Source organism: Amblyomma americanum, chromosome 11 (genome assembly GCF_052857255.1).
Source record: "Amblyomma americanum isolate KBUSLIRL-KWMA chromosome 11, ASM5285725v1, whole genome shotgun sequence".
NCBI classification, from domain to species: Eukaryota; Metazoa; Arthropoda; class Arachnida; order Ixodida; family Ixodidae; genus Amblyomma; species Amblyomma americanum.
Genome location: NC_135507.1, coordinates 31,072,931 through 31,310,951, shown reverse-complemented (window position 1 = coordinate 31,310,951; position 238,021 = coordinate 31,072,931). Strand labels below are relative to the sequence as shown.

Here is a 238,021-nt window from a genome sequence, read left to right as displayed (position 1 = left end):
CGCATGTTTGGGCAGCTGGCTGTGTCAACAGTGCCTTCTGCTGCAGCAGTGAGAACAAGAAAAATTCTGCAGTATTTTGTTCTTGGTCTTGAATCCTGTATTTATCTTCATAGCGTGTTTTCGTGTGGCAGGCCATGCCAGTAATATCTCATACAGCAGTGAGGATGGGCAAATATACCAAAAAGTTTGAGTTCTTGACTCTGAATGCAAAATGTAGTATCATAATGTGTTCGTAACGGTAGCTGTGCCAACAATGAATTTTGATTCAGAACTCCAAGAGCCACTCATAGAGGTGACAGAAACGGAGAGGGCTGAGAGTGCCTATAGTAGCATGGTAGGGGAGGATTTATGGGAGCGGAGGTGTCGCCTCCCTCCCAAAGGCCGAAATTTTACATAGGAAAACCATGCTCAACTCCCTTTCCTGAACGAAAAAAAGTCCAAGAAATACATGTTTTAAATGGGACTGCCCCCTTTAAAAAGGATCCATAAATCCACCCTTTGTAGCACTGCAATTAACATAGCATGTTTCACCTTCACGGATCTAGTTTGGTGCATAATATATTTGGCCGTAGCTAGAAGTTTAGGAGTACCCAGTGGCTTCAGTGTAAGTTTCAAAGTATTGTGCAATATTTCAATGCTGTGTTTCATGTTTAATGTGCAGAGCTGCAGCGGTGCACACCAATTTTCTCTACTTGGTGAACTGCATAGTAGCACACTTTACTTCTGATCAACAATACAGGCAATGAAAGTCAATTTATTGTATGTAATGAATGCGTATAATTATTCTCCTTCAACATAACCACAGCCATCATTGTTACCTCTAGTCAATATGTTCAACACTTTCTATACATTTGCGCTGCATTACTATTTCTCTTTTTTGTAAAGCAATCATGTCTTTTGATCTTAGCGTTATATCCATTTTTTTCATTGCATTATACTCGCGATGATCTGTCACACTGTGAACGTGCTTCATATAGTGTGTGTATGTCTTCCGCTGCTGTTGCTTGTACAGGAGTCGAGGGTTTCTCAAGCTGCTTGCATGCAGCTTTTACCTCGGCTTCCTCCATCCTTGAGAATGGGAATGAATGAATGAATGAATGAATGAATGAATGAATGAATGAATGAATGAATGAATGAATGAATGAAATTCAATGCACATGTCGATCCTCATTTCACTAAGCACATTTTACCACAAATAACAACTATCACAGGACATAGGCACAATAAACATGTGTCAAAAATTTACCACAAATAACAACTATCATAGGACATGGGCACAATAAACATGTGTCAAAAAAGGCCTCCAAATTCACTTAGCACTTCTCCTTTTTTCACACTTCTAGACCATGACCTCAGCCCGAAAAGAAATTGGGAAACCTGCTACAGAAAATTGGTCTAAAAATAGCGCGCGACCAAAATTACAAATTTGACCTGGATATGAAGGGGGGGGGGGGGATATACAATCATATTAATGAACGCGATACATTTTAGCGAGAAGTGCAACAACTGAATTGGCTATTGGGGAAAGGAAATGGCGTAGTATCTGTCTCGCACCTCGGCCGACACCCGGACCGCGCCGGAAGGGAAGGGATAAAGGAGGCAGTGAAAGAAAGAAAGAAAGAAAGAAAGAGGTGCTGTAGTGGAGGGCTCCGGAATAATTTAGACCACCTTGGGTTCTTTTTAACGTGTACTAACATCGCACAGCACACCGGCGCCTTTGCGCCTCTACTCCATCGAAACACAGCCGCCGCGGTCGGATTCGAACCCGGGTGCTCCGGATCAGTAGCCGAGCGCCCTAACCACTCAGCCACCGCGGCGGGGAAATAAAAACTTGAGCCCGGCCCGCCACAGATGCACATAGCTCCCTAGACGCTTCAGACGTTATACGCTTCAAACGGGCATGCAGCAAAGTTCCTGAATACTAAGCACAAAGCTAGCGCAATAGTCCTTTACAATAGCACTCTCCGCCCATGTTACGGACCCCGCCGCTAACACAAGAGCAAATTCCGAAAAACAAAATTGGCAGTTGTACTACAATCAACACCAGTTGCAATCGCTGGAGCGTTGCAGGAACACGTACAAGTAGCAACGAGGTGTCACTGCCGATGGAAACGGGTAGCGCGAATGGCACACGCACGCTGCACGCACAAGGCACGAAACGTTCGCACTACACGCCGAAGAACACTCTGTAGCGCACGCCGCATTGAATCACTGGTGAACAATCAGCGCGAATACCCCTCGGCGAGCAGCGGCGGTCTCCCGACGGCTCCGAGCAGCGTCGCAGTAGACGGAATGCCCGTGCGATCATATGTTCGTCGAGCGGGTTGTAATCCGCGCACGAAACAACGAGAGTTTTGCACTCAATTCCACCTTGAGACGTGAGTGAGCGGCGTCAACGTCAGCCTGTGAGCACGACCAGAAACAGAAACTCGAGCAACTGAGGCAAGTACGCCTACGCCGCAGCGCAAGTGGTATGCCACGACCCTCTTGCTAGCGCCCGGTTTGTAAATAGCAACTATGACGCCGTTGCTAAGTTCCGCTCGGACAAGATGGCCTCCCGAGCGAGAAGAGCCACGTGATGTCTTCCACGCTTTTCTCTGTGTTTCATATAGTTGTATGGGAACGGCCTCTGCAGAGAGGCACCCAAGGAGGATAGGGGGCACCAAGCTGCGCACGCTCCAAGCTGGGTCCTTCAGTGAACACTACAAGTGAAACATCGCCCTTAATGCCCTTAAACATATCTCCCTTGATGCCAAATTCTACCCCTAACAGATGTAAGCGTCATCTATGAAGTCATATGCCAACTATATATAGCTTTTTTGACGTTTGTTTTTGAATAAGCAGCTATAGTGCAGCTCATAGGCGGCGCGACCTTAAGTGAAGTTTGACATTTTTGTTTAGTTAATGTGTTTTTCTTTGACTCATCTGGTTGATGGTGATTTCTTGACTGAAATGATCGAACGGCTCTGCTCCTTGCGCGCGCTATTACGAGGTCTCCGATTTCGGCGGCCGTGTCGCTGGCACTGCGTGCCTATTTGATTGGTTCGGCTTTCGCTTTTAAAGCCGAAGAGCCTATTTAGGTACTTTATTTACGCCATTCGCAGGGCGACGCCTTTGCTAAGGCGAACGTATGAGGTACATTTGGTCAGTGTAGTGGTACACGGGTGAAATGCACACGGCTACTTAGCTGAAAAAAGAACAAAAAAAAAAACTAATGGTCATTTCATTTATGCATTCTGTGGATATGCGTGTATGTTTAAATGGCACAATATGGTGCACGGGGTTAAACGTCCCCAAACTGCGCATGGGTTAGTGGGACGCCGTAATGTACGGCTCGGGATTAATTTCGGTCCCCTGGCCTTCGACGTGCTGCGCCATAGCAGATCAGGTTGGCGTTTTACAGTGGTAGCTGTTTGTATTACCCTCGAAAGATGTTCGTTGTAGGTGATCCATTTGTTATTGTGTGGGCTGCAGAGTCTGCCGAGGGTTCAAACCTGGCCGCGGAGGCCTTGTCAAGGGGAAGGGAGCGCGAGCAACATCCCTCCCGGATAATTGGGGAAACTGACAAAGGACAGGGTTGATTAGAGAGACATGGGAGTGGCCTTTGCCCTGCAGTGGGCGTAGTCAGGCTGATGATGATGATGGCTAATGTCTGGAAAGCCTTTTCGGCAAAGGTCTTTAGGTCAAAGGCCATAGGGTAAAGACCTTTCGGAAAGAGCACACAACATGCGCGTGCATATAAAGCGCCGTTTTAACCAAGCTGGCCTTTTTTAACTTCCGGCTTTCACTTCTGGTTTAGAGCAGCCGCAATGGTTCAGTGGTTATGGCACTCGGCTGCTGACCCGAAAGAAGCGGGTTCGATCCCGGCCGCGGCGGTCCCATTTTCGATGGAGGCGAACTGCTAGAGGCCCGCGTACTGTGCGATGTCAGCGCACGTTAAAGAACCCCAGGTGGTAGGTATTATCCGGAGCCCTCCACTGCGGCGTCCCCCATAACCGGAATCGCTTTGGAACGTTCAAATAATAATAATAATAATTGGTTTTTGGTGGAAAGGAAATGGCGCAGTATCTGTCTCATATATCGTTGGACACCTGAACCGCGCCGTAAGGGAAGGGATAAAGGAGGGAGTGAAAGAAGAGTGGAACAAATAGGTGCCGTAGTGGAGGGCTCCGGAATACTTTCGACCACCTGGGGATCTTTAACGTGCACTGACATCGCACAGCACACGGGCGCCTTAGCGTTTTTCCTCCATAAAAACGCAGCCGCCGCGGTCGGGTTCGAACCCGGGAACTCCGGATCAGTAGTCGAGCGCCCTAACCACTGAGCCACCGCGGCGGGGCAACGTTCAAACCCACAAAACCATAAACTTCCGATTTAGCTGACGTCACTCTCCGCCCAGTGACGTGACTTCAGGTTTCACTTCTTGTTTGGTTGACGTCACTTCCGGTCTCCGGGACTTGTGACGTCACACTGCATTTTCGCCCCCGCTTTTGCTGTCTGCGACGGCAACGCCGGCTTTTGTTGCTGATGAGCCATATAAGGGTTTCGGCTTGATACTACGCTATGGCATCGAGCCTTACCTCAGCGCTTAAAGTGCTCGCCGCGCAGAGAAGCAAGCAGTCCGAGAATGCAAGTGCGAGCTCAAGCTCTTTCCTCCGTATTTCTAGCTTCGCCTGGTTTGCTGCCAAAGCGTGTGTCTCCGTGGAAGCAGCATAAGTGGCGGTAATACCGCTTTTTAATTTTATTAATGAGTCCGTGTCCCCACATTCGACGTGTGTCGCTAAGTGCTCGTGATAATAATAATAATAATAATAATAATAATAATAATAATAATAATAATAATAATAATAATAATAATAATAATAGTGCTGGTGCGTCCAGGCGGCTTTTCAGGGTAACGTAGTCATGGTGTTTGGAGGATCCAAATGGAGCGGGGCGGTTGTTTGATCGCCCCCTTCAAGACATCTCAAATGGCTTGGTTTATGTGGGTATAACGTCCCAAAGCGACTAGGGAAGCCGCAGTGGAGGGCTCCGAATGATTTCGATCACTTGAGGTTTTTTTTAACGTGCACCGACATCGCACAGCACACAGGCCCCCAAAATTTCGCCTCCATCGAAATTCGACCGCCGCGGCCGAGACCGAACCCGCGTCTTTCGTGCCAGCGGCCGAGCGCCATAACCACTGGGCCACCGGGGCGGCCATCTCAAATTGATAACTCATTGTACTATTGGGGACAAAACTCTCCAGGACGCATACCCCAGAATAAAATCCAGTAGCTCGGTTATTAGGCAGTTGATTAAAGTCAAACTCGCTGAAGGGATGGTGAGAATCACGTGCTCGATAAGGTGCAGAGAAAGTTGACGTTCGTTGGCAAGTATGACACCTATGAACCTAGATCGCTTTTTCGGTGTCCTGGAGACTTTTGTCCCCGATTGTACATGCGTACCGCACTCCACATTCATAGCGCACGATAAGAATGAAATTAGATACTGCGCACAGAGAAAATAAATACGGCGTGAAGACATATACCAAGAAGTAACGACGGCGAATTGTGTGTCCTTTTGGATATGAATGTAATTCGTAAGAAGACAGAACATCTTTTATTCGAATTTTTGCACATGCCGCACCTTGCGCCCAATCTTGTTTAGGTACGCCACCCTGCAACCTTGATCTCGAAGCAGCGAACCGTTGTGCTTGCGTCACAAGGACATGAACAAATCCCAAATGACACAACGGACACTTCAAGCTTCCACTCTGATTGTTTAGAATTTTATTACGCTGAGAACACTTCGCGAATCCTCACTCCTGTGAGTCCTTATATGACGCATACAGCGCACTTCTTTGCTCACTGCCTGTCGCATCTAGATAGCAGTGTCTGAGCTCCATTCTGCACCATTGGAGTTAGGGATACTGTTGTTTTCCTCCTGTACCTGAAAAAAAAACAATAACAAGGAGAATAGCTTAGAAACGCATAACACGTAATGCTTCCTCAAGAAGTCACGTTCAGGGACGTACTTTTTCATTATATGAAATGTTCCTGCGCAGTGAATATTGGTTAAAAATAAACAAATAATTGAATGAATGAATGAAAGAATGAATGAAGCTTCCCACACCATGTATGAGGTCCCAAGACAAAATATGATTTGGGCATTTCGACGCGCCCCTCGCTTTATTATAGGACGGAGGGATAGCGCTTGAAGCATAATAGAACAGTTATCCTTCCTCGCGAGACTTTTTTAACTATAACTTCAGCAAACTGCTTCCTTCTCAAGCAACGCCATGGCTTACCGATTCCCACTGCAGTATTAGGGCAAAAGTTACAAGTATTCGTAGAGAATCGAGATCAATAGACTTTTGCAACCACTTCAACATGTATTAAATGTATCTAGCTACGAAAAAGTGTTTGGTCGTTACCACTGAAGGAGTTTTAGAGGTCACAGAAAACTGATAAGCCCTGTGGTCGTGTGTACTCTAAGCTCATCTAACATTCCACTCCCGGGATAATTCCTTGTGGGACAGCAGTACGTAAAAATATACAAATGAAAAATGATATCCCACAGTTTCCTTTCTGGCATGAATCAAGTTGGCAAGGAACACGAAGAAAATCGCGGCTCCTCCCCACCTTGCGACGTTCACGTCGTTCATCAGGGAGATTTCGACTCGCTGAACAACGAATTCCCCCGTCTCGCCATTTCCTGCGGCAAGGAAGTTGAGCGTGCCCTCCAGAATGCCGCCCACTCTGGCCTCGGTCGTGGAAAGGTACGTTCTCCGCGAACCCGAGTTGAAGTACTCCTTCCTGCGTGCCACGGACTCAATGGTACATCGTGCTTGTTTCCAGTGGTAAGAAGCTCGCTTAGAATTCAGCACTGCCTCGAAGAAGGGAAAGCGGAAGAGGGGGGGGGGGGAACTCCTACTGTGGGCATTCATTCATTCATTGATCATTTATTGCATATCTTGCGAAATACAAACAATTGATCATTGAAATAAAAACAAACGTTAATTCACGGACTACTTTCTGTGCCACTATGGCAGTGGCTAGGCAGGAAAGGGAAGGACCTTTGGGCCCGTTACGTGGAGAGTGGGTTGTTCGTTTTACAGCGACAGCTGTTATAGGCGCCCCTTCCTGGCTTTCTCGTCGCCGTCGGCGTAACCGGTGTGTGCGCCGGTCAACCTCGGTCGCATAAACCTACTGACGGCCCTATTTGGAACAGCGCCTGCCAGTGCAGGGGTGCACCACGTGACCCCTACACCAGAGGTCACGTGACTAAACGCCCAAACAGTTATCGCTGAATCTCACGTTACGCAGGCGTAAACGTCCTGTGAGTTTTTTCGATCTAGGGATGCGGAGGGGTGAAGGGGAGAGAAGGAGCTTTTTCGCTAGTGCTGAGGGGGACAAAGGACGCGGGGACAAACGACCGACTGGTTCGCTCTTTTGCCTAGTCTCTACTGCATTGCCTTAAAAAGTTGTCGGCGGGCATAGAAGATGTTCGCCCTTTTATAGGCCCGTACAATGTGTGCCTACACATTCCATTCTTAAAAATGCTGGTTTTCCAATGCGGTCATTGCTTCCCGACATCTGCACCCTGCACGACTGACTGGGTGGAGCAGTGAGAAGGAGCTTGTGCCGTAACAGATGTGATTGCTGTCATCAACTGAGACTAAAATGATTGCTATAGATGATTGCGTTTTACGGCGACTACGTGGGAATTTAGACAATGCGGAGAATGAAACAAATGATCTAAAGGAGTATAGAAATGTTACTTTTGGCTGTGTGTTTTCTTCATTCTAATGAGGCGTAAGGCATTATTATACACGGATTACCACGTGGTATTCTCTTCCAACAGATAAGTAATTTATAATCTTACAATCTTTTTTTTATTCGAAAAGTGTGCCATGAGGCATAAGTTGAAAAAAAGGAAGGGGGGAAGGAATGCACGGGATTGAAAGTTAAAAGAAGGAGCGAAGAACCGTTGCGCTGAGGTAGTCGCAGAGGTTGCTAATGAAACGGTTGCTCATAGTCCACCTCACGTAGTCACTTTCGCGGTTCCACCGCAGGCCCACCTCCCTGAGGAGCCGTTTTCTTATAACAGCTGTCGCTGGGCACGTCCACAACAAGTGCTGCACATCACAAGCGTCCGGTGCAGCGCTACAGTGAGGGCACCTGTCAGGTGCTGGCAGATCTTTGGCACGCCACCGATGACGGACAGATGGTGTCAGAGCCGCCCCTTCCCGAATAATTTATAATCGAATTTCTTTCTCGTAATGCTTCGGTTTGGTTTCAACAGCCGAACGACGATTGTGATGTCAAAGAGAGGTTATAGGTCACGCGAGGCATGAAAAACTGCAATATAATCGGTGCTTCTACATCCTTTGTCATTTCGCTCTTGAGGGAGGCTGGCTTCAGCACTGTATTGAATTAAAACGATGAAGCAGCGATTATATCGCAGTGTTTCCTATCCTCACGTGACATATAACCACACTTTGGCGTCACAGCCATCGTTCGGCTTTTGAAACAGAAACCGAAACGGCATGACATAAAAATTTGATTATAAATTATTTAGTGGTTAACAATTACCACATGGTGATTCATACTAATGAGTGTCTTCCGCATCACTGTAGAGAAAACATTCCACCAAAATTTGGTGTCTATACTCCTTTAAGCAGTTGTCCTTGTTCCCAGGTACGGGGGACGACACAGTGTTGTCAAACAACAATGTGCTTATTTTAGCCATAATGATGTCCTCAAAGAAAATGATGGATCCTCCCTTTCATCGCGAACACTGACGACAGCCCCATAAAATGATTATTTTCAGTGAAAGTCAATTCTCTGAATTTTTCTGGACATGTGAACGTATGCGCGGCACCAAAAGCCGCATTATTTGCTGAGAAAATGGAACGTTAAAGTTTTCCCGCCTCTTGGTTCAAACTCGCGACGACCACACACACCGCGGTTCTGAGTAAATGGCGATCACAACCTCAGGGATCCCAGAAACAGTTTGGTGTCGACTCACGCACTTTAGTTGCGAAATCTGCCGATGATGACGACACTCGTCTGGTCTTTTAGACCTTGAAATATCAGCTCCGAACGTAAATGGCGATTTAACACAGCCTCAGGGATCCTAGAAACAGTTTGGTGTCGACTCACGCACTTTAGTTGCGAAATCTGCCGATGATGATGACACTCGTCTGGTCTTTTAGACCTTTAAATATCAGCTCCGAATGTAAATGGCGATTTAACACAGCCTCAGGGATCCCAGAAACAGTTTGTTGTCGACTCACGCACTTTAGTTGCGAAATCTGCCGATGATGACGACACTCGTCTGGTCTTTTAGACCTTGAAATATCAGCTCCGAACGTAAATGGCGATTTAACACAGCCTCAGGGATCCCAGAAACAGTTTGTTGTCGACTCACGCACTTTAGTTGCGAAATCTGCCGATGATGACGACACTCGTCTGGTCTTTTAGACCTTGAAATATCAGCTCCGAACGTAAATGGCGATTTAACACAGCCTCAGGGATCCCAGAAACAGTTTGTTGTCGACTCACGCACTTTAGTTGCGAAATCTGCCGATGATGACGACACTCGTCTGGTCTTTTAGACCTTGAAATATCAGCTCCGAACGTAAATGGCGATTTAACACAGCCTCAGGGATCCTAGAAACAGTTTGGTGTCGACTCACGCACTTTAGTTGCGAAATCTGCCGATGATGACGACACTCGTCTGGTCTTTTAGACCTTGAAATATCAGCTCCGAACGTAAATGGCGATTTAACACAGCCTCAGGGATCCCAGAAACAGTTTGTTGTCGACTCACGCACTTTAGTTGCGAAATCTGCCGATGATGACGACACTCGTCTGGTCTTTTAGACCTTGAAATATCAGCTCCCTGTTCGGTGCGAGTTGCCTCTTGGTCGTTAGAATGCCGCAGTTCATCGGTACAGGCAAACTTGAACAAATTGTCCCCAGTGTCCTTGTGGCTGTTCAGCCATTGGATGAACTCTGTGGCACACAGTGCCCCTATCTTACTTAGTACTCAGAGCCAAGTCTGCTTCGCCCAGTTGCCCCTTGAGCTGCAGGGTCAGCTTTCCAGCAACCGGTGACTCCAGTGACCCCACATGCACAACGACGTGGTAGTGGTACACTGTAATAAAAATTCGCGCAGCATTACGACCTTATCCCGCGTAAGTCGTAATATGTGACTTGGCCGGTGTCACATATCACAGCGTTGCGCGACAATACTGTACCTGAACTAACAAACGCGAGTGCACCGAACATGGTAGAGTGTACCGTACACAGAGCGCATGCTTGAAGTTCACAGGGGCGACTAAACGGTCTGCACGCAACAGCTAGACTTCGCTTCCTTTACCTGGTCACATGACGAAGGCCATCTACCTTCCACACACTTGAATGGTCTTCGTAACGTGACCATGCAAAGGAAGCGAGGTCTGTTGCGTGCCGACCACTTAGTCACCCCTGAAATAAAAATAGAGTCGGTTCCGAATTGTTGGAATTTTCTTTGTAACGCATGGTTCGTGCCAGAAGCTTATTTCTTGTATGGTCGCTGCTGCTCTATACTTCCGAGGTTAATCAAGGTCCTGTCAGCTTCGGCCAACCCGACCAGGTCACTGTCTCGCGCAGACTAGCTGCTACTCCTTTCTGGGCCAATGTCTTAACCATTGAGCACCGGACACATTTCTTCCCCCCCCCCCCCCCCCCCCGATTTCTAAGGTTTGTGCTCAAAACCTGACGGCAGAAAGCGTCGGGGATCAGGACTTGAATGCTTTCTGCGTTAACTTAGCCCTGTCTTGTAGCGAGGAGCATATCATTATTTATTTCGTTCGTAATGTTATCTCCGACTACACTGGGGCGGGGGGGGGGGGGTTGACACAATTATATTACTAAACAATACATTTTACGAAGAAGTTCCAAATAATTAATAATAGCCTTGATTGATTAAAACATAAGAGACAAGAGAAAAGGGAAGCATATCAATGCATATATCCATCACAGCGTATGAGATGTCGGAGTTCTCTGATGCCAATTTCAGCAGCGATGACCGATCACAAACTGCTCCACTCAGTGACAGCACGAGAATTGAATTAGTTGAGATCCGGACTTCGCGATTATAGCTATAGCGATTGCAGCGAAGGTTTTGCTTATTCACCTGAGCGTTCATCGTTATTTCCGCTGTTTTTTTTATTTCCAGAGACTGGAGCTTTTCTCCTTTCCTCTAAGGTGCACCTGTGCGCTGTGCCGACCGCGCTGTTCCGAGCGCGCAGTTCGTTTTGAGAGTTCGCCGTCACTGATTGGCTAATATAAGACAGCAGCTGGACAGTCTCAGCAACGATTCATTGAGGAATACTCAGAAATCGACGAGGGATGCATGCTTTTCTCAGCTTTATTATATTTCGACCGATGATAAACGGTCTATAAAAATGCCTTAAATACTCTGTAGAGCATGGGAAAACTTTGATAAAAGCTAAGTGACTTCTGCGCACAAGTTTTCCACGTGTACAGGTTCGGCCAAAGTATTTCGGGGCACGCTTCGGCGTTTTGAAAATGTCTCACGCGTTCCATGGAGAACATATGATGGTTTCTTGGAATCATACGGGAGCGCACCAACGTCATTTTCTTACATGTATGTATGGCACTTCCTAATTTTTGATAGGTAAGGCTTTACAAGAGTTTGGTCGCCGAAGCATGCTCCATAATATTATGGCGGGGACTGTACAACAATGGTACACTCAGGAAAGCTTGATCCAATTTTTTTCTCGGTAGAACTCGATTCTAAGCCTCTTTCTGGGAATTTTGATGTTTGTCCGGTAGCAAATTAGACGCATTTATTAGTGATAAAATTGCAATTTAAAAATTTTCCCGCCTCTGATTCAAATCGTGACGTCTACACCCGGAAAGAACTCCATGATCACCGTTTTAAAGTGGATGACGGTGAAGCATAGCCTCTGAGATCTGCATACTCGCATCAGAGTTTACGTGCGAAATCGACCATTTGATGGCGACACCAGCATTCCATGTCTTCGTCCTTTTCTAGCTTGTAAAAACTCAGTTTTCAGTGAATTTTTATACAGTCTATAGACTGTCCATAGACTTTTGTCTATAAAGTCTGTAGACTATGCACAAATCATAAAGAATAGTAAATAGGCGATACAAATGCTATAGGCAGTCTATACACAATCTATAGATTTATGGCCATACAATTTTAGTAGACTTTTGTCTATAGACGGTCCATAGACTATGAATAGACAAAAAGGAATATGATAGGAAGGCAATAGTCTATTAGAAGCCTATAGACATTCTATAGCAAATTTTTTTGGGGGGAATAAAATCGTTAGAACACGGTAATTATCCATACAGCCGACTTGAATATGTCGCCAGTGTTTGTTTAAGCTGCCGCTGGCAGATATTTTTGCTCAACTAAATATTTTAATCAAGAAATAAAATAAAAAGGAATTATTTGTTCAACTGTATTACCTTTTGGTTGCGTTCTTCGAGTCTTTGGAGCCGAAATGGCCGTATTAACCTCTCGCTTCAAATCCATTGCATTTCCTATTTTGCTTTAAACGATAATTACAAGCCCGCAAATCATTTACCAATTCCTCTCGGTGTGTTTTAAATTTCGGTTTGCACTATGAAACGTTTTACATCGAATATAGCTTGTCATGTGATCGCACTTCTGCAGGCGTCGTCTGTTCGAGTGCGCCGGTATATAGTTTGACAATACGCTTCCTAGGGAGTAAACAAATAAGCGAAGGTAAACAGAGCGACGGAGTATTTAAGCTATTTATTTATTTATTTATTTATTTCTGATACCCAACTGCGGCTGCGGGAACCAGGCTGGGTCCCCCATCGCCGTTTTTTCTTGCATTGTAGAAATCCGAAGTAGTGATAGACATCTCTATATGTCTGCATATTCACCTTTTATTTTACTTTTGGCGCTTTCGTTGTTTTTTTTTGTTGCGTGTAAGCTGTTCGTTCACGTTTGTTGCGCGTCTTTTCTTTTCATATTCTCATTTTCCTCGTTTTGCACGTAATTTTAACGTACTTTGTTGACAGACTGTTAGTTTTACTCTCAGATTACCGTAGTGTGATTGGCATGTTAAGTGTTTCATCGATATTTTTCCGTTCTGGTCAACACTCCTTACATGTAGGAACATTTTGTAACCAACCTTCACCGTCTGCTGCTTCTTTCTTTTTATTTATTTTTTGTGTTCTTGTTTGATTGTTTCCGGCACTTTGTTTTTTATCCGTCCCTCCACTTTACTGTTGTGTTTTTTTTCTTCAATCTTACGTACTTATAACATTGTAACTCTCAACTCTTTCATGTGAAGTATATGTGACTGTTTTTGTTGACGGTTCATATGTTTCATTGCTTTCTTCTATTCTCTTTTCACCTCTTTATCTCTCTCTCTCACTTCCGTCTTCTCATATCTTCTGCTGGGCTGCTTTCTAGCTATCTTGATGTTGATCTTCGGTGGCAATCTTTTCCAGGTGATTTTTTTCTTGCTTGATCTGCTTCTTTTATGCTACCGTTGTTCTTTGCTTCCCGTGTTTCCCTTTTGTTTATTAGGGTGCACAGCTCCATTTCGTTTATTCTTTTCGTTTATTCCTTTAAGGTCGGCAAAGTTTTGCTGGTCCGGGTGCCCTCTCTTTTTCATTTCCTTCTTAATAATTTTCTTAGAGGACAAGTAAAAAGGTAAAAGGGGACGGATTAGGGGCTTCCGCCGGCCCGTGACGTCATCCGACTCCCCACACTTCCGAGCTCCCGCCTGGGAGTCAAGCGGGAGTTCGCCCTTCTCTGTGGCTGCTGCCGACCGCCTGCCCGTGAAGACAGGGAACCTTTGTGACAGCCGAGCGAGAGTTCCCACAGACAGACAGACGGACGGACAGACGGGCGGGCGGGCGGACGGACGGACGGACAGACAGACAGACAGACAGACAGACAGACAGACAGACAGACAGACTGACAGACAGACGGACGGACGGACGGACGGAGGGACGGACGGACGGACGGACACAGACAGACAGACAGACATACAGACAGACAGCAGACAGACAGACAGACAGGTGGACAGACGGACGGACGGACGGACGGATGGACAGACGGACAGGCACAGACAGGCAGACAGGCAAACAGACGGACGGACGGATGGACAGACGGACAGACACAGACGGACGGGCGGACAGGCAGACACAGGCGGATGAACGGACGGACAGACAGACACAGACGGACGGACGGACGGACGGACGGACGGACGGACGGACGGACGGACCGACAGACAGACAGACAGACAGACAGACAGACAGACAGACAGACAGACAGACAGACAGACAGACAGACAGACAGACAGACAGACAGACAGACAGACAGACAGACAGACAGACAGACAGACAGACAGACAGACAGACAGACAGACAGACAGACAGACAGACAGACAGACAGACAGACAGACAGACAGACAGACAGACAGACAGACAGACAGACAGACAGACAGACAGACAGACAGACAGACAGACAGACAGACAGACAGACAGACAGACAGACAGACAGACAGACAGACAGACAGACAGACAGACAGACAGACAGACAGACAGACAGACAGACAGACAGACAGACAGACAGACAGACAGACAGACAGACAGACAGACAGACAGACAGACAGACAGACAGACAGACAGACAGACAGACAGACAGACAGACAGACAGACAGACAGACAGACAGACAGACAGACAGACAGACAGACAGACAGACAGACAGACAGACAGACAGACAGACAGACAGACAGACAGACAGACAGACAGACAGACAGACAGACAGACAGACAGACAGACAGACAGACAGACAGACAGACAGACAGACAGACAGACAGACAGACAGACAGACAGACAGACAGACAGACAGACAGACAGACAGACAGACAGACAGACAGACAGACAGACAGACAGACAGACAGACAGACAGACAGACAGACAGACAGACAGACAGACAGACAGACAGACAGACAGACAGACAGACAGACAGACAGACAGACAGACAGACAGACAGACAGACAGACAGACAGACAGACAGACAGACAGACAGACAGACAGACAGACAGACAGACAGACAGACAGACAGACAGACAGACAGACAGACAGACAGACAGACAGACAGACAGACAGACAGACAGACAGACAGACAGACAGACAGACAGACAGACAGACAGACAGACAGACAGACAGACAGACAGACAGACAGACAGACAGACAGACAGACAGACAGACAGACAGACAGACAGACAGACAGACAGACAGACAGACAGACAGACAGGCGGACGGACGGACGGACGGACGGGCGGACAGGCAGGCAGAAACAGGAAGAGGCAGGCAGGCATAAAGAAGGATGGACGGAAACATTATGACGGCGACGATAGCATCGAACGTTAACACAGAGAAAGTCCCGTCGGACTAATGAGACAAGAAAAGAGAAAAAAAAAACTACCCAGTGCACTCACGGCAGAAGGGCGACTGCTGATTCGTCTTGAAGTACATCTTGACCGGTTCCTCGCGAGGCCTGCACGCGATGGACGAGAGACCCACGACGGCGCAGCCTGTCCCGCTGGGACCGCAGTCGGTGCACTGGCCCGCCAGGAACAGCTCGTAGCTGGAGCACGCGTAGGCAACGAACGCGCATTCTCCCAGGTCGCGATTGCCCTCCCTGTCCAACGCCTCGGCCATGAAATGCTTGGCCCTCTCGTGAGGGCAGGTCACCGAGTCTCGAAAGCCTGTATGGGAGACAGCGTGTGGTCTAAGTCTTCGCAAACTACGGTGGGTGTTGCTGGTGTTTCGGTTCTACAGTCCTTCCTCTGTTTTGTCGCCCGTTCCTCTATTATAGCACTCTTCTGTCATCATGCTGTTCCGTAATAGCGCCGTTTTTTTCGTGCGCCCTCCGGTCTTTCGCGGTGCGGCTCTTTTACTCTATGGGAGGCCTTCTTTGATGAAAAAGTATCGAGAAAACCTTGCATGATTGTCTGTATTGGAGTTCATGTCATGGTGTCTTCCTGACACCATAATAAGCAAGATTGTGCACCTAAGGCTGTCTTGACCGCAACACTTTTTCCTGGCGACGTCTTCACTCATCATTCGCCGAGATTCAGCCAAACATTTTTTATAAAAAGAAGCCTCCGCTGCGTCGCTACGCTGGCACCCCACTCAACCCACGAAGGGATGAAGATGATGGATGCACTAGAGATGATGAAGAGAGCGACGAAGATGAGGCATATACAGAAATAAGATAACGTGATTGTTAGGAGCTAGAACCAGAGTTTCTTAGATATTTGTGAAGACGGCCCTGCCCTTACAAAAATAGCTTTAGAAAGTCTATAGACTGTCCATAGACGTTTCTCTGTTAAACATATAGACTTCCTTTAGACAAATCCTACAGACTAGTCTATAGGGCAATACAAACCCTATAGACAGTCTATAGTCAATCTATAGACCTATGGCCATACACTTTTTGTACACTTTTGTCCATAGACAGTTTATAGACTATGGATAGACGAAATAAAACATCTATAGGAAGGCACTAGAGTCTATAAAACGTCTATGGACTCTATAGACCACTTTTACAAGGGTGTGTCCACGTGCGGGCTACCTTGCACAGGTCCGTTCTTCAAGGAAAAGTTCTTGATGATCCGTTCGCAACCCGGTTGAGTCACGCCGCCGTTCGGGTAGAAGTCGATGTGCCCCACGGGATCAATCATGCCAAAGCCGACTGGAAAGAGGAACGAGCGTCGGCTAGGCTTAGAAAAAGCTGTATGCCCGCATCACACAACTTTCTTTGTAATGGCCGACGATTCACTCTGTTTATATTTTTTGGTGCGCCAAGAACTTATGTGCATGGGAAAGATCAAATCGTATGTTCAGAAATGTAATTGATGAACAGAACACTGCATCAGAACAGCCGTTTTCAAATGAGGATCTACTGTTTGGGTCCCATGATGCACTGGAGTCAAGGCTGTTCAACTCTCAATAAGTCCTCGAGGACCCCCTCCACAAGACAAGGGTCCACGGCACAGCATAAACACACTGTGACTTCCGGCGGTGGCTGCTGTTGGTGTTGCCAGGAAGAATGAAAGAGAAAGTGCACGGGCCTGCCCACTGGCTCAAGCCTAGCCAAAACCGCTGCCACGTGATTAAAGTAGGAGAGTCAAAAGATAAGAGAGGAAAGATTAGGAAAGACGCGCGCGCGAATATGTGCCGGGCTAATCCGGGGCGGAGGCAGGGCAATACCGGGCCAAGCCGTGTCGGAGTGCTTCAAGCACTCCGCCTTATTTCCAAAAACAAATTTATTATTTTGGGTTGGGTCCACAGGGGACCCGTAGCAGATAATAAATCAGAACCAACCAACCACCACCCCCTGCGAAAGGTAGTCAGAAAGCCTACAAAGTGGCGCCACATGTGTGACCAGGTTTCCCTTAAAAATGAGTGAATACTCGAGCCATAAATGGCGCAGTTCCGGAGGCCCCTTGACTACGTTTTGCCGCCGATTGCAATGCGTGAGCACTCTTTTATGTCCCCCCCCCCCCCCCGTTCACTTGAAGGTATGTTTGAGCAGAGGTTGAGTGTAAACATGCCCTACTTCAACCTTTTCTTGAAGTGAAAAGCTTCACTACGCCAGGTAAAGCAGTCGTTGCTTAGGCCGGAGAATGACCTTGAATGACCTTCAGCCCAACCACGTTAGCCGTGTACGACCATATGTGGTGCAGTTATGGTGTCGAATCCTTGACCTCTGACCTTGACTCATGACCTTTAGTTGACCCCTGACCTTTGATCTTTGCATCTGCCTTTGATTTGTCCTTTGACTTTTGGCACTGGGTGACCTTTGAGTTCACGTTTGACCTTTGACCTTAAGAACATCCGACGGGGGTGTCGTAAGACCATGTGATACCACGTCATAGCCACTTGGTCGTGTGGGTATATATAGAACGGCTGTCGCGAGCGTGTAGCGGAGCTGCCATGGACGAGCCTCAGGTGCTTAGCAAGCGTGCTTGCTTTTCGCTGAATTCTAGGGTTAGCCGAGTTAAGCAACCGCCAATTTTTTCCCTTGGTATGTACAGTCGGGGGCAGAAGTCTCTGAACCGCACGCGTCAAAAGAAGCCGATAGTTGTTATTTACCACTGGCCGGAGACCACACTTGTGGAGGTGAAAGAGCAGGATTCTAACTTTCACTTTGGGGGCGCCTTAGAGCTGCTGGCCTCTTTACGGCCAGAAACTTTTGTCCTCGACTGTACAACACAGAACACTATAATCAGTTTGGCACCTGGTATTGTGTTCTTATCGCACCTTGATTTTCAGCTTCGCCTTCGTATTTTTCCTAAGCTTCGAGGGAATCTTTATCAAGCGAGGGTGGGAAGTTGAAAGCTGATTGAAGCATTTTTCGGCAAATGGGACGGCTTGATTGGCGCCGGGCAGTGCTGAGATAGCTAATGTGCGCTAGATCCGCCGCCAGACATTCCGCTAAACCCAAATTTGGAAAACTCGCCTGACCACATGTAGTAGTGAAAAAATAACGGAAATAGAGAACTAAAGCCAGACACACAGGAATTTGCTAAACATGTACAGACCGCATTCCCTACCCATCATATCTCAAAACCGGCAGCGGAACTTGAAGAGAACCCGCCGCGGTGGCTCAGTGGTTAGCGCGTTCGGCTACTGATCCGGAGTTCCCGGGTTCGAACCCGACAGCGGCGGCTGCGTTTTTATGGAGCAAAAACGCTAAGGTGCTCGTGTGCTGTGCGATGTCAGTGCACGTTAAAGATCCCCAGGTGGTAGAAATTATTCCGTAGCCCTCCACTACGGCACCACTTTCCTCCTTTCTTCTTTCACTCCCTCCTTTATCCCTTCCCTTACATCGCAGTTCAGGTTTCCAACGATATATGAGGCAGATACTGCGCCTCTTCCTTTCCCCCAAAACCAATTATTATTATTGTTAACTTGAAGAGATGGCAGTTAGTTTTTAAGTTCACTTCAAGCTGTTTTAAATCTCAGCAGAAATATTGCGGAAAAACAGTCTAGTTCTACGTAAAGTATACAGTACACTCTGTAGATAGAACAATCTGAATAAATTACGGCCCTATAAATGTGTGAACTTCAAACTCTGGCTCAACATACTTTGCTGTACCACTGAGGGAACTGTCAAATAAAGCCTGTTGATAGTAAGCGCTCGTCCCTGTCTACTTCTATGTCCGTGTGTTTTTGTTGCGCCCCTCTGTCCTCCTGAAAAGATATGAACCAACACGCCCAAATACAAGTACTTCTGAACTGTGGGAACTTGTCACGAGACCGTGAGCTCGTCACAGCCTATAACTAGGCTGTACTGAGACGCCCGAAGAGAGAACAAATTGCAGGCTCCTATTTACCTATCATCGGGAGCATAAAACGCTTTCCATCGGTGTGAATGACGTCCACAAAATCAGCGTCACTTGGGTCCAGCCGCACTGTGGGAGGCATCCCTTGAAAGAACGGTTCGGCCGGGTCCAAACCTGTAAATGATTGGGGCACAGCGCTTGGCTTATGATGTGTTTTAGGCCAACGATCCATGCGCGTCGTGTTCAACTTGCCATACTTTGCGTGCAACATTATGATGTGTTTTAGGCCAACGATTCACGCGCATCGTGTTCAACTTGCCATACTTTGCGTGCAACATTGCCTAAGCTACAGCGCTTGTTCGCGGCGACTGTATTTCGTACTGGCCAGGCTCGTAAAGCGTGTAAAGTGCATAAGGGAGCTTCTATTCAGCTTCTGCTTGTATTTATCATCATGGCACTCATAACGCCGCTCCACCCCCACCCCCCACCCCCGAAAAAAAAGAAAAAGAAAGAATCGCGCAGACAAGAATAATGAAGTCGAGAGTGTGACGGAATCCCGTCTGGCCGGGGGGATACATTTCAAAACAAAGAGACGCCGACCAGTAAAACGAAAAAATTGTATTGACGTTTCGGCGCCCAGAACGGGGGCCTTGTTCACAATGGAAACACACCAAGAGGGTTCGTCTTTTTAAAAGCTATAGTAATCGCCGTAAAGATCGCGCGTAAATCGGGTTAAGATTGCCCTCGTTACGATTAAGCGTGTGAGCCGTTGTCTGTATCACCAGGGACTCGAGATGAAGCCGTGATGTTGTCAGTTTCTCTTTTTCGATGATTCTTGCTTTTTCACAATCTATTCTGTGATTTGCCGTCACCGCGTGCTCTGCCAAGGCGTTATTGCGGGTATCTTCTTTCTGCACATCACGAGCATGTTGCTGTAGGCGCTTCTTGTAACTTCCGGTTTCGCCGATGTAAACACCGTTGCAATCTGCACAAGGGATGGCGTAGACGACTCCTGGGAACTTCTCTTTTGGCAACTGATCTTTGACGTTCATCAGTTGTTGTCGCATTTTCTTGACAGGGACATGGGCAACTTGCACGTCATACTCTCGTAATACACGGGCGAGGCACTCACTTGTTTTCGGCACATAAGGAATAGCCGCACGTTTTTTGGGCGGAAGAGGGGCGTCCGGATGACGAGGCCGTGACAGCCGTCGTTCTGTGGACCTGATGAAATGGCTTGGGTAACCACAGCTAGTGAGATCTTTTCGTACCCTTGACGCGTCCGCAGCGGCGTCAGTGGTGTTCGTGCATATCTTCTTGGCCCGCTGCATTAAACTGCTCACAACGGCTCTTTTTTGGGCGGCAGGATGGACGGAACTGAAATGTAGGTAGCGGCCTGTATGTGTAGCCTTTCTATACACGCTAAACGACAACTTCTGGCCTTTCCTTGAGACGAGGACGTCCAGAAAAGGCAGACTGCCGTCCACCTCTTCTTCCAACGTAAACTGAATGGCGTCTTCCTGGCTGTTCAGGTGTGTCAGAAACTGGCTCACCGCGTCCTTGTGCAGAATGCAAAAGCAGTCGTCGATGTAACGGAAGAAGACCTTGGGGGCAGGGTGAAAGGAGGTTAACGCGCGTCGCTCCGTGACAACAAAGATATTGTAATTTTGCCAGCAGACAAAGGCAACGCGACAGTCCTTTTGGACAAGTCTGACTATGACCGCAAGATACTGTCTCTCCTGGAAGACGGTGACACGTACGTCCGCCTCAAGAAGGACCCTACACTCAAGTTGGAGAGGGAACTACAGAAGCTTCTCGCCGACGTATTTCAGTTCGTCCCGCCGAGCCAAAAACCGCTCTACTACAAGTTACTATGCCACAATGGTTCCGCGCCAGCGTTTTATGGCTTGCCAAAGATACATAAACCAGGAGTTTCAATGCGACCTATCGTGGATTTTACCCGCTCCCCTCTGCACAGCCTCTCCAAATTCTTGCACCGTGTTCTTTCCCCGCTTGTTGGCCATGGGACTTGCCACGTTCGCAACTCATACGACTTTGTTGAGAAGACCCGCAACACCCTGATCGAAGACAGTGAATTGATGGTGTCTTTCGACGTGAAGTCCCTGTTCACGAGTGTACCGACTGACCTTGCTGTCGACGTATGCACCGCTGCGCTCGATAGCGATGCCTCTCTACCGGAAAGATCGCCAATAGAAGCACGGGACCTGCGCCGGCTGCTTGCTTTCTGCCTGAGCAATACCTACTTTGTTTTTAGGGGAAACTACTACAAGCAAGTCCATGGGACCCCCATGGGTGCTTCTGTTTCGGTGACGGCCGCTAACCTCACCATGGAGTCATTGGAGCGACGCGCGTTAACCTCCTTTCACCCTGCCCCCAAGGTCTTCTTCCGTTACATCGACGACTGCTTTTGCATTCTGCACAAGGACGCGGTGAGCCAGTTTCTGACACACCTGAACAGCCAGGAAGACGCCATTCAGTTTACGTTGGAAGAAGAGGTGGACGGCAGTCTGCCTTTTCTGGACGTCCTCGTCTCAAGGAAAGGCCAGAAGTTGTCGTTTAGCGTGTATAGAAAGGCTACACATACAGGCCGCTACCTACATTTCAGTTCCGTCCATCCTGCCGCCCAAAAAAGAGCCGTTGTGAGCAGTTTAATGCAGCGGGCCAAGAAGATATGCACGAACACCACTGACGCCGCTGCGGACGCGTCAAGGGTACGAAAAGATCTCACTAGCTGTGGTTACCCAAGCCATTTCATCAGGTCCACAGAACGACGGCTGTCACGGCCTCGTCATCCGGACGCCCCTCTTCCGCCCAAAAAACGTGCGGCTATTCCTTATGTGCCGAAAACAAGTGAGTGCCTCGCCCGTGTATTACGAGAGTATGACGTGCAAGTTGCCCATGTCCCTGTCAAGAAAATGCGACAACAACTGATGAACGTCAAAGATCAGTTGCCAAAAGAGAAGTTCCCAGGAGTCGTCTACGCCATCCCTTGTGCAGATTGCAACGGTGTTTACATCGGCGAAACCGGAAGTTACAAGAAGCGCCTACAGCAACATGCTCGTGATGTGCAGAAAGAAGATACCCGCAATAACGCCTTGGCAGAGCACGCGGTGACGGCAAATCACAGAATAGATTGTGAAAAAGCAAGAATCATCGAAAAAGAGAAACTGACAACATCACGGCTTCATCTCGAGTCCCTGGTGATACAGACAACGGCTCACACGCTTAATCGTAACGAGGGCAATCTTAACCCGATTTACGCGCGATCTTTACGGCGATTACTATAGCTTTTAAAAAGACGAACCCTCTTGGTGTGTTTCCATTGTGAACAAGGCCCCCGTTCTGGGCGCCGAAACGTCAATACAATTTTTTCGTTTTACTGGTCGGCGTCTCTTTGTTTTGAAAAGACAAGAATAATGACTCAATTGCATTTGCGAGCGTTGAAGTCGATAATTATTTATACTTCTGCGATCCGAGGTACGGAAAATATGACCGGACGTTTTCCATCGTGATAATAGTAAATTTAGCTACAGCTTTGTTGATGCGAATTGTCGATACTATTTGGTGTGTTTAGCAATTCTGGGTGGGTGGGGGGGGGGGGGTGAGATAACTGTCGCGTTTGTACACTTGCACTAGCGCCACGGGTAAGATCTATTATAGTGAATGCCTCGTGACGTCACGAGTGACATCATTGTGCTCGGACCAATCAGTGGCTGGCATTCTGGATAATCAGCGTGGCGCATTCCATGACGCCATTCTATTCTGACCAAGGAACGGGACGCGCTGCACCTGGTATGTTACGCCAACGACACCAACAAAACACAAATCGGAAACGTGACCTTGACCTTATAATGCCCAAACTATGAAAGAATTAGAGAAAAAAGATCATTATCTCTACAATATGCTAGGCATATAATGTACTCGCATTCAAAGGCCAATATGAAAAATTTGTTACGACCGCTTAAATATGTGCAATCCGTATGTCGCCATTTAGGAATAATTAACGTTTGGTCCACTTGTGTACCTGGTCTTGCGTGAAAGACGAAATTTAAGGTCCAGAGACAATAATTTAGTATTTTTTTTAAATCTAAGAAATAACTGCCGCTGATGCCCCCAGACAGGGATTAAGGCCCGTCAAGTTGCTCTGAGCGACGTTTTCCTTAAATCCCCCATAAATTTTATATCTATGGAAATAAAGCAAATTCAAATTCAAACTCGTATTTTTCCCGTGACATTCTTCAGAAGGTGAAAGGCGAGTTGGACGGTGACCCCACCCAAACAGGGAGTCACCCCTGCCGGCTGGAAGTAACATCATTAGCCGAAGTGACGTCAGTCAACCGGAAGTATTCCGACAACGTTTCGGCATGCTGATAGTGCTATCGCAACCCAGGCTGGCATTGTCTCATCATCATCATCATCAGCAGCAGCAGCAGCCTGACTACGCTCACTCCAGGGCAAAGGTCTCCCCCATGTCTCTACAGTTAACCCTGTCCTTTGATAGCTGCGCCCACCGTACGCCCGCAAACTTCTTAAACTCATCCTGCCTACCTTACTTTCTACCGCCCCCTGCTACGCTTGCCTTCTGGTCATTGTCTAGACGTCCCTTAATATTGTACGTGCCCTGTCGTCGTATTTGAAGTATAATATTCACAGTAGTTTGGGCCGAATTTAAAAAATCGCCAACGTCTTCGAGACAGTCAAAACCAAGAAGAATTTTTACTTGAAAGGGGCCGCCGCGGTGGCTCAATGGCGCTCGGCTGCTGGCCCGAAAAGACGCGGTTGCGATCCCGGCCGCGGCGGTAGAATTTCGATGGAGGCGAAATTCTAGAGGCCCGTGTACTGTGCGGAAATAAAACAAGTATTGCTGCGATTGGGTTCCGAACCCATGATGGCGCGAACAGATCCGCTTCGCTGGCCACATGCACGAGAGCAATAATAATGCTGTCGCCACAGCCGACAGCGCCTCGTGTCAAACAGCGACACATACTCACGCTGTGCATTGCACATCGTCGTCTTCCTCAACGTCCATATCCGACGTGAACAGATCAGATGAGCTTAACCTCGATCAGAGCTTAACCTGAGTCTCGTCACCAGACGTGTCAACGACCACACAAAGCAAAACCATGAGCCAATTAACCAGGGTAAACACGTGCTTTCGCCCACCTACTCAGTTCAACTGCGTTAAAACCATAGCTGCCGTAGCACTTCTTTCTCGTTGACTCACCAGTGATTCTTCCGAGGCTGCGCAGCCTCTGTCCAGCGTAGCCGGCTATGTGGGAGCCCAGGCTGTGACCGATCACGTGAAACCTGTCAGGGGTGACTCCGAAAGCTTTCTTCGTAGGAAGGTGGGAAAATGATTAGAAGGCACTGGCGCACAATGCAACAATAAAGGCAAGCACATCGCGTGCATCCCCTCAGTACCTGGAGTTGCTCGACGAGCCGGGCGATCTCGAGGCCCACAATGCGGGTGTTTGCTGTCGCCTGGACGTACTCGAACAGGCTGCCGTCCGCCCAGTCCACGAGGATGACGTTGAAGTCGCCCGCCGTCAGTAGAGCGTCTTTGATGGCCTGGAGACCAGGAAAAGAATTCTGTTGTCGTCGATAGCGCCCAAGTATATTAGGAACTATTAGACGATCCTCGAGGAATCGTTCGCATGCGTTAACATTTTCTGTTGTTGCTGACTCTGCTCTAGCTCCGCCCTAGGGGTGTGACGCTATAGCTTTGTCGGATTAGTGTCCATATATGCGAAATTGGTGATCCTCTCCTTTATATTCATTGATCGCTTTAAGTCCTCATACCAATCCTGGCCAGTCCTCATACGCACCCATCCATCCATCCATCCATCCATCCATCCATCCATCCATCCATCCATCCATCCATCCATCCATCCATCCATCCATCCATCCATCCATCCATCCATCCATCCATCCATCCATCCATCCATCCATCCATCCATCCATCCATCCACACACCCATCCAGCCATGCACCCGTCCACCCACTTACCTACCCACCCATGCACCCATCCATCCATACCTCCATCCATCCATTCACCCATGCACCCATCCACCTATCCGTCCATCCATACATTCCTCCATCCATCCACCCACCCATGTACCCATCCATCCATCCATCCATCCATCCATCCATCCATCCATCCATCCATCCATCCATCCATCCATCCATCCATCCATCCATCCATCCATCCATCCATCCATCCATCGATCCATTCACACACACACATCAATTCACCCACACATCCACCCACCCACTCACGCACCCATCCATACATCCATCCGCCCATGCACCCATCAGTCCATCCATCCATCCACCCACCCACCCACATACCCATCCATCCAGCAACCCATTTGATCATTTACCCAACCACCCACACATGCACCCATCCTTCCTTCTATCTGTCCATTCATCAATCCCCCACCTACCCACAAACGCATCCATCCATCCATCCATCCATCCATCCATCCATCCATCCATCCATCCATCCATCCATCCATCCATCCATCCATCCATCCATCCACCCACCCACCCACCCACCTATCCAGCCATCCATCCATCCAAGTCAGGAACTGCACACAGCCCCGAACTCGCTCTTGTTTTCTTCCGGTTTTCTTCCAGGAAGTCCTCATTGTCTTCTGTGAGGCGTAACAGTTAGAGGACATCTAGAAGGCACTATTACATGCTCTGCGCTTTCCTCTTGCTTTCTGGGATGTGAAACGGCGCCAGGACGACTGCATCAACAACAAAAAGGCTCTGGGACTGAACGCCTCCTTTCCCGGCGAAACAGTGACCACACTGGCCGTGTCGGTTGAGGTGTGCTCTCCGCACAAGATGGACATTGCGTGCATTACATTGGGGGTGGGGGGGGGGGGGACAAGTTCGGAGACTTGAGAAACTTGGAGAGTTGCACGCAGCGTAAAAAAATGATGTACCCGCATGGGAGAGTCGGGAACCTTCTCGACCTGCAAGAACCCGTGGGCGAACACCTTGGTCTCGAGACTGGGGTCGAAAGAGGACCGCCGCAGCTGCTCCGCGGTGACGTTCCACGAGAAGATGTCCGGCGAGTACGGCGTGGTTGGCGTGTAGATCAGGAAGCGGGTGTCTATCTTGGCCCGCGGCCAGGGCTTGGCGTTGACGAAGCGCAATTTGGGGTCGTAGAAGTTCGTCAGGTTGAGGCATCCGAGCCCCTCGTAGCAGGCCGACATGGGTCCTGCGACAAACAGAGGGTATCTGGGACCATAGCCCGAGCAAGCACCATGGCGGCAGCAGCTGCGTTTTAGTGACCGACTGGGATGGCCTGACATCGGTATCATGGTCTACCCGCTATCTACTGGCCGATCCTAGTCTGGTACTGGTCTACGCGTCTACCTTGGTGTGGTCCTGATCCACGAAGTAGCCTGCGTCTCGCCTTGCGCTAAACGTCAGTATTTTGTTAAACAGACGCTTACGTGGCATGCGTACAATTTTTTTCTTAATAAAATCTGTGCTGCGGCTCTCTGTGGGTCTGAGGCTGCGAAAAGTCTTACTAGCAATTTTCCTTCTACTTGTTTATACTCGTGACGTCTACGCCGAAAATGACTCCGTGATCACCATTATGAAGTTATTGATAGTTCTGCCTAACCTCCGAGATCCACGAGCTTTATTTGCGAAATCGGCCGGTGGCGGCAACGACTGCATTTTTTTTTTGCCTTTTCTGCATTATGAAACTTCAGTTTTAAGTGAAAGTATAGCCTATTTGCCTTTAGAATGCGTTAATCTGTAGATGCAGGTCAACTTCCAATTGTCCTCAGTTTTTCGTTTTAAGACCAGAATAGGATCGGCCTTTAGGTCAAGTGCCGGCTTGCAGACCAATTTCGGTCGGCGGGTGTCCTGGCATTTCGCAGTCACGCAATAAATAAAGAGCAACTCAAACCAAGGTCCGCAAACAAAAAGGGAAGCACTGTTATACAGGGGACCGCGTAACAAAGATATACGAGGGAAGGTTAAAGAATTGATCTTCTCAAAAAATGGAACAGATGCAAAGCGAGTCAGAGGTATTGATTAGAAATGTTTTCAGTAAACATGCCATGGAGCAGTCTAAAATGGCATTTTAGCTCGAAATACGTTAGCAGAACTAATTAGGAAAACTATTAGCGCTTATCTGTAGATTGTACATACTTTTGCGCCCATGCTGCTGCTGCTTGGCTGTTTTTAAGTCCTGCTTCAGGACATATCTGTGATGTATATGGCCGTTTTTTTGTGATGTATATGGCCGTTTTGTGCTCTTTCACTGAACGGTAGCTGTACCTTTTCTAGTCACTTTTTTTAGTGGTGCTTCTTCTTTTTTTCAAACCTTGTGCGAACTTGACTTGCAGCTTGACTTCTTGCTTTGATGAAATGAATACTCACATATGCACTCTGTATGAGCCAACTGATACGAAAGAGACAAGTTGCCCTGGTCGCAGATTTTACCGTCTGGGACAGTTTGTAATGCAACGTATGAGAGAAAAAATAACTGCTGCATTCATTCATTACACTTAGCTTAGAAGGCACACTATCATATCTGTGCGGGGTCCCAGGCCTGAAAAATTTTTCAACAGCTCATGTGGAGTTTTCCGCCAAACGGCCGTATTAATCAAAGCTATATAATCGTGTTTGTTTCATTGCCGCAATATCAGAAGCATTAACTCTCCAGCGACACAGGCCTCACACTAAACTGCTGAAATTATTCGATAATGTAAGGCAGGAAAGCAGCAGAGTGTAACGCTATTGAGGTCCTGACGAAGTGAGCCTGACAGGGGCTTTAGTGCTTTGCTAGCTTAAGGATTTCCACCCCGTGTCAGGAAGCCTCCCCTGGTTTTGTATAGGTATCAAATTGCGGTACTTTTTATGGCGCCACAGCGAGGCAGAGCTATGATCGACCTTATGTTCTCTATAACCGTGTCAAGATTTCATGTCGCCATTCCAATGGTAGGAACTGATCAGTGTAGCTCAAGGCTAGAACAAAAGGGAAAAAAGTCTAGCAGAAACTAACCCAGCATCTGGGAAGACGTGGGGCTTAATACATGATTCACACGATCCAAAAGCAACCAAGCATGAGCTAATAAAAGGGATACTTACGATCGCCGAAGATGAGGCAATCACCTTCGATCGAGAAAGAGAGCAATGTGACGGTGATCCTCACGAATCTCGCTCGGCAGATGCAGTCTCCAGACATGTTCGCGCTGATTTTCTTTGTCAGTGTCCAGCGCTGCGTTTAGGTATTGCTGGGGATCATTCTTTGAATCTTAGTGCCTCCTAACCGCAGACACTAGCTCTGCTCTCCGGCGAGGCAAAGCTTTCAGTGCCAAGAACACCCTCTCCTGGGGCAGGCAAATCGTATATAGTTGTGGCCGCTGTGAAAGAGACCACAATAAGTCTTGCTGCGCATATGACAGGCCCCACTGAAATCCGATATCCCCCCTCACTCCTCGTTGAAGCGAAGCGAGATCTGTAGTTTGCTCAGCTTGTTTGCCATAAAGTATCGGTGAGTCTTCACAGTAAAAAGAAATAAAATTTAAAGAAAAGGAAGAGAAAAGCGCGCGTTTTCTGAGCAGCAGCTTGTTTGCCGCGAAGCGAACCATTTAAAGAGCTGAAACAGTACAGCTGTAATGAAATCTCCTGACCGATGCAGGTGTATGCGCGCTGTCGATGAAGTTGCTTTAGGAATGCGCGACGACGGACAAGGGAATGTGTGGCTAGCCCTTACAAAAATTTCTTTAGGCAGAATATAGACTGTCCATAGACTTCTGTCTATAAAGTCTATAGACTCTCTATAGACAAACCCTAGAGAAAAATCTATAGACAATACAAATCATGCAGACAGTCTATAGACAATCTATAGATTTATGGTCATTCACATTTAGTAGACTTCTGTCTATAGACAGTCTATGGACTATTAATAGACAAGTGTTTGTACGAAGGCAATAGAGTCTATAAGAAGTCTATAAACTGTCTATAGACTCTCTATAGACAAACCCTAGAGAACAGTCTATAGACAATACAAATCCCGCAGGCAGTCTATAGACAATCTATAGATTTACGGTCAAACACTTTTAGCAGACTTGTCTATAGACAGTCTATAGACTATTAACAAATATCTATAAGAAGGCAATAGAGTTTATAAAAAGTCTATAAAGTGTCTATAGACCATTTTCGTAAGGGATTATCGCTTGTGGTTGCTCGTGCAGTGACCGGGCGAAAGTGATGTTCTTGCCGCCGCGGGTTCGAATCCCGGTCGCGGATATTTATAGTGCGCTAGCACTTATGGCGGGCATTCGTTGCATTTAGCCGTCGTCTGTCTGTCTGGCCGTCCGTCCGTCCGTCCGTCCGTCTGTCTGTCTGTCTGTCTGTCTGTCTGTCTGTCTGTCTGTCTGTCTGTCTGTCTGTCTGTCTGTCTGTCCGTCCGTCCGTCCGTCCGTCCGTCCGTCCGTCCGTCCGTGCGTCCGTCCGTCCGTCCGTCCGTCCGTCCGTCCGTCCGTCCGTCCGTCTGTCTGTCTGTCTGTCTGTCTGTCTGTCTGTCTGTCTGTCTGTCTGTCTGTCTGTCCGTCCGTCCGTCCGTCCGTCCGTCCGTCCGTCCGTCCGTCCGTCCGTCCGTCCGTCTGTCTGTCTGTCTGTCTGTCTGTCTGTCCGTCCGTCCGTCCGTCCGTCCGTCCGTCCGTCCGTCCGTCCGTCCGTCTGTCTGTCTGTCTGTCTGTCTGTCTGTCTGTCTGTCTGTCTGTCTGTCTGTCTGTCTGTCTGTCTGTCTGTCTCAGAGAAGGCTGTGTTTAGAAACTGTGTAAAGTGTGTAAGCTGGTTCACTAATTTTTAATAATTAACTTCGTAGCTAGTAGAGTTAGGTGCCTAGTTGCAATTAGAGATTTGTATCCGGCCGTTAGTAATAGCCGTGTTAGTTTTAGAATTTCGAATACGCGATTTTTCTTGGCATTGCAGCTCTACAAAATTTGGCTTTTTCGACTAATTACGCCCACGGGAGGGGTTGCTTTGCCTGCATGTTTTCGAAAGCGCGTGCATTTTCGCATCATGTAGCCATATTTTGTCGAGCCCTAGCGGCGAGCGTAATCGCATATGACATCCATAGCCTCCATAATTCTGGCCTGAAGCTGCAGTAGCGTATGCTTTATATAATCAACATCGTTAATCCTGACAACGTCGGCGCTCATTAAGGCACGTATCTAAAGCTCGGCAACACCGAATATTCATTATTTAATCTGCCCTGGGGGTCTATGGAGGTTCTGAGATTTGCTATTTCTTTCAACGTCATTCGAGCGATGGCTCTAGGTAAGGAAAATAATATATACACAACATTAAAAAAGGAGAACAAGAATAAGAACACCGGACTTGTGCATCGTGAAAATCTTCGCAATCTGATTGCTGTGTAGAGGAATGAGGGGCTTATGGCGTTGGACCGTGCTCAGGTAACTCTGAAGGTTTCGCAGGATTACCAAGGCTATTGATGCAGCCTGTTTCCACGGCGACGGTTGTGAAACTCCTCGAAGTATCGTGTCGAAACCCGTCTCTGTCACTGATCCAAAACTTGAAGGACGCTGCGGGCGGCCCCATTTTCAGATGGGTTGGTGGCGGGGGCCTCTAGACTCAGTATTCCTATTTATATTCTGATAATTCTCGTCAACGTTAACTGTCAAACCCAGCAGTTATGGACAAAAGCATTTTTGAGCGTGAAACCATTTATGAGCGCAACTTTTTCATATAACGTAAGATTTCACTATAGCAAGCAGTATATTTACAGATCAATCAATGGCAGTCTTGAATTTTTTTTTGTTCTATTAACGCTCTTGCTATCGTCAAAACTGTTCCCAATTGGTTTTCTATGCGAGTCTTTACTGTTCGATGCGACCGATGGAATCACTTTAAAATTGCTACATATCAGAAGAATAGACCATTAACTTCAGTATTATCGCAAAATGATGTTACCATATTGCAATTTTCAATTTCTTTTTGTCTGAAATTGCTGGACATGAGTGCCGCGGAATTCGCCATGCTCTGATTGTATGTACACCGCCACACATTGCGAATATGACGCCCACAACCATCTCCAGATAGCTTCTCTGCTTTTTAAGCATCGACTCGCTAGTCGTTTTAAGGCCGCTACGTTGGCTCAGTTGCTATGATACACGGCTGCTGACCCGAAAGACGCGGGTTCGATTCCGGCCGTGGCGGCCGAATTTCGATGGAGGCGAAATTCTAGGGGCCCGTGTACTGTGCGATGTGAGTGCACGTTAAAGAACCCCAGGTGGTCGAAATCATCTGGAGCCTGTTACCGCAGAGAAGCCGCTACCGAAGAGCAGGCGGAAGATGACCGGTTAACAGGTGGGAAGTGGAAAGGGGGACATCCCCTTAACACCACTTCACACAGACGTCGACGACTACGCCGCCTTACAGTTTTGAAGCGAAAAGCTTCACTACGCTACGTAAAGCAGTCGTCGCGTAGGCCGGAATATGACCTTGAACGACATTCAGCCCAAGCACGTCAGCCGTGTATGACCATATGTGGTACAGCTATGGTGTCGAAACAGTGACTCCTAACCTTGACATATGACCTTTAGTTGACCTCTGACCTTGAGTTAACCTTTGACATTCAGTCAACTTCGGGTTGACCTTTGATCTTAAGAACATCCGATGGGGTGATGTGAAGCCACGTGATGACATCCGATGGGGGTGTCGTATGACCATGTGATACCACGTCATAGCGACGTGGTCGTGTGGGTACATACAGAACGACTGTCGCGAGCGTGTAGCGGAGCTGCCGTGGACGAGCCTCAGACGCTTAGCAAGCATGCCTGCTTTTCGCTGAACACCAGGGTTAGCCAAGCTAAGCCACTGCCAATTTTTGGCCTTTATGGCCCTTCCAATGCTAATCTCATTGAAAGGAGTGGCTCGAGACTAAACCTTCAGCGTAGGAAATTTTTAACGCGATAGCGTTAACAGTCCCATTCAGGGGACACCCCGTCGTCTTCGTCGTCGGCGGTGGTGGCGTGAGCGAAAAACGGTCAGAGTGCATGGCCACCTGTCTTCTGGGTCACGTGACCTTGTGACGTCGTTACAACCTGCCTACCGTGGCAGGTGGAAACCTGTCCACTGAAATGTGATCAAACTGCCCGCCGTGGCAGTTGAAATTAATAATTGGTTGCGCCGCGTCTCACAAGCACCATCGGCGGCTATTTTGGGAACAGGCGCCTGCCGGGGCAGTGGCGCGCCACTTAACCGTTGCACCATTGCGCCAGGAGTGGTACGAAGACCCAGTGATCTATGAACATCAAGTAGAGAAGGACCAGTTCCGTGTATATGGGCATCAACCGCTTAACTTTATCGCGTCGTACCCTTAAGGCGGCTTATGTGTCGCCTCTAGTTGTTTTCTGTATAATGTGCTTTATACTTTAATTCTTTGTGTCGTATACATGAGACGAGAGAAAAGAAAATGTTAGGCTTTTAACGCACTTAGACCGACTAGACGCGCGAAAGTGTTTTGCCTGGTTGGCTCATGGTTTTGCTTCGCTGGGTCGTCGACACGTCTTCCGAAAATATTAGACTCAGGTTAAGCTCTGATCGAGGTGTGCGATGCAAAGCGTGAAAGTGTGTTGCAGTTCAACACGAGGCGTGATCATCTGCGTCGAAAGCACAGTGCTCTCGAGCAGTGGTCAGCGAAGCTGATGTGTTCGCTCCGCCGCTGGTTGGAAACTCAGTCGCGTCAGTATTTGTTTTATTAATTTATTCAAGGCAAACCTGAAGGCTTCAGCTAGGGCCCGGATTTTTCAGCTTTGGTCGTGAAGTGGAGTGAAGTGCTCTAACACTTCTTTTACGCAGCTTTATTCGCTTTCATTCTCTTTTACAAGAGCAGAACATCTGCGCATATTCTCTACAGAAGTGCAAATAAGATTAAAGATAAACAATGAACACCTCATGACATTGTGTTCATTGCGACAGCAGTGGTATACGGCAGCGGAGTCGACAAGGAAAGAGGCCGAGAGAACTATGCCAAAGTACTGAGCGGTGCTATCGGGGTCAATCAAATAGCTACTCCGGATGATTGCTTTGAGATGATCACATGACTGTCTAACTCTTATAATCAACCGAAGTAGCGGACCCTATTCCGACTTGTCTTAAGTATATACTACGTTTACAGAGGCTATAGCAGCAGAAACGCGACGATACGGCAGATGCGGACGGAAAAATTGCTAAGTCGGAATCGGACTCTCAGCTGTACTCTCAACTGATGTGTCGTAATTTCCAGTGTACAGTCCGCACCAGGTATATAGACCATAGGGCTGAATTTTGGCTAAGAATGTTTTTTTGCACTACATCGTCCGCAACCGGTACATTGCGCGCACGATATACTAAAATATCGCGCTGGGCATTCGATGCTACACTGGACGATATCGAAAAAATAGTTCTGTTCAGTCCACATCTGTAGATAACCTACGAATTCCAAAACTTTTGGACATTTATATGCCGCTGACTGCATTCGGGAATATAGACGAACTTATGGTGTATGCCTATTCGGCAGATGCAATGTCGCTTGCGATATTTCATGCACTTGTGCACTGTCTGGTTTGGATCGACCTCGAGTTTTTCTGACTTCAATTGATATACGGTGCAACTTAACGAGACTGAAAGGCTTTAGACAGCTTTAAAGCCTTAAGCCCTTCAGCCTTTCAACTGTGGTACAACCGGCCACATTTGCGAACATTCCAATAGCTCAATCGTTGCAGTTCCTAACAGCTGACATCACTGCCAGCAGCTTTTGGTACTATACATCGCAACCACGCTTCGTGGTAAATTAGCGCCGATGCGTTCACTGCCAGACACGGTGGCACAGTATTTTCCTGTAGCGTGGGGCACAGTACCTTTAATGAGCACAGCGCCTCGACGCATCCCAAGTCGGCAAGAACTGGCTACTCCAGTAACCATCGTCGAGGCCGGTTAAAGTGTACACAGGATGTCGGATATCACACTGAATCATGAGTTTCTGTCACAGAGTACAAGCTCGCGCATTACGATGGTGATGCCATCCGCTTAAGGCAGACTTCCTTTAGCCACGGAGCAGCAGCGACAACCATGAGTTCCGCACCGGTGCTACAATGCACGCGCTTAACCACGACGGTTCATTGCGAGTGCTAGATGAGCTACAGAACAAAGCACATCAAAACCAGAACAGCACGTAACAGAGTACACTGTCATATCAGCAACACAACAGGAGGAAAGAAAGAGAGCAGTTCCGTCATCAAACTGTTGCAAGCTGTCCCGTCTCCACCAATCCTCCAGCGTCGCTGCAAGTCATTGCGGCACACGGTATTTCATGGGCCAAATTGAATGGCACGCTAACTGAGCAATCGGAGAAACAGTTCCGTTCTCTCCTTAGAATGAAATCAATCCTTAGAATGAAAATGTAATTTTTGTACACCTGCGCAAATCACAATGCAGGCGACTGAGATAACATTTACAGGAGTCTGCGGTAATTGTCCGCATAAAATAAACTCGTATCCCAGCGAACACAAGCGCTTTAACAGCGCTCAAAGGCATCACGCAGGCAGCGACACCCAACGACAAGGGCACACAGGGTGATCAGCGATGCAACTGGTTGGGTTCACTATCACATCGCAATCCCTTGCGACTTGACTAATACGGAAGGCCACAGATAGAAATCGTGCGATCGAAGCCTTGCAGAGACTTTTTGCCGGATGAGTCCACCTGGAAGGCACCATCACATCTGCTAGACCGAAAGAATTTGCCGCGCCAGGAGCCATTTTTTTTTCTTTCTCGCAAGACTGGAGGTCTGCATAGAGCGGCAGGCTGAAGAGTCACTACAGTCAGAATAGACAGCTCTTGCTTCAGCCGACGCAATTATGGAGACCACAACTGATAGAAGTTCCAGAGTAGTCTTCTTTGGGAGTCCTTGTAAATAGATATGGGCCTTGAAGTAGTCATTCTGATTCGAAAATTCTTGTTGACATGCATCATTGTCTACGTATATATTACGCTATCGTTAGTCTGATCAGTTTATATTGTTTCTTCTTAAAGCGTCATTGAAGGTCTAGCAAGTTGAAGTGAGTTTCAATGCAAATTATTGTGTTAGCTATCATCTGATGTGCTTATAGGTACTGTTGTCGTAAAGTCCTGTTGAGAGTCTGTCAAGTTCCGCTTGGTCGAGGCCCGGTGCAGCGAGTGAGTCGGCGCTAGTTTGCGGACGGCTCAGTCTGCTCCTGGGCGGCGCGCATGTCGTAGGCGCGCTCGTAGAACTTCTCGTAGATGCGCCGGATGATGAGTATCTCGTCGATGAGCGCCTGCGTGACCATCTGGACGAAGGCGAGCAAGATGACGAAGACGAGGCAGAGGCCCGTGATGATGGTGACGTTCTCGCGCACGTAGCGGTGGGCCGAGTCGAGGCAGTTGCCTGTGTACACCTGGAACCAGGCGTCGTAGTCGGTCATGTTGAGCACGTTGCGACCGCACGAAAGACTCACCACCTGCGACAACATGGCGGGGCCGCGAACTTAGTTCAGTGGTTTGCCCCTATTGCTGACCGCGGTGGCCGCGCTTGGACGGAAGGGAAATTCAGTGTAAGCAATTGAAGGGGGCGCGACAAAGCAGCACGCGTTAGAACAGCACACAAGAAACGGAAGAACGACAGAAAAGCACAGGGAAAGGACTACATGGCGACAGAACACCACAGGAGAATAACAGCACGCATCAAAACAGCACACCTGAAACAAAAACATCGGCGGTGGTTTAGCTCTGGTTAAACCTGGAATGACGCGATAGCTACAGCTGGCCGAGTGGAACTTGGTCACGTGACGAACCACGTGATCAGCCACGACACCGCGCCGCCGGCAGTTGCTCCGCACCACGTGACCAACCACGTGACAGCGTGGCGGCGCCGCCACGCTGAAGGCTCGAAATGCTACCATAATGTAGCTATCGCTACAAAAGAACAGTGACAAAACAGCACACTGAAAACATCTGTCAAAAAAGCAAAAAAACGGGAGGAGGACAAAACGCACAGGGAAAAGACTACATGGCGGCAGAACAGCACAAGAGAATAAAACATGCGTCAAAACAGCAGATCTCGAAGTAGCAGAATAACGACAAAACAGCGCATTGAAACACAGCTTGTGTCAAAACAGCACACAAGAAACGGAAGAACGACAAAAAGCACAAAGGAAAAACTAGATGGCGAAATAACAGCCCAGGAAAATAACAGCATGCGTCAAAACAGCACACCGTAAGAAAGAAAATAGCGACAAAACAGCACACAAGAAATGAAAAAACGACAAAAAACACAGATAAAAGACAACATGGCGACAAAACTAGCACGGGAAATAACAGCATACGTCAAACCAGCACACCTGGAAGAAACAGAATAGCAACAAAGCAGCACACTGAAAACAGCACGACGGCAAAACAGTGCACCGCAGTATACAGTTCAGTCGTGACGGAGATGAATTATAGCTATGACCGCAAAGTGTAAAGTACAATTTATATGACAGCGGTGTTGTTAGGTAAGGTTAGGTTATGTTAGATTGTATGGACCAGTACTTAGGAAAAACACCTTTTCTGTCTCTCATGTGCACGGTTTTCTTCAAATGACACTTAGTCTACCAAACGCTTTGTGAACTGGTTATCTGAAGCACAACACCGCATTTTCATATTGAGGTATTGTCTAGTAGCTAGAGTAATAGGGTTAAAGTGTCAGCATCAGACTTCACTACGATTCTGGGAACACAATTGAACAAGCAATTGCACTGACTTCCGAAGAAAATCGCTTCACCAAAATTATATTTGCGTGGTTGGTTAGACAGGGGAGAGACGTGGCGAAAAATAAAAGCAGGCGGATTTCTGGGCCAATTCAATTTCTCATTTACCCACACTCTGCTTGCATAATACAGACAAATCTAGACTTCAAGCAACGTTGAACCATACTCTTCTGCGATGTTTTGCCGTCATGCAGTTTTTCCCTTGTGCTTTTCTGTCGCCTTGCTGCTTTGTCCATGAGCTATCTTGTCATTGCATTCTTTTTCCCAGGGTGCTGTTTTGAGGCGTGCTGGTTTTTCCTTTCATGGCACTGAAATTCAATGGTCTTGAGAAAGCTTGTTGGCTTATTTCTGAAGGAAGCTTGCAGACACTGAAGGAGCCAGTGGAAACACGCAGGGCAAGACAGAGAAGCACATATATAAGCAACTGAAAGTGCTCTTTCTTTGTCTTGTCCTCAGGCCTTTGTTTTGTTTAGTTGTACACCAAACGGTTGTGTTAGCTCCTTCCTTGTCTTGTACTTGTGGTTTCCGCAGGTCTCATCACCGTAAGTCATGAACCATCTGGCCTACCAGATCACGTTACGAAACTTGGAGCCTGATATAGTGCTAGGGATTACGTAGGCGCACAAACGGTGCTTTACTGCTGACTGAATTTTGCTTCACGTTCACCTACCGCAAGTGCGCCATTTACTAACGCATAAAAATGTTCTTAGATCAATACGGCGAAGCCCAAACAAGAGAAGTAGTAGTGAGGGCTGTAGCGGCTTCCATATGCCCCAAATGTTATTGACTGTACGCTTATAGGTACTTGTATCCGCAGTTCCTAACGTTAGTACTGCGGAAGTCACGAAAGCATCCGCTATTCATGGAATGGTCTGTTTCTAAACCGAATTGCTCACAGTTTATTTTCAGCAGTCAAACAGTTAAGCATGCATCATAGATACGAACTGCAGAGTAACACCACATTAAGTGCGGCATCGAGTGGCAGGACTTGGCACAGAAACTGACACTTATGTTGAACGAAATTCAATGAAAACTTAAATAATTGTCGACAGAAAGTCATCTCAATATGAACAGAGCGCTTTCGGAGGCACTGACACCAACCTGATCGGTGCTATTTCGCTTGCAGCACGAGTATGGCACTGAACAGCGCTCGTTGCTGGGGTTAGCCCGGGAGCAGTTGAAGTACATGTTGGCGTTCCAGTCCCGGAAGTTCCTCCTCGAAATGCCGCAGCACTGCATCCTCTCCTGCAGTCGTGTAACATAGCGTAGGTTCTCGTTCATCATCAAATCAAAACCGTGCCGTTTCCGCGTGGCACTCCTCATGGCTGTCATTGAGCAGCATAGTTCTCTAACACCTATTTGTTGTGAAACCTCCGAATCAATATATGAGCATGAACCCCACGGGGCTTGTCAGTAGACCGCAGCGCCACGCTCTAAACACGAATACGCCTGGGTGTGAAAAGGGAGTACTTCTACCTTTGCTCCTTTTCTCCTTTCCCTCTACTCCTTTCTTTACTTCTTTCTGTTTAGAGTAAAAAGGGACTAATAGGTGTTCTAGCTTACTCCCTTGGAGTACGCTGTCCTCTGGCCACTCCCTTTTATAAAAGGAAGTGCGCTAGATGACCTATCACTCCCTTTCACTCCTTTCTGTTCAGAGTGCACGTATGTGTCTCCAATGGAATTATAATTTGAGCACCGCAAGGTCATTCATTCAAGCGCCGCAAGTGGTGTAAGAGTCGGATCGGATAAGCTCCGGCTTTATCATGAAATCGCAGTGCCAGATTACAATAAGTAGACCGCACAGGGAGTTTTGCGATTTGGATAACCAATGAACTTTCGTAAAGGAATGTGATGCTGCTTTATAGTGCATACCAGAGCAATGGTGGCTGTAGTGCCAGAGAAACCTGCCGGGTATTTTTTTGCTGCTCTGTGTATTCGCTGCTCGAGGACCAGAGAGTGGGCGACAGACAAAGCGAGCGCAGTTTAAACAAACGCAACCACTACTGAAAGCCATTACGGGATGGGTCTAACGAAGTAAGGTTGACGACATTTCACTTCTTCAGATGGGCGAGAGAAACGTCCACGACGATCCCCTTCTGAACCTGTGCTTAAGATTGTGATAATTGAAGCTAACAGCAATGGCGCCCGTTTTCACATGCACGCATTGAATTATTTTAGACATTTGAAGATGGAAGGCAATGAAGCCTCTTTCACTCTCCGTCTTTGAGCATAATACGGTTGTTGGTTCCGTTGGCAGGTGCCAGAAATCACCTGCCACTGTTGCCCGCGAGGCTCTTGCGGCATACCTGCATGCTGTCCATGAGCCTCTGGAAGTCCGGCGAGTCCCGGTAGTGGACGATGAGCTCCATGGAGAATGTCTCGGAGAGCATCTTCTTGATCTGGGACGGCAGGAAGAAGACGACCAGGCCCACGACCAGGTTGATGAGCAGCAGAGCCGTGATGAAGGACGAGTACACGTTCAGCAGGCAGGTGTTCTCCCGAAGGGCTCCCACGCAGCCGCAGAAGGACAGAGACATGGTGATCATGCCGAACAGCATGACTGTGATCTCCATCTTGATCACGAACATGCTGCCAACAAAGGGACAACACATGTTGACAACGCCAACGAAGACCCTTTTATACCACTGCATAATCTATATCGTCGCATATATAGATACTGCCGCCGCTTGGCGTGCCTGCTTTTTCCTTTGTACAGTCGAACCCGGATATATCCTAACCGGCTAACGGTGGTGAACAGCGCGAAGGACAGGGGGAAGGGAGACAAAACAGGACAGGCGCTGACTCGCAACTGACAGTTTATTAGGTGGAAAGGGGTTGAAGAAACAATAACGTTTTCTTCCGCGCATACCCAGGCGTCATACACTCACACACACACGAGAACACATACTACCCACAAATCGGAATGACACAACTCAAGCGATATGCCGGGATTCCCTTCTCATGCAGCAAGACAGAAGGCTCACTCACACATTGGTCGTCTAAATTCGCGATGTGAAAGGTTTCCACAATTCCACGAGACAGCTTATCGCGGTGCCTGAAAAAAATACTCGGGGAGCAGTCCTTTGCATCCTCGATAATTCTCTACCAGTTTTGACCCATACCCATTTTTCATGCACCTTTCGTGTTCTCGTAAACGCACAATCAAGCACAGGCCGGTTTGGCCCACATACACCCTGTTGCAAGACAACGGAACGATGTACACATTGCCAACCGGATATCGAATTATTGTTAATACCGAGCGCACAGTACCATAGCCTCCTTTATATAAAGGAGGCTATGACAGTACGTCCCACCATTCAGCCTTGCTTCAGTCCCTTTTAAGATCCCGTTAAAAAATATAGTACTCCTCTGCGCGTTTATCGAACTCGCTGTCATGCAGTGAAGTCAACCTAAGGGAAGAATAGCAGTGGTCTTCACCTGGCGTGTTTCGCTGTCGAAGGCGGTGGGCAAACTAACTGTACCTTAGCTTAAAGCAAATTATTATTTTTCTATAGTGTATTGGCAACAAAATTAGGCACCTAACGATAAGTGTTTCAGTCTAAAGCGCCGTCTCTTGCGGCTTCGATGAGGAGTAGGTTACCTTTTGAATTTACCTGCCTATTTAATTTCGTCTTGCGATTAGCTTCTCTTTTAAGCCCCGACAAAAAGCCTTAAACAAGTACAGACACCAAATTTAGGTGGCATATTCGAATAGCTGCAATGATCCGCATGACATTACATGAATGACGACGTGGTATGCGTCTACAAGCGCAAAATAATTAGTCATTGAATTTCATCTTTCATGCTGTTTCGGTTGCAGTTTCAACAGCCAAACGACGGCTCTAACGTGAAAGGTCAGTATAGGTCACGTGAAAGCGTGAAAATACTGGCATATAATCGCCGCACCTCCATTCGTTGTGATTCCGGCTCTTGAGGCAGGCTGGCTTTAGCGTTGTGGCGAATTAAAACGACGAAGTGGTCAAAGTTTTTTCCTGCCTCAAGTGACGTACACAGTGACGTGAACTCACAGCCAAGACAGAATACAGTCGAACCTCGCTATAACAAACCGTGTATAACGAAATAATGGATATAACGAAGGAATTACGATTCCCCTCGGAAGCTCGGTCAACACGGGCTTTATAATGAAGCTACGGTTATAACTAAGCAATCGCCGGGCCCCATCAGCTTCGTTATAACGAGGTTCAACTGTAGTAGTAAAAGATGGTTATAAAGTTCAGCACCGCACTAACGGAGAGGGCGTTCATTGGTCATTAACCATGCACATGCGAAACCCGTGTATAACGAACTTGCGCACGCGGGGTTTAGCGAGGTGCATATGACGGACTCGCCATCTATAGAGGCGGCATCGCTCTCAGTTTCCCATCGCGGCAGAAGTTGCCACCAGGGGTTGGCCCCTCTGTGCGCACCTGAGGACGTTGTAGGAGGGGTTGTTCATCGGGATCTCCGACTGGGCCCAGGTGTCCACGTAGGCGTACGCTCCGACCAGCAGTAGGGTGAGGCCGATGAGCCAGATGATGAGGTTCATCACCAGCAGCGGGAAGCGCACGTACGGGTTGACGTCCAGCATGACGGTGGCCTCCGTCGAGGCCACGCCGCCAAGCTCGGTGGTCGCAGGCCCCGACTTGCGGCCCAACGACGTCTTTCCTGTGTACAGGACAGCTTCAGTTCACCCTTCAAGGGAGTTTTATTAGTAAAACCTACATAGACACAGCTGGAGGCTCGCGAAAAGGCTTCTAGGTAAATTAAGGACAGCGGATTTGAGCTATCGAAAGCAACATGATAGCGGCGGCGGTGTACCCTTCACCTGAGTGAAGGCCTGCCAGGTGAGCACACCTGGCAGATTGCCCCAGTCCGGTGGGCAAGTGGGCCACCTGCCATCATGCTTTTCGCTGAGAAAGTGGCAGCCTCGAAAATGTTAGGGGCAAATCTGAGAAACTGCTCTCATATTAGCAGTGCGAGCACAGTCGTTCCACCAAAAGGGTCCTGCTTTCTTACACAAAAATAACTGATGCTCTTGATATTTTATCTGAAATTGTTGTGGTATGTTTATGGTCATTTATGGTGGCAATATTATTGAACAATTTTTTTTGTTTTGTGGGCATCTGTCCATACATACTGGAATAGAGATATGCCGCCTAATGGCGGCTATAGGGATTGCACATTCCCGCAATAAACCTTAGGCAGCAGGTCTTGCAGACATAAGGAGTGTTTTCTATGGAATACTTCCGATAGGTGTAACGTTAAGAGACAGGAATAGGGCAAAGTGGGCGAGGGAACAAACGCGGGTTAATGACATCCTGGTTGAAATCAAGAGGAAGAAATGGGCTTGGGAAGGGCATGTAATGCGAAGGCAAGATAACCACTGGCCCTTAAGGATAAAGTAGCGGATTTCAAGAGAAAGTAAGCGTAGCAGGGGACGCCAGATGGTTAGGTGGCCAGATGAGATTAAGAAGTTTGCAGGCAAAGGACAGGGTTAATTGGAGAGACATGGGAGAGGCCTTTGCCCTGCAGTGGGTGTAGTAAGGCTGATGATGACGATGACACTTCCTCAAACTCCTCACGGCACGTGTAGATACAGAGGTCTTTTTAGTGCGTTTCCGCCACTGTCTGTCAGAAAATGCTGTCTGCCTGGCTTATCGTGACCTAAGTGCCGTCCCTAAGCGGCAAGTGGGCCAGCTAAGTTTCCTGGCCTTGTGACTTCATCACAATATGTCCACCGCATTGTGAGTAAACTGCCCACCAAGGCTGCTGGCAGCTCAATTCATGGCTGGTCGTGAGAGATTGATCGGAAAGAACAATCTGGGGTTTACAAGCCCCACCCGTGGTACGAGTATTTCCAGCAATGAATGTAAAGAAGATAATGACCAATGCCGTATATATGAGCATTAACCCATTAACGCTATTGCGTTATACCTTCAAAGGGGAGCTCCAGTTTTAGTGCGCTAGCACTAATTCCCCCTCCCCCCCCCCCCCCCTTCTTCCATCGATTCCGCCTATCTTTATCTCAATTAAGCTTGTTCGACCTTGAAAACCGAGCCTCGAACAGCAACCGAAACCGTAGTGAAAATTGAAGTGCAAGCGCACCTAATTCGCAATTGGCCTAACCACGCTAAATCGTCCGTCAGTTTCTTTTTTTTTTCGTCTTTATCAATTATATGAGATTTCTTTATTTTTCTGAGGGTTCAATTCAAAATGTGCACTCCTTATGGTTTGGTTTGGTTAAAGGGGATTTACGTCCCAAATCGACTCAGGCTCGGGGGGGGGGGGGGGGCGGATTTATATCAAGGCAAACACATATCGAGTACCGCTTCAGCCTAACCTCTTTGATGACACCCACCGCGAACCACAATTATGAGCCTTAAACTTTTGGGTTAGCGATCACAGCGCTTACAGCATCTAAAAAAGTGCTTAAGACTGCTCTGAAAAGTAGATACGATGGGAAAGAGAAAGTTCAGGATGCCACAAATAGTTGGATGCCCGCTGATAGACCGGCCCCTTCTTGTCCTCAATTCCAGAAACTGCTCTGAGGTGTTGTCCTGATTTCGATGGCAGATTTCATAACTGAAATTAAAGAAATCGTAATGCCCTGAATGCGAGATTAAGTGGACTTTACAGGTGGAGGCATCTACGAGGCGAAAGTGAAGACTTGACAAGTTAAATTATTAACTGTGGGTTGTAACCTCCCTAAACCATGCATGGAATATGGATACGTCGTAGTGGAGGGCTCCGGATAAATTAAGCCTCCTGGATTTGCCGGACGTGCGCCGATATCGCAGCGTTTTCGCATTTTGCCTCCATCCATATCCGGCCGGTGCGGTCGGGATCGAACCAGCGACTTTGGGATCAGCAGCCAGTGAGCTAGTGCGGTGGGACGACATCTTGTTGCACGCGGTTCTACATGTATAGAAGGGAGATTTTCCCAGTGTCTAGCCGCCAGTTAAGTTGAGTACTGAATTAAAATATCGCAAAACCGAAACTATGGCATAAATTCTAAAAAAAGACAGCGTCGCAATGCTTGTCTCATAGGCAGCAATGACTTGCGAGTGGCAAGATGCAGGCCAGCTTGTGTATGGCCTCACCCTTCGCTGTGCTCTCAAAGCGCTTCTTCTCCGCCGGCTGCTTGCCACTCGCTGCTGCCGTCTGAGCGGAGACAGGACCTGCTGGTGACGTGTACTCCGCCGATGCGAAAGGAAGCTCTGGCACGGGCCCGGCCGGAGCCAACAGGTCATTGGGCGTGTCCGTGCCAGTGTCGACCATCGCCGCGTGCCGGACCACGGGAGGAGCCGTAGCGGCGGCGGGAGTGTGCTGCGTTGCCATGTCACTTGTCACCGCCCCCTTTAGAGGTGGTCCGTCGGTCTGCACCTGTACAGCTTGGGACGCCAGTGACTCTTGCTGCTCCTGGTTCGCCTGCGTCTGGTCGTGCGTAGCGTCTGGCTTCACGCCACCTTCCGTCTCCAGTGTCGGCTCCAGCTTGGTCTCCGGCTTGGTCTCCAGCTGCGTCTCTTCTCGAACCGCTGTCTTCGCACCTTCCTGCGTCTGTGCCTGGGCGTCGACGAGTTTGGCCTCGCCTGGCTGAGCCTCTGGTTGTGCGTTTGATTCAGTGCTGGCGAGTTGCTCGGAACTCGGCTTTGAGCCTGGGCTCTCCCGGGACTCCGTCTTAAGCTCTGCTTGCTGTTGGCTTGGAGGTTGCTGGACGGCGACCTGGTCCTCAACAGATTTCGCGACAGGACGGCTTCCGCGGCGTTTGGTGTTCGACCTGTCAGAATCCTGAGGTGGTGGTGGTGGCAAGTGGCACGGTTTTGGCGATCCCTCCGCTGAGGGTGCTGCCGCGGTCGACGATGTCGTTTTCTTCAATAAGGGCGCAATCTGACACGATGCCGGACTGCTGGCGGTACTTCCGACGACTCCTGATTCGTGTGTTTGCTCGCTTTGGTTCGTTGACGAAGGGGAACCGGCGTTAAGACTGGGCGCCTTTGTGTGATGACGCTGTGCGCCAGATTGAGAAGAAAATAGAGTATTATGTAAAGATTGAAAAGCCGTGAAGCACTGTGGACATGAATAATGAACGGCGTTACAGAATTCTGTGGAAGTTGTTTCAACCGTCGTCACGAAATACTACACGCGCGCACTGAATTAAGACACCGTGGGCGATGTACGCATCAGGTTAGATCGCTGGGGATGCGTGAAAGTGCTACTCTAGACTTTGGTCGCTTTGTAGGAAACAAGCGATGTGCGAGTAAATGTCAAATCTGGGCTGTGAAATCGTATATAGGAGCAAAACTATGGTGATGTTACTGCGTGCTACCATCCACCCACTTAATTCAGGCAAATGCGAAGAAACCTTTAGAAATCCTCCATGTCTCTGCTACGAATGTCCTCGAGTAGTGGACCCTGGCTTGTAGCGTTGTAAATGAGAGCAAATTCTAACATGTTGGCGTCCGGTACAAAAGGCATATCCACATGCAGTGATAGTGAGATCTTTTTTCTGTCTTCTCTAAATCCCCTGCCAACAAACTGAACGTCTTACGACCGTCCTCACGACCGAAGTTAACGCAGTCAGTCGTGTGTCCAAGATGCATGATGTAACTACAGAAATAAAGCACTAAAACAGGCAGGCCGTGCGGTCTGGTGGAAGAAGGTGGAAACTTGTGACCCACAGAACCGGTTCTACGCAGATCATCCTCACATTTTCACAGCTAATACCAAAGTGCCTCCACGCCAACTGATAAGATGGGAAGAGAAGTGCTGCACTTCCTTTGGATGAGATAAAATGAGCGCTGTGCTGACAACGTCGCCTTTGCGAAGCGCGGGTCCTAAAGTGTTTGGTTTATGATGGTTCAACGTCCCAAAGTGACTGAGGCTACGTGGGACGCCGTAGTAAAGGGCTCCGGAAATTTCGACCACCTGAGGTTCTTTACCGTCCGCTGACATCGCACAGTACACGGGCCTCTAGTGTTTCGCCTCCATCGAAATTCGACCATCGCGGCCAGGGTCGAAACCGCGTCTTTCGGGTCAGCAGCCGAGCGCCATAACCACTGAGCTACCGCCGCGGCCGGGGTCCTGGAGGTCACTTAGGAAAGTCCTTCCGGACAGACCTGTCCAAGCGCCGAGGCTACCACAGTTCTCAACCTCGACTTCCATCAGTGTTGTTTGGTGGCCGTGTATATACCTGATGCGACTTTGTTGGAGTGTGGCGGGACGACGACCTCTCCTCGCTTTTCTCCCCTGTTGCCGTGGAAACCGGTGCGCCAGTGACGGTCGCCTTCTCCGCGCCCGACCGCATCGACTCGTCCATTTTCGAGGCCGTACTCGACATCGACGACTTCTGCAAATTAGGAGTGCACAGACACGCGCTCTAGCTTTTCCAAGAGGGTATTTAAGTGGGTGGATGGTTACAGCGTGTTTCGAAACAGCAACGGGAACGGAGCGTCTGCCCAGGCCGCTGTCACCAGACTTGACACACAGACCCGTTCAGATGCAGAGAGAATAACTCAATTGAAGTGACGTTCTATGAATCGGGTTTTATGCGAAGCATACTAGCCGCACAATCGAGCTCTTCCTTGCTGCGCCGCGCGCGGCCGCGTAGCTACCACTTGACCTACATCGGCGCACCACGTGATATGACGTCACAACAGCTGTGAAAGCTGGGGCTCAACTCGTGCGCTCGCTTGCGGACGCGCAGCCTCCGCCGGCGGCCTAACTCCCGCTCCTACCGCTAGGAGATACTGACGTCACACAATTGTATAAAAGGCGACGCACTCGTTGAGTCAGTTGAGCAGCGAGATGTCGGCCAGGGAGAGGGCGGCTCGCCAGACCGCAAAGCGCAAGTTACAAAGAGCCACGGAAACGGGAGAAGAACGAGAAGTACGGCTTGCCAAGCGACGTATGCTTCGCATCCTAGGCTTAACCATAAGCTAAGCCAGGCCATTTTTAACACTAGAGTGTTAAGAACCTCGTGTCACAGAAAATCCTGCGTCGTCGTTAGCGTAGTTGATCGTGAGCAGAATATCGACGAAAAAAAACCCATGGAAGCAACCTTGGAGGCAGGTGGACCGCCTAGGTCACGTAACCTTGTGGCGTCATCCCAACCTGCCCACCGGATTGTGAGCAAACTGCGAACCGTGGTAGGTGGCAGGTAAAGCAATGAAGGGTCGCGAGATGTTGCTTGGGAAGCAATGTGGGTTGCACAAGCCCCACCAGTGGCAGGACCTGCCAATGCGGGACAGGGGCGGATACCTTAACCGTTGAACCACTGCGCCAGGAATGCTATGAGCACTCCCAGAGACCTTTGAATTTTAATGAGAGAACGAGCAATTCTGCATATATGACCATAAACCCAATCTATCGCGTTATACCCTAAAGACAGAGCTAATGTGTCCCCTCCAATTTTTTTTTTCAACTCTGCTGTGCAGTACAGCTTTAGCGTCCATTTATAGCAAGGTTTAGTCATTGGCCTCGGTTACATGCAAATAGACGGTTGCGAACAACAGGACCACAACGATGCCAGCGAAGGTCAAGCTCTGCACGGCGCAGCCCGAGCTGCTGCTACACGCGCGCTGGAAAGCTTACCGAAGCTAATGCTCGCAGCCAAGCTTTGGAAGCACAAAATTTTGAAAAGGTTCCGGGGCCGACGCGCCTTTGACGTAAGTGCGTTTAAGAGTGTGAATGGCATGGATATGCACTAATTTATTTCCGCAAGATTTTTGGCGACAGCCTCTACGACACTGCGATGCCGACAGGCCCCGAGCTCACTACTTAATAGGTACAGGAAATGCGAAGTTCATCAAAAGCATAGACTTTTTACAGCGGTCTCGATTAAAGCCCCACTCCGATGAGCGACGTTCCGACTAGACGACTCTTTCTTGGTTTGGCCAAATGTGGGCACTAATGGCAAAGACTGCACAGGCCTGTCAGTACGAGGGGCCTAAACAGTCCCTGCCATAGATGACTATACTTGCCTAGACGAAGACAGTGTCTTCTAGTCGCACACACGAGTGAGGCCTTCCTTCTGCCCTTTGTTCAAGTTTGTGCTCCCAGCCTGGGAATGTGAGCAGCTCATGATAGCCTTCTTTTCTCTACTTCAAACTCGGTATGGTGAAATGGAAGCAGAAACGCAGTAAGGAAACCGGCACCGACAGGTACTTCAGCTAAACATGTTTGCATTGCATTACGTCGACTATAGTCCTTGGTCTTGGGCACAGTTGAAGACATTGACAGGAAAAACCGGTTTTGCGTTGAACTGCTTACTGAAGCGCGGTGCATGCTCCTTTTCATGCTGGTTAGGTATGGCGAGCGGGGTTCAGAGTCCTAAACCCGCGCGTGAGCTGTGCGAATCACTGTAGTGGAGGGCTCCGAATTAATTTCTACCATCTAGGGTTATTCAACGTGCATTGGCATCACACCGCGCGAGGTGTCTGTTGCAATTCGTTCCCATCAGAACGCGTTCCTCGCGGCCGGGGTTTGATCGCGCGACCTCGTGCTGAGCAACCGAACCCCGCAGCCACTGAGCAACCTCTGCAGGCTTGCTTGTTAGGCCTTCGCTAGTTAAATCGGTGGTAGTGAGATCACAGCATGCTAGTTTAACGCTCTGCGCGTACCTAAGGGGACCGTGCATAGAAGGAGAGGGTAGCAAACGGGGTGATAACATACCCGGCTCGATTTAGAAGCGCGGCGTTTCTTGGCTTTGGTCTTGGAGTCTTTTGGGAGCTCCATCTCCGGTGGCGACACTATGGCGGGTGCGTGCTTCTTCTACTTCGACACGCGTGACCGCGAGAAGACGTGGCTCGAGGTCCGGGGCGATGAATACGAGGAGGAGGAGGAAAAAAACTATCCGTGGATTTTAACCACTTAAAGTACCCATGGAATTTTTGGTGGTGTAAATCAAGGCTTTGTGAGGTGTCAATGGCGCATCTACGATGCAGAATCCCTCACTTAAATTTGTACATATGCAGATGTGGGCAAGTCGTTACAATAGATCATTTTCTCCTCTCTTGCCGGCGGTTCGCAGTTCAGAGAAGACAGTACTTGGAGGTCCCTCGTTCGAGGTTAGGACTCCCTCTGTCTCTTCCAGTTCTTCTCTCGTTCGGTGCGAGCTCAAAGGGATTCCCGTTAAGCAGTGTTTGCGGCTACCTTCATGATTACATAAATGCAACTGATCGATTACCTTGTTAGCTGTATACAAAATTTTGTCCCGTGTCCAAAAATGCTCGATTCCATTTCTGGTAATTCATATTTCTTTAATTCATTTCACTTTTCCAATTGTTATCTTGATTCAGTCTTCTCACACCTATTTTTCCCCGCGCAAATGCCTCATTGGGATTATCTACTGAACCTTGGCCAATCCCCCTGCGTGGATATGTGCCATGCTTACTAAGAGAAGAAAAAGAAGAAAAACTTTATTTGAGGCCAGCGCTAAAGCCCAGTGAAGAGCGATTTCTCCGCCAAGGCCCGCTGATAATCTGCCGAGCCAGAGTGAAGGCAATCACCCCAGGAAGGAGCAGGCGGGTAAGATAAATAAGGAGAGGTAATGGCAGTGCTACATGAGCAGAGAACGTGTTCTGTGTATGCCTTGGACCTCTGGACAGTTGGGACAGTGAGCAGTGTCACAGGCAGCGCTCCTGCAAGCTTCTCTAGCCTACTTAACCGGGGAATGTACGCAGCACCACATCTTCACCGACGGTTCAACGACTCAAGAAGTCTCTTCCTGTAGCTTTTATGTGCCCTCAACAAGCCATGCCCTTTCCTACCGACTGCAGCGGAAGGCAACCCCTACAACAACTGAGCCTATAACGGCATTAAAGAAGCTGTTTCCTATATCCTGCGCCGAACCCCCGGTCGATGTGTTGTTTACAGACTCCAAAGCATCTCTGCAGATCCTGTGTAACCTGTTCAAGAACACCAATCATAAGCCCATTTTCCTTGACATCGGGTTCTACATCATTTCTCTATTGTCGCAGGCCTCTGTATAACATTTCAGTGGATACCAGCACACTGTGGCATTCTGGCCAATGAAAAAGTAGATGAAGCGGGCCGTAAAGGCCACCAACATCGGAGATACATTGGGACTTTCTTCACGAAACCTGATGCGTCCCAAATGGCTAAAAGATTTACTTCCAAAGAAACGTATCGGCTCTGGAGCTTGCCGACATATTACTACCAATTTCTCTACACACTCGACCCATATCTTCGATCGACACTCACACCCAGAACTCTTCGTCATCTGTAAACACTTTGTCACCGACTAAACTTGAACTCTGCATTTACAAACGGCTTGCGAAACCGTTTCGGTGAAATGAACAGTCCGCTTTGTAGCAACTGCAGCTAGATCGAAACTCTGGAACATATCCTGCTTGAGTGCGTGCGTATGCTGGCGAGCGTGCGTACTATGATAATTGCATGGAGAAGCTTTCCTCTGTGCCTCTAACAATGGACAGTGGTTTAGGTCTCTGAACCTGCCCTAGGCAACAGATGCATGCAATGAACTGTTTATTTGCATATTTAAAGAACACACTGGACACCTTGACAAGCTGTAATTTCACCTTGCACGTTATCTTCATTTATTCTTCACGCGGTGAACTTTATTAGCCCGTTTGTAGGACTATGCTCCTATTAATTTCATATGTAACATAATTACTCGCCGATGCACCTTAGTACGCATTTAATGGCCGCAATTTATCGTTTCGTCTTTTTATTTGTTTTATTTTACCTTTCTCGCACCGCTCTCCTGCGCCTTTCTCTCCAAAATTAACTTCCCCACGCAGAGTAGCATGCCAACGATTTTTAAAGGCGGTTAAATTCTGTTTTTTTTTTCATTAAAGGGCTTCTCTTTCTCTCTCTCACGCCATCCGAAGTTGTAGAGCATGAGTGGGTTGAGGAGAGTGTTGGCTTGAACTTGGCGAAGGACGTGTGCTTGTTCCGTGGTAAGTGAAGGGTGAGGCTGGGGAAAAAATGTGAGATTTTCCCTGGTGTTCTGGTAGTGTTCAGCTATTTGCTCTTTGTACGTTGCAGCGTCTTCCGCTGACGTTAGATTTGGCCAGGCAATCGAAGGCGCCCAGAAGTTGTTTTCGCGGGCCCGTTGATGAGCCAACTGATTTCCCTCGATCCTGGCATGACTGCGGCTATCCAATCTTCAGTCACTGAACACCAGCCCACTAACACCAACACCGATACCGACTCCAGCAAAGCCATACGCAATGCACAACGCAGACTGCTGGAAATCAAGCTACATGACAGTCTAGTAGAATCTTGTAACAGCAGTCCGAACACTAATATCACCCCGCGTGGGATGAAGACGAAGCGTGGACCGTTGCATCAGAATTCATAGCCATCAATTCTTTCCTTTTATCCATGAGCCTCAATATTTGGTTGGGGCTACACGGTGCTTCAAATCAAATGAAATCAGATTAACGTTTATGAAGACAATTTCATTTTCATTGAAAACTTTATTGGACTAAAAAGGTTGCGTTGTCACTGCCGTGGATGCGGTGTTGGGTCCAGGCTTCAGGCGATGACCGCGGCTTCGTGCCTGCAGGCGACCTCCAGTGCCCAATCCACCACCAGCCTCTGAACTTCAGGTTCCGAGCTGGTTACCGCAGTCTCCCACTGTTCTTTGTTGCTAATATGCCATCCTGGCCTGGGCCTAAGCCTGGCGCATCCGTACATCATATGTGCAAGGTTCCCTTTTGGATGCTCACACATGGGGCACTGTGGTTTAATGTTACCGGGGTACATTAGGGCGCTTCTGTGTAGGCTAGGGAATGCGCCTGTTTGAAGTTGCCTCCAAACAACCTGTTTCTGTTTATTTAGGGGCCAGGTATATTAATCTCTGTTCTTTGTAATATTTTGTAATCTCCTGGCATGTAGTCAGGCGCTCCTCACCTATCTCCCAGGGATGAGAGCTCATGGCCCGGTTAATGAGACCTCGAGCTTCTTCATGAGCTTTTTTATGAGGACAAAAATTATTACAAGATGTGAAGCATATAGAGAAGGGTCTCAAATTGTGCAATTCTACATGGATACATCGTAAGAATGCCCGTAACATCATATACGGCAAACTGGTAACAAAATGAATAAAACAGAAATACAGAAGAATAATAATAGAAGTACCGTGAAAGTAAAAATGTGAGAAAAGAAAGAAAAGTAAAAGTAAGAGAAGTAAGAAAAGTACGAGTAAGAGAAAAGTAAGTAGCGTGAAGTAACAGAAACCTAGTTCCACATGATTGCATCGAGGAAAAAGCGCCGAAGGGGATGTTCCACTTAAGGCGTTCCACTTACCGAGGCAAGACGTAGTATTTTGCAAACGCTCATGTTCCCCAAGCAAAAAGATAAAACCTGTCTCGTTCTAGATAGGATGTGCCTAGCAGTGGTTTTTCAACCGGAACTTCTGTGGAACAAGGGAAGTCTATATGGAACCGAGACTAAGAATGTAGGTTTAAGAATGAGATTCATTGCAGGAAACACGTACCTTATCCTTGGATGGCTAAAAGATGCTGGTAGCCACATTCAGGTATTAATTAGGCTTCCTGGCTGCTGGACGTTTCGTCCCTTTCGCCCGCTACTGTCCTCTGTGGCCGCTTTCGCAGCTTGAGGAGCTGCATCCATTAGCCGCTTGTCTCACACCTGGACAGCACGCTCGGCGTCCTTCGCTTTATGGGCCACCGCATTCAGCTGCTTCTCTTGAACGCGACACCGTTACAGCTCGCGTACGGAGAAAAATCTGTTCGCATTTTCACAATAATTCAGGATTTGACAGCAGAAGTCATGACGTCACACCACAGTCAACCAATGGGAAAGATATATGACGTCAAACATGGAAAGTCGAGGAGTTGGCAGGGTGCCAGCTGCGCAGCATCAGAGAGTGGAAAGTTTCCACAGCTCTGTGGTTGGCGCGTCGAGTTTTGTGACTTTGTGACTGGGTGCATGACATACCGGGGGGGGGGGGGGGGGAGGTAGAGGAGCGAAGAAGGGGCGTTTCTTAGAGAAAGAGGCTCCAAGACGGATGCGTGCGTACCGTAATAGTGCGAAGGAGGGATGACTTCTAACGTTATCGCGCTCGGCTATCTAAGGGTTAGGAAGGACCTTTTACAATTCTTCACGGGTGGCGGCGTGCTCACCGTCCACCGCTGCTCTCGCAGCTTTATGCGCTATAGCGCTCGTTCGCTTTTTCTCAGCCTTAGCGATGCGTTCGGTTGCTTTGACCTCTTTCTCACCTTAGTGCACACTGCTGGCTCTCAGCTTACAGTCAAACTTAGCAGAAGCATCCGAGGTGCGCCACAAATACACCGTACATCACCTTTCAGATGTAGACACGTTCGCATTCCTGCTTTTTTTAGAGTTAGGAGATTCCACGTCACTTGACTTTTTTTTTTCACTCGAGAAGATAGAATGAATATACATGCATAGAATAGAGAGAAGAGGATGGAGGGTTGGCTTGTTATGTTGAAAGAAACAGTGGGTAAAAATGATCGCTGTCTGCAGGAAAAAAAAATCGCTGAGAAAGAATAAGGTCAGTAAAGTTTAGGTGGGTGGATGGGCTAACGACTTTTTGTGACGAGCATAAACCGTACCTGGATGCTCCCGACTCTCACCGTAGGCTAACGTTAAGTCACAAAGCAGGACTCAGTGGCGGTCGTGCGACGTTTAGCTCCATGGAGGATGCAAAGAGAAAGGAAGGGGGCGTTTAGTTTGGTTTGGTTTATGGGGGTTTATCGTCCCAAAGCGACTCAGGCTATGAGGGACGCCGTAGTGAAGGGATCCGGAAATTTAGACCACGTGGGGTTTCTTTAACGTGCACTGGCATCGCGGGGGCGTTTAGTTGATCGCCCCTTTAATTGCATTGTAAAGAAATTGAAGATTACATGTGCTACTTATTTTATTATACGCACTTACCAAATGATAGGAATGAACCTAAAAAATGTGCAGAGAGATAATAAATGAAGTGTGATCACATAAAAGAACATGCTACGAACGCGAAATTATGTACTTTTCGAAAAAAAAGTGTAAATAATCTTTACAAAACGTCTGTAATGTGGTATTTGCGTATGCTCAATTTGGCTTCCGCATTTCACTGAAGTGTGGCAACCTGGAGTCTACAGCTTGGAGTAGTGGGTCCTTGTATTTGCGTCGGAACAGCGGGTAACGAAGCCTACATGCAGAACGGAGAGTTAAAGCTTGAACGGACACATTTTTTTCCCTTTTTTATCGTAAACACGATTCAAGCTTTCGCCATCCTGTTGCTTCCTGTGTGTGAAGGATACTGCGTTGCTTTGTTGCTCACTGATTGTCGCATCTGGATAGCATTATCTGAGCTCCGCTTTGTACCATTGGAGTCAGCAATACTGTTGTCTTCTTTCTGTACCTGAAAAAATAAAAGAAAACGAGCTGTTAAGTTAGAGTAAGTTGGAGCCCGTGCCGCCTGGATACGCCCAGATAGGGCCAGCTCCGCACATAGTGCATGTGCGGTTAGCGCTGCCCGGCGTGCTGTTGGAAGTCCGAGTTTTTACGTCTTTATCGAGCCGCTGCGTCGCAGGGTTTAAACGAACTCATTCGTCACTATTTGAGGAGCGAATCTAACGAGAAACGGCCGCTGTGGACCCCGAGCTTGAAGCGCGTGCGAGCCTGCGCTGTGGACCATAAGGCGGTTAATGAGTCATGGAGGAGCTGAGCTTACGGACCTTAGGCGCCACCATCGTGATATGGCCTCTGGATTTTGAGGCGTGACTGATGAAACTAGTGAATGCTTTGTTATGTTCTTCCGTTGCTTTGTATTGTTGCTGCACGTGCACCTGAGCTGCGTGAAAAAGCGGGAAGATGAGATATTGGTTGTAATGGAGAAATTGGAAAGAGGTCCGGTAGCTGGGTTATCGGCGGCCTGACGAGACGGCCGGGGTCACGAATATGGTGCTGACGGAGATCCCCCTTGCTGCCATCTCTCTATCGCCTGTTTGAAAGCAGTAGTCAGGTATATGTACAGCCCCCGGATAGATAGATAGATAGATAGATAGATAGATAGATAGATAGATAGATAGATAGATAGATAGATAGATTGAGATAGATAGATAGATAGATAGATAGATAGATAGATAGATAGATAGATAGATAGATAGATAGATAGATAGATAGATAGATAGATAGATAGATAGATAGATAGATAGATAGATAGATAGATAGATAGATAGATAGATAGATAGATAGATAGATAGATAGATAGATAGATAGATAGATAGATAGATAGATAGATAGATAGATAGATAGATAGATAGATAGATAGATAGATAGATAGATAGATAGATAGATAGATAGATAGATAGATAGATAGATAGATAGATAGATAGATAGATAGATAGATAGATAGATAGATAGATAGATAGATAGATAGATAGATAGATAGATAGATAGATAGATAGATAGATAGATAGATAGATAGATAGATAGATAGATAGATAGATAGATAGATAGATAGATAGATAGATAGATAGATAGATAGATAGATAGATAGATAGATAGATAGATAGATAGATAGATAGATAGATAGATAGATAGATAGATAGATAGATAGATAGATAGATAGATAGATAGATAGATAGATAGATAGATAGATAGATAGATAGATAGATAGATAGATAGATAGATAGATAGATAGATAGATAGATAGATAGATAGATAGATAGATAGATAGATAGATAGATAGATAGATAGATAGATAGATAGATAGATAGATAGATAGATAGATAGATAGATAGATAGATAGATAGATAGATAGATAGATAGATAGATAGATAGATAGATAGATAGATAGATAGATAGATAGATAGATAGATAGATAGATAGATAGATAGATAGATAGATAGATAGATAGATAGATAGATAGATAGATAGATAGATAGATAGATAGATAGATAGATAGATAGATAGATAGATAGATAGATAGATAGATAGATAGATAGATAGATAGATAGATAGATAGATAGATAGATAGATAGATAGATAGATAGATAGATAGATAGATAGATAGATAGATAGATAGATAGATAGATAGATAGATAGATAGATAGATAGATAGATAGATAGATAGATAGATAGATAGATAGATAGATAGATAGATAGATAGATAGATAGATAGATAGATAGATAGATAGATAGATAGATAGATAGATAGATAGATAGATAGATAGATAGATAGATAGATAGATAGATAGATAAAGAGGAGGAGGGAAAGGCAGGGATGTTGACCAGAAAGGGGTTCCGGTTGGCTACCCTGAAAAAGTAAACAGCCCAAGGGGTTCGCTTCTAACCTGTTCGGTGGGGCTCCCTAGCATATCTAACACCCTAAAGCTTGGGAGGATTGAGGACGCGAAGCCATTTCTCCTTCGAGAGGTCACGGTCATTGATGACGTATAAGGAGGCCTGTAGCAAGCCTCACAAGCGAAACCCTGGGCCGTATACTTTTGACGGGGTGTGTACGTGTGCTGGTGCAGGATTTGGCCTCAATTCGAGGTTTTACGGTCCTCAACTTCTATATAGACTGTTAGTGAGTTTGAGTGCGCATCTTTAGCCGGTCGCAACTGACGACCACGGTGTAAATAATTGAAAAATAAACGTGTATCGTTTGAAGAGAGTTTCTCCTCTCCGCTAGCCGCAGCATATCGCCGAGTCACCGGTTTACCGGTAACATAAGCGATGAACGACACCAGTTACTCAACATTAACCGGAATCGGAAGAGATTTTTGAGTCGAGATATGCATATCCCCTGGTGCTTCTTTATAGAAGCGGTGTTCAGAGAACGCTAGTTCTCTTAATTGTGTATGCTCTCACACACCGAATATTTGTTGCAAATGATTAAACAAGCATAAATCACTCCCAAGGAGTTTAAAACTGTGCGTACAGGGCGAGGACGATACAATAAAACGAAAACGATACCACGGGCGCAGACTCGGACTTCCAATTGTTTATTAATGAGAGCTGAAATCAGAGGCTACAAATGCAGGGAAACACAAAGTCACAGCCTATTACAGGCACGTCCTCTGATGGTCACTAGCGCACTGTCATCTTGAGGAAAGTTCACTCTCTGGCTTCGCACGCTGTCTTCTTTGACATTCTATATTCAATCTGGGCGTTTACATCATGAATCCGACAAAATTCGGGTCGTGTAGGCTGTAGGGCTGAAAACCGGCCGTCGGGCTCATGTACAAGCTAGGGGGTCGAGCTAAGCGACCGTCGAGTCGGGCTAGGCCAGCCCGACTGCAGACGACGGTGGTTTGTCTCGTACCCCCCTCCGCAAATTACACTTAATCCTCTTTCACGCTTGGGGAAAGCATTTTCTGCAGGGGAGAACAGAAGCGGGCGCCGGTTTACTGCTCGTGCGGCGGTCGCGCCTCGCAGGGCGCGCCCCGAGAGTCGACTCGCTAGTGTCGAGTTCATGTAAACAGGCAGTCATCGAGTTGGGTTAAACTTGCTCAGCTCGACCCGTCGCTCTCGGGTTCATGTAAACAAGGATAAGGTCGGCTGCCTCATTCAGTGTTATAGTGGGCAAAAGAAAGCACAGAACAGCGCTTGTCCCGTATCTTTGCTTAGCACCCTGGTGTTTCGCGGTCCTTTTTGGCATGACCATTTTCAGTGATGTGCCTCGAAATGTTCAGTCTGCGTAGTAGTACCTTGTGGCACTCATAAGGGGGGAAGGAGGGCTAAGCTGCAACCATTTATCTCTGTAAACTCGTTTTGCTATTCCTTTGTAGAACCCCTGGTGGTCAAAATTACTACGGGGTCCTCCACTATGGCCTCTCATACCCCCATGTGGAGATATGGAACGTGAGACCTCCCTTCGTTTTCTGTGTGTTAGGAATCAAGGTGGTAAAAGAAGCGAGAAAGACTGCAGTTGAACCTTACCTTGCGACGTTCACGTCGTTCATCAGCGAGATTTCGACCCGCTGAACGGCCAGTGTATTCGTCGCGTCTTTTCCTGCGGCCAGGAGGTTGAGCGTTCCCTCCAGAATGCGGCCCAGTCTCGTCTGTGTCGTGGACAGATACGTCCTCTGGGAGCCAGAGTTGAAGTATTCTTCCCTGCGCGCAGGGAGGGGGAGGAGGAGGAGGAAAACTTTGTTAAAGTGAAGGGGAGCTGGGCGAGCTTATGGGTGGGGGCCGTCATTCCAGGGCTCCACTGGCTTGAGCTGCCCTACGGACCTGTTTTATGAGGGCCCGTTGGTACTCCGGGTTATCGCTGGTCAGCAGCGCCTCCCACCGCTCAAAAGGCGTGTTTTTCATCCGTGAAGTGTTTGGTTTGGCCCCACATACCCACGAAATGTGGAAGAGTGGAGGGCGGGCCAGCACCAGGAACAAGTGTTGGTGTATAGTTGGGTGTATGCGATGTAGTTTATGGAGGTTTGGAAATGTGTTCGCCTGTATCGGCCGCCAAGAGACGGCATGTGGGGTGTCTAATTTCCTATGTTGTGGAGGGAAGTGTCTCCTTTGAAGACGCTGAAACTCGAGGCGTTCGTTACACCTAGAAGGTAGAGGGGTTAAAGCGGGCACGGTCTGTGGCCCCGCTCGGTTGATGATGCCTCGAGCTGGTGCATGTGCCTTCTCATTTCCCTCCAGTCCCTCGTGGCCTGGGGTGCAGGTGATTTGGTGGTGCTTGGTGAGGGGTGTAGTGCCCATGAGCCTACTGACGTGCTTGGGTACTCGGCCTCTCATGAAGTATCGACACGCGTGTTGGCAGTCTGTTATCACATGAGCGCTTTGGCCTTGGGACTCGTAATGCCTAATGGCAATGGCCACGGCAGTGGTCTCCGCGGCCGCTGGTGTTTCGGCTCTTACAGAAGCAGCGAATAGAGTGGAGAAGCGGTGGTCCACTGCCGCCACTGCGTACTTGTCATGGTCCGGGTACGCTGCGGCGTCAACATAAACCACGTTCGGGGAATTGGCTAGGCGTCGGCGTAGGTAGGATACTCGCGCTCGTTGTCTGTCTGTGTGCACGTCTTTAAGCATATGTTTCGGTATCGGGGCCATGTTGATATATTTCCTGTGTTGTTTTTCTAGAGAGGATTGAGCATCTAGAGAGCGGATGTCCGCAACTATGCCTACTCGGCGTAGGATAGCTCGTCCAGCTTGGGTCGTCTGAAGTCTTAGCGTTTGAGATGCACGGATGGCTTCTGTTAGTTCCGTAAAGGCGCTGAAGATTCCTAGTGCGGTCAGACGCTGCGTCGAGGTGTTTTTAGGAAGATTAAGGGCCGTCTTGTATGCCCCCTTATGATGGTGTCAACTTGCTGCTCCACTCCCTTTTTTAGCGTGTGAAAGGGTAGACCATATGTGATTCGGCTAAGTACCAGTGCTTGCACCAGCCGAGGAGTGTGTTCCTCTCGCATTTCTTGGCGATGCTTGGTAATGCGGCTGATCATGCGAGCTATCTGGTTTGCGGTGGTTTTTAGAGTCGGGATGGTGTGGGTAACACGGAGGTTGCTCTGCATCCAAAGAGCGAGAATGCGGATCAGGTTAACTTCCCTGATGGCTTGACCCTCGATATTGAGGTTGATGGGACCTGAGGAGACATATCTCGGGCCATGTACTCGTATGACCTCCGATTTCTCCAGGGCGCTGTGGAGGCCGCTTTGCGAGGCGAAGTCCTCGACGATCCGGGCTGCTGATCGTAGGGTGGTTTCTTTTTGGCCCAGGGAACCCTTTGTGGCCCATATAGTTATATCATCCGTGTATATGGCAAAGCCTTCATTTGAAAGTGCTTGTAGTGCATGCGACAGCCTGATCATAGCAATGTTGAAAAGCAGGAGAGAAATAATAGCCCTCTGAGGTGTGCCTTTATGTGGCATATCTTAGACGTCGGAGCTGGTTTGACCGATGCCTATCGTAGCCCTGTGGCACGTGAGGAAGGCACGCACGTAAGCAAAGTCCTTTTCTCTGCCGTTAAGGTCATTTATGGCTTGAAGGATCGCCTCGTGGGATAGTTGTCGAAGGCACCCTTTAAATCTAAGGCCAAGATGAGATGTTCTTGACCACTGGCGATGTTGGTAAGCACTTCTCGCAGTAGCAGGAAGGTGTCGGGCCGAAAGCCCTGGCCTGAACCCAACCATAGTAGGGGAAGAGGTCATTGTCTTCAATGTAATTTTGGAGGCGGGTGTGGATGACTCGTTCACAGTTTTCCTAAACATGATGTTAGAAAGATGGGCCGGAAGGAATCAAGTGACCGCCGCTTGGCGGGCTTGGGAACGGTGATAATTTTGGCATGACATCAATCCTGAGGTACAATGCCCTTCCCCAGAGTTTATCATTGAAGTAGTCAGTGATGGCTTTGATATGCGCACGACTAAGGCTACGAAGAATAGCGTTTGTGATTTTATCCGCTCCAGGAGCAGTGTTACGCCGCGATGCACGGGCTGCGGCTTGCACCTCGGCTATTGTTATTGGAGCATCAAGTGTGGGGATTGGAAGGCCGTTCTAGGTGGTTGTACAAGGTGGTATTGGTGTGTCGCCAATGTACAATGGACAAGGTGGTATTGGTGTGTCGCCCCTGGTGTTTGTTGTTGTGCCGACTGTGCGGGTTGTTGTCGTTATGCTTTTAGGCCCTGAAGGCGCCGATCTAGGTCACTGACTTGTTCTCTAAGGTGTGTGTTGTCCTTTTCTAGTTTAGAGCATTTCGAGCAGGTGTTTGAGGCGTGAGAGACGCCATATATTCGAGTTCTCGAACTCGCCAATCTGTAGAGAGAACAAAATCGAAAACAAAAATTGAATGCTGATTAGCTCAGTCCAGTGTATACAAAGTGAAAGCTGTCGGCGTTCATTGTGTACCCTGGAATTGGCGTTCACAATGTACTAGATGACGATTTTGAGGAAAGGAAGAGCGCATAACTAGCTCGGATCCGTGGATGGACGCCTCAATCGCGCATTCAGTTGCGTGGCGGTGGTGATAGAGAGATGTGGGCTTCATGCATTAGCGCTGACAACGTTGTGGCAGACACGCGGCACTGCAGCAACTGTCCGCAGCATTCATTGGGTGACCAACCTCTCGTGATCAACCATTAACTGTTACCTGTCAGGGCGGCAGAGTGGGCGCCCTGCCTATTCATTGTGCGGCACGCAATCAAAGCAGGTTTTTTCAGTTGGACAGCAACGCTGCCACGTACATCAAAATGAGATTGAGGTGTCCACTGACCCAGGCAGCCAGTTGTGCGCTTTTCCTTTCGTGAAAATGAACGGCCTCTGCAATAATGTCAACGCCAATGAACGGCGGCGGCTCACTAGATTGAGGTGTCCACTGACCCAGGCAGCCAGTTGTGCGCTTTTCCTTTCGTGAAAATGAACGGCCTCTGCAATAATGTCAACGCCAATGAACGGCGGCGGCTCACTTGTTTGGTTTTTGAGGAAAGGAAATAGCTCAGTAACTGTCTCACATATCTCGGCGGACACTCGAAGGGCGTCGTAAGGGAAGGTATAAACGAGGGAGGGAAAGAAGAAAGGATAGAAGAGGAAATGAAAATTGGATTTTGAGGAAATGCGCGGAGCGGCAGAACACCTGTGGCTTGGCGCAAATAGTGGCGCATGCGCAGTAGTGACTAGCGACGCTTACGCGAAAAATGTGCCGCTTACTAGAACCCGACCGCGGCGGCCGCGTTTCTATGGAGGCTGCGGTGGCTTAGTGGTTAGGGCGCTCGGCTACTGATCCGGGGTTCCCAGGTTCGAACCCAACCGCGGCGGCTGCGTTTCGATGGAGGCGATACGCAAAGGCGCCCGTGTGCTGTGCGATGTCAGTGCACGTTAAAGATACCCAGGTGGTCGAAATTATTCCGGAGATTTCCACTACAGCACCTCTTTTTTCTCCTAGTTTTTCTTTACCCCTTCCCTTACGGCGCGGTTCACGTGTCCGCCGATATGTGCGACAGATATTGCGCCATTTCGTTTTTTTCAAAAACCAATTTTCAACCAATGTTCAAATGCTAAAGCGGCCGTGTGCTGTGCGATGTCAATGCACGTTAAAGATCCCCAGGTGGTCGAAATTATTCCGACCTGGTACCTCTTTCTTCTTTTCTTCTTTCACTCCTTCTTTTATCCCTTCCCTTACGGCGAGGTTCAGGTGTCCAACGATATACGAGACAGATAATGCGCCATTTCCTTTCCCCCAAAACCAATTTTCAATTTTAAATTTGCTAGTGACGCTTTCGCTGCAATAATTAGAGCTGCCCAGAAGGGCAAGCAGCACGAGAAGTGTATGCTTTCCCTGCAGACATTGGTAGACGTCAGAACATCTCAGAGGCGATTTTCCTGTTGAATGGGTCATTTCTGTCACAGGTTCCATTCCAAAAATGCTGGATTTACGATGTGATAATTTCTCTCCAACGTCAGCGGCCGTTTTCACTACTCAACTGCGTTGCGTCACGATTGGTTCTTGTATGCGAATCCCAGAGGCTAGGCGACACGCTATTCCTATCGAAACGGTGATCACGGAGTCATTTTCGGTCGTGTTGTCACTAGGCTGAACACGCGGCGGGAAAATTTTCAAACCCGATTTTCCCGCCAATAAATGCGTCGTTTGCTGCTGGACAAAAATCCAAACATCCGCAAACAGTCAGAGGGTCGAGTTTTACTTAGAACCCGGAGATCAGCTTTCACTGGTCGAATGGGCCAAAGCTGCCGCAGCCTCCGCAGGTGTCCTGGACTAGGGACTATAGCCATGAAGAATACCAAGACACTATGAGCAATGTATAACCGTTTTCTCTCTCTCTCTCTTCAGTCCCTCTTTGTTTTTTTTAATTCTAGAATTGTGCCATGAGGCACAAGTTGAGAAAGGGGGAATGGAATGCAGGATATAGAAAGTTAAAAGGAGTGAAGCCCAGGTAGTCGCAGAGGTAGTCGTACAGGTTGCCGGTGAAGTGACTGTCGATGTGAAAGTCCCCAAGACATCATATTTTTTTTTAGGTAGCCATCATTGCAAAACTGGCTTGAGCGGTGAGGGTGTTGTGCCTTAACCAAGATCCAATCATCGACCGGCACTAAACTTATCGCGACATAAGATTGCGTTTAACGACGTTTTTTATCAGAATCTGAACAACGTGACGTGTAGAAGAATGAGAATGAAGTTAAGCAGTTATACATCAGCCGGATTACTCCGCTAGAATGAGAATTCACTGCTTTTTATTTTTCGTTTTTTTTTCTTTTCTAGGTACAAATTCTTATCTAAAGCACGAAATTATTCAAATACTCCACTAGTTGTCCATCATGCAGTGCACCCTGGCCAATCCTCCGCCGTGGTTATGTGCCATTAAGCCACACGATATCATAGTCATCATCATCTCCAGTACCAGGTGCTCGCTACCGCCCAGCGTGTTGTCAAACAACATGCTTCTCGAGCGTGATGATGTCACCGTACAAAATAGGATACCCTCCATTTATGCTTGAGTGGCAGTTTAACCACTGGATGAACTGTATAATGCGGGGACGCCCAACGCCCATGTCTTACTTAGTACTCAGCTCCAAGTCAGCTTCACCCAGTTCTCCTCTGAGGTGCAGGCTCAGCTTCCCAGGAACCGGCGATGGCAGCGATCCCACGCGCACAATGACGTGGTAGTGGTACACTGAAATAAATTAATGAATCAATAAAACCTTTGTTACAAGGAAGGGATGGCTCTCAGCCACTGTTGGGGAATTGGGAAGAACGGGATTGTAGATGCAGCGATTAGTGTAGGAGACGTTGACTGAGTTACGACGTGTAGCTTCGAAGGCTACGAAAACACTGAGATAAAAATTCAAGAATGATCAATGCGATTGACGCATTTGATACGAAGGGAAATGCTCTAGCGTGTGGGCTCAGATTTCGTGAGTGATTTATGTTGACATACTGAATTCATCCACAGCGATGACAATTTAAGTTTCGCTTTGGCAAATTAGGTTTGGTTTGGTTTATGGAGGTTTAACGTCCCAAAGCGACTCAGGCTATGAGAGACGCCGTAGTGAAGGGCTGCAGAAATTTCGACCACCGGGGGTTCTTTAACGTGCACTGACATCGCACAGTACACGGGCCTCTAGCATTTCGCCTCCATCTAAATTCGACCGCCGCGGCCGGGATCGAACCCGCGTCTTTCGGGCCGGCAGCCGAGCGCCATAACCAATCAGCCACCGCGGCGGCCTACTTTGGCAAATTACTTGTTTGTATGTTTTCCATTTCAATGAAGTCAATTCCTGTTCTTACAAGTCTATTCAAATTCCAGTTTTGCAATTAAAATACCAATTGCAACTTCAATTCTTCCCATTCCAATTTGTTCAGTCTTAATGCAAATTTAAATTCCAATTCAAATTTCAAATCCAATTTTTCCAGTTCTTTGGAGGTTCCTTTACTCATCCTGCCCCCTCAGCCAAGGGGTACCATGTGTTCCGCGCTTTATTCGTGACGTCACGGACTCTCCGCCTAAATTCACTTCCCCTCTCCCCTCCACTTGCAGTTCTAATGCTCACGCATTAAAAATTAAGCTCGGAATTATAAACGCATTCTTCCCGAATCTATATACCAGGTGTTACAGGGAAGACTAAGTAATTATCAAAAATAGGCTTTTTGGAGTAAAAATATGGCTTTTTCAGAGTAGTATTACCAGTGCTGGCGGACACCAGAAAACCGCTGAATCGTTTTAAGGAGTAAGCAAGTTAACTATTTTTTAACAATTAAATTTTTAACTGTTAGAGTTAAGCACCTAGTTGCAATTAAAGATTTGTAGCCGGCCGTTAGTAACTGCCATATAGGCTTTTAAATTTAGAAAACGCGATTACCCTTGGCGCTGTGGCTCGAAAAAAATTGGTTTCTTTGACTAGTTACGTGCACTGGAGGGGTTGCTTTGCCTGCATACTTTCGAAAGCGCATGAACTTTGGCACGATGTATCCGAAATCTGTTGGTCCATAGCGTCGAGGATAATCACGTTCCTAAATTTAAAAAAGCTGAAATGGCTATTACTAACGACAGGCTACAATTTCTAATTGCAACTAGGTGCCTCACTCTAATAATTAAAAAGTTAATTATAAGACAGTAGTTAACAAGCTTACCACTTTAAAAAAATCACTATTTTTCCCGTGTCCGCCAACACCGGTAATACTAGCCGCAAAAGCCATATATTTACCCCAAAAAGCCTATTTTTGAAAATTACTTAGTCTTTCCTGTAACACGTGGTATATCGCTACGTCGCTATCAGTTACCAAGGCTTAGCGAAAGTATCGCCCCTTCTTGCACACACGAACTGGTGATAGGTCGCGACAGAACTGCAGCAAGGGCCTAATGGTTCGAGTATCCGCCTCGTATGTAGGAGGTGCGGGGTTCGATACCCAACTTCGGCTATCCATTGGCTAGGAGCTCGGCTACTCCAAGTCTATTGGCGATTTTCACGAAGCCGTCCGCCACGGTGCGGCGGCTCCTTTATGAAGGATCGGTGCGCGTGGACCGCGTCGTAAGCTCTGCTGCATGAGTGTCTTTAACACATTCAGACGCTCTTATCAGTGACGCACGCACGGACGCACTAAGTGTGACATTACAATCCAATTCTACGTAAATCTAGATACCTGACTAAGCAGTTATCTGTTACTAGAAGGCACTGAAGGTATTGTACCGTGCCGGCTCACGTGGCTAAAAATCGCGACTGCTTTCTTTCTTTCTTCCTTTCTTTCTTCTATCAATCAGTCCTTCCTTTACCCCTTTCATACGGCGCGGTTTAGGTGTCCGCCGAGTTGTGAGACATACTGCGCCATTTCCTTTCCCCAATTTTCAAATTTCAATTTTACTCATAACGACGAATGCCCCGAAGATGACCTCACACTTGAACTAATTCGCAGACAAGCTTTCATTTCAAAGGACAAGGCAACAGCTTAATGCCTTCTTCGAAGTACCTAAATAAGCTACTATTAGAAATACGTATTTTGACAAGTGTGTGGCAAGCTCTACGGGCAGCCATTTCTTAAAGGCTAAGCAGTACACCTCGATCTTGGCAAATAGCGAACGTGCACCTGCGCCCAGTATTTTTGAGTCATCGCCCTGTCAGAGAGCTTTTTATTACGAAAGCAATACTGCTCGAGGTGTCCGCTCTTGGCCGTCTTCCCGGAGAATCCACCATTAACCTTTAGCGTGACCTATGTGTGACGTCATACCAGCTGTGGAAAAGCGGCCCCCCAACTCGGCTCGTCGCGATCGTCCCAGCGAATCCTCCAAGCTGCAGCTGCGCGCCGCTGCCGCGAGGGGCGCTCGCTGTACGTGACGTCATGCCAGCTGTGGAAAAGCGGCTCCCCAACTCCGATCGTCGCAGTCGTCCCAGCGAATCCTCCACGGTATGTCGGATGATGTGTATAAGGTGAAGCTGCAACGATGTGCTGCAGCTGAGAAGCGGCGGCGTGCGGAAGAAACGGATGAAGAGCGGGAACAACGTTTAGATAAACGGCGTGCATTTGTAGTCGTTATGGGGAGCGCGAAAGAGACGCAACAGCGACAGAACGAAGCGAAGAAGAGACAACGCGCTCATGAGACGCCAGAAGAACGCGCCGCAAGACTCGAGAAGCGTCGTAACGCAGATGCGGCTAGAAGAAGTGACACCTCCCTTAGTGACTCTTCAACTGCGGAAGAGACCGCTTTGAATTTTCGAGAGCGTCGGAGTGAGACGCTGCGTAGACGACGTGCCGAGGAGAGAGAGAGAGAGAGAAAACTTGTATTTCTTTCCAAGAGGTTCGCGGGGATGAAGACTTCCTGGTCGTCTTGCTTGGGTGCTGGCGACTTGAGTCTTCAAGCAAGAGTGGGCCCTCAGTCCAGGGCTCCACTGAGTTGTGCCGCTTCAGTTGCGTGCTTTACCAAGGCCCTCTGGGCCTCAAGCTCGCTGCTGAAGAGACAGCTCTCCCATTGCTCCGCACTCGGTGTTTGTTGATTGTGGAATGCTATGTTTCTCTTGCATTCCCAGGTGATGTGATAGAGTGTGGGCGTACTGCCGCACCAGGGGCAGTCTGGTCTGAATTGCGTTGGTGATATCTTGTTGTATGTGTGTAGGTTAGGGAAGGTGTTCGTCTGTAGCCTACGCCAAGCAAACGAAGCTTTCGCAATTCGACTTGGGTTAACCAGAGCTAAACCACAGACATTTTTTTTTAGAGTTTACCGTCCTCATAGTGCTAGTAGTGATACATGCGTGCCGCAACAGAGAACTCAGTGACTCCACCACCCTGGCATCACGCGACGAACCAATGATAACTGAAAGAGCCGCGTTCATCTGTTGAATGCCACGGAATGCAGCTCAAAACCTGCCAACAGGGAACCTCGGGGATCAGCGCTTAAATTTTGTGCTAACAACTGCATCTTATCCCGTAGCGGGAAGTAGAAGTAAGCCTGAAGTTTGCTATAGTGATCTCAGCGTGGACTTTGCTTACCCATCAGCGTGTTCACACGGCTTTACAGCCGTTCTTTATTTTACTGAGAGACACTGGACTTCCTTCTTCCTGCAATATCCGGCTGCGTGTTCCGCACTGTTTTTTTTTTCTTTTTAACGCTTGCCGTCATTAGTAGAGGCACATTGCTTAGTCGATAGCTCGCCGGCCTTAGCAACGAGTCGTCGATGGCTCGATTACAAAATCGACTTGAAGGACGTGCTTTTTTTTGCTTTCTTATAAAATGACAGGTGGCAAAACGTCCTTGCAGGAAAGAGTCCTCGAGACTTCATTTGAGCCCGCGAGGGCTTTGACTAGAACCTGGTTGAGCTCTGCCTACAAGCCTTCTGCGTTTACATTGAGTTGCTGTGACCATGTACAGTCTTGGTCAAAAGTCTCAAGGCCACAGCGTTCAGCTACATCGAAATTAATGTTCCTAGAATTCTCCGTGTAGCGTATCACGGAGCAAGCAGGGGACGGTGCGTCAAGCAGGAAGCTTCTCTACCGCAAGAAGAAGCTTTTGCTAGCATTTCAAGCTCATTCGGTCTTTAATAGTGCCGCAATGGCTCTGTTATGCGGCTGAAGCAAAAAGCATTTGGCCTTGAGACTTGTTACCAAGACTGTAGGTACGTTCCACTGGGCGACAGCGCGAAACGAAAGCATGTCCAACATTCTCGAGCAAAAATTTTTAAAATTCGAAAATAGTACGACACTGCTCTGTAAATATTGAAGGTAATGCCTCCATTCTTTTGATATGTAGTAAAATCTTCCTTTTAAATTGTTTCAATCGATCGCATCGAACACGTTAAGACTGCCACAGAAAATGAATGAGGTACGCTTTTGACGTTGGCAAACACGTTAATAGAGGAGAAAATACAGGGCTGCCGTTGGGTTATCTGCGGATGTATTGATTGTTATAGTGAAATTTTAAACTGTATGAAAAAATTGCGTTCATACACGGTTTCTCGCTCAAAAATGCTTTTGTCCAGAATTGTTCGGCATGACATCGAGATTTCTCGCGCCCCTCCGGAGTCAACTGACGCCAGTTAGGCATAGCATACGGACGGACAGATGTACGGATGGACAGGCTGATGGATGAACAGACACAAAGACAGACGGATAGATAAATGGACGGACGAACAGATTATGTACAGACAGACGTACAGACAAAAGGATGAACTGACGGGTGTAGAGACGGATGCATTTATCGCTCTCCACCGTCACACCCTACCCGGATTTCCACCGCAAAGCCCGCCTGTGCCATAACCTGCTGGATCACAAGCTGGCGCATTACCAGAAGATCAGACACCCTGTCACACCTACATGATGCCCTTATCAAACCGCAGGTGTGCTCAGGAGTTTATGGTAACGACACATTATGACGGCGACGGTGACGGTGACGTTAGATGTGAAAGTCCCTCCGTACCATAGTCGGATACAACTCTAGAACCCAGCGGCTTTTCCCCGTCAAAGGACCCCCTTCCAGCCAATGGCATCGGCCGATTTCCATGACCCTGCTAGTGTGACAAAGCAGGGAGGGGTAGAGGAAAAGGGATAATCCCTTCCCTCTGTAGTTCCCTCTCTCCATTGTAGCGAGAGTCACGCATTGTCACGCTAGCAGGGTCTCGAGAATAGGCCGACGCCATTGGCTGGAAGGTGGTCCTTTCACGAAGAAAAGCCTCTGCGTTCTTGAGCTGCATCCGACTATAGTCATGGTCGTGACTAAAAACAAAAAAACTACCCAGTGCACTCACGGCAGAAGGGCGACTGCTGATTCGTCTTGAAGTACATCTTGACCGGTCCCTCGCTAGGCCTGGACGTGATGGACGAGAGACCCACGATGGCACAGCCTGTCCCGCTGGGACCGCAGTCGGTGCACTGGCCCGCCAGGAACAGCTCGTAGCTGGAGCACGCGTAGGCAACGAACGCGCACTCCCCTTGGTCTCTGCTCGTCTCCCTGTTCAACGCCTCAGCCATGAACTGGTTGGCCCTCTCGTGACGGCAGGTCACCGACTCTCGAAAGCCTGTCTAGGAGACAACGCGCGGCCTGCATCTTGACAAACTACGGTGGGCGTTGGAGGTGTTTCGACTGTATGATTTGCTTAAATGGGTTAGCATTAGTATAGATGCAGTGCAAAGCGCAAATGGCGAGCGCCTTCTGTGCCGCCTCCGGGGTAAAGAACTTTAGTGTGTTACCTCGGATATTGCGAAGCTTAGTATACCACCTCGGATACAACGAACTTTTGTCCGTTATCTTCGGAGATAACGAACTTGCGTGTGTTAGCCTCGGATGTTGGTCACTTTTGTGGGTTGCCTCGGATATAACGAACTTCAGTGCGTCAAACTAGGATATATAACGAACGTTTGGCTGCTAGCGCATTCAGACAATCCGCCGAGGATAGCGTAAGAGTTTTATTTATTGACCACAATCGGCCTTCGGCATCGCTAAAATAAAAAAAGTACTACTGGGGACAAAAGTTTCCGGAACGCGATTTCTAGGAAAGACGTCTATTGGAGCTCCACCTCGTTACTCAGTCGCCTGATATTCTAAGAAGGCATTAAAGGCCTAAATGCTCCTTTTTGTCTTCACAATTATGTATTATGCATTATAATGCACGGCTATGTAAGCTTGACAAGAAGGTAGGCAGAGCGACCAAGAATCGACGCATATGAAATTAAAGTACTAGGAGACAGGATCAATGTATTCTAAGGGAAATTAACCCTGACTGTTCCTCAGAAGATTAAGTCCTTAAGTTGAAGCTTCAATACTTTGGTGACGTAATGAGAGCGCAGGATTAATTACGGAAAGACCGAATATTGGGGAAGATAGAAGGAAAGAGGAGACGAGAAAGAGAGATGATGAGATGAATTTGCAATTTCGTAGAAGCAACCAACAGGAGGTTGAGAAATCTTTATGTGAAAGCCGTGGGAGAATCCTGGCGTGCTTTTAATTTACGGCGTTTCGAAGAATTGGACACGACTGTGCGACTAAGCAACCACCCATATTTCCCCTATATTTCATAACACTGGCTTGTCTAGTAAAAATAGTCTTCGTCCGTATTTCGGAACATGAACATCCGTTATTTGTTACCTGACGCGTGTAATGCTTTGTACATTGATAAAAGGAAAGTTGGCGTGTTAGGTGTATTATGGCCCGCGGTGCACCTAACAATATTACATCTATGTCCCGGTGATGATGTTTCGGGCGACTAGCTTAACATGCAAACATGCCCGCCGTCCACGTGCGGAGCATACCTTGCCAAGCTCCGTTCTTGAGAGAGAAGTTCTTGACGATTCGCTCGCAACCCGGCTGGGTGACGCCGCCGTTAGGGTAGAAATCGATACGCCCCACGGGATCAAACATGCCGAGGCCGACTGGGAAAAAGGATACAATGTTGATACAAAAAAGGGATACGAACCGATATGCCCTCCTCAAGAAACTTTGTTTCCGAACCAAAACATTCTCAAAAATTCTGTACAAAAGCATTTTTGAGCGGGAAGCCGTTTATAAACCCAATTTTTTCATATATTCTAATATTCCACAATAGCAATCAATATATCCGCAGTTCACCCGACGGCAGTCTTACAATTGTTTCTGTTAGCGTTTTTGCCATCATCAAAAGCATTCCCCATTGGTTTTCTATGGCAGCCTTAACTGCTCCATGCGAGCTATGGAAAAAGAGATTTTGCTACATATCAGAAGGATAGAGAATTACCTTCAATATTTTCATAACAATAGCTTATAATTTTCATATTCTCACAATTTTTGTCTGAGAATGTTGGACATGTACTTGGAAGAAGCAAAGACCCGGTGGTCCAAGAATTGCTGGATGCGTACTTCATCAGATACCTGGGGCCGCTTTGCGAAGTGGCGCTTCAGCGGTTCTGTTTCGAAGTGAAATAGGTTTTTTTTTAGATTCCATGCTTTAAACCCTTTACCTCCTCTGCTATCATCGGCATCTGTGTATATAGTGGCAACATTTCTGGCCCACATACTCAGTCGGAAGTAACGCTCTCCTATTCCGGTCTCTGTGTCTACGAGTTGCGTTAACTATACTTAGCAAGTAAGTTAGGTATAGTTTATACCAACTAGCCCAAAAATGTGTTCTCCCCGACGACTACTTTCGGAATGCCAATGGGAGAAAAGATGAGCTTGTCATTGAATAAAATTGAGCTCATCACGTGCCAGTTGTCAGAGGAACCTAATGCAAACTCGCACCAGGAACCCAGACTGGCGAAGGCCAGACTAGCGTGACAAAGACAACTACGAAGCAAAACCCGCCGCAGTGGCTCAGTGTTCAGGGCTTTCGACTGCTGGGTCGGAGTACCCGGGTTCGAACCCGACCGCGGCGGCCGGAGCCCACCACTGCGGCCACCTATTTCTTCTTTTACTCCCACCTTCTTTCCCTCCCTCTAAGTGCATTTGATGTGTCCACCGGGATGTGAGATAGTTACAGCGCCTTTCATTTTCTCAGTACCAATTTTCAAGTAAAACGCGGGCTATAACTAGGCTCATTAACTGCCTGGCCGAACCCTTCAATATTCAAAATTTTTTTGTTTTTGTTTTGTAATCCCAGTAGAATATTGGAAGCGTGTGCACATAATTTGTCGTCTCCGGCTGATGCGAAAAACCGTAGCAACCCCCCCCCCCCCCCGCCCGCTTTATAAAAATGGTACGGACTTTCTGTTGAGGACTTCTTGTAGACTCTGTTGCCATTCTGCAAATGTTTCCTTTTGTCTATTGATACATATTCGCCCCAAGAACCCAGACTAGCGCCAACCAGTACCCAGACTCGCGCCAGACTAGCGCGAAAAAAAGGACTCCCCATAGTATTTGTGTTGTCTATAGGATTTGTGTACAGAAAGTATATAGACTTTATTGACACCAGTCTATGGACAGTCTATAGACTGTCTAAAGGAATTTTGGTAAGGCCTGAACAACACAGCGCTGAGAAGGCATTCGCGAAATATCGCTTCATGAATGGAATTTGCGTAGATTTCGCAGATTTCCCGAATAATCACCACGGTATCAGACGCTTCGGCATACCTAAAAATACTCTTGTGCGGATGGCACGTTGCAGAACCTGCCGAGTCGTGAAATGTTGAAACGCGAAAATCCGAGCGCTTGGGTTTCGGCTAAATCATGCACTCGATGAAGAGATAAAACTTGGCTAATTTCTACTACCGGTACTATACTGAGGATCGAGAAAACTGAAAGTAGCCGCTGGTACATACCTAGTATCGGGAACACAAAACGCTTGGCGTCGCTGTGGATGGCATCCACAAACTCAGCATCGCTTGGGTCCAGCCGTACTGTCGGCGGCATACCTTCGAAGAACGGTTGAGCCGGGTCCAAACCTGCGAGATATAAAGACACAACGCATGCCTGATGACGTTTTTGTCGTAGATGGTGACGACTCCCACACACCCAAATTTCAAGAAACGCATGCAACGCAGCTGAGGGGGAAGCCCTAGTTTTCAATGGCCTGTTTAACTGCGTCCATACAATAGTTGGTCAGCCGCTCAAAGCAGGAATCTCGAAAACGCCGCCAGCCGCCGCGGTGGCTCAGTGGTTAGCGCGCTCGGCTACTGATCCGGAGTTCCCGGGTTCGAACCCGACCGCAGCGGCTGCGTCTTTATGGAGGCAAGAACGCTAAGGCGCCCGTGTGCTGTGCGCTGTCAATGCACGTTAAAGGTCCCCAGGTGGTCGAAATTATTCCGGAGCCCTCCACTACGGCACCTCTTTCTTCCTTTCGTCTTTCACTCCCTCCTTTATCTCTTCCCTTACGGCGCGGTTCAGGTGTTCAACGATATATGGGACAGATATTGCGCCATTTCCTTTCTCCAAAAACCAATTATTATTATTATTATTATTATTATTATTAAACCAATCCATTAATCACGAAACTCTACTCATTTAACCTTTTTACGCGTTGTCCTGAGCCAGAGCGGTGCAGAATTCCCCAAGCGACGTTTAATTGAAGAAATAACTTTGGGATCAGTTCCGGTCGCTGTCATAATTGGCGTGTGGGAAACCGCTGGCATAAGCGACGGTGTCGCCGGACCTACACGTTAGTGACGAAGTCGACAACCTGATGCGGCGATGCTATGCGAAAAACTGTGGATCTGACCTGTTCCATAGCAAGGCAGTGCCATGTATATACCTGGACAGGTAGACATATGTCCTATATACAGGTAGACAGGTTTGCAGTAGGTTTCTTGTGGAACGAAATGAACATCTACTGAGAAACTAGGCAGCAACTACAATATAGGTTAACCTTCTCTTTCCCCCTCTCTGGTGCAATGACGACAGCTGTTTCGTACAGACAAATCTGCCGCACACTCACCCGTGATTCTTCCGAGGCTGCGCAGCCTCTGTCCGGCGTAGCCGGCTATGTGGGAGCCCAGGCTGTGGCCGATCACGTGAAACCTGTCAGGGGTTACTCCGAACGCTTGCTTCGAAGGAAGGTAGGAAAATGATGAGAAGGTGCAAGATGCAACAATAAAGCCAAGCACATCGCGTGCATCCCCTCAATACCTGGAGTTGCTCGACGAGCCGGGCGATCTCGAGGCCCACAATGCGGGTGTTTGCTGTCGCCTGGACGTACTCGAACAGGCTGCCGTCCGCCCAGTCCACGAGGATGACGTTGAAGTCGCCCGCCGTCAGTAGAGCGTCTTTGATGGCCTGGAGACCAGGAAAAGAATTCTGTTGTCGTCGATAGCGCGCAAGTATATTAAGAACTATTAGACGATCCTCGAGAGATCGTTCGCATGCGTTAACGTTTTCTGTTGTTGCTGACCATATATGCGAAATTGGTGATTATCTCCTTTACATTCATCGATCGCTGTAAGTCCTCATACCAATCCTGGTGCAGTGATGCAGCGGTTAAGCGATGCACAACTGGTGCAGCAGCTGGTGGCGGTTTCAAACGGAGACACCGGTGGGGCTCTTGAGAGCCAGCTTGCTTTTCCCAAGCAGCCTCTCGCTACCAATCATTAATTTAACTGCCACCTGTCACGATGGGCAGGTTGTGATTACGTCACACGGTAACGAGGCATTGATGGCAGGTGGGCCTGAGCATTTTTCTCTCACGCCGGGGGTTTTAGGCTTAGCAGCTTGCGCTTAAAAAATTGGCGGTGGTTGAGCTCTGGTTAAACCTGTAGTGACGCGACAGCTACAGCTAGCCGAGTGGAACTCGCACAGTCGAATTGCAAAGTCAGTCTTTCGCCACTCCGTTTCGCTGGGCGTTCCTTCTTCATCTTCGTCCCACTTGACACGGCGCATGCGCACAGCCGAGGCAGCTCGGTTTCGCCGGCGCGCCGCACCGCCGGCAGCTTCTCCGCACCACGTGACCAACCACGTGACAGCGTGGCCGCGCCACCACGCTGAAGGCTCGAAAAGCTACCGTAATGTAGCTATCGCTACAAAAATGACAGTCTGCGTAATCAGGCCAAAATGCGCATTAGGCGCGCCAGCACTGTGTGGCCGTTGTTATGCAGTCTTTACCTTGAGTTTTGCATTTTTTATCGCAATTACGCTTCGTTTTTCATGATAAAGCTTTGTGATTAAAGTGGTATATCAAGTGCATTCTGCGCATTGATGGTGTTTGCATGGCACGAATTAAGCAACAGCAGATACATGCCACAAGGCACACATGCGGGCGTTACGCTACGCAAAGAGTTGAGGAGCATAGGAAATTACGCGATGTACGAGAATAACAATATACCCTCATGGGAAAGTCGGGAACCTTCTTGATCTGCATGAACCCGTGGGCGAACACCTTGGTCTCGAGACTGGGGTCAAAAGAGGACCGCCGGAGCTGCTCCGCGGTGACGTTCCACGAGAAGATGTCCGGTGCGTACTGCGTGGTTGGCGTGTAGATCAGGAAGCGGGTGCCTATCTGGGCCCGTGGCCACGGCTTGGCGTTGACCAAGCGCAATTTGGGGTCGTAGAAGTCCGTCAAGTTGAGGCAGCCGAGCCCCTCGTAGCAGGCCGACATTTGTCCTGCGGCAAACGGAGCGGTTGTCCGCGGGTACACGTAGACGACTGGGAAGACAAGTGAGCTTCTTTAACGCGGACTGATCGGGGTTCTCTCTGGCGAACCTTCGTGCAGCATGTGGTGAAATCGAAACTATAGATCACTTTCTCCTCTCCTGTGGACGGTTTGCTTCCCAGCGAAAAGCTTATCTGCAGATTCCCGTTTCTCCTAAATTAGGGCTTCCGCTTTCTATTCCGGTTGTTCTCTCCTCTGGGGCAAGCACCATGAGAATATGTCCTAAAACCAGTGTGCGATTGCCTACATAATTTCATCACTGCATCTGGGAGACTCCTTTGTTAATTATAATTCAAAAATTTTTTGCCCCAAGCACAAAACTCAACCTCGACTACCTTAAATCAGTCATTGTTTCACAATTGTTTGCCTGTACAAGGATCCGCCGCGGTGGCTCAGTGGTTAGGGCGCTCGGCTACTGATCCGGAGTTCCAGGGTTCGCACCCGACCGCGGCGGCTGCGTTTTTATGGAGGCAAAACGCTAAGGCGCCCGTGTGTTTTGCGATGTCAGGGCACGTTAAAGGTCCCCAGGTGGTCGAAATTATTCCGGAACCCTCCACTACGGCACCTTCTTCTTCCTTTCTTCTTTCACTCCCTCCTTTACCCCTTCCCTCACGGCGCGGTTCAGGTGTCCGCCGATATATGAGACATATATACTGCGACATTTCCTTTCCCAAAAATCAATTATTATTATTATTATTGTCTGTACAAGGCAACCTGGCCAATCCGCCACTGAAGGTATGTGCCACTCCAACAGAGGACAACAACAACAACAACAACAACAACTGACATCGCACAGCACACGAGCGTCTTAAGCGTTTCGCTTCTGTCGTAACTCGTCCGGTGGATCTGGGAGGTGGTTCCATGCCCTCGCGGCGGACAGGCCTTTAAAACTACTGCTGTACAAAACACTGCATATAAGAACTCTATAGAAACAACTCCAGCAACTGGCCAAGAAGCACGAAGAAAAAGTACTGAAGGGGGCATTTTACCTTATGTGTTACGTGCATAGTTAAGTAAAACATATCAACAGGCAAGCTACTGAGCCCCGTTGGCGCATAAAACATCGCGTACGGTATCACTAATAGCTCCGGACAAAAATATCCACATTACCGCAGTCTATCTGACCGTAGATCTCACGTGTCTCGACTGAAAACGCTGGACGCATTCAGTAACATAGCGCAGGAAATCAGTTAAGTGCAGTGAGAACGAAATCCGAACAAAATAAACCTGGCAGTGGCTTCAGTGCTGTGAAAGTTATAAGATAAGCGAGCGCAGGTAGGCTGTTTTACCTACCGAGTTAGAGGCAGAACATATACAGGTCGGTCCTTTTAACGTTTACAGGTTATTATTTGAAAAAAAGTGAGAGGTACGTCAGTGTAGTCTGATCAAGTTGACTGTACGGCAAGGCAGACATTATGTGCCTGATATGGATCAATAATTAAATGATTAATTAAATAAAATGACCTAATCAACTTTATTACTTTAAGGGGATAAGTTGTATTACGAAACTGAATTTTATCAAAATCGAAGGTGAGTCCTGTTTATAATTCTCCTAATTCACCGATGTGGCTCGAAATATCGAGCGTCAAAAATGCGCATTTGAGAGCTCATTGACTTGACTTTCCCGCATTGGATAGTCATGAAATATTGTTGCTCACATTTTTTATGCATCAAATACAGACGCAGTTTGCGTATTTAATGATGCAGAAGGCGCTAACTTGATCTATGCGTGAATACCGCGTGCAGCTGCGCCATTTTGAACATATGAAACATGGGAAAGCTAACTTAGCGAGCTGTCAAGTGAGTTTTGGCTTACGTTCGATATTTCGAACTACATTGTCGATTAAGAAAATTTAAAAACTAGGCTCACCTTCGATGTTGATGGCGTTCAATTTCGAAATATTATCTTGCTCCTAAAATATCAAATAAAAAGTTGAGCTAATTTTTGCTTCATTACCGTCTAATCATTGAGCTCAATCGCGTACACAATGTCCACTTTACGGAATAACCTACCTGGACAGATCTCTCCGACCTAGTTCTCACGGTTTTTAAAATAAAAATCAGTAAACGTTAAAAAATCACCCGGTATTACATTGAAGAATTTTACGCTGCCACGGCAATCGAGCGGTGTTGTCTTGATGCTCTTATCATCATAATCATCATCATCATCATCAGCCTGACTACACCGGCCGCAGGACAAATGCCTCTCCCGTGTCTCCCCAATTAATCATGTCCTGTGCCAGCTGCGGTCACCATATCCCCGCAGACTTCTTACTCTCATCCACCCACCTAACTTTCTGCCGCACCCTGCTACGCTTGCCTTCTCTTCGAATTCAGTTCGTAACCCTTAACGACCATCGGTTATGATGGGTACAAAAATTCTATTCATTGCGCGACTGGCAAACTTCCACTAAAGAAAGGTTAGTCGGCACAATCCGTCTCTCAAAAAATAAAGCACGCCCAGTAACTGCACTAGCAAAAAGCTTCAATTTACAATCGCAGCAACTTATGAGAAGCTTCTTTACTGTCTCCGAAGATGTAGCAGCCGACTTGGATCGGAAATGCGAGCAGGGCCGCGACGATTCTCACGAATCTTGCTTGGAAAATGCAGTCTCGGGACATTGTCAACCGCCGCTCTTTCTCAGCCCAAGCCCCGCACTCAATGCGCTCCGGCCATGCTTTGTATACCTCCGTAACTCCAGACCGTGCGCACCTACTCTGCTCCCTGGGAAGGCGGGTGCTTTCAATGTCAAGCGCTATGCATCTGTTGGCAGATCGCCTGTCATGACGGCCCTGAATGAATATAGATTATGCTTGCCTACGTGCACGACGGGTCACACTGCTAGCCGATATATTTTATTCCTCTTTGAAGCGAAGCTGGATGTGTGAGTTTGCACAGGTTCCCCCCAAGTGAAGGATTGGTGTGTCGGCATAATAAAATAAAGGAAAGTAAAATGCGAAAAGAAACCTTCTAGAAGTGATGTGGTGGTGAAAAGCATTTATTTAGCTATATATACAGAGAGGTGCTCGGGGAAAGGCCCCTAGCGGGTCTCGCCCCTTACAATACAAGGCGGAGTCCCTCATTACGGGACCCCGTTGGTCCAGACCGCTGCGCAGGTCCGAAGTTTCCTCGATCAACTGTCCTCTTGCCGTCCTAGGGGAAATTTCCTGGTCGAAAGAGTTGACCTGCAAGCAAACCCATTGGAAAGTGCAAATATGGACACGTTGTCAGCGCGATCGTTTTGGAGTGCGCTAGAAGGAACGACACTAATTAGGTCCTTCGCAACAGAAGTTTTGCTCAGTGCTGTGCTCTCGGGGTGAGAATCGGTTTCGAATGCCATAACTCTGTAAACTCCATGGTAGAGAGAGGTTGGGTAGATGGTTCTTGATAATCACAAAATGAATAAGGGAGGGGAAATCCTGAGGGTGCTTGCCACGGTTCGACAAGCGGACTTCGTCTTCGTCTGGCCAAAGCGTTCATCATTAGCGGGGTTTAAATAGTCTTTTCTCCGAAGAGGAAGGCCCGGGAGGGGAGGGGGGTGAAGCGGGAAGGATGAATCCTGTGACGCTTTAAATGACTAGAGATTATATGTCGCTGAAAAGCAGTGAAGGGATCTAAGATTGTTGTAGGTGTGAAATTATAACGAAGTCAATAAAAACCGACTAGCCCCATTAGAAGCTTTACCGAAGCTAATGTTTGAAGCCTAGCTTTGGACGCGCAAAATGTAAAAATGGTTTCGGGACTGAAGGTACAATTACTGGAGTCCGGTTTCGAACGCGGATGGCATATAAATGGCCTGAAATTATTTCAGCGACGTTTTGAAGCGACAGCCTATATTAGTAGTCACACTTGCCAGTGGCGAATATCGCAGCGTTGTGGACAGGCCACATGCTCACTACGCATTGGGAATAGCGAAGGTGGAGCTCTTGAAAGCATAGATTTTATAAGCGATAGCAGGGAAGTCCACACTCCGATAACCGACGTTTGAACTGGAGGACTTTGTCTTCATCTAGGCAAGCCTGGTCAAAAACGGCAAGGACTTCACAGGCTCGTTATACCGAGGGGCCTTGTCGTTGTAATGTAGAGATATCACACTTGAAGGGCCTCCATCACGCTTTCCATCGATGACAGGATTGGTCCAGACGAAGACGAAGTCCTCTAGTCGAAACGTTGCTCATCAGGATAGAGTTTTCCTTCTTCTCTTTGTACAAGTTTGCCCGAATACCTGGGAATCATTGCATTAGATTATACGCTCTTTTTCTCTAATTCAAACCCGGTATGGCGAATTGAAGGTATATACGCAACATAGAAACAGACAAAGCAGGTAAATGAGCTAAACACTGGTTTGCACTGCATTACATGCCAGTGGGCCAGTGAGGTGACGTAGGTACGGAATAATCCGCATCGCACACAGCGGTGGCTGGGCCAAGACAACGTTTATTGTTTTGATGCGTGTTAATATAGGCGTTGTGCGAAACGCTTAGAGAAGGAGTGTGAGGAGGAGGACAACGGCGATAACTGTTGCCGTAAGCTGGCGTGACGTCATTCTGATGTAGCAGGTACACACGCTTTGTTTCGTTGGAGCGGGTCTCGGCTATAGAAAGGAATTCCGATAAAGCCAGCGACAATCGAGAAGCAAGCGCTAAAAGAACGTCAGAGACATGTCGCTGTTCTTGAGGTCTTTGAGGACGGACACTTGCGTGTCACTGACTCGCTTGCCCTAGCGTTACCCGCCGAGGTCCCCGGGGCCTGCCTCCTCGCAGCTAACGACACGAAGACACACAATATAAGTGTCGCGCCGGCCGCTGACTCTATAGTCAGTGGCTGTTCGCGCAGGTGTTTCGGCCGCCGCGCTAACCCTAGTCCGCGCGTGCATCTGCTGTTTCCCGCTACCGGGTCGCGGTGTGGATGCAAGGGTACATTGTTTTTAAGGGCGCTTTAAAAAGGGCTTGTGTTTGTGTAACCCAGCTATCGGTAATGAAAGCATGCGCTGTTGAGGTTGTTGATCCCCTCGGAGTAAAGGTACTGCGCGCGGGAATAAAGGGCCGGGCTTTTAGGCTTAAAGCTATAAACCCCGCAATGAATACCTCTCGTAGTGAACACGTAGGACACGTAGTGAATTCGACTGTAGCGCCACCATAGAACGGCTGAGGGGTAGCTTAGGTGATGTGGGCATTTTCCTCCTTTGTGCGATGACCGTACCGCACAAATATATCACCGGAGGCAGTGTATGCGGAAAGTTGAAAGCAGAGAAAGTCAAAGACCATTAGCAGCAAGGTGGACAAATAGCCATGACACTAGATTTCTGCGTGGAATACGACATCCATTAACTCTTTAGTTCAGTGAACTGGAGCTGCAATAGCCTATACCCATACATCGTCAAAATCGTTAATCCTGACACCTTTGGCGCCCCATTTCGGTAACACCTAAGATTTATTTTTCAGTCTGCCCTAGCCGGCTGTGGCTGTTGTGAAATTTCGTATTTGTTTTAACGTCACTCGAGCGACGGCCCAGGGCGAGGAAAAAATGTAGACAACATTAAAAAGCAAAAAAAGCATATGCAAACAGAGTTCTTGCAGCATAAAGATCTGCGGAATCTGGTTGCTGTGTTGAGGTACGGGAGGTTGGCTGCTGGTTAATCAAGTAGCTCAGAAGGCTTTGTCGGATTACCAAGGTCACTGATGCAGCCTGTTGCGACGGCGCCGGTTGTAAAACTCCCCGAAGTACCGTCTCGAAATCCTTCGCTATGATTGGATCAAAACTTGAAGGATGCTACGAGCGGCACCTTTTCAAACGGACTGGCGGCGGAGGACGTTAGACTCAGTATTCTTTACTATGTTCTGAAAATTCTTCTCGGCATTAAAGGGCAGGTGAAGAGGTACAATCGACGAGTTTAAAGGGGTAGATTATGTGAAACTTGGAGGTAACGGATGCGAAGTAATTTTGTGCTAGGATTTGAAATGGTGACGTAATCGCAGAATAAGTCCGCATTGGCGGTCAGGCTGCTCTGCAGTACGCAGCGATGGGTAGAGGCCGCAACGATGACGTCACGTAGGGAGGCGCTGCGTTTACAGCTAATAAACGGTTGTTTTAAGGAAACAAACCAACGCCGCCGACGGTGGAGCCCACGAAGCATAGTTTGGCGGTGTTGGAAGGCTCACTGCAGCTCGTGGGCGAAGGTAGCGGTCTTTTGAAATTTCGGCAACAATGACGTCATCACGAGTTTCTCCGCACTTCTCTAACGTACTGAGGAGAAGCCTGACTATCGTTGTGGTTTTAATCGGTGATTGCGTCACTATTTCAAATGCTGGCGAAAAAATACTTGCCATGCTTTACCTTGAAGCTTCATACATTCGATTTCTTGAAGAACCTCAAATTCTCAAAAACATTTCACCTTCCCTTTAACTAGTAGTCTCGCGCAGTGCATTTTCCCTGATTATTTACTGCAACACCTTTTACGCCATGCGCTACTCTGCTCAGCATTTATTTTAAGCAATCAAATATTTAAGCCTACCCCGTAGACAGACTAGGGAGTAACATACCCAACGATTATGGACAAAAGCATAAAGCATCTTTGAACGAAAAACCGTTTATGAACGCCATTTTTGCATATAATGTAAGATTTCGCTATAACAATCAGTATATTCGCTGACCACCCGACGGCAGTATTTTTTTTCTATTAACATTTTTTCTATCATCAAAAGCGTTCCCCATTGGTTTTTTATGGCAGTTTTAAATGATCGATGCAGTTGATGAAAACACTCCAAAAGAAAATTTTGTCTATACATATCAGAAGAATTGGCTATTACCTTCAATATTTCCTTAACAGTGTCTTACAATTTTCCTATTTTCAATTTTTTTTTTCAAGCCGCAGCGCTGGCTGAGTGGTTATGGCGCTCGGCTGCTGGCCCGAAAGACGCGGGTTCGATCCCGGCCGCGGCGGTCGAATTTCGATGGAGGCGAAATTCTAGAGGCCCGTGTACTGTGCGATGTCAGTGCACGTTAAGAACCCCAGGTAGTCGAAATTTGCGGAGCCCGTCACTACGGAGTCTCTCATAGCCTGAGTCGCTTTGGGACGTTAAACCCCCATAAACCGACCATTTTCAATTTTTTGTCGTCCGAGAATGTTGGACATGGCTACAGTTTACGCGGCATGGAATGGCACGACCTGGCCGAAACAGTGATCAGTTATACGCCGACACTGGTAATACTATGCCGCAAAAGATACATTTTTGCCCTCAGAAAGTCTATTTTCGAAAACCACTCAGTCTTCCCTGAAGCACCCTGTATATTCAAGGTGCGGCGCACGGTCGCCTTCAACCCTCCGAACTTCAAGACTTCCAGGGATGCTACAAGAACCCCGGCTTGGACGGGAACCGCTTGGGCTGCAAACGTTTGACAAAGGCTGCAGGTATAAGCTGGGAATCAGCACAGAAAAACTATAAGAAAGGGAAACGATGAAAAGGCGGAGCGATAAACCACCAATGGTTAAGTCAATATCGTATACTCGGTTCGTTCACATGCGCGAATGTCATAAGAGCAGTAGACGACACGTATACTACATCTGTCAGTTATAGCATGGGTGGGAAATTTCAGCCTACGGGGCAGAAACGTGGAGGTCAACGAAAAGGGTTCAGCTTAAGTTAAGGACAACGCAACGAGCTATGGAAAGAAAAATGAGAGGTGTAACGTTAAGAGACCGGAAGCGGGCAGAGTTAGTGAGGGAACAAGCGCGGGTTAATGATATCCTAGTCGAAATCAAGAGGAAGAAATGGGCTTGGGCAAGGCATGTAATGCGAAGGAAAGATAACCACTGGTCCTTAAGGGTAACGGAGTGAATTCCAAGAGAAGGCAGGCATAGCAGGGGGCGGCAGAAAGTTAGTTGAGCGAATTAGATTAAGAAGTATGCGGGGTCATACGATGGGCGCAGCTGCCAAAGGACAGGGTTTATTTGCGATTCATGGGAGAGGCGTTTGCTCTGCAGTGAGCGTAGTCAGGCTGATGATAATGATTATGGTGAGTATGACCAAGATTCATGAGTTCTCGGCCACGCACTTCATACGGAAGTAGGAACACGGCCTCATTAGAAATTAAAAATAAACGATATTAACTCCAGTAACGCTGTTCCCACGAAGCCACATGTCTGGGCTCTAGCAGGAGCAAACCAGTCAAAGTGAGAAAAACGAAGTGAGAGCGAGTGCGTGAGCTCGCACCAGCGCGCCACGTTCCAGCCCAGAAGAACGTACTCGGACAGCCAGCAACTGCATACGCACTTCTGCCCTTCGTTTCTCATCGCGGCGAGACCTTCAAGCGCTGAGGTAAGATTCGACGACGTCGCATCTTCGCAGTAGCATGGAAGGAACAGACTGCCGAGGCGATTAGTGAGCTGTTCGTGGATCGTGATCGACGATGACACTCAACCGCACCCCGATAAGCTTTACGGCCGCCGGAATAATTAAGCCCCCTTCGCGCATCCTCAACTATCCCCCTTAACTATCCGCCTTACCTGGTTCTTTTTCGGCGCTTCTGTTTCCCGCGGTCATCGAAAAATTTCCTCCTCGCATTTCCTTCTGTGTATCGGATCAGTGTCTGCTCGCTACTCTCAGCTTCTCTGGAAGAAAAAAAGTTCCTGTGAACTGTGCTAAACCTAAGAGCAGGAATGTGAACGTGTCTACTTCTGACAGATGAGCATTTGTGTCGAGCCTTGCATGCATCTGGCGAGCTTGACTACTGTAGGTAGCCTGAGCCGCAGTGTAGTAGTGATGACAATTGTCATTACTACTACACTGCCGCTCAGGCTCAGTGCCCGTCAGTACATCTAAGCTTCACTGGAGCTTAAAACTTTAGTCGCATGGTTATGATGAAATTGCTTTCCGTGCGCTCAAGGCATTTGTAATAGAATGAGAGGTTCCTCTTTGAACGAAGATGCAAGGGCCGTGCATTTGGGGTGAAACTGAAAAGCAGTATCCGTGTCGATTCAGTCCACATGGTGTTCTTTTTCGTATGCTGTGCTTGCACCGTACGTGAGTACACGCCGTATGTCTTGATGTCACATCATCATCATCAGCCTGATTACACACACTGCAGGACAAGGACCTCTTTTGGGTCAGGCACTGACTAACCAGGCGGGCTATTTCGATGGTGGGTAGTGTGGACAGATCAATCGACGCGTACATAGCTTCCGTCCCGCCAGCCGTAGATGTGCAAAGGGACCTCAAGCGCGACCATAAAGCAACGGACTGATTCAGTGCTGTCAACAAAGTAGTCACTCTTTACAATGATGCGAGCGACGTGTTGATCGTTCTAACAGGGCGTGACGAAGACTGCGTCTGTCTAAACAGTTTTCTCAAGGTACAGTTAGCTCCAGTATAAAAGAGAACAAAGAGTTAACACACGAGAACAAATCATTATGTACCTGCACTGAAGCTGAAACTGTCTGATGATTTATTATATACGTCCAGAGGATAGCTATCAAGAAAACAGGAAGTATAATGTGCTTGTCTCTCCTATTTAGAGTTATAACTGGTTCATCATAAGCTCTAACTCATAAGCTCTCAGTCTATGGGATTCGTGGCAACCCTTTATCTTTAATAAAATCTTACTTAGCTGACAGGCAACAGTGTGTATATATTCGAAACCACCAATCATCTCTACTACCTATAATCAGAGGCGTACCTCAGGGAAGTGTACTAGGCCCTCTGCTATTTAATGTCTATTTAAACAGTATTGTGAACATTGACCAAGGTTTAAAATTCATTATTTACGCTGATGACTGCACGATTTTGTTCTCTGGTCCTGATGTGAATGAACTAGTCACCAAGTGTAATCAACTTCTTAATCGGCTTCGTGAATGGTCTGATATTAATCTACTAAAAATTAATCCTGCAAAAACGAAAGTTATGTTATTTTGTGCAAGAGACAAAAATTTTCGTCTAGAAAAAAAGATCATTTGTGGGGGTGAAGAAATTGAAATTGTTCACGAACACACCATACTAGGTGTAACATTTTCTTCACACCTTACATGGGATTCGCATGTTGAGAAGATAATAAAAAACCTCTCGTTGGTAACAGGTGCAATTGCTCGTTGCCGCGCGTTCCTTCCTGGTAAAATAAAGCTACAAATATATAATGCATTATTTGTCTCGCAAATAAGCTATTGCTCATTAGTCTGGTTGACAACAACTAAGACCAACCTAGAAAAAATTTACCTTCTGCAAAAGAAAGCTATACGTCACATTGCCAATCTTGATTACCTAATCCACACACGGCAAGCTTTTGAAACATTCAGTGTGTTAAAAATTCAAAGTATGTATGAATTCCGAATATTGCTTTCATTTCATCTGTCGTCATCTTTTAGGTCTATGATAGAGGGCGCTGCGCTACTGAAACAGAACGATCACACAGTTAATACTCGCAACACAGACACTTGGTTAGTTCCCCATTTTCGCACTGACTATAAGTTCCATGCACTACAGCACAATCTTCCAGTAATTTTAAATAGATATAAAGACATAAATAACCCTACTAAGAAAGCATTGCGTGAATTATTTCTTCAAAAATAATTCCTGACGTATAATTCGCGCCCAAGTACAGCTGCTCCCTTGTATCTTATGTAAATATGTTTTCTGTATTTCCCTATTGTAATTTATTGATGATTTTGTGCTTTCTGGCTGTCCTGTTTATTGTGAAAACTGTAACCTGACTATGTGTTCGTTTTTTTTGTGTGTGTATGTAAATGTTCTCAACAAAGTCTGCTTCTATGCCTTGTAACGACTGCCTGGGCCTCGTCAAGCTGTATACCTACAGCTTTTAGTCCAGGCAGCCGCCAGAATTTTCTGGAAAATAAATGGAAATGAATTGAATTGAATTGAATCATCAGCCTGACTACACCCACTGCAGGGCAAAAGCCTCTCCCATGTCTCTCCAATTAACCCGGTCCTTTGCCAGCGGCGCCCACTCTATCCCCGAAAACTATCTCATCCGCCCACCTAACCTTCTGCCGCTCCCTGCTACGCTTGCCTTCCCTTGGAATCCACTCCGTTACCCTTAAGGACCAGCGGTTATCTTGCCTTCGCATTACATGCCCTACTCACCCCAACAGGACGACACTTCGGAACCCTCTAGCCGATGAACTTGGCCGACCGAACTGAAATTAGTGTTAGCCTGATGAACCAGAGTAATGCGCCTAAGAGGCACTGTTGACGCCACACCTTAGAAGATATACACATGGCGCCATTTGATACCACAGTGTCACAAGTTCTCCCAATCGCCCGAGTGAAGAAAGGACATTGGAGGTTTCTCGATGCTCGTGTAAAGGAGTCCTGAGCACAACCAGCATTTGTACCCTAGTTTCCTTTGCATAAACGTCACAGTGACGAGCATTGCCGATAACCTCGGAACGTTTGCGTGACACTCGTTCAGCATGTTGCATAAGCAAATTTGTACGGACGCACGATTCCTTTCTCTCAAAGGTACAATACCCCTAGGGTAATGATGATGATTAAGATCCAACTCCCAGTTAAGTAGTGCTACGTAAGAGTCGTGTAGGAGAAGTTTTGTGGCAGCAGACGAGAACGCATTTAAAAGCGTTCGTTCTCATCAGTTATGTGGCGCAATCGAAATATGCTGCGCTTTAAAAAGCGTAACACAGCAGCTCGAATCCCTATGCAGACGTTTTCCCCCTTTTTTTCTTGCACCGAAAATTAACAGCACAAAAATTACCTACGATCACCCCTGCGTGTGTGTTACCTACGTTCAAGGTTAGATTCTGATACGGTTTTGAGCCTAAATCGCCGTTCAAGAGACGTTACTCGATCTGCGAGGAGGAACCGGCAGTTGAAACCCGAAGCACTCTGCCCTTGTAAGAACGGAACTATACGCTCTACGGACGGCATCCATCGTGGTGGCGAATCAGCGGCTATGATGTTCTGCAGCCCAATACAAGTTCGCGCATTCGATCCAGGTTTCGGTCGCGACATTTCGATGTAGGCGAAACTTGAAGTCACCGTGCAGGTCAAAGAACCACGGACAGTGGTCTTAGTTAATCCGCAGCCATCTACTATGGCGTGCCTCGTAGCTTATAGTGCTGCCCTGCGCATGGAAATCAACCGCTCAGTAACCATGCACACGACATCCTCTTCCTCGGGCACTATAGTTGGAGGCTAATGAAACGGCCTTGGAACAAAGAAACGACAGCGGAGACAGTCATAAAGAGGAAAATGATAAGGGTAACGTTAACAGACAGGAAGAGTTAGTGCACAAAAACGAGTTAGAATCCTACAGCCGAAATGAGTAAAAGGAAACGGACATGCAATACGGATAGCAGGTAGCCGGGGGTGAGGGAAGCGAGTGGATTACGCGTGTTGGAAAGCGTAGCAGTGGACGGCAAAGCGCGTCATGTGAGAAGATGAGGTTACATGGATACGACGGCCGCAAATGGCGCAGGAGAAGGCAAACTGGCAATTAATTAGACAGGTCTTTGTTTCTTCAGCAGACGTAACCGACCGGACTTCGATGATGATATGTAGGGCAGATACGTCGTGAAAGCTACCGGTTCAGAGCACATTAGTCGATGGTATTCCATGTTGACTGCGCCGTCGTCTTTTCATGCTACTGCCAGCATGGACTACACTGAAACTGTGCCAACCTACTCTAATATTTTCTTACGTGCAAGCGTCTTTCAAACTTAAAGCCTTAAAGATAACGACGGCAATATATCTATCCTGTCGAGAAACATTTTCATGAATTGGCGCAGCTCTGTACATCTCACTGAGCCCTCTCCTGGACGTCCTGCTTTGCGCCGAGCTGGTCGGAAGTCGTCGCCATGACAAAGGTGGCTAGCAAAGTCCGTGCGTCCGAGAGTCAAGGCGACGTCCGCAAGGACGTCGTCAAGGCGACCACCAAGGAGGCGTACGGAAGCAAGACGTGGAGAAGCGGAGGCGAGTCCTCGTCGACCTCCAGCAGCTCCAGCGAGGCTGCGCCGCAACAACCGCAGCCGTACGACGGCGACCAGCGGCTCGAGTTCCGCTACGAGAAGCCCCGTTGGCGCCGCTATGCCAGGTGCGCCCTCGTCGCCACGGGTACCACCGTACTCATCTGCCTCGGCATACCCGCCTGGATTAGGTGAGTGGGCACGGCGACTATATTGGCCACTTCACTATATACTATATAGTTAATAATAATAATAATTGGTTTTTGGGGAAAGGAAATGACGCAGTATCTGTCTCATATATCGTTGGACACCTGAACCGCACCTTAAGGGAAGGAATAAAGGTGGGAGTGAAAGAAGACAGGAAGAAAGCGGTACCGTAGTGGAGGGCTCCGGAATAATTCCGACCACCTGGGGATCTTTAACGTGCGCTGACATCGCACAGCGCACGGGCGCCTTCGCGTTTTGCCTCCATAAAAACGCAGCCTTCGCGGTCGGGTTCAAGCCCGGGAACTCCAGATCAGTAGTCGAGCGCCCTATCCACTGAGCCACCGCGGCGGGTTATAGTACATAGTTCACTTCAGTTTATTACCTTACAAGGACCTTTTTTTTCGGGGGTATTACATAAGGGCTAGAATTTTATTTAAACGGGCAAACAAACAGGGAAGATTATTTAGAATTGAAGGTGATCGGTAACACGTTCTTGAAAAGTAGATGATGAAGCGATGTTGACGATGTCACGCGGTAGGCCGTTCCAGTCCGTTGCTGCTCGAAAAAAAAGAGTGAAACAGAAAAGGTGCTAGTGTGCGATGGTGACCGGACAACTTGTAAGGGCAACTTGTAATTCTGAAACAGCGGAAACCTCTGATTAGAGCTATGAACTTCCAATATTTGGTCGCTGGTTGGCGGGGTCCCTATATTGCAGAAATGAAACGAAAGAAAACTCTTTTTGCTTTATTGAAATAATAAAATTGGGATCATTTCTGCGTGTCTAAGAGTTCAGGCAGGTACCCAGGCATATACTGTAAATCAGAAGCAAAATTAAAAACTGTTCAATCGCCTGCAAGCCCACATGAAAACGGAGAGAGTAATTCCTGGTCGTAAAGAAGTTTGTTGCAGTTGCATTTCCGGCTGGATACCTGTCACGGAAGTAGCTAGTGGCCAGACCTGACAAGAAAGCACCGCTGCTGTGGGAATTTCGAAGTAAAAAAAGGATGGAGGCTTTTGAGCCCAAGAATGGCTGATACCCCTTAAATGGCGAGGCTTCATTGGTTGAACTGTCTGCTCCAAGGGTGCACTTGGCTTTTTCTCAGGTCCTTCATCGGCTGCCAGCAGCCCACGTGCCAGAGCTGGATCCAGGAGATGTCCCAGTCCATCGACGTCTCCAAGAAACCGTGCGACGACTTTTACGACTACGTGTGCGGACACTACTCGAGCGCCGCGGTGCGTACTTTACAAGCCTGTCGTCCTCTCTCGCACATGAAAGAAATCGCTAATAATCGTCATCATCAGCTTACGTACACTGCAGACTACACGTCTATCCCATCGAAGTCCATTCTGCTCCGTTCTGCGCTATTGCAGCCGCCATATCTCAGTTAATTCGCCCCCCCCCCCAATCCATCTAATCTCGCCTCCCCAATTTACTCTATGCTGTCCCCCGCTACGCATTGCTGTTGATGGAATGCACTCCGCGATCCTAACGCACCATCATTTCTTTAATATTCGTGTTACATATCCAACCCATGTTAATTCCATTGTTCTTGATTTTACTTTGTGTATTATTAACTCGCCTGTCGTTTGCTTACCCACGCTGCTCTTTTCCTGACTCTTAACGTCACCCCTGTCATTTCCCTTCCATAGCAATGTGCTGTCCTCAATTCAATTTCAAGCCTTTTCGTTAGCCCCCAAGTTCCAGCCCCATGCGCAAGTACTTCCAGGGCACAAATGTTAACAACACTCGTAGCGCTGCATCTCTGCAGAAAACTTATGATGATAGTGGATTTTTATGGCGCGAAGGGAATCTATGACCAATGAGCGCCGTGGCACAAGGTATTTTCGAATTCTCAAGGTGGGGTCAGAGACCGATTTCCCAAGCATTTCACCCTAGATAAGCCGAACACCAGACCAGGGGAAAGCTTGTGCCCATTGTATCACCGGTGGGTACCCGGCGGCGCTGTGGCTCGAACCCCGCACCTTCCGCATGAGAGGCGGATGCTGAACTACTTGGCCACCGTATAAAAGTGTAGCCCCGGTCGTACCGCACCCTGCCTTTCTTGAGAGTTGAGATTACGGACATCCGGGTCCACATACCACTGACGCGAAGCACGTGACTGCCGATGTCGCGCTCTTATTGGCCACCAGCAAGTGACAGCAACTATCACACTCACTTGGGAATGTGGCCGACAGTCTGTCAGTTACGACACGCGCGTCAGAGCGCGACGCTCTTGCAGGGCACCATCTTTCCCAACGCCTTCCTGCGTCTCCAAGTCCGCGTCATTCTCGCCTTCTACAAGAGAGTCATCATCCAGGACCTGGACGCGATGCGCGACAAGGAAGGCGAAGACAGCCCGCGTTTCAAGGCCATCTACATGTCGCAGCGATGCCTTCACGAGACCTTCAACGGCGTCGACCGACTCGGTACGTGCGTTGCCGAGTATCTGCTCTGGAGATAAGCAGAGGTGCCGGCATACCGGAAAGTCAAGTGTCATTTGGGTGAGCCTTGTGCCTGCGGAGGCAAAGAAATAGCTGTGGTCTAGCTCTGGTTAAACCTGGAGTGACGCGATAGCTACAGCTGGCCGAGTGGAACTCGCTCAGTCGAATTACGAAGTTAGTCTTCCGCCGCTGCCTTTCGCTGGGCGTTCCTTCTTCATCTTCGTCCCTGGACGTTGATTCACTCTCTCTCTCTCCCTTTCTCTCCACTCATTACCCACTTGGTTTCGCCGGCGCGCCACGCCGCCGGCAGCTGCCACGGTGGCCACGGCGCCGCCACGCTGAAGGCTCGAAATGCCAGCGTAATGTAGGCGCACGGCGCGCACGCCAGCTTCGTGCTTTGACGTCACTCAGCGCATGCGCACAACTGACTAGGCGGACGGCGTCTGCTCCGCCGTCGGCGCAGCGGCGAGTGCGCGACGCGCAAACCACCTGCGGGTATGACGTCACTCCGCGCATGCGAACAGCAAGCGGAGCGGTGGTGCTACAGCTCAGAGCGCAGCCGCGCTGACCTCACGAAGTGGCTGGCGTAGTGTAGCTATCACTACAAAAGGTTATGTCAGCGACGGTTTATCGTGGACTCAGCCTTCGTCGATCGGATGGCTGCTTGGGTTTGATATATTTCAACACGGCTCAGAACCTTCGAGAGACGACAAACGACCATTGTCAAAAGCAGCCTTTAGTACAGTGTGCTACAGCCTTCAGCACTGTAGAACAAAATGGGCGGAGCTGTGATAGTGTCGCGACCACACGATAGTCGCGTCGAGAGGACACCTAGCCTGAAGCTGTCAGTATTGCGAAACAAATGCTTCCAGAAGCCATTTAAATAAGTCATTGCGTGCCCATTTCAGGTCAGCAGTGTTTAACCCTATAGTGAAAATTTCTCTGGGGGTCCCCTGAGGTTCTTTCAAAGAGCCACATTTTCAGGGGAAGTAGTGGCAAATGTTAAGAAGCTCACAGCCATCGAACGGTTCGCTGGAAAAATATTGCTTAAATTGTCTAGATTAGCTGCTGTCGGCTGTTTCCGGGGACTGACTGTTGCACCCCTTTCTTAGGGGACCAACATTTGGACTCTTTGCAGTTAGTCCCAAAGGCACTAACAGTTAGTCCCGAAAAGGACTAATGGTTCTAGCAAATCAGTCTCCAAAAGGCCTAACCACTATCCCTCTTTTAATCTCTTCTTTTTCTTATGGTGCAAATTTTTCAAATAGGCTTGGCTTCTGTGCGGAAAACCACGGATCTCGATTTCAGTGCTGGTTTCGGGGAAAATTACGGGCTCTCAGCGAAGTTCTTATTTAGGGAAGCTGCATTACAATCACACAAACTTGATTGTTGAGGGAGCACGCACAGCTGCTCGGTAGCGCCTTTTCTCCTTTGGAATCGCACGTAAGAGGCGCAGAGTAAATGCTTTGTTAATTACCCTCTCTCCTCCTGTTGCGATTTCAATCACCGAACGGTGGTTACGAGATCTAATTAAACTTCACATCACGTGAGGCACAAGAAAACGTTGACATAACCGCTGCTTTTCCGTCTTTATTCACTGCCATTTTTACGCCAGCGAACCTTGATAGTCACAATGCGTATGAATGAAAAAGGGGCTGTGACAGTCGGCACATTAATCGTATGAGCTAAATATGAAGATAGTAGGGGGAAGGTGAATGAAAGGCAGGGAGGTTAAGTAGGGGACACCCAGTATGCTGCTGTACACGTGGGAAGGGGAACGAATGGAGAGATAGAAAAGCCATTACTAACAGGGTACACAGGGCAGTTCTTATGCCTCAAGTGACATCAAGTCCCTTTACACATCAGAGCTATAGGTCAGGAGTTGAAACCAAATCTGAAAGAACGGGAGCGAAGAAACTTGATGCTAAATTATTTAACCGGCACAGGCAAATCCCACGCGGCGATTTGTTTACTAATGCTTGCGCATCATTGGAAAGGACAAATAACGCGACCAAAATTTAGCAACAGTATCCACGATTTCATAGATAATCGGCCGCAGGACCGCACCAGAAACCTGTTGTAAAAGATGCCGTCCCGCTTACGGAACGTAACGCCAAATTCAGCTGCATCCGCACCTCAAATGCAGTGAGGATGGCAGGCGGAACCGCCTTTTGCAGTGCAGTGGCAGGATGGTGGCAATGCCCCGAGGCCGTTGCTGAACCACAGATACTAAACAGAGCATTAGAAACCACAAAGGCTGTCTGGGAAATGCTAGCGGATCCTTTGGAACCTTCAACTTCCGGTTGCCTCCGAAGTCTCCTGTACTGGGTGACGACATACAATGAAGACGCTGATAGCGATACCGCTAATTGTATAGAAGGTTTATCAGGCTTCGCTGCGAAATTGAAGCACAAATGGTCGTGAGTACACATCAAGTATTACAAACCACCAAATGCAGCTGTTAACCTCCTCTGTACAATTGTGGTTTCTCCGCAGACAAGCTCAAGGACTTCATGGCCGGCTACAACCTGACGTGGCCTCCGAACAAGGACAAGCTACCCACCTCGCTGTTTGACACGCTCGTGGAACTGAGCTTGAAGAGGGACGTGAACGTGCTCTTCCACTTGCAACCGGACAAGAACTTCAACCAGCCTGGCTTCTACATGCTCCACTGGGAACTGAATCTTGAGGCTGTCCTGACTTGGTCAGTGCTCCGAACTCTTCTCGCAAGCGCCGGAGAACTGCACGACGCTTTCGTCCGGTCGGCCACTCTCTTAGCAGAAAGGTACGTTCGGCTAAGATAACCGCTGGTCCTTAAGGGCAACGGAGTGGATTCCGAGAGATGCCAAGCGTAGCAGGGGCGGCAGGAAGTTAGGTGACCGGATGAGACTAGGATGTAACTGGTATCCCCTTACAAAAATATCTTTAGGCAGTGTGTCCATAGACTTTTGTCTTTAAAGGCTATACACTTTCTATAAGTAAATACTATGGACCTACTCTATAGGCAATACAAATCGTATAGACAGTCTAGACAATCTATTGATCTCTGGCCATACAACTCTAGTAGACTTTTTCTATAGACAGCCTATAGGCAATGAAGCGACAAAAGGAAATACGTATGGGAAGGCAGTAAAGCCTATAAAAAGTCTAGTATAGACAATGTATAAACCATTTTCATAAGGGATCTACTTCAAGCTGAGCAATATGCTTATCGAATAATGCAAACTTTAGGTCTCTGCTTACACTTGCATCGCTTGACAGTTTTTTTAAGAACTGCAAAATAATTCATCCTAATTTTGGTGAGGACGTCGCGGGTTCGCTTTCCTTGTTTTACACTGTTTAATTTTCTATTGCGTCCTTGTGTGAAAAACTAGTAATTAACCAATCTGCGGCTACCCAATTTCTCCTCGGTGTCATTGTAAGCAGCGCCCTCTGCGATTATGCTGTGGGCTGATAGTTTCGGAAAAAAGAATGGTCAGCGTGGGTTCAAAAAGAGCCGTGCGTCCCATAACCTACACAATACGACCGCGGCAGCAGTAGCGGCTCACTAATGTATACCCGGAGCGGCGATAGGTTGCGCCTGACACACGGGAAGGAGTCCTCGCTATTGTTCCCAGTCTTATTACTCACCTATAGGCACCCCAAGCTCACTTGTCTTGAAGTGTAAGTTCCCGTCGCAATTTGTACATTTCAGGTCGTTTCAAATAGGCTTTATATCCACGTTACAGATATTCGATTTGTCGGTGTCCAAGCTAACGCTTTCTTGCCTCTTTTTTACATGAAGTCCACCGGATCCTCGGCTGATCGGCCGGGTCATCGATCTGGACAATCGCTTCCTGACCGTCACAGCGCTGCCTCTGCTGGCCTTGAGGACTCGCATGACGCTGGACTACGTTAAGATCTCGGACGCGGAATCGGTCATAGCTCCGAAATTGACTGCCGACCGTTTGCTCCATGCCATCAATCGTCTGCTTCCAGCAGACCGACAGCTCACAGCCGACGACCAGATGATAGTCAAAAACAAGTTCTTCCTTCCGTTCGTCGCCGACCTGGTCGTCGGCGAACATTCGGGTTCGGAGACCGTTTCCGGCTACGTGGCCTTCCTGCTCGCTCTTCAGCTGGCGGGGCCGATGTCCCCGAAATACTTGGCAACGGTCATGCCTGAGGGAAGCGAGACGGGCGCCACATTGCTCCGTATGGTGTCCTGTATTACGGTGCCCAACCAGCTGCTTTCGTACGCCATGGTGGACCTGTTCAACGAGTGGTTCCTCGAGGAAGGCAAGCTGGCTGCCATTCGCAACATGTCCGCTAATCTCTGGAACGCCGCGGAATCCATCATCGCGAACCTCTCCTGGATAGATGAAGAGACGCGCGACAGCGGCGTTAAGCGCATCCGGAGACTGGGGCGTGTGGTCGGCCACCCTTTCAGCTTGCCCACATCGGAAGGACTGCGCGAGCACTACGCTTTCCTGCCGAGGTTTCCGGCCAGCTACGCCTCCATGTTCACAGCCGTCCACGATGCCTCTGCGGAGAGGCGCCTGGCCCTCATCAAAGCAACCGGGCCTGTGCTGCGAGGCGAAGACCCCGAGCAGCCGATGATCTTGGTGAACGCGTTCTACCTGCCCATTTACCACTGGGTCTTCATCATGGACGCCATCATGTTCGCCCCCTTCTACGAACTCTCCGTGCCCGAGTCGGTCAACTATGGCGCCCTGGGTCACGTGGTAGGTCACGAGGTCACGCACGGCTTCGACCCCGTTCTCGGTGTCTTCAACGAGTCCGGCCAGCAGGGCGACTGGTGGAGCTCGACGTCGCGGAAGGTGTTCGACGAGCGCGTTCAGTGCCTGCGAGATCTTTACAACCGAGTTTCCCGGTCAACTGGCCACAGGTAATTGCTCGGTCTCGTTGGGTTTATCCGCGACTGTCTCCTGACCTGGGCCTTTCTTCTGACTCAATTCACAGATACGGTGACACTGCCCTGTCGGAGAACTTTGCAGACTGCGGTGGCATGGAGAAGGTACTGCGCGCCTTCCGTAGTCTTGGCCAGCAGCCCGAGGTCAAGCTGGGCGAGCAGCGGTTCACCGCCGAACAGGCCTTCTTCGTGAGCAGTTGCTTCAAGTGGTGCGAACAGAACTCTGAGCAGCCGACCACAGACGGAGCGTTGGAGGAGCTTGTCATGATATACTCCCCACTGCGCATGCGCTGCAACGTACCCTTGATGAACACCCCGGCTTTCTCCGAGGCGTTCAGCTGCGCAGAAGGCGCTCCCATGAACCCAGAACTGCGCTGCGAGCTCTTTTGACCACTCCGCTGACATCTGCTCGCCTGTACCGTTGACTTTTTGTGCAAGCTGTAAGGATATTTGTCATGTAATATTTCACCGCCCAGACGAAAGATAAGCCCCGAGATTTTGTTCTCATCGCGATTAGTTTTTAGATTCCGTAGCTGCTATCGAGGTTAACGCTGTCAGCCATATGAATGTGGGTATCAGAGGAACTGTTCTCTTAGAAAACTTGTGCTAGGTTGTGCACCTTGTGTTTGGATTGGCAGAGCCAAGTGCACGAAACTGCTGGTAGACCGCTTGGCTGTAAGCATCCGTGCGGTTTTGGTACAGCTCGCATAGCCTTTAGGTGGCAACGAATGGGTGGTATGTTGGGGTAACTTTGAAAACGCGGTGCGGGCTTTGTTAACGTAGTCGCTTTTTCGCTAGACTTCTCTAATTCAGCGACAAGAGCCATTGCCACAGTTGAAAATATCACATTTAATAGATACAATTTTCATTTGTTATTCTTAATGTTCAAACGGTATAACACATTTTTCATGCTGCACCGTTCTCTGCTCTGTAGTGTGGTACGGCATCGTTTGACTGTTTCGCGCCCCACTAGCTTCAATATCTGATGACTTTCGCCACCATGGCTTCTCATTTAGAGGAGCAACCATGTATTCATTTACGTGAGCAATGAAGATGCTTGACGGCAAAGGCAACTTTGACCGTGTTTGGTTTTGTTTATGGGGTTCAACGCCCCAAAGCGGCTCCGGCTACGAGGGACGCCGTAGTGGAGGGCCCCGGATAATTTCGACAGCACACGGGCCTCTAGCAATTTGCCTCCATCAAAATTGACCATCACCGCCGGTATCGAACCCGCGTATTTCAGGTGAGCAGCCGAGCACCGTAACCAGATGAGCCACCGCGGAGGCTCCAACCTTGAACTGGTTTCCGGTTACGCCTTGTTGGCACATGCTGCTGCAGCGATGCGATGGCTAGCACAACGAGTTTTGTTTATTTAAGAACGCGAGAGCAGGTGCGTATGCACTTCGCTGCACCACCTCTTGGTGATGTGCTCAGCCTTGATCTATTGTAGTGCTTTATTACCTGGACGTGTATTGTTTAGAATTTGATTCCATACTGCTTCGCTTCTTAAAGGATTTTTTTAATGGCTCAGAACATATTTCACTGTAAAAATACCGCGCTTCAGAAAAAAAAAAGTGACGATGGCCGAATTGCCTAAAGCATCGGGAAAGCGAAGCTGCTATGCTTGCGACGGATGTGCTTCGAATCCCACTCTGGGATGAAAATGTTTTCTGTTAATGTTTTTCTCTGCGTCGCTTTGAGGAGCGACGTACAACTGACAACTGTCGTTCATTCGGCTTAGCAGCTCTAAAACAGCTTCGCGCCGTAAAAACACTAATCTTTATATTTTTTTCATGCAAAAGCGATGACACTGTCGGCACTTGATGGGAAACTTTTTCAACCATCCGTGCTCTCCTCCGCTTCGAACTGCTCTTTCCAACTACTCGAAGCATAAAACGAATACTTCGTTTACCCGTCTTCCGCGCAATATTTTTAGCAGTAGGTCAGGTTGTAAAAGCTGAACGAAAAAAAAAATTGCCCCAGACCTCTCGGGCGGGAAAAACAGCACGTGGACGCCCCCTCTTCGCCCAGTGGCCCGCTTGCGAAGACGAGTCGGCGTTAAAAAACAAACTCCCGCCCCCTTTCCCCACTCGGCTCGGAGACCATCCACTTGTCGCCCCGGCGGCATCCAGTCCACGAGCTGGGAACCGCAGCAGCAGCAGCAGACCCCGTGGCATAAAGAAAACCCGGCACGGTGGTGTGGTGGCAGCGGCGAGCAATATAGCATCACAACGTAAACACACGCCACGAAGAACAACAACGCATAAAGGACTCCAAGCGCGAAGCCGCCCCGACGTCTCCCGTTCCTTCGCGTCGGGTATCGGCGCCGTCGGTCTACTGACGGCCGTCTCGTGCGCTACTGCTGTCGGCGCCGGCGGCGGCGGCGGCCGGAAGAGAGGACGCCAAGGATGACTCGGCGTCGGCGGACGCGGCGGCGGCGGCGGCGTCGACCGGCGCCGCGGTGACCAGGCGTTCGTTTATATAAACAAGGAAAATGCGACGAGGCTGCTGCTTCCCTCGCGCCTAAACTCCACGACCGGAAAGACTTCGAGATCTTCGTTGGAACAACGCTCGCTCTACATCCCGCACGAACCGCCCGATCTCTTCGAGGCGGTGGGGGTGAGCTGAAGATCCGTGCTGCGCAGTTGTCCGCCTGGCGTGAGTGTCCTTTGACGAGAGCCTTTAGGGATTGGTAGATGTGCGTGTCTGTTGTGACGGGCAAACGGAAACTACGCGGCCACTACCGCAAGCAGGAAGTTTGATATTGTCAACGGACACCTGTCCCTGCTTAGAGTCTTCATGGATGTCTCATGCCCGAGTTGGCATACTCGGCTGTAGCCGGTGAGTCATAATGTCGCGAAGTACATAACCCATGACGTGTCTGTGATCTAAGTCAATAGTTTCAGTTTTGTGTGCGGTGCAATTAAGCTGAGAACTTTACTTTCAACAGGAACATCACTTCAGCCATTCTTTCACGCGGACCTCTGCTAAAACACTATTAGAGTGTTAGTTTTGGAGGTTACCGAAACTCAACCGTACGGTTAAGTGATGAATGGAAGCGCTCTGAACATTGTTTCTCGTGTGTCTTGTGCGATGAGAAAAGTAAACTTTTTTACATCATTGGTGCACATTTCCCGTCAACGTTTTTCGACGACTAAGCTTCGCAGCGGCAGAATATCGCACCACAGAACTACAGCGTTTTCAAAGAAGCACAAGTTCCTGTGACGCACCTCATCGCATGCATCAGCTTGGAGCCTCCGGTGGTTGCCGACTCATCATTGCCAATGCGGGCGATCGGGACTCGAGATTGCGGCTTACCTGACAGTGTATGAGTGAGTAATTGGGGATTTCAGATATTTAGTACGGCTTGTTAGCGAGGATCTCTTGGCTGTGACTCTGAAAGACAAACTAAGAACCCCTGTAGATCTGTGCAATCAGACTGGTCTTTATAAAATCTTTATCGGACTTGAGTGTTGCACGCCATGCCTGAGCGCATATGACAGGCCGTGAGACAATGAATCCGCCCAGACAGTTTCGGACCTTAGTTCTCCTGCTGGCGTCCCTATACTCGGCGTCCCTGTTGTGTGCTCTTCGCGTGCAAGCGCGCCGGGTCCCCCGCCGGTTCCCGGAGTCGACGCCGCAGAGAGAGCGCCTGGACTCGCTGGGAGCCGTCCTCAAGCGGCACGTCGCAAAGCTGCGAAGTGCTCCGAGGGTAGAGCTGGTTTTTCTCGTGGACAGTTCGTCCTCCGTGGGCGCCGACAACTTCGTGAACGAGCTGCGGTTTGTCAGGAAGCTTCTGGCCGATTTCACGGTCTCTTACGACAGGGCCCGCGTGGCTCTGGTGACGTTCAGCTCCAAGCAGAAGGTCGTCCGCGAGGTGGACCACATCACGAGGCCGTCGACAGGGAACCACAAATGTGCTCTGCACAACAGGCAGCTGGCGGCCGTGAAGTACTCGGGCGGCGGGACGTTCACCCTCGGCGCCATGCAGGAGGCCATGGTGAGTGCTTCCTAGGCGCGTGTAAGTTTCGCAAGTTAATGCACTTTGTTCCTAAGTTGAACCAGGAATTCTCTTCGGCTTCAGGTGCTGTTCCTTTGCAGTGACAGCAAAAACTCGATGCGTTAAAGAATGGTTCCTTTTCAGTGGCAATATAAAGTGGATTCGTTAAAGAATGGTTCCTTTGCAGTGGCGACATCAAGTCGATGCGGTTAAAGAATGGTTTCTTTGCAGTGGCAACATAAAGTCGATGCGTTAAAGAATGGTTTCTTTGCAGTGGCAACATAAGGTTGATGCGTTAAAGAATGGTTCCTTTGCAGTGGCAACAAAGTCGATGCGTTAAACAATGGTTCCTTTGCAGTGGCAACATAAAGTCGATTCGTTAAAGAATGAGTTTAACAGAACATAGCCAATATTTAACGTCCTGCAAAAATAACGTCTTGGTTTCTTCACTCTATAAACCTGTAATCAGCATCTTAACCCATTCGTGCATTAGTGGCAGTGAAGGTGGGCGGTTTGAACGTGACTAGGACTGCAAGTTATGCCGTGAAGCGTCGCCATTGGGGCTTCCCCTATTGCTATTGTTCATGAAAGAAGATATCATCTTTAAGCGAACCTATTTATCTTAAAGAACAGTGGCTTTTTTTCTGTGTATAAAGCAGAATCATAACAGGAATTTAGTCCCCTAGCACTGACTTCAGTCCACTAGAACTTGCGTCCCTTAGATCCGTTGTATCCGTGGTAAGTCTTCCTACAAGAGTCTTTACAGTTAAGTCTTCATACCAGGCAGTGAGACGAAGTAGACAGATCCTTATCAGTGTCATTCATTTTTTCATCCACAGTCTGCTTAGTGCTGGGATTTCACAACTACAGATCATCGTTCCCATAGCACCAGCTAGATATTCTTGAATCATACGCAATTCAGTTGTTTAGTATATCGTGACGATATTGAGATTCCCTGCGGGCTGTTTAGGATTGTACTTGTTCCAAACCCAGGAAATTTGGACAAGACCTTCTAGTTTGCACGGCTGCCACCACGTGCCGCGTGGCGCTGCCCTCAAAATCCCCGCTCGTATTTCGAATGTTCGTTATATATCATTGATTTTCTGTGACTGCCAAAAATAGTTGCTGCGAGCGCTGGAATCATTTTATAGGTCACATTTTGTAGCGCGGAGGAAGAGTCGGCCATGATAATTACCATGTTCGTGTAGAATATCTCTGCACTCCCTCATTTTCTTAAAATTAAATGTTTAAGTTATCCGCACTGAGTTACGCAGTGTCTCTACTAGCGGCCGAGGGATGGTGGCATAGTTGTTGAGGTCCGGGAAAGCCAGGCATGAAAGTGGACAAAATTATACTCTGTCTATCCCCTCTCTATTCAAGGACATTCTGGACTTCGCCCGCAAAGATGCTGCCAAGGCTGTGTTTCTGGTGACGGACGGTTATTCGAACGGAGGCGACCCGCGGCCGTGCGCGAAGAGGCTTCGTGACAGTGACGTCACTATCTACACGTTCGGAATCCGAAACGGAAACGTCCGCGAGCTCCAGGACGTGGCTTCCGCTCCGTACCACGAGCACTGCTACATACTGGACAGCTTCGAGCAGTTCGAGGCGCTTGCCCGGAGGGCTCTCCACGAAGGTTCGTGCAATTTCTTTACCCAGCTCCCTGTTTTGTAACATATTGCGTTCTCTGTACATCACGAAAAACTAGCTTAATTGCGACAGGAAGGATGCTAAATTTAACTGAAACTACGAAATCGCTGCCGATAGTCGGATGCAAGTTAAGTCTGCAGTGAAGCTGCGCCAACATTCACGACCGGCCTACAGAAATTTCTCCACGACAAAAATGTAGTCCGTATCTAAAACTTTTCTTGTTACATAAACAAGAAGGTAATCACTAGAAAAAAATGAAAAGCACTGGAATTTTGATATCAAACTTGTCTATTGCAGTAAAATATTAAAAATGCGATAGTTCATTTACTAATGTAGCTCACCAGTGGACTAATACAGCAAACGTTAAAAACCTGATTTCGTTTACTGTTGCAGTTGGCCAGTAGACAAATGCGTACAGGACGCCGCGCACCGTGGCGCAGTGTAAACAACTGCTGTTTTTTTTTAGTTGTTTCCTTCGATAATGTGCAGCACTCTTTCGGAAGAAGCTGCGAGTTTGCGGCTTACACAATTGTACATTTTACTACCCGCGGGAAAAGTAGCTGTTAGTGTAGTAAATAATTTTTATTATTTTTTATTGCCTCTTTTACGCCTTGTGGTTGTACTGCAAGCCGGAGGACAGGCTAAGGTTCTTATACAACGCCAGGCGCAAAAATGCCTCTCCCTCAGAAAAGCAGCCAGTAAAAATTAATTGTTTGACCGTGTAGACCATGCTCTCGCACGAACAGTAGAGAGTCTTAGTTTGAGGTACAGATATTATCATCGTCTTAACACTGTCCCGTTAGCAAGTGACTAAGAACCAGAACTTAAGTGGGCCCTTGGGCCCCCGCACGGCGACACGAATCAGCATCGCCACTTTTACACTCTAGGTAACGCACAGTGCTCGACGTGAATTGGCCTAGAAACCTGTGGCAAGTACTGTAAATGTTTGCGGTAGGTATCGCTAGCTGACATTATCGTGGCATCTGTTTCTGGGTAACTGGAAGCCACTCTTCATCAACCGTACGCGGTGGTTTCTACACTCCGATACAGCAATTTTTCATGCGCGGAAACATCCCCCACATCTCCTTTTTTGCACGAACCGCAGACATGCACGTGGGCCCGCACCAGATGGTGAACGCGACCGAATGCGGCGGCCTGTGCCCGGAAGGCGAACGCTGCTGTCACCAGGAACCGCTCTGTACGTGCGGCATCTCGTCGGGACAGTACGCCTGCCTCTGTCCGCGGGGATACTACGGCTCGGGGCTCAGGGGCGACTGCCACCGTAAGCGACACCGCGATGGAGTTTTGAATGTTTCCGGGTGATACCTGCATGCCTGCCGTGAGCTCCCCGGCCGGTCTTCTTTCGAGGGCCTGTTGTGGAAATAGTGGATCTACGTTTACTGATTCGTACGTTCAGACCTGCAGCTTTCAAGGGGACGTCAGAGAAGCCCACTGGGGGAGAGAAAGGGAAGCCATTACTGTGGGGGCGCTATGTTCGTCAAGGCAGACACCAGACTCCCTAAAACGGCACCGAACGCAATAATATGTTTCTTTCTCTCTCCCTCTCTTGTTCTCAATAATCATTGCCAATAACGATGTAAAGGCAGCACTGGTCGGTGCAATTACTCATGAGTGCACTCAGTTCGTATAATTCATCTGTGAGAGTGAGGGGACATAAGTACGAGTGTGAGTGGACTTTAGGATATGTGAGTGGTCATGCTTGTGAGCGAGTAGATGTGAGTGCAGGTGGATATCAGTGAGTGTCAGTAGATGTGAGTGTGAGTGAGGCACATCCCATGATGCCGAGGTATGACCGGCAGTAACATCTCCGTTTCGTGTTTCTTTCGTTTAATAACTGCAATACCCAAGGTATCCGGGGTAAGGTACCTTGTTTTTCGTCAACAGATTAACACTGGGCTATGGAACACGCACTCACGTACGAAGACAGGCAAGACAGGACAGCGCCCGTCCTGTCTTGCGTGTCTTCTCTCCAACCAACTACCCCAACCAACTAGCCCAGACCAAAACCCTCATTGATTGTGTTTACTATGCCGCTAAACCTAAAACTAACTCATCCAGTAAGTTGTGAGCTCACGGGCAGCTCTAGAAAGCACGACAAGGATGGGGTCTGGATTCATAAATATCCGGCTCACTACTGTTACTCCAGCGCGCCACACAGGTCATCCAGGACATGATCCGCCTCTGACGTCCGCACGGCTCTCTGAATTCCGCAGAACCTCGCGCACGTCAAATTGTGTGCCCTGCCTGTTACTGTCAGTTACTAGTCACTTCTGCCTGCCGTTGGTCAACTTAAAATGCTTCACTCTTCACGTGTCTGCTCTCGAGCAGCATGTCCCCGGGGCACGTACCAGCCGGTTGAAGCCAGCGGAGACGCAAGCATCTGTGTTCCCTGCCCTCACGCACACCAGAACTCTGCCCCGGGCAGCACCAGTGTAGCCCAGTGCCACTGCAAGAGGGGCTACAGCGCCGAGGGCGGCACTTGCAAAGGTACGGCTTTTTGCGGAGTTTTGCGCTGCATTCGGAACATCGCCGCTATGTTTGGAGCACGGTGTAAGGTTTGCACTACAGATGGGGATGCGGTAGCTTTCAACGCTTGCAGAATCTGTTCACTTTTTATGTGGACTCACTTGAGCCCTAATGAACTGTTTTCATTCAGAGCTCCCGTCAGTAAGCTGTTCCAGCTTTTGTTATCGTCACGTTATCATTATTCAGAAAAACAGTGCGTGCAAACTTTGCTTTGTTTCTTCATTTTTGCAAAATCTACGGAGAACGAATGTTTCCTCTGCCTGGCGCTCCCAGCTTAGAGAGGATAGTTGAACGAACTGCATATGTATAGGGAGCTATAGGAAGAACGTACAAATAGGAAAGCCAACAGCCATCGAAACCAAAGGAATCATAGAAGATATTTTTTTTAATTTGTGGCGTTGATTAAAGGAAATTCGGAACGTAGACGTTTTATGGCCGAAAATTAATTGAAAAAGAACGTAGGGTACAAAGGACCGCATGGCGCTATAGTGAGATCCGAACCCACGACTTCCGTATGTCGCGTACGGTACTCAACAGCTAAGCTTTTGCAACAGTCGTCCAATCTTCTACTTTCGTGGCTATTCATGTCGCGTGTAGCCAGGATTTCGTTCGGGCCGATAGCCAGCGAGATGTGTCACTCGACGATTTCGCTACCGAAAGCAAATATGACAAATGGCGGAAAGGAATAAGAAAGAATCGGGGAAAGAATCGTCTTTATAATGTGGCTCCTAGCCCTTTTATCGCATCCATTTCTCACGAGGCAGTCCACTGACGAACCAAGGGCGCCCGTGCAGTGGTCCAGTGCGACGCACTCAGCCCTCCGGCCAACGGCTACATGGTGAACGCCGACTGCGAGGTGGTCTTCAACGCCGCGTGCGGATTCCGCTGCAACCCGGGGTACCGCCTGATCGGCAACAGCATCCGCGTCTGCCAGCACGACGGCACCTGGTCGGGCAGCGACCCGGTCTGCGAGAGTGAGTTTTGCTCAAGACCATTTGGAATCCTCAACCGATAAGTATTTCTTCTTATAACAGTCACCCGAGCGCGGCTGCACACTACAGCCCTGTACAGTATAAAAGGGAACACATAGTTTCTAGTTTAAGGGCCGCTTTTTCCTCTTAGTTTCGTATCAAGTTTTATGAGCGTAACGAGGCTTATGCTTCAACAGGAAAGCTGTCTAACAAATAGGGAGCGTGGGATAATGTGACCCAATTGGCTTACGTGTGCGGAGCATTCTGTTCTGTTCTGTTCACAGAGAAGCGGTGTTCTCCCCTGGAGGCCCCACTGCGGGGAGCCATGAGCTGCTCCGGCGACTCGTTCGACTTCGAGACGACGTGCGAGTTCGAGTGCCAGCGGGGATACGCGCTCATCGGCTCCCGCAGAAGGACCTGCCTCTCCATCGCCCTCTGGGACGGACTGCCCGCCCTCTGCCGACGTAAGACCACACGCGAGCCTGTGCGCTGTTCGTGTTTCCCGGGAACTGCGAAAGCAAAGAGTGTCCTGTTTTAGACGCGAGCACAGAACTGCGAGACGATAGACGGACGAAATGGACAGAACGCAGTGCCTGCCTGTCGTTCCCCGGCCATGTGCTTGTATTTACAGCTCAAATTTTCAATAATAATAATAATAATAATAATAATAATAATAATAATAATAATAATAATAATAATAATAATGATGATGATGATGACGATAATTGGTTTTGGGGGAAAGTAAACGGCGCAGTATCTGTCTCACTTATCGGCGGACACCTGAACCGCGCCGTAAGGGAAGGGATAAAGGAGGGAGTGAAAGAAGAAAGAGGTGCCGTAGTGGAGGCCTCGGAAAAAATTTTGACCACCTGGGGATCTTTAACGTGCACTGACATCGCGCAGCACACTAGCGCCTTAGTGTTTCGCCTTCATCGAAACGCAGCCGCCGCGGTCGGGTTCGAACCCGGGAATTCCGGACCAGTAGCCGAGCGCCCTAACCACTGAGCCACGGCGGTGCGTCAATTTTTCAAGCGCAAAGATTGTATACTTTTCAAGCGCGAAGACCATATACGAGAGGGAGAGCTTTTTCCTCTGAATATCTCGCATATATAGGTCGCGTTTCTCTTTGATAAATTGATTAAGAACATAGTCAAGCGCGATCGGGTCTGCAAGCAAGCTAAAACCTAGAAGCAGTTATAAACATGTTGAACTTAGCTCTTGGAAGGCTGTGAGATATTTGCAACGCCCCATGGTCTTGATGCCTCTGCAGCGCTCCTACATAAGCCAGGGCGCAGAACGAACAAAAAATTTTGCGCTTTAGTACTGAGTCTATTGATGGTGCAATGGCTTCACTCCGCATTCTTATTTTCGCTAGAATCAGAAGCTGATGATGATGGTGATGATTTTTTATGGGGCAGGGACAGCTTCGACTAAAGAGCGTCATGTCACAAGGTATTTTCGTCTACAGAAGGCGAGGTTACATACCCATTTCCCAATCATTTCACCCCAGATAAGCCGAGCACCAGGCCAGGGGAGAGCTTGCACCCATTGTATCTCTGGTGGGTATCCAGCGGCACTGGGGATCGAACCCCTCTCGTCCCGCATGCGAGGCGGATGCTCAAACCACTAGGCACATCAGCTGCAATTTTAGATTAACAAGACGTCTACATTTAATGAACATAGGAGCGTTAACAATGATATCAATCACTCAGTATTTATGTGCCGTGCCCACTTACATAATAATGACGTCAGCGTTATTATTTGAAACAATAACTGACGTCATCGTGATTTCACGCCCAGCCGTCACCTGTCCGGCGTTGGCCGCCCCCGACCACGGTGCTTTCAGCCCGTCCCACTGCGGCGAAACGAAATCATCGTTCGGCGAGACTTGCACCCTGCACTGCGCCGACGGGTTCCGCGTGTCTGGACCCGAGACACGCCATTGCCTCAGCACGGGAACCTGGAGTGAGCCCGACAACTCCGCTGCCTGCGTTGGTGAGCGCCCGTGCCGGTTGGGCAGAGACGACATAGTGTGGGCTCTTAAGCGCTCCGTTTTGCATTCTGTAGTGCATGTTTCTTTTCTTTCGTGTCCAATTCGTTAGGACAGCCCCTTACAAAAATTTTTGTTGAAAACCAATTGAAAGGACTTTGTTCAATGTCGACAAAATGCTTTGAAATTGCGTTATTTTTCTGTTGCTGCAACAGTGATGGTGCATTGAGATCTTCTGTACATTGGCCACTAAGTTACTGTTGAAATTTCATTGAGCTCTTTTGTGTTGAAATTTTGTTGTTTTAGCATAGATATTTTGTTGATTATTGAGAACTAAAATATTGTTGAAAGATTATTGAAGTTTTGTTTGAATTTTTCTACTGATATTCTGTTAAACAATTTTGAGAGCAGCTGTAAGCTCGCACACTAAATAAAACGCGTCCCTACAGACCTGAAGTCGTCTTTCGCGGGGAGGTTCCTGCAACACGGCAGGCTATGTAGAAATGAAGCCTCGACGTAACAGCCACTTTTCGTAGGGATCCGTGCGGTACTTCAATAGAATATAAGTGGAAAAGAAAAAGCGGAAAGCACTAAGATGTAGGTAGAACCACCGGTTGATTGGAATTGTCAAAGGTACTAAAACGAGATTTTATTTCAAGTTCTTGTGTTTGCGGCCACAGCTCTTGGACTCGAAGCCTTCAACATACTCTGTTAAACGTACCCTTCAATACTACTAGTGTCACAAATGAACTACTGCATTCCAGATACGAGGAGGAAGTTCGCAGCCATTGGAGAGGTCGCGTTCAGGCTGCTTTAGTATAACATTTTCGCAAGACGCGTTGAAAACACGGAAGGACTCAACAACAATATATTTCTGTGTGACTCCCCAAGATCGGTTTCCTTTCACCAGACGCCGTGCCTCCCACCATCATGAACTGTCCCGGAGACATCGAGGTCGGCTCGGAGCCGGGCTACGGCGAAGCCATCGTGGACTGGGAGATGCTCGAGGCCGTGGACAGGGACGGAGCGGCGCTGTTCATGAACGTCGCTCCGGCCGTGATGCCGCCACACCTTTTCCCCATTGGGGAACACCAGGTGTCCTACTGGGCTGAAGACTCGGCTGGAAACGTGGCTTACTGCAACTTCACCGTCACGGTCGCAGGCGAGTTGGAGCACTACGAGTAATGTCTAAGAAACTGAGGTCTGTTTAACTGACGAACCGTTGAAGCTGCATTGGTGAAGCCTCTAAAGTTGTCATAAGACACAGTTGAGTGAATTAGGGCAGAAAGTCGACATGGGGACAAGTTGGATAGCAGGGACGGTTAAATTCATTTTCTTTTGTGTGCATCAAATGCCTGTTATGCTTCTGCTATTGCTTCTTCATCAAGCTTCAAAAGCTACTTGGAGAGAGAGACAAAACGTTTTTGCACTGGCCGATAGCGTCTTCGGAGTCTTCATATGGCTGGAGTCCCTGGTCCAGGACTCCTGCGGTGGCTGCGCCGGCTTCGGCCCGTTCCACCAGCGAACGCTGATCACTGGGCTCCCACTGCTGCTGCGTGGCATTGTGTATGACTGGGATTGCAGGGTTGTGTTGGCAAAAGCTACTTCCAATTAGTGTTGCAGGGGAAACGTTCTTGGAAACAACAGGAACTGTTGTCTTCGATCATACTTTTGTACTAATCGCTCATTGTATACGGTGTAGTTGAGAGGTGCTCACTTGCATATTGGACGGGTCTCCTCACAGGAGACGCTCCCTACTCTGTGCACAAAACTGTGCAGCATTAAACCTATAGCGAAGGTATAATGACATTTAGGTTTATTTCCAGACACCAACACCGTATAAACTAGAATGTCTTTCTTTTTTTTCTGCTTAGCCTACTGCTTTAACGTCGGTTATCTATACAATAAAGGTGTATTAATTGAACTCAGTTGCTGGAACTTGTTCTTTTCTTTGTCCTCGCAGACTTGGAACCGCCATTTGTGGAAAGCTGTGCCGACCCACCCGAAGCGTTCGCCGACGACCAACTGTCCGCGTACGTCTCCTGGGAAGAGCCAGCGTTCTCGGACAACTCTGGGGCAGATGTGACGCTGTGGCAGAGTCACAGCCAAGGCCTGTTTCCGGTTGGCGAGACACTGGTCACGTACGTGGCGACCGACGGCTCTGGGAACAACGCCTCTTGCGTCATCAGGGTCGTCGTGAGAGGTGACCGCTCACACTTTTATGAAAATGGGCTTCGTATATCAAGGGGGCAGAACATGCGAAGAACCTATCTCCTTTGACTTGCTGCGTGGTTTGTCGCCTCACTGCTCAGTTCAGCTAGTGTGTGTTTTAATGTCATAACATAAGAAGCCGCACGGAGCCATGATGTATTGTGGTCATAAAATTCGCCCATTGGCTAGAGTGAAGTGACGTCACCCAACCGAAGCATTCCCATTTGCTGGAGGGAAGTGCAATCACCAGACCAGAATATTCCCACTGACTGGGGGAAGTGATGTCGCCAGACCGGAAATGACGTTATCACAGTAAATGCATCAACAGTCGGCAATGCTACCGAATTGCCAACACACAATGGAACTAGGTGTACCTGCGAATTTTTTCGTTCAATGCCTGGCCGAAGCCATGTTTATGAACGCTTATATGTACTCTGCACTTGGGCTCAAGGTCATGGGGTCAGTGCTGGCCGTGGCCAGAGGTGCACATGTACAGTCTTTGTCAAAAGTATGCAGCCCTAGGGGTCTGCTTCTGAGCCCTGCAGCGTGGCTCCTCTTGCATACTCGGGGACACTAATCGCATGAAAGCGAGAGTAACTTAAGTCCTCAACCACCCCAAGCTTAGAACTGTCAAATGTGCTTAAGAGCCCCATTAGACGGCTTGGCAGAAAACCCCTCGGGCTGCGTATTATTGCCAAAAACTGTACCTTGGGAACATTGCAAAACAGGAAGTGGCCAGACAGCACAGGGGAAAAATAACACATCAAAACAGCACACCGAAAAAACATAACATAAAAATACAGCGCAGCTACACAGCAGTACAGGACAGGACAGCGTAGTGTTGCGGGATGAGTGTTCGAGTGTGTATTAAAACGGTGTAGCAGAAAAAGAAAAAGTTGAAGATACACTTAACTGTCATTACCTGCGACAATGCGATAGCATATAGGCGAGGCCCATCGGCGGCGGAACGCTGTGCTCGCTGCACAACTCGAAACCCAGAGTCGCCTCCGTTCGACACTGCGTGTTCCGTATGCGGTCGCCTGTACGGTTCGAGTACCGCGGCATCTCCGACCAAAAACCGCATTACCGACAAGCGTAATCGCCGGCTAATTTTTTTGCACAACTAGACGCTGCGAACTGTCTGCGCCTACCTGGAAGTTATACCTGTCCGTCTGGGCGATTCGTGATGCCTGGACATTGAAGATTCCCGGGAATATAATAATATAGCTAGTTGGCGAGCGTATCGAAATCCAATTCGTGCTCTTGAGAGCAAGAGTGGATGGCTGCCCACAAGGTCGTGTGTGTACTGGTGGAACAGTGCTATGTAAATTTTGCTTTATTCGTATCGGTCTTGCTCATTCGCCGCGTGCTTTCACTATGCAGGGTGCTTCACCTAGTTCTTCACACGATTTTTAGAAATAGTATTTCTGAGTTAAAAGAGCGCTTTTTTTGGCATAGCATTGTCAGCTGGTGAAACGTACACCCTGTATACACAACGCAAAGGGGGTGGTGCCCGACCGGCTAAGCGCGTGTGCATGACTGTGCACTACGTCGCACTCACCAGAATTACTTGTCTCCTTTTTTTCGCTGCAATACACGCTCCGCTGTGCTGTTTTGCCGTAATACAGTGCTGTTTTTCTGTTGCCGTGCTGTTTACTCAGTGTGCTGTTTTGTCAAAATTCAACGCTGTCACTGTGCTGTTCTGCAGCCGTGCCCTCAGTGTGCTGTTCTTGCCCTCTATTACGACCTGTCTCGCAGTCCAAGTGTAGCCCTGGCACGTAAAAATTCAATGAATTTACAGCAAAAGCTGTAATGCGTTGCCCTCCTCGGCGGTTCACAGCCACAGCGTAACATTCAATGCCCGGCCACGTGACCTTGACGTTGCCCGTCACACGACCGGATGTTGACGGTTTTGTGACGGTCACGGATTCACAATTACCTCTCCATTCGTGTGTGATCGCGTGACCAGAAGGAGGAAGGTGAAAAATTTATTTAACACGAGCATTTAGGCCCCGTGAAAAGGCTGTCTTGCTCCACTAGGGCCCGTTGTTCATCGGTCGAGCCCGAATGAATCCAATCACTCCATAAAGGAGGGGGAGGGTAAAGGAAATAAGAAATGAAATAAGGAGAGGTAATGACACCATCACCAGGTACCTAACCGTGTGGTAGCTGTGGTTGTCGCTAAGTATGTAGGTCTTATAATTTACCGAAGCCCTTTAGGCATAAGAAAGAGACAGGTAGCAGCAAGGCGACAGTTTTCGCCGAGCTGAAACAGTTGGCAAAATTTTATGCTTCGTATATATGGCCTCAGACTCTCCTATCTAAGCATACGGGCCCTCTGCGCGGATTTGCAAACCTGGCAGTTTTGAGGGGCAGCTTAGTGTAGTGAACTTTACTTCATAACTCCATAATTGTCGGTCCATCAACCGCCAAATTCGTACTGCTAACAGCAGGAGCAGTCATCATCTATGCTATGACGATGCCGACATTTGCATATATTACATTTTTTTGGATTATTATTATTATTTTTTACCTATATGGCGGTCTAGAAACTAGGTTGACCATAACCCGTTTCGCAGGTTCAGATGACGTCACAAAGTAGCGTAACCTCTCTGGACCAGTCAGAGAACTTCTTACCACCTGACATCGACAGAACTTTGGTGTGACGACAACACTAGTGCAGTCACGTTAAAAAATGTTATCCTGGGAAACCTTTTTTTGCTTCTTTTCTTCGCGAGTGGCACATCAGGGTCCTTAGAAGGCAATACAAGTGCTGTTCGTACTTTTTGTGAGATGATAGTGAACACGACTCGCTCTAGTAACCGCGTTATCTAGTAAGACTATGTCATGTACGTTGCTTTTGGCAGTAAGTTTATGGCCGCCTAAACTCGATATATACGTAGAACTTAACCCTACGTTATTGGCTGGTCATTTTCCTGGTATGCTGTTCGCTTTCAGCAATTTACTTGCGCACTTGAGGCTCCCAGTAACGACACGAAAGCTAACCGTGAAGTCGTCACAAGCGGACAGTGTGCGTGTACAATCGCGAGTAAAAAATATTAGCACATATCACTGGCGATCAGAATTTGTATATCTCACCACGCGGCGCTGCGGTTTGCCGACCTGCCTATCGGGCCGTTTCCATATTTGCAGCATAGGGGTGGGGGGACGGCAGGAAGTAAGCTTTATGAAGTCTGCCATTGTCCGGGCGTCGAAGTGCCGACCCTACGTGACTGTGCATGCGGCATTTATTTTGGGTCGGTTATCATGAGCAAAGATGGCTCTTTTTTCATTACTGTTTTTTTATATCCATGATGGTTTGTCAAAAGGAACTCGCGGGAACAATAGATGATAGCGCTGCTTTTAGCCAGTATTACACAAGCTCGATAAACAAATAGAATTTATATTCCTGATGCAACTAATTCACACAAGTCGCTCTGTTCGGAAAGTGTAGTAACAATATGAACAGGGGCACTATCCCACCAATTCCGGAAAAAAAGTAAGGAGGATAGCCAGCTCGCTGTCGTGATGCGAGAGCAAACACGTCGTTGCACTAATGGCGTGCGTAGGCCCCGCCGACCCTCACAACGCTTTGAAGGCGCTCAGGGAAGGCGTCAGACAGGCTGCTTGCAAGGTTGGGAAGAGCCTGGAGCCTGCTTCATTCCTCTTGAACCGCCGCCCAAAGGATATCTGGCGATGGCTCGTGCAGCTGCCTTTTAGCTAGTCGCTTTTTCATTAGCCCCATATATTTTCAATTATACCCAAATCTGCTCCCTTGGGAGGCCATGGCAGCTCCTGAATGCAGAGCTGTTCAAGCAGTTGCCAAATGCAGCGCGGCTGAGGCTGCTCGCAAAAATAACTGCCAAACAAGCAAAAAAAAACAACTATCCTATTCTTCACCAGTTGCCTGCGGGAGCAAAGCTGCGCTAAAAAAAGAGAGAGGGCAGACAGAAAAATAAATTTTGCTGGGCCGTGACAGTCCGCTGAGCCCCCCTAATACTGCAGAATGGGAACGGCTCGGCACTCTCGTTATCAGCCTCTTCGTCACCCGCAGCGCCACGCGTTGTCATCCCGGCGCTCCGGTGTTCCGTCTAGAGCTGCGCACGGGCCGCAATTCTGAGCCCGCGCCCGGACCGGGCCCTACACTACCACAGGCGGCCCGGTCCGGCCAGACGCTAAAGAAGCCTGAGTTTGCCCGTCCCGGCCCGGCTCGGCCTTAGGCCGGGTTAAGGCCCGGCCCGGGCCCGGCCTGACCTGCAATGAAGCGACGCCGATACAAAAAGAAACAATATCAGGAAAATAAGTTTATTTAAACGACCTTATAATGTTAAACTCTTGCATTCCATATGACAAGATCGTGAATATGTACACATGTGGCGCGCGCACAGAATTGTTATTCCAAGTTATTGTGCAAAAACAACAAGTTGTCCATTGATGAAGGGTTAAGGCGAGTGCGGCGCTTCTGCATTATGAATCCGGCAGCGCTGAAGTTTCGTTCACTGCTTGAACTGGTGGCCGGAGTGGCTAATAGCCTCTTAGCAAGAAGAGCAAGTTTTGGTTACGTGGCTTCCTTGCTTTTCCAAAACTGCACTAGTTCAGATTCGGAGCACGGTGTCGATTTTGCGGCCAAATAATCGGTCAGCTCGTCTCGTTCAGCAGTCTGGTTGCTGGCTGCGTCGCTCCACTCGCTGAAGATGTCAATGCATGGCTTTTTTGTGGGAGGTTGTTCTTGCAGGGTGCACGAGTGCACGACGACATGCATACTTTCGCATAAGGTACGCAGTCGAGATCAAGGAGCCCGACCGGCCCGTCCGAGGCATAGAAAAGCTGGCCCAGGCCCGGCTCTCAAGCCCGAGTGAGAGAATCTCCAAATGGCCCGAGTCCGGCCCGCGGGTCGGGCCGGGTCCGGGCTTTCGGGCCGGTCCGAGCCCGTGCACAGCTCTGGTTCCGTCATGAGTGGTAATCTTTTTTACTCGCGACTGTACATTGCGTTTCCAGAACATCGATGCTCCCAGCCACCGCCGCCAGCGAACGGGGAGGCGGACTGCCAGAGGACCAGCTCTGGCGTCACGTGTGCCATTTCGTGCTGGGAAGGCTACGACCTCGAGCCTGACAGCCCCAGGGAATTCTCTTGCACCTTCGACGGTGGCTGGTCGCCATTTCGACCAGAGCCATTCCCTGACTGTTCTGGTAAGCCGTCTCGAGCGTGATTGCACCATAACTCCGCGAATAGAAATTAAATCATTTGCTTTTTGGTGCCAAGGTCGACACGCAATGGAAAAAAAAACAGGAAAACACTGCGCAGTACTGGCAAAGTTTTAAAACAATCGTGTTCAGTTTGTTTCGTTTTGCCCTGTTCTGAGCACTAAAAGAATTAGCTCTGCTGTGTAGGCCCGCAGTCTAATGTACACTGCCAGTGCTGCATGCTCTAAAGCATGCTCTAGTGTGTAGCGCCCTCTCTTGGGTGGCGCCGGGAACCCGGATAGCGCGCGCCACCCGGCGAAGAAAATAAAGACGGCACCTGGCCGTGGCTCTTGCAGCCACGGCTCACAGTTCTGTTCTGGTGTCGGTTTTTTTTTTCTAAAGCGAAATTTATTGCCCCAGGACATCAATGATGGGTGAAGGTGTGATGAATTATGTAGTAGTCATGTTCTAAGAAACAAATAGAGGGAAAAAAACGAATGAAAAAAGGCTAGCTGATTTGATGAAGTCCAGTAGAGAACGATGGTACGGTCCCTGCGTCCAGGCAATGTATGAAGCAGGGTTGCTTGGTGAAAGACCAGCTACCATCAGGTGCCGTATCCTTGTAGGCTTGAGAGCTGGGCAGTCCCACAGTAAGTGATGAATGTCGGCATCAATGTCCTCGTGTTTACATATTGGACACCCTGGCCGAGGAAACAATTCTCGGAGTTTCGCAGCAGCAGTCTTGTTACTTCGCTCCTGAGGCGTTAAGCCTACAACTGGCGACCAAGGACAAGCAGTGACCGATCCCGTAGCATCTACGGAACAGAACTCACGTCCGCAGGACGTCTCGTCACTGCAGGTTCGCCTCCCATCTTTCTGGCCCTAGAACCTGCAAGTTTGGTTCCACCAAATCGAGGCGCAATTTTGCCTTTCCCGCATCAGCTCGGAGACGACGCGCTACTACCATGTCGCCTCGAGCCTTCCCCCTGACGTTGCCAGCGAGCTCTCCGACGTTCTCTCCGCCCTCATGGGTGCTACACCATATCAGCACCGTAAAACCAAGGTGCTGGAGAGATTTATGCCGTCGGAACGCACCCGCCTCCAGCAGCTCCTTACCGAGGAAGACCTTGGCGACCGGCGCCCTACCCAGCTTCTGCGCCGGATGCGACAGCTTCTCGGGGAGCGCGAGCTCTTTTGAGTTTTCGTGCTCATATATACATAGCTTCTCCCGCGCATATATGCCGCTTCTTATTGGCGCACTGGACAGGTTGGAAAAAAGCGTATTGGAGATCAGTGGCAGAGTTGCGTCTACAGGGGACGCAAGGTGGGTGATTTTTACGATGATGATGACAACGATGGTGCTGCTCCTGGCAATGATGACGAAATAGTTTTCTATAAAAAGAACTTAAAGCAATCTGCCTGATTTCAAAGAAAACAGCGCTCGAAAGACAGGACCGAGAATAGGAGACACGCACGCATTCCTATTCCTCTCCTATTCTGCGTGTCTCCTATTCTCGGTCCTGTCTGTCGCACGCTGTTTTCGTCGAAACCATGTACCAAGTGACCCGGCAACTTTCCGTAATGCGGTAAATCTACCTTACCCAGGTGTTTGTTTCTTTTTTCGTAGAGTCTGTGCCTTCAACGTCGGCCGCGGTAAAGGCGAGACTACTCTACTCCGCGGTGGGGGTCTCGTGCGCGGATGAGCTCACGCGAAGGCAGCTGCGAGACCACCTCGAGATGAAGCTGGCAACTCAGGTAAGTCGGACTGTTTGGTTGCTTCTGTCTTTGCTTCTACCATAACCATGCTTCTGCCATGCTTCTACCGTGCTTCTACCATAACAGGCTACGCAAATGAACATGGACTTCCTTGTAAGCTTCATCCGCGACAACACGTGTTTTCTCCGCAGGCGGCGATGTGTCCCGAAGGTGTCAGCTGTGCTGTGCAGGACTTGCGCGTGGAGTGCCCTGAAGAGGGCACCACAGTGCGGGCTTCTTATCGGCGCAGGCGCTCGCAAGATACAGACATCGGCGTCTCTTTCCGCCTTACGGGTAAGACAGTTCTTTACCCTCAAGCCTCCAACTTGAGTTACTACCATGCCCGCAGCTTCTCGTGCCTGCTGTCGACTGCAGGCGCCACAGTTTAGACGAGTTAACGTGCCTCCCAGTTTTGTGACGATCTCGCGTTTTCTCGTTAAAAATCTCACGATGTCTCTGTCGTTGTTCCTGTCCCCCGAACTATTTAACGTCTTTTTCGCAGCTGGATCACACAACGGAACATCCTCGAAAGACCACCACCTCCTGTCGGCTATGAAGGCTCTTCTAGGGCGACTGAAGGACGCCGTACTTCACAAGGAGCTGGACTTTACGTTGGAGGAAGGCGGTCTCACTGCGACAGCGCTGGAAGATTCGGAGGAAAGCGTCCGTCTGAAGTGCTCGGCTGGTAGCGTTCCTCTGTCGTCGCAGTGCGGTAAGCTAACTCGAGATCCTCTCAGTCACTTAAGTACTTTTATTTTTTTTGTATTCCTCAAGAAATCAGTTTATCTGGCCATCACCAGTACAGCACTAGGGATTAAATGCTTGCATATATGCAAGGTGATTCAGTCATGATTCACGCTGAAAACAAATTTCATCAATGTGCGCGCGCATTGCCTTTTGTTCAATGCGTTAGCATTAGAACTCTCATTAACCCGAAAAGTAACTGGCGTTGGCGGCGTGCGAAGCCTGAGGGGGAGAGGAGGCAAAGGGGAGAGTGGAAAGAACGAAGGAGAGTGCCAAGAAGAGAGGAGGGAGAAGAGGGCAAGGAGAAGTGAAGAGAGTGAGCGGGCGAGTTGGTGAGAGGCGATGGATGGCGAGAGAGAAACCGCGGTCGCCAATCAGAGTCGAGTGGTGGGGAGTGTGCCGAAGGAGCGCGGCTGGGCACATTTTGTGATTCCTGGTTTAAATGGGGGGGGGGGGAGATACTGCGTGTAACACGCTGATTTATGGACTGGGTCACACCACCGCGAGGGAGAAACACTAATGCTAACGTATACTCTGCAGCACGAATCGCATTGATCGCCTGTGCCTTTTCTTTCCCCGGGACATTGCTTTTTCCTTTCCGCGACGGCACGTCACTGGCGACATTCGCCCACGTAGCCATTATAATCGCGGTTTTCTTAAAGCGAATGATTAACGAGGAAGAACGCTGATAAATTTTGTCGCAGATGATTTCTAGGTTCGTTCCTGTTCACAAACTGCAGGTGACTACCCCTTATATTAGAAGCATCCTATTGTAATGTCACAATGGGAGCGGCGTTCTGCTACTGAGCACGATGTCATGGGTTCGATTCCAGCTGCGGCGGCCAATTGTCAATGGCTTCGAAACGCAGAAGCGCTCCTCTACAAAGATCTTGTTTGACTTTGTGAAACTTCGCGAGGTAGAAATCAGGCAAGCCTTATCGCACTCATCTAAAGTCATACATATTGATCTTGTTGCAGTGAAATGCCCCATGGGAACGTATTATGACTCCCACAACAATACCCAGCCTAAATGCCGACCCTGTCCCAAGGGTACCTTTCAGCCAGAGGAAGGACAGACACTGTGCATCCACTGCCCGAACCGCGCCTCCACTCTTGCCACCAAGTCCAAGAGCGTCGAAAACTGCAAAGGTACGCCCCGAATGTACAACGGCTTCTGTACGTTGTCATAAGCATGCATGATTATGTACTGCCGCTGTCACAAAGTTACGGAAAGCGACCTTGTAAATTTAAACATTGATATCTTCGATATTTTTCATCTAGGGCACAATGCCTGTCTATTGTATATTGTGAAACATAGAGAAAGGCAGCCCCTACAGACTTTTCGCATTCAACGATATGCATTTTTCATCTGCTGTCATCGTAATCAGAAGCCGTGCTGTCGAACTTTCATTTGCGCATCACCCTCCAAAGTCACTTGCTCCGCCTTGTCTTTTTTTTTGTCTTGGTGATGCCTTGCAATCATCCAGCCCAGCTGCAAATTCTGTTGAGCCACTTCTCCCGTTTTCCACAGAACAATGCTCGCCAGGAACGTACTCGGCGACCGGGCTGAAGCCGTGCAAGCACTGCCGCAAGGCGCAGTACCAGCCCGACTACGGAGCGGCAGGTTGTCTGCCGTGCCCCAGCGGTACGAGGTCCAAGCGCCGTGGCTCTGTCAGCGAGGAAGAGTGCAAAGGTATAGGGGACTGTGTTTCGCGCCTGTGTTTGTGCAGGATTCCGTCGCGTAGTAGCGTATTTGCAGAACATACGGCGGTTAAATGCATGCCTGGTCACGCTGTTTCATAGTACTGTGCATACCTTGCGCGATGTACAGCGCTATTACGCAGTGATGCTATGCTGGACAGCAATCCCGATCCGACATATGAGCGCTGGGAGGCAACCCTTCATTAGCCACAGTCTCCTTGACATGAAATCGCTGGTTGAGAGGGGCCGGGCTATGATGGCGACCAATGGGTTCTCCTACTGAACCCACCCAGTATTTATGCTCTTAATAAATGTTTTTCCTCCTCCTCCTCCTATGCTACAACTCCCGCCACATGTGCACGGCTACTAAGACAAGCATTTGCGACGAGTGCTGTCTACGAGACGAAGCGTATAGTTTCGGACAAAGTCTACGTCTAACATTCAGTCTGCGTTTAAATAATTGTGCTCTCTGTGTCCAATGTTTCATCTTGACGTTCTGCATACATCTTATTAATAAAGACAGACAGCGCGAACAGACATAGACAAACGACGCTGTTTCGAATTACCACGAATTGCTACCTACTCGCCCAAAATGTCAGTTTTGCTACAAAATAAATCTGCTGTGCCACTCGAAAAGACCTGCAGGTGCTATATGATGACAAACTGGGATGATGGAACAAATTTCGGCCATTGTTTCTTCTTTTTGTTTCAATTACAACATTTTTTTCACACTCCGGCGGCATTCCACAGCAACTTCAAAAACTATAGACGATCAATATCATTCATGCGGCAGAGTATGCGTTAGCATTAGTGCTTCCTCCGGACAGTGCAGCCACTGCCGCTGACGGGTTCAGCGCGGGCGGCGTGTTCCAGTCCGTCAATCACCAGGTGATACGCCGTACGCTCTCTGCACTCCCGCCGCCTCCTACCTTCTCTCCATCTTCCCTCTCCCACTTTTCCTCTCTCCTCTCTACTCCGAAAGCGCTGAGAGGTATTTCGCCCTCTCCACTTCGCCACCCATCCTCTCTTCATGCTGCCTCTCACTCCCCCTCTACTCTGACAGCCACCTTTCCGACGGACGGACAGACGAACGGACGGACGGACAGATTTCTTGCAAAGTGGGGGTTCTAATGCTAACGCATTGAAACGCTTTGAGAAGCCACCTGAGCGCTCTAGCATGGCAATTCTGGGCATCGCTGAACGCACAGTATAGTATAGACGGGAGAGTACACGGCACCCGCCCACAATTTAAGCCCTAGCTTGTGAGCAGGTTCTCCTTAACAGCGTGTGCGTTCCACGTCGTCACAGCTCTTTGTTCCCCTGGTTTCGTGTCCAAGTCCGGCGTCGTGCCGTGCTTCAAGTGTCCGAACGGATATTACCAGCCTAGGGAGGGACAGAGGGCGTGCCGGAGGTGTCCTGCCGACGACGGGGCGGGGACCCAAGCCCAGCTAACCGGACACTGCAACGGTCAGTCGCCGAACACTTATCACACGCGGCGCTCAAGTACAGAATGCAGTGTCTACACACGCCACCTCCGATTAGTTTAGCGACCTTGTAGAAAGCAATCGTTTAGTACAGCTGTGTAAGAATCAGGAACTGAAATTTTCGCGGCAGCAGTGGCTTCAACACACGAGAACAAAACTGGTTCATGTTCCTTCATGAGGCAAGCTTGTTGGCGCGATATTACTTGCACAACTGTCATAAACACAGGAACTATAAATCCAGGTTCGGAGCATTTTCCTTCCTTAGTGCGGCCGAATTAAGAGAGGCACGTCGCAGTTCTCCCTTTGTTCGATGCGGGAAACTGCCCATTTTATAGCCGGTAAACTCGCAATGAAGCGAACCAATTCGTTCTTACAGTTTGCGTCCCGCGCCGCCGTGACTGCGCGCCGTGATTGGCGGAAAGCATGCGGTGAAACCTGCAACTTATTTCTATGTTTTTTTTATTACTTTGCGTGTATTCGTGCATGAGATCGTGCGACAAAGTGGTAGATTTTGTAACCTCTTCCGATGAAATTTCTATCAATACCCTACTATGCAAACTGCGCCAAACGCGTTTACACATTCTCGTTTCACTTTGGAGACTAGTGGTCAGGAAAGAGCGGTGGGTGTAGATCCTTAACTTCATATTTGATAATGTAATGAATGGGTTGGTGGAGTGTTTGATAATAAAAACATGGAATTGAAAGACGTTAAGTTCAAGCAAAAATCTTTAACGCCCTCAGAATGTTATCGCAATTTTGTCTAGAGGTGCCAAATATTGCTTATTGCCAGTATATTCTACGAGTTTGCGCATACCTGACGTCGACATTGTTATTTCTGCGTTTCAGAGTCTGTTCTGTCTGGCGAGAAAATTGACTTGCGGGACACCGTGGAAGTGAATCCATGCTTCTCGCAGCCCTGCTCCAACGGAGGGACGTGCATCGTAGTACCTTCTGGCTTCCTGTGCGTGTGCCCTCGCCTATACTCAGGTGCTACTGTGTTCTGTGCTGTCATGTGGAAGCTTGACGCTTGAGTGAAAAGGGTAGGCGAGCTACATAACGTAACAACGAGGCTAGGCCGAGTTAATGTTGAGTCAGATTTACTGTAGGCTACCGTCTTGTAAACCTAGTGGCAGTGCTAAACGAAGGAATGCATAAATCATAGTGAATGTGCCGATCATCCTGAAAAAAATCAAGGAATGTCATTAATTTTGGAAACGTTTTATTAGGTTTAGATTTTGCGAAGTCGCAATATCAGCACCTAAATTATGGAATATTTTGTCAAGTAGACTTTTCTCGGTCAAAACCTTGCTCTCAAGAAGACAGGGTGAAGCATTGCAAGTGTCGCGCTCGTGTCGTGTCCTCAACGTCTATATTTATCTCGTTAGCTCCACTACAGAGTTTTGTCAAAGGCATAAAATAGGAAGAATTTTTTTAAAAATCTGTGCTGGTTTGGTTTGGAATTTACAGGGACGAGAGACTGAGCGTTACCAGCTATTGCCAGGAGTGTTGAACACTCTGGGAGTTTAAAAGAGGATTACTTAATTTAAAGAAAAAATTCACAGACTGTCTGTTCGTCGAGAGTAGATGTAAGCATGGAATACACTGCAGGAAAGGCGTACCGTATTCTAAGGCAGTTCATAGGTGCTGATAGGCACACATGAGTCTTGCGGAACGTCCCTCATCAGCCACGTTTCTTTCCTTAGCTGTTCTTCATGAGCGACAGCGCGCCTGCCTTTGCCGCTTTTTATATATGACGACCGGCGCTCGGCACGTGCCGAAGTAGAGGTGATGGTTCCAGCATGTGCTACACAACAGCGCTTGGTCTTCCGCCTCGGCCAGACGCCGCCGTCTCCGTCGACCGCCACGTCGAAGAACAACAAATTATAGCTGGTTAATGGCCGTGCTGATGGATGGCGCCTCGGGACCTATGTTCTAGGGTTCGCTCGCATTACGTGATGAAGGCAACTCACGCGGCGCCGCCGCCTCGCTTATCAAGTGCTACCAGGACTGCGCGTGCGCCTGTCGGGCTGCAGGGCAGAACTTAGGCCCCTACGTGCTGCGCGATGGCTTTGCCCATCATGGAATGACGAAGACGCTGTTGCTGACGCATGCGCTGCTCCTGCGGTAGTAGAGTACGTAGGCACCAGGGGCCGGTGAACTGAAATTTTTGCCAAAGTTCGTTTAGGTTCGCCTCAGTGTTCTCCCTTTGTCCTGGCGCCAAGGTCACCAGCGGCGCGCCGATAGCAGTAGCTAAAAGCATTTAATACTTCATAATTACATTAGCAGAACTTTATGCTCTTGCTTACTGACAGCAGCGCCAACAATACCGCTGTACTTATATTCCTATTAAGAGGATTCTGGTGTGGGTTATTTGGTTCATACTTTCTACGACACATTGACACAGCGCCACGGATCGAGGACGAGAAGAAGAAACACAAAACCTAGCAAACAAATATGCCTAGCAGCCATAGTAGCCTTTTTTGTGTGATCAAGGCATAAAAAGAAAGGCGAGTGGAATGCCCCAAATATTTATCTACGGGTCAATTGCCTTGAATCACAATAATGCGACGTAATATCTTCCCTCCATCCTCCCTAAAGGCCTTACTCTTTGCTTGATTTGAACCTCCGGGTATCAACAATACAATGCAGCTTGTTGTGGAGTCATAACGGGGGACAATATCCTCTTGCTAGTTTCCTGACAGCACACTGCACTGTACCTTCAAATGAAGCAGAGGTACAAAGTTTAGAGCATTGCAACAATAAAACAATTAAGAGCGGTAGCTTGCACAACACATGTACTATCCGTGAAAAAAAAAGTCTCCAGGGCTCGCTGTAAGCTATCATGGCACATAGATGGCGCCTTTTTCAGCTGTCACCTCACTTAACCTGCACCACGCGACCACGAGTCAGACTTTCACCTCCACAAGTGCAGCCTGGAGCCACCCTTTAATAACTGAGCCATCGGTCTAGCTCGACTTGAACACCTTTGTCTCCGATAGTGCCTGAGTAAAACAAAAAGGGAGTGCGGTACATTCATTACTTAAGGACACAAGCAGACACAAGAACCGTCCGATGAAAACTCGTGCTACAGCGTTCCAGTGACCCCAGTGATGCATTTACTCGAAGACTTCACTTTTCGTCCACTGTTGCGCCGTAGGGCCTTACTGCGAGCGCAGGCTGGGCTTGTGCGCTCGGAGTCCGTGCGGATTCGGGGCGACGTGCAGCGAAGACGCGGGCGGACACAGCTGCGTCTGCCCTGCCGGCCGCACAGGCGCCGACTGCTCGGAAGACGTCGACGAGTGCGCCTCCCTCCCTTGCCGGCACAACGGCACCTGCCTCAACACGTTGGGCAGCTACAGCTGCAGCTGCAAACACGGCTTCTCGGGTAACTTTACACGTTGCATTGTAAACTTTGATATTCGAATTGAACATTGTGGTAATGCTGTGCTTGAAATGATAAAGCGATGTTTAAACGACAATATATAAAGCAACAATACGGATATATCTCAAGCATTGAGTCTCAGAGCTAGTCCCACTCTTCCTACGGTCATGTCTGACACAGGTTGCATTCAAACCCCCAAAACCTAATCAGAACACTTACGTATTAGTTATTACCCATTCACCACTGTCATATAAGGGACAGTCTTGCTGGCTGGCAATATCAGCTTTAGTATATATCAGTTTGAAGGTAAGTATGAGTGTCACGTATTAGCTGTACTGTAGTGCTCAAGTGTCGCCCTCGCTGCCACTTGCTCCTTGCAAAGAGTTGATTAAAGTAATATTCTCTCAGAACTAGCTTTCTGTCTTTGCAGGGATAATTAAGCATTTTAGCGAAAGTGACATATATGTTGTTCCAATGTTTAACCGAGGTTAGGACAAACGTTGTTTTAAAGTTTATTGCAAATGTTCGCAAACGCGCTAGAAAAACTTACATTAATAACAGTGATTTCGTTTGACCGAAACAAAATCGTTACAATGCTCTAACGTTTAGGTGCTACCTGCGGTGGCGTGTGTGTCATCCGCTTCCCCCTCTCCTCCGTCTCACTCCCCTCGGTGCAGTTATTGTACCCGCTGACAACGTTCTGTGCCACTGCAGCATAGGCTAGCCAGGAAAGGGAAGGAGACGGGCCTTTTTCCTAGTGCCGCGGGGAATGGGCTACCTCAGCCCTAGAGACCGCGCACTGTCTCTGCAACTTCCCCCTGCACCCCTCCGCACGCCTAGCCCGAAGAACGAATCCACTCCCCAAGGCTAGGGACAACGGCCCGTCCCCTTCCCTATCCCGCCTCGCCTCTGCTGCAGTGCCACAGAAAGTTGCCCGCGGGTATAACAATAGGAGGATGTGGGGATGAAGTCATGAGGGGGAAAGGAGGCGGGGAAGTAAGACGACGCCGCGGAACAGGGAGCCTAGGACATATACAGCTGTCGCTGGAAATGAAAGAAAGAACGAAAGAAAGAAAGAAAGAAAGAAAGAAAGAAAGAAAGAAAGAAAGAAAGGAAGAAAGAAAGAAAGAAAGAAACTACTGCCTAAAATGATGCTGTTAAACCGTACGAAAGCATTACAGTAAGCAAGGCTCGCTCTTGGCCACTTGTGCCGGCCAATAACGCAGGGCCCACCTGCTCCGTCGACGAGGACGAATGCGCGAGCGCCCCCTGCCTAAACGGCGGCACGTGCCAGGACGGGCCGGGCAATTTCAGCTGTGTCTGCCCGGCGCCATTCGCGGGCCGCTGGTGCGAGATGGAGCTGGACGCGTGCTCGGCCAACCCTTGCCTGAATGGCGCCAAGTGCGTCAACCTGGGCTCGCACTACCGGTGAGAGTGCGGCGAACACCTTTTGGGGACTGTGTAGAAGTACGGTGGTAGCATTCATTTAAAGCCCCTATTCTGCTCAAGAGCGCTTAAAGATCATTCGCAAGAACATGTCTGCCACATCGTCGCCAAATATAGATGCTATGAGAAATCGGCTCGTGCCGAACGAAAATGCTTAGCAAGAGTTTTCTAATCGCATAGGTTTCATGGTTCACCCCACAAAGCTGAAGTGTGTTGGTGATAACTAGGATATTGGTCATGGATAAACAGTCCAGTTTGGACAAATACGCCTAAGAGAGGTAGGTAACTAACTTAACTGTGACGCAGCATTAAGCGTCTAATATATCCTGCGCCGGGGTCACCAAAGCCAAGTGTATACGTAAATGATGCAGCATAGCAAGCAACCAAACTAGGCGGACTACCCGAAGCGTTAAGTGCATACTTGCACTATCTTGGATCATCGAAAATCGCCGGTGACTTGCTTTTTATTCATTGAAATTCACCTTGCAAAACTTGTTGTTTTAGTACAGAGAGAAGCCCCAAATTTATATCGCCACAGAACCTCCTCTGACTAGGAGCGTTTCATTACCACTGGCGCGTGTTACATTTGGGTAAACCTATTCGCACGGTGGCCTCAAAAGTATCTAAAAAAATAGCTGGTATATAGGAATCAAAGCAAGGTTGCAAACACACAAATAAAATACTCAAATTGATGCTCCAAACTATGAAAATGAATGCTTTATTACTTGTTTTATTCAGTACAGAAATTCTGCAAGATTCAGCTTAGGAATTGATTAAAACACTTGGTAATTATTATATATTATCCACAAGTGTGCTTGAATAAGACATCCGACATGCCAGGCAACACAGCTTCCAGCACGGTGCTCTCCTGCAGAATTTTTGTAGAAAACTTTATTGCACAGAACAAAACACCCTGTATAGCTGGTATCGTCCATAAACGATAATTCTTCGAAATTCGTACGCAGCACCTAGTGGAAGGAACTCGAACTAATGGCGTGGCAGGTCTTCCGAAGCAGCAGAGACGGCGATTTTGTGACGTCATTTCCTCTATAACTGTTCACATCAGTGCGGGTGGCTCGATCCCTTGCGGAGCATATACACAGCCCGTCAGATTAACCAACTCTGCCACTCGCAGATGCGTGTGCCCACCCGGGTACGAGGGCGAGCGATGCGAGGTGGAGGTGGACGAGTGTTCGGCTGCGCCTTGCAACCAGGGAGCCACGTGCGTCGACCACGTGGGCAGGTTCGAGTGCGTGTGTCCGCCCGGAATGACCGGAAGGCTGTGCGAGTCAGGTGAGCGACTACGACGTCCGCCTGTCGAGCAACTCGCAGTTTATGCATGTTGAGGGATCGACAGATGGGACTTTTAAAGAATAAGGGCCGGATTCACAAACTCCTTACAACGCTGGTCAAATGTTCAGGGTAAAACTCCCAAGGTGGAGTAAATTTGTAATATGGGAGTAATTACTCTATGGCATCCACCCTCAGTTAGTAGAGCGACTGCTCCGGTGAAGCGCTGGCCCCGGGTGTAACACCGGACCAGTACAAACTGTTCTTACGAACTATGTGAAAGCCGCATAGCTTTTTTTTGTAACCGCATGCCACTGAGTAACTACTCCCGTTTTCATTACGTCGTGATGCCCAAGCGTTCAAGATTGGAGATAAAAGCTGTAAACTTTTATGCACTTCACAGTACTTTACAGAGTACTTTACAGTATACTCTTTCTGCTGTAAATGTACAAAGAGAACACAATAACAGCATTCAGCCTACTTCATAACTACTTCATAAGTAGTTATAAATCTACTTCATAAGTAAAATGTACACTTTTTCATCTGTTCTAACTAGATTTTTTCTCAACACATAATCCAGTAGATACTTTCAACTTTCGCGCAAAAATAACAGCAAAATTCTTTGCTGTTTGCGATCTCAGTGTTCCTCTACATATTGGACGTAGCTGTCCTCGTTCAACCATCAAATCACTTCAGTTTCACTCATCAAGTCACTTCACATCGTTTCCGTTCCGGTCTCCATTGTTACCGACGGACGTCCTTTGCAGAGGCCGATCCCCGTTTCAAGCTGTACTTCTCAGGCACGAACGTCTTCGACCGGGCGTCCGTCGAGTCGCTGCGGAAGCCGCTGAGGGCGCTGACCGCCTGCATGTGGCTGAAGACCACCGACCGGTACAACTACGGCACGCCCTTCTCGTACGCCACCGACGACGTCGACAACATGCTCACCTTCACCGACTACAGCGGGTACGCATCGCGGGGCCCGCATCGGGAGCGCCTTCTCGGAGACGTTGCTCTGAAAGAGCACAGCAGAATTCAGTGTGATGCAGTGTGTCACAGTTCATTACAGTGTGGCACAATGTAACAAATCGAAGTTCGGAAGTAGGCAAGTTCCTCTACTACAGAAGCAGCACATTATCGGCAATGGATACTTGAAGAAACAGGTTAGGATCGGTTAGGTTATGTTAGTTTAGATTAGATCAGGTTAGGCTAGGTTCAGTTGGGTTATGTTAGGTTAGGTCATGTTATGTTATATTGGATTAGGCCAGGTTCGGTTAGGTTAGGTTTTATTGGGTTATGTTGTGTAAGGTTAGGTCGTGTTAGGTTAGGCTAGGTTAGTTTCAGTTGGGTTAAGATAGGTTAGGTTCTGAGGAAAGGAAAGATGCGGTAACTGTCTCACCTGGTTGAACACGTGAACCGCGCCGTGAGGGATATGACGCTGGTTATTTAAAAAGTTACCGGCACCTACCACGCAAAGAGCTATTAGAAGAAAAAAGCAGTACAATAAGTTTTTTATACCGTATCATACAAGCGATAATTTATGTTGACCACCGGCACTGACGCTTCGTTCACTTCTAGTACTAACCTCGTACGCGCTGTTTCCATGGTGGCCCACAGCTTCGTGCTGTACGTCAACGGCGAGCGGGTCATCACGGACGTGACGGCCAATGACGGCTACTGGCACCATGTGTGCTTCAGCTGGTCTTCGGCCGGAGGCCTGTGGAGCGTCCTCAAGGATGGCAGGCTGGTCGAGAGCGGCGTGGGTCTGGCTGCCGGCGTGGAGATACCGGGTACGTGCCATGCACGGACATTGTACAGGTCAGCGGCGATTCCCGGTGTCGAGTAGCGCGCATAGCTGACCCAGATTGTTGCTTTGAATGCTAGGAGATATGGAACCGGCGCTAACAGACGACGACTGGAGAGGAACCATAAAGGGTCCACCTTTACAAAAGTGGTCTATAGACTTCTTATACACTCTGCTGGCTTCCTATAGATAATTATTCTTGTTTATTCATAGTCTGTAGACAAGTCGACTAAAAGTGTATGGAGGAGCCGTAAAGCATTCACCGTTAAAAAAGGTCTATAGACAGTCTATAGACTTTTTATAGACTATATGGCTTTCCGTTAGATATTTCTTTTTGTCTATTCACAGTCTATAGACTGTGTATGGACAAAAGTCTACTAGAAGTGTATGGCCATAAATCTATTATTGTCTATAGATTGTCTATAGGATTTGTTTTGCCTATAGGCGCCCGTGTGCTGTGCGATGTCAGTGCACGTCAAAGATACCCAGGTGGTCGAAATTATTCCGGAGCCCTCCACTACGGCACCTCTCACTTCCTTTCTTCTTTCACTCCCTCCTTTATCCTTTCCCTTACGGCGCAGTTCAGGTGTCCAACTATGTATGAGACAGATACTGCGCCATTTCCTTTCACCAAAAACCAATTATTATTATTATTATTATTATTATTATTATTATTATTATTATTATTATTATTATTATTATTATTATTATTATTGCCTATAGACTGTTCTCTAGGTTTTCTCTGTCGAGAGTCTATAGACCTTAAGGCAGAAGACTATGGACCGTCTATAGACTGTCTAAAGAAATTTTCGTAAGGGCATGGTCCTTGTAACTCTCCTTCGATCCTCGTTTGTTAAAGCTGCTACCATGTTTCCCACAGCAGTGTCTTTTTCAGCCCCGACGCTCAGCGATGGCCACTCTTTGCGGCCGAGTATAACGGGTAAATGAAGCAGCATACACAGCGCACTTAAATACAGAGAATGACAAGGATATGACGCTACTGCCACTCAGTCATAAAGGCGTTCCAGGAGATTATAACGTTTGTTGAGCACCCAGTTAACCGTTTGGACATGCAGAGAAAAGTATATATATATATATATATATTGTGAGGGGAAAAGGCCCCCAGCAGGTTCGAGCGTCCTCCGAGGTGGGGCCCCGGAGGATCCAGAAAAGTCGTCCCAGACCGTGCACGTCCGTAGATGTAACAAAAAATGGTTTACTTAATATAGGAGAGCAGTCACTGATGAGTATGGAGCTGTGCGGCCGAGGGTCGAGGAGTGGCTCCGGTGTGAGGTTCCGCGGCCCGTCGCCGGAAAGGCGCCGGGGCCAGGTACCTCCGCAGGGTTGTTCTTCCTGCGGCCGGAAGCCGGGCGCGGAGCACCAGCACCGGTGGCGCTGACGACGCACCAGAAAGGTGACGGCCGCCCAGGTCTGGGCACCCGGGCACGGCCAGGAAGGCACCCTTTCACGACAGGGGGTCCCAGCCACGGGACGGCAGGCACGATCCCACAGCAAGGCCGGCAGGATCTCCGGGCAGGCAGCACCTGCCTGTTCCCGGCACGGCGCCCGCACTCCGAGGCAGCGAGCGACAGGCAGGAGACACGAGACAGCAGGCTCCTGGTTGAGCAGAACTGGGCGAGGACGGCTTCCCCAGGCCTGGTCACCCGGGTTCAGGAAGCCGTTCAGCCGTGACCTCGCCTGCTCCGTTGCTCGAGCTCGTCTCCTCGTGCCGTTCGCGCCGCGCCCCGCGTCTCACTTCCTTTTCTTCACCTTGCTTCTCCCGCCTGAGCGAGCGTCAGGCCGCCGCTAGAGCTGAGGGCGCTGGTGGCGCATCATATATATATATATATATATATATATATATATATATATATATATATATATATATATATATATATATATATATATATATATATATATATATATATATATATATATATATATATATATATGTGTGTGTGTGTGTGTGTGTGTGTGTGTGTGTGTGTGTGTGTGTGTGTGTGTGTGTGTGTGTGTGTGTGTGTGTGTGTGTGTGTGTGTATACACATGTCTTCGACAAGCCTATTTTCTTCCTCCTACTCACTAATGTAACGATATGCATAAAACAACAGACGCTGCCTCCACACAAGCGACGAGAAGTAGACATTTTTCCGTTATGGGCGTTCGTTTTGCCCTCCTATTTTTTTGCACACAGCGGACGGAACACTGGTCCTGGGTCAGGAGCAGGACAGGCGAGGTGGGAGCTTCTCCACCTCGGAGTCCTTCTCCGGCGAGATGACGCAGGTGAACGTGTGGAGCACGCTTCTCGGCGTCGACCAGGCGGCCTCTCTGCTCACGCGCTGCGAGTTCTACTTCGGGGACGCCGTAGCCTGGACCGACTTCCGGGAACGCCTGAGCGGACACATCTTGGCGACCAGCTGGGGCTTCTGCCAAGGTACTCCCGATGGCGTGCATATCGTCTTTTCTCGCACCGTGGCAGTGCGTCTGTGTGCTCCCATGAAAACAGCAAATCGGAAAGGAAACGTTCCACGGAAGTCTCTCTGGTTGTAGAACAAGGAATACGCCAAAGAAGTCCAAAGAATCTCGAAGCGGAAAATGCGTTTCGCTCTAGTTGTCGTGTTACATGTGCTATGATATGATGTGATATGATATCACGTCACATATCATATCATTTCATAATCATATCATATATCATACCATATTGTGACGGACAAGAAGACTATAAACTGTGATGTGACGCAGGCGGGAGCGCTCGCGCTAGGCCGTCCGCCATTAAAACCATGCCATCACCTCTGTCACGTAATCCTGTTCTCATCGGCTTGCCGTCACTTAACAATATCATATTATATTGTGTTAGAAGTGCTTTTTACATTACGTTATGTCGCGTTTAACGTCCCGAAGCGACAAATAGGCTATCGGGAACGCCAAAGTTCAAGGCTGCGGACTAATTTCGACCACCTGGGGTTCTTTGACGTGCATTAACATCGCACAGCACATGAACAGCTTTTACATTTCGCCTCTATCGAAATGCAGCCTCCGCAGCCAGGATTTGAACCTACAACCTAGGACTCAGCAGCCGATTGGCAAAGCCGCCGCGACGGGCAACATTGCGGATCCCGCTCGACTCTAATCAAGGTTGTGACAAAAGACTTGGCGCGGCCGGTTTAAATCTTCAGAACTTATAGGGCAGAGCGCTGTGAGATGTATACACAACCAGAGAGTGAGTGAGTGAGTAGTGAAAACTTTATTGGATCTTTCAAGGGTTTCGTGGTTATGAAGTCTCCGTCGTCTTCTCTGGCGCTGACGACTTGAGGCTTCTCGTCAGCAAGGGTAGGCCCCTATTCCAAGGCTCCACTGAGTCGTGCGGGACTATGGTACATGAAAATAAATTCGATGCGGGACTATGGTACATGAGATTGAACAGAACCTCAGAAGAAGGCTCCATACTACTTGCGTCCTGGCACATCCAACAGACACAGGTGAACGTTAAATCTTTCTCTTTTCAAACTGCAGGCAGTTTTCACCCTCAATGCCACTTTCAGCGTTTTCGGAGTAGAATATAGGACAGAAAATTTTTATTAAGTGTTGTTGCATTGGATTGATACGCAAAACATCAGTAAACATGAATCGCCACATGTAATCCGTCTAAGCCCCTTAATTAATATATAATCTAATTTATGTTATTCTTTCGGCTTCAATAGCCGGCCGGTCCATGGATATAACGTACTAGTCGAGTTGAGACGACAGTGAGGTTTCGTCAGGAGTGTGAAATACAGCGGTGCAATACGCAGGTTTGCTTAAGTGAAAAGAAGTTAAGCACTTTCTTTCGAAGGATGTACACATGACACACATGATGGAACCGGGATGGTGACGGTAGATATAGATTATGGTAGTGGTCGTGACGGGACGGGCGCTGTGTCAAGTGTGTGTCTAGTATTTGTCCTTGAAAACCATGTCCAATATTCTTGGGAAATTTTTTTATATTGGAAAACTGTCAAGTACTGTTATGGAAATATTGAAAGCAATGGTCCATTCTCTCGGTGTCTTGCGAAATCTTTCTATTAAAGTTTTTCTATTGCTCATATCGAGCAACTGGGACTACCGTAAAGAACTATAGGGGGGGGGGGCGCTTTTGACGATTAATAATAATAATAATAATAATAATAATAATAATAATAATAATAATAATAATAATAATAATAATAATTATTAATTGGTTTTGGCGGAAGGAAATGGCGCAGTATCTGTCTCATATATCGTTGGACACCTGAAGCGCGCCGTACGGGAAGGGATAAAGGAGGGAGCGAAAGGAGAAAGGAAGAGAGAGGTGCCGTAGTGACGATTACAAAAACGTAAATAGCAAAAAATTGGAAGCCTTCCGACGGGAGATCTGCGGATATATTGACTGTTATAGAGAAACCTTACAATATATAAAAAAATTGCGTTCATAAACTCTTTCCCGTTCAAAACTGCTTTTGTCCAGAATTGTTGGGTGTGCATACTGTTCAATTTATTTTCATTTTAACCGTGAGGAACCAACCAGCCCCGCAATGCGTATTGCTAGAGCTGCCACTTCGTTTCTATTCATACCAGCTCTTGGGACAGGCTTGCGTAAAATTTGGAGTGAATTTAAAAGATTAGGCAGCGATTATACCCTAGCTCTTGTCGGTCTCACGTGGCCTCAGCGTTGTATCAACTGGTTTTGTGGCGCAATAGCCACTGTTCAACTGTCGGAAGTGAAACAGCAGGGGAGCATTTAATTATAAGTTTTAGCGGACGCAGACGAATTCCGCGTGGCGATCGACGTGATTTCAAAAAAAAAAATTGGCAGTGGCTTAGCTCGGCTATGCCAGTATATACGTAGCGAAAGCTAAGGCATATAGCTTGGTTAGCCTTGGTTGGCGCGGCTCCTGCTCTGACGTCACGCCAGATGGCGAGGAGGTAGCGTCGTGGCTGGTCACATGGTTGGTCACGTGACCAGTCACGTGGTGCGGTGCGACCACGGTGGGACTGCGAGCACGGCGGAACTGCGAGTTCGTGGCCAATGTAGCTTTCGCTACAAAACCCGCGAGCAATAATTTGCTGTCCCTGATAATAATTGGTTTTTTGGGGATAGGAAAAAACGCAGTATGTGTCTCATATATCGTTGGACACTTGAACCGCGCCGTAAGGGAAGGGGCAAAGGAGGGAGTGAAAGAAGAAAGGAAGAAACAGGTGCCGTAGTGGAGGGCTCCGGAATAATTTCGACCACCTGGGGATCTTTAACCCCGGGTTCGAACCCGACCGCGGCGGCTGCGTTTTTATGGAGGAAAAACGTCAAGGCGCCCGTGTGCTGTGCGATGTCAGTGCACGTTAAAGATCCCCAGGTGGTTGAAATTATTCCGGAGCCCTCCACTACGGCACTCCTTTCATCCTTTCTTCTTTCACTCCCTCTTTTATCCCTTCCCTTACGGCGCGGTTCAGGTGTCCAACGATATAGGAGACAGATACTGCGCCATTTCCTTTCTCCAAAAAAACCAATTATTATTATTATTATTATTATTATTATTATTATTATTATTATTATTATTATTATTATTATTATTATTATTATTATTATCTTTAACGTGCACTGACATCGCACAGCACATGGGCGCCTCCATAAAAACGCAGCCGCCGCGGTCCGGTTCGAACCCGGGAACTCCGGATCAGTAGCTCAGCGCCCTAACCACTGAGCCACCGCGGCGGGTTTGCTGTCCCTGCATTTTCAACCTTTTACCTCGGGCTCATGTTAGAGTTTTGACTGTTTTGTATTGCCCCATGTTGCACCGTCGTCATCTGCACAGGGTGTCCACCTCCCCCTGCTCCCGTCCACGGGGTGGCCAGCTTCTCGGCGACCAGCATGGGTTCGGTGGCGACGTACAGCTGCGACCAGGGACACGCCGTGCACAGGGCCACCACGCGTCGGTGCCTGGCCTCCGGGGAGTGGTCTCACCCCATACCCGTCTGCCTGGGTGGGTGCTTCAGTCGCTCCACTCGTATTGGGATGTCGGGTGAACGAACGAGGGTGCAGTGTGCATGTGGAGAATGGCCTTCTTAGAATCGAAACCACCAGGAAATTAGTTCCCGTTCGGCGAGCTCGTCCTCCGTTTCTTCCTCCAAGTGTAACTTCGAAGAAACAGCGCAGGAAAAAATTCGACGAACAAGAACAAGAGAAGCGAATGGTTATATTAAAGCGCTAATCGTCCCTACTGTTGTCCGCTATATGTTTCTTTCTGGTCTGGTTCTTGGAAGCCTTGCAAGCACACTAGCCCAACAGCAGTCCAACTTGCACTGACGTTTGATAAGGAAACTTGCAAAACTGTTTTGATTGTCAGGATCCTTTTACTCTTGCGGCTGGCAGTTGTTTGATGTGTTTGCGAAAATATTCAAGATTTTTCAAGGTAAACAGAATGCGCACTTTTTTTCTCTCACAGAAATGACATTGTTCATATCTCTAATCGGCCTAACGAATGTTGTCGGCTTATCAATTAAAACAAATTTCTTTCTTCGCCTTTGGCTCTCAGCATTTCCAGCACTAGCAGCCACGTCATGTGTTATAGATGGGCTCGAAAGTGCCGCCATAATTCCGGAGCCCTCGACTACAGCACCTCTTCCTTCCTTTGTTCTTTCACTCCCTCCTTTATCCCTTCCCTTACGGCGCGGTTCAGGTGTCCGCCGAGATGTGAGACAGGTACTGCGCCATTTCCCTTCCCCAACAATAATAATAATTGGTTTTTGCGGAAAGTAAATGGCGCAGTATCTGTCTCATATATCGTTGGACACCTGAACCGCGCCCTAAGGGAAGGGATAAAGGAGGGAGTGAAAGAGCAAAGGAAGAAAGAGGTGCCCGTAGTGGAGGACTCCGGAATAATTTCGACCACCTGGGGATCTTTAACGTGCACTGACATCGCACAGCACACGGGCGCCTTTGCGTTTCGCCTCCATAGAAACGCAGCCGCCGCGTTTCATTTTCAAACCACCTTTAGGAACCGCAGATGCTGCCTTTCCTTCATTCATTGAACTTTCTTGCTATAATGACCGCATTCGCCACAGTCACGAGGAGCGTCAGACGGGCGTATAGACAAGAGCAGTGGCAGCGTGCATTTTGTCCTCGCGTACTATTCAACGGGCCAATCTGCCGCGTAGGCGTGCCATGCGGGATACCGGCCGAGCCAGCCAACGGCAGCCTCCGCGGATCGCTGTTCCGCTACTCGGCCAAGGTGTCGTACGTGTGCAGCAGCGGCTTCCGCATCTCCGGGTCCGCCGAGAGACGCTGCCAGGAAGACGGACGCTGGAGCGGGGACGAACCGCGTTGCGAGAGTGAGTGGTTACTTCTTACAAACGCGTATAAGTCTACACGCAGCGAAACCTAAACTATAACGGCAGCGCTTGCATACCGTCTGCGTCATAAATACTTCACAAGCACTTTGCTTTCCACGGACTTGGCTAAGCTGCTGTCGTTAATTCGTTACTTCCAATAGTCGCCTGTGGCTTGGTGTAGCTTTCACCAAGCCCTACTCCTTCTTAATAGGTATGGCTGACAGCCCTGCATGCGCCATATGTGGGTGTGATGAGGCTATAGCCCACATTCCTTGAGAATGCCCTGCCTACAGCGCCGAAAGGAAGTCTCTCTGCCGCGCACTGTAGCATCTCGACCTACGCCCACTGACGGAAACGAAGATTCTTGGCCACTTGCCGCGGCGGTCGTCGGCGATGAAGGCCTCCAAGGCACTGCTCCGCTTTTTGAGGACTTCTGGCCTGCACGATAGGCTGTGACCTTACTGAACAGTGTGACTTTAATTTCCCGTAACTGTCTTTTCTCCTTCATCTTTTTCTCCCCTCACCCCTTTCCCCCCGTGCAGTGTAGCAAACCGGCTATTCGTCGGGTTAACCTCCCTGCATTTCCTCCTCCTCATCCTCATCATCCTCCTCCTCCTCCTTCTCTAATAGTGATCGATTCATCCCGCTGACTGTGTCTTTTTCTCGTAATCGGTACCTACTGCATTTGCTTGGCTTAGACAAGCATACTTCTTCGCTGCTTCCGATACCTTATTGCGTGTTGCAAGTTGTCCCTATGCCGAACTGGTCAGAATAACTTGAGGTTTATTCGTGAAAAGTTTTTTCGGGCTACAATTTCATCTTGCGTGTCTCGACCTTTGATCACCTGAGCTGCTCGTCTTCATATGGTGAGCTTGCCAGGAACTACATCGTAAGCACATCGGAGGTTTCTGAGGTGTTTACCGTCAATCCACTAGAGACAACTATAGGGTGAGCGAACGTTCTCGTGTGCTTCACGCGCCCTCTAGGCACCTGCCAGGGCACTACAATCCACTTACTTTTTTGATAACCGCCTCTTAGTACAGATAGGTTGTGCGTGATGTCACGGATGCCACGATTGCGGACCACGCATACAGTTAAGCCTTGTTATATAACTAAGTTGAAGGGGCTCCGCGATTACTTAGTTATAGCCGTGGCTTCGTTATAGCAAGTGTCGACCGAGTTTCCAAGGGGAATCCTCATTTCTTCGTTATATCCATTATTTCGTTATAAACCGCGAGGTTCGACTGCATATCTCTCAGAGTGCACATCGAACCAGGTGGTAATAGGCTGATTAGATAAGCGCGCATGCAGACTTTCTCTGTGGTTTTCGTTCGCGAACATGAAGGCTGCTATGACGTCGTAGCAAGCCGCTGTTAGAGCGCCGGTTTCAACAACGCAACTTTGACGCGATTACACTGTGATTCAACGGTATTTTGCTTATTCCTTCCAGGTGTCACATGCACAGCAAACCCAACGGTCACCAACGGCATGCTCGCGCCCACCAACGACAGCCTGTTTCGACCGGGCAGCAGGCTTGGAGTCATCTGCGACCAGGGCTACGAATTCTGGGAGCGGGAGCTCGTCTGCACCGACCGAGGCGAGTGGAGTCCAGCGCACGCCATCTGCCAGCCGAGGGGATGCCAGGAACCCCTGACGGTGGCCAACGGGGTCGCGGGGCTCGCGTCCAAGGTAGACGGAGCTCGCCTCGTAGTCACCGTTGTCTACTCCTGCATCCAAGGGTTCGTGCTAACGGGGGCACAGACTTTGACCTGCGACGCCGAGGGAGCTGGGGCTTGGTCGGACGACGTGCCCACGTGCGAGCGAGTGTCCTGCGGGCAGCCCACGCACCTGGCGGCGGGATTCGTTTGCGAGGCTGGAGAGAAGCACTTTTTCGGAGACGTCGTCAGGTCGGTGCGGTTGCTGAGGGGCTTTAGGTGCGGTCTTTTTTAGTACAAAGCACTACTTCACTAGCAATCCTCAAAAAGCTGGTGGGTCTCTGAAGCCTCGATATTTGGGCCTTGACCTTTGACCTTACCTTGACCTCTGACCTTTGAGATGAAATGACTGGGATGCGGTGTGACTAGGGGAAGGTCACGTGGTAAGAATTTTTCAAATAAATCATCTTGGCGATGTGGTGGCTACTGTATGGTCATGTGGTATGAAAAGTTTAAATGAAGATAGAGACTGTGCGGATACTGCGAGGTCATGTGGCATGAAAGTTTAGAGAAATCACCTTGTGTACAATGATTCTAATGTAATGGTCAAGTAGTATGAAAATTTAAATACTGTGTTGCTACTTGACAGGTCACGTGATGTGACAATCCCAAGGGATACTGTATGATCACGTGGCATGACAATTCCCTTGTATACTGTATGGTCACGTTTTATGAAAGTTGCCTTGGATACCGTACGTTCACGTGGTATGAAAGTTGCCTGGTCATGTGGTATGCTTTCGCGCAATATTTCGTGTTTAGCAATGCTAAACCGCCAACCAGGTTGTTTTTTCAGTTACATATGTGTTCAGAGATCGTTTGGCACCTTTCTTAAAAGCTTTTAACTGATTTTCGTGACAGAACTCAATGAACGCAAAAAAAGCATTACCACACCTAAACATCCCGATCACGGCTCTGAAGAGAGTTCATCCCGGTTCTTGTGCACAAAGGGGGTTTTCGGCCACGTAGGATTTGGACACAACACAAGACATTGAACTTAGGGCAACGTCCAGCGGCTATGCTAGACTGCAATTCGCTTCAAAACGGCGGAAAATTTTTTAATTAAACTTTCTCACCCATAAATGAGTATTTTGCTCCTGGACAAGCGTTATCATACCCAGACAGAGCCAGAGAATGAATTTTTTACTGAGAAAAATAATTGAATGCAGTTCTCCTCAGTGCCCACTGGCAATTTTGTTGGTTGACGTACTTTCCTCTCTTTCCTGTCACTCTTTTCCTTTCTCTCTTGCCTTCGGCACAGATTGAAGGCTACAACATCAGCCTTTCAAGGACTTATCTTTTACTTTCAAGCACTGTATAAAGCGAACAGTGCATTGTTGATGCTCACCTATACTTCGTCCAGCTGCCGCTGCGAGCTCGGCTACACGCTTTCCGGCCGGGCCGAGATAAAGTGCCTGGCGAACGGCACGTGGTCCTCGCCGGAAGCGCGGTGCCAGCCCGTACAGTGCCCCCAGCTGTCGAACCCGGAGTACGGTGAAGTTACGGCCGCGAGCACCGACTTCGGAGCGACGGCCACCTACCTCTGTCACGTCAATCACACTTTGGTGGTAAGGATTCGCGGCTCTCTTCATATATTTTCCCGTCAGCTTTGTACAGTCCGTGTCGTAGCATAGACGAAGGAGGGGGACGACATGACGAATAATAGGAGGGAGATAACTGGCGGCGGGTGGGGGAGTGTGGTGAGGGGGTGAAGCGGGGGTATGGTCTGAATTCGTCAGCGGCCACGGTGGCTCCGCGCACTAATGCTAACGCATACAGTGCCGCACCAATCGTATCTGTCGTGTATAATTTTTTGTTTCCCCATTGACGCGCCTGATGTAGCAGATGGTTACAAGCATTCAGCGTGCTCTGTGCGTGCTCTCCAGGGGAGCCACTGGAGAAGGTGCAGCTACGACGGGTCGTGGAGCGACGACGAGCCTACGTGCGTTCCGCTCCAGTGCCCTCCGCACCCGCCCGTCACCAATGGGAGGCAAGTGCTAAGGACACTTCGTCCTCGAGCAAAGCCGCACAGCGATGTCCATTTTAGGGGCATTTTTTTTTCCTTTTGCAGAGAATTTCGGAAGCAAAAGAAATTTTTACGGAGTTTCGGGGAAATTTGAAAATCGGAATTGTCTCATTTTCTCCAAAATTGAACGAGTTTTCAAACTGCTGCAGGAAAAAAAAGTTATGAAATAGGGATTTCCGTGTCTGCTTGAGGGAATTCTAAATTACCGCAGGAACGTCACCCAAGCCACAACTGTATATCTGTTCCCATGAACTAAGAAAACGCACATTTAAAACAGGATTGCATTCCACGCAGGGTCAAATGAAATCAAATTTTAGCTGGCTTACAGGCCACTCTGCACCATGATTGTGATTTGCATGAACTTTAGTCTTCCGAAATGACTTGTCTAGATGTTTGAAAAAGCCACATTTTAGCCCTACTAAAGATGGGCCTACAACCAATGCCTTTTCAGTGAAGCGCTAGTTAAATCATGTGAAATTCTCTCTCTCTCTCTCTCTCTCTCTCTCTCTGTGTGTGTGGGGGGGGTGTGCACGCGTGCGTGCGTGCGTGCGTGCGCACATGTGTGCATGGGAGTGGTTGGGGGATGAAGAAAAGAGGGTGCACATCGCTGTAACTGTTTCCATTGAACGCATCAGACGCATTGGAGAGAGAGAGAGAGAGAGGGGCATGCATTCGAGTACTGAGGTTTAGGAACGCAAAGTTTAGGATCAAACTAAACAGCACGCCATTGCACCTCCGCACCGTCTATAGTCGTATACAACTCGATAACGAAGCATCAAATACCCTTCGAAGATGACCCTCCAGCCAACGGCGTCCACCGATTTTCATGACGTCGCGGTTAATCTGTGACGCTGTGACAATCGATAGACTCTGTTGGCGGAATGGTATTCTCAGATGGCAATTTGCTCCTTTGTTATCGAGTTGTACCCGACTGTAATAATAATAATAACAATTGGTTTTGGGGGAAAGGAAATGGCGCAGTATCTGTCTCGTATATCGGCGGACACCTGAACCGCGCCTAGGGGAAGGGATAAAGGAGGGAGTGAAAGAAGAAAGGAAGAAAGAGGTGCCGTACTGGAGGCCTCCGGAATAATTTCGACCACCTGTGGATCTTTAACGTGCACTGACATCGCACAGCACACGGGAGCCTTAGCATAGAATTACCCGACTGTAGCAGCACGGTAATAATTTGAAGCTAGCGCTACAAAAGAGCACCATAGTCAAAGGTCTACTAACACTTGATTTGCCCCCAAAACTGTCACCAGAATGCAAGACTTACACGCCACGCAACGCCCCTTTCGCAGTCACGCGCTTTAATCAAATGCCGATAATTAGCATTTTCGGTGGCGTCCCTCTTATGCATTGTGGTTTCGGTATAACGACTTTCGCTAGCTGAGTAACAAACGGCGCTTGCGAAAATACAAGTCGGCAATTACACAAGAATAAACAGAGATGGCGTCCATGCCTTTCTACCACTTGGCGCAGACGACAGGATTCGAACCTATTCAGGGAGCACGAATCCGTTTGTTCCGTACATATTCAAAAACGAGCTCACAGCTAGCAAGCTTACTGTAGGAAGCGAAGTGGGGCGTGGCAATACAACTTCGAGCACTACACCAAAACCGATCACAAGGCTCATTTACGTGAACTCGATATGAGCCGGTCGAGTCAATCCGACGTCGGGCTAATCAGAGTCGTACTAAGCGACTACGTGTTCACGTGCGCCCAGTACCAGCGAGTCGAGACAGTGGCCACGTGACCTAGTAGGCGTGATGACGCGTGTAGTAAACCTGTTTCATTATCTCAGCTCTTAAGATAATCCTATTACCAGCCTCAGAAGGGGATTTAACCTGGGGGGGGGGGGGGGTGCAGGCAATATGTAACGGCACGACCCGACGTACGGTTGTTCAGATCTAAACTAGCGTTTACATGAGCCAGGCAAAATTTTATCCCGACAGACTGACTTGTCCCAACGCTGTCGAGTTCATGTAAACGCCCATATAAAGACATTACAGTCATGAACCGTAGTATTAGTCAAAAACAAGATGCTGGGGGTTGTGGATAGCGTAAGACTAAACACAGATGCCAGCCTTGCCTGTCTTCTAGAATTCTCTAAACGGGAGAATCTATCGAAAAACAGACATTTTTCTGTTCTCAAAACAGATTTTCCTGTAGTATTTTGGGACCTGACAACACAAATTCTTGGTGTAACAACAGGATTTTCTGTAGTAAAGAGCAGTCTATTGTCGTACGACAGAGCCATTTCTGTCGCAGCAACAGACAACTTCGCAGTACTACAGAAAGATCTGTCCTAACGACAGGACAAAAATTTCTGTTGTATTTCGGGACTGTCTCTGTGTTATTATTCTACTTGCAACTAAATTCGACCTGGCCTCATCCATATGCGGCTACAAAAGACCCGTTCTAAAATCTTCATAAGGAAACGTGATGGTGCGGACACATTTTTCTGCATCTTCACAGAAACTTCTCCCGTTCTCTATTACCCATTTCCTGTCATCCCATCAGAATCACAGGTTCGAGCAGGACGCTGGGCAGCACCGTCGAGGTGAGCTGTGCCCGGGGCTTCGAGCTGCGCGGAGCTTCGCGACGCAGCTGCCACACGGCGGCCCTGTGGACGCCGCCCAAGACGCCCGTGTGCGAGCCCTCCGACTGCGCCGAGCCCCGGGCGGGACCGCAGGCGCTGCTCTCGTACACCGACACCGCCCTGGGCAGCCGGGTGCACTTCTCGTGCGAGGAGGGCTACGTGCTAAGGGGCAGCGACTCGGCCGTGTGCAGCTGGGGCCGCCTGTGGACGCCGGCGGTGCCCAGCTGCGCTCCGGTCGACTGCGGGCCGCCGCCTCCGGTAGGGTCGGGAACCAAAGGGATTGATCTCGTCGTATCTTCCTGTTTCTGGCGCGGCTTAATTCAATCCCGTCGCATATACTTAACTTCGCAGGGTAATCTTATAACGCGCAGGACAAAATGAACCTGGGGCGGGAAGGGAGACTCAATCCCCTGGCCAATAATAATAATTGGTTTTTGTGTGGAAAGGAAATGGCGCAGTATCTGTCTCATATGTCGGCGGACACCTGAACCGCACCGTAAGGGAAGGGATAAAGGAGGGAGTGAAATAAGAAAGGAAGAAAGAGGTGCCGTAGTGGAGGGCTCAGGAATAATTTCGACCACCTGGGGATCCTTAACGTGCACTGACATCGCACAGCACATAATAATTAATAATTGGTTTTTGGGGAAAGGAAATGGCGCAGTATCTGTCTCATATATCGTTGGACACCTGAACCGCGCCGTAAGGGAAGGGATAAAGGAGGGAGTGAAAGAAGAAAGGAAGAAGAGGTGCCGTAGTGGAGGGCTCCGGAATAATTTCGACCACCTGGGGATCTTTAACGTGCACTGACATCGCACAGCACTCGGGCGCCTTGGCGTTTTTCCCCTGGCCAATGCTTCGACCAGAGGACTTGTCTTTGCCTTGGAAAGCGCGCTGTTGTTCTCAGGGTGTATGTAAGGCATTCACTGTATCATTGGCAGCGGTTACGCATGCCATCCACTCCGAGAAAGAGAAACTAAAGTGGGGGTGAGAGTGAGGGAAGGGACGGTGTGCTTCACTCTTAACCTCACCTCCACCTACTTCCTACCCAAAGTGGATGGCCTACATAACCCCGGCCATTCATACCGCACTTGCCAAGGAGAAGACAAGCCATCTTGTCGAAGAGAGGGAGAGAATGAGTAATGGATGGAAAGGCAGGGAGGTTAACTAGACAATGTGCCGTTTTCTATTGTACACTTGGAGAGGAGGATAAAGGTAGGGAAAGAGAGGTACATGAGAGGAAGGGAAGATCAGTTCACGTCACAGTAAGGAACGTGTCCGTGTTGACAATTACTTCGCAAGAGTAATTTGGAGTAATGGTCATTTGTTCATTTTGCGTTCTCAAAATTACCGCCCTCCCTGCCTTCTATCTACGCTGTAATGTACATTAAGATGGGCTGTAAGATCCCTAATTGCAAATTTTACCCGACACGCGAAAAAAACCCTGTAATTTCAACAGGCCTATCGCTGCATCAGCACGTGATTAAAGATTTTGAATTGCGCTATTGATCTATCGTTTGCGTCTGAGTGTGCTTATACTGTTTTATCATTTTACACGCCGATCTACTAATTACATAGAAATCACGCTTTTTTTTGTTCTCAATAAATCCAACCATTTTCACATATGTGCAATGTAGGGGCCAGTAAGGACGAGATTCTGGAGGCTTAGAACTGCTTAAACCACATCTTAATTTCCTCGGGATTATGGTCTTAATATACATATAGTCATCAAGAATCGCGCTTGTAACGGTTTGCAGTTGGAGGACGGCCAAGCGGTGGAGGTAGGCGGAACCACGTACCAAAGCGTGGCGAAGTACGCCTGCCGCACTGGATTCCGACTCCTGGGCTCTGGGCAACAAACGTGCGCTCCAAACGGAACGTGGACGGGCGACATCATCAGCTGTGACGTCATTTCCTGTCCCACGCCGGAAGACGTTCCCCACGCTACTGCAGCCTACGCGAGCACAAGGTAAGTGCGCTAAGAGAGACCTACTCCACTGAGTCGTGAACTATGAGCGATTTCGATCACGTCGTGAGGCAGATTTGCAATGTAACAACACTGAAAGCCAGCACCACGAGTTATACGAAAGACTACGCTGCGGCGTTGCTTCCAGACTCATCAAAATGCAAGTTTTATTTAAATGACAACGATTAATGAGCACGACCGGGGATTGTAAACGAGTTAATTATGGTTGTTAGCAATTACTTTGTGGATGAGTAAAGCATGCTGTAACATCTCCATCTTTATGCACCCCATCAAAGAAGATTGGTACTCTAGTAAAATTTGTTGCTGGACGAGTTGGTGCGTATTCTCCGGTAAACGTTAACACTGCATAAAGCAGTCACGTGAAAGGAAGACAGGACTACGCGTGTCAGCCTGTCTTCCTTTCACGTGATTGTTTTATGTTGCGCTAACGTTTACCGAGAAAAAAAGCTAGCTTGATTTGTCCCCACCTCATCTATGTCGGCGTCTACTGCGATAAGCTCTTGTTTTAAGACTTCATATAGTTACACTTCGATATTCTTTTATGTATGTGTGCCGCCGTATGCGAAGCCTTTGGTGCCATTTTAAATATCATTCGTACCCACGGTATCACGCTTCTGTGATTCACTTTTATTTTCAGAGTAAGGCCACAGTAATAGAGACATTTAGCATATCGCGTACCGCCATCGCTTACCGCTTACAGCGCATTGCCACTCGTCATGCGCAGATAGGTCCACCAATGCAGGTACACTCAGAACACTAACACGCCTAAATCGGAGTAAAAAAGGGAGTCCAGCGCACACTCTTTTATAAACGGGAGTGCGCTAGAGGGAGCTTACTCCATTTTTACTCCTTTCTATTTAGAGTGTACATGTGTCCGCAGCTGCCGCGCACCTAGCGCCATCTGGTGCCCGCAGGGTGATCTGCGCATGCGCACTGACTGTGAGCGACGCGCGGTAGCCGTGCGCGCCATGCTAAAAGTCTATAATAACGAGCTTGCAGGGGATGGCTGCCTTATGTGTACTTTGGTGACTGGTTCAACAAGCAGTGCTTCTGTCAGATTAGCGCTCGCCAACCCCCTCAGTACCGTTCGTGTACCGCAGCTTCGGCTCCAGCGTCGAGTACCGGTGCGACCAGTGGTTCGAGCTCCACGGTCCTCAGCAAAGAACGTGCCTGGCTAACGGGACGTGGTCCGACTCGGCTCCCCGGTGCCTACCGACGTCGTGCACCGTTCCAAGGCCAATCAAACACGGCCGGGTCCACTCCACACCGTCGTTCAGCCTGTTCGCTTGCGAGCAGGGCTTCAGGCTCGTCGGCCCAAAGGCTCTTAGGTGGGTACCTCGAGCTCGCATGAGTACGCACGGCCCAAGAAGGTGTATAAAACAAAAAAAAATGCCGCCACCGTCTGGAAGACGAAGTAACGAGCGTTAGCTGTTTGGTAGCGCCATCTATCGTCCATGCGATGTATTACCACTTGATTAGGCTACTTTTCCATCCGAGCGCTGACATCACGGCCGCCATGTTAATTAAGCCTGACCATAACTAAATATTAACCTAATTAGGCGATATTGGCGTCTAACACGTTCTACTCATCGAACCCGCTACGAATGTGCCATTAGATCATGACGTTATTGGTTAATTATAAGCAATTAAATATAAGCCTAACAATAACTAAATATTACCTTCATTAGTTAATTTTGGTGTCTAACGTGTTCTACTGATCTAGATGATTCAAAATATCTAATTCGTTTTATGATTACCTCATTAATCACCAATTCGATATACTAATGACGTCACAAATCTATCACCAACTGGGCTGCCATATCGATTTACTATGGGGGCCACCATCTTGAATTCCTCGGACGTGGAAAATTTCACGCCGAAGGGAGGTGGTAGCAGACACCAAGAAATCGAGAAACGTGATGAATAAGAGCTAACGCTCTTCCCGTGTGCGTTAAAGGTCCCCAGGTGGTCGAAATTATTCCGGAGCCCTCCACCACGGCACCTCTCTCTTCCTTTCTTCTTTCACTCCCTCCTCTATCCCTTCCCTTATGGCGCGGTTCAGGTGTCAGCCGATATGTGAGATAGATACTGCGCCATTTCCTTTCCCCAAAAACCCATTATTATTATTATTATTATTATTATTATTATTATTATTATTATTATTATTATTATTATTATTATTATTATTATTATTATTATTATTATTATTGCTGTGGCGTCTTCTCGTCCTTCGTCCTCATGTCCTCGCGCTATTACCGTGCCTCATCGTGCACCCTGCTTGCTGGTCTCTCGCAGGTGCCGCGCCGATGGAACATGGAGCGGTGAACTTCCAGAGTGCGTGCCCATGAACTGCTCTCTCGACGAGCAGCTGCCCAACGGCAGGCTGGTGCAGGACGACGCCACGGGTGAAACGGTCCGCGCGTCCTGCAACCCGCGGTACAGACTGCAAGGCGCTGGGCGTTGGACGTGCCTCGACGACGGGTCCTGGATGGTTCCGGGAGAGGCGACCGCGTGTCTGCTGGCCGAATGCCCTCCTCCAGACCCGCCGCTCAACGGAGTTGTCTCGGGCACAGATTTCAAGTACGGTGCACGAAAATTTGCCGCAGCATGCAACCCCGCTCGTAACGGCCTCACTTACGAAAGACTGCGAAAAAAATAGCTGGGGTTCAACGTGGCTTGAACCTAGTTATACGAGCGAAAGCTCTGTTAAGCATGGTCTCCACTGTCACAGATGAAATTTCAAGGTCAAAGTCAGGTACCAAGTGGTCATAGTCATATGAACGCGTGGTCATACTACCATAGCTTGGGCCTTGCCACCACGCAGTTAAGTTCGGTCTCACCTTGTGAGGCATCGAAGGTCGTCATCTCATCCGCATCGAAATCGGAAGTTGTACCCCGTGGGGTAGAGCTCTCACTCTAAAGAAAGCACGGGGAATCGTACGACGAGATGCGACAAATCTGCCTTAGTAGTATTGGTTGTACATTTCGCTTCTACAATGATTGCATTCCCATTTCGTTTTTTAATTCTAATCCACCGTCGCTTTTTCGTCGCAGTACTGCGTGGGCTTCTTGTGGGTGGAGGCGTCAGGAGGGTAGAAGTGAGTGGATGGGTGGTAGGGGTCAAATACTTCGTAAAGAGGTTGGTTGAACGTTGCTTTCCGACGTGCCAAAAAAAAGAAGCAATAGGTTTTCACAAGATGTCGGGCCAACTTATTTCTTCAACTGCCAGCCGACATGGTCGGTAGCCAACTACATGCCAAGCTTTGCCGATGCATACCTGGCCGACGAAAATGGCCATCAAGTTCAACCAGTCCCCAAGCTGTTGCCAACCATCGGCAAGCCGTCGGCAGTCGGCCATGTGTGCTTCGGTATGGGCTCTTGGATGGTAAAGGTTCGTGACTGATAGTGCGTTAGGCTCCTTTAGGGTGGAGGGCTAAAGTGGGTGGGTAGTGGGTAATTCTTCTGGAGAGTGAAGGTGGGTGTTTTGGTTGTGGGTGGAAGATTGGAGGGTAAAGAGCAAAGGTGGCCGGGTAGTGGGCGGAAGCCTCCTTGAGGGATCACCACCTTGCTCATATCTACTCCTCCACACGTCTTATATTTATAGGTATAATGAAGACGTGAGAAGGGGCAGAAAAAAATATTTCACTTCGTAGATAGAGCATTTCTTCGAAATAATTTGTTTTAATTATATCTACATTTCATTACAGCACTCTTGAAGCATGGTAACCATGCATGAATCAAAAGAAAACATTTGACAGAAGTCTGTCTGGTTGAGAAATTAATTTAGTAGGAATGATGCCAAGCAAGTTAATTTTTGAAAAACACGACGTTTCGGGACCGGCTCGGTCCCTTCTTCAAGGTGTGACTACGGGCGAGGCGCAGTTTGGCTTTTTAAGCCCTCGTGTTGAATACCTCCGGGTCAATGGCCACAAACCATGGATGTAAGACGAAGGAAGTGTCCTCAGGGAGCGATTAACATTCCTTCGTGTCTGTTGTAAGTGCCACGACTCCAGCAGAAGCCTCCTGCGCCGGTTAGCTTCGGTCTCCAGTAGAATAGTGCCGTCGAAGTCAATTCGCTGGTCACATTCCTCGCAGTGTTCGGCCACCGCGCTGCGCTGACGGTTCATTTGCCGTACAGACTGAGCAGGGAATCTTGTATACAACCCCTTGGGCCCTTTCTTTTGGGTGACGGTCTTTCGGGCCGGGGAGGAAGCGTCCGATGGTTTGCGCATTGTTAGCACCCCTTCTTTACCGAGAATTCGAGCCAGCGTCTCGCTCACGCCTTTCACGTATGGTATGCAAACACGTTTCCGGTTCTGGGGTGTGCTTGGGGAAGGAATAGAGCTGTTTTTGATTGTTTCTTTTTTGCTTTTGGCCGACGCGTCGGATGAATGAACTGGGGTACCCACTTTTTTGGAGATCAGAGAGTACTCGGTTCTTTTTTCTTCATGAAGCTGTGAGTAAAATAAACGAAGCCGTTTATGAAACCCAGTTTATGAACGGAACAGGCACTATTTCATGAAGACCTCGCTGTGTGGTAGGACGAGGCCTGGCAGACACTCCGAAACGTCACTTGCAGTCGCGATCATGCGCCACATACAAGGTGGCTGATCGATCAATTTCAGGCCCTGGTACCCAGCTACGTGTCATCTGCGAATGAACAATTAACGTGAAAGCAATAACGGCGTGATCAATGATAGATTCTCTTTTCTTCTTCGTCCCTTGTACACAGCATATCGAGCGTCGTTTTTTACCACTGTAACCCGGGATACGTCCTCGACGGTGTACAACAGCGCACCTGCCGGGACATCGGAGAGTGGGACGGCGATGTGCCCGCGTGCAGGAGAGCGACAGGCTGCGACGGTGGCGGCCCGACGTCACGTCCCTGCCCAGCCTCGTCCTGCCCGAAGCCTCAGCACCCGCTGAACGGACGCGTCACCTACGACCGTCTGACGGTGGGAGGCTCGTCCAACTACTCCTGTCAGCCCGGCTACAAGGTGTCAGGCCCAGCAAACAGGCTGTGCGGTCGCGACGGACGCTGGGAAGGGAAGGAGCCCACCTGCCGCGCCCGGCGATGTCCACCTCTTCAGGTATCAATCCGATTCGAATTCATATTAGTAAAGTGAACTAGAATATTAATAATTGTTTTTTTTTGGGGGGGGGGGGGGGGGAATGGCGCAGTATCTGTATCGTATATCGTTGGACACCTGAACCGCGTCATAACGGAAGGGATAAAGGAGGGAGTGAAAGAAGAAAGAGGTGCCGTAGTGGAGGTCTCCGGAATTATTTCGATCACCTGGGGATCTTGAACGTGCACTGACATCGCACATCACACGGGCGCCTTAGCGTTTTGCCTCCACCGAAACGCAGCCGCCGCGGTCGGGTTCGAACGCGGGAACTCCGGATCAGTAGATACCCCCGGTGACAAGGAGCCCTCGGCACATGTGCGAGGGCCCCTAGATCCCAGCCCCGTAAGGCCAGGAAGCCATACCGTGCCCAAACCGAAAACGAAGCTTTTATGCGCGGTGGCTCAGTGGTTAGGGCGCTCGGATACTGATCCGGAGTTCCCGGGTTCGAACCCGACTGCGGCGGCTTCGTCTTTATGGAGGCAAAACGCTAAGGCGCACGTGTGCTGGGCGATGTCAGTGCACGTTAAAGATTCCCAGGGGGTCGAAATTATTCCGGATCCCTCCACTGCGGCACCTTTCTTCTTTTCTTCTTTCAGTCCCTCCTTTATCCCTTCCCTTACGGCGCGGTACAGGTGTCCGCCGATATGTTAGGCAGATACTGCGCCATTTCCTTAAAAAAAAAACAATTATACCTAAAACAAAACGTAGGTGGCGTCATCAGCCGGCCAGTTTTAGTCACGGGAAGCTTTGCCAGTGACTCTAGCCAGTTTCTCACACACGTCGACACCATAGAGCAGATCCCAGGGGCTACGCTGCACCGCTATTCACTTCAAAACGGTGGCACCCGTCTTTTTTTTTGGTAATGACGTCACGAATTTGAATCAATTGGCGGGACCGCGGCGGCTGGGCTTCAGAGGAGATGAAACCAAAAGACGCTTGTGTGCTGTGCGATACCATTGCACGTCAAAGAACCCCAGATAGTCGAAATTATTCCATAGCCCTCTATACTATACGGTGCCTCTTTCTCTTTCTGTCTTCTATCACTGCCACCTTCCTTTTCCTCACCGCGTGATTGAGGTGTCCACTGAAAAGTAAGTTCCTGCGCCATTTCCTTTCCTCAAAAACCAATTTATTTATTTATTTATTTGCAAGAGGATTTCTAAAATAAATTTTCTCTGCGACAAATTCGGTTTTGTTGCCGTACAAACGTCAACATAGCCAGAAATAGCCGAAGCCCGAAGAATAAATTTTTACCGAGAGCAACAACTTGATATAGTTTTCTCTGTGACCTTTTAATATAGACACTAAATGAGGCCGCCTCTGGATAGAGCATATAGCTTGGACGCCCCCTCACATTGCTACCGAAAAGATCGTGAAATTCCTGTGGAAGAGTCACCCATAGCCCTGTAACAAGGGCATTATAATGACACTCTTAAGCCGTCGGGCACCTCTTGACAACAGCTGTACCTCCTGCTGCAGCGCATCGGAATGACAGACATTTCTTCCCCGCACATGCAGTTCTTTTTTGTATTTCTCAGCACCACGCCAATGACGACAGGATCGGTTTCGTTATCTATATATATTTACCGGCCCTGAAGTGTCACTGAAACTTGGCCGCTGAACTACAGTACTCAAGTAGGAACGACATAAGCGCATTAATTAAAGCTATAATGGCCATGCGTACTGTATTTTCCAGCGTACGAGACGCACCATATATGCAGGCTTTCAACGAAAAAGATGCACTCTTGTATAATACGCACCTCAGTTAACTCAGTTAGGACAAGAAGACTTGACTATGCAAGCTTGCGCGACCATCGCGAAATGTTCCCGTGCCTGTGCTCCGTGCCTTTCCTGTGTGTCCTTACGCGGCGCAAAATGACTGAAAAAGAAAAGAGAACACTCAAGATCAAAAAAAAAAATCTCTTGCATAAGCACAGCAGCAACACGTTAGTTTTACTCAAAGCTTTCAGTCTTCGTCGTCGGATGCGCTATCAAAAAGTTGCCGATTTCTGGCGGCAGCGCTGCTGAGACATCCTCTTCGCACTCAAAATCGCTGCTCTGATTCTCGTCATGCTCGGGCGACAATGATGCTAGCAGGCCAGCCTTGCCGAAGCCTGCAGTTATTGCTGCCAGGGACCCACTTCGCAAGTGCGCTAAACAAAGCGTGCCCCATGTGCCCAGTTGCGGTGTAGCTGTGGTAACCTCTCCCGGACATCCACGCCTCCCAAATGCGCCGAAAAACAGCTTTAAAGCTGCGTTTAAACTGTGTAAACCATGGTACAACCGCATGGTGATAGTGACATTTCTTTTTTTCTTTTCCGTATGGTTCATTTTATCATGGCTATAGTGCAATACCTGCGGCCACCCATTCTGAACACTGAAACCAACGTGAACATAACCCGAATTATTTCCGCACCCCCCCCCCCCCAATAAAAACTAAAAAAACACATATGAGACGTATCGTTGTATAGAACACATTAGCAAAATTATTGAAAAAAATGCCTCGTCTTATACACCGGAAAATACGGTATACTTTACCAGCCACTTACACTGCCGAGCTGGATTCTGAGCAGCGCAGTTCAAAACAATCCATCGAAGTGCGTCATTGAGTGTTCTTGGACAGTCCAGTCTTCTGCGGCATCAGATATAGGTGGTTGACAAGCTACCGTTCTTTCACACGACCCACATATGTTTTAAACATTGTGTTGCTGCGCTTCATTACGCTATAGTGAGAAATTGTACAGAATATTATTTTGCTATAATGGGGTTTTGTACTTCGCCCGCCTGCAGGCCATGCCGGAGCATGCTCATGTGGACTACACGGGCTTCACCCAAGGTCACAATGCGACCTACTCTTGCGATGAAGGCTACTCGGCCAGAGGACACCCGCGGTCCGCTTGTCAATCGGATGGCTCGTGGAAGCCAGATGGGAGCTTCGAGTGTCTACGCGACCACTGCTTGCCCCTCCAGGACCCTGACCACGGGCGGGTGACCTTAGAGGGCATCTGGTTGGGAGCGAAGGCTCGGTACGAGTGCAACCCAGGTCACTCACTCCGGGGCGACAACTCACGTGTGTGCGGCGCAGACGGTACTTGGAGCGGAACAGAAGCATCTTGCAACCTACCTTGACGTACACCATGAAACGGTGTACATCTGTTCAAATGGGCGGCACTGTGCAGCACCTGTCAAAGCGCTGAATGAGATACGAGGACACTCAAGTCCTGAATCGCAACCATTAAGGAGTATGGACACCAAACCTTTGGATGCATGTTTTCTTCTTTTCAGTAGTACGTAACACATTAGTATAGATGGGTCACCACGTGAGCTTCACTTACAATTTAATTTCTTTCTCTTACGATTTGGTTAAAAACTTCCGAGCATTGGTTATGATGTCAAAGCTTACTTTAGGTAATGTGAGGCACAAAAAAAACTGCAGTATAATCGCTGCTTTGTTGTATTAATTCACTCCCACTCTTGCACCAGCTAGCCTGCCCCAAGAGCAGGAATGACAATGAATAAGGCAGCGGCTAAGATAGTGTACTTTTTTGTGTCCATCACATGACCAAAACTACAACTCTCATGTCGTAGCCAATGTCCAGTTGCAGAAACCAAAACAGCTTAATAAGAGAATTTCATTATAAACTGTTTATGCAATCTGGGCATAGCCAAACTCTATGTGTTTACAAATTCAACATAAAACAGTGCAAAAGACGAGGGACCACAGAAAAAGACACAGGACAAACACTTCAATGAACCTGTACCTTTACAATGAATGTATACCAACCAGCGCAACTCAGCATTATACGTTTACTTAAGTCTTTTACATCATTGCGAAGACTGGACAGATATCCAAAGTTTGGTGTCTGAATTCCATTAAGAGGAATCTGAGGTTTGCAAAAACCACATAGGCATTAGAAAAGGTACCCACGATAAAAGAAATGTAATAAACCAAGATGGAAAACCTGGTAACTTCTCAAGTGCTCATGTTGGCAGCCGCAACGCAAAAACACAAAGGAGAAGACAAGAGAACGATCTTGTTTGCATCGTCTATCGTGCTGTGCCAGTCAGCATGAACTTGTGCCAAGTGGCATAACATGCATTCTGTTTAGGCTCTTGTCAGGTCAGTTTCCTACAGCAAGAAACGCCACCACCGGGAAGAAAAGAAAGAATAGACTGCCGGGCACTAGTTCAGTGTTTTGTAAAAATTTGTTTGGCAAGAGCTGCAACTATTACAAAAAGTTAGAAGTATGGAGACTGACAAATTCATAGTTTTGAAAAAGAAATCTGCGGTGTGGTCAAAGAACATGCACAGGCATTTAAAATGTGCTTGCATTTTTGTAGGTTATTCAGGATTTTAAAAATAAAGCCTGTAGACAGCACTGATCCAGTTTATGTTGTGTTCAGTCCCGTCACGTGCCATAGAGTTGTCTTTTTCCAAGCAAATGCAGATCACAGTCTCCTTTAAAGATTAAAGCATGTTTCGGTCTGAAAGCTCAGATACATTCGCGTAGATTGTTCATGTGAGAATCCCTGTCATCTTTTCTATGCTTCCGTCCCCTTTAAAAGTTGTTCAACATGGCTTCGTGCCAATTCATCTAGCGTTCCATACTGCACTGTCCACTCCAGTTGGTGGTACTTAAGGCAATAAAAATAAAGCAACAGCTGTCCATGTTCTTTTCCGCTGCTGCTTCTTGGTAGATCCAAGAGTGGAATTAGCCTTGGTAGAGCTCACAACACTGTGCTTGCTGTGAAAGAGTTTGTGTCTAATTACGCTATGATGCACCTTAATCCTACAAGTGTGCGTCACCACTGTCATGAGGTCTTGCTACCCTCATAACTATAAACACCCATGCCTACAGTTTAGAGTGAATGCCTTTCCCATTACAAATGTCTGCCATACATAATTCAACAGATCTCTGAATTACGACTTTGTACTATTGAAGCCTGCAACTAAGCTACACCATACTAAACATTCTAGTTCACTGTACCCAAGCTAATGCGGTGTAATCAGTGCCCTTGCGGCACTCACATGCTCAATCTATAAGCAATGTGCACACTACAGAGGAGCCTTTTGTGCAAACTACGAAGGCCACAGCACCATGCAACCATATCCAATGCTGGGGAAGTTCTGTAAAACAAGCAGGGCCCTCAATCTGTTGCTCACTGCAACACCAAAAGCACTATGGTAGTTACACTGCACTGTTCAATGCACGGTGGAAGAATAGTCCATTTGAGTAAATTTGAGTAATTCATTCGTGAATGAATAAATTTTCGATTTTATACTGTAATGCATTTTGAACCCAGTTTTCTTACCAGCTTTATGGCATTTTGCTTGGTGTTCTCATTACGGTAGTAAGCCATGGAGAACATGATGGAATCTGTAATTGAACCACGGTGGAAGAATAGACTATGTCTATTCTTCCACCGTGGTTCAATTACAGATTCCATCATGTTCTCCATGGCTTACTACCGTAATGAGAACACCAAGCAAAATGCCATAAAGCTGGTAAGAAAACTGGATTCAAAATGCATTACAGTATAAAGTAGAAAATTTATTTATTTACGAATGAATTACTCAAATTTTAGTCATTCAAAAGGAAACTTGTGATTATGTAGAGCCACACACAGTTAGCCATAACTGCCCTTCTCGTTCCAAGCAGCATCAGCTATGGTGGACATAGAAAGCTGAGGAAGGCACTATCAAAGGCGTTGTTCAACATAAATTCAATTTTTTATTCCAAGACACCCCACATATAATAGGTACAGTGGAATAGACATGAAAATGCGAGGATAGTTTTAATCACAGCAGATTCTGAACACAGTCTACTGCTGCCAATACGAGTGCTGGATTGACCTTCTGTATGTACAAATATAGTGCCAAGGAAATGCATTCTCTCTGTCCACTTACATTAAATGTTAGTCTTTACACAAGACTCTCCATCTTAATAGGTCTATACAGCACGACTGGCTATGTCATGAAACTTTATTTACACATGTTAAACAATGCTTGCCAGCCCAACAAAGACAAGTTGATACTGGGCACAAAAGATGTTTGGTGTTTTGCTTTATGGAACAGCGGTGGCTGCACCTGCGACGTTGCTGATCTGTTCAGGACTGCATATGTCTTCAAGGAAGATCTTTGCAAGGTTGCTGAGCCGTGTGTTTGGCGATTCGGAGTACCGCAACATGCAGTCGATCACAGATGCCGTGGTTATGTCTGCATCACAAAAAGTTTAACAATATTATGACCACCCTTTACTTGAACCTTTCTAACATGCACAAAAAAAAAACACGGGACGATTACCACTGTGCAAGGTGGGACTCAGCGATAGCTGTTCATGTGTTTTCACTTCACGATTACACTAATGTGCAATCTTTGCACCCACCATACCCTCCACCTTTCATAATAACCATACTCCTAATGCAAATTCCTCCACTCTTGCTATATACTCTCCGCCTTACTCACCACCCTCCGGGTATACGTTGCTCCAATCTTGTCATACACTTCTTCCGGGGTACCCACCTTCTGGGTGATTCCCATGGTGACCACCCTCCTGTTGCAGATTCCTTTTCCTCTTACTGTACCCTCCTCCTTCCACAGTAAATAACCACTCTTAGGATGGTTCCAATGTTAACAGAACCACCCTTCGGGTGCACACTGCTTCATTTCCGTCACTAACTTCTCCTTACGTGGGAAGCAGCCTTCGGGTGGTTCTCGTGGCAATCACCCACTAGTTATTGACTACTATGACCTGAAACCCAGGGAACAAGCGCTTAACAGCTGCTGCTATAAAGTTCCATCATCCATAAGCAAAGACATCCTTATTCCCCCTATTGTCTTCATGCAATAAGCAGCACTGCAATAACCAAACAAGTCTCGCACTCATGATGTAATTGCACATGCACACAAGAAGAGGAAAGACAAACTGCCCTGATAATCAACTGATTCCTACAGAGTTCAGATGCACGCAAGGATGCATTGTATATTCTAAAAAATAGATGCAAAAGGACTAGGCACCAACTACACAAGACATACCAGTACAACAGGGTCTGTCCATGGGTTTGAACAAAACGGGACAGCATTAAATACCAACTCGCACCAGTTCATTGCATTCAGCAAGACAGAGGTTTGAACAAAATGAAATGTACTATAGGCACAAAAAACGGGGATAGAAGATGAGAGATGGACGCAACAAGCACTGCACATCACTACTCAGCATCACAGCACAGCATTTTAAGCTGCACCTACTTCACAGTTTGATGTGAGGAAACTTCACAGTTTTTTCCTCATATCAATTTCTCAAATCTCAAACAGACGAGTTGTTAAACTGATTGCAAACTGCAGTACTCATGTAAAAAATGGCCAGCAGTAGGTGCTCAGTATCACTACGAATTAAGCAAAATCAACAAGTGAACACAAGGTTTGCACAAAGTAGTCATACGTCAGAAACCGGTGGAATCTGGCGATAAAATGCAGCCAAAATGTGACTAAACTGTGTGAAATAAACACGTACCAGTTTGACAGCCAGAGAGGCCAAGGGAAATAAGTGTTGTTATAGTAGACAACACAGTCTCTTCCTGCGAGTTAGAGAGGCACCTCACTACTTTGTCCAAGTTCTCAGGTTTCAAGACCTCTGCACGGAAGTCCTGATCTGTAAGGAAGCCAGCATAATTAAGCACAAACTCAGTTGTAGACCAGCGCATCAAAGTATGTCCACATGCAACGCACAATGCGCCATCTGCCCTAGTACAAGGAGAGTGGGCAATGGGGCTCAACACCATCCTCACTGATACGCAGGCATACCGCTGCAGAAAAAAAAAAAAATTCACCTACATCTAACTCTGTCAAAGCAAGTCTGGCCTTGACCGCGCGCCACAAATCAATGGAATGAATTTTCGATACGCCGACTGAGACTGTCAAGCAAATTCCTCAGTCCTGATTGAATGTTAATTCCAACTAGGTCTGCGTAGATAATGAACTTTAAACGTGTGCCTTCAGTGCCGTAATTTCTAACCACGCCATTACGTCGAGTAACAAGTCTGCTTGCAGCAAACTTTTCAAACCCAAGGGTGTTGATAGTTACTTTTGCGCGACAAGGATTGCGCGGTAGGGCGAAACAATCGATGGTGAAAAGCAAACAAGCTTGAACATGTCTCCGTTTGTTTATTCGGAGTAGAACAACGCTCTTAAAGGTAAGTGCTAATAAATTTGCTGCCGAAGACACTCACCTGAACACAAATTGCAGATCCCGCCAATGGCAAACTCCCTCAGGTTATCGTCAGAGCTGTCCAATTGATCTGTAAACGACAGAATGAAAAAAAAAAAAAATGAAAATCCGACTGCGCGAACAGGGCAGGCTGGCGAACAGCACTCGGCAAAACTTACCAATGAAGAGGCTGAGTATGTTCAAACGTTTGAAATGCTCATAATTTACGGGGTCGTAGGCAAAGTTGGCTAGATTGGCAAGAACTTGCTCTTTGGCCTCTGGAACATAACAACCAAAGTTGACAAGCGGTTTCAGTTTCTGCTTGCGACGCCATACAAAATCAGGCATAGCGCCACTTACCGTTGGAGCAGCTGACTTGAAACTCCGTCACAAGCTCTTTGATATACCTGAACCTTTCCTTGGGGTCGTAGCGAGCCATGGTATCTATGCGCTCATCACAGAACGTGCACGAGCCTTCTAGGTCTGAACAACAGAAAAAATGTTCCACGCAGCACGCTCGTCTCTCCACCATTAAACGTGGACTCCGAGAACAAATTTGGATGACGTCACTAATAAGTTCACCCGGGAGGCTTTTGATCTCGGAGGCTGAGCTCAATGGTGTGCTACACTGCCGACCGATGGCGACACCTGCTTAAAGTGAAAACAGCTGTTTATAAAAGAGTGGTAAACACTTTTGACTCTTTTCTTGAGTTGTTTACGACATAATCGTTTGATAACTGCGATACCTAAATTTATCCCGTTGTGTACGCGCGACGAATAACGCTGTTTTCGCTTCAGTCACCTAGCGTAACGCAGTCTGCTGGCTGCACGAGATCGAAAACATGTGTTTGCACCGCAGTGCCTAAGAAAAAATGGCGGACAAATCGCAACCTCAAGGCGCTCAAGGGCAGCCGCTGGTCAAAATAGGACACTATATTCTAGGGGAAACACTCGGTGTCGGCACATTTGGCAAAGTGAAAAGTAAGTGCACCTTTCAATGCGTCTTTATTTGCAGTAGCACGTGTTTATGCCGCCGCTTTAACTTGCTCGTGGAGTGTGCTTCGCAGTAGCCGACTGCAGACCGTCCGCGGAAAAACTAAATCTCTGAAAACGTAGCGGGTGCGAATTGCAAGCCGACAAGGCTTGCTGGCCGCAGTTGTTGCTACTCGCTTTCGTCTGCGAAATTTCATGTGTTGGGTCGCTACTTTTTGGTCGCCTTTTCAGCCCCCGGAATCCTGGCGTTGATGTGAAATGAAAATGCTGCATTTGTAAACTCGCTCTGGAATACTGCGCATGGTTGTAGTTATTCGCTGCATACCGAAGTTGGTATGCAGCGGGCCGTCTTAATTCTCGCAAACCGCTGCGAATGCGAGAAAAATCTCGGCGAAGGTGACGTGCAGCTGTTGCTCGCCTGCGGACAACAGGTTAATTTGCGCAACACTTGAGCGAGTTCATTAATGCGCCGAGCCATGAGAAGTGCACATTACTGGTTTTTCGCCCACCCTGCTATTCCCTTTGTTCTTGACGGCTGAAACACAAGGAGCTGGCGTGTGCAGTCACTTTGGCGGTCTGCTGGTGGTTTCAAAATCCGTGGCTGCTATTTATTTCGTTCTCCAACAGCGGCATGTCACCAACTGACCGGTCACAAGGTTGCCGTGAAGATCCTGAACCGGCAAAAGATAAAGAATCTCGATGTCGTCGGAAAGATCAGACGGGAGATACAAAACCTCAAGCTCTTTCGGCACCCTCATATCATCAAATTGTAAGCGAAACCATCACGAAAAACTCAGTTAAGCACAGTGTAACTGGGCTTTGTTAAATGGCAACTTATGTCTCTGCTTCTCATTCAGGTATCAGGTCATCAGCACTCCGACTGACATTTTCATGATCATGGAGTATGTGTGTGGCGGCGAACTCTTTGACTACATTGTGAAGCACGGAAAGGTGAGGCAGATAGTACAGCATAATGTTCAAGTGAACAGAGGTGTAGAGCTTGTTCAGTGAACTACCACTTCCCATTGCAGCTTGAGCTGTGCAGTTTGGAACAAGTTTTAAAGTTAAAATGCGTAAAGAGCTAACCAGATATGTTCCAGACATGGAAGTAGCTTGTTCCTGCATGTTCATGTGGTGTTAAACCAAGTGTTTAAGCAGCTGCAGTCAGTTATCAAGAAGGTGCACAGTTTCTGCTTTGTTAACTAAGTTCATGATGGGAACACTAGTTAATCCATTCATCAAGGAAATTTGTTCCAAGATGTGCTAACAACTGGCACTAATGCATTCTTCCATTCATCTTTCACTTTGCAGCTGAAAGAGTCGGAAGCTCGTCGTTTCTTCCAACAAATCATCTCGGGCGTGGCATACTGTCATCGGCACATGGTTGTCCACCGCGACTTAAAGCCCGAGAACCTTCTGCTCGACCAAAATCTGAACGTCAAAATCGCAGATTTTGGTGAGTTCATGCTCACGTGACGCATTGTAACAAAAGGCAGTAGTTTGGACCTTGCTTAAAACAGCATCAAAAGCTTTCGCTAATGCTCTGAAGCTCATACTCGTAATGCGGTTAGTGACATTGCTGTGTACCTATTTTCCCTAGGACTTTCTAACATGATGATGGACGGTGAATTCCTGAGGACAAGCTGTGGGTCTCCCAATTATGCTGCACCTGAGGTTATTTCTGGAAAGTGCGTAGCCTTTTCTTGACACACTTTTGGTTTGTCATTTGTGGCTTTACTTTACAAGCCCAGGCGAGGTTTGCATGTGTTGATACTTTTTTTGCTTCCTTCATCACAGGCTTTATGCTGGCCCTGAAGTTGACATTTGGAGCTGCGGTGTCATACTGTACGCACTCCTTTGTGGAACGGTGTGTGTTTCTTTTAGTCTTTGAGCTGGTTACGCGGTGCGGCCTTCTCATCTTGACGTTTTCACCTAGAATCCCGCTGATGTATGAAGATTTGAAAAAGAAGCATGTTCACTTTTCATGAGCTGTTAGGACTCCCATTTTTACCAACATCTGTGATATAAGAGTAGCAGATAACGGGCAGGGATGACATGCATGCAGGTGCAGGTGAATTTTGTGTACTTCCATTGTAGTGTTTCTATTGGGAGAATTTAATCGAACATGCAACTTCTTTTGCTCTAAGACATTTGACAATAGTTGACTGAACACTTGATTTATGTTGCTCTTGCTTACATGGCACTCTTTTGCAGCTTCCATTTGATGATGAGCATGTCCCAACCTTGTTCCGCAAAATCAAGTGTAAGTTCTGCATGGTGTTTGTTACTTCAGTATTCATTTTGTCGAGGAAAGTAAAAGACGACAATTGCTTAATAAGCTCTACTGTATGGCATGCTGAACTCCGTGAAAGCTGTCCCCATGCTTCTGCCTGTCTTTTTCTAATGCCCAAAACCTACAGACTGTGGTAACCTAGGCTACCACAACGGGCTGACGGTCATGTGCTGGTTCTGGTCACATGGGTGTCACTTGTCATGTGATGACATGGGTCTGGATGTTAACGGTCTATGCTCCGAGTCTAATGGAGAGGGCTCCCGAAAAGCATATTTCACTGTAAAACAAGCACGTGTCTAGAATGACTGTGTAGTCATGCCTAAAGTCATGCCACATTTATATTATGTGTTGCGAAAGGTGACACTAGATGGATTTAAATCAGTGGTGTGCACTGATTCTACTTCAGAAGTTGCTGTTACATTGCCATACAAAACTGGAGTTATGGTTTGAGTGGTGCTGTTGGCAAATCGATGTGGTTTTGTGAAATTCCAAAGTGTGTTACCATGGGATGTTTTATAAACTGCACCAGGGAGGCATTTGCTGCCTTGAGTTTGTCAAACATTCTGCCCTTCTCACATTACTGGCTGGCTGGTTTTACATCACTGGTTGAATTGGCTGCACTCTATGTTACCATGGGGACAAATTTCTGTTTTTCTCTGTAGACTATTTTAGGAACTAGCCCACATTTCCTCTCTACAGCTAGCCAGTGACTTGCAATGTAGTCGGGTTTCTGTGCAAACAGCATATTTATCCTGCATCGTGATGTGTGTGTTCCTCTCCTGTTGATGTGGGTGCTTTGCACGTGTGCAGCTGGTGTTTTCCCGATCCCGGACTACCTCAACAAGTCAGTTGTCAGCCTGCTCATCCACTGCCTGCAAGTGGACCCCATGAAGCGAGCTACAATGGAGGACATTAAGTAAGGCCATTCTGCAGCCTAACCAACAAGCAGTGTTCCAACTTTTCACCTCTTTTCAGGTGGCCCAGGACATTAAAAGCTGCTGTCGAAATTGTTGAGTTCTAGTTGCATAAATGGGCTTGTTGCAGGGCTTAGAATTTGTCAGAATCTGAATGCAAGCGTTAAGCACACTCCAGCTGTTCAGCAATGCTATTAGCATTCGTGCATATCTCTGATGTCCACTGTGCTGCTTTTACAATCTTTCTCTCTCCTCCTTGAAGAAAGTGCCTGTGTATTCCTCCATTTACTAACAAACACTCGCCGCAGTGGCTCAGTGGTTGGGCACCCAGCTACTGAGGTGGAGGACTTGGATTAAGTTCCTGCCGCGCGTCCGCATTTTGATAGAGGCAGAACGCAAAAGGTGCCCTTGTGCTGTGCACATTATAGATTTTCAGGTGGTCAAAATTTTTCCATAGCCCTCCTCCACTGCAGCACCTGTTTCTTTCTTCCTTCCTTAAAGGCCATCTCCGGGGGTTTTTGAACGTTTTGAGTTGATAATCACATAACATTCCCTAGTCCCCCCTTTCTCCAGCACAGAAAAAAACGTTTCTCAAGATGCCGAGTAGAAATAATTAAAAACTATGAAAACGAGGATGCCGAAACTGGGTTTCGACCAAACGATGAGGTCACGACAGATGGTCCTGCAATGTCATGGTTACTGTCACAAAACCTACCCAGTGCATGTTGATTGGCTAAACTGACAACTGTAATTGAGAACTTGGGCCATTTTTTTGTCTGGCATGACCAAACCCAGCTCACAATTTTGTCCTTCAGCAAAAACAGAGCTAATTTCAATGCCTATGCATCCAGTAACATCACACACGCACAAGGTTGCTCATGTTATTCTCCCTGAGTGAGGCCATGAAATGGGAAATTCTTAAATTAATTTCCACCGGAACAAAAAAACCACCCCGCTGCAAAACTTGGCACAAAGGACCGGAAAACTGTGGACAGCGTACCATGAAAGCTTCAGTAAAATCGGAGCAGCCCTTTCACTCCCTCCTTCATATCTTCCCTCACAGTGCAGTTGTGGTTTCCACCGAGAAGAGAGACAGTTACTGCGCCATTTCCTTTCCTCAGGAAACCATTCTTACAAACATAACTAGCTTGTTTACACTTGCAACTGGTAGCAGCCTTTACTTTGTCATCTCATGACCTAAACATTCGGTTTTTTTTGCATGCTGTGCTTAGAGACAGCTTCCTGCACATTTCTAGGCACAAAATGAAGGAAACCAGAGAGAGCCTCTCGGCAAATGTCAGCTTTTTGTGGATCCCTGGTATTGTGAGGGTTGCGCCTCGTGAGCACTCAGAGAGTGTAAACTGCACATGATACAGATGTGAATGAAAGAAAAAAAGAATCCGCTGCAGGAACTTTAATGGCAGTATACATGTGATGGCATATGTAATCCAGCCGGATTCTTTCTTTGCTGACAAATAGGCACACACAAACATGCCGTGCTTACATTTACTTGTGGCAGTCAGGCAGACAGATCGTTTGTTTCTGTGCATGCATATACATTTGTGTGTTTAGTGTATATGTGTGTGTTCATAAGGATTTTCAATCTTTATCTACTTGATGTTAAACTGTGGCATAATATTGACCTGTGCATTTCATTTCCTCTTCCACCAAGCAGAGTGTAAACAGTGAAGTAGGCTGAGATGCCTCCTACTGTAGTCTCAAGGATTTTTTTTTTTTTTTTCATTTTTCAGAAACCATGACTGGTTTAAGAAGGATCTGCCCGCCTACCTGTTCCCGCTACCTAACGATAATGATGCTTCGATAATCGACATGGATGCTGTGAAAGTTGTTTGTGAGGTATGGTCAGTTTCTCTCACTTCATCCTGTTGCAGCAAAACTTGCAACAAACAAGCGAGTTGCATGAAATGATATTGTACACTTGGTGATTTTATAACTCTTACAAGTTAGGACATGCACATGTCACCAGAGGTTTGCATATCTGCCACCTCAGCAGTGCAGTATCTGTGCTTCAAAAAATGAGGGGTGGTATGTCACATTGTTGCTCAAAATGTTTAAATAATTTTTCTCTGCCTGAGACCTTTGTTTGGTATTGTTAGGCAGGCTTTCTAGTAATTTTAGTAATTCTTATGCAGCCTTCATGTTGTACTTGGTGACATGATGAGCCACAGACCATAGGTATATATAAAAGTTAAAATATTTCCCATGACACTGACTGCGATTACTATTGATACGGCATCATGTTTAGATCCCTTACTCATACTAGTAGTGAGCACTCTGTAAATATAATAAATGTAGAATAACTGTTAGAATAGGTCTTAGTATAGGATAAAATGCAAGAAACATTTCTGTATACGTGACCCATTCTTGGTAAATGCATATGTGGCAAACATGAGTACATGGCTGGACCGAGGTGTATCTGGAGGCTGAATAATGGAAACAGTTGTGGTGTCTATGCACATTGTTGTGTGACGGACTGAGAGCAGCTGCCTGTCTCATGCAGCCAGGTAATTTGATGCCTCACGGTGTGGACATTGCATGGTGCAGCATGTTATTACTCTGCTACCCGTTTGATGTAAACGAGCATCGGAGATTCGCAAAGTCAGAATGGTTCATTGTGATTACCTCGTTGCTGCCTTCTTATTGAGCCTGTAATCAATATTTTGTGATGCATGAATGGACAGGCATGGCTAGAGACGAGACATGATGCAACTTCACGCATTTCACAGGACACGTCTTTTTTTCATGTCTCTGTTCAGTATTAGCACCAAATAACCATGGATCGATGCCATCTTACTCAATACTGCATCACTTTATTCAAGTCCATGACATCACGGGGAAACAGAACCCAGGATTCTTGTTCATGCTTTGCGCTTTGGCTTCTTCTCTTTCCAGCCCTCATTAACTTGAATTTTGAGCCACTTTTGTAGAAGACAGATCCTAACGTATGTTTGCCTCTCCTGCATTTCTTTTTTCTTTTTTTTTTTTGCAATGGTGCCTGGAGTAGAAGTTTGGCGTTCAAGAGAAGGAGCTGCACAGCGCACTGCTCAGCGGCAACCCGCATGACCAGCTGGCAATTGCCTACAACCTGGTGGTGGACAACAAGCGCATCGAAGACGAGACCGCTAAGCTGGAGATCAAGGACTTCTACCTGGCCTCCAGCCCGCCACCTACGGCAGCCCTGCTTGATGTGAGTTTTGGCGAGAGCGAAGCTGAACCGTCACGTGTAATGTCCAGTGTGACCACGTTCTTTGGGAACGCACAGATTATTCGCCTCACACCACACTGTCTTTCCACCCGGGGTATTCACTGAGACAGAGCAGTTGACATGTATTGCCGCTGTCTGGCATCAGGAGGAGGATATGAGCTATAAATAATTGAGGGGGCCCACTTACGTCATGTATGCTTAAAGGGACAGTCTACCAACTTTTGTCGGCTGTATCTCTTCGCAGCAATCGAAAGTGCCTTGCCTAGTAAAATTTGTACCTGGCGGTGGAGCTCTAAAACATGGCAGGACAATTTTTAAAAATTTTTTACATATGGGAATGTCTGTTTCCCGTGGCGTTTGGAAACCCTGACATCAAAGACCAGATGGCTTCCTGTGGCCTAGGCAGCAGGCAGTGGCAGTGTCGAACATTAAATTAACTGGGATGCATAGGTTTTTACTAAAACAATACTTCAATGCACTGTAATGGTTTTAAAAAAACTGTCAGTAAAATGGTGATATCTGTCAGATACCAGCAACCGTTTTCTGCCGATAGGAGTGCTGCTGATGGCAGGGCCACTGTGAACATGATGGCTGTCTATTTTTTTTAAACATTTTAAGGAATGAAGAAAAAGCAGTGTTAAGTCATGCAAAAAAGGATGACTAGCTGCAAGAGGAAAAAAAATAAGGCGTCTGATTTTCTTTCCAACAAAAATAACCTTCTCTGTTGCTCTCGGTCGTGTTCATAAAGTGTAGTGTGTCCACTCCCGGTTACATAACCCGACTGCCACCAGAACCTCAAAGTTTGGTTAGTGTGATGCCACAGTCAGCTTTGGCCTGACTCTGCCAATTTTGAGATATAAATTCCTGCCAGAACTGAGAGTTCCGCCCTCATTATCCATAGAGAAAGGTCCACAGGAATGTGCCAGTATTTTTATAATTGCTTTGTACAGTAAACTGTTCCTTTAGGAATGGTTCTGCACCTTTCTGGTGCTGCAAAAGAAAACATATAATAAGGGAACTCGGAGTGCGTGGACTTTTTATACCTAGATCATCCTGTGCTTACGGTGTGCATATATGTGGCTATAATTTCAACAAGAGCCCTTGTGTGCAGGACGTTCCTTATTTGAAGCTGCGTATTTCATCTTTTTATTACATGTTTATGTATAAAAATGCTGTAATAGGTGCAGAGCCTTGCATGTGAAATTTGGTTATCTGGTAGAGCAAATGTCCTTAATCATAAAGATCACCATATAAAATGCGTGTAAGGGCGACACTTCTTTTTACCAGATTTGAGGGCCAATTTTATGCCTGAGGCATATGGTCGCAGTGTGTGAAAAAAGAAATTTAAGTAAGAACAAAACAACGAGTCCTCGCGCACTATGCTTTTCGCACGTCCAAACCATGTCCATTTGTCAGTGTGTAGCTATTGTACCACACTTCCATCACATAGCAAAGCAGCTCTTCTTCCAGTTTGGGAAACTTGCGCTGTTTGCATTGGAAAGCGCACTTTTTGCAGCTTGTGTTCCTCAATGCATCCTTTTCGTTGTACCATCGTCGGACACATTTCTGGTCCGCGTCGAATTTCCTGCCCGCTGGACGCTTGCGTTGTTCGAGAGGAAACTCTGCAACTTTCAATTTAAAAGCCAGCCGGGTAGCTATTAAAGTGTTTGCCCATCTTGCTAAAATTCCAACGCTCGGTGGCAGTTCATGACAAAAAAAAAGCAGACAGCACACGGAAGCCACAATGCACGTGTGGTTGACGGGCACAGAAAAGCTGCAGCCGGTGATACTGATGCCGATGCGGGTATCGGAAGTTCGTGGAGGAGTAAAAAATTCACAGGACGGTTACGACTACGTAACGCGAGATTCAGCGATAGCTGTTTAGGCGTTTAGTTTACGGGATATTTTTAGGAATAAAAGACAGTAATCTCATATCGCACTGGTGTAGTGGTCAAGTGATGCACCCCTGCACTGGTAGGCACCATCCGTACAGAGCCACCTGTAGGGTTATGCGACCCAGGCTGACCGTGATGTAAGGTGAGTGCGTTGATGACATTAATGCACCCACTTGTTACGCCAACGGCGACAATGGCGGTCGCGCAAGCCAGGGACAGGCGCCTAACAGCTATCGCTGCAAAAAGTTGTTGATGATGGTTACCTGCGGCCTCGCGCGACATCCATGGGTGCCAACTGGAAGCTTCTGTGTGCGTGCATTTCGAAGGTTATTCTCGCATGGTTCATGGAAAGGCTGTGTTCGGCCCTTACAGGTGTTTTTGTTTTTTAATATTTCCTAAGGAAAAGCCCGTACCTGGGCGTGGCATTTACACATGTTTATATGGTAAGTGGTTAATGAACAGGTTCTAACCAGCTTGTATATTGACATTGTAATATTAAACAAAATGAGGCACCCTGTAAAGACTGCCTGATGCTACTTCTGAGTGGATTGTTGAAAGTGTAAAATTGTTTTTGTTGCCTAGACAGTAGTGTTTACCCTTTGTCGAGTGGGCGGCGTCTTAGCATGGCAATTTTGGATGCTCCACCTTGCAGCAAAGCCCCCAGAGGCCACATCCAGAGCGCTTGGGGAGTCGGCAAAGGATGCTCAGCGGAGGGAATGGAGCGGATCGCAAGGGCACCCCCATGAAGAGGGCAAAGTGGCATCTAGGTGCGTTCTTCATTGCCTTATTCCCTGTTGCTAGCTGCACTTTTGTAATGTTCCCAGAGGACTAACGGTGCATTCACAGTTGGGCATTTTAGTGTCTAGAGCGAGCGAGATTTATTGCTGCGACTCGGCTTCCACCGGTTACCCCACAACTTGGTACCAGCACAGAACCGATCTTTGTCGTCGGTAGCTAATGAGGAGGCTGCACTCTCACCCTTGCCTGTCATCAACATCTTGTACAACCTCTCAGTCGCCCCAGTGGAGCGGATGCATCTGGTACAAGCACCACAGCATTTCAGTGGCAACAAGTTTTGGCTCGCTGTTGATGCTAAACATCCAAACGTGAACATACCCCAAGAGTAGCAGTCGTGAAAGAAAGTGGCCTCATGACTGCGTAGCGCCATTTCTTAAGAGGAATTGCTCATGGTTTTCTGTCTAGTTGAAGTTGTAGTGCATCGGGTTATGGAGCTTAATTCTAGTGCTGCGGTAAGTTAGTGCCACGGCAGCCCCCAGTCCTTCGTGAGAAATTGTTGATATGAAAATCTGCTCCTGGTTTTGTGCGGACTGCATCATTGTTGCATCTCCACGAGGGTTTTTGTTGTGGGAAGTCCTGTGTCAGTAATGAGTAGCATGGAAAAAACCTTTGTGCTGGGTCCCATAGTGTGCGAGACATGTGCGGAAAGAAACCAAGACAGGAGACAAGAAAGACAACTTGTGTCTAGTTGTTTCCTTCTGTTTGCTTTGTCTCTTTTTGTTTGCTTGTTTTCACAATCTTGCTGGATTGTGAAGGCTTACAAGCCGGGCTAGTTGCCTGCTTTGTTCTCTGGCCGTTCACTCAGCACTAGGGTCGTAACTGAAAATCCTCTCTATTGAAAGCATTGAACCTTTGGCCGGACCTACACGTTTGAGTTATAGTGGTCGTCCGAGAGGTATTACGAGTCTCACCGTTATTAATCCGTTTTCGGTAAAGTTTTGCACTACTTCTAGTACAGCAACAGCAGAACATGATGCCTTTTTCTGAATTCGAGAAACCTCTCTTATACTCTCACATTTTATGTTCCAGCACTAGGTTCCTTAAAGGTTGGCAGGACTTGAATATGGTTGTAAAAATGTTAATAGCGTATGGAACTGTAAACACTTCTTGCCTCTGTTTCTCACAAGTAGTAGTTCGTGGAAATGAGGTTACTGTTCATTTTGCTGAAGTATCTTGCTGTGAGTGTGATCACTTCACAGGTAACACTATTTTTCTCCCTCCTTCCTGGCAGGCATTCGATCACAGAGCAAGCCCCATGACATCATGAATGAGGTCTACCGCGCCATGAAGGCACTCAATTTTGTGAGTAACATTCTGCTTTGATGCACCCACGGTGTCATCGTTTACACTAGGGCTTTTCACAGTGGGTTCCTTGAAACCCTCGGGTTTCTTGCTGGTGCCCTTTGGGTTCCCCGGGCACCTGAATTCATGTGTGCGTCAAACACCAACTTTCCGTCCCCCACTTTATTTTTGGTCCAGTTATACTGCAGTTTTTTATGACAGACTGTTCCGCTAATACAGCCAGTCATAACTGAATTTAGGCATTTTACTGCAAAAGTAGTGCTAGTGGTCGCCCCCCCCCCCCCCCCCCCCCCTTTTTCGGAATTTGATGTCTGGTGAAGTGAAGCCCCCAGCCCAAGTTAGGATCTTCCAGCCACCTACCTCCCTACCACATACCATAGCTATAGGGGCTACCCACACATCCTCACCACCCTGGACCCACCACCCCTGCCCACCTTAACCCTTCAAAAGCGCCATTCATCACCCATCCACCCAACCCGCCTACTTCCAACATCTACAAGGCCTACATCCGTTAGAAGCCCAAGCAGCATCTGAATGAAAAAGCAAGCCAGATCCAATTTAAAGACGCACTGGGAATGCCAGTTGCCCTCCAAAAGCAGCAGCCACCTCCCCACCTCACACTACCCCCCTAGCTAGGGGACTACCCGTCCAGCCACCGCCACCCTCGTCCTGCTTCCACCCGCCTTCACCTCCCAGATAAATCCTCCAGCATGCGTGAAGCTTCAGGTTAGACTAAAATCATCAACGTAATCGAGAGCAAATGCAACTGCTTTTCCAGAATTGTCACATCAGATGTCTGATCATCCCATAATTTTTTTAGCAGCCTTACATCTGCACATTCTTTTTGTGTGTACATGTTAAGCAGGAAGGATGAAAGCCATTTGGGTTCCAGCAACCGCGGTGGCTCACTGGTTATGGCGCTCAACTGCTCACCTGAAAAACATGGGTTCAATCCTGGCCGGAGCAGTTGCATTTTGATGGAGGCGAAATCCAAGAGGCCCATGTACTGTGCAATGTCAGTGCACGTTAAAGAGCCCCAGGTGGTTGAAATTTCCAGAGCCCTTCACTGCTGCGTTCCTCCTAGCTTGATTCACTTTGGGACGTTAAGCTCCCATAAACCAAACCAAATCATTTGGGTTCTCAAACTTGGCTCCGTGGAACCCAGGGGTTCTGCGAGCACCCACACTGGCCTGTCCCCCCCTTCCAGTACACTTCTGGTGGGCGTGTGCGGGGAGTGTGGGGGGTTCCTTGGCACATGTGGATGGCTTTGGGGTTCCTTGGGGCAAAAAAGTTAGAGAACCCCTGGCCTACAGAGTGGCCAGAGTTGGAAACATAGGCATTGAAACAGTGCCAAAGCTAATCTTCACTACAAGCACTGTATCATGTCACAAGAAAGCATTGGCCTGATCGACAAGCCAGTGCCACTGTCACCTTCCTATGCAACATCTCTTCACAGGGCAGTGATCACTGCCGTACATGTCTAGAGGGATGGGGATGGGCAGGCGAACCTGTGAGGTCATTGTGCTCAGCATCAAATGCCACAGCCTCTGAACCTCCCGCCACTGGATGGTGGCGTGGAGGATGCAAGGTTGCGGCCAACTCAAATGTCTTGTGGTGCATACCTGTTTGTTTGTCTGCAGGCAAAAAAATGGGGGGGGGGGGGGGATTGAAAAAAATTAGCTGCAGTTTAACTATTGCTGAACCTGGTTAGAGAGCAAAACCTATCGGGCAAGCAGACGTGGCTTGGTGTCTAACTTTGAGTGCGTTCCACACACTGGATAGGCAGCATGCCCACCCTGCAAATTATGCGCCCTTCCTTGCCTCACATCGGAGTCTAGAACATTGCCAAATGAACGCCGACGGCCTGTAGTAACAGAGGAGAGCGCTCGGTTTCGGCGGCGGCGGCGGCGGGGTGACGCCATAGCTGTCACGTGGTTTCTCCTCGGTTCAAGGTCAAACTTACGCACACGGCGAAGAAGCTACGAAGGGGAGTAGTAAGGCTTTCACTTTAAATTGGTGACAAGGGGATGGTAATATTTAGAAAATATTGCTCTCCCCCCATCCTATTCTCTCTACTGCAGATTCCTGCTGCCATCTAGTCTGGGGAAAACAGCACAAAAAGAGTTCTCCAAAAGATGGTGATTATGCAGCAGAATGGCCTACGCACAGTTGCAAATCAGACTAGTCATGCCCACTCTCATTCACTTTTCGCAAAATATCAAGTAATTGAAGTCAATATGCTCTGTGTGTGCAAGCTTCTGTTAACTCTTAAATCAGAAATGCATAAAATAGCAAAATTAAGAGAAAACACTTTGTCTCGGCCTACTCGATATCCAGAAATTTGGTGCGTACCGACACCTCGCACAAATTAAGGCATGCAGATGATTTGTATCAGTCTTCCACAAGCACTAAATAAACTACACCTCACCGCAGAGAGCCTGCGTACATTACACAAAAAAGAGTTGGTCGCTGTGATCTCATCAGGCAACTGCGAATGATGGTTCCTTGAGTGCATAATTTTTCTAATCATATGACCAGTTTCATGTTGTCTTTTTTTATTTTCTGCCACTACATGACATTCTGTTGGTGATTTCTATTTGGTGATGATTTGCTGTTGGTGATATTCTTTTCCCTGCTGCCGCTGTCGATGTAGATGTTTGTTCTATGGGAGATGGGGCCTGTCGAGCCACAAAACCGTGGCTTTTTTTCTCGCCTTCCTTATCACAGCTTACTGTACAGTGTTTTTCTTGTATGTTTCTATCATGCAAAATTCTTAACTGTGATAGAATAAAGGAATTCAAACTCAAATTTGTCCTCTGCCATATTTCCCCTTCCCCTGGAGGCAACATAATGGCTCAGCACTGGGATTCAAAGTTTGCTACACATCATCTGATTTGTCTCCTTGATTGTTATCTGTTTCTTCTCCCTGCAGGAATGGAAGGTGGTCAACCCTTTCCACGTGCGTGTCCGCCGGAAAAACCCAAACAATGCACGCCCGGTAAGCGGTTGGTTGCCTGTGCTCCCCGTGAGTGGAAGAATCTGATGAGGCTTCTACTTTTCACCACAGGTGAAGATGAGTCTGCAGCTGTACCAGGTGGAATACAAGAGCTTCCTCCTCGACTTCAAGTCCCTTCCAACCAACGAGGAGACAGCACCGCAGGATCCAAGTCAGTTCTGCTGCAAATCGTTCTGTAGCTGTAGTTAACGGCATTAACTTACGCTCAATGAGCAAAGATATTGTAGAGCCTGTAATCTGAAAGTGTCCACTAAGCAAGAGTGACCACTTTGGTTTGCACCGGTTGGTTGCTGCGCCAAATCCAGAGGCGGCGATAGCAGACTCGTCTTTTCTTTTACGTCGTCTTGGCTGAAACTGCACTTCCAGCTGCATCGATTATTGTAACGCAGAAGTGAATATACAGGGTGATTCTTTTTAACCTGTACAAATTTTGATTTTAAAAATGTGAGAGATATATCGGTGCGGTCTCTTGAGCTGGACTGTACAGCAAGGCAGACATTATCTACCTTATATGGATCAATAACTAGACGTATGAACCTAAATTAACTAATAAACCTTTTTATTTTTGATCTTAGGGGGCAAGGTTATATAGAGAAATTCGTGGCCATCACCATGGAAGGTGAGCCCTGTTTTTAAATTTTCTTAACCAGTAATGTTGTTCGAAATATCGAATGTGTCAACTTGAGAACTGTTGAGTTGGTTTTCTCGCATTACCTAATTATAAAATGGCATCGTTGCGCGCGATATCGTCACTGAAATCAAGTTAACTTCTTCTACATCATCAAATGCAACAACTGCATCTGTATTTGATATATCAAATATGCGAGAGACGCTGTTTTATAAATATGCAATCTGGGAAAGCCAGCTCAGCGAGCTTTCAAATGTGTATTCATGGCATTCGATATTTCTAACTACATTGCCAATTAAAAAAATTTAAATAAAAACAGCACTTACCTTCAATGTTGGAGGCCATCAGTTTCACAGTATAATGTTGCTCACTAAAATAAAAAAAAACTTTTTATTAGTTATTTTAGTTACTTCATCATTTAATTATTGATCCAGTCAGGTACTTAATGTTCACCTTGCTCTACAGTCCATCTCAAAAGGCCGCACCGACTTATCGCTTGAAGTTTTTAAAATAAAAATCTGTAAAGGCTAAAATCGGCTTGTATTACAAAACTTTTGCTATAAATGCTTATGATTTGTACAAAATCATTCAGAGGCAGAAACAGGCAGAAACAGAGCTTCTAGCAACTCATAAAAAAATGGGCTTGTATTAGAAAACTTGTGCTATAAATGCTTATGATTTGTACAAAATAGTTCAGGGCAGAAACAGGCTGCTTGTGTTTGATTTAAAGGAGGCAAGAGCTTATAGCAACTCATGCAGGTGGCTGTGCCGTTTGCAGAGCAAGAGAGCATGTCCAACTTGCACATGTTCACTAGGACATTTCCCAAATGCGGGGCCAGCTGCGTCGTTTTGTTCCCAAAAATATTGCTTAGCATCCTGTGCATGAACATAAAACCTATCCTACATGGGCTTTATCCAAGCATTATCAAGTTAGATGCACCAGTCAGCCAGTACTAATGTAGCCAGTATACGTATAAAGGAAAGGACTAACAGGTAACTTTTAAAATGTTATGTACTGGTTTGTAGTGCTCCTATAATTCTAATTTTTTTATAGGGATAAATCAGGTTTTTCCTTAAGTCATTCCACAGGCCTGGGCGTGCCAGATTTTAGTTTTTGTCCGAAGAATAGGCAAAAGAACGTGTTCTGCTGCAAGATATAATTTGGGCCGCACCTAAATTGCAACAATCTAAATAGACGTTGTACCAAAGGACCATTCTGACTCACTATTTTTTGCTCATTATGAACTTCAGTCATCGTATTTTCATGCCCATGTTACACGACTGGCAGGTGTGTGCATATTTTAACTCCCAGCGCATGCTTTTTGACACTGCAGCAACCATTTGGAATGCCCTGTCAGTTTGAAAGGCACATTGGCTAGAACGATGTACTGCTTCATAAATGATTCCTGTTGGACGAATCATTGCTTGCATTCTGAGGACTTGGCTGGTAGAACCACTTTCCAGCCTTATCTCAACGTGAAGCCTAGTTTTCGGTGACAAAAGAATTTACAAGCACTGGCACTTAACTGAAGACACGTTTTTGTTCAGGTCGCACTGGCCAGCTACATTTCTGCATCAGATTTACACGATAGTTGTGAAATTTGGTCGGGGTGAAAAAAAAAAGTTTCGAAGACTCTGCCATTCTCCACATATATGTACTCCAGGACATTCATGTTTTGAAAATGTTCATGATTGGTTAGATTACCTTGAGAAGGTCTGTCATAGTTGTGATCACAGCTGTCTGTGAAACATGTGCAGGCTGGTTTGAGAGTTCAGTCCCCGATTTAGATTCCAGATGTGGCCTCTACTACCACATTTGAATGAAGCTGAGTTAATGGCTTTTATGCTCTAACATTTGAAGCTTTAGACTGTACTCTGTGATGAAGTCTCTGTGCAAAGTATCTTAACCATCCCCTGGCTGAGCACTTGTACTTCCTTGAGAAAGGTTGATGAGAGAGAGTGAGACATTGAAAAGAGAGTGCCTCTGGAATCAACCGTGTTGCAAGGAATTCGTAGCTACAGTTCCAGCCGTCTTTGTACTTGCTTGTTGTCTGAAAACTGCAATTCTGAATTTTTGTGTACTTAAGCTCCTGACGTTAGAACAGATCAGTGTAACTTGACTTTATGTATAGGTTTACGCACTTTTTTCTTGATCCCACTGCTGTAAATTTTCAGTGTGCTGTGCATGCACGTGTTTACACACCAAGGTAAACACCATTAAAAACGCATAACTATATGTGGTTGCTAAAATAGCTTGATAGGGTGCACAACATATGCATTTTCTTCACAGATTTCTTTCTCACTTCTCCAATCTTTTTACTATTGTTTTATATTTTCTAGAGACATGTCATGCCTATGTAACATGCAGAAAAAAAATTTTTTTTTCTATATTGGTGAGCGCTTGCTTTACTCACTGTTTGTGGAATTTGACTCTGTGCAGGCGTTGCCGAGACGAACTACACCCAGGTCCACAACACCATGGAGTTCTTCGAGATGTGCGCCGCACTCATCACTCAGCTGGCCCGCTGAGCCGCACGTCGCGTTGGTCCACGGTGCCAGCCCAACTTCCAAATCGACCTCAATCCCCAGTGTTTGCAGCGGTGGCTAGATTGGGTTAGCGTGCTATCCTCCGAACAATGACCTTGCAAGGCATGGTCAGCGCAGATTCTACTTTTTTCCCCCCAGTCGTTGTCGCTTTCCAATAGTGCATTGACTTATCTGAAGCATTTCCCGAGCGCCAGGCATTGTGGCAGTACTTGCCTGCTCTAGGACTGGTGCGCATAGCTGAATGGCAGGAGTGAGGATGTTCGGGCTAACCAAAAGCCTGACCCAACCAAACTGCAACTCGGCACATGCTGAAAGCAGTGGCTGCAGCTTGGAAAATGCGCCTTTAATTACACTTTAGTCCTTTCTTTTTTTTTTTTGTGAAGGCCGAGAGTAATCTCTCGTTCTGAATGAGGATCCAGATGTAGTCTACACAAGATGCATGTTAACAGAGCCATGGGATTTAAGGCCGCATACAATTAATTGCCTTTTCTCCCTCGAAAAGTGTCCCCACGCCTCGATCAACACTTGCCATACATTTTTTTTTTCTCTCATTGGAACGGGTGGCGCGTTAGCCGAATCTAGTCACCGTACCCTATATACAACAAGCCACCTATTATGTACGTGCTTGCATGTGCCATGTTGCACAGTCCGCTCCTTTCTTTGCGAGTGGAGATGGATATATATATATATATATATATATATAGGATGTTTTAGTTCTCGTTACTTTTTCTTAGTCTACTTAGAGAAAAGAAAAAGAAAAGACGTTTCTACTGTGACGAGAATGTGTACGGAGGAAAAAGCAAAAGGTAGCTATGCTAGCCACTCAAGCGTCACAGACCTTGCTTTGGCCTGTGTCACAGCAGCCTTTAATAACAGTCATTTCAAACTCCACATAGTGGTGCTAGTACAGGTATTTGCACAGAATATGAGAGATTAACATTTACCATGAACCAAACCCGTTCTTGGACCATCGTGGCTTTTTGTTTAGATACATGGCCTCCTCTTGTGGAGACAGGCCTGTTATATAGAAGCCGCTTTGGCCGAGCTGTTTTACTGAATTGCTGCTGTTATCGTTAATGTGATTTCTCATCTTGGTTTAATGTGCAGTTTGCGCATTTCTCCACAGCTCCACTGACGGAACACAGGGATGGCCTGTAGTCTGTCTTTAATTCAGCAGATGAATAAGTATATGCACTTGCAGTAAAAACACTGCAAGCCTGTGCTTGTAGCAGCATGAAGCACTGAAGGATGTTTGACAATCTAGTCTGTTACAAAGATATGCAACAGCTGGACTGACGAAACACCGCCAAAATGAAATAAAAAATATTGACGTGCAGTGGTAATGCAACGCCATCAGACAGCCTGGCATTGAAACCAAGTAACATGTGCTTTTATGTAGTCCAGCACATCACTACTGGAACAGTTTACTGCAACATCCCAATAGCATTAAAAGCGTTGAATGCTGTGTTAAATCAGTATTTCTGGAGTGAGGAGGGATTTAAAATACACATTCAGTGTTGATCTAGAAAGCAAAAGTCACAGGCAGTTACTGGTGCGGCTGTGTGTAGCCTGAATGTGGGCCTCCCGAGCTCATGCGAGTTGTTGGAAAGCTGTGTGGCAGACAGAAACTTTATGTAGAAAAAAAAAAATAAACTACCAGCTTAGCTGGCACTTGGGACAGATACCCCAAGCATGCAGTAGTAGAGATGGAGGGGAACTTGTTTTTTGTTCTGTAGTCTAAAATGAATTATCCTGTACATATTATAAATATATACATATGTACGTATACGTCAATACAAGAACAATACCATTGAATCATGTCTTTCTTGCCTTAATTGTGGTACTTGGCTGTAGAGCCTAATGCCGTACTGATGTTTGCAAAGTCGCACACCTTTTGTGGTTGCATTTGCACTTACATTTCACCAAGCATTCCCGACTGTTTGTGTCTTGCACTGTCGGGACAAACCTAAATATTCCGAAGGAGCCTCACGCTGAAGTTTATGAACGCATAATTGGTTTAGGCTGTGAGCATCACTGTAAAATGCTTTCTTCTTTGCACCAGTTTTGCAGAGCTTGAATATAAGGAATGTAAACCATAGTAAATATACCCCTGTTGTATAAACAGCTAAAGTTTGGTAGTTACTGGGAACTTTAAACTTATTTGTGGTTGTGTAAACAGCAGAGCATTATGTTCGCTAGTGAAAGTGTGATAGGCGACTTCAGTAAATTCAGTGCTGCCAAGTCCTACAAAAATTGGCCGAATAAGAATTTAAGCGCAGAGATAGTCTTAAGTTAGACAAAACACCAAGTTAAGCAAAACTGCTGCAAGTTTACTAGACAAGATTTTTTAATGAGCCATTCCAGGCTTCGTGATGCGTCTTGGCACTTATCTCCAAGGTGTTATTAAACATTTGAATCGAATCGTTTTGGACTTTGCATGATGTGTTCTTTAGTAACCACAATTTGGTGCAATACCATAACATTTTTCTTTCCTAGCTCGCAAAATTTGTGTTATAAACACTCTATTTCAATCATAGCAGTCAACGCTGCAGAGGCTGCGAAACCATAGTACTCCGCCACATATCATTCGTTGTTCTCAAAGCGTCGGAGAGTGTTTGGACGAAAACAAAGAGCGATATGAAACAAAGTGCATGGTCGAAATTGCAAGATCAGTGTTTGGGCCCTCTGGCTGTAATTCTATTAAGTGTAAACTACTTTTTAGGCACAGATGAACTCCAAGCGATTCGGCCTACCAGCTGCGTATCATACCGCCACGTCTTTCTTCTAGAAGTCTCGTCAGTCCCAAGACAAAAATTAAGCAAGAGGCAAAACGAAGCCTCTTACAGAAGCCGCGCGAAGCTTTGCACAATGGGGGGAAAAAAAATGACGTTTGATTTGCATAGTTAGACCAAATGGGAATTAGATGCGCATTTCGGTTCCGATGTTCATGGCGAGATAGATTACTGCCCGTATATGCAGAATTGGTCATTCTTTTATTTTACAACCATAGATCCCTGGGAGTACTCTAAAACTCTTGATGCAGTGGTGCAGCAGTTAAGCGATGCGCCACTGTTCTTGCAGAGGAGAACCAGGCTGCCACCAGCCATGGTGAGCAGGTTGCCAGGATATGTATATATTACATACACGCACACACCTGGGCAGATCACTCACAACCCAGTGGGCAGCCACAATGCACAACGCTCGGGTGGGACTGTATAAAGTCATTTTGGAGCAAGCAAAATCGTGTTTAGGAGCAATATGGCTCAGGCAAATTTGCATATTGGAGCAGTTTGGCGCAGCCAAAATTGCACCTTGGACAGTCTTCGAGCAAAATAAATTTTATTTTGATGCAGTTTGTATAATAATTGCAGGGGTTTTATGTGTCAAAACAACTTTGATTATGAGGCATGCCGCAGCGAGAGTTCTTTAAATGTGAGCCGACACCACACAATACACGTGCCTGTGTAGCACTTTACCTATATAAAAATGCGAATGCCTTGACCGGGATTGAACCCGCATCTTTCGGGTCAGCAGGTGAGCACCATAAGCACTGTACCATCGCAGCGGCACTGCAGTTTGGAACAGGCCTATCTGAATTTCGGTAGAATAATCTAACATAGAAGCAGATGTACCCCATACTGAAACCGCCTAATGAATGCAAATTTTGGTAATAGGCACTGTAGGTTTTTTAACAATGGTACATAGCAGACAAAGTAGTCTGCAACAATGAATCTGATTTTTCGAAATACTAAGACATTTGTTTATCAATTCATATTCCTTTCATGACTCAACAGTGTCGGCTGCACCGCGCAGACACTTATGACGGGCGAAAATGCTCCCAAACCCGCGGTAACAATTTGAGTCACCGCAGACCCAGAGATGTGGCATTCGACCACGGGCTGGTAAACATAAAACTATACCAATCCATCTTTATTCTAAATCCGCTGGGCCCTCAAAATCAACATGGCTCAGCGCCGACTTTGCTCGCAACGCTTTCAGCCTCCTTTTCAATGCTTTGTGCGTAAGTTATGAAATGCCGCGCTGCCCCACTCAGTTCCTCAGCGTCAGCAGCAATGACAGCCGGGACTCGGGAGTGGCCACGCGCGCACCATCACTTGCTCAAACCGCCTAAAAGAGCATGAAAATTAGAAACTGTGCCGGAGGCGCCCACCGCGCGGAATGTTACAGCTGCATTTTCTTTTCGAGAAACGAATGATCCCGCTGTTCGCGACCACTGCCGGAGCACAGATGCTGAAGTCGTTTTGGCACAAAGTGGCGCAGTTTGGAGCAAGAAGTTGCGTTTGTATCAAAATGGTGCAATTTGAACAAGAGTCCCACCCCTGACAACGGCTAAATGCAGGGAATGGCCACCATAAGTGCTAGTGCAAAATTGGTTGACTGCTGTTAGAGCACCGCGTTGAAATATTTGCCTGACAAGCAATACTTATCGTAGAGTCTGTAGCCTTTTCACAGTTGCCTTGATGGTGACAAGGCTTAATGTAGCTAATTGGTTATCTCAATAAAACCATGACAATCATTATAGTTCTAGTGGCGGAGAATTCGAGTAAAAAAAATCGCTCCACACTGCAGCACAAATTATGAATCACTTTTACCCATGATGATCCGGTATTGTATCTACACAGGCAACAAAGTTACCTATGCAAAGACTACAACGTTAAATACAGTAATCAGCGCCACAGCGAGTCTGCAGATAGCCCAGGTAGCAATGTCCAGTTTTTTTTTTATTGTGAGAGCTTTGTTGCTTTTATACACATTTATTTTCCGCCAGACGCTGATCCACCAGCAACAGCGTGCTTCTGGGACTTCGGCAGACCTCCCTCACGGAAACCGTTCCTGCAAAACGACAATCACCATTTTACATTCCCTTCCAGAACATTTTGAAACAAAGCACGAAAGACAGGTCTGTTGCACTTCTCTCTGCCATGGCTCATCATGTCACCTTTTAAAACGTTGGCTACAAGAACCGTCAGGCTGTGGTGGTGCTACAATGGCAGAGACCACCACTGTGACAGGCTTTTATTTGTGTTAAAAAAAAAACCCGCAAGGTCCTTGTTAATTCACTTATGGCACGACAGGCTGGCGCCCACAGGCAATGACCACATTTAGTCAACCAAAAATTAGGAACTAATTAAAGGTATACTGAATATAAAGGACTGAAAAAGCACCACATTATCATTCGTATGATACGATTACCCAAGTATGCAGTCATCATCCCGGTTATTTTTGAGCGGATGACAGCATTTTAGGTGCCTCGTGAGCAGCCGCCAGGCTGCACTCTTTTAGCTACGAGCTGGCGGATATAATGCCACGCCTACCCACGGCAGCGCCTTAGGAAAGTTGGCTGGCAGTGCGGAGTTGAGGATCCCCCCCCCGTCTCGTGCCGTGCTTTAAGAGCATTTATGCTGAACCTCGCATGAATGCGCGGTGACTCCAAAAGATTCAACGGTGCTTTAGTTGCTGTATCATACATGGCAGCCACATACAAATGCGGTTTCTGCCGGTCAGTTCCCATGGCAGGCACTGGTACGGTCTTTGCAAAATGTTGCTTTTCTGGTTTGCTGTCTCTGCAGGCGCTAGTTATCTCCAATCGATTCTGACCAAATCGGGCAAGTAGTCACCCAAAGTATACAAACACACGATGCAGGCAGAGAATCTTGGAAGTATGGACACGAGGAAGCCGAACGAAATGGGCTGTGCAACAAAGCACAAGCACAACAAACGAGTCTACTTTTGCGCAGTCGATGCTAGTGATGAAGTGTGGCAGGCTGTCGCAGCTTTCACAGGCGGCCGTTGGTGGGGCAGTGTGAGAAATATTATCCAATAAAATGATTCCTTTCCGCTCATTTCTGTTTCAAGATGGTTGTTTTGGTCACTCTCAGTGGCACAGCTATCATTGGGCCAGAAATCTCAGCAGCAAATCTTTTGTTCACTATCCCTTTAAAAAATTTTTTGAACCTGTGAGGACAGCTGCAAATTGCTCACATTGTGTCACAAAGGCTTAGAGCAACAGAAAATTTAGCATGTCTGCAATGGAAGCATCTACACACCAAGCTTCGCATTCACAAGTAGACCCACCCAAAAACCTAAGTGTTCAGAGTGGCTAAGGATGAATGAGGCAGCAGTTAGTGGCTGTTCATAGACCATCCAACCAATTCCATACTTCACAGTAAACCTCAAAAGCAAAAGTCTAAAACGGCAATCCCTGCCCATTTATGGTGCCCTGAAACTTTCAGGCTATTGACATCGACTGTTTTACTCACATACTGGTCTGTATGTTGTATAGGTCAACGCCTAACTTAAAGAAGGTAAAAAGAAAAAATCTAATGCCGTAGAGACCAAGCAATCTTGGGAGTCTCAAATGTGAATAAGGCAACTCTTTACTGGAGAATCCGCTGCACTGAAGATGCCGAGAATGCATGTGTGATGACGACGCTAACACCTCCATTTGATTCTACTACTGCCATTCAGCAGACAGCTACAACATATGCAGCACTGCCGATACCACACACTAAAGGCAGTTCTCTACAGGCGGATGGAAATCTTTGCCATTATCACGCGCTAAGAAAGCAGTGTCACTTGTTTCCTCAGTATCAAACATCGAACTCCCATACTATCACTCAATTCAATCTTTCGGGAATGGCATTATTTCCTTCCTTCCTTTCTGTGTTTGCAGCCAGGTTTGCACCTTGCTCCCGCTGTGACTCGCGTATTGGCCCAGAGTTCAGACAGCACAATTTTTGTGGGAAAAAAAAGCAGTATCGCAACTGTCCACATGACAGCAGACCTCCCAGCCAAGCTGAAAAATTCAAACTGCACTGCTACCAGAAGGTTTCGAATAGAGTTACAATTAGCGCCATAGGCAAAGGCAAGCTACATAGCGACAACATAGTTACACCTTTAGTAAACGAAGCGTAAGCATAACACTCTCGAAAATGGCTCCCACATGAGTAACGTGTTCAGGAAGCATGCCTGCACTGCAACGCCGAGTCTATGCCAGTATTACAAAACTTCACATCTTTGTAATATGGTTAGACTGCACAATGAAAACACTATGCACTTGTGTTATTACGTCACCAGACAACTGTGTTTTATAGTCAAGTGTGACAGATTCGGCCTCACAGTGTGCTCAGCAACCCTTGGAAGATACAAAGGTCAAACTGCAAGTTAAACAAGCAGTACTGGCTTGGCACTTAAGGAGAAAACCTACAGCAAGACAACCGTCAAATGCCCCAGACAAATAAATACCCAAGTTGTTGTTGCCCAAATAAAAAAACATGCTGCAGTACCCGCGATCGTTCTGCCGGTTAATATACTAAATGTGCTTCTGGCTCGTCTAGAGTTGTATCCCTCATTAGAATCATGTGAAATGCAGTCAAACATCCTTAATATACATAAGCAAAGAACTAAGACTAAAAATAATGTTTGGTTGAAAAAATCTAGCTAATAAAACTCGATCTGCCAACAGTTTTCGGCATGCACATACTTGCTCAACTCTCATGAATTCTTAATCTCCCGCCATGTAGCACCACGAAAGTGACATGCTACTAAAATGCACTCGACAACCATCTAAAGTTCCAATCACGACATGCTAACTGAGCAAAATACATTAGATGCGCCTCGCTGTTGGTCTCGTGCATTTCTAAAGCAGACATATGTAGATCTGTCAGTAACCTCGGCACCAGTCATAAGAGAGCAGATGCAATAGTATGTGAGCAGATGCAAGAGTACGCCCCAGCAAGTTTGTCTATGCTCACCTGAAACGCCTCCAGACCTTCCTGAGGTGGCGGAGACGGCCAGTGCCTGTGGTCTTCCTCCTCTTAGCCTTGACGCTCCAGTTGTCTGCAAGACGGCCACAAAAAGGAAAAAAAATGCAGAAAACTTAGGACTCTGCAACCAGAGCCGTGCAGCAACAAACAGAAACAGCAAGGCATCAGTGGTTCCTTAGATCAGCACGATTCATAAGTGATGAAATTTTTACATCATGTGCACGCCTTTAAACAGTCGTCAAAAGGTAATCAGCAGTGCTTTCGCGGCGCTGTCATTACAAGATGCCGTGCGCTTTCCCCAAATAAAAAAAAACATACAGAAACGCAACACCGTGCTTTAGACTAAAGAAACTCGTGAAATCGAAATCAAGAAATAGTCACTACTGGCACTGAGTCGGTCGTGTGATTGACTCGATCATATACGTTTAATTCCTTTCTACCGGGTTCTTCTGCTTTACGCCAATACCCACGAAGTTATTTAATCCGTCTTCGATAACTCAACAAACCCTGCACTGAAAAAGCAAACGCGCTTTGCAATCAAAAATGAAAATGAGAGCTTTCTTGTTGAGCTGTTACCAACACATAAGCGGCGGGATCCATGGGATCCATACAAAATGCAAACAGTACCGATTGAGCAGAGAGAACTGTCTGCGAAATGCACTGCTGAATACCATGACGAGAAAGGATAAGCGTAGCAACTCACAGTGGCGCATCTTGCTGTTGGGGTAGCCGCACTGAGCACATCGCGACTTCTGGATGTGGTAACTGCTGCGCCCACAACGCCGGCACAGCGTGTGGGTCTTATTCCTCCGTTTTCCAAAACTGGAGGTACCTTTCGTCTGAAAGGAAAATGCACGAACACGTTGTCGGAGTCAAAACGCAAACCGTGCGACGCGTTGAGAGAGAGAGCCAAAGCCGCGGTGCATGGACGCCGACGGCAAGTTTTCATTAAATCAGGACATCTTCAGGTAAAATATAAAATTGGCAGTATTGGCTGGCAGACATACACATGTTTGCTATAAAGTGTAATGGATTTTTAACTGTAAATTTCCCGATTTCAACAGATTTTGAAGCAACGAAAATGCACTCACCATCTTGACGATCTACCAATCCGGGAAAGGACCTGGCCCGACAAACGATATGAGCAATATGAGCACAATGTTTGCGGTGGCGCTAGTGGTTGCTCAAAATATGCGCTAGCAGTTGTGTGCTTATTTACCTCCTAATAATATGCGTAATCTTGCAGTAAATTAAGCAAAAAGCATTACCGTAATAATTACAACTTACTTGAGCTCTTAAAGGTTAGCGTTTAGCACTTTTTTTTCTTTCGCAGACTTTTCGAGCGGTTGTTAAGGGCAACCACTTTCTGTAGCTAATCGCACCTTGTTGTAAGTTAAAAAGTGTAAGTAAGCATCATACTCACACCAACGACTTCAACAGAATAAAGTTAAAGCTGATGACGAAACTTATTAAACTGCATGGATAATAAGGAAGCTCACAACTAAATGGCCTTTACTGCGAAGTACTCGAATGTTGTTTGTTGTGCCCATTGTATTCAGCAAGTAATAGAACCTGCAAGCATTGGCGTTATGTTTTGTAACGGTTACAGATTCGCGACGTATTAAAATTAAGATCTCAGAGGCCATGTTCTTGCATGCTACAAGCGATGAGACAAGTTCAGTTCCGCAGATGTGAGGAGCTGTGAAACTGAAACTAGAGGTGGTTGAAGTGTCGACCGCGGGAACTAGTGGCGCGGTAGTCGACATTTTCTACATCGTCTGCTGTCGCGAAAGTTTCGTTCGCTGCAGAAACGACAGGCTATAGTCGGATTCTCAAGCTGGTTTTTTGCGTGAATGATGCTCGTAGTGATCGTGAAAACTTATTTGTGGTGAAATCTGTGCACTTGATGACTTCAAGCGAGTGTTACACTTGCCAATCCGCTTTGCGCCCGGTTGCAAAAGTAGCAACAGAAACGACGCCACCGATCATCATTGTTTCAGATCGCCTCGCGATGACAGCCATTTTCAAAGGTGGGAGCATATATTTCGTCGCAAGAACAACTGTCTCGCACGTCTAACGTATGTGTACAGTGCCTAGAATAGCCAGTATATTCTAGGCACTGTAGCATGTGAGTGTCCTTTTGAGGATGACATTCTCAAGTACTACAAGCACCCAAGCACCGTAACATTTACATTTTTTTCTGGTCAAATGTTATTTCAGTGTTCTTAAAGTCCTCTTTCTTTAACCTTTTTGTAATGTGGAGATTACGCCAACGTTAATATAAGCGTTATGCCTGTTTCACATGCAAGCGAACCGCTCGCGAACTCCGCCGCGGCGGCGAGTACACCCTCTCTCAAGCGGCGGAGAAAGCCCCAGCGGCTGGAGCGGCGAGGTTCGGGCAGTTCGGGCAAGTTGGAAATTTTCGCGGCGGCGACGCGGCAGCACCGCATCTCAACCAATGACCGCCCGGCAAGGGTGGCTAGACTGGCCCGGCGTTGCCACGCGAGTTTGTACGCCGCACGTACGAACTTTTTTTTAGGAAATAAATTGTATAAAGCGCTGTTTAATGCTTAAAACGCAATAATGATATTTATTTAAATAAACTATGAAAAGAAATGACAAAATAATGCTTTTATATTACGCTTTTTTTGTGTTTGCAGGCCACCAAAACCGGTTGCAGGCGCATATCTTTTGCCCGCACCATTGGTTTTCGCAGCGGTGGGAAACGCGGAGCGGCGATGCATGTGAAACGAAAGCTCGCGAACCGCTTCGCAGCGCCGCGCCGCTGTTCGCTCTCTTCGCCAATTCGCTTGCATGTGAACCGCCCTTTAGAATAATCTTCCCCTAACATTAGTGAAACATTTAACAACATAAATGTAACATATATGTGTTATTGTGTTATATTCTCGAAAATGGGGAAGCAGCCCTGCTCAAGATTGCAAGCCCGCCAGTTGTGCTGGCACACAACTTACAACGCTTTGCAAGAATCAGCAATGAGGGCGACACTTCAGTTCCACTATGCAGCACATGCAACTCGTATTCACTCACCTCCTAAAGGATACCAAAAGAGTCAAGCTTATAATATATATATATATATATATATATATATATATATACCCATTACTGAGGAGTGTCCCATGAGGGCCATGAGTGATAGTGCCGAATGGGTAATAACCGAAGTTTTCTAACAAAATAATGGGGATGTGTATGCAGCCTATATATGGCGAGTACTATCTAAGAGATATGGCTGCAAAGTACTAGGTGCTATTTGAAAGCACATTTACCGTTAGAACAGTGGGAAAAGTTATATTTCTAATGTTCTTTTATAGTTGTGACTCTAGCTTCATAATAACGTTTAGAAGACTATATTAAACAATGTATACTTTAAACAAGAAGCGTGCTTTCATGCAGGCTTGCAAGTCCGGAGATCCTTGCACCGACCTCAAGCGAGCCGTTCGTGCATGCATTCATTCCGAATGAGTTGGTGCCACTTTCCTGCTCGGCTGATGCCAGCATTACGTCTGCACTGACGCTTGCTGTCCTGGCGAGTATGACGCTACTCTGCAGACTGGCGACATGAAGCACGATGAAATAACAGGTAAGGTGTGCGGAGTTTTCTATTCCAGAAAACTATAGCTGTGTAGGCCGTCTAATAATTCTGAAGGCTGTTAATTGTCAAGAAGATGGTAGATCCGTCGTGAATCGCAACAAGCTGCACAAGAAGCTGTTCAAAACTGCCCCTGTCACTGACAGAATCTTGATGGAAGCAGGTGACTTAAATATGTACAGGATTAAAGAAAAATCTTGATACCCAGGCGAGAAAACCATTGGGTTCAATTGGGGTTTCCAATTGGATCCAATATGAATGTCCAATCAGGGCCGAATTTGGATGGAGGCGAAATTCTAAGCCCCGTGTGCTGTGCGATGTCAGTGCAAGTTAAAGAATTCCCCAGGTGGTCGAAGTTTCCTAGTATTTCACTACGGTGTCCCTCATAGCCTGAGTCACTTTGGGACATTAAACCCACAAACCAATTGTGCATTCGGAACCAATCGATTCCACGTTGAACCAGTTGGAATGTCCAGTTTGTTCCAATTGTGCGTTGTTTGGAACCAACTAAAAGCGCCATTTGGGATGTCCAAATTGGAACCAATTGGCTCCAAATGCACAGTTGGAGCCAATTGGAAAGCCCAACTGGACCTAATGGTTTTTTTCGCCTCAGAACGAACAGGTGCCGAAGTCGGAAACTGTTCATCACAGACAACTTCCGCGTGGTAGAAAAAAGAGCAGGTCCTAGCCCGAAGTTGCAGACCAAGGAACTCAAAGAGCCGTGCATGTATGTTGATCTCCTACCTTTGCAGTGCCTGGCGTTCATGTCATCAGCATGTGGCATGATAGTGCACTGCGCGATGCTTGCACTCTGAAGGAGTTCTGTCATTACATTCTGTTGGTGTTAAGTGCTATAATCGATGAAAAGAACACGGCGAAAAAGTAAAGCGCATGACACACGTCACGTAAGGTGAAGCATACCTAGTCTATTATCATGTTCTCGCCGTTAGTTCCAGCGACGTCCACGGTAGTCAGAGTCCTTCAATAGATCCTACTTGCTCCCCATGCTATTTGTGCCCACGCCTTATGTAATGCCCCTCACCGGAGTTAGCTATTGAACGAATCTGGCGAAACTGAAACTGTCTGAGAACGTTGCTCCAGCCGGTGTTCGAAGTGGCGCGACTTTCAAACGTTTGTAACTTTAAAATGAATCGTCATGGCTTGTTATTTCTGCAAACAAGATCAGGCGTTATCTTGAAAGTCACGCTGCTGAAGTCGTGTCACTAGAACAAACATTATCAAACGTATTGGCTGCTGGTTCAGAGAACATAAATGCGTTCTGTGTACAATATAATCGATTCAAGAACTGAACAAATAAGGCATTGCTCATCTTCCAGTAAGTGTGCAAGCTCCATGGACCTTGATCACAATCCGAAGACAGAAAGACAGTTCGTCGACAAGAGGCAAGGTGCAACCATTGTTCTTGGAAAAGCATATCACTAGTACAACTTCGCCCAACATGTAAAAAAGCATACCTGTGCTGGCCCAATGGTGCAAGGGCGTTTTGTTAGCCCAGTAAAATAAGCATGAATGTATATATATATATATATATATATATATATATATATATATATATATATATATATATATATATATATATATATATATATATATATATATATATATATATATATATATATATATATATATATGTGTGTGTGTGTGTGTGTGTGTGTGTGTGTGTGTGTGTGTGTGTGTGTGTGTGTGTGTGTGTGTGTGTGTGTGTGTGTGTGTGTGTGTGTGTGTGTGTGTGTGTGTGTGTGTGTGTAAGTAAGTACAGTATTACGACAAACGCGACTGTTCGTTTTAAAGGTTTATTGTGCAACAGTTTCGGGAATGGTATTCCCTTCGTCAGGGCAGGCTTACAATGAAACATTGTCAATATAAGGACAGAAAACGGGCGAGGATGTATAAACTCCGCCCTCAAAGCAAACTTGAGAGTGAGGGCAAATGGCCGTATAATGTACCGCGCAGCTGCTCTCACAGGGGCAGTGGCTGAATAAAGCACAGAAAAACGCAGAGCAAAACGGGGGGGGGGGGGGGGGGGGGGGAGGTGGAAATAGTAAAGGAGTAGAAAAGACAACGAATTTTCACAGCGATAGAAAACGGAAAGGAGCGTTAAACACGGCTCTCGGCGCACCGGCTCTCGACGCGAAAGGCGCCAGTGCGCTGTGCGATGTCAGTGCACGTTAAAGATCCCCAGGTGGTCGAAATTATTCCGGAGCCCTCCACTACGGAACCTCTCTCTTCCTTTCTTCTTTCACTCCCTCCTTTATGCCTTCCCTTACGGCGCGGTTCAATATTGTACGCCGTTATGCGAGAGTCACTGCGTCGTTTCCTTTCCTGAAAATCAATTTTCAATTTTCTCAACGTTACAGACGCCAAGCCGACTCTACTTGCCCGATGTACCACAGCTTTCGCGCTCTAACCAGGTTCAGCAGTGGTTAAATCGCAGCTAATTTTTGTGGGAAGGAACTGGTGCAGTAATCGTCCCACATCTCGGTGGACACCCGAACCACGTCATATGAAATTCAAACAGTTATATTAATGCCTTCACAACTTTTCATCTATTTTTGACATAAAAAGCTGACTCAGTCAGCGGAGTGCAAGGGCTAATAGGTCTGAAATAAATGGTTTTCATATAAACACGCAAGTAGCGCCACAAAACAAGCAAAGCAGCTAGTGCAGTATAGGGCGCTCAATATCGAAAAATGCCAGAGTCGCAACAAGACCCGATCGGTTCCATTGCCAGTGCGTAGTCCGGAAAGGTTGACGCGCATTTTGAGACCCCGATTGAGTAATTTGGTGCTAGCCAACTTCCGACAACGACCGATTGATGCGGTGGTTAACCGTACATCCAAATATGAAATTTGCAGCATATATTCTTCAGATTCTGTTCCATGCCGAATGTAGCTGACACACCTTTGTACGAGTACAGATCTCCAGGCGTTCGCTACTGTTCCACATCTCTAAACTGCGTTCCCCTTCCCATTCTTTCAATGCATCTCTAATGACGGGCCTCAAGAATTTCGCCTCCATCGAAATTCGGCTGATCATTGCCGCGGCGGTCGAAATTCGATGGAGGCGAAATTCTAGAGGCCCGTGTACTCTGCTATGTAAGTGCACGTTAAACAATCTCAGGTGGTCTAAATTTCTGGAGCCCTTCATTACGCGCCCCTCATAGCCTGAGTCGCTTTGGACGTTAACACTCCAACCTCCCCCCTAAAACCTTCGCAAACAGCGCTGTTGAAGTATCCAACAATCTTACGGCTTACGGTCTTTGCGGGTTTGCTCTAATGTCACTCGGCCTGTGTAAAGCGATAAACACTTTCTAATGGATGATCGAAAACATCGTACGCAAGCTCAAGTGGCCCGCGTTCCTCTGGTACCTACACAACACCATTGTCTTTTCCAACGATTTCCGCTTCCAACTCGCGTGCCTACAGCAATAATTCTCGGCGTGCCTAACCGACGCCGACCTGCAGCTAAATCTGAGAAGTGGCGGGGTGGAGCCAGGCAGTTGATAACCTTTGGCCACATCGTCTCCAACCAAGACCATTTCCATTGACCGGCCAAGCTCGGTGCTGTGGCGTAGTTTCCAAGACCGACTTCGATCAAGCAACTTCGAAACTTATCAGCTCCGTGTTCCCATTTTCAGCGCTTCGTACGCCAATTCTGCGTCTATCACTGCGCCCCTGACGAAGCTTCTTGGCAGACCACGTGACCTGTCTGCTTGGTCCGCCGAACGCGAGGAAGCCTTGGCTGACTTCACCGTCAGTACTCCGGCACTACGACCCAGCTCCACTCAGCGAAGTAAAAATTGACGCGAATGGCTTCGGCCTCCGGAGTTGCCTTGGCTCAGCTTAAACGTGGACCTCCTGAATACGTCGTTTCGTACGCCAGTCGGGCGCTAACCAAAGCTGAATGTAACTACTCCGTTACGGAAGAATGTTTAGCTGTCGTTTGGGCGCTAATGATAATTCGGCCCTATGTCTATACGGCCGGCAGTTTGATGTCTTCATGGGTCATCGCACGCTTTGCTGGCTGTCGTCTTTTAAAGAGCCGTCCGGACGCCTCGCCCGCCGGGCTCTCTGCATTCGAGTGACATCCGTGCAACCTACCAACCTGGTCGCAATCACAGGGGCGCCGGTGTTCTGTCTCGCGCTCCGCTTCCCAGCGATGCTGCAAGTTCCTCGGCCGCAAGTCTCGTTCTCGAACCCCTTACCGTCGCTGGTACGCCTAAGCAGCAGCGGAAAGACCGACGGCATACGTCCGTCGTCAACGTTATCTCCACATCACCAGCGGTTTAACATTCTCGCGCACAGCGCCGCGAAGTTCCAAATTCCGCACTCCGGGACGGCCATCTCCAAGGTCCACCTACATGCCGGATGTCCGTCGGTGGCTCCTAGGGATTCCTCGCCATTTGGAGTTTGACATTTGTGCTTCATTCCATGCCGATCCTCAGTGTGCACATGCTAGAGTTCTCAAAACATACAAAGGGATTTCTCGGCGTTTTTACTGGCGCGGAATGTACGGGAATATACGCAGGTACGTCCCATCCTGCCTCGCCTGTCAACTCCGTAAGTCCTCCGCCGCGCGACGTCTGACCTTCCCCTTGCAGAAACTTCCATACCCTACACGCCCATTCGGTCTTGTTGGCGTTAACCTCTACGGACCACTGAAATGCACGGTCTCTAGGAGCCGCTTGATGATCGTCGGCCATCTCATCTGGTATGCCGAAGCCACTGCGCTTTCCCGTTGGTACTTCTCGCGAAGTTGCTATCTGCTCGCTGCATCGTTTTGTGCAAAGACACGGCGCACCCAGCGAGTCGCTTAGAGACAGTGGACGTGTCTTTCTTTTCAACATCGTTGAAACACTCAAGGTAAGCTACAATCATATGTTACCTTTCGTGACGTACGCGTACGGCACTACCACGCAGTCAGACGATAGATTTTCGCCTTTATTCCTATTGTATTGGAGTGAGCTGGCCACCCTGCAATACGGACCCTATCCAACCAGAAGTGGCAAAGCATGCAAAAAATGTCGTCAACTGTCCCGTACTTTTACCACAGAATCCCGAGGCTGCCGAAAGCATCCACACGACAAACCGGACGCTAAAGTTTTCCTGTACAGAATTACTAGTCTGGCTCTGGATCTCATCCTAAACGGCGGGATTGCCGTCGATATTCCGCACACAATAACCTGGTCCTTATCGAGCAGGCGTCCCCTCAAGATTTACTATGACCCGCTCCTTTTGCCGTTGCCAGATGTCGCCAGTTTGGCTCCCCTTCATTTCCTAGCCATAGTATACCGAACTATGGTGGACGCGCCTAATATTATTGTTGTTGCTGTTGTCCTCAAGTATAGTTAATGACGCGCACCGACTAAGGGGGGGGGGGGGGATTGGCCATGGCACAGGCAACGACTGACAAACGGTCCAAAACATTTTTTAGATAAAAAAAGCAATGCTGATAAGCTTGTTTACATTAAGGACAGAACGTGAGATGGGATAGAAGGAGAGGTCGTAAATACACTATTTACATAATATACATTTGTCCAAGTTGCCCGCGTGAACAGTCAATGAAGAAAAGAAAAACACACGCGCCCAACACTTTGAACACAATAGCTGGGGTGGGGCCCCCAGCTGTTAATCGTCCAAGGTAGCGCACCCGGAGCGTTCGGTCACTGCGCGATACTACCTGGCTAAAAAAAAAATAGGACGCAAAATTGCTTCTGGGGACGAACGCGTAGAATCGAGCACTCGCGTTTGTATTCTAATAATGTGGCGTTAGAAAGCCGTAAGATGTCCGTATTCGAGAATATTCTGAAGGTGCGGTTGCAGCCCATAATAGAGCAATGGGTCTGTTTAGTTTTGCGCCTAATAGGTGGAAAAGAAGGCGTACAGCCACTCCGTGACGACGCGCGCGACGCTGTCGGACTGCCCGCGCGTTTCTGACGGAGAAGGCAGCGTGCGCGAAATTCCCCTCGAATGTGGGCAACAAGCGACTTTCAAAGCGGTGGAATTCGCAGTCCAAAATCCCACTGAACGCATCGTTGAGCATTCACTTCCGTGCGGGTTCGTATACGCACTGAAGTGATGGCCTTCTAGCAGGGCATCCGCCTCGCATTTGGGAAGCGCTGGGTTCGATCCCCAGTGCTGCCGGGTGTACACTGCTTTTCTAATGGGTACAAGGTTACTCCATGCATGGTGCTCGGCTCGAACATCTGAAGCAAAATGTTTGACAAAAGGGTCGTGGTACAAAGAGTCGGGTTGACGGACCAGTGATTCGTTTCGCAGTCAAACAACCCTAAAGGCGCGTTCCCATTTGAGCATTCGGCGGCGACAGCAAGCGCATTCCGCGGCCGCAGAAGTGCTGCCTCATTCAGACGTGATGGCCACCCCATCTGGGGTCCTCGTCTGCTCATGGCGTGCACAGATATGGCAAGAAAAAGAGATTAATCGACGCTGTCTACCGCTGGCCGGTTAAGCTAAATCCAGCAATTTTGCCAGACGTTACGCCAATTTTAGATATTTAGCATACCGGAGACTTACTAGGTCAGACGTACGCCGGTTTTACCACGGCCGTGGTTTTGTGTAGGGAACCTGTGCATTCACAACAGGTTTACGTAAAATACTCTTTACAGCGTCGTATCATGTGGGCTGCCATCTTCGATCACGTGATCACCCCGCCATTACACACCTCCTAACTGCTCGTTGCGACAGCTGCTACGTCTGATGGTTCGCTTCCGACAGGAAGTGTTTCGGCTGATGTGGCTGTAAAGGTGTGGGAACACGGCACTGTGGTTTTATCAAGACCTTCGAATGACATGCGGGAACCCTAATTAGATCTGCTGAGGCGTGAAAACATGAACGGGCTTCATGTCGCGGAGAGCCGCTCAGCATCCCGAGCCTCTTCGAGCCAGCGAATAGATCGCCTGAATGCTTGTCTTTACAATCACTGAAGGCTTTTCTGAATGCTTTTTGTTATTAATGCGGCATCGCATATCCTTGTTGTAGTGTGTACATTCATGCAGACACCGCTCCAAAACGCTCGCATGCACATCGTACGCATTTGTTTAAAACCTGTTGTTAATGGTGCTTAGGAAACCTAAAAGCTTTTTAGATCTTTGTTAAAGACAGAAAAGCGACAAAAATAAATGGACATACAAATGTTAACCATCATGGTAGCAGTACCATGCATCAGGCAGCCTTCGCGAGATGGCGTTCACACGAACTTCACAATTACTGCAGTCTCACATGTCGCTCGATATTCGGACATGAAAAAGCTCGAAGTCTCGTTGGTGGTAAGTAACAGCTTCACTCCTAGCGCTGGCCTGCGGAGTCACTTTTAGTGACTGTCTCGCATGGATAGCGAGGAAGTGACAACCACTCAGCACAGCAGCAGTAACGCAAAGGATTTATTCCGAATATGGTCCACGAAAACAGCGCTACTTGGAGCGAAGTTCAACAGTATGCCGCACCAAGGCGGCATGTAATACACGAACTGACGCTAAACGTTTTTCGTTCGCATGGCTGCGCACTACACAATCTACAGTAGCGGTATGTAGGAACACCAGACGTCCTTCTTTTCCGTTCCTAATTCGTCCTCTGGCGCTCCTGTTACCATTTGGGGCACACCTCAACTCACGAGCAATGGGGTCTCGCTACTCAGGCAGACGCAACTGCAGATAAAGTAGAAGCACGTAGTGACTGTTTCAGTGGCGGAATAACTTGTTCGCGGGGCTGTACTGTGCACTTAACCCTCGCAGATTTTCCATGATCAAAACCTGCCTTTCTATATTGGCTATCTGACGCTGGCGAATGTCTTTGTTGCTTTCGCCCGTACCGAAATAATGCATGGCGAACGGGCGCAAACCGGTGCAGCACGACCATGTGCGGTTCGGTTCCGTGAAGCCCGCAAACAATCGCATCCCGCACCTTTAAATCTGTGTCGGAATTCATGCAATCCACAATACAGCACGTATTTCCTCTACCTTTCTACATCTCCGTAGAGAAAACACATTCTGAAGAAATACGCGATATTTTCACTGCTGCGTCGACGCGTACATGCCAGCGACTTGGATGGATGGATACGGCTGAACCCTTTACATCGGGCGGTGGCTCAAGCCACCTAGCCATGTCTTGTGAAATTTTACTCCTGTCTTCCTTTTAGCCACCAATCAGATAACCTTCGCTTGGTTACTTCTAACCTCTTAAAATCCACTTTCCCTTCACTACCCTAAACCCCAATGCCTTGGGTAAGTCAGCCCCGCTGCTTTCCACTGTAGGCTGCAGCCCATTATGGCGCCGTCTTCTGAGGGAGCCGGTGGCGCCATCTGGTTTCAAACGGAAGAATTGCGCGTTGAAACAGTCTTTACGTGTCAGCTAGCCCGGCTCCGATATGCTGCAGAAGCATCGATGAGTTCGGCCTAGTGGCGCCATCTAATCGTTAAGAGGGGAACCACTCTTGTCAACAAAAACCGACGCTTCTCTTAAGCCTGAAATGGACAAAATCATCACCATAAAAAAAAAAGAAATAGAGCAAATTCATCATTCGTACGTTTTTTTTTATAGGCAAGACGAGACGAAGCGACAGACCGGTGCCCCATTCTCACCAAATAACGCGCTGAAATGAACCGTAACAATGTCGAATCGTGTCCGAAGAGAGGCGTCCTGCAGTGAAGGGTGCCGCCATGTTTACCGTCCGGGAATGCAGCATTCTAGAAGCGGCGCCAGAAGTTTGGCCTGAACCGATCAGGCTTTCAACTTTGTTTTTCCGTGGAATCTCTGCCGCGGTGGCGGATTCTGCTCGCTCTCACTGCCGAATCTTTTTTTTTATTTTTTTCTGACGACTATATGGATACTCTTCAAGGGTGTCGCCTACCGAATCGGTGGCCTTGTGGTAGAGCATCCGCCTCGTATTCGGGAGGTGCTGGGTTCGATCCCCAGTGCCGCCGGTTTTCTAATGGGTACAAGTTTCTCCTGTCCTGGTGCTCGGGTGCCCCAGAAATTGGCGAAATCTTGGAAAAAGGGCTGTGGACAAAACCCGTGGTTGACGGGCCAGTGATTCGTACCGCCGTCTAACCATGGTCCACAATTTGAGAGGTTTCAAAACCCACTGCTGGCCCTTTTTTTGTCGTCAGGCATGAGAAGTTCTTTTTTTTATGCTCTAGCACACCAAAGCGAAGGCCTTGTGGCAGCAATGCTTTGGATCGCCAATCGAACACTTACACAGTGCTTTTTTATGCTCTAGCAGACCGAATCGATGGCCTTCTGGCAGCTAGAGCTTATCCACCTCACATTGGGGAATTTCGTTCCCAGACCGCCCGCCTGCGTTATTGTTGGGCGATGTCAGTGATCCTATTTTCTTCGTTTCACCTTCGATAAGTAATCGTTTCCAGGTAGCAGAGAGCAGCACCATATATATGTATATCCCTAATGCTGATAGCTGCGGCTTTTTCTGCGGTCTTCATTCGAATGATCGCCTGATGTAGACAGCACGCGATTGACGGCAGTCTAGTCAGGATGGCTGCTACGAGTAACTTTATTGAGGTTCTTGAGATAGGAGCCCGATGGCGCAGTGCTCGTCTAATAACAAGGCCAACCTCTCGGTCTAATGACGATCTTGCAGTCGCTGCGAGTGAGCGGCGGAACGCTGCTGCATGTCTGCGCTAGGTGTGATCCATTTCGTCTTCTTAATTTGAAAACCAAACCAACTAATTTGATAATGGTGTGCCAGGGTGGTATTCCCTCGCCTTCCGGATGAGAATCTGAACATTCATTGTTGTCGTTTAGCGGTATATCACCGATATTGGACTCTTTCACGTTGGGGCGCAGATAATCGCAAACTCGCGCACTTATCTTTCACAAAATATACATACCATTTGTTCCTCTGACTTCTAGCCCTCCACTGCATTTTTCCTATGCCATGGTCATCTTTTCAAGCCAAACACCTCACGTGCCGTACTTCTTTAACATCCGAAAGTTAGAGAAATCTGCCTCAAGTCACTGCAGCTGAATTGTGGTATACGTGTTTCCAAGGATCTCGAAAAGTGATGTGTATCTCTTTCTGGGGCTGTTATTTGCTCGTTTTTCCCTAAGCCCTATTGCGTTTTCTCTTGACCTACTTGAATTATATGTACCTTCTCTGCATTCTTAAATACAGTATTGTGCGTTTTTATCGTGAAGACTTTCAAAAGTTTCTCCGCCTCAACCGCTGGCTCATTTGCGATGAAACTGCACACAGAGCTTGCGTATTATGGTAACTTTTGTATCGTAGGAAGTTTGACAACGGTACTTACTTAGTTGAGCCGTGCATGATGCGAAAACATAATCGTCTACGTAGAGATCGGCAACCAAAACCCGCAGTCGACGCTTTTTCGCTGAAGGGCAGCAGCGGCGCCATCTGTTTGTGGTAGCGCAAAGCGTCAAGACAAGGCCGTCGAGGAGAGCGTTGCAAGGAGCGCGGGCCGTTTGAATATGCCGTTCCTGTCGTTTCGTCTGCTTCTAGCACAGAACGCGGGACGGAGCTGTGCTGACGTGTCTCGCATGGGCTCCCGCCTCGAAGCCACTTTTCGGCAGAAAGAGTCAGCCTTCGGGCTCGAATATTTTGGACGACATCCGGGCCATTGTCCAGTGCCTGCTGCAGCCGGATTTTGCCAATCTACGGACACCTAGGCATATTGCCGGCTGACTGCCGGCTTAGCCATCGAGCTCGACCTAGCTCGTCACCTCTCCGCCGGGAACTGAGCGCCCAGGGACCCGCACAGATGGAGTACGCCGTGGAAGGCGAGAAAATATCACCGTCGGAGCTCGAGGCCGGAAAATGGGAAACCATTCTTCGTTACCGCGACCGACAACGAGGCCTGAAGAATACAGGGCCCGCATCAACCGACGACGAGCCTGCGCAGGGGCACGGCCAAGGCAAGTCTAATTCCAATTTTCCATTGCGAAAGAACGGGAAGAAGCTACTTGCACTCAGCAAGAAAGCCCTTCTCCCGCGCTTACCGACCGACGACAACAAAATCGTCTGCCGACCACAAGGTTGGAATCTGAGGGACTTTGCGCCCGGACTACTACTCTTCTGCGCCTGCGAGGTGGCCAGGCTGCCGTATGATACAGTGAAGAATGAAGACATTATCAGAGTCAATACGGCCAACAACACCTTTACGCTATGCACGCCCGATCGTCAACGGGCGACTGCATACGCCAATATTGAAAAACTGAACCTCCAAGGTCAAACCGACAACGTAACGTCGTACGTGGCGGCGCCCGAAGACTCGGTAAAAGGGGTCATTTACAACGCCTACGCGGGAGACTCGCCCGAAGCGGTTCGCCAAGGCTTCGGAAACCGAAACGAAGGAATAGAAGTTGTGGATGCCCGAAGGATCGGGAAATCCAGAACAATACAAATCACCTTTTTTGGAAAGAAGCTACCCAGCCAAGTAATCTATCAGTGCGGCGTCTTTCGGGTCCACCCCTTCAGGGAGCAACATGAGGTATGCTACAACTGCAGGAGAGTAGGACACCGGGCCGATGTCTGCTACAAACCTACAACGAACCTTTGCCGCCGCTGCGGAGAAAATCACTCGCCTCCACCTGAGGGAGAACAGCCAACCTGCCAACCCGTATGCATCGTCTGCAACGGGGGCCACAACACAGGCAGCCGGAACTGCAAATTCCGGCTGATCAACAAGAACAAACAAGGAACGCCCCATGGCAACCAGACACCCAAGCAAGGGGACAACGACTCATCACTACACGGACACCAGTCTAGGCCCAGGAAGAAGGAACACGGTGCTACCGGAAAAGGAGGAAGCCACAGCCGGAACAACTCCAGCTCGTTCCCGCCCCTGGGGAACCCTGCAGGGAACGACAAGAGAAGCTCAAGCCGCGGACGCAGCGATAGCCGCTCCAATAAAAAGGTGAGCTGGCCAGCAGAGGCCTCCCAATCTATTGACGCTCGAGAGAAGGAGTTTCAGATCCAACTACAATCCCGAGACAGAGAAATTGCCAGCCTTAAAAAAGAGTTGGCTGACATTAAACGCCTGTTACAAGCGCATCAGGTACAGAATGCCACTGCGGCTAGAATGCCACCCACCGCGTCCCAGGATTCGACCAATAATGCGATGGAAACAGACGCTATTTGCCACACTCCCTCCAACGCGTCCCAGTCTTCAGCCCATAACGCGACGGACACAGACGCCAGAATAGCAACTAAAAGACCGCATCCTACAAAAGAAGGAGAGGAATCCAAAAGAAAGGCCGAGGCTTCGGAAGCCGACACCCCGCAGCCGTCGAAAGCGCCTACCAAACTCAGGGCAGACATCAATACTCTGTCAGAGAGAACTAGCGCTATATCAACAGAACAAGCAACCTTCCAAGGCCTCGTTACTACCAAATTTGCAGAGATAGATATTCGCTTTGCAACACTAGAGGGACAGGTATCCCAAATAGCCACCTGCATGCAGCAAATAATGGATAGGCTTACAACTATCGAGGCCCGCCTACCCCCCACCTTGGATCTGTCCACGACGCCACAACCATCTATAACCCAACATGGCATCACGCCAAAAATTTGAAATTTGGCAATGGAACTGCAGAGGCTTCCGCCGCAAGCGGGCCCACTTGCAGCTCCACATCCAACAAGCACCGTCTGTTCCAACCCCAGACGTGATTGCATTGCAAGAAGCTAGCGGCAGGGCTACACTGCCAGGCTATAAAGCATATCTGCCACCTCATTATGATACTAGTAACGCAGCCGGCTCCTTCACAGCCACTCTGGTGCATAGAAATATCACCGCAATTCAACATTTTATAAATGATTCGGAAGAAGATTACACCCTACTTGAAATAGTACCAAGGCAAAAAGGAGGTTCAAATCTCTTCATCCTTAATGTATACAACCCTCCCAGAAACAAAGGCAATGGACTCCCACACTTGTTGATAAACACAGTAAAGCTGGCTGCTAGGGCTCAACTATTAATTGTGGGAGACTTCAACGCTCAACACCCAGCATGGGGATATACCAAAGCAACTCCGAAAGGGAACCTGCTCTGGCAAATCATACAGTCACTAGGGCTCACAACGCTAAACAACCCGAGCGACCACACACGCATGGGTAACAGTGTATGTGTAGACACATCTCCAGACTTATCCCTCTCTAAAAACGTCAAGGACGCAAAGTGGGTCAACACCGGGCAAAACCTTGGTAGTGATCACTTCATCCTTAGCAACACCTTCCCCACGACAAAACTTAAAAACAAAGCAAAAGAAATACGAACCACGGATTGGGACAAGTTCAGGCAACTTCGCGACAAAACAGCTCCAAAGGAGATCTCTAACCTTAGCGACTGGGTTATCTCCCTGAATGAGGATGTCAGCTCCACTAGCGTTGTGGTGCCAGTTGAGAATAGGAGCAGATTGCAGACTCAAAACTGTTACACCTGTGGCAGGCACAAAAAGGCCTCCAAAAACGCTGGAAGCAGCAAAAACACAACAAGCGACTACGCAAAAAGATCGCTGAAATCGAGAGGCGAATCGAGGAACATACACTTACTCTCCAAACACAACAATGGAACCAAATATGTGAAAGCGTCAATGGACAGCTCGGAAATAAGAAGACATGGCATCTTCTAAGACACCTGCTCGATCCAGAACAAACACGTCCCGTGCAACAAAGTCAACTGTACAGACTCATACATAAATATGAGGGTACAACTGAAGACCTAATCAAAGAGCTAGCAGAACGTTATCTAAACACGGATGATAGTACCACACAACCAGACTACCGGGGGACTCCTAATCCAAATTTAGACGCAGACATCACAGACGCAGAGGTCTGGTACGCAATTGGAAAACTGCGGACAACATCTGCGGCAGGACCAGACAAAGTAACAAATAAGACTCTCAGGAACTTAGACGCAACGTCGATCGCGGCGGTTACAGACCTTATGAACAAATACTGGCATGCAGGCAACATACCACCAGAGTGGAAACACGCGAAAATCACTTTTATTCCTAAAGCGGGTAAGAAACTCAGCACTGAGAATCTACGCCCAATTTCATTAACATCATGCCTAGGCAAACTCATGGAGCATGTCATCCTCAATAGGCTCCAAAACTATTCGGAGGACATGAACCTCCTACCTGAAACAATGTTAGGATTCAGGGCCCAACTATCTACCCAGGACATTCTCTTGCAGCTTAACAAGGACATAATTGAAGCTGACGAGGGAACAGGAACGAAAGCAATATTGGGTTTAGACCTTGTTAAAGCTTTCGACAACGTCACCCACAAAGCCATCTTGACAAACTTGTCAGAAATCAACCCCGGAGAAAGGACGTACAACTACATCCGATCCTTCCTCACTAACAGAACAGCAGTGATAACGGTCGGAACAATAGAGTCTGCCCCAATCAAACTAGGAAGTAAAGGAACGCCACAGGGCTCCGTCCTGTCCCCTTTCCTTTTTAACCTCTCCCTCATCAAAATTCCCCCCAAACTGGCACAAATACCAGACCTACATCACACGTTCTATGCAGATGACATCACACTTTGGGTAACCAAAGGATGCGAAGGCTACATAGAAGACACACTCCAAGCAGCAGTGGACATCATCGAGGCATGCGCATGGGATTTCGGCCTCACTTGTTCTGAGCAAAAATCTGAACTCTTCGTGATCCGTCGTAAACAAAGAGGTAGGCGTACCACGACATCCCCCCCGCAAATAAACGTCTATGTTAATGGACGATCTGTCAAAGAGGTACAGACCATGAGAATACTGGGGTTGTATTTACAAACAAATGGAAAAAATACTGACACACTCACTCAGCTAAAACGCACGGTAGAAGCGACGGCGCGATTACTCCGCCGCATAGCTAACCGCAGACAAGGGGTGAGGGAAAGAGATTTATGCCGCCTAGTGCAGGCCTTTGCGCTGAGCAGGATACTCTATGCCACCCCTTATCTGAAATTTTCGAAAGCAGAAAAGGACAAATTGGATAGCATGATACGGCAGGCCTATAAGGCTGCGTTAGGACTCCCACTAAATGCCTCAACCGAAAGGGTTATGAGGTTAGGAATACATAACACCTACAATGAACTAAAAGAAGCCCATTTAATGGCTCAAACAGCGCGATTTGCCAATTCCAGAACTGGCAGGAGTATTCTTACCAGGCTCGGAATTAACTTTCAACCTACGAATAACGATGCTAAAGTAGACTTACCCCGCGCCTATAGGACGGCCCTACTAATCAAACCACTCCCCAAAAACATGCACCCCTTACACCATGAGGGTAGAAGACAAGCACGAGCCAAAGCCTTACATAAGAAATACAGACAGTGCGCTGCAACACTTTATGTAGATGCGGCAGAATACAAAAATACCAATGCCTTTGCAGTTGTGGTTGTGAACGAAAATGGTGACCACATCGTCTCGGCGACAATCAAAACGAAATCCTCTGAAACGGCAGAAGAGGCGGCTATAGCCCTCGCCCTAGCACATACCCAAGGGAGCATCATCCTCAGCGATTCCAAAATGGGTATCAATAATTTCGCTAAAGGGCGAATTACAAACACCTCCCTTAGAATCCTTAACGCAACCAAATTCTCACCAAATTATTCCGAATTGATATGGGTCCCAGCCCATTCGGGGAATTCGGGGAACGAGGCAGCCCACAATAAAGCCCGAGGTTTCGTCGACCGGGCAGTGGATGAGTCTGGCTCCCTGAATTTCACGAAGGACTCAATGATCACATATCATGATCTCACCAATCATTTTAAACTAGAGAGGAGAATTTTCCCCCCTCCAGACAAAAGACTTACTAAAGAACAAGAGGTTACGTGGCGTCGTCTACAGACGAGATCGATACGCACCCCATCACTCCTCGCGCACATTTATCCAGATCTTTGCAACGCAAACTGCAAACACTGTGGCCAACGTGCTACCTACGATCACATCCTGTGGGACTGCAAAATAGAGCCACCTCCGGGTGATCTAGTTACAGCTCCTTCTCTCGAGCGGTGGGAGACCGTGCTGGCTAGCTCTGACCCCAGAACGCAAGTTTTGGCGGTGGAGTGGGCTGACAAAGTCGTCGAGGGCTATGTACTCTCGACCACTTAACGCGACCTCTTGCCAAGCTCTTCCCGGCGAATAAAATGTTTTACAATCACAATCGTCACAATGACGCAGAGACCAAAGAAAAATTCCTTAGAAACACAAGACGCCAAGTTTCTCAGCTTAAGCCGGTATAATGGGATTTCGATGAAAACAAACTAAGGAACCTCCGCTACCAAAACTGTTCCGAGGCTCTCCACTATAGCCCCGCCGCAGTGGCTCAGTGGTTACGGCGCTCGGCTACTGATCCGGAGTTCCCGGGTTCGAACCCGACCGCGGCGGCTGCGTTTTTATGGAGGGAAAACGCTAAGGCGCCCGTGTGCTGGGCGATGTCAGTACACGTTAAAAGATCCCCAGGTGGTCGAAATTATGCCGGAGCCCTCCACTACGGCACCTCCTTCTTCCCTTCTTCTTTCACTCCCTCCCTTGTCCCTTCCCTTACGGCGCGGTTCAGGTGTCCAAAGATGTATGAGACAGATACTGCGCCATTTCCTTTCCCCAAAAACCAATTATTATTATTATTATTATTATTATTATTATTATTATTATTATTATTATTATTATTATTATTATTATTATTATTATTATTATTATTATCCACTATAGTATCCCTAATCAGTTTTGGTGTACAAATATCAAGATCTCGTTTGCGAAGTGAATACTTTTTCAGCTGCTTTATCAATGATGACAAGGAACTTAGTTTGGCCATAAAGCAATAAATTTCAAGTCTTTCGTTAAAAGGTGTCTTCAAACCTCCCGCAAAATACCCCCCACTGCCTCTTTTGCCAAAGCTCCATGGCCGACAAATGAGATGGCGCCACAGGTACAAACGCTTAGATAACCGCTTGTTCAGTCGTCGCCGCAGACGATGCGAACACCTGACTTAACCTGTTTACATAATGACTTCATAATCTTCTCCTTGCTATACAATGCAGCCAAACAGACCGCGCTCGCTATCTCTCAGTTTTTAAAACAAAAATCTGTGTATGGTTGTCCGTGAACAGTTGACAGTGGCGCTCGTTGTGCGGATAGCGCTTTTTATGTCGCTCTGTTTCAATGTCCATTTGTCTAGACAGCTAGTCATCAGTAAAGTGCGTTTCGCACGTTTTACAGATACATTCCAGAGACGTGTATCGGCACGAAACTCAGGCACATAATTGTGACTAAGTTATTATAGTTGCTGTTGAGGTCATCTTAGTAGCCATCTTGGGCTGGTGAAATGCATCTGTGATTGTGTCGACCAATGTCTAGTAATGAGAGTCCAATCGGCGAACATCAAATATATCTAAAAACCATCTCTCATCAACAAGAACTCGTCAGTTTAATGGTTTACCCGCCGAGTGTTCATATAAAGTAGCTATTGCTGAAACCAAAACCCTATGCGCATAAGGCAGACCGCTTTTGCGCCGTAATGCGAAGTGCTGTTTACACTAGTTGGACGCGAAAAGGTTGCATGCAGATCTTCGTCCTCGACACACACGTGCGATTGAGGTGAACGCAGACAATTAGCTGCCTCGTGGTATTCCCCTCCCCACACTCCTTCTGGCGGAAAAGAATGCCAGCATCGTACGTGGCTTGGCAAGATGTTTCTGGCTTACCAATAATAAGCCACGAGTCACTTAGTACCGATCCAGCACAATGCACAGATCTCTATCTTTATTCCTCCGTGTAAAACAACTCGAGAAACCGCAACGCCTTCCAGCCTTTGTTGTTCTTTCCCGCTCTCACACATCACGGGTCGTTTCTCCTCTCTTGCGCTCGACGCGTTGTCGCGAGCACTCGGATATCTATCGCTACATAGCAGCAGCATTGTCAGTCCACTGGTCTGTGTGTTGTTGCGTGCGCCTGGGACCGTGAATCGTGGGTATCTGCGCTACACGTGTTCAAAGGAACCGTCGAAGAAATTGAAACTTCGGGCTGGCCCGTGCCGTAGAAAGGCGCCTCAGCTGTCGAAGATATTCCAAAGATTCCTGTTGGCCAAGTCCCACGTTGTCCACGCTATTCCAAGGGCTCTCCTGTCCTGACAAAAGTTGTCCCTGCTGTCCAAGGCATTCCAAGGATCCTCCTGTCTAAGGCCCCTTCTGTTCGAGGTCCCTTCTGTCCATAGCTGTCCAAGGTATTCCAACGACCCTCCTGTCTACGCTTCCTTCTAACCAAAGCTGTCCAAGGTATTTCAAGGTCTCTTCTGTCAAAGCTGTCCAAGGCATTCCAGGGTCCCTTCTGTCCAAGGTTCCTTCCACTCAAAACTGTCCAGGTATTCCAAGGTCCCTTCTGTCCGAGGTTCCGTCTATGCAAGGCTGTTCAAGGTTTTCCGAAGTCCCTTCTCTCCGAGGTCCCTTCTGTCGAAAGCTGTCCAAGGTATTCAAGGTCCTTCCTGTCCAAGATCCCTTCGCACCAAAGCTGTCCAAGGCATTCCAAGGTTCTTCCTGTCTAAGGCCCCTTCTGTTCGAAGTCCCTTCTGTCCATAGCTGTCCAAGGTATTCCAACGTCCCTCCTGTCTACGCTTCCTTCTAACCAAAGCTGTCCAAGGTATTTCAAGGTCTCTTCTATCAAAGCTGTCCAAGGCATTCCAGGGTCCCTTCTGTTCAAGGTTCCTCCCACTCAAAACTGTCCAGGTATTCCAAGGTCCCTTCTGTCCGGGGTCCCTTCTACGCAAAGCTGTTCAAGATATTCCGAAGTCCCTTCTCTCCGAGGTCCCTTCTGTCCAAAGCTGTCCAAGGTATTCAAGGTCCGTCCTGTCCAAGATTCCTTGTCACCAAAGCTGTCCAAGGTGTTCCAAGGTTCCTTCTGTCCGAGGTCTCTTCTCTCCAGAGCTGTCCAAAGTGTTTCAAGGTCCCTCCTATCGAATGCTCTCCCTCCAGCCCAGCCCCTTCGCCCATCATCTGAACGAGGATGTCCACACTCGACGCGGAGGCTGGGACGCCCTCACTGGCGGCATTCTGCTGGACGGCGCCGGTGCTTCCTCGTCATCGTCGTCGTCTTCGATGTGTCCCCGGCGTTTCTCGCCGCAGCGTCGGGCCAGAGCCACGCACGAGAGGCAGGCAGCGATCAACGCCAGCTGGACCAGGAAGGCCGCCACCACAGCCGCGGTCAGGACGCTGGGCGTTGCGCAGACCATCCGCGAGTCGCTCCTGGACGCTGGGAGAGAGAAAACAGCGCGACTACTGCTCAGCACGCTCCAGGTCTGTAAACCTTGATTATACTTAGTTCCGCAAGGATAGTTTTATTGAATTCCTTGCAAATCTACAAAGCCGGGTACAGCATCTCCAACATTCTTGGACAAAAATTTTGAATATTGGAAACCTGTAAGGTCCTTTCTTGCTGTCCCCTCACCTCTTTCATTTTACTTCTTCAAACTGCCTTATATCCTTTATTTCCGCTGCCCCAGCTCAGGTGCCGCCGACAGTGATGGCAGATGCCGGGGTTAGGAAAAATCTTTTAACTTCCTTTTTTATTATTTATTATCAATAAACACTTACTACTTACTACTGTAAGGTACAGGTATAGCAATATTGGGCATAATGGTTCATTCTTGCGATGTGTAGCAAAATCTTCCTTTTGTAGTGTTCCCAGAGCTCGCATCGAGCAGTTCAGACTGCCATAGAAAACCAATGGGGAACGCTTTTGACGACATAAAAAAAAAATGCAAGCCTGGCGACGGGAGATCTGCGCATATATTGATTATTATAGTGAAATCTTGCAATATATGAAAAAAATTGCGCTCATAAATTCTTTCTCGTCCGGAAATGCTTTTGTCGAGATTTGTTGGGTATGACTGTTAGAAATAGGTCCCTGTGAACTAAAGGCACGAATGCATCGGAATAAATCACATCATACAAACGGTTTTCCTTTTCAGTGTTTTGATCATACAGTTCGGGATAAAATAGATATTAGATTAAATTAAATAGGCTTCCTCTGTACAGCAGAGTTTACCGCAGTAAAACCCGGATTAAAAGTGCGACTGCCTGAGGGTCATGATCTCCTACAACATTAAAGTAGCCTACTAGTGCGTTTTTATTGCAAATATGTGTAGTACACTTTGCGTGGGCCAAGTGTAACGCTAAGCGCAGGGCAGTATTAAACCTATAGCAAAAGGCTTATGTTTTGATCTCGAGATAATCTAGAGCGAAGCTATTTGCTTCCTAGTTCTTACAAGACTAGCATTGTTGAGCTGGCAGCCGGAAATGCCCGGTCGGTTATGTTTTTCCTCTATTTTCGCTGTTTAGAAGGTTTGCAGATCACATCATATCATCTAAACACCACTGAACGGAGGGGTGTGCGCAAAGTGTCGAATAATAATAATAATAATAATAATAATAATAATAATAATAATAACAATAATAATAATAATAATAATAATAATAATTGGTTTTGGGGGAAAAGGAAATTGCGCAGTATCTGTCTCATATATCGTTGGACACCTGAACCGCGCCGTAAGGGAAGGGATAAAGGAGGGAGTGAAAGAAGGAAGGAAGAAGAGGTGCCGTAGTGGAGGGCTCCGGAGTAATTTCGACCACATGGGGATCTTTAACGTGTAGTGTCGAAACAATTTAATTTTGCTCTCGTGTCACCACAACAAACATGATCCCGCGAAAAGGCGCAGGTGTTTTCTTCTATGCATGCAGCCACAACATGGGTCAGTACATGAATTAGTGGGTAAAGTATAGACGCCATGCGTGATGGAGTCCCCCTGGGATTTGGAGGGTAAACTTTGTCACCATTTGTTTTTTTCAAACGCTTAAGATATGACAACTTGGGTCTAAAACGTTATTTAAAATCCTTTTCCGCGTTTCGAACATCTCGCTGTGTGCGCGGAAATGTACAACACGGATAAATTTTGGAACTTTCCGAAGCACTAAGAAACTTTAGAGCATTCGTCGCTCGTATACACGCTTATGTGTATTGGCTCCATTTTCGTGAGTGCCAATAAGCGCTTAAAAGGGCTTTGCCGCCTTCTAAATTCACGTTTATGAATGATACCTTCTAACCACGGTGGCCGAAGGCACCGTTCGCAGCTGGTGGAGCACTCGGCCCGCAGCGGGGTTTACGGAGCTTCTCCCAAGCGAACACCCCAAAGGAAGCCGAGAGCCAGGCCGGGGGCCGCTTGTACCCATTTTTACCGGTGGGTGTCCGGCGGTGGGTTTCGAACCAACCACCTCCCGCAGCCGAGACGGGCGCCCAACCAACTAAGCCACTGCTCTGGTCGCCTTTTTGGGGGAAGTGCCACAATCTTGAAATACGCTCTCACAGACTCGCACCTTTTTGAACGTTCTTGAAGAGGAAGGAAATGACACTCACTAGGTGGCGAAACAAAACTATAATTGAAGCCGAGAAATATATTTTTAGGCACTAAATATAACCCGCCGCGGTGGCTCAGTGGTTAGGGCGCTCGGCTACTGATCCGGAGTTCCCGGGTTCGAACCCGACCGCGGCGGCTGCGTTTTTATGGAGGAAAAACGCTAAGGCGCCCGTGTGCTGTGCGATGTCAGTGCACGTTAAAGATCCCCAGGTGGTCGAAATTATTCCGGAGCCCTCCACTACGGGACCTCATTCTTCCTTTCTTCTTTCACTCCCTCCTTTATCCCTTCCCTTACGGCGCGGTTCAGGTGTCCAACGATATATGAGACAGATACTGCGCCATTTCATTTCCCCCCAAAACCAATTATTATTATTATTAGGCACTAAATATTTATCCATGGCAGCCGCGCTTTGATTCCTTTGTTTAACATATTGGACACAAATTTTCCTTTGCCTGGCTTAACGAGTATGATATGTGATCGATTTAGCGATACCCAAGAGCCGCTTCAACGCGTCCACAGCTCCGCACTTTTGTCGCAGATGCCTCCCGCTATCCTGGACACCGACGTGCCCCAAGGAGGAACTCACTTCTGTCCCTTCTGCTGAAGATCCCAGAGTCCGTGGAGCCCTCTCCGATGCCCTGCACAATGATCTCCCTCTGCAGCGGATACTCCGGAAGCATGGTAGGCAGTATGTTCTTCTTGGACGTCGCGCTTTTACTGGTCTTGCCAGTGGTGCCGGTCGCCGCTGTGGCGTTCGAGGCAGTCCTGGCCGGTGTCACCGTGGAGGCGGCCGACCGGCGACCCATCCGCCTCTGGAGACCCAGCGGTCGGAAGTACATACGGCGCCGTCTTCGTCTTTTGCCGAAGGACCGAGCGGCGCCCGAACCGCACGTCGCCGGAGCACATTCGTGTAGGCAGAACTGCACCGTGACCTGCGACGGCAGATGGAAGGGAGCCTTTGTAAAGGCTTGTAACGTGCACCATGCAGAACACATATGCGAGCATTAAAAAAACACTGCACACATTTCCCGAGACGACGTGACATCGATAACTGCCATGGCTGTTGCTTAATAATAATAATTGGTTTTAGGGGGAAAGGAAATGGCGCGGTATCTGTCTCACATATCGTTTGGCACCTGAACCGCGCCGTAAAGGAAGGAATATAGGAGGGAGTGAAAGAAGAAAGGAAGAACGAGGTGCCGTAGTGGAGGGCTCCGGAATAATTTCGACCACCTGGGGATCTTTAACGTGCACTGATATCGCACAGCACTCGGGCGTCTCAGCGTTTTTACTCCATAAAAACGCAGCCGCCGCGGTCGGGTTCGATCCCGGGAACTCCGGATCAGCAGCCCAGCGCCCTAACCACTGAGCCACCGCGGCGGATTGGCAGTTACTTCTGAAACTTCTTTCATAGCTTTAGTCCACAGGCCAGACACATCCTTGGCTCAGTTTTTTCATTTCATTCTATTTGTTTAATTATGGTTACAGAAACCGGAGCAAAGGTAAAAGGAAAAAAAAAGCCTGACAAAGGCCTTCGCTCCGTGTGCAGTTCGGCGCACAGCCATTACAGATATGGCAAACCACAAGTGCAAACGCAAATGCCTTTCATTTACACAATGTTAAATGCGGATGTTATCCATTAGAGCTGACCTTGGTTGTTTGCTTCAAATCACCCAGAAAAAAATCTAAAAGAATCCCCTTGAGAAAACTTCTCAGACAAACAGAGCATGCAAAGTGCCCTACAGAAGATTTTCGTTCATAGCACCGTTGTAAATCAGCACTGTAATGAGTGCAAAAAGACGCAGTGAAATTACTATACCGCTGAAAAAAACATTAGTGTGTGTGTGTGTGTGTGTGTGTGTGTGTGTGTGTGTGTGTGTGTGTGTGTGTGTGTGTGTGTGTGTGTGTGTGTGTGCGTGTGTGCGTGTGTGCGTGTGTGCGTGTGTGCGTGTGTGCGTGTGTGTGTGTGTGTGTGTGTGTGTGTGTGTGTGTGTGTGTGGGGGGGAGCAAAAGGTGTAAAAGAAGCAACGATTCAGCGCCATACATGAAATCAAAGCACTGAAAAAAAAAACAAACGAACTCAACATTTTCTTTCATTATTATATTCTTGAGAAACTTTTGGGGACTTCGCTTCTTGAAATCTAGTAGGTTTTCAGGGCGATTTATCAGAGACAGTGCATCTGAAGCTGTGCGATTTGTCTTCCGTAATTTGTCCTAACCATAGGTGTTTTTCTGGGATCTGTACGGAAGCAATACTCTGCAGAGGAGCTTGCAATGCTTTTAAAGTTTGTTGTTTTCGACATGTCAAAAGAGAACGCATTCTCAATGGTCCACATGTGAGCATGGCAGTTGTTCATTCTCAGTAGTCGTAAAACGAAGACGTTATACCAGTGAGGTGATCGACGGTGCTGAGTATTCCGTTAAGAAAAAAACACACAGTACTACTTTGTCCCGAAGTGGCTTCCTGCGAGACAAAACACGAAGAATGACGGGACACGCTTTGGAGCTCTACGTCTCGTCGTCCTGAAGCCTTATGTAAAGTAATATGATAGTACTGCGGCGCTGTAAGCTTCGCAACGCCTAGCTGTACGATTCTGCTGTAAAAGCACGCCATCGTCCGTTCTGTTCTTTCGGCACCACACTGGCGCTGGCGTAACTATGCCTTCGCCACCAAAGCCATACGTACCGCGAAGGAAAAGATCGTCCAGAGTGCGCTCTTCATCACTCGTCACTTTCCGCATTGGTCATGTAATCCGTGTCACCTTGTCGATCGTCAGTGTGCCGGGTTATCTTCCCTTTCACGTTAGCTTGTATTTTATGGTTGCTGGTTGCGCTAGTATTTGGCAAAAACGCTGAAGGTGAAAAGCAAGCGTTTCTGGCTGCGCTTAAGGGGAATAGGACGATCGAGAAACGCCTGGCCCGATATGTGGATCAGAATTTTTGTTCGCACAAGACAGTCAGCTCGCCCAAAATAATCATTCCAACCAGTGATTCTGCTTGGCTCGAAATATTCACTACTATGTTTCGCTACTATGGCAGCCATAAGGAACAGCCATGCTTCACCATTACTTGAGACAGCCGTGGACAGGAAGCCGTTCTTTTTTTTAGTTAGAACTATATGGTCCGTATATACAGCAGCTGGTACGTGGAAATTTGGTCTTACTACGTGACACGTGTCGACAAAACTGAAAACATGCTGCAGAAGTAAGGTGAGTTGGGCGAGCTGGTGCTCATCTATTTGAAAATAACGCGAGACACAAAGACAAAGACGGTAGATGAGCGATCACTCGCTCGTCCTGTGTCCACCTCGAGTTCTGCGCAGCTGTATGTTCACTAAGGATCAGCAGCAAAACATGTTCTTTACCTTGTATAGGAGTTTAAGCTGAAAAGTCTTCAATTCCACTTAAATTGCTTAGTGTAATAAGCGAGATCCTAGCATGGTTTCTGTTTTAGAGGGGCATTGAGTGCAAATATAACTTGGCCTGTGTTGATGGGGGGCCACGTTCTAATCACAAAGAGGCCGCCCTCACCGAAAACGGAGCTTTCATAATCCAGAAAAGAGCAAACAACAAAATACAGGTGCCGCCATTACCGGCCGGTTTCGCAACTAAAATACGTGCGTTTATCGCGGATCTCAGAGGCTACGCTACACCTCCATATAGTTCAAAACGGCGATAAGCGGCCCTTTTCGGTAAAGACGTCACAAGTTTGAATCGACTGGTGGGGAGATTTTTAAATTAAATTTTCTCGCCAGAGCCAGAAAAACGTAGCCAGAAAAAGCCAGAGAAAAAATTTTTACGGATAACAATAATCGGATATAATTCTCTTCAGAATGTCCCTTTAATATGGACTAATGTTTAAACGTGTGCGTGAGTGCGCGCGCGCGCGCGCGCGCGCGCGCGTGCGTGCGTGTGTGTGTGTGCGTGTGTGTGTGTGTGTGTGTGTGTGTGTGTGTGCGTGCGTGCGTGCGTGCGTGCGTGCGTGTGTGTGTGTGTGGGTGTGTGTGTGTGTGTGTGCATGCATGCATGTGCGTGTGTGTATGTGTGAAAAGGAGCCCTAAATGGTAAAAAATGTTCGTGTAGCATGCTTCTAACTGCTCTCACGTTTCCTACATGTAGCGAAAAAAAAAAGGCAACAGCGTTCATCGGCTGCGTAGCAATCACCGAGGTGCATTTGATGCTATATCGATTCAGTGGCGACTAAGGCTCACAACGCGTCGTCAATCGCACAAAGAGCGTGGAAGACTCGCGCACATACCTGAAAGCGAACGACGACGTCGTCGGCAAACTTGAAGGCTTCAAAGCGGCTCTGCAGCGTCCTCGTCTTGTCCCCGGGCAACTTCTCCAGCGCTGGAAATATGTTTCTGTCCGTGGGACACCTGCGTTGCGGCCAAATGAAGAACAGGAAAAGAGTAGATACCACATATATGCACTACTAAAGATCTTTGCGTTTAGTCTTGGCGGCATTTCATGTTTCCTGTGAATCAACTATAGTTGAAGCTAATGATTACCCTACCACGCATCTGTCACTGTAGCATAGACACTCCGCAGGACTACTGTTTTTCGCTTCAGTACTTACGTCCGTTTAATGCAGCCAGATTGCGTTAAAATTTAAGCCCCTAGTCCTTCCTCCCGAAAACGAATGCGGGCTCAGTGGTTAGGGCGCTCGACTACTGATCCGGAGTTCCCGGGTTCGAACCCGACCGCGGCGGCTGCGTTTTTATGGAGGATAAACGCTAAGGCGCCCGTGTGCTGTGCGATGTCAGTGCACGTTAAAGATCCCCAGGTGGTCGAAATTATTCCGGAGCCCTCCACTACGACACCTATTTCTTCCTTTCTTCTTTCACTCCCTCCTTTATCCCTTCCCATACGGCGCGGTTCAGGTGTCCAACGATATATGAGACAGATACTGCGCCATTTCCTTTCCCCAGAAACCAATTATTATTATTATTATTATTAAGAAGGATTCGGAATGGTTAGCTAGCAATAACGCTACATGTTTGCTGAACGCCCTGTTCTTTCGCTCTGCTATATATTTATGGCCTGATTCAAATATATACTCGAGCCCATATATGCCGAACCCAAAAATTTCGAATTATTGCCTATACCGAACACACAGATTATCCCCTTGAAACTCTCGTGTAAAATTATAGGAAAGTGTCGCAGTCCGATCTATCCAGTTTCGACTGTCTGGTGCGAGAGGTCTTGTCTTGCTGGTGTAAACATGGGGGCGGTGTGTTGGTGTGTAGGTTTGACTTCCTTTTTGCCGGCTAAACCTTCAACGAAACCTCACAAAACAGGGCTACCATCTTCGGATCTACACCGGCCGCGGTAGCTTTGTGGCGTTCGGCTGCTGACTCTAAGGACGCGGGATCGAATCTCGTCCAAAGACGACACATAATTTCGGCGGACAGGAAATGCGGGAACGCCCATGTGCGCTGCGGTGTCAATGCACGTTGAAGAACCCCCATTTGGTGGACATTAATCCGTGGCCCTCTATTATACGGCGTTCCTCATGGCCCATGTGTATCTTTGGGGCTTAGCTCAATGTATACCATGCATACCACGTTCGCATTTTGATCACATCAACATGTTAAATGGTCACGATGAACTATATTCTTACACCGTGCTATGAACAATCTAACTGCAGGTTTCGAGAACAGTAGGGGCCGTATACGGCGACCATTTTTACCTGAATTATGCTTCTATATACCTAGCCCCCCAACGCTTTTGTTCCATAGTGTGTAAGGGTAGCGCAAAACGGGACAAGGGACAAAGAAAGACGCGCACAACACAGGCGATATGACCCTTATGAACATGATTCTAACAGGAAGTAAGAATTACTGTGGGAACTTAAGCTCCGCGTTAAGGGTATGACGCGATAGCGTTAATGGATTAATGCCCATATATGGAGAAGGTCATTATCTACTCTATATTCATAGATTCCTGGGAGTCCTTATATACCCCTCCTGGGGCAGTGGTGCAGCGGTTAAGCGATGCGCCACTGCACTGAAATGGCAGGTGCTCCCTGTGGTGGCGCTTTTGTGAGACTGCAGCTTGCTCTTCCCGAGCGACGTCTCGCGATCAAAGATTAGGTTAAATAACAACCTTCCACGGTGTCAGTTTGCACAAAATCCGGTGGGCAGGTTGTGATAACGAAGTGAAGTCACGTGATCTAGGTGGCCCGCCTCGGTTGCTTCTCCGGGGAATTTTTGCTCACAACGCCGACGACGCCGGATTTTCTGCACAACGGGACTCTTAACGCTCTCGCCTTAAACAGAGGTTAGATCGGCTGCACCCCCCCCCATTACACACACACACACACACACACACTCTCACACACGTCTTTTTTCCCGCTACACTTACCCAGAGCTGTCGATGAGCACGATAGAATCGTCGTTCTGGCCGCTCGTGGCGACGAGGTTTCTCGCGAACAGTCCGAACACGCCTGCGCAGAGGACATCGCATAACTAACACTTCGGAAAGAGGTCAGTAAGGATGCAAATGCATCGCATACTGCGCCATCTAAATGTTCATACCTAGGTAACGAGTGTCACGTTTCCAACCCTAGGGAAGCTGAACTTCCCAAAACGTAGAGAGTAATAGGAATACCATATTACACGGGAATGGCTTCTTGTTGACTACAGCTACAATCACAGGGTCGGCAGCTGAGTCGGTGGAGTCCGTTTGGTTTAACTCACACATGTCAGACCCTACGAACGCCAGTGGGCCATACGAGTCTCATGTAAAATCAAATCAACCTTCATGTGCTCCAGTCGTGGCATGGCTTATTTGGTTTGTTGGTGCGGAATATTGTCGAAAAAAAAAACTGTTCCGCACATTTGAGTCTGTGTCCTTGATCACAAATTATCCCGGATAGTGTCCGCCTTATGGAGCATTCGTATGGAGCAGAACTCGTATGATCGAAAAGCCACAGTCGCAAATGGCCGCGTTTGCTGAAGAACGACAATTGTGGGGAATTTCGCGCTGCTTGATTTTGCTGCCCTGCGACTTACATCGCGAAACCATCGAAACAGTCGTAGCGGATATCCGGGAGTGACGCGGCACGTCCAATCTGATACTATAGTCGGATACAACTCAAGAACGCAGCGGTTTTCCCCCGTCAAAGGACCCCCTTCCAGCAAATGGCGGCGGCCTATTCCCACGACCCTACTAGCGTGACAAAGCAGGGAACGGCGCCATAATGCAGAGAGGGGTCTAACCCTGACCATAAATGGAAGGCATTATCCTCTTTCATCTACCACACCCTGCATTGTCACACTAGCAGGTTCATGAGAACCGGCCGACGCCATTGCCTGGAAGGAGGTCCTTTGAGGGGGAAAATTCGCTTCGTTCTTGAATTGTATCCAACTATAATTCTTCTAAGAGATACCCTTGCGGGGATGACGACTCGCAGGTTGCAATAGAGAGTGTTAACATCATCAGCGGCGAGCTGGTCCTTGGCATGAACTTTTCGAATTGGACACCACCGTAATGCTCGCTGTACCGCTTTGTATCCACCTGGTGGATACACCACCAGCACGGTGGAAGTGGTGGCACCAAGTGTCCGTAACAGCCCAGCAAGCAATATGGCGACGCCCAGGTGTGAAAGGTCTTTGCCACTCGTCGTTGTGATCACGCCATTGGCTATGCGCCGAGAAGCATTGACAGGGAAACGGCCACCTACTGTCGTCGTCCATCTCGATGCGAAGGAAGAGTTCGTCCCCCAGCTTGGCGCCCGCCACGTCCACCCCTTGCCTGTCCGTGATGCGCAGGCGCACGTTGGGGGACGGGGCCGTGGCGTTCACCACTCCGGGCACCCTGCTCGCTGGGCCCACGCCGCTGAAAAAGAAATGTCGGAGGAGGGCCTCAAAGATTGCGAACAATCCTTCAGGTTTCATAAAAGGTGCTTCACCTCTCTACTCCCGTATCAATATTTATTTAGCACGTCTTTCGGAGGTGCAAGGAAGGTGCTCGCGGAGGTGCTTGAAAGTTAACTGGGACACTCTGTATAAACCGACACATCCACAGCTTATTGTGGTCAAGTATGCCTTGGTTCGCATCAATTTAGCTCGCCCTGCAAACCTCCTATCAGCTAAGCCAGTGCTGTATATCGCCACGAACCATTGTAGTGTTTTTTTTTTCATTCTGCAAAGCTGCCGCCTCGCCGCTTTATCACTTCGTGGATGCAAGACGCGACCAGATTTATCTCGATTGATCGCATCCAGGCGGAGCCGCTTCTACCTCGTTCCGAAATGTTCTAGTAACTTTGCACGCTTTATCTCGAAAGTTCGCTATCAGCTTTAAATTGAGCACGGCCGACAGCGGCGGGCATCCTGTTCGACGACCGCCGAGCACGCTTGTCGCTTCGCCGCCGCCGAGCGATTCAGTCCACTGTGGGCGCAAGACAGCCCAAATAAAGTTTTGTTTTGACACCATTTTCGCCGTCCTCCTGCTCTCCGGATTGCGGTCACCGCTTCCTGACAATATCAAGAACTGGTGGGTGGCACTCATCGCCGCGGTTACGTGTGGGCTGATTTGAAACACTTTTAAATACTCGGACGTGGATCACGGCGCGCAGGAGACAGAGCATATATACCATAATGCTGCATGCAAGCTCACCCCACGAGGACCTTGTAGGTGTTGGTGACGGTGCGATTACCGGTGTCGAAGATGCAGAACAGCTTGACGATCCTGTCGCCCTTCTGCTGTATGACCGGGTGCTGCTGGATCACTATCGTGCTCGTGAACCGGCCGCGGTCCTGCGCAGAGCAGCGGTGCTCGGCAGAGCCTCTTCGTCGCACGCATATAAGCCACGTGGTGGTACGAGCCAATGACTGAGGCATTCCGTAAGGGTTAGGCTCAGAAAAGCCTCTCGAGTTAGGAGGCATATCCACGGTATGGGTGACAGGGGCGGATCCCTGTTAAGCATAGCCTCCCCAAAATACGATCATCTTCACAGAAACAGCACACAGAGATCCCACTGTTATGAACCATCATCGCAAACGGAGACTGAGGACAGCTTCTTGCAGCTTAAGTTCTTTTTAAAAATGGACGTTGAAGCTCTTTCTGGCAACGTTGGTGTTCGTCCCCCCAGAAAAGGCTAATTTATTTCTGAGGAAACATGAATTTAAAATTTCCCTCAGCGCTCGGTTGAAACTAGTGACGTCAAGACGTAAAAAGACTCCGAGATCACCGATATAAATGACTAGGGCTGTAGCCTAGCCTCAGGGATCCTCCAGAAGAAAATCCGCATTTTTTTTTTACAGCGACAGTCAAGTGAAACACCTTTTACGGTGGAATTCTTGGCACTGAATTACAGTTGCGCCTGTATTTACCTTTTGGCGTTTCCTGGCCTTTAAATTGAAGCTCCGCTATCAGTGAAAGCGTATTTGTTATTAGAACGTGCTAATCTATCGATTCAGGTCAGGTTAAATTTTCCCTAAGTGTCTCTTTAAAACTGGACACATCTCAACTCCATGTCTCGACAAAAAAAAAGCGGACTACTCAAAATTAAGGGTCATGGTGTTTGATCAGCATCTAGACGCCACAACGCTTTATGGGTAGTCTCCTGTATTTTTTCAGTGCTTGGCCGTGATATGTCTATCATATCTAAAAGAACACTGCTAGCGGAGGCGAATGCTGCGACGTTCGGCTGATTGCCAGCTAAATACTACAGCCACTGAGTCCACAACGTCAGAAATGACCTCCGACAAGGCAAAGTTGATGGTCAACCTGGCTGGTGAGCAGTACACTGTTTTTCTTACACGGCGGGCGAAATTTCTTGCCCTACCTTTAATTATAGTAAGAAGGCTTGTCCTCTGGCACCAACCAGGGTTCAAAGAGAAATCCCAAAATTTCGGAATCTTCCAACTCGTTCGCTTCTTCAGGATGCTACGAAATGGTCGGCGCGCAGTAGGCAGCAGACCTTGCTTCTACACGCACACTCTAAGCTTAAAGAAGTTAAGAGAGAGAGCAAGCTGTCCTCTAGCGCACTCTCTTATATAAGAGACAGCGCGCTAGATGGGCGCTTACTCCCTTTTTACTCCTATATAGGCGCAGTCGTGTTGAGGGTGTCGTCACGTGACGGAGGCCATTCACTTAGGCGGAGGGCAAAGGCCGAGGGCGCCCGACTGCTGCCTGCTACGTGCTGGCCATTCAGTCGCCCATTGAGGATGGGACCGTGTTGATTCCGAAACTTTGGTTTATGGATGTTTAACGTCCCAAACCGACTCAGGCTATGAGATACGCCGTAGTGAAGGGCTCCGGGAATTTCGACCACCTGGGGTTCTTTAACGTGCACTGACATCGCACAGCACACGGGCCTCTAGAATTTCACCTCCATCGAAATTCTACCGCGGCGGCCGGGATCGAACCCGCGTCTTTCGTGCTAGCAGCCGAGCGCCACAACCACTCAGCCACCGCGGCGGCTCGATTCCGAAACTTTGGGATTTGTTCTGGACCTTAGGGTGGTGCGAGATTTTTGTCCGCGTTACAATCTCAATCGGACGGACTTCCGTCAAAGATCCTCACGCTCACCGTTTGGAACAGTACGGCCTAGCTCAGATTGCGCATCGCACTGCAATCTGATGCGCACTGCATGCAAACGAGTTCAGAATGAGAGAGACGCACGTCCTCGGAGACACCGCAGTGGCGATCCATGAGGCCCATGACGAGGGTGGTCTCCCGGGAACCGCGGCCCTGGACGTCGCAGCCGGCGGTCTCCTCCCGCGGGTAGATCCTGCCTCCGAACGGGTCCTTGGTGTGCAGAGTCAGCGACATCGACTCCCGCGTGCACGACAGCTGCACGGCTGCGACGTCATGGAAAGGTGACGTCGTCAAACTCTCCATAAGAGCGCAGGGGTGCGGCGGCTATAGCGCAGTTCCTGTAGTCTGTAGCCACGTATGTCTATAGGCTGTAGCCTGTAGAAACTGCGCGTAATTATACCGGGTGTTTCAGGGAAGCCTGTCACTGATATTTAAAACTAGGCTTTTCGAGGTGTAAAGATGACTTCGAGGGCATAGTAATACCAGTGTTTGCGAACGCCAGAAAACAGATGAATCTTGTTGACTAATAAGCTGGTTAAGAAAATTCGAATGGCTAACTTTCTATTACAAATAGGCGTCTTGTTGTAATTAGAGAATTGTAACTTTCCATTAGTAATACAGCCAAATGAGTTTGGCTGTATTACTAATGGCCAGATACTAATGGCCTGCTACAGCGTACGCGGGCAGAAGTCACAAGCTTCTTCACGACGACCCAATTCGCTGCAGCGCTGAAGGACGTCCCGGAACCCGCTTCCATCCCGGAGTCGTATCTCTAGCACCTGTTTCATCCCCGTCGCTCTTTGCCACCAAAATGCAAGGCATCGTCATCGTCATCATCATAATCAGCCTGACAACGCCCACTGCAGGACAAAGGCCTCTCCGATGTTCCTCCAATTAACCCTGTATTTTGCCAGCTGCGACCACCGTATCCCTGCAAACTCCTTAATGTCATCCGCCCACCTAGACTTCTGCCATCCCCTGCTACGCTTGCCTTCTCTTGGAATCCACTCCGTTACCCTTAAGGACCAGCGGTTATCTTGCCTTCACATTACATGCCCTGCCCAAACCCATGTCTTCCTCTAGAAGGTTGTGCAAGGCATGACGACTTAAGTGGATATTCTGACATTCGTTTACAATTCCTTAGTGTACATTGGTTGGTTGACTCATCCCAATAACAGCATCCGAAGTTTCTGACAGCCTGTAAGGTCACCGTCAACGACACATGCCCGGAAAGAGACGACTGCGAGAAGCGTGCGCGTATTTTGTATATACGCACGTTCGGGGCAGGCGGGCCTCTGGTAGTATCCCACCCCCGGCGTCATGCGCAGCGCGAACCCTCCGAGGCTGACGGTGTCGTCGCCGGACATGGCGCAGATGCCCGAGGCCGCCGCGAAGCTGTAGCTGCGGCAGGCGAACTCGCGGCTCGTCTCGCACAGCGAGCGGCACTGGTCGGCGCTGAAGGCGCTGCGCACCTGGTCGGGCCGCCGCAGGTCCACGTCCTTGTGCAGCTCGAAGTCGCAGCTCAGGCCGGCCGAGGACGCTGCGAAACGGCGTTTAGCTCTAAGGTTTAGAATTGCAAAGCGCTCTTTTGGTTGCATTTTAAAGGGAAACTGAGGACAACGCCATAGAGGAGGAGGTGGAGGAGGAGGATGAAAGACGTTAATGAATACAGGAGAGGTCTGCCTGGAGCATGCTAGTCCAGGTGAATGTGAAGAAAGAGAAGAGGGTGAAAAAGAGAGGAAAATGGAAAAAAAGAAAGGGTGAAAGGATAAATCATCCGTACTCAACACTCACAAACTCGCATGATTGTCAATGGGTGTCCTCCAAACCCGTGTCCCTAAGAAAAACTAAAAGTACATTTGTCCCTGGCGCAGCCGAAGCCGCATCACTCCGGGGTCCAAGAAAATGCTCCAGGTGCACGGGGCTGTGTTGACGGAGTCCTAAAGCACTTAACAGTACCTTGCCATGGCTATTAAAGATTTGGCAGCGGCAGATCAAGTTTTGAAGATCCTCGCGCACGCCACATGTCGGGCACAGAGGGCTACTTGGTGCACCAATTTTATCATGATATAATTTTTGTTCCTAACGTGTGGGCATGGCGAGAAGACAAAGCCTCTATCCTGAGTCGATTCCTTTTAACTGTGATGCCTCCGTCTCCCGAGCCAGAATAATATCACTATTCGATTCCGATCATAATTTTATTTTTGCTGCTATCCATCGTCGAACAGAACGAAATACAAGCCCCCGCTATTAATGAGTTCGACTAAGGATTCAGAGCCGTGTGGCTATGGTGCACTACGCTCATCTTACCGGGCAGGCAGAGGTTCTCGAAGTAGTGCACGTGTGGTCCCTGCGCCGGACCGAAGGCGCCCGGCTGGGACCGCCGGTCCTGCGAGCTGAGGCGGCACTCCCTGGCGCGGGCGTCGAACTCCCCCGAGCGACAAGGGAAGGAAGTCTCGTGCAGGCAGAGCTCCTGACAGCGCTGGCAAGTGGGCACTCCGGACACCACCCGGTCGTCGAAACCGCGTAGCTCCTTGTCGGGGACTCGCTCCATCACCCAGTCCTTGTCGCACGCCGGACCTGGTGGCATGCACGGATAATGTGGCTCAGAGACAACAATTACCAGTGTTCAGTGTCATAACTTGGTACTCATAGAGAACTTTATAGCCCCGAGTATCCGCAAGTGCAGCGGCTTACGTTAGGAACTCTAGGAGGAAAAAACATTGCGTGGTCCCGCATTGGAAGGCACGAGCTGACGTGTGCTCTTCTTACGTGCTCACGAGCGGGCCGCAGAAATCTGGAGGCTGAAGACTCGTGCTCACTGCTTCTAGTACAGAACCACAGAAAGTTGTCCCCGAGCGTGGGCACACGCTGGTGCCGTGCAGTTAAAGGGACCACCATTGAGTAATTACTCCCTTATTACAAATCTACTCCACCTTGGGGGACTCCCCTATGCATTTGACCACCACTGTAGTTTCTTCCGGGACACCCACCGTGGACGCACATCTTGGCGAAGTAGTTTGAGCGGTCCGAGGCCGGCACCAGCGGCGACTGGTCGGCGGATCCGAGCGCGTTGGCCACGTCCTCGTCGTCCATCGCGGTGGCCGCGAAGCACGCGTTGTGCTCGTAGTTGACCACCACGCCCAGGCAGCGGGGCGACGCCTGGCAGCGCCGCAGGCAATCGAGGGTCACGGCGCCCCTCGAGCGGAAGTCCTCGCGCGGTGCGAACATGGGCGACAGGCGCCGGGAGCCGGGCTTCATGGCCACGGTCTTCTCGAACGTGACCGTGTCCTCGCCCTGGGGACACTGCTCGTTCCTCGAGTGCACTGAAAAAGACGGCAGTCGCAAAGCACTGTGCAGGTCGTGAACGTCGGCTAGGCGAAATGTGGCATTGAAATAGGCTACCTCTGAATACATACAAAGCGCTACCGTCGGCGATTTTGCCTGTCTTCAGTTATCGCTCTGCATGTGCTCTGTTTTATTGTTCTGCCACTGTGAAGTGCGACAACCAGCCACAGGCCGTTGCCCTGACGGATCAGAGATAAGCTCCGCCGTCAAAAAACCCCTAAATCCGCCGCGTGCGATAGAAACCCAACTTGTGGCCCTTTTTTCATCTTCTCAAGGTGGGGTCAAAGACCCCTTTCCCGAGCACTTCACCCTAAATAAGCCGAGCACCAGACCAGCGGAAAGCTTGAGCCCATTGTATCACCGGTGGGTACCCGGCGGCACTGTTGAAGATCTCAGTAGCGTCTATAGACTTAGCAATACCATTTCACTTTTTCACTTAACGAAGTTTCAAGCTTTGTCATAGCGTGCGTGACGTCATATGTCGCCGCATGGACGCTGCTCGGTATCAGATCTCTTTATATAACATTCTTTTCCCGCTATACTTTCGCGTTAGATGCATTCTCGTGGAATTTTTGGTGTGTACACGCATATTCTGCCTTATGCTCTATGGAAAGTATTCGTATAGCTGCGCAGAACCGGTCACAAGAGATATCTGTAGACCTTTGAAGGAGAATCTCTATTCTTTACTGCTGAATGTTGGCCATAACAGTATCTTGAGTCTCTTGCGGGAAGCGCAATATTAGTTCCTGGTACTACTTCAGACTTGCTGGTCTCCCAGGCCGCTGGCTAGTCTTTCAGAAGTTTCCTCTCCCTGTGAAAGTAATGTGAGTCAAGTGGCGCCCTCTCTCTCACCTGCCGGCTTGTCCCAGAACTGGACGTCCCTCAGCGTGGGCAGTTCCCTGGCTTGAGGGTCCGCCATGGTGCCGACGTTGAGGAGGAGGAGGACACCAGCAGTCCAGGCGGTCAGGGCCAGCCCGCCGGTCCCCGAGCGCATGTCCCTTGTCCTGCGCCCCACTGCCGTTATTCCGGGTTCAAAGAAAAGCGGAACGTGTCGCACTTGATTTTTCCAAACTATGGCTACCTTGCACGGAAGTCGACAGAAGCTTCGTACATGGGGACATTCACTGGTGCAATACCCGCGAAAGTGCGAGTCCATTAGTGCGTACGAGACTCATGTGAATGGCATCATTTTAAAGCAAAGGTGCCAGTGTGTTGAGTACAGCGGAAATAGGCTAGATAGATGGCGCCTCAGGACTGAGTTCAAGGTTATAAACTTTCAGTGTGCGCCGTGTGTACCCTGTCTGTATTGGCCTGCGGACACGTGGAAAAGTGATCTTCCTTTCCTCCCTCCCCTTTCTATCTCTCCCTCCATTTCCCTTTCCACGTGTACGGTAGCATACAGGGCGTCGCCTGGTTAATTGCCCTGCCTCTCCGTTCATCTTACTCTCTCTCTCCGTGGCAACAATCCGTGGCAGTAATCCGTGGCAACAAAGCTGTGATAGCGCAGTAAACTTTTAAGAAAAGCCGTGCATACTATTCTTAACTTGAAGCACATCAATGTCATTTCATTTTTCTCCTATCCCCATGTGTAATGCAAAAAAAAAATGTAGAGTGTGGTAGTTATAGTCCGCTATTAGTAACCCTCTCCATGCAAGATCACCGATCAAGCAGCATGTCGTAATTTCGGCTGTGAGCACAGAGTGACGAGGTGGCAGGTCCGTAGGGATACTTGCCATTCAGTATAAAAAAAACTGAATTTTAAATATAAAAAATGTCGGAAAAATCATGGTACTTGTTTCCACCTCATTCTCGACTTTTATGAACAGGTAAGTTCACAATGAATGGGAACACATTATGGGCATTCAACCAGTTCAAACGCGGGTTAATGACATCTTGGTCGAAATCAAGAGGAAGAAATGGGCTTGGGCAGGGCATGTGATGCGAAGGCAAGATAACCGCTGGTCCTTAAGGGTAACGGAGTGGATTCCAATAGAAGAAAAGCGTAGCAGGGGCCGGCAGAAGGTTAGGTGGGCGCTTGAGATTAAGAAGTTTGCGGGCATAGGGTAGGCGCAGCTGGCAAAGGACAGGGTTAATTGGAGAGACATGGGAGAGGCCTTTGTCCTGCAGAGGGCGTAGTCAGACTGATGATGATGATGATGATGAACCAGTTATAAGTCTAAATACGAGAGACAAGCACACTACTTCCTGTTTTCTTTCTGTTTTCTGGACGTATATACTAAACCATCAGACAGTTTCATCTTCAGTGCAGGAACATCAGGATTTGTTCTGGTGAGTTAACTCTTTGTTCTCTTTTATACTGGAGCTAACTGTACCTTGAGCAAACAGTTTAGACAGACGCAGTCTTCGTCACGCCCTGTTAGAACGATCAACACGTCGTTCGCATCATTGTAAAGAGTGACTACTTTGTTGACAGCACTGAATCAGTCCGTTCCTTTATAGTCGCAGTTCAGGTCCCTTTGCACATCGACGGCTGGAGGGACGGAAGCTATGTACGCGTCGATTGATCTGTCCACACTACCAACCATCGAAACAGCCCGCCTGGATAGTCAGTGCCTGACCCAAATGATCGTCAGTCAGGAACAAAAAGACGTTCACAGCGACGCCACGAAGCTCTCCGCCCATCTACACGGGTCCTGTCAACTTCTTGACACCCCCAGCGCGCTGAGGGCGTGGTCGCCCTAACGTCCCCCGTTGCATCTGCCACAGCAGCGCTACAAAGACTCCGCTGCCCAGCGTAGTGCCTGTCTCGCTAACACGGTTGCCGACTTCCTGGTGGCGTTCGAGGACGGCTCCCACGGTGGGAGCACCCTGTGGGACCGCGGCAGCACCATCGCCGTCGCGATAATCACGACCACCGCACGCGTTGAGGGCATCGACTCCCCTGTGCTGAAATAGAAACTCTGGGCCGGCAACTGCATGCGCCGTGTAGTACGTTATGCGGACGGACCATTCTCGCTCGTCCATATGGCCCTATTCATACGCATATGCATTCTCCTCGCCGCTGTGGGGCACCACCGTCGCCGGTGGCGCGCCGTCCTCGCATTGTGCGCCCGGCTTTCTTGCCCAGCACCGCTTCATTTCTCTGCTTGTTCATTTACACGCATCGCCGGCTTTTCGTGCACGCATGACGGACCACGTTATGACCGAATTGTCTTCTAGCCGGGGAAAGGGTTGTTGTCAACTCTCTTTCTCTCTATCTACCCCTCGCTGTAGCCCAGATTTTCTTCTAATCTCCTTTTTTTTGTTTTTGTTGAGTCTTCTTGCTTCGCACACGCCAAAGTGGGCACTGGTCTCGCTCTTTTTTTCTCTCTTTTTTTTTACTCGGTCCAGTCCGATACGGAGACGAAACGGGATGTTGTACACACATGCACCGTGTTTTTGTTTTCTTTGTCCCTTACGTTTACGGACGTTTACGGTTTCTTTTTTTTTTACCCCGCACCGCCTTTTGTTGTGTAACGGCGTTCGCCCCCTCGCCCTCTGCGCCTCTTTTATTTCGAGTCACAAGTGCGGCGCCCGGTATATGGCCTACTTAACATCAGGGGGCTAACAAACCCCTTATAGAAGGAGGAGGGAGCGTGGTGAATTCTGCCGGCCTTTTTCGCATTTAAAGGGCCGCAAGGTCAGCAACGTCAACTTTTTCACGCCGGTTCGTCAGTCTCTTTCAAAGAGCGCGGGAATTTGTTTATCTCTCTTTACTCTTTTCTTGTGCTTAATTTTCATCGCTCTGCTTTTGCGCCTGTCCGAAGCGGTGCTTTCGGAAGGAGATCCCCCGTGGTCGCAGCAAGGAATCCCGAAAGACGCTAGTTTATCTTTCCACGGCGGAGTACAACGGAGCTCGTGCCGTTAGCGGTATAGTACTATATCAGTTAATGGTGGTAGTGGTAGCATCTTAATTACTATTAGTAGTAGTAGTGCCAGTAGTAGTACTACAGAAGCAGTGGTAGTAGATGTAGTAGTACAATAGTAGTAGTGGTAGTAGACATAGTAGTACCAGATAAGTAGTAGTAGTAGTAGTAGTACTATTGTAGTAGCATTGACATTAGTACCATAGCAGTAGCAGCAGTAATAATACTATAGCAGTAGCAGTAGTAATAGTACAGAAGTAGTAGTACTACAGTGATTAGCGCACAGTTTGTTACAGCCTTTGTCAAAAGTTTAGAGCCCGGAAGGAAGATGGGGTTGCTTCTAACATCTGCGAAAACATAACGAGCCACATGGCATGACTGGGAAGCTAGCAAACCTGGGTCATAAACTTTCGGAAAAGGCTTTTACGGCCACTATCATGTTCATGAAACCACTATTCCACCGTGAGCTTTATTTTATTGAAAGGGAATCCAAAGGAGTGATATCGAGGACAGTTGCTTATTCAGTTGCTTCAGGCGCTCTATGGGAGTCGGTTACGTGGGTTCAACCAACTTTCCGACGTAAAACTGATGCTGATTGCTGGCGACGCTATCTTATCTGCCGCTAGGTCTGTATACAGGACAACCAGTCTCTGAAATTTATTTCCTTTGTTTTTTCCAGGCTTATCGTAGGGTTAGCGCGCTGTCCAGTGCCCATGCCTGGCAGATACAGAACCTGTACTTTACGGCATAAAACTGAACGGATACAAGGCGAAGACAAATCATTCGATTTCTTGGCGTCGTTGGTGCTTAAAGAACTTTAGCGGCCTTACAGTGAATGAGTCGCACACTGTTACCTATTTTGTAAGAGTGTTGATTCGGCGCACATCACCTCTGCCTTCCGTCTTTCTTTTTATCTCTCTCTCGCTATTGAATGACACCAGGTGATCAACAGCGCGCCAGTACCATGCGCTTTTATTACTGAGGCCAATTCCTCCACAGTCAATAGGATTTAACCAGAAGGGCAAAGCTTGTTCTAGAGCAATAACTGACGTTATTTTTCTCTTACGTACACAACAAGGCTTACGTGGTTACGAAATTGAAGTACGCAAAAGCCGGAGCATACTAATTAATTTATGCCGCGATTGAAAGAAAAACTGTAGCAAGCTGTATACACAACGCAGTGTTAAGGATCAAAGTACGGAGTTCTCCAAGCTTCTTCGCTGGATCTCACTCAGATTCGATCACTATTCAACAGGTAGAATATGCATACTTCGAACTGCTCTCGAGAACTATTGTAGGCGTGTCCTTGAGTGTTAATAATAGTTACGTGAACACTCGCATGTTCGAGGGACCACGATGTGTGACGAGTGTTATGTCACAGCGTGCAGTGTTCCCCGTGCACCGCGAGTTGCGTTCGACTTGTGGCAGAGTCCTTAGCGCCAGCTTGTTCAGTGCCAGAATGCTAAACGACACAAGAGTGGTCCAATCTCATCTGAGACATAACTGGCTGTAATGCCTTTATGTACCATTTCAGTGAGTGTGTAGGTTGGAATATTAAGACAAACAGCAGGTTTCCTAACTACCGATAGAAACTGCTAATATGGCTTGTTGTTCAGATATCTACAAAAAAAAAAGAAATAACTGGCAGATACTGTACCGACTCATTGAAAGTGCTCATCCGTTGTAATTCATCATTTCATTAAATTCGAATCAAATCCAAAGTTAATTCAAGATATATCATACAAAAAATTTTAGGGTCAGGACAAGCTTCTTAGCCAATCGGAGAGCTCGTAAAACATTGCAGAAACATCAAAACATTGTGCAGTCAGAGAACTTGTGTTTCAAAGAGTATAACACCAAAAACGGAAGTTCCTATCAGGGATTGAAAATAAAACAAAATGCACACATTAAAGAACAAAGACGAAAACAATGTTGTTGTTTTCTTTACCGTTTTACATCAAGCTTCTATATCCCATAATGCTTTTTAGATTGTTAGAAATGATGGAGACAGAGTAATTTCGGGTTTTCTTTTGATGGTTTGTTAAGGTTCGCTGCTTAACCTACTTCTGTGTTGTTCGTTATGTAACTGTTTTGTTCACCAGCGCCTGAAAACCATATGAATAATAATTTCACGTTACAGCATAATTAAAGAGTTCAAAGATCTCAAGTATGGTACGGTACTCTAGCCGTCTTTCACCTTACTCATATTCTGTGCCATAAATTGTGCATGCTGCTGACAACATGATTCTTTTTACGATTACATTATTTGCGGTGTGACGTAATCGCAATCACATATGCTATAATAGGTACTCGTAAATAGGGGGGGGGGGGGGGGGGCGATTATGGAGCTTAGTTCACTTATTTCAGAATTTTTTTTTCATGTGCTACACCATTTACTTGCGAACGTAGGAACAAATTAATAAGCCCTAACGATATAAAACCATGCTTGTTTACGAGAACACCAGCGTTATCTTTTGATGATTTTGAAACTAAATCGCTAAAGAAAGGAAAAAATGAAAAATTAATTTCTCAAGCGCTCTGACGCAGTGGAGAAAACACAATATTCCAGGTTGGAGCATCATAATTATGTTTAAAGAATAGTGATCCTTAATACTAACAAAAAGGGTATAAAATAAGGGTAGAATATCGTGCCACGTGAAAAATGTATGTAACATTTTCATGCCTGTTATCGATTTTCGCGACCCAGATGGGGCGCAGTTTATCATACACGGCGGCGCTATACGGAGGGCTGCTTTTCAGGTAAACTGATACCGAAGCGCGCTTGTTTTGTTTTTTTTTTAATTTCACGGTAAGCCCTGTGCCCCACAACATCCCGCGCTTGTTCGTCGATAGTGACAGTCTTGTGTGAACCCAGAAGCCTCGATTTCTCGACTGTACAATGGAATGAACGAGAGATAAAGAAGAAATCACTGTTTGGCGTTCGAATCCATGCGAAACTACACGCTTCGGATGAAATTTCAAACCCTCTACACTCTAAAACCTATAGAGCACTCCCTTTTATGAAAGGTAATGTGCTTAAGGATAGCATGCTCTCTTTTTACTTTCATACAGTCGCATCCGGGTTTAGATTGTATGACATCGGCATTGAAGACTCTTGTACAAAGGGCAAAGGACAAAACTATAGAAGAACGTATTTCGGCCTTGAGCATTACAGGGAAGCAAAATCGAACTATTGTCAAGCTGCTTGCTCAGAAAAACGTCAGTTTGTCTCTTGAGTTTTCACTGATAAAGCAGCAAGCATCCTTCTGCCTTTTCCGCGCTTATCTAATATGATTATCAAATTATACTCAAGCGTACAAGTGTAATGCGAGGATCGCCTTTTCCGGCGCGCTATTTCCATGGAGCAGTTAACCGCGATTTGTGAACAAAGTTTGTTATAAGCAATTGATACTACTAGCTTTTCGTTTGCGACTCTAGTGCTCTTCACTAGTTTGTTGAGGTAGTATATAACGCTCACTAATTCTACTTTTACTACCTCCAGCTTCTAAGAAGGTTGTGATCAGTGTGACTAGTAGCTACACACTTAGTTACTTAGTAGTGCTTTATTATCTCCAGGCGTAGTTGTGTGCATTCCTCATCTTGTCCCTCGTCTTTTTTTACTTTTTCTGCCTATGTACCAACTGGCCCTTATCTCAGCTCTTTTACTTATCCTACCTTTCTTCTTGAGAGTGTACATGAAGTTTCTTACTATTAACTAGAGGGAAAGCTGGCCCCCGCCTATGGGAGTTTGCATAGAGCTTCCTCGAGACCACCTGTACCACCATGGGCGCTCTAAGCATCATGGGGCGAAGAGCTACCGACTGCAGAACCACAACTTATGACCAAAAAATAATGAAAAAACAAACGTTGTTCGATAATTAAGAATGTCCTATCATTCAATATACTGTCTATAAATCGCAACAAACGAGCAGAAAAGCATGTATATGCAAAGTTTGCTCATAATAGCGATGGCTTGCTCTCCTATTGTCCAAGTATTTCAGACCACAAAAGCCAATATTTCGTGCTTAACAGGCGTACTTTTAAAAAGAAATATGTTTTTGAAAAAAAATGTTGTCGCTTCAACATTTTAAAAATTTTTTGCACAGCATTTCGGAAAACAAAAACCTTTTATTGGCGTCGTGTGCTGTTGCGTTTTCGCTACTGTGGCTTTTGCACACTAATTTTTCGCCGAAGTCGTCTGCGCGCGGAGCGCGCTGTGAATACGGAATGGGACATCTCTGTAACGCCACTCTGCGTTCCTGAAAAAAACCTACTGTCCCGCACCAAGTAGCTCATCGTCCCATGATGCTTTGCGCGCCCATGGAGGTTCAGGTGCAGCGCCGCCAGCTTTCCCTCTAGTTAATAGTAAGAAACCCTATGAGAGTGTAGTTCTAGATCTACGGAAGAGTGATGTCTCTTGCGCGGGACTTAGCTGTGGGACTGATCGCTATGATGACGATACTTCAGCTTCGAACACGTTACAGTCTCGCAAGCACATCCGCGTGTTACCCGTGCTGCCGACTAGCGGCAAGCGAGGAGGACACGGTGGACGTCCCGCAAGTGCGAGCTTGGTCCATATATCGTCCATCTCTCGGCGGTCTTCAATTTTCGCAACGCTCAAACTGGGCCAGAGGATGTCCTGCGGACGGCCCTTGTGCCGGCCAGAGCAAACATCGCTCTGCGGCAGACACGCATCGCTCGCTGCGACAGCGCTCGAGTTCTTTTTCTATCTCACTCGTTTCGGTGTTGATGCGTACCCTTTGTTCGACGTTTCTCCCTGTTTTTTTTTTCGTGCTCCACTGTATAACAAGCGTGCCTGCATTTAATTCACTATCTGCCTCTTCCATTCGGTCGCTCCTGTTTTGAGAGCACTCTTTGTGGGTTCTTTGCCGCGCCGTCGCGTGCGGAGGAGGGGTTCATGACCTTCGCTTTACGAATCTGCGTTGAGTGGTTTCTTTGAGGAAGGTTTGTTGTTATTCGAGTTCGCACAGTTCCAACGTTAAAGCCTGGGGCCTTGCTTTCTGACTGGGAACCCAGCAGTGGTCAAGTCTATTATGATCAGGGAAAAAGCTGTGTGTATGGTATACAGTCGGATACAACTCAAGAACGCAGCGGCTTTTCCCCTTCAGAGGACCCCCTTCCAGTCAATGGCGTCGGCCGATTCTCACGAGCCTGCTAGCGTGACAATGCAGGGAGTGGCAGTTGAAAGAAAATAGTCCCCTACCTGGATTGTAACACTAGCAGGGTCATAAAAATCGGCCGACGCCATTGGCTGGGAGGGGGTCCTCTGACGGGGAAAAGCCGCTGCGTTCTTGAGTTGTATCCGACTATGGACTAAACAAGTGCATTAAGGTGCCAGGTGTAGAGGCAGTTACAACCACCTCGAAGAGTCACAAGCTAGGAGAGTATTTCGAACCTTTTTCTCAGTGGATGTTACGGCACCTTGCAGTCATGGTGGCAGCAGTACGTTGCAACAAGTCGAACAAGGCGTTTTTGCATCAATTCGTTCGGCTTGGTCGACGCCGGGAATATAGCGATGCTTAGACATTTGGACAAAAGACTTACGTGCGTGAAACAAAGGTGCTACCTGGAGGAATGCATTTCTGAAGTGCTCTGTAGATAATGCGAGGCGAGTGGCGTGGGGTCATGGAGGGTGACACTTCGTTTCAGCATCAATTTCGTAACGTGAAAGCAAGGGCGATTTTGATTATACACATACTATATATGCTGGGACCTGTTGATATGATGAAAACTATACAACAATGCGCGCATCCTGCATTCTAATAGTACATTAGCAAGGTTGGCAGTCCCGTATGTATGATCGCAGTGCGATTCCATACAAATCGTTCATCGTGATCGGGAAGGCTGCCAACAACGCGATTGCATCCGATGCTTGCGCATTTACCACATGTAGGCGGCCATGATTGGCTCTGCGTGACTATACTTTGCTTGCGTCTTCACCCGCTTGATTAACATTCTTGCCAATCCTACGGACTATTTATGCGTTTGTCGTATTAAACTCCCCAGGCCTGTTCTCTGGATACACGCGTCCGCGTTTTATATGCGGTACTTCTTGAATTTGCCTCTCGTTATCGGATTGCCTGTAGCCCCGCCCCTCATATAAGTGGCCACTTCGGACCTCTGAGGAGGCAAATAAAGTTAAATTAATGCCATGTTCTAGCGGGAACTGGTAGAAAGTATTGGTCTCCGTCAGTGGTGATGTGGGGTGGTGATTTGGGCGGTCGAAGCAATGCAGTGTCTCAGTAAATGTGTACACCTGTACCCCGCCGTGAGTGGGAGAAGGGGAAGAGAAATGGTTTAGATCGAAAAATGCGCCATAGTAGAGGCCTTCGGACTAATTTAGTCCTCCTGGGGTTTCCAACTTGCACTGGAACCGCGCAGCATACTTTAAGAATTTGATATTTGGCGCCATATGCTGCGTCTAAGAGACAATAAATAACCGAAGGCCACTAGAGAAAAGGAGTGGTATACGTTGATAAGTGAACGGGGAGCGCAGCAGTGATAATTCGGCATAGTGAGGAAAATAAAAGACACTGAACGGAAGTGCTTGGCACCGCAGGACATCGCAAAGGAAAACTTCTCGTAATAATCCTCACCAATACGCTTATCGACAGATAACGTGAACCCAACACGCACCTGGGCGCCGGCGTATACCACGTCGACGTCAATCCAGTCCTGGAAGGGATGGTCCGTCAATACTGTCTCTGGACATCCGGGCCTCTCGACCCATCGCAAGCACGCACACACGCCCAACCGCCGCTGTCACTGTCGCCACTCTTTACCACGGCAGTCGTCTCGGGCGTCAGCGCAGTCTCTCGTCCGTACACCTCCCTCGTTGCCCATCAACTGTGAGCCACGTGACGAGTGGTTTCATTTTTGGGGGCCCGTCGGACAGCTCCGTTGTTGTGGCGCCCCCTCCGCAGCTCCCCTTCTCTCCTTTCTCGTTCCCTCCCCCTACTTCCATTAACCGCCTTCTCCTCGCACGTATTCGTTTATAACCGCGCTTGTAGCACGCCTCGCGGCGTACAGACGTCACGCTACGCTTGCCGCGTCCCGTGAATGGGGCGTCCCCGCCGACGGCCCGCGAGGGGGGACAACGGTAAAACGGGAGAGGAGGCGGAGAGGCGGTGGGAACCATATTCGAAACCGGGAAAGTGGACCGGCGGACGATGGGGCCAACCTATTTGATATGCGAGCAAGATGGGGACGCCAATTTGGTCGACGCCGCTGGTCCGTATACCTGGCTCCCACCAGTAGTCCGTAATGAAACGGCGCCGTTACAGCAGCAGGGCCGCGCTATATAGCCGTTGTTATTGTTGTTGAAGCCACATTCACCGTTTGCGGTCTCTGGCGTCATCCCGCTAGTGTCTCTTTGTTAAGCGCACGTGACGTTTATTTGGTGATAAATGGACCAAACATGGTATTACAGTCTAACCTCGTTATAACGAAACGGTCTATGACGAATTAATCGATATAACGAAGGAATGACGATTACCCTTGGAAGCTCGGTCAACACGGGCTATAACGAAGTAATCGCTGGGCCCCTTTAACTTCATTACAGCGAGGTTCAACTCGAGCTTCGTTATAACGAGGTTGGAACGAACGAGACGGTTTACAACGAATAAATGGATATAGCGAAGGAATGACGATTCCCCTTGCAAGCTCGCGGGCAACACAGGCTATACCGAACCTCGGCTATAGCGAAGTAATTGCCGGGCCCTTCCAAATTCGTCATAACGAGCTGGGGGGGGGGGGGTTGGAAAGGATCAACAAATTAACTATTATGCATGGGTTCGCTGCGTTTGCACCTTGACATGTTTTTCCTAGGTTGCATGGCCGTACAGTCGTAGTGCTGCGCATACACTAAGCGTTCAACTTCGTTCGCCAACTAGCAATGCGTTTTTGTGGCCGATGGGTTCAATTCCCCCCACCTTCGGAAGAAATGTTTCCTTTGCTGATGACGCCATTGCCTGTTTTGTGGACCAGTTTTTTTAGACGCCGACATCGACGGCGGGTTTTGTCGCTGATGGGCCATGCAAGGCTTTCGCCTGATAAAAAAAATGCGGCATTGAAACTGCATAGGTCACCGCCGGCCAAGCGTGCCGACGCGCCGATGGCTTACAAAACAAATCATTCCGTCCATAAGTGTCGACTGAACTAAGCGTCTAACGTAGGCGAAGTGCGGCGAGCGCTATCCAGGGTCAGCGTCGAAAGCCATGCTACTGCGTACGGTCGTAGATCAACTCACAGCAGCGATTTGAGAAGTTTGGATTCCTTGCTGGCCTCGCTGGTAAAGTGGTACACCCTAAACAGAATCGACTATGGAGGTTTAACGTCCCAATGCGACTCAGGCTACCTAAACAAAAAGCAGTAAGAAAGGAGTAAGTTGTCCTCCAGCGCACACCCTTTTGTGCGCTAGAAGCCAGCTTACTTCTTTCTTACTCACGTATAGGGCGTATTCCTGTTCAGAGTGTATGTGTCGCCTGCCTACTCGGCGCCACATTTTGTAGCGAAAGCTACACTACTCTAGCCACTTCGCGAGGTCAGCGTGGCTGCACGCTGAGCCGTGGCACCACCGCTCCTCTAGCTGTGCGCATGCGCGGGGAGCCCGCAGCTGGTGTGCGCGCCGCGCGCCTCGCCGCTGCGCCGGCGGCGGAGCAGACGCCGCCCGCCTCCTCAGTTGTGCGCATGCGCGGAGTGACGTCAGAGCACGCAGCTGGTGTGCGCGCCGCGCGCCTACGCGAGTCTTCAGCGTGGCGGCACCGTGGCAGCTGCCGGTGGCGCGGTGCCGGCGAAACCGAGCGGGGGAGGAGTGGAGAGGGGGAGAGAGTGAATCCACGTCCAGGGACGAAGATGAAGAAAGAACGCCCAGCGAAACGGAGCGGCGAAAGACTGACTTTGCAGTTCGACTGAGCGAGTTCCACTCGGCCAGCTGGGGCTATCGCGTCACTCCTGGTTTAACCAGAGCTAAACCACAGCAATTTTTTTTGCTGCTATCGCGTGCATACAGCGCAAGGAAGAGGCAGTGCAGCTGATACGTTCTGTGCGGACGTGTGCTGCGCTGTACGTTTATCACTGCATTGTCCATGCGGGACAAATGACAATGTCGAAAGCCCACGTGTCGAAGAGATGCGTGTACATTTGCAGCAACAAGTCATCGTTGCACAGCTGCATGGTCGGATGTCTGCTTGGATGATTGAGATGAAGCCATTATACGCGAGGTACGCGCAGTCCTGGACCGCGAGGAATCTGATTAACAAGGCCGACCTGCCATCAGCTGCCGTCAACACTTCGAAACCGCGATTTCTAATATCGCGCCCCACAGCATATTGTTTTCAATAAAGGCGATCGAATGCTTGGAAAACGGCCGATAGTGTCTGGTTTGAGGAAACAGGCGCATATAACTCGCATTTTTTTAAAGAAATGAACGCCACTTATGTCGGACTCAGTAAATGGGAAGTCCATTTACTACGAACTTCGGATAAAGCGAACGCCATCCGCGTAACCGCCAGGTTCGTTATAAGTGGCACGACTGTATTGTCAGAGTTGCGGTCTTGGGGTTAGCCATAACGACCAGAGACCACGGAATGAGAGCAGTCCGAATGGCTACTTGCGTTAATATACTTTAGGTCAAAAGCAACAACACTGCTCCCGTACATCCGTTTCTTGACGTGTAAACAGCACAAAAAACATAAGCCTCTCTGACTGAGCTCGGTTACCGCACTGGTTTTCGAAGTTGGATATTGCTTGCCCGCTGTCCTGTACTGATTGTCGTCCTGCGGCCCGGCAATGGAGATTATGTCCAATGTGTTGGACAACGGAATAAGCAAGCACAGTAGGCATTAAAAGAGGTTTGGGTCTGTAGAAAGCTGTTTCTCGATCGGCTATATAATTTTAGAGCATGCGCTGTTACCGAGTGTGTATGGCCAAACTCGCATCGTTTCCCTGCTCTTGAGGAGCTCCCAGAAACGTGAGAGTCAGCGAGAGTAATTTTTACTTCAACATTAAAATAAACAGGGCGTCCCAGCTAACCTGGACCAAAATTTTAAAAAACCTAAGCGTTCTTCAGAAATGAAATCGCATGGATGTTGTTAAAGCTTATCTAAAGTTACAGTACCAATTTTTTGGTCGTGCTACTTAAATAATTAGTTGAAATAATTAACTTTCTAAATATAGCTTGAAACGTTCAGGCGTCAATAGGAAATTGGCGGAGCTCCACAAATATTGTCCAACCCAGACTTTTCCAATGAGATAGACTTAGCGTGACCGTTTTAATTCGGGAAAAACTAAAGCCCGCGGAGTTTAAAAACACCACGTGACAGCGCGCTCCGCGCGCCCGAACGCGCCGCGCTTGCAGCGCCCTCATTCGTGCTTTGTAAAAAACATCGCTCCCTTCGCGCCTTTCGTGCTGCGCACGACAGAGCTTCGCGCTGTGGTTGGTTCCAAGATTAGCGCCAGTGGGTTCAGGGTGGCAGTTGAAAGAAAGCCGGATCCCGTTTCTGAGGCGATAATTGCGCTCTCACGCCAGCCGATTGTCGAATGCGTCGACAGCCGCCGCCGGTAACGTCAGAGCCGAGCAAAGATAGAAGCCCTTTCTCCTAAGCGAAGAGAAGGCGCGGCGCTGGCAATGTTTTTTTACAAATCACGGATGAGAGCGCTGTAATCGCGGCGCATTCTGGCGCACGGAGCGCGCTGTCACGTGGTATTTTTTAAACTCCGCGGGCTTTGGTTTTCCACGAATAAAAACGGCCACGCTAAGGCTATCTCGATGGAAGTGCCTGGGTTGGGCATCATTTATGGGCCTCCACATCTTCCCAAATGACGCCTGAACGTTTCAAGCTATATTTAAAGAAATATTTAATTTATCTCAAATAATTATTCAAGTAAAACGAGCAAAAAAAATTGTACTGGAACTTAAGGTAAACCCTAACAGCATCTACGCAATTTCAGCTCCGAAGAACGCTTGTTTTTTTTTTTTAATATCTTCGTCCAAGTTAGCTGGGACACCCTGTATATAAAAAACGTAAACGGATTGTCTCACATTTAAGCACCCGGTAGAACACCTTTAAGCGCCTCTTACTGCTCGCAGCAAACCAACTAACGCATAGAAACACCCATTTTGATGACGAAGGCTCTAGAGTTTGTCTGCTTCAGAAACTTGATAATTGCTTTTCATTTTTCATATTGGCCAGCACACAACCAATAGTTCGAAACGTATCGGGAAATATTTTAGTGATGTTAGTCCGGACTCAAATCATCATATCCGTAAAGTTTGAAAAAAATGCGTCACACAATTTCCACTCCTCTTCCCATGAGGATACAGCCAAAATAGCCGTATTTGGTTGGAAACCATTCGCGTCGCTACTGAAACCGTTCTATTTGAATAGCTATTCGGTTTTCATTCGGCTCTAACTTAAAAGCCCCCGTTTGGATGCATCTACTAGAAACACCTGATCGAAAATACGCGCATAGAAACCATCATCGAAATTTGACGCGCAACCCGCCGCGGTGGCTCAGTGGTTAGGGCGCTCGGCTACTGATCCGGAGTACCCGCGTTCGAACCCGACCGCGGCGGCTGCGTTTCTATGGAGGAAAAACGCTAAGGCGCCCGTGTGCTGTGCGATGTCAGTGCATGTTAAAGATCCCCAGGTGGTCGAAATTATTCCGGAGCCTTCCACTACGGTACCTCTTTCTTCCTTTCACTCCCTCCTTTATCCCTTCTCTTACGGCGCAGTTCAGGTGTCCAACGATATATGAGACAGATACTGCGCCATTTCCTTTCCCCAAAAACCAGTTGTTATTATTATTATTGTTGTTGGCGTGCAGATTTTCACTTCAGACGCTGTGTACTGTTTTAGATAGAGCGATGAGCGTGTGGAACCTTTCTTTCTGGAATGAATGGCCTCCCGACGACCAAACATTCCTTCGTTCACGTGCCGGAACTAGCGCTCCCAAGAAAGAACCCGCATGAGGTGATCACGTGATGCAGGTGGCGAGGCCCATGTTGTCGTTACAGTGGGCGTTCTCACAGGAAGAGGGCGTAATGCAATATTCGCTACTATTTCTTTTCACCGCGCAGGACGGAGAAAATGCTCACTTATCGCTATATCTTTGTTATTGCTGTTGAAGGTTAGCTTCTATCAGCTTTCGAGCAACATTATTGCGGATATTGGCTGACCAGAGCCAATAACGGTGCTTTATCGCTCAGAGATTCTCGGTCATTATCAGACCGCTCTTGGGTGCTGTCCGTGAAGTCGAGCCGAAATTGGACAGCGTCGCAAGCGGCTGCCGACAGATATGACCGGTCATTTATAACGTCGATTTCGTTGTTGTTGTTGTGCACTGTTTTGTTTGTACACAGATCTAACACAAGTTAGAGTGCTGTTAATCGCCATGCCAACAGGATGGCTGTTTCCGAAGGCTTGTTTTCGAGGTATCTAAGAAGATGCTTGTTCCACACAGCGCATAGATTTGTTCGCGTAGCGCTCGACGAATTCATTTCCTTGCTTTCG

General features: G+C 48.0%; 9 protein-coding genes across 10 annotated transcripts; 3 read left to right on the top strand and 6 right to left on the bottom strand.

Annotated features, from left to right (window-relative positions):
* Positions 1-5,846: 5,846 nt before the first annotated feature.
* Positions 5,847-28,601, bottom strand: LOC144109541 (pancreatic triacylglycerol lipase-like). Its single transcript, XM_077642365.1, has 10 exons — positions 28,505-28,601; positions 26,338-26,615; positions 24,810-24,956; positions 24,613-24,721; positions 19,419-19,541; positions 16,652-16,771; positions 15,513-15,782; positions 10,029-10,143; positions 6,624-6,797; positions 5,847-5,931 (listed from the first exon to the last, which is right to left on the bottom strand). Exons 1-10 carry the CDS (start codon positions 28,599-28,601, stop codon positions 5,847-5,849), a joined length of 1,518 nt encoding a protein of 505 aa, XP_077498491.1.
* A 6,933-nt stretch (positions 28,602-35,534) lies between these two features.
* Positions 35,535-48,934, bottom strand: LOC144109539 (uncharacterized). Its single transcript, XM_077642364.1, has 7 exons — positions 48,865-48,934; positions 46,385-46,540; positions 44,295-45,201; positions 41,622-41,859; positions 39,501-39,783; positions 38,296-38,439; positions 35,535-35,907 (listed from the first exon to the last, which is right to left on the bottom strand). Exons 1-7 carry the CDS (start codon positions 48,925-48,927, stop codon positions 35,617-35,619), a joined length of 2,082 nt encoding a protein of 693 aa, XP_077498490.1. The 5' UTR covers positions 48,928-48,934; the 3' UTR covers positions 35,535-35,616.
* Positions 48,935-57,180: 8,246 nt separating this feature from the next.
* LOC144109538 (pancreatic triacylglycerol lipase-like) lies at positions 57,181-75,591 on the bottom strand. Its single transcript, XM_077642363.1, has 9 exons — positions 75,319-75,591; positions 74,130-74,276; positions 73,939-74,047; positions 72,827-72,949; positions 70,847-70,966; positions 69,346-69,615; positions 63,674-63,788; positions 58,099-58,272; positions 57,181-57,187 (listed from the first exon to the last, which is right to left on the bottom strand). Exons 1-9 carry the CDS (start codon positions 75,589-75,591, stop codon positions 57,181-57,183), a joined length of 1,338 nt encoding a protein of 445 aa, XP_077498489.1.
* A 12,878-nt stretch (positions 75,592-88,469) lies between these two features.
* Positions 88,470-97,097, top strand: LOC144109537 (neprilysin-1-like). The gene is made up of 6 exons (XM_077642362.1): positions 88,470-88,768; positions 89,888-90,017; positions 91,025-91,211; positions 93,723-94,011; positions 95,011-96,114; positions 96,189-97,097. The coding sequence occupies exons 1-6, from the start codon at positions 88,470-88,472 to the stop codon at positions 96,526-96,528; spliced, it is 2,349 nt and encodes a 782-aa protein (XP_077498488.1). The 3' UTR covers positions 96,529-97,097.
* Positions 97,098-98,545: 1,448 nt separating this feature from the next.
* On the top strand, positions 98,546-153,332 carry LOC144111071 (sushi, von Willebrand factor type A, EGF and pentraxin domain-containing protein 1-like). 2 transcript variants are annotated; one of them, XM_077644204.1, is made up of 34 exons: positions 98,546-100,138; positions 101,519-101,774; positions 102,894-103,070; positions 104,138-104,296; positions 105,130-105,309; positions 105,591-105,770; positions 107,107-107,301; positions 108,207-108,458; positions 109,260-109,499; positions 114,506-114,697; positions 116,319-116,446; positions 116,599-116,740; positions 116,949-117,158; positions 118,169-118,339; positions 118,722-118,883; positions 120,200-120,358; positions 121,222-121,362; positions 123,533-123,760; positions 124,984-125,185; positions 126,339-126,496; positions 127,261-127,459; positions 128,111-128,283; positions 130,492-130,731; positions 134,123-134,290; positions 135,465-135,638; positions 137,089-137,545; positions 138,714-138,918; positions 139,237-139,340; positions 141,903-142,239; positions 143,736-143,947; positions 145,066-145,293; positions 146,261-146,545; positions 148,698-149,055; positions 151,885-153,332. In XM_077644204.1, exons 1-34 carry the CDS (start codon positions 99,635-99,637, stop codon positions 152,221-152,223), a joined length of 7,515 nt encoding a protein of 2,504 aa, XP_077500330.1. In that variant the 5' UTR covers positions 98,546-99,634; the 3' UTR covers positions 152,224-153,332. The 2 variants fall into 2 exon arrangements, with proteins under 2 accessions (XP_077500330.1, XP_077500331.1); XM_077644205.1 differs by lacking the exon at positions 120,200-120,358.
* Positions 153,333-155,059: 1,727 nt separating this feature from the next.
* Positions 155,060-157,874, bottom strand: LOC144111070 (armadillo repeat-containing protein 7-like). Its single transcript, XM_077644203.1, has 5 exons — positions 157,662-157,874; positions 157,481-157,579; positions 157,324-157,392; positions 156,609-156,746; positions 155,060-155,311 (listed from the first exon to the last, which is right to left on the bottom strand). The coding sequence occupies exons 1-5, from the start codon at positions 157,831-157,833 to the stop codon at positions 155,160-155,162; spliced, it is 630 nt and encodes a 209-aa protein (XP_077500329.1). The 5' UTR covers positions 157,834-157,874; the 3' UTR covers positions 155,060-155,159.
* Positions 157,875-157,951: 77 nt separating this feature from the next.
* AMPKalpha (AMP-activated protein kinase alpha subunit) lies at positions 157,952-177,334 on the top strand. Its single transcript, XM_077644202.1, has 15 exons — positions 157,952-158,282; positions 158,922-159,063; positions 159,152-159,245; positions 159,606-159,750; positions 159,895-159,982; positions 160,092-160,161; positions 160,509-160,557; positions 161,398-161,503; positions 163,253-163,358; positions 164,527-164,709; positions 167,275-167,389; positions 168,652-168,722; positions 171,655-171,720; positions 171,790-171,889; positions 174,807-177,334. The coding sequence occupies exons 1-15, from the start codon at positions 158,174-158,176 to the stop codon at positions 174,893-174,895; spliced, it is 1,533 nt and encodes a 510-aa protein (XP_077500328.1). The 5' UTR covers positions 157,952-158,173; the 3' UTR covers positions 174,896-177,334.
* A 2,300-nt stretch (positions 177,335-179,634) lies between these two features.
* Positions 179,635-183,867, bottom strand: LOC144109519 (large ribosomal subunit protein eL37-like). The gene is made up of 4 exons (XM_077642343.1): positions 183,792-183,867; positions 183,404-183,539; positions 182,689-182,773; positions 179,635-179,767 (listed from the first exon to the last, which is right to left on the bottom strand). The coding sequence occupies exons 1-4, from the start codon at positions 183,792-183,794 to the stop codon at positions 179,689-179,691; spliced, it is 303 nt and encodes a 100-aa protein (XP_077498469.1). The 5' UTR covers positions 183,795-183,867; the 3' UTR covers positions 179,635-179,688.
* Positions 183,868-205,305: 21,438 nt separating this feature from the next.
* Positions 205,306-224,607, bottom strand: LOC144109536 (uncharacterized). Its single transcript, XM_077642361.1, has 12 exons — positions 224,406-224,607; positions 222,475-222,636; positions 221,268-221,600; positions 220,585-220,854; positions 219,551-219,814; positions 218,359-218,537; positions 216,349-216,488; positions 215,414-215,568; positions 214,093-214,174; positions 211,985-212,105; positions 208,314-208,659; positions 205,306-205,565 (listed from the first exon to the last, which is right to left on the bottom strand). Exons 1-12 carry the CDS (start codon positions 224,605-224,607, stop codon positions 205,306-205,308), a joined length of 2,514 nt encoding a protein of 837 aa, XP_077498487.1.
* Positions 224,608-238,021: the final 13,414 nt, after the last annotated feature.

Bases quoted from the DNA above. Each gene is read 5' to 3' on its own strand.
- LOC144109541 (XM_077642365.1), bottom strand. From the start codon at position 28,601: ATGTCTGGAGACTGCATCTGCCGAGCGAGATTCGTGAGGATCACCGTC. The intron at 26,616-28,504 runs GTAAGTATCCCT...TGTTTGTCGCAG, and splicing joins TTGCCTCATCTTCGGCGATC to GACCCATGTCGGCCTGCTAC. The intron at 24,957-26,337 runs GTACATCATTTT...CCTGGTCTCCAG, and splicing joins TTCCCGACTCTCCCATGCGG to GCCATCAAAGACGCTCTACT.
- LOC144109539 (XM_077642364.1), bottom strand. From the start codon at position 48,927: ATGGAGCTCCCAAAAGACTCCAAGACCAAAGCCAAGAAACGCCGCGCT. The intron at 45,202-46,384 runs GTATATACACGG...TCTGGCGCACAG, and splicing joins CTCCAACAAAGTCGCATCAG to CGTCATCACACAAAGGCGCC. The intron at 35,908-38,295 runs GTTGGTGTCAGT...ATGTTGTCGCAG, and splicing joins AGCGAAATAGCACCGATCAG to GTGGTGAGTCTTTCGTGCGG.
- LOC144109538 (XM_077642363.1), bottom strand. From the start codon at position 75,591: ATGTCGGCCTGCTACGAGGGGCTCGGCTGCCTCAACTTGACGGACTTC. The intron at 70,967-72,826 runs GTATGTACCAGC...CCTTTTTCCCAG, and splicing joins TTTTGTGTTCCCGATACTAG to TCGGCCTCGGCATGTTTGAT. The intron at 58,273-63,673 runs GTAAGACATGGG...CCCTGCGCGCAG, and splicing joins GACTTGGAGCTGAGTACTAA to GGAAGAATACTTCAACTCTG.
- LOC144109537 (XM_077642362.1), top strand. From the start codon at position 88,470: ATGACAAAGGTGGCTAGCAAAGTCCGTGCGTCCGAGAGTCAAGGCGAC. The intron at 88,769-89,887 runs GTGAGTGGGCAC...GCTTTTTCTCAG, and splicing joins GGCATACCCGCCTGGATTAG to GTCCTTCATCGGCTGCCAGC. The intron at 94,012-95,010 runs GTACGTTCGGCT...TTTTACATGAAG, and splicing joins GCCACTCTCTTAGCAGAAAG to TCCACCGGATCCTCGGCTGA.
- LOC144111071 (XM_077644204.1), top strand. From the start codon at position 99,635: ATGACAGGCCGTGAGACAATGAATCCGCCCAGACAGTTTCGGACCTTA. The intron at 105,771-107,106 runs GTAAGACCACAC...TTTCACGCCCAG, and splicing joins ACTGCCCGCCCTCTGCCGAC to CCGTCACCTGTCCGGCGTTG. The intron at 121,363-123,532 runs GTGCTACTGTGT...GTTGCGCCGTAG, and splicing joins GTGCCCTCGCCTATACTCAG to GGCCTTACTGCGAGCGCAGG.
- LOC144111070 (XM_077644203.1), bottom strand. From the start codon at position 157,833: ATGGTGGAGAGACGAGCGTGCTGCGTGGAACATTTTTTCTGTTGTTCA. The intron at 157,580-157,661 runs GTAAGTGGCGCT...GTTATGTTCCAG, and splicing joins TCAAGTCAGCTGCTCCAACG to AGGCCAAAGAGCAAGTTCTT. The intron at 155,312-156,608 runs GTACGTGTTTAT...TTTGTGATGCAG, and splicing joins CCTCTCTGGCTGTCAAACTG to ACATAACCACGGCATCTGTG.
- AMPKalpha (XM_077644202.1), top strand. From the start codon at position 158,174: ATGGCGGACAAATCGCAACCTCAAGGCGCTCAAGGGCAGCCGCTGGTC. The intron at 159,064-159,151 runs GTAAGCGAAACC...CTTCTCATTCAG, and splicing joins CACCCTCATATCATCAAATT to GTATCAGGTCATCAGCACTC. The intron at 171,890-174,806 runs GTCAGTTCTGCT...GACTCTGTGCAG, and splicing joins GACAGCACCGCAGGATCCAA to GCGTTGCCGAGACGAACTAC.
- LOC144109519 (XM_077642343.1), bottom strand. The intron at 182,774-183,403 runs GTGAGTTGCTAC...GCCGTCTTGCAG, and splicing joins CAACAGCAAGATGCGCCACT to ACAACTGGAGCGTCAAGGCT. The intron at 179,768-182,688 runs GTGAGCATAGAC...GTCGTTTTGCAG, and splicing joins AAGGTCTGGAGGCGTTTCAG to GAACGGTTTCCGTGAGGGAG.
- LOC144109536 (XM_077642361.1), bottom strand. From the start codon at position 224,607: ATGGACGAGCGAGAATGGTCCGTCCGCATAACGTACTACACGGCGCAT. The intron at 215,569-216,348 runs GTGAGCTTGCAT...TTTCTTTTTCAG, and splicing joins ACCTACAAGGTCCTCGTGGG to CGGCGTGGGCCCAGCGAGCA. The intron at 214,175-215,413 runs GTAGGTGGCCGT...TCCTCTGCGCAG, and splicing joins CATCGAGATGGACGACGACA to GCGTGTTCGGACTGTTCGCG.